General features: G+C 42.2%; 1 protein-coding gene and 1 long non-coding RNA gene across 11 annotated transcripts; one reads left to right on the forward strand and one right to left on the reverse strand.

The window, feature by feature from the left end:
- Positions 1-27,268: 27,268 nt before the first annotated feature.
- Positions 27,269-41,306, reverse strand: LOC122232481. The gene is made up of 3 exons (XR_006209809.1): positions 41,161-41,306; positions 28,438-28,586; positions 27,269-27,789 (listed from the first exon to the last, which is right to left on the reverse strand). It is a non-coding gene; the product is annotated as an uncharacterized LOC122232481 (long non-coding RNA).
- Positions 38,267-185,021, forward strand: EPB41L3 (erythrocyte membrane protein band 4.1 like 3). 10 transcript variants are annotated; one of them, XM_042961825.1, is made up of 25 exons: positions 41,401-41,512; positions 93,551-93,744; positions 98,195-98,392; positions 134,023-134,127; positions 135,300-135,342; positions 143,182-143,257; positions 145,580-145,798; positions 146,135-146,222; positions 151,052-151,204; positions 155,050-155,147; positions 156,029-156,204; positions 159,555-159,775; positions 163,183-163,746; positions 168,637-168,690; positions 171,441-171,476; positions 172,214-172,405; positions 176,968-177,042; positions 177,413-177,502; positions 179,707-179,829; positions 180,456-180,839; positions 181,656-181,787; positions 182,291-182,389; positions 182,816-182,896; positions 183,167-183,283; positions 184,496-185,021. In XM_042961825.1, the coding sequence occupies exons 2-24, from the start codon at positions 93,562-93,564 to the stop codon at positions 183,275-183,277; spliced, it is 3,501 nt and encodes a 1,166-aa protein (XP_042817759.1). In that variant the 5' UTR covers positions 41,401-41,512; positions 93,551-93,561; the 3' UTR covers positions 183,278-183,283; positions 184,496-185,021. The 10 variants fall into 10 exon arrangements, with proteins under 10 accessions (XP_042817754.1, XP_042817759.1, XP_042817756.1 ...); XM_042961820.1 differs by lacking the exons at positions 41,401-41,512; positions 163,183-163,746; positions 171,441-171,476 and adding an exon at positions 38,267-38,347; XM_042961822.1 differs by lacking the exons at positions 163,183-163,746; positions 171,441-171,476 and having other exon boundaries at positions 41,403-41,512; positions 159,609-159,775.
- The last annotated feature ends 78,849 nt before the right edge of the window (positions 185,022-263,870 follow it).

Consider the following 263,870-nt stretch of genomic DNA (forward strand, 5'->3'; position numbering starts at 1 on the left):
CTGAAACTTTCCAAGGCATTTATCGCTAACAACAAATAACACGGCTCTTTGAATTCTCAGTTGCTGTATGATCACCCCACCAATTTAAATGTTTGTTTGTTTATTTCGAGAGACAGGGAGAGAGCAGAGCCCTGCGCGGGGCTTGATCTCACAACCCTGCAATCATGACCTGAGATGAAATCAAGAGACAGTGGCTTAACCGACTGGACCACCCAGGCACCCCTACCCCACCCATTGAATAACAGCTTTTCAGGGGAGAAAACACGATCACATCGAATATATGAATCAGTTTCACCTCCTGATTTCAGAAATGTTGAAATGTTCAGAGAAAAGCACAGTTAGAAATGAAGGAAATAAGGAGCTACTTGGGACATAATTTTCTTAAAGTAAACTTTTTCTCCTATGGTCGGCTGCATCCAGATGATATTCTGAAAACAAGGAGGAAGGAAAATGCGTGTTGATTCTGAATTGTGCTATTCTGGATGACCCATTTAGATAGGGATTCGGGAAAATGGGTCAGGACGGAGCAGTGCCCCTCCCCTGTAGGTGGCTCCCGAGTTAGTCGACTCACGATAAAACTGTAACTCTGCCAAGAGTCTCAAAACTTCTCCAGGCTTCACTGATTCAGTGGGCAGTCGAAAGCCTGTCTGGTGAGGCTGGTGGAAGCCGGGCAGAGCTAATGTGTGCCGGCCACCTTGCTCAGCGTCAGGGGCGTGGTCGGAACTGTTGCTATGTGTTTGCCACGATGCTTCTGTCATCTGTTGGTGTCAGCCATCCTGCCTGGAGTGAAACAATAAACTAAAACACAGTCAGAAAGCATTACTCCCCTGAGCCTTCTCTCTGGCTGTATCTCAGGAATTGAGAAGCCTTTCAGGTTCTCCCCTCTCTATTCACCAGCTTATGTCTGGAGTATGTCAGGTGCGGCTCATTGTCATGGCGTTCTTCGTTACCTTATGGTGTCTGCACCTTCCTCTCTGCTGCTCTCTCTCCCAGCCAGGGTGTCTGCAGGGGCTCCCCATTCCTGGGAGATGCCAGCAACTTCCCCAGCGAAGTCTTCACTGGCCCTGCTGAAATCCCAGCGTCAGTGCTGCTCAAGCTCATGTCCCTCGGAGATTCCCTGGGAAATGCTTTTAGTTTGCACTTACACTTTCTTAACAGCTCCTGCAATGCCACGGGACATTTAAGTTTTTATGAGGTTAAAATATTTAAAGTGAAAATCTCCATCCAGGTCCTACTTCCCGCTCAGTTGCAGACTATTTGTGTCCAATCGATAAGTTGCTTACCTGTCTGGCACTCAGTTTCCTCTTTCCCAAAATGAGGGCTGGAAGAGCTCGTGTCTTTGGTCCTCTCCAGCACTAATACTCTGTTAGAACCGTGTTGGCCATTGTGAAAAAAAAAAAATACCAAGTTGCACTTGTTGTGTTTAGAAAATGTTAGTTTTAGAATATATTCAAGCAAATACTGGGTAGCATCTAAAAAGTAAGCATCTGTTTAGCGTTGGGAGAAATTAAGTGGTGGGTTCCAGATGTGTTTCAGTTCTCTGTGGAAATATGTGCTTAAATCATAGCTCTCACAGCTGCCTGGAGGCAGCTGCCAAGACTTCCGTCCTCCCCACCTGTTTCCCTCTACCTGCCTTCGACTCTTTGTGGGATGAGGATCTGTGAAGCTCTGGCTCCGTTGGCTTCTCTGTCTCTTCTGTGTTTAACACTTTTTCTAGCCTGGTTTCCTATTACAGCCTCCCACTGCCTTCCCTCTCTGATGTCTGAGCAAAATGTAATGACTCTGGAGCCCCACTGCCTTGGGATTCAATTTGAGAGCCAACCCGGTGGCCCTTGGATTTGAAATCCCTGGGGGGGTTCGGGGGGGGGGTGGTTTCCACGGAGACACCAGAAAGCAAATTTTTCTAGTTTGATATAAAACCCAGCATTCTGAATCTTTATTCTCCTTTTCTTTTCCTTTTCTCCCTTTTGCGTGAAAGGTACAGGTGAAGCCGCAGTGTCTTAGTCTTTTCAAAAGTTAAATTTTTGTGCTTGGAAGACCTGAGTGGAGTTTGATGGAAGGTGGAGGAACTCAGTCAGGGAACGTGGGTGCAAGTGGGGGAGAGGGAGCCTTGTTCGCTTTTCCCCTGGTAACAAGTATCCCCGGGTCTCACATATATGAGAGGTTCAGAGTTTGTAGAGGGTGGGTTTTTTTTTTTTAATTCTGTATCCCACTTTCAACTCCTATACCCATTTCACTTACTTACATCAACAGAAAACACTGAAAGTTGGGACCCATTTACCGTTTCATAATTCTCCAGGGTCCCAAGCCTCTTAAAATGCAATTTGTGCTTGTAACTGAACTTAAAATCACTGAAGAACTTCATATCTAGACACTAGACAACCCCAGAATTCAGATATCAGAAACCAAACAAGGGAAACTGGATTCTTTGTAAGTAATAATAGCGAGTGTTATTTTTTTATGATGACAGTATGCATATCATTTTATGATGACAGTGCTATAAGCACTGGTAACTTTCCAGACTCCATCCTCTGAGATGTCAATCTAAGTAAAACTAGATTTATGTTCCATTGGGTTGTATCACACCAGGAAGGCTTGATGGATTTTCCCCAATTTTGAGGCACGGATTACAAATATTGATTAGTTCGCTCCCACTTGGTTTTCTCTGAGGTCAGTCATAAATATGAGCCTTTCCCTCCGGAGGAGCAGAGTGAGGTCCGACCCGAGACTCCTGTGCCCACTAACATGGAGGGAGAGACCATGCTGGGAAGCATATGCTGAAAATGTGAACGACGGCTACACCTAGGAGCCCCTGGATGAAAGTCACGAGACCAGGTGCCCCAAGGGAAATACATCTATGTTGAGTCAAGTCGCTTCTCACATGGATGACTGTGTGTGATATGTGCTGGAGGGAGAAGGAACAGGGAGTCTTTAACATCAGTTCATCTCGCGAGCAGTGCAAGGAAGGCTAGGCAACATTGTGTGTGTGTGCACACATGTGTGTGCATGAGTGTGTGTCTACACATACGTGTGCATGAGTGTGTATATATTATGTGTGCACATACATATGTGCATCTGTACCTGTGTGTTGGAGTACGTATGTCTGTATAGAGCATGTATGTGTGTTTGTGTGTCTATACTTACGTGTAAGGAATGTGTCTATACGTGTATGTTACATGTGTGTATACACATATCTATGTACATGTGGGTCTATCCATATGAGTATGTATGTGTATTAAGCATACTTATTCATGTACGAGTGTTTGTGTTTATATATATGTGGTGTCTATACATATACATATGTGTGTGTACACGTATCTATGTACATGTGGGTCTATCCATATGAGTATGTATGTGTATTAAGCATACTTATTCATGTACGAGTGTTTGTGTTTATATATATGTGGTGTCTATACATATACATATGTGCGTGTACACGTATCTATGTACATGTGGGTCTATCCATATGAGTGTGTATGTGTATTAAGCATACTTATTCATGTACGAGTGTTTGTGTTTATATATATGTGGTGTCTATACATATACATATGTGCGTGTACACGTATCTATGTACATGTGGGTCTATCCATATGAGTATGTATGTGTATTAAGCATACTTATTCATGTACGAGTGTTTGTGTTTATATATATGTGGTGTCTATACATATACATATGTGTGTGTACACGTATCTATGTACATGTGGGTCTATCCATATGAGTATGTATGTGTATTAAGCATACTTATTCATGTACGAGTGTTTGTGTTTATATATATGTGGTGTCTATACATATACATATGTGTGTGTACACGTATCTATGTACATGTGGGTCTATCCATATGAGTATGTATGTGTATTAAGCATACTTATTCATGTACGAGTGTTTGTGTTTATATATATGTGGTGTCTATACATATACATATGTGTGTATACCTTAGCTGTTAGGAGCTGAGGCGACTGAACCGTCAGAGCTGGGTTCATTACTCTTGCATCATAGTTGCATGACCTTGGGGACATTTCTTATTTTTTTTTAGCTGAGATATAATGGCTGTATATATATATGAGGGAGTTTCTTAACCTCTTTTTCTTTCAATCACTTCATCACTATATTGGGAATAATAATTCATGCCTCGTAGACCGTAGTGAGGGTCATAATAAACAATGTTGGCCAAACTGTGGCTTATAAGCAACAGAAAGGATTAGTCGCTATAATCATCACCTTTGCCGTCATCCCCAATCCTCATATCCCGAGGAAACTGAGGCTGGGCAAATGAAGCATTTCCCTCCGGTGACCCCGGCAGTATGAGTAGGTCCGGGATTCCAGCCGAGGAGAGTCTGTATATTGCCCAGAAGTATCTGGAAGACTGGTAATATCTTTCCTGCCTTTCTGTCCTGTCTGTTTCTATCCTGATCAGTTCTTGTTATGATCCGTAGACAAGGTCACTCCATCACTGTGGGCGAATGGGAGGAACTCACTCTATTTTTGTGCCTCTAGTTGAGAAAGAAAGAGTGGCCCCTTGGGGCGCCTGGGTGGCTCTCTCTCTGCCCCTCCCCTGCTCACCCTCTGTCTGTCTCTCTCTCAAAAATAAACATTAAAAAAAAATTAAAGAGTGGCCCCTTCCTGGTGGCAGCACAGGCTCTGGAGTCTGACAGACCTGAATTTGAGCCTTTCATAGATTCGCTGTATGATCTGGGCCTAGTGTTTGTTTATTTGTTGTTGTTTTTCTTGGTTCTTCGGGTGCTTCGGGAAGTCAGATATACAAAGCTGGACTACCAATAATCCTTAGCTAATGAGACATTCTCATCAGTGTTCCTTCTTTATTTATTTGGTTATTAGTCAGACACTTTAAATAATGCATTGAGTCCCCACGTGACCACCTCCCAAACAAAATCTAGGATTTTGGTAATCACTTGGGTCTTCCCTCATTTCATCCTGTCTCCACCTACATTGACCTCACCCTGAGTCTCGTGTTTGTTGTTCCTTTATCTTCCTTTATATGCTATCTTATTCCACTCATTAGTATTCTGAAAAGGAAACTTTCGATGATAATTATTTTTCCTAAAAGGACCTAATGTTGCATGTACTCCTTTGAGACTTTTTATTGAGAAGATTCATCTCTGCTGTGATATGCTGCACTACATTTGTTCTGTTCTATCTAACATTCTAATGCGTAAAATATACTTTATGCGTATCCTCTCTTGTCGATGGGCATGTGGGTATTTTTTAGGATTTTACTGTTGCGGAAAGAGCTGTTTTGGCATTATTGAGCGTAACTCTTCATGTCCACGTGCAAGAATCTCTCTTGGGGTAGAAGCAGAACTACTGGACGAGTGTTCAATATTAGGAGATGGTTCCCAATTGTTCTCCAAAGTTGGTTGCACCCATTTTAACTCTCACCGGAATGTGGATTCACCGTCTTTCAACGCTTAGAGTTGTTTGATTTTTCATTTTTCCTAGTTGAATGGGCATGAAATGGTCATGTCCGTGGGGTTTTCATTTGCATTGCTCTGACCACTAATGATGCCGAACGCCAGTTCTCAGGCCGATTGGCACACGCGTTGTCCGGCCATGGAATGTGTCTTCATGTCTTTCGGTCGGTTTTCCGTGAGGTCGCTTGTGACTTTCTTATGGGTTTTTAGGAGATGTCAGGCAAATTACTTGATCGTTTTGGGGACATTCCTGCATCTGTAAAAGTGGGGATGATAATACAGCGTTCATGGGGTCAGTGTGTTAATGGGGTTCTGTAAATATGGCACATGACGTGATAGATGATCCCAAAAATGTTAGTTCTCATTCCCTTCTCGGTCTCCCTTGCTCTGAAGCTTCCGTTTGGCTTTGTCAGACTTTGCCCGGTTTGCTCAGTGGAGAATCTTTGCTTATTGGTGTGGCCAGCGTGGTCCTGCTCATGCTGTACTCGAGGGAATAAAGCAAGTTAGATGAACTCAGAAAGTGGAAGGGAAGTGCTTCAGTGGGGCCCTCGGCAAAATGAAGGGGAACACGTCAGGATAATCATCACGTTCCTCTCAACAGCTCTGTCTGTAGGTGTTTGAAGTGTGTATTCGTAGGGCAATTGGGAAAACGAAGGATTTTAAAAATATCCACGTGCATCACTGAACTGAAAACTCTCACCAAGCAAAAGATCCTATGACGATGCTTGGGAGCCAGTGGTCAAGGAGCCCTATGCCGCTTTCTGCCTGCCTGCTGCTGGGAGCTGCTTCCATAGCACTTTCGAGACTGCTGCACAGTCATGCGGAGAAGCCACGCTGGGAACCGGGGAAAATACCGGGAGAGGAATCTGAAGGGCAGCGTAAAATGCCGTGCAGTTACTGCTTCCTGTTCCCGGCTCGTCTTTCTGAGTGTTGAATTCAAGGAGAGTGCCTGGCTGTGATAGTAAAACAATTGCTTGTACCCCCGCCCTGGATCTTGGCGTGCCTCACGGGGAATATTCCTGGAGGCACAGAAGCCCGAATGTCAGCGCCCCGGTAACTTCGGAATTTGCTGCAATGCCATCTTTCATCTGTCTCTATCTGTGTTCAAAGTCCCTCCTAGGATTTGGAGGTAAAGTTTTTGTATTCCTAACATGAAGTATACTTAGGAGAAGTGACCGCTTTTAGTGGTTATAGCTCTGAATTTGATAAATATTTAAGCAATACCACGTGTAAATTCTACCAGGGAGACGTGGAAATTATTCTTTGTGCAGGAGGCTTCTTAAAATGTTTGCTCATTCAGGGCTATGCTAATGGTTCTCTGGGTTGTTTTTTTGTTTTGTTTTGTTTTGTTTTTTTTTTTCCGGCTTGAATGCTCTGCTTTTCAGGGTTTAGTAGGAAAATCTGGAATTGAGAACAGGTGGACGTTAGCTACAATGTCATCTCACCTTTCCCTGTGTCCTTGGTACACGCCAGTCTGACCGATTCATCTGAAACGCTTTGCTTTTTAAGGCCTCACACTTAAGAGTTTGGGAACACCGTTTAGCTTGATGGCAACTTCAATTTAGGAAGTGGTTAAGGGAAAAGTTTGAATGCTCTCCAAAGACGAGAATGCCCTGTACTTAGGCTTAGCCTTTGCAGTTCACAAATGATCACGTCTTTTCCTTTGTGCCAAAAATTACACAGAAGAATAATGAAATAGAATTTAAATTTCTTGGGGCGCCTGGGTGGCTCAGTCGGTTGAGCGTCCGACTCTGGCTCAGGTCACGATCTCGCGGTCCGTGGGTTCGAGCCCCGTGTCGGGCTCTGTGCTGACAGCTCAGAGCCTGGAGCCTGTTTTGGATTCTGCGTCTCCCTCTCTCTCTGACCCTCCCCTATTCATGCTCTCTCTCTGTCTCAAAAATAAATAAATGTTAAAAAAACATTAAAAATAAGAATTTAAATTTCTTTTGTAAGTAATTATCAAAACAACTTCAATAAAACATGAACAGGGAGCAGGGAGGATACCTCGGAAGGATGGAACCACTCATTTGACTAACCTGGGAACCCATTTCAGGCTTGAGTTCTTTTTCAAGTTTTTTTTTTTTTCGTGTTTTTATTTTTGAGAGAGACAGAGACAGAGACAGAGCATGAGTGGGGGAAGGGCAGAGAGAGAGGGAGACACAGAATCTGAAGCATGCCTCAGGCTCTGAGCTGTCAGCACAGAGCCTGATGCGGGGCTTGAACTCATGAACTAGGAGACCATGACCTGAGCTGAAGTCAGACACTTAACCGACTGAGCCACCCAGGCACCCCGGACTTGAGATTCTTTTGTATGGTCCCCTCCGTGGCTTTTGTAAGCCGTTTGTTGATCACTGGGAAATAAATTTCAATAATTGGTATTAGAAGTGAGTAATGAGCGAGGGGTATATGCAAACATACCAGTTAATGCGGAGAGATTTTTCAGGGGGCTCTTGTTGAAGCCTTCTGATCTTGATGGTTTTCACAAAGGGAGTCATTAATGTTTACGAAAGAGCTGTTTCTTATCTGTCGACTGCCTCAGCCTGAGGGACATGGGGCCCTGGCTGAACAGAAATCCGCCCCTTTTCTGCCAGCTACTGGCTTGCTAATTTCTCTTAATTCTTTTCTTTTCTGATAGTAACGTTCAAAAACAATACCATTACCCTGGAGATTATGGCCTGATATTTTGAGTATCATTCCTATGTTTGTAGTATGTTATATTTTCCTTTAAATGTCTAATTCTGAATTGTTTCTCACATTTTTGCCAGTGCATCCAGAAATTTTTGCAGAACTGCACAAAAATGGCTTTGCATAGTGGAAGGTACAGAGAAAATAGGCCTGCCTTCGCAGTGCAGTTTTGTTTTACAATACACTCTGATCGAATGTACCTTTAGCTGCAAATCAATAAGAAATCATTTATACAGAGAGCCAAAATCTTGCACCTGGATATTATATGTATCTGTAGTTTTATTCATATTGTATGTGTAAGGATATTAAGACCTAGAGAGGTTGTGAATTACTCCCAATTAAATAGGAAATAGTAGGACAAACTGAGGGAACTAAGAACGGAAACCAGGTGCCTTCACACCTGAGAACTTGCCTTACACACTTCCATCTCTCCTGCGCCGATGATGGTCTACCTGAAGTACAGGGTCCACCTTGGAATCCGGCGGAAGCTTCTGGAGACGTAACGTCACGGCAGGTTCTGAAGGGCTCAGAAGAGGCTAGACGTGATGTAGCAGGCCATACGAGTTGGGTCGAGAGTCCTAGGTGCGGTGGTTTGCTAAGAGGACGCACAGGATTCCACCTACCATGGTACTCACAGCGAAGGTTTCTTGCACTGAAATGATACAAGGCCAAATCAGCAAAGGGAAAAGGCACAGGGGGCAAAGGCCAATGTAGGACCCGCGACACAACTCATATGGCTACGGAGGGAACTGCAAGCTTCCAAGAGTCCTTTCCCAGGACAGTCACCTAGGATGTGCTTCCTTCCTCCGGCAACAAACTGTGACAACACATAGAAAATACTGTCCACCCAGGAAGCTTATTATAGACTCAGTGCCCAGGATTTTTCCTGGGGGCTGGTCACATAGATAGCCTCTGCCTCGCACCTATCAAAATTCCAGACTTCCAGAGAAAAGCATGTGTTTGGCATAAACCGCATTGTTTTGTACTACCAGTTTGGGCACAGTGAGCCACCCTGATTAGTTGGGGAGTAAGTTTCCAGACTCCAGACGAGGGTCAACCTTGCAAGGAGGCCTTTCTAAGGACAGCATCTCAGGCTTGCTATGGCAACTCTGTCGCACAGGGTCTAGGGTGGTTTACTGAACAGCTACAGTAACATTGAAAACAATTATTTCAAAGATTTTATCAGATCCCATCAGAGAGAGCTGACAGGAAGAATAAACAGATTGGAGGTAAGTAATGAAGGAATAAGAAGATACTTTCAAGTCTGGGAGATGAAATACATGGAAAGGGTGTGTGTGTGTGTGTGTGTGTGTGTGCACGTGTGCACACATATGCATTTCCCCTGGCAGAAGAGGATTATTTAGGAGTGGCTGGATGGGAGAGGGAAACAGTCTACATTCTGGATATATTAACTTTGAGATGACAGAGGAATCAAATTAGAATTTTTTTTTTTTTTACCACAAATGAAATACATTCAAGATATTGGTAGATTACTTAAAAAAAAAAAAACTGATTCTAATATGAAGTTGATGTCAATGGTACGTTCCCATGTCATGTTTACAGACACATCCCACCATTAAAGAATTTGGGACTCCTGGGTGGCTCTGTTGGTTAAACATCCGACTTTGGCTCGGGTCATGATCTCATGGTTCGTGGGTTCAAGCCCTGCATCAGGCTTTGTGCTGGCAGCTCAGAGCCTGGAGCCTGCTTCAGATTCTGTACCTCCCTCTGTCTCGGCCCCTACCCTGCTTGTGCTCTGTCTCTTTGTCTGTCTCTCTCTCAAAGATAAATAAACATTAAAAAAAAAAATTGGTAATAAGAGGGAATTTTGACCTTGTATTACCTGTGAGGAACGCACTGTTAACAGACGTAATTTTAACATGAAAATACTATTTTTTAAATTTTTTTTAACGTTTATTTATTTTTTTGAGACAGAGAGAGACAGAGCATGAACAGAGGAGGGTCAGAGAGAGGGAGACACAGAATCTGAAACAGGCTCCAGGCTCTGAGCTGTCAGCACAGAGCCCGACGCGGGGCTTGAACTCACTGACCGCGAGATCATGACCTGAGCCGAAGTCGGCCGCTTAACTGACTGAGCCACCCAGGCGCCCCAAAATAAGGAAACTTTAAATAGAAATAACTTTTAATTGTATAAACCAACATAGAAATAGACAACAAAATCTTTTTGAATCTAATACATAAATGGATAAATGATATAAACAATTCATAAAATATAATAGTAATCCTAGTAACATGAATAACAAAAGAGCAAAAACTTTTGTGCTTTTTTTTTTTAACATTTGTTTATTTTTGAGCGTGAGTGGGGGAGGGGCAGAGAGACAGGGAGACACAGAATCGGAAGCAGGCTCCAGGCTCTGAGCTGTCAGCACAGAGCCCGACGCGGGGCTCGAACTCACGGACCGCGAGATCATGACCTGAGCCGAAGTCGGCCGCTTAACCGACTGAGCCACCCAGGCGCTCCAACATGAAAATACTATTAATGTTATTAAAAGTATGTATGTTAGGCATTTTTTTCTAAGGACCTGAATTAGCTTCCACTTACTACTCATTGAAATTAAGTAATTCTTTACCTGAGCTGTCTAACCTGACCTTGCTATAAAACAAAACAAAACAAAACACCACACAAGTAGCTAATTTTTCCTTATTTGTTTATGAGGACTATGTGAATAATAAGAATTATAATAAGAATTCCCTAGAGGGTTGTGTTTTTTTTTTCCCCTTGGAGAAAGGTCCTGATGGGTGTAGATTTAGCACAAGAACATAGGAACTGACACCCTGAAGGGTAATGTGAAATACTGTGGAACCTGCTAATTTGCACCAAACTGGTGAAACAGTGTGTGTGTACAGGCTTCTGAACATTCTAACATAAAATCTTTTTCTCGCTGATTCACCATACAATCTGGGCAAGTTTCAGCCCCGTAGGAGTATCCACGCCATACCCCATAGTGCCTTCCGAGACTCCCATCGTTATATTTCCTTCCTCTAGTTCTTCAATTAAGTATTCAAATCCTGTTTTTTTGCTCTTGATCAGAACTGGCACAGTTTTCTTTAGCCACGACAACTTGTCTACATACCTCTTATGTGTGTGTGTTTTAAATGAAGCTTGTCTCTTATTTGTGGGGGTGGACAAGCTCGTAACAGGTTTGGGGTAATTTTTAAAATTGCATATGCGTGTGGGACAAATCAGGATGTGATGGTTGTACAGCATAGGAACATAACCACTTCATAAATATGTATTGTGGAGATGACATTCTTATGTTATACAAATTGGATGCGTCAGGACTTTAAATGTCACCTTTGGATTTAATGCACCAAGTTCCTGACTGGCATTTTCTTGACTTTCCTTGGAAGGGACCCTGTAGCCACAGAAACTTCTTTTCAGTTCCTTGCTGCCAAAGAGGGAGGTTTCTCTCCCTCCCTCTTCTGTGCCCTCCCAGCTCCCACCTGCTCCTGTTCCCCTGAACTCACGCCTTCTCTCTGGATGTCAGGACTCACGGCCACAACAAGCCGGGGGATGGCATGGGAGAAACACTTCATTCTGCTTGGAGTCACAAAATGGAAGACCAAAGACATAGTAAGAGGATTGTCTTCTCTCTCTTCCATTGACTACCTTATTTGTGGTTAGTTTTTAAAAGTCGCACACTGCATTGCTCTAAAGGACACTTGAGGTAGGCATCCCCGTCTTTAAAATAGGATAAACGAGGGGCGCCTGAGTGGCTCAGTCGGGTAAGCGTCCAACTCTTGATTTCTGCCCAGGTCATGATCTCACGGTTCGTGAATTCGAACCCTGTGTTGGGCTCTGCACTGATATCATGGAGTCTGCTTGGGATTCTTTCTCTCTCTCCCTCTCTCGCTGCCCCTCCCCTGCCCCCGCTCTCTCTCAAAATAACCAAATAACTATTTTTTTTTTAAAAAAATAGAATAAACGGTTGGAGAAGTCAGGGTTAAAAGACAATATAAGAGAGAAAAATAAAGGCAGGGCAAGATGTGTGTGACAGATGCCTGCCTCCGTGCCTGGTGCAGTGGAGACAGGTGGGTTGCAGATTCGATTCTCAGGTCCTGAGCGGTGAAAGTGAAGAGGGAAACATGGTCAGTTACAGATCTGAAACATCTGTAAGATACAACCCAAGGTTTTCTTTTCTTTTTTTTTTTTTTTTAACATTTATTTATTTTTGAGACAGAGAGAGACAGAGCATGAACGGGGAGGGGCAGAGAGAGAGGGAGACACAGAACCGGAAGCAGGCTCCAGGCAACGAGCCATCAGCCCAGAGCCCGACGCGGGGCTCGAACTCACGGACCGCGAGATCGTGACCTGAGCCGAAGTCGGACGCTCAACCAACTGAGCCACCCAGGCACCCCATAACCCAAGGTTTTCTAATGCTAAAACCTAAGCGGACCTTCTTCCGCGGGTACTCTCACAGAGTGACGGAAAGGACAAGGACTTCACCAACACCCTTTTAACAGAGATAGGGAGGCTCCCATGGCTATGACAATGATGCCACAAGCAGGGATAGAAATCTTCCTCCAGAAATAATTCTGGATCCACTTCAGACCAACATGGATTGTGATTCTGATTCAGGTTGTCTCACCTTTATAGCTGTAATTTGGAAAAAATTAAAAATTCAGGCTAGGAGTCATGGAACAACCACATTGCCTAGAAAGGAAATGTCATTAAAGCATATGTTAGGCCCACCGGAAAAGAAATCTTAAAATGCATCATGCTGAAATGTAATCAACTATCCGAGAGCTACGAATCCTTAGGGGCCTAGCATTTGGTACACAACGAACTGAAAAAAAATATACCCCAGAGATGATGCTTAAATTTTGATCACATTCTTTCTCATTTCAGAATAGACCAACGAACCTATAGAACATTTTGCATTCCATTCTCTAAAGAACAATTTTTTTGAGAGAGAGAGAGAGAGAGAGAGAACAAGCAGGGGAGAGGAGCAGGGGGAGAAAGAGAGAGAATCTTAATCAGGCTCCACACTCAGTGCAGAGCCTGATGTGGGGCTCAATCTCATGACCCTGGGATCACGTCCTGAGCCGATCGGATACTCAGAGCCATCGAGGCGCTCCCAAAGAGTATTTTTTACTAGGCAGGCTAATGGGGTTGAAAATGGCATATTATTTCACGTTAATAGTGGTTCAAACTGAGTAAATGTAGAGCCTATTTATATTTCTCTCTTTTTTAATTTTTTTAACGTTTATTTATTTTTTGAGTGAGAGAGAGAGACAGAGAGAGACAGAGCATTAGCAGGGAAGGGGCAGAGAGAGAGGGAGACATAGAATCCGAAGCAGGCTCCAGGCTCCAAGCTGTCAGTACAGAGCCTGACACGAGGCTTGAACTCATGAACTGCAAGATCGCTACCTGCGCCAAAGTCGGACGCTTAACCAACTGAGCCACCCAGGCACCCGGAGCCAGTGTATATTTCTGATACCTCTTGGAATGCTTCCAAACGTGTCCGCAACCACTTTGCACACAGTACATGACTTCAGAAAGCCACAAGTTTTTCACTTTAACCTTTGAAGTGTGCTAGGGTAATACAGAAGCCCATTACAGAGCAATGTGCATATTAAAATTCTGCCTGGGACTGGGCTTATATTCAGAAAGAAAAGTCTCTAAAAGACTTGGCATTTGATAAGAAACGAAATACAGACTACTCAATACAATGAAACCTATTGAATTTCAAGGGTTACAAAGCTAGATGGAAAAGGCTGATAAGGCTCGCTTTCCATAATGACTTTAGTCTGCTCTTTAACCTCTGACATCTTTTGCCACATCACTGTTGCCAGGCAACGGCACAGCAATAAAACCTGTGTGAGTAAAGAAAGTTCCCGACATAAGAATGAATTGTATTCTAGAAGCCGGTAAGCCACTTATTTAGAATTTTAAATATATTGTTTTCACATTGAACATATCATACATGGTGGTTGAGTACCCAAAGCAGCCACTGGAAGCCTATCTAACTCCCAATGCTCTTGACGTATTGAAAGGCGGCACCTTTCCTATCCAGAATGAATCATTTTTTGATTCTCTTTCTCCAAAATGCCAAATTCCAGGAAATGAGAAAATGCCACTGAACAGCTAAAATAGATGTTACAAAGCCCTTGTATTAGAGCATATTCTTAGAGGAACATTTCGATGAATCTGTAGCCATGTACAAGAATGTCATGTATTCTTACTTCCAATATAATTTTAACAGATCTTTCTCTTTGATTTGAAGAGTGAAAAAGGATGGTGTAAGGCAGAACAGAGACAAAATTAAGAAGCGATTGCTGGGGCGCCTGGGTGGCTCATTCAGTTGGGCATTCGACTTCGGCTCAGGTCATGATCTCGTGGTTCGTGGGTTCGAGTCCCGCGTCGGGCTCTGTGCTGACAGCTCGGAGCCTGGAGCCTGCTTCAGATTCTGTCTCCATTGCTCTCTGCCCCTCCCTGTTCACTCTCTGTCTCTCTCTCTCCACTATAAATAAACATTAAAAAAAAAAAAAAAAAAAGAACCGATTGCCGACAACCTGAATGCAGAGGAAGATACAGAAAATCTTAGACAACTCAAAGCATAGCTTTTGACTGCCTTGCACAAGAAGGTGGCAAGCTGCATCTATCACCAGACATCTTGCACTGTTATACCTCCTTGTAAGAATTATAATAACCATCCCACAACCAACAAAATAATGCTCCTTTTAAAGAGGAATCTGTGCATTTTAGAAAGTTTGAATCATAAATAGCTAACGTTTGGAAGAAAGCACCACAGACTACAAGTTTTGAAGGGGTATGTCTTTAGCTCTTAAACAAAGCTCATTTAGAATAACAAAAACCTGAGATTTCTGTACATCCGACTTTACTATAGAAATGCAGCAATGTAATTAGACATCTGATTTATGAGATGTTGCCATGGGGAAACATATTATGAATTCCAACTAGGGACACCAGATAAACATCCCCCATTCAGAGGCGCTGAAATTTAGCTATAGAAAACTATCTGCTCTTGGGAAATACACAGAAAAGAGAAGAAATGTTCTCACCTTTCTGTAAGGGAAATACATGTCTCTAGGTTAGTCACCGGGGTGTTGTGAACTATGTAGAAAACGCATTTGCCCCTGAAGACTCCAAGAGCCTGCTATCCCCGTCATCTCTCAGCTGGGCTGCTCATGCACAATGGGAATATCCCCAATCTGAGGACTAATTTACATATTACACCTCAGCGACGTTTTAATCTAATTGTTCAGGAGCCCTGCTGATTCTTAATTGTTGTTTTGGTCATGCACACAGCAGTGACAGTAATTCCAAATTAAAAGGTGAGTGATTGGTATTAAGCGTTGGGTTAACTTCCCAGAGTAAGCGCCGATACCTGCTAAACATATCTGGAGGCAGCCCACTACCTCTTTAAGATGCAACCATCTAACTAAAAATGTTCGGCTTACCCAAATGGAGCCCGCTGTTACTGTTCTGTTTCATTCTTGCTTCTTCTAGTGGACTGCTATAGCTGGAGGACTAATTTTGAGTTATTCCCATTCCAGATTACTGAAAATTGTTCCAAAATGCCGTGCAGCCTTGTTGAAAGGCAATGTTGCCCAATCAAATCTACAGATTATAATCAAGATACATTTTGTAAAACCGCATTTATGGAAATGTTCCCTTAGGAGATTCCATAGCCCGCGCTGAATTTAATCTTTACACAGTTCCTCCCGTTTTGATAACTGCACGTCTTGATTTCCTTTCCCGATTTTTCAGTCTGAGTTTCTTATAGAATTCCTTAAGTTCAAAGCATGTTGGGGCTACGCCAGGGCTCTTGGAAGTACCTGATAAGAAGTGGGCAGTGCACAACATTTTCAGTAACAACTTCTTAATTTGGAAATTCAGGGGTCTGAAAGTGTGGACACGGAGAGTAGAATGTTTACCATGCTTCCTCCATTGTGGAGCCAGGGAGTGGTTTGAATACACGCGCTCGCGGCCAGAAGATGCCTTGGGGGAAATTAACTGCAACTAAGTCAGCCCCTCCTGTTGTCAGTATCACCCAAGGATGTTTTGCCTTTAATCAAGGCTTGGGTGTGGGGGCAGCTCCAGTTGTGGCGATACCTCTGGGAAATCTGCATCCATATTTCACATTTAGTGTTTCAGAAACATTCTTTGATACCTCAACAAAGCCTTTCTTTTCTCATACCTGATTTTTTTTTTCTTTTTAACGATTCGGAGGAATTGATAGAAGCCATAGTGGAGACAGAAGGGAAGCTCCTGGATGTGGATTGGGATGGTGCTCCACTGAGGACCGGTGGCCTTCACACTTTTTGCTTCGTACCACTTAAAAAAGTGAAAAACTATGTATCTCTCGCACATTTTCAAGCTCGCATCTAAAATCGTTATCTTAAACTTAAATGGCTTCAGATAAAATTTCAGATCTCATGCACATATTGGGCTTTTTATAATCCAATAAATACATCACTTCTTCATAGATACCTTTTAAATATCACAGCAACTGGCTATCCATCATCATCTATTTCACAAGCACAGGAACAGACTTTTCTTTTACAGACATTTTGCATCATTTCTTTTCCTCCTTAAACTTTTATTTCCATTCTACTTCCTGCACAGAGTACTATCCTAATGTAATATTTTTACGCTTGGAAGTATCTTATTGATTACCTATCAAAATTCCCTGCAATAAAATGGGTGTACAAATTGAAATTTGAGCTTCATTTTTCATTTTATGTGGCCATGATGTTCTAAGTCTTAGAACTATTTTCTGGATTAAGTGATGATTATAATTATTAACAGTAGACACTTTAGTGCGAACAACACACATATATTACAAACTATGATAAATATTACACATAAAAAGTAATCTGTTATTGGAAATTAATCTCTTAGTAAAACGAAGAGAGCATTTTTTCCATTAGTTCGTGCATTTGTGGGTAAATATTATGGGTCGCTAAAGTGAGCCATGGCTCAGCGTCCTCTTCTTTCCTTCCCCCTCCCTTCTTTCCTGCCTTCCTCCTTGCCTCCTTCCAACCCATGTTTGTTTGTTTCTTTCTTTCTCTCTCTCTTTCTTTTCTTGTCTTTCTTTCTTTCTTTCTTTCTTTCTTTCTTTCTTTCTTTCTTTCTTTCTTTCTTTCCTTCTTAGATAAGTACAAACAAAAGTATTGAGGCACAAAGGTAGATGCAAAAAGGGGCAACTGGGTGGCTCAGTCGGTTAAGTGTCCAACTTCGGCTCAGGACATGATCTCGCAGTCTGTGGGGTCGAGCCCTGTGTCAGGTTCTGTGCTGACAGCTCAGAGCCTGGAGCCTGCTTTGGATTCTGTGTCTCCCTCTGTTTCTCTCTGCCCCTTCCCTACTCATGCTCTGTCTCTCTCTGTCTCTCAAAAATAAAAAAACATTGAAAAAAAATTTGAAAAAAAGGTGGATGCACAGGGAAGAAAAACTATATTACAGCAAATATCCCCTAATTCTTGGAGCTAATCTATTAGCTACTTCATTTTGTCCTTCAGTTTGGTTGAAAGGAAAAAAAATAGAGTTTACTTGAGCTGGGAAATATGTGGGAATCAGTTACCGAAGCGATTCCAGTCCCAGAAGAAATTTTTATCCATCTTCTAGCTCTTCGTTTCTTGCCTTGCAAATGTTTGCTGTCCTGGGACAACGCATTGTGGAGATTGGGCCTGGGGACTGGTTTGCCTTTTGCGTTGCCTAGTGGGAGGAAGGGCGTGCTAAATGGGACGGAAGAAAGGAGAACCTCAGTTGACTGTTGCTTTCTCAGGCAGATCAGTTTTAGGATCTAGAAATTGAGAATCTGGAAACCGAGTCCCTTAAAACTAGACAAGTGCCAGCATATTCCTTAAAAAAAAAAAAAAAAAAAAAAAAAGTTGTGTGCTCCCAGAGGTAGCCATATTCCAGTCTGAACACCATTGTGGCAGATAATGAACATTTTGCTACATGATGGTTGGTTTGAGGGAAAAGTTCGGATTCTCAATTTAGCTGCCCTGTAGATGTTACTATTATTGGGGAAAAAAAGAAAAGCCCTATGTCTGTGTCCCACCCCACATTGTCTGATGTCTCCCCTCTTCCCTTATGACACAAGCCCTGATAGAGGCTGTGGGTGGCTACAGGGGACGGGGCACCACTGGTGGCAGGAAATTCAGTAGGCGTGGAGCAGCTAAGGAAAGACGGGAGAATTTTTATTTCCTTGGGGACTTAGGTGAAGCACAGAGGTGATAAAGGTGAGCTAGCTCCACTTCCCGGACCCGTCGCTCCCAAGCTTATTTGTAACTAAGCTCATCTTCCGGTCCTTCCTTCTCGTTTCCGAGAGTGGGAGGTCCTTCCTGCGCCACTTGTGCTCACGACCCCACCTCCTCCAGTGCTTCGCCCAGAGACCCACCATCTGTTCCACATTCCCTCCTCCCCTCTTTCCCCTTTAGGTATGATTACACTCAAAACTAGATCCATTGCAGACCCTTTCATAGTGAGTTAATTCAGTCAAAATTTGGACGTTGCATGCAAACTGGGTCAAGAAACGGGACATCAAGTCCTGCTGGGTTTTTCTCTGCCTCTTTCTAAATCCATCTCACTTTTTCCCACCCCTGCTATTCGTGCCCTACTGACAACTTAATGTCCTGGTGATAATAATCATAATTGATTTGTTAGTATCAGTCATTATTTCTTGTTTAAAGGATAGCAGAAGTCTTCTACCTGGTGTCTTTCTAATCCATCCTGTGTCTTTCTAATCCTTTCTCCTGAATGCTGTCAGAACAATAGCCCTAAAATACAAATCTAACTGCGTTTCCCCCCTCGCTACAAACCGTCGCCCACAGGTTAAAATTCAAGGAGTTACCTTGATATACATAGTTACCAATCAATGAGACCTTATCTACCTCTGTTCAATTTTTTCCCTTCTTCTGTTTTCACAGTGCTTCCCATTCCCTTGGCTATTTCAAGGATCCTGTGCCTTTTATGATTTAGCTGTTTCTTGTGCCTGGAATGCCCTTTCCCCACCCTCCTCTCCTCCTTCCTTGCTGTCGAAACTCCTGTTCATCCAGAAAGCCTCCACTCAGGCTGTGTAAGGTGCTCTTGCAATAGTACCTTGGCCCACCTCCAGCAGAACGCTCCCTGCATTCAGTGAAATGATTTGTTCACATCTGTTCTCCCATCAGACAAGTAGCATGTCAATTTTTTCCCTCCAAAGCAAGAGATCAGCTCTCTTTTATCTATTTCTGCTCTTCTAACGTAGTCCTAAGTCACACAGTGAGTGTTCAACAAACATCTGAACAAAACTGGGTAGGAACAGGGCCAGGAGGATTTCAGGGGGTCTCTGAGAGAATCCAAATTGGTGGTATCCAGACCAGAGCTTTGGCGACTTCTGTGGCTGAGGGGTGTGGATGGGAGATCCTCAGGGGCTTTACGGAGGGAGAAGATGTGTGCCAGTGGCCGGTCATGGGTGTTCATCCGATGTTGTTGCCATCATCTCCAGCAGTATGGCTAACACCGATTGGATTTATACAATGTGCTGGGGATGCTACTCTCCTTATATGGTGATTTCATTTAGTCATTATTTCTAGCTCCATGAGATAGGTATCCAGCCTTGTCCCTTACTTATTGATGAAGAAACTGAGCTTTAGAGAAATTGAGTAACTTGCCCAAGGTCACACAGCTCCTAGTTGGTTGCATGAGAAGTGGAACCAGGTCATATGATTAATTCTTATCTTATCTAAGGTAGTTATGATTCCCATTTTAGTTACCGAACCCCAAGTTTGGCTGTCCATCACTTGAAAGGTCGATACTCAAGAGACGAGTGTTGACTGGAAAGGAATATAAGCTTTATTCAGGAGGCTGGTCACCTGGGGGGAAGGAGGACTCTTGTCTAAAAGCCAACTCCATGGTTTCTGACTAGACAAGAGGACTTTAATAGGTCAGGGGGTCGTTGATCAGTAAGGGTATGTAGTGACCTACAACATCTCCAGATTCTGTGTAGATTTTGTGGTGCCTGTTTACAGCTTTCAGTGCTTGAGGGTTTTGCAAGAAGTCACATTCCTGTTCTAATTCCTGCAGGGGCTTTCTATTCTCCTCCTAGAAAGGAATGTAAGATTTCTAGATATGCAAGGAGGGTTAGGAACTCAGTGAACTTAAGAACACCTATTAAAGATCACCATGCTAGTTAGGAAGATCAAGGTGGCCTCATTTTCATTGTTTAATTCCTGTTCATCCCTCAAGATACAACTCCGTTTAGATGCAGAGGAAGCAGTGAAGCAGTTTTTCAATCATTTATTTCAGTTTTAACTTTTTATTTTGAAATAACTTCCAACTTAACAGAGGAGTTGTAAAAGTAATAGAGTATAGCCCTCACCCAGCTACCCCTAGTTTTAACAACTTACAGAGACATAGGACAATGATCAAAACCAAGAAGTTGACATTGGCACAATACTATAAACTACAGACTTTGTTTATATTTAGCAATTTTTCCACTAATGTTGTTTTTCTGTTCCAAGATCTATTCCGGAATCGCTTGCATGTTAGTTGACTTCCTGGAATCTCCTTAGTGTCTTCTAATCTTGTTTTTCATGGTGCCGACCCTCTGAAAGAGTAAGGCATCTAGGTATTATGCAGAATGTTCCTCGATTTGGATTTGTCTCATGTTTCTCTATGATTGGATTGAGGTGATGCGTGTTGGGGAGGAATCCTCATAGGCGATGTGCCCTCTCTGTGTCCATCACGACAGCTAATGACTTGGTAGTGATGATATTAACTACCTTGGTTAATATCAAGGTATATTAACTACCTTGGTTAATATCAAAGTTAAGGTAGCAGAGAAGGGTTGCTAGAGGGTTCTCTAGAGGGTTCTCTGCTAGAGGGTTGACATTTTTTTGTTGTTGTAATTAAGAAATATTTGGGGGGAGATATTTTGAAACTGTGCAACTTAAACTTTCACCGACTAACTTGAACATTCTCCAGTGACTCTTGGCTGAAGCAATTATTCCTGCGGTTTCCTAATACTGATTTTTCCGTTTCCTTCATCCATCCTACAATCATTAGTTGGAATCCTTCTGTAAGGAACAGTTGTTCCTTTTCCTCCTTGTATTTATTTATTCAGTCATGTATTTATAGAATATGGTCTCATGGATATTTACTTTATTCTTTGGGTTATAATCCAATATTATCCTTATTGAATTTTTTGCTCAAATCGTTCCATCCCTGGCCATTAGGAGCTCTTTCAGATTGGCTCCTGTGTTCTTTCTATATGCCCTTCTGCCCTGTTTAGCACTTCTTTACGTTATGGTACCACAGGATGCACCGGGCTTACCAAATGGAGCAAAGTTTAAAAATTAATTACAACTGTATTTGAAAAATAGTATTTCTCATTGGACATTCCATTCGGTGTGTCACTGGCCTTTTAGAAGTTTGGCACTTCTCATGAAGGATTTGCCTTGTATGGCCATAAGAAAACCACAGAAGATAGTAAGCTCTTTGTTTTCCTTTTCCCCCAATGTAAAGTCTTGAAAATTACTATGTAAAGTATGGAATGTAACATTCAAGTCACATAACAACGCCTGCCATTTAATTTCCTTTCAATAAATGTGCAAATGTTCCTTTTCCTGATCAATGTACCCGAACAAATGTAGATTTTTGGAATGGTGCAGCAGGGCATCCTGCAGTGTTCTCTAGAACTTTTAGGATCTGTGTGCTTAATTCCCCTATTTAGATGAATTTGTACTTTACCTGAGGCTTTGCCTTAGTTCAGCAACTGGCTGTCTCTTCCTACAAAGTGAATTAAATTTGAAAAAGTTAAAATTACAAAGTTGCTCTTAGCAGGTAGATTGTGCTGCCGAAATGGTTTAGTCTTTCTAAATGCTTCTCTGGGGGAGCTTTTTCTGAGAAATTAATTTTAAGGTAGGGATGAGAATTCTTCACTCTCAAAGCTCCAGAAATCTAGATTGGTGTGGATTGGGACGTTCTCCACCTGTCACTCATCATTGTTGCTATGCCATTAATCAAGGGAACCCATCTAATTTTAAATTTAGCTTTAATCAGCTCTTGTGCTATTTCCATTTTTATATCACCCATTTATACAAACACCTTAGATTACTTTCAGCATCTCTGTAAATCAGAATTCCAGAAAAACCTAGTCCAGCACACAGATTCTGGGAGGATTTATAGGGAAAGGAACATTTGGGGGAAGCTCAATGGAGTTACATCTGTTTTTACACTGGGATGGAATCATAGTGTTTGAGCCAAAGATCACAATAAGATGAAAAGAAAAATCAATAAAAAGTTAGGCTAAATAACATATTCATGCTGTTGAACACATGAAGGGAAAATTTTATTTTATTTTATTTTTCGTTTTATTTTTTAGTTTTTGTAAGTAGGCTTCACGCCCAGCATGGAGCCTAACACAGGGCTTGAACACACAACCCTGAGATCAAGACTGGAGCTGCAATCAAGAGTTGGGTGCTTAACCAACTGAGCCACCCCCACACCCTGCCAAATTTTAAATATGATAACCATTGTCATGATAGAGATGCCATATAATGAATTTTCTCTGGTCTTAATAGAAAAATATGTCAATTATGTAGGCGAAAAACATTTTATTTAGATCACATATAAAGAATCTGAGATAGTAATTAACTGTTAGGGATTCTGTTTAGTCTTCCCAGACTTTCCTAGCGAGGTAACCAAGTAAATGTTCCATGATTCGCATGAACCGCAAGAGGGTTTCAAATGAAACCCAGTAACTGTGAATTTATGAACATTTACATCCATGAGTTCATTTGTAGATTGATTATTTGGAACTCAGCAGACATTTTCCCACAGAAAGACTATCTTAGTGGTTGTCTTCCCAGGTAATTGGACAAAAGCCTCTTTCGTCCACGATACATTTAACGTCTGGATGAACTGTAGTATGTTAATTATACCAAATTGCCATTTTTTGTATTGCCGCTATGAAGCTTTGCCGTTAGGGTCCTACCTCTGGTGACTGTTGAGTAAACTAGGAGTTCACAGAAAGCCCCAATGTAACATTCTCTCTCGTTCTCATTGTAAGGTGGGGGAAAAGCAGGGCTCTGATGGCAAAAGTAGAGGCTTCCTATAGTTAGGGTACATAATCCAGAATACCCATCACTCCGTCTCTCTCATTTTGTATAAAATCGGCATTCTAAATTAGGAAACCAGGGAAAATTTCCCTCTGCATTACTTTGTAAATAGGGGGTTAATACGTCCAGATCTAATGATATGAGAACATTCCATGGTAGAAAACACTATCTATCATCTACTCTATTGATCTGCAGCTTTAGACCGACTGTGGCTGCCTCCACTTCATAAAAATGAAACTGTAGTAGGCAAATATTTTGAAGATCACAAAGTTCTCTGCAGGGAAAAGAAAGTGTTTATTCATCTTCCTAAGGAGTATATGCCAAATTATTGTTTTTTTGAAGGATTCTACAGAAATGGTCCTGGAAACGTTCCACTTTAGCAACTATCATTTAATGAATTTCAGACACTATGTAATGTTGGCAAGGAAAATCCTCCTAAAGCTCAAAAAACTCATACCTGATGTAGGGTAATTGAATTAGAGCACTATTGTGAAAGACTAAGTACACTTATAGAATATGAATGTCTGTCCTGCTGTACCCTCTCCCAGATGATGATGCTTAGAAAATTAATGTATTTTTACATAAATATGAGTAATAATAGCTAACATTTATTATGTGCCGGGCACAACCAGAAGAGCTTAACATGTTTGATTCTCATGCAACCCCACGAAAAGGGTGATGTGGTCATCCCCACTTTGCAACTAAGATACGGAAGCCCTGAAGAATAACTTACTCCAGAGCCAGCAGATTCCAGAGCCAGGTTTAAACTCAGCTCTTAAACACATCGGCTGTGCAGTTTCTATATAATTAAATATAATACATAATTATTCTATTTACTACCAGCTTAAAGTTTCCATATAAGCATAATGGTATCTGGATACGGATGTCGTTATTCGTTGCTCATTTTGAGGTTTTTATTAGGCTCATTTCTGCTTCCTCTTGGACAGGGTCTCATAATGGTTCCCCTAGGCATTGGGGATTTCTGTACATTTGCAAAGCCCTCTTCCCAGTGGTTTGGGCCCTAGGCTCCATTAATCTTGCATACTTGTTTGCGGTGTTTTTGTATCAATTAAAGGAAGCATGAGCATTACATGACAAATTAAAAAAAAAAAACAAATATATCAGAGTGCATTCATTCAAAGGATTGGTGACTTCTTGGAAAGGAGAGATATTCAAGTAAATACCTCTATGCAGGTCAGTACAGTTCTACTGTTTACCTGGTTATGACCATGAGCAGTTACCTAACCTCTCATCTGTAAGATGGGTATAATAGACTTAAGGGTATTTTGTTTTTGTTTTTTGAATCTGGAGTGATAGAATGTGTGTAAAAGGGCTTAAGAGTGCCTGGCAGATAGTAAGCACCTAATAAATGATAGTTATTTTTGCAGGTGAAGATGACTGTGTTGTTCAAGATCTTTTTGGAACTACTCTTTGAACCTCCTTCCAAGTTGGCACGTTAAACTATTCCAAGAATTCTGTTGAGTGTGCTTACGGTTAAAACTCAGGGTTTTGGTTTCGTTTGGTTTGGGTCCGACGTCCGATGACCCTGACTCTAGCTGACCTCCCCATTCATTAGCTTGGTGCGAAATCATTTTGTCTCCCTCAAAAAAAAAAAAAAAAAAAAAAAAAAGCAAAAACAAACAAAAACAAAACAACAATAATCCATTTCACCAACATGAGTACTCGCAGTTTTTGAAGCGATTGCCCCATAATGAGGCATATGCTCTTAAAAGAACTTCTCAAATAAGTGCCTTAAAAATGCTTCTCACCATGGCTGCAAGACTGGAAAGAGAAAACAAGAGAGTAGGACGCGCACACGTGTTACTGTGTAAGTTCTTTATTTGGACCCATGAGTCTGTTCCCTGCGAGCAGGTGTGGTTTCCTGCACTTACCCCATTTCCATCGGGCAGTGTGACCAAGTCAGCAGCCCCAGCAGATTAGCTATTAAGGGCTCTCGGCTGCTTCTTTCCCAGCTCATCTGTGGAGTTACAGGTTCAACACCCGCTTCTCCCCACCACCCTGAGTGAGGGTTGAGGGCCATCCTCCTTCACTTTGTCAAGTGGGCTGGTTCTCCAAGGGCCCCGCTGCTCTGCTTCTGCATCCTGAAGTCCCCTGAGGTGCCACAAAGGGAGGCGGGGACCCCAGGGCCCTCTGGGCCTCGGGGGGGGGGGGGGCTGAGGAGGGTGGCCAACAGGTATTGTGAGCTGCCCTCATAACTGCAATACCATTGTATGACACTTCCGTTTACTAAGTGCTTTTTAAATCAATTAGTTCATTTAATCCTCTCAATAGTCCTTGAAGCAGGTTTAGTCATTCAGTTTAGAAATGAGAAAGGAGATACACGGAGATGAAACCACACGCTCCAAGCCGAGGTTAGGACGCTGGCGCGCGGGAGAGCCCGCAGGCTGACTCCAGGCCCCGTGCTCAGTCCCCCACGTGGGGCCACGGGCGGACGCAGAGACTCAGGGTCTGCCCGGCTTTCCCTCAGCCCATCCCTGAGGTCTGATGTATAAACGTCTCATTTTCCTGCCCTTCAGGTTAACAGGATTAATCGCTGACATCCAGAGAGCCAATGGGATTCAGTAGTGAAGTCCAGAGGCCGACGCTCTCCTCTGAGGGAGAGTTGGGTCACCCTCCCTCCTAGACTGGCAACATTTCAGGTGTCAAATGTTCCTACTTCAGCCAGCGCTGCTAGGTGTGTTTCTCCATGGCAAGGTTTTTTTTTGTTTGTTTGTTTCTCCTCAGTCCCTGTTTGCAAATGATACAGATAAATATTTGAGTGCCCCCTATGAACCTTACTGAAGTGCCCAAGATCCGAAAGCCCTGTTGATTTGGGGTCTATGCTTCTCTTTTTCCTTTGTGTCATGCAGAAGTAGAGGGCCCCTCGCAACCACCTGCACAGGCAGCCACCTAAGTATATGGATTGAGGTGTTTCCAATAATGACAGTCCACTGGTGTTGATTTCTCATAGACGGTCGCGGACTGTCTCCTACGTGCCAGGAGGTGTGCTAGTTGGGGACATACTGGTAAGCGGAAGCAATGCCGTCCTCAATCTCATGAAGGGAGACAGTGGTTCCTTCGGAAATCACACACATACACAAGCACAATGCATTGTTGCAGTGGAGGCAATGCTGGAAAACAGAGGGACTGGTGCTATCAGAGCCCCTAATGGGGATAGGTGACCTAGTTAGGGAATGGCAAAGGGGAATGGAAAAGTGGCCAGTCGGCTCAGAGCAGAGTTAGGGGTATGGTTCAGGAGCCTGGAGAGGACTCAAGGCATTGAAGCTGCATTCGTGGGTGTTGTCCTCACCCTGGAACAGTGGGATGGGAATGTTCAAAGCAGGGGGCCACAGCATCGGCCTTACATCTCTGAGAGTTTAAGCATGCTGGGGTGGGTGGGGGGAGGCTGGATTAGAAATCTGACAAGAGATTATTATAGAACGGAGGGCAAAGATGGGGCGACGTGGGCAGATCCAGGAGATGAAGGTAAAATGCAAAGGAGTTGGTAATAGATCTGATAAAGGGGTTGAAAGAGAGCAGGTGCCAGGAAGAGACCAGGGTTTCCAACTTTCGTGACTGAAGATTGGTGGTGTCATTCACTAAGCTCTCTACTACCTGGTGCTAGGAGTTTTTTCAGGTTTTTTTTAAAGGGTTAATGTGTCATGCTGTGCATTCTGGAAAATACAAATATGAGTAAGAGATACTCGCTGCCCCCCCCCTCCAGAGCTTGCAGTATAGCACTGGGGGGCAGGGAGAGTGGTTGAGATACTCTGTCTCCTAAAACTTATTTAAATTATGGCTGTTTCATAAAGTTGGCAATGGTCACACACACAGATCTTCCTTCCAGGGGGGTGGAGGCCTTAGAACTTGGGTGCCCTGGTAGACGAAGAGCCTGGGAATGAGGAGACATTCTTGGCAGAGGAAGGAATGGCCTGATGACCTTGGAAAGGCACCGTGAATCACTGAATAAAACCTTAATGCAGACCAAATGGAAAAACACAGTACAGGCTTCAAGCTTGAAATTACAGAATTGAGAACTCATCTTTCATGGGCATGCCAAGTACAATCAAAAGAAGTGAGCCATTTATTGGGCACAAGTGGGATGAGAGTGATTTGTGAAGACAGAGGGTACGTTGCAACTTCTTTTCCTCCAGCAGCCTTTTAAAAGTATTCACTGCCCGATCGTTGCTAAATCTTTATAAGTATCACCATGGCAACCATTGATATGAAAAATAATATTAGCCTGGACACTTCCGCTTCGGTTGATCTGACATTTTCCGCCACTGATGGTCAATTTCATTGTTTGTGCAGATGAGTAAGGAGGATCCTGCTTGGATCCTGTCAGATTTTCTTTTGTCCTGGGAAGATGAATGCTGGTTAAATCCACCCGGATGTTAAGTAATGACCCAGCGCCATTTTGGGGAGGTGTGGCTTTCCCATCTTTTCATCTCTGGGGACGTGGTGGGAGGTGCAGCCGACTGCTGTCATCTGTGTTGGTTCAGGGATGAGGATGGAGAGTGCTTTAGGGTGGCTGGGAGATTTTGCCGAAATCACTTCCACCAGTGGGCGTGGAGGAGGGACGCTGCGTAGAACGATGCAAACACTTCTATCATAGGCCCACTGTTCTTTCTTGTATTTAGTTTCTTCCTTCTGAAGCTCTTCCTTCTAGTGTCTAAAACCAATCTGGGGCACCTGACTCCTCAATTCTGTATTTTCTATTCCTCTAATCACTCTTCTCCCCAGAGTCTCACATTTTATAATCCCTACTGCTTTCTTCATTCCTTCATCCAACAAATTCACGTTGAATGCCTTCCCTACACCAGGCACTGTTCTAGGTAGCTGGGACACCAGTGAAAAGGGGCCCAGAACCCGTCTTTGTGGGACTTAAGCTGAATGGTGGGAGACAGGCAATAAATATAATAAGGAAATGGTGAGTATGTTCGGTGATAAGGGGAACCAAGTGGATAAGGGGTAGGAGTGCTGGGGTAGCCCAGGCCAAGATTTAATAAGCTTATCGGGGTAGGCCCTTTCGAGAAAGTGATACATGAGCAGGCACGAAGGAGGTGAGGATGTTAGCACAGGACGGAGAGAAGCCTGCTCATCTGAAGAGCTGCAAGGCCAGGGTGAGTGAGACAGGCAGTGTGGATGGGAGATGTGCTCAGACGGTAGTGTGAGATAGCATGCGGTGGGATGATGCAGGTCCGGGGGCCTTTGGGGCCTTTGTACGTACGTGTATGACTGACACGATCCGGTTTGTTCTACTGGGATCACAACACCTCTTTGGAGAATGACTAGAAAGGACCCAGGTGCAGAAGAGAGAAATGCGGCGAGGCTGTTGCAAGAACCAGGCGAGGGACAATGGTGGCTTGCGTCACAGTGCTAGTGGTGGGGGTGAAGAGAAGTGGTTAGATTCTGGATAAATTTTGAAGGTAGGGCCACTAGGATTTACCGAGGGATCGGAGAATTCCCCTTTGGTCTTTTTCTCAAGCTGTAAGGAGTAGGACAATGCTCTTGCTTAGTAAAATCGATACAAATCTATATAGGAATTCCACTCATGCTGCCACTTTTTAAATTTAATATTTCCCTTCCTGTAGAGGAAATCCCAACTGAACATATATGGAATTCTGTAAGAACAATTTAGCATCATGGTTAAGAGCACAGTTTGCAGAATAAAATTGACTGGTCCCAGATGTGTGACTAAGGGCAAGTTAGTTAGCTGCTCAGTGGCCTCAGTTTTATCCTTCCTAAAATATGGACCATAAGAGCTCCTGCCTCATAAAACGGTGAGGAATGAAGAGAAAATACACATATGAAGTGCTTAAAATCATGTGGCGTATACTGTATTAAAGAAAAGTTAATAGTAATGGTTATTATTTTATTAGCATTTGCCTTATGTTCTTTCAGTAGCTTCTTAAACTATAAACGACCTGAGTATTTTTTTCTATATTAGCGTTCTTAGAGACCTTTCAGAGAACTTTTCTGTTCTCTAAAATGTCCCTGGTAGTAGAGAGTCATTCCTTAACTCAGTGCTTCTCTGCATTCACAGTGAATGCAATGTTTCTCATTGAAGTGCATTATTGTACTGTAAACTTCCCATTCTTGAAAGTCAAAAAGCACAGTTGAGTATTGGCGATTTCATGAAATCTAACTAAATATGTATGTATGTGTATGTATTTGGTTCTCTAGTTAGAGACCTTACAGGTCCAGCTAAGGAGTCAGATCACCCAAGACCATCCTGGTCCTACTGGCCATTGTGTAACCCTGGACACGTTGAACCTGCTTCTGCCTCATTTCCCCATTCTCTAAAATAGGGGGGATCAGAGAATCTAACTCCCAAGGTTCTTGTGATGGTGAAAGGTAGTCTCATAGAACAAGAGCTTGTAAAACAGCTCTCGCACACACACACACAAAATGATCAAAACATTTTGACTCTTAGTACAAATAATGATCCCTGGGCTGGGTGCCATGATGTACTATCCCAGTGCCTGCCTGAACCCTCCTGGGGAAAATGGCTAGCTCCCATTCATAAAACATTAGGATTATATTTATTTAGACATGATTTCCTATAGACCCCTCTAATTTTTTTCAAATATTTTTCATGAGTTTCATCAAAAAGTACATGCTGGAAACGTCTATTAATTTATCACTTAAGATAATCATGAGTGCTCATGTGTATTTTCTCTGTCTCACACAAGAACTTGGAATAAAACCATGAATGATAATTTTTTTCTTTGGAGTGTTTGAAGAGCTGTTGAAATCTTCGTCATGATATTTAGTGTGTTAGGCGTTCTTTATGCCTGTTGTTAAATATGCCATCACTTTACTGACACATTACAATGAAGTGGGCAGCCAGCTATAGTAATGGGTTTCCCCTGAAAAGTGTGAGTACCAACAAATCTGATGGTAGGCATGACCAGGAAACCAAATGTGTTCAAAAAACCAGCTAGTTTTATAGAGGATAATGGGTACATGCATGTGTAAGCCGATGGTTTTTATCAAGTACTTCAGGTAGTCTTTCAAAGGACATAAATAGGTAGCCAATATCTGCTAATTAATTATTAATAATCTATATTAATTCTATTAACATTTACTTTTATGGCACCTTTCTTTTGAAGAATTATGAATATTCAATTTTGTGATTTTTACTCCTGTTCTTCCACTCTGACTACACATAAAATTCATTTGGAAAAGGTTAAAAAAAATACTGATACCTGGGTGGTACTTTCTAAAGGTTCTGATCTAATTGGTTTAGGGTGGATCTCAGGCATCAGTATTTTAAAATTATACTTTTAATTTAAGCTTTTTATTATAAACTATGTCAAATGTACACAAAGTAAAGAGAATTGTAATAATAAGCCCATATGTATCTATCACCCAGGCATGATTGTGAACTTCAGTTGCTATCTTTTTTGGGTGCCTATGTGGCTCAGTTAGTTGAGCATGGAACTCTTGATTTTCAGCTTAGGTCATGATCCCAGGGTCGTGGGCTCAGGCCCCATGTCAGACTCCGCACTGAGTGTGGACAGTACTTGGGATTTTCTCTCTCTCTCTCTCTCTCTCTCTCTCTCAGAAGATAAAGAAAGGAATACATGAAGTTTAGTTGCTGTTTTTTAAGTGTTCCTGTAAGTGATTCTTCTAATGTATAGGCATGGTTGAGAACTATCACATGATTCTATTTTTTTAATGTTTATTTATTTTGAGAGGGGATAGGGGCAGAGAGAGAGAGGGAGAGAGAGAGTCCCAAGCAGGCTCTGCACTGTCAGTGCAGAGCCCAACGCATGGCTCCATCTCCCAACCCCTGAGACCACGAACTGAGCTGACATCAAGAGTCAGTCACTTAAGTGACTGAGCCACCCAGGCGCCACCCCCCCCATCACATTCTTCTAATAAAATAGAAAATGGAAGGAATAATTTCAATGCATATTGATAACAAGAAAAGCTGAAATTTGCCCCAGGCCACATATCATGATTTTAATGTATCATCTAGTACTCTGTTCATTGAGCCCTAATGGTGTTCATGGGCATATATGTAATATGGTAGGTGTATGCCTGATTTTGTTAAACAGTGGAATAATTTGGGAATGGGCATTGAAACACCTGGAAAAAATTCAGGAAAAGGCTTGAAATATAATGGTTTCCTAGGTAGAATTTTTATACCTTGACTCAGTATCATCCTCGGCCACCTAAGGTCACTCTGCAAAACCTGGCTCAGAGATAAGAAGGGTCTGATGAGTAAGGGTAGGACAAGTAGATTAAATTTATTAAGCAGAGAAAACATGTGGGGGGGGAATGGACGGTGGATACTGTCATCAGATTCGCAGAGAAAAAGCCCTAAGCCAATGGCAAATGAATCTCAACCTATAGCAAAGAAGTTTTGTCGGAAATGCCATAACATGTAATCTGTTATCAGTAATCTGTTATCTGTATATCAATCTGTGTGTTTTAATGAAGTCAACGTTTGAGGTTCTACCTCAACAGTGAGGCATTGTGGACAATTCCTGGTTTCTGAGTGGCAAACACTTGGAAAACAATTTGATCTCAGAGTTGGACATAACTTTTTTTTTTTTAATTTTATTTTATTTTTTTTTAATTTTTTTTTCAACGTTTTTTATTTATTTTTGGGACAGAGAGAGACAGAGCATGAACGGGGGAGGGGCAGAGAGAGAGGGAGACACAGAATCGGAAACAGGCTCCAGGCTCCGAGCCATCAGCCCAGAGCCTGACGCGGGGCTCGAACTCACAGACCGCGAGATCGTGACCTGGCTGAAGTCGGACGCTTAACCGACTGCGCCACCCAGGCGCCCCCATAACTTTAAATATGACATTGCCAAAGTGCCCACCTGACGGAGGACTCTATTCTGGGGCAATACTGACATTATGGTATCTCTTTGAACATCCTAGGCGGAGAGCCTACTGCTCATAGGATAGCCTGATGCACATTTCAATAGCAACCCTCTTTTATTGAGCTGAAATCTCCTCATTCTTTAACATCTCTTTTCACGAAAGAAAATATTTCTGCTGCCCCCAATGCTGTCTAGTTACCTAAATATAGGTAGATGTAGTGCTAGAATACAATTTTTCATGCTTCTAAGTCTCATCGACTATAAAATTAAAAGAACCTTACGAAGCCAAATGAAAAATGTAAGACCCTTACAGTAAACCATTAATTTAATGGGATTAATGATACTGTTTTTCTGAAGCAAAATTCTTCAGGTTGTACTTAAGGGTAGAAAGATATAGCCTCTGGTCAATTTCTTTATTTATTGTTCATTAGTTTCCACTCATCAGTGCAGGGGGTGTCTGTTTGCATATGTATGTTAAACCAGAATGTATTCATAATTGAAAGTCTCCCTTTGCAGGGTTTGAGATCGTCAAGTCTCACACTTAACCAAAACTGCCAGCAATTAGTTCTCCATTTCCTGTTTTAATGAGACATCCCTTGGCAACTTTGTAAAGATGTTTTGTGCACTTGGAAATTAAGGTCAGAGTTGTAGTTTTACTGCAATCTTCAATAAATGGGCATCTAATCCAATTATTGCTGGAATTGGGTACAGAACAATCTTTCATTGTTATTTATTACTATACTTACTGCTAATGAACTGCTGTTGCAAATTGATGCATACGACAGGATCCAAGCAATAACTCTTGCAAAGTGCGTGCTGACTTGCAGTGTAGACTCCCTTTAGTTCTGCTCACCTCTATGCCTGACTGAGGCTAACCTCCCACCGCTTGTCTCTGTTCCAACTTCTAGGAAACACCTGGCCTAACACTACACTAACTTTGTCACCTGCGGGATTATTGTTGTGTGCTGGTCTCCTGGGTCCTGGGACCTTGTTAAAAGTGTCTGCTCTCTGGACTCCAGAGGTTCTTTTTTTTTTTTTCTTTTTTTTTTTTTACTTTTATTTTTGAGAGAGAGAAAGAGACAGAACACGAGGTGGGGAGGGGCTAGAGAGAGAGGAAGGAGACGGGAGACACAGATCCAAAGCAGGCTCCAGGCTCTGAGCTGTCAGCACAGAGCCCGACGCAGGGCTCGAACTCACGCACCCCAAGATCATGATCTGAGCCAAAGTTGGATGCTTAACTGATTAAGCCACTCAGGCACCTCCAAAGATTCCGCTTTGCTTAGTCTAAGGCTGGACCCAAGAATGGGTGGTATTAACAAGCACTCTGAGTGATTCTAATGTAATTAGTGTGAATACTTTTATGACTCTCCAAGATTATTGTTGACATGAAAAGTATAAAATTTCAGCTCTTTCCAAACAACCTGGATTCAGAAACTCTGGCATCCTTCTCAGATTTGCCATCAGCTGCAAATAAGCCCACCTTGCATGTTCCAAGTTCACCTTGAACAGGAAAGAGTCAATAGCAGAAGCTTTTTAAAAAATGGCTTTGACCTATTAAACACCAGATTTATTTCAAGGGACACAGATACTCTAGATGATATTTTCCTTGATTCCCAGAATACTCTAGATGCTGTGGACTAGAGTGGAATCACATTTTCAGGTTGTACCCATGCAGTTAAAGTATGTAAGTACAGTGAGGTAATTGGAAAGGGGGAAAAAAAGTGCTGGAAAGCAGGAATCAAATTAAAAAGCACAGCTGACATTTTTCTTGGTGTAGTTCTAGCTGTGTCCCTTTTAATTTATAAAGTTAATTATGGCATGTTTGCCTGAAGAGGGTAACATAAACCTGGAGACAAAGTTAAGTTAATAAACCAGACATATGAATGTGTCTTATTACCCGGTTTTTTTCCTTCTTCAGCTAATTCTTGTTGATTGCTGTTAGGAAAAAAATATAATAGCTGGTTAGGATTATTTACAACTTTATAGGAGACTGAGAGGCTTGCTGGCATTTATTTTACGTCCTTTGGGGCAAAGTGATTGAAATGTTAAGTTATTCTTAGTATAACCCAATATCGATCATGTTTGATATATCACAGTAGTCTCAGATGGTGATAGTTTGGGAGTTGAATTTAGCAATTTTATAGGTTACCAACTTCCATTCTTTATATTTTGCCATTATATATAAACTGGCCAAATATAGTCTTAATGGATTTTTATTTTTACTTAAGGGGAGAAGAGAATTGAGCATTTAAATTTTATAAAGAACCAAGGATTAGAATAACCTTAAATTTTTAAAAAATTATTCTATTTAAAAGTGCTGAGATTTCTAAAATTTACTTGAAATGGAAAAAGTAAAAAAAAAAAAACTTAGTAAGTTTTTGTATATTTTAATACAGTGGAATTTACACAATATGGATTGGCCCTACCTTTATGACTAATATTTTTACAAGAGTATAACATAAAGACAGAAAGGAGGCAAATACGAAATTCTGATGAATAGGAGTGATTTTTTAAAGTGATGTGTAGGCATGTCTAAACTTGCTTCTTCGCATGTGTACATATTTTTGTACATTTTATGCTGCATTTATAATTATTGGTGGTTTTTTTACTTCATTTTGCATCTGTGCTCTGCATGTATACAGACCCCAGAAATGATGTATACAAACCCTGAATGAAGACAGCATCTGGAAGCTTTAACGAGCTATAAACTTGACACTATTCTGAAACCCCAGAAATTCCTAAACAAATTTTTATTTCATTAGAATAAGCTTGTTGCTTTTGAATGAGGCATTAATCCCCATACTTCCCTCATTTGTTGTCCCTGGTAAGGCTGTGGCTGAAGACTTTGTATCCTGATTTCAAGGACTTGATATGCAATTCAGGCGCCTGACATTATCCTGAGCATACAACACGCCTTAACTAGTTACTGCAAATGTGGCTAACATTTTACTAAAACATTCTAGCTTGAAAAACAGTCAACTTGAAGTGCTGGAGAATACGGAAATTTTAAAAAGTATCACAGTGCTTTATGTGATGGTAGTCTGAGGTTGTCAAAGAAGGCAGATGAGTGTTGTATGTCTATTAGAGTGGCCACATTCGTAGGGTTTGGTGGGTCTTTGATACTCTTCTAAGCCTCATGCTGGAGGGCAAAGTTCTGATGTATTCACTGGACAGATTCTTTGCCATTTCTTTCTGGGGTCTTGTTGATGAGGCTGACCGTAGGGCCGTGATACAATCTGCAAATTCTGCCCTTGCCGTGGCTATCGGGTTGGAGTTCTCTTTGCTCAACAGATAGCAGAGCAGAATACCGATACCAATGAGTCAGTATGCTGATGACACCCGTGGTTGGGTAGAGGTTTGGGGACATCCTGTTTCTATGGTTTGGGGTGAAGTTTCACACACATCTTTTACCAGAAGTTAGCTATACCCCTCTTCTCTGTACCATGGCTAGATATCTAGATGGCTTGTTGGCCTTCAGTAATATATTCCGTGTGGAGTAGAATAATTTATTCTACTAGATGGATGTGGCAGGGTAAGCCTTAGTATGGTGCTTGAGACCAGAACAGGCATCCTGAGACGTGGGCTGGAGTCATGGAATCCTTGCCCACGTTTCTTGGATTATTTCGGTGGATAGAGTAAACTGGGAATCTGACGGACTGGGTTTGCAGGACAAATCTCTACTAACTCTAGAACTGTGTGAAAGGTATTCCCTCAACCTAAGAGCTGCATTTCTGTAACTTACTGGAAAAGCACCAGAAGGGGTTTCATACTGGTAAGAATAAGGGCTTCTCTAGGGTTACAGGTGGCTTCATTTTTGGTAGTAAGAGGGATGCAGGGAGAAGTTAGTCTTTACGAAAGAAAGCAAATCCAACTGTAATGGGATCATCACCCTGCTTTCTACTTAATTTTGTTACTTTCCTTCTCTTTTCCATGTAGAAAAGCGCATAATTAAGTTTCCCGATAAGAGTTAAAAAAGGTTTTTCGTGATTGCTTTTGCTCAGCAGGTATTGACAAGTGATCGTGTCTTTTTATTTTATAGACCCCTAGTATTTTTGAAGCATAAGGAATGTTGGAGACAGGCTCTTATATCATACATAAGGAAACTCAGCCCTCAAATATAGTGACAGTTGAGCCCATTGGTCAACATCCATTTATTTAGCAAAAATGTTCAGGGCTTGGCTTGCAATGTGCTCAGTGAGGCACTGTGGGGAGACAGAGAGGACTATGAGGGGCTCCTGCATATTAGTAAGGTAGAAGTAAACATTTATTACAGAGATAGGAGCATGTTCCCGGTAGAGCTGAATGTTGTACATGAGTTTTTGTTTGGTATTTTTCGATCTGTGCTAGGAAAAACAAAAAAGACAAGCTGAGAGCCAAAGATTTGCATAGCAGTTGTTTCCCAGATTTACTGTTTAACTATGAAGCAGTATGGTTTTTACTCCAAAATTTGAATTCGTGGGATATTAGGATAATTAGCTAGGTACTTCTAACTTTTAAAAAAATAGTATTTAGTATTCTCATGTTTTCTCCCAAGGAAATAGACATCTGTACGTTTTTGCTGATTTTCTCCATCACCAGAAAGAATACGATTTGTGAATCAGGGAGAAAACAGTTTGCTTTCGATTTAAAAAAAAAAAAAAAAAAAAACAGCAGAAATATGGCAATAAAGTGAATGAAAATATGAAGCCATCTGTGTCTGAAATGATAATGTCAACTTGGTTTTTGTTGTAAACAATACAATTTGTTCAAGTCCACTTCTAAAGGAGAGCGTTTCACACAAACATGGAAGAAAAGCCTTTCTTCATTCACAGATCTGACATGCCACAAAGCCATATACGTACAAATCTGGTATGTGTTCTCCTGTAGCCCAGACAGAAAATTAATACGGGTAGTCCCCAGATATATCTTCCAGCATTTGAACTATCACCTTTATCTGTCACTTGACACTTCAGGTCCTTGTTACCCGTGACACTTGAGGCAATGCCAACATCGCTTCCTATCAGCGTCTTGTATTTGCCTATGCATTCTCCAGGTCACCAGCTTCTTTTTCCTTTGCCAGAACTTAAGCCACATTCTCTTGCTTCGAATTTCCCAAAGCTGCACATCTCCCACAGGATGCAGGTTCGGAGACTCCATAGCAACATAGCAACCGTGATTTTCCAACCTTCTCTCCCACGCCACCTGAAAAAGGCCCCCCTCCCCCTTTCTAGTGCTTTTGCCCTGTCCTAGAAACCCAGGCCAAGTCTCCCCACCTCCAGAGCCTTCACTCACAGACCAAGCCTGTTAATCTCTGCCACAGGCTTTGATTCTGCACCACATCTTTGGCACCCAATAGTAAATGCCATAGTTTTGTGAATCCATCACCCGCCTCTCTCCCCTTAAGTGAGAGGGTGCGTCCCAGAAAGGGTGACCAGGACTATTTAAAGAGGGCCTTAAACACTTTAGTAAATATGCCTTGGCTGCTTGGCTGGAGTTCAGGTGTTGTGACCCTACTCAGAATAATTTCTTTCACTTGTAAATCAGAGCATCCGCCCCCTCCTCTCCCTTGCTGCTGAAAGCCTGGCCGATAATGACTTGCTTCCCTGAACGACTTGGAAGCTTGGGAGACCACCTGTAACTTGTGGACTTCTATGGTGGGAGGTGGGAGTCGGGAGGCGGGAGCTACCAAAAGACAGAAAACCTCTTCCGTCCCCCTTTTAATTCAAGTGTTCCCTATTAGCTTAATATTTCTTGAACACCCACCTGAGCAAGAGGCCACCAATTTGAATTTCATCTTTAAAAAAAAAAAAAAAAAAAAAAAGGAACATTACTGCAGTCCCTGAGCCTATAAATTACTCACCTGCTGGTCGGGACACCCTCCCCCCGCTCTCACAGGGACTGTCTGGGAGGCGTGAGGAGGGGACAGAGAGCCGGGGCAGTAATCTCAAGTGAAGACCCAAAGGCTAACGCTATTGGCGACTGTCTCGAGGCGTTGTCCCCGCGTCTGCTACCCCTGCGCCAGGATGGAGGGGCCAGTTACAACCTAACTGTCCTAAAGTGCCGCGGTGGCCCCCGCCCCCGCAGCTGGGAGGCGAAGGCAGGACGCCGCTGGCTTGCTCTGCGCCGGCTCTGGGCGTGTGCCCCCGCCGCAGCTCCGCGGAGCCTCCGAGCCGCCTGCAAAGGGGGGCGGGGAGCGGCGGCGAGCAGCCCGCGTCTGCGGCTTCCTCCCCACGCCCGAGCCTCCTGCGCACAGCCGGGAGGACGCGAGCCCGAGCCTCGTCCCCACGCCGCGGCGCGCGGGCTCCCTGCCCAGCCGAGGTAACTTTTCTGGCCGCCGGAGCGGGGGGATCCGAGGGGGGTCTCCGGCTTGAGAGGCGCGGAGGACGAGCCGGAGGCCGGGGGCGAGGCGCGCGGGGTGCGCGGCTGACGCGTGGCTCCGGCGCCGCACGGCCGCCCGAACTGCGGGAGCCCGGCCCCGGAACCCGCCTGCCCTCCGGCCGGGACCCCCGCGGGGCCGGGCCGGGCCGAGCCGGTGCGCTGCGCGCCGCGCCGGGGACGTGCCCGCTCCGCCCGCCGCTCTGCAGCATCGGCTGGGCCGGCGCGCGGAGCCTGAGCACCGGCCTCCGGCCTGGGGGCCTCCCCCGGAGCCCTGGCCGGGAGGGGCGCCCGTTCCCCCGTCCCTTCTGCACCAATTTGCCCAGATCCCCCGTTTGGGGCGCCATGTTTTAAGTTACCCCTCGGGCCGGGGCGAGAGAGAGGCGGGCTGCGTGGGGAGGGGCGGGGGACCGGGGGCGACACTGCGGCGCCGCCCGGGGAGGGCGGCCGGCCGGCGGGAGGGGCCCTGCGCTCAGCGCGCCGCGGTTTGCGGGCTCGTCCGGGTTGCCTGGCGCGGGCGCGGCGCGGGGCCGGTAAGGTGCGCTGGCCACAAAGCATCCCCGCTCGGGAGCGGGCCGGCCGCTTTTATGTAACTTGTCGCCTTCCTGGAACTGGGGCGGCGTCCCCCGGACGGCGGCGGGGGCTGCAACCGGCCCCCTGGGGGAGGAGGAGGGAGCGTCCTAGAGAGGTTGCTTCTGGCCCGGCACCTGCGGCGCCCCCAGCCCCGGCCTGAGCTCCCCTTGCCCCCTGCATTGGAGCCGGAGCGCGGGGAGGCCGAGGGGCGGGGAGCCGCACTGCTCACCTGGCGCTCGAGGGACTGCGAGCGGCCTCGGGAGGTGTCTGCGAGGGCGGCTTTGCGACGCGTGGGGGTGGGGAGGCCGGGGCTTCGGACCGCGCGAGTCGTGGTCTCAGCCAGTTCCGGGCGGGTGTTTCCCGGCTCCTGCCGTGGGGGCTCGCTCTCTCGGCTTTCGCCTCTCATCTCGCCCTACTTCTTCCCCTCCCCCCTTTTCCCTCTCGGCTCCATCCCCCGCCAAGTTCATGGCTTCTGCAATGCGGTGGGTGTGGTTACCTAGTAAATTGTAACTGGTCCTTTGCAGTGCGAGCAGTCTGTTCTTTCGGGGGTTTTATACCTACGAATCCAAAGTTTTCTAGGGTTTTCTCCTCCAGTTGCAGCCAGGGTTAAAGTTGGAAAGAGATTGTTGCGAACAGAATGATAAAGAAAACATGTGGTATTAATTACGTGTGGAGGCTGGGCTGGGAAATCCTGAGAGGGCCAGGCAGTCCAGCTAATGCACTGCTTCCATTACGTGTTTAAGTTGGTGTTTCAGTGTTTTTACATTAGTCTTGCAGTCCTGCAGAATTGCTTTTGCAGATATCCTGCCTGACCTTTTTGGGGGCTCCTTTCAGGCTCTCTGAGGTGGCTAGGTGTACTGGTGGTTCCCTTCGTTAACATTAACATCCCTGATGGCAGAGTCTTCACTCTTAGTCCTAAGAACATTCTTTTTAAGTTTTACTCTGATACTGAAAGTCTCAAGGGATCAAACATTATAAAATTACGCTTATACCTGGGAGCCCCGGACCCAGGGCCAATTGCTGCAAATTAAGCAGAGAAGCCCCATTAGGAAACGGGAGCACATCAAGCTTGAGTGAACTCTGGGGAATAGGAGGTGATTTATATCTTGGCTCAGAGTTTTTAAGAAATGCATCTTAATTTTGGTTTCAAACTTTAAAAAAAAACTTTAGTTGGCTTAACAAAGTTGTGAAAGGAAATAAAGGCTAGATTGAGAAACCCAACTGTAATTGGTTAATTTCACAAAGCACTGATAAAAATGTCTGAATACCAAAGACTTATTTGCATTATAATTTTCTGATGGTTTTGAAAAGCAAAATATATCAGATGCACAAGTTACTGCATCAAGTTTAGCTAATCCACTTCAGGCAAATAATTTTTTGCAAAAAAGGACGTTTTGTGAATGATTTATCAGTAACAAAAAAAGTAGCCACTTTAATTTGTAATACCCCTTTTAGGTGAAGGATTGAGAAGATACAGGTCAAAAATCAGTGTCTCAGCAAACTGTTTACATTTAATTTTCAAGCCATTTCTTCGTGAATGTGATTTAGGCAGTTTTTGTCAATTCCTTACAGTGCTTGGACTTTGGCCAGCTTTGAATTGTGTTGAAACAGAAGACCAGGGAGATAGATAGATATATAGATATATATAGATATATAGATATATATAGATATATATGTATCTATATATCTATATATATATATATATTTTTTTTTTACTTGATCAGAAGCTAGTTTATACATATGTTGGTTTTTTAAAATTGTTTGGTCAAATGCACTAGGGGCTGCCCAGATGGAAGAGGGGCAAGGCTTTGTATATCGAGAGATGTGCTATTGTCATTATCTTGTGAATCTTTTCTGGATTTACTATATGTGGGATTAAAATATGGCAGGAACTTTTTGTCCAGGGTATTGTCTTACATGTTGTAATATACATATTCATCTTCTGCTTTAAAAAAGTCTTAAAATTCACAAATTAGAATTCGTGTCCTCTCCATGAAGTAAAACTGCAAGAGAGGCTGAAAAATATACATGTTTCTCTTCTGTGAGAATTTGACTCTAATGAAGAGAGAGGCTTCTGATTTACTCGACTGCCCTGATCCTCTTTAATTCCCATAGTGTCTTCCAAGTTTCCAACTACAGTTTCCCCCCCTGAATGTCAGCTTTATTATGGAAGATAGACTTACTATTGAAAACCACGAATCAAATTCATCTTTAGCACCACTTCCTTTTAGAGAGATCTTGGGTGGTACAGTTGCTACATCTTTCAAAAGGCGGGCTAGCTGCTAATTTGTTGGGAATTCATCAGACACTCCTGAGGGTTCTGCTGTCATTTGCCTTGGCTGCAAAGAATTGTGTGCTCAGAAGGGAGAACTGGAGCAGTGAAGTCATTGCCCTGCCTGGTGTTGTGACATCACTATGGCTCAAAGGAAACAAGGGTGGGGCAGGCAAAACCAGACGGTCTGAAGCATCTTGCTGCCTTTAACTTTGCCTGATAAATGAATGAGACTCCTTTCTCAAGTTGAACTGCGCCATAAGGTATTGTGAATTCGAGGCTGTGTAGGAAAGTATGTTCCATAGATCAAAGAAGAAGAGGTTTTTTTGTGAAATAGTAGAACCCATTGAGTATTCCTTTTATGGGGGAAAATACTGTAATCTTTAAGAAGGGTCATTTCAAAAATTATCTAGAGAGCAAGAATAATGAGTCTATATAATTATGTTTATGCACAGAGCCAATGTATCTTTGTTTTTTTTGTTTTTTTTTTTTGCTATTCTTTGTACTAAAAGAGCATTCTTATTCTTGCTAAATTTTTGGTTTAGGTAATTAGCGTTGTGTTTTAAAAGTAGCTGTGGTCTATAAAGATAGTGTATTTTCTGGGTAGGCAGTATTCTGATTTATTTTTAAGTGATGTGATTGCAATTGGCAACTGGCAACGATGGAAAAAGCTAGAGATTTCACAAGCTTGCAAGATATCTGCAGTGATTTGGGGCAGTTGATTTCCATTTAAAGTTTTGTTTGGCAAATTATTTTATAATTTAACATTTTAATTCTAACTTAGATTTCTGGTGCACAGATGATCACAGACACATTTCCCCCAAATTAGTATTGAATAAATTATAAGCAGAAGTCTGAAATTCTGAAGCTGTAAAGTACATTTCGTGTTTTGATTGCTGAATGCAGTGTGCTGTGAGCATGAAGAAGTGAAGACCTATAGAATGGCTGCAGACCTTCATTGTCTTTTTTTCTGCCTCCCTGGTTAAGATGACTGTCGTGTTTTTCATGTGAGTGTATTATGCCTGTGGAGGCCCTGGGCAGTTCTTAACTGGGTAGCTATTCCAGAGCACATTTCCAAAGCAAGGGGTGGGGGGTGGTGGGGGGGGGAGGGAAGCTGGAAATGGGAAGAATAACACAAGTAGAGAAGTTGAAATTAGATACCAGGACTGCAGATCACTTGGTGGAAATGTCTTCGGTATTGCATTTTTAGACCCGGTGGTGATTGGTTAAATTGCACACTTTAGAATGGTAAGCTTCTATTAGCACCAAACCTCTAATTCTTTTGTAATTTGCAGTAGGGAGAAAAAGCTGACAACTTAATTTTTAGATTGCTGACATTTTGATACGCTGTTCTTGTAGCCCTTCCTTACAGACTTAAAACAAAAAAAGGAAAGAAGCAGAAAGGTCTGAATTGGACCTAGGAAAAAACGCAGTATGTAACCTGCTTCGCGCGTTTGTTTTTTCTCTCCAGTTTTACTTGAGTGAGCGAGTGCCTGATGTGAGTAGGATCTTCTTTTTCTTGGAGCTTCCTCCCCAAACCAAGTACAGGTCTAAACACTTATAGCGTTGAGGAAATACTCTTGGACTTGAATGAAAAATGAGGCCGCTTGTGACTTCTGCCTCCCTACAGAAAACATTTGAAAAGGCTTCAAAAGCACTGCTGCTTTATTTAAAAATGAGAATTATCGGGCCCGTGTGTGCAGTCATTATTTTTCGTGGCATGATCCTTTTCATAACAAGCTTGCTATTCTGCCCATAGCTTGAATGAGGTAGGATCTGGAGGTTTTCCCCTATCAGAGAAGAGAATACTGCAGGTACCAAGAGAAAAAAAGAATGGCTTCTTTAAACGGAAGATCTGCAGGCGGCCTGCTTCCTCTCCTGCCAGCTCTAATTGCTGTCATGCAGGACATCAGTATGGAGGGAATTCTCAGAAGACAAGGAGAGGGATCTCTCTGAGTGAAGTGTGGCAAAAGCTGAAAATGGATTAGGGCTGGGTGACGATCTTGATCCTGACGTCGGACTAAAACAGAAAAACGATTTTTCTGTTGTAGATCTCTCCTCTGCGGTCATTTTTGTACATAGCGTTTACGTTGCCAAACAGGGAGTTTCTGTGTATTTCTGCGAGCCCCAAACTTCATCATTTCTGGGACAAACTTCTATTTTGGCATTTTGACGTGTCTGAAATGGGGATGTGACTTAACAGTTATCCTCAGCCATGTGGCAACTTATTTCAGTGATTGGAGCCTGCATCAGAAATTGGAGATTGGAGGTCAGCTGATTGGAAGAAAATCTCGGAGGAGTAATGGCCCTGGGAAGAAATAGTGCCTCACCAATGATATGTAGGAGATGGCTGTGGAAAAGCACAGACCACAGTAACTGAGCCGGCCTGCCATTCAAAGGAGTTGGAAATCTGACCCAGTCAAGAATTTGTAGGAATACCTTGGCCAGATCATTCTGTTTCTATGTACTTATTTATGCAAAGAATACCTAAATATTCTAAGAGTTCTTTAAATAACTTAAATGAGAATTCCAACGTATGAGTCACAGCTCGATTGGTGGAGTGCTGTATAATGTGATCTCTTGCAACGAAGGAGGTCCTGAATTTTACGGAAGTTGGTTTGTCACTTTGCTATGCAAAATTTTTTAAATACTTTATAGTGCTCAGTGCTTATTGATGTGGCTCATTCTGTGTATTAGCATTATGTTTCTTACGTGTATCCCTTTATAGGAAACCTCTATCGAATGATCTTCATCTTCTGTTTTGGTCCTTGGAAGATGGTCGGACTTTGATTGAGATTTGTCATTGAGAAGACATTCCTGATTAGGACACTCCAGAAGTCAACAGGCCTAAATTTAGCTGGAGTGTGGCTTTTACACTAGGGAGTAGTGGGAGACAAGTTGAAGGAGGAAGAGTGGGGCCTGATCATGGAAGGTTTTTAGATACGAGGCTAAAGAATATTTTGGGCTTTACTGGATAGTGGGGAGCCCATGAGGGAAGTTGAGTAGGGAAGAAGAGTGTTTGGCTGGTGATGAATGTAAGGATATATTGGAAGAATAGGAGTCTGGAGATAAATGGTCTTGTGTTAATGGCCTAATCCAGAATTTTTCCGAAATGCATTGTAAGGATTTCTCTCCTCAGTGATTGATATTTTGGCAACTCCATATATTTTTTGTGGTCACATTTAGTCGGAGATCAGTGGCCCACTTTGGGGCTGTTTAGAGTGGAAATTAGATGTATGGAAGATGGGAAGATTTTCATGCTGCTTATTTATCCTTCCAAATAAAATACCTTTGTTATTTGAGATTTTAAAAATAGTGCTTAAAATGGCTTCGAATATATTCTAAAATCCTGAAAAAGAGAAAAAAAAACCTCGTCCTCTAAAGACAGCTGCTTTTAATATTTTGGGCAAACACGCTTCTGAAGCTATCTCTTGGAATGTATAATATGCTGTAGCGGGTCCAGGAATCGGACACACTTGAGTTGGGCTCCCAGTCTCGCCGTTGGATGGTTCTGTGACCCGGGTCAGGTCTCCCCTTGGAGTCTGTTTCCTAATTTCTAAAATGGTCTTAATGCTTACATCTCCAGGATATGAGTATTAACTGATAGAACACATGCTAAGCACGGCTCATAGTCACTGCTTAGTAAATAGCAGTAGCTTTATTTTGTGTATGTATGGATTCAGATGGGTACATAATATTTTACAAGAATAGATTTCTAGCTTACACATTAATATGTAACCATTTTCTTTTTTATGTAACAGTATGTCCTGGGAAGCTCTCTCCTGTATACAAATCTATATCTATGTTGTTATTTTTAATGGGAGATAATAATTTTCTTTGGGTCCTATGCAGTAAGGTGAAGGATCATTACCTTAATGATAGTGGTTATTTGAAGTCTTGTCATCCAGCCCCTCCTCCTCCTGCTACTTGCCTGTACTTTTCATCATTTGTCTTGTAGCACACACATCAGAGGGCTGCAGTAAAAACAGAACACTTAAGCAAAATTAAAATCTCGAATGGCAATTGTGTCCATCTCAGTGTTGTGTGTGCATATTTAGTTATACTTAAACAGTCGGACTTTAGCCATATGTTTCTTTGTCACAGACGAGGAGTCTGGAGTTCTCTCTTGTCCAGCAAGAGAGTGGATGCGGAAGTGAATACGAGAGAGGCAAATGTCCGGGAGGAGACAAGAGCCCCAGACGGGTTTCATTTCTGTATTTATTGACTACTCAAGATCTTACACACGTGGTGAACGTGAAGGAAACCATCAGACCGTAATCGTTCACTTGTGTATAAGAAGCGAAGGGTCTGGGGGGCAAATGGAGTTTGCGATCAAGGCACGTTGGCACCAGATGGAAAGTTAATTCCTGCAGGTGGTAGAACAAGTTAACTTGTGATCCCACTACAGTATCTCACTAGCTAACCGGGGGCCCTCTCGCCCTGTGGCGGCGGCTTTCCACCCTAAGCTTTTTTCTAACCCATCTATGTGAGCAGGGCCCGTTTCCCCACATTTCTTGATTTCTTTTCACCTGTAATGTGTAGTCTGTTCACAGTGATCTCCCACCAGCACAGCTTAACCTTTAGGTCCCGGGGACCCACGGTCTCCCCACATGCATTCTGGCACATTCCAACAGGCAGCAGACACCACAGCCTGTAACTGAACTAGACTCTGAGTTCAGAGTCTAGATGCTTGAGAGTCTGGGATAGTCTAGGAGGTGTGGTGGGGGCATCGGGCTTCCAGAGACAGCCTTGTTCTGACGTCTGAGCCCTCCCTTTGTCTTCAGCAGTGAGGGTTAACAAATGTCAGACTCGGTTCACGGATTTCATGCAGGTGCTCCAGGGATGTGGGCCACTCTGTTGTTTTATAGACTAGCCCATGTTTTTGACCCATCTTAGGTTTACTTGAAATCCATCTGGTTTTCCCTACATTCATGTGGCTGAGGCAAATAGCTTTATGGTCTCAAGATGGCACTAACTGGAAGGGTGCACCTAGACTTCTGCTGGGTTGCCATTGTGGAGTCTGAGCTTGAGGATGGCCTGGAAGTTGCTTGGTGATTTGTATCTGGAGTTACATCGTGGGGAGAGAATTCTAGATTTTTGTTTACTTCATGCCATTATTTTGTGCTAATAGGTGCTGACTTTTATGAACTTGAGCTTAAAAGGAATACTGTTCGTGGACAAAGCATGGGGTTGGAAAAAGGATAGAACGGACTGGTTTGCTCAGGGCATTTGGAAAGCTCTTCCCCTTAAATCCTGAAGTCGAGGTAGCAGTAATTCACGGGGAGGAGCTATGTTGTAGAATAAAATACAGTGAGCTGGAGTAGATATGGGTCGAAACATCTGCTCACCTTCAGCTAAGTAACTTTGGGCAGGTTGCTTCATTTCTCCGGACAATGTTTCCCAGCTGTGAAATGGCGGTGATCATGCCAACCAGAAGGTTGAAATGAGACCTATATATCCCAAGACCTCTAGAGCCATGTGCAATGAGAGTGGGCACATAGTAAACATTTTGCCATTTAAGCTACTTTGTTGTTTGCCTACTTCGCTTGCTCCTAGAGACCTGTTAGGAGTTGTGAGCCTCCAAAGCTAAATCTGCAAGAGGAGTATGGAATTTGGGGAACATTCCACCTCAAACTCCATAATCCTAAAAGATGACCCTCAATGAGGCTATAGACTTTTGTCAAATTTGCAACTCCAAATGACAGCTGTAGGCGTTTGCAAGGAATTAGCCACGGTGGCTTTCAAATTTTCATGTGTAACAACTAGTGGGGGATTTGTTAAAAAGCAATTTCTAGGGATCCGTCCATAGTTCTCAGTAGATCTGGAGCTGGGTCCAGGCATCTGTATGTCCCAACGGGTGCTTCAGTGGATATTAATTCTGTGACCCCTGGACTGCATTTTGTGATTGCTATCTTACAGAATCTTTCTCGACAACCTTCTAGTTTATTGGCTTTTTTTTCTAGTGAATATGTAATCTGGAAAGGTAATGTACTAAATAGTACTAAGGTTTGAGAGAATGCTCTGCATAGAGAGCCCTGCCTCGTTTTCACTGTGGCTGGTCTACAGCTTAATCCCTCTTGTGGCCCTAGGAAATTAACTTACAAGACTAAGGAAGTTAGGATTAAAGGTTAGTTTTCTTATCTGTTCAAACAGGATGATGGTAGTTCTGTAGCATAAATGTCGGGAATATTAACTGAGTAAGTAAAACTACGTGGCTCAGTATGTCTTCGGTTGGGTTAATTTTCTTTCTTTTAAAATAGAGTATAATCAGTGGAGAAGATATGCTTCCATGAGTAAAGGTGATTCTATTGATCAAAATCATACTTAGCCATTTGGGTTTTATAGATATTTTTAAGCTGCTATGAAGTTCTATATGTGAAAATTAAAAGCTTTGTGTGTACAAATGTTACCATTTTTAGTGGTATCATATAAATGGTAAATGGCCCGATTACATAATGATGCATGTTAATTAGCACTATTTTTCTATATTCCTGTCCAAGAAGGACATACTTTTCACTTGTCTATGTACAGAGGCAACAAAAGTCAGTTGTGTTTCATACTTAAGTTACATCAGTTTCTCAGGATCTAAAGATGAATTCCAGAGGGAGTTTCCAGACCTTGGAGCTATAGTTACAGTGCAGCTTGAAGGGTCTTAAGGAGCTTTCCTGACAGCATGGCTCTTGGTATAGAGAGGCAGCAAGTGAGATGAGTTGTTTAACCATCTTCAGACATTGACTTTTCTCCCTCTCATCGCTATGTCTCCAGATGTCACCAAACTTGCATCTTGGAACCACCTGTAAGAGTGCCTGAACAATAAGATCATATATGGGAAGGGTAAAGGCTGGAATATACAGATATCAGTAAATTAAATTTCATAATCTCTTTTTCTACTTAATTTCCAATGCAATGTTCCTCTGAAACATTTACTAGTTTTACCGGCTCACCATCATACCTGTTATTTCCACATGCTCTTATTTAAGAGTTGGCTTTCAACCTAGTGATCTCCTTGCCCGCAACTTCCTCTGGCTAGAATCGTAAACCACCTTCTGTGGACTTCTACGGTACCAAAGAGTCCGTGTTGCTGGTCAGATCAAACACAGCCCCCTGAACGAGCCCCTCCACGCTGCCCTTGGCAGCTTTCCACACTCTCTGTCTCAGTGAATATTTTAACTGTCCTCCACGGTGAATCCAGGTCCTCTCCACCCGGGCCAGCTTCTGTCCCAACTATTCCTTCTCCAGATGACTCCGGTTCCAGTGTCTGGCAGCCTAAAGAAAGAAGCAAAACAAACCAACCCCGTCTTTTGACTCCGCTTCCTCCTCCAGCTTATTGCCCGTGTTTCTTTTCAGCTGCTTGGCGGTGAGCCAGACTTCTTTGAAATTATGATTTGTCCAAGCAGGATGCTCATTTGGCAACAGTGATAGTTAATTTTAGGACTCACTCTAACGTATACCAAAATACACATCTAGACTCTAAAGACCGGTGATATGCGCCAAAACATGGCACTTTGAGCCTTTGTAAAGTTTTGCTCCTTTATTCGTTTGTTTACTCCACAGATACTTACAGAAGGCTCCTTATGAACCTGGTGCCTTGCCTGGTGCTAGGATTACAGCACTGAACAGGACAGAGCAGACCTATGCTTTCCTGTTTGCCCTGGATTTTAAGCAGGGGGACAGGCAATCAGCAAATAAGTGTGGTTACAGAGAATGATGAATGCTCTGAAGCAGGACCAGATCACAGACGGTGGGTGTAGAGGACTACTTGAGATACTATCACGTGGGGACTTTTAACATTATACAAAGTCCTTTCTGTTTGTATCCCTTCTCTTTGGGTGCGACACCAATTCTCCGTTGTAAGTGGCCCGGGGGCAGGAACCGCATCTGTAATCATCCTGTGTCGTTTCATTCAGCCATGTCAGTGCTGAATTAATAGCTTTCACTCTTGTCACGCCTTTCCTGTGCGTACCTTTCCGGTGCCGTTATTTTGACTTTGAATACACATTCTCTTCTTTCTCGTTTAGTTTCTTCTCCTGTCCCACTCAGGTGTCGGCCAACTGTGAAACTAATGATGCTTGTTACTTAAGTTTGAGTTCGACATTTTATAATCTTAAAGAACGTCCCCCAAATCGTAAAAGCTTTTGCGCTTACAAAACCCACATCTGCCTCTGAGCCTAACCCACTTTCAGCTGCCCCTTTGCTGAGTTCGGACTGCAACTCTGGTTAACGGGATCCAGAACCTTGGCCGTGTCCCAACTCATTCATGTTCTGAAGTATCTCACGGGTATACACGGCAGACATTCCAAAGGCTTGTGTTTATGTGCAACTTGGCTAAAAGAAGCCCCTGAACCTCTCTGAGCAAGAGTTCTAAATTTACAGTAACCTCTTGCTTCTTCCCATAGAATTATGATGACGAGGTGTGTAATTGATGTGAAAGCACTCTTCCAGCTGCGAGGATGCATACGATAATAATCAACAGTCTTGGTAGGGAGTTAGGATGGCAAACGTTAGGGGAAGGAACATGTTTGACTTCTTTCCTGCTCTGCTCCCACAGTTCTGTGCCTTCACTTGCGCCGCTCACAGTGGAATGTGTGCTGAGTACTCACTAAAGGCCGGCACCATGCAGGTGTCAGCAGTAGAGCAGGAGGGAAACGAACAGCAGTACTGACTCTCCTGGGGCTGCCTGTCCCCCAGGGCACAGAGATAAGTAATTGCCTGCTTGGCAGTTCCCATCCGCCATGACTGGTGCGTAGTAGGGGAATTGGGGCACTAAATGAGACAAAGGAACCTCATCTATGCACACTTGGGTGTGTAGTCCTGGAAGGAGAGGACAAGATGTCAGACCTAAGACCTGAGCACCGTGACCTAGCATGGGCGTGTGATAGAAACAAGGGAGGGCTGTCAGGGTCTAGGGTAGGCTAGGAGGGGGTGTTTGAGGTGACTGGGAATCCTGTACCAAAGCCGAGAGGAAAGAGGGAGCTGAGTCACTTCAGGGAATCGAAGGAACTTGCCTCTGGCTAAGAAGCAGGATGGGATCCAGGGATAGTAGGGAGAAGATAAGATGAGCTTTGGAGGCCGCTAGGGTCAGCGTTCAGGGCCCCATGAGCCATCACCTGGTGGGTGGTACGGAGGCAGTTGCCCTGTTGGAGGATGTGGTCAAATGTGATTTTCAGAAAAGTTACTTTGGCTCTCGTAGTAACCTGGGGAATTTACTTTTTTAAGGGACGATGTATCAGGTGTAGTTAAAATTACTGTTTTTGAGTCATTTGAGTGAACAAATGAATCAATAAACTTAATAAGTCCTGACTGCACAGCAGTCTAGATTCATAACTTTGGGAAATACTTAGCCTTAAAAATTTCACTTTGGTTTTCTATAAACTAGGAATAATCACACTTCACAATAAATCAGCCCTTCCAGGAACCCTGTAAGTCCTTTACACGTAGTAAGTACTCACCGCCCAGGGAAGAGTTCAGGGTAGTTTGAAGTAAGGACATGGTCCTGGAAATGGAGGGAAGTGAGTCACTCGGGGAAAGTGTTGAGGAGGTGGGACTTAGGAGGTGGAATTGGGACGCTAGGTGATGCGTCAGGTTGGGGAGGTGGGGGAGAGGGGAGTGGCCCCACTTACTGCTCCTGAGCTTACATGCACCAGGGGGAGCCCTGGGGTGATGGTGGGGTTAGTGACGGTGGCACAGTCGTCAGGAGTTGGGCCCAAGGGTCCTGTGGGACCTCCAGGAAGAGATGTCCAGGAGCCTTTACACAGGAGTCTGCCCACTGGAGAGGTCCAGCTTCAGGGTCAAGACTCGGAGTCATTAAAATAGGAAGGTCATTAAAGCCGGGGAAGATGAGTGCAGTATCCTACAGAGAGGACGTCGGGGAAATGGGTTTCAGGAAGGAGCGGTGTCCCGGGCTCCTGAGTACCCAGGAGATCCCGTTCCCGAAACCATTTTGCATTTAGTGGCCTCGAGGCTGGCCAGCTCTCAGTCAGGAGCCCAGAGAGGTGCCCATTTCCCTGCTCTCATTTCTCTCCCCGGCCCAGGGCGTCCAAGGGTGGGGTGGACTGCAGTGGGTTCAGGAGAAGAGGAAAGTAAGGAAGTAGGAGAAGCGCGCACAGTTGCAGGGCTGGGTTAGCTGGGTGCTCATAGAAAGACTGGAAGCATGGGCTGTGAGGTGTGAGACACCCTATGAATTTCTGTCCACAGTGTTTTATTATTCTTTTTAAAGAAGTGTATTGAGAAGCAAAGGTGACATTGCTAAAAATACCACCCATGTAGAGAAGGGGCTGTATTTAAAATTGTGACAGGCAGCTTACTTTAAAGCACTGAGCATAGATTTGCCGTATTTTCTTTTATACAGCCCTATTCTGTAGACCGTGAAAGGTTCTAATTTGAGAAAAGTGCCAGAAAAGTGATGACGGCCTTTTCATTCCCTTCATTCGCCCCCTTTTCTCCTCGTGATAACAAATGATTCTACGAGGGGTAAAATATTCTTGATCATAGCTGAACACAAGTGCTGCCTTTTACTCCAAGGTGAATGTCAAGACGACCCACGGATGCTGAAGGAACCCAAGGATGCTGGGGTAGGGTTGAGGATTCTTTTCTGAAAACAGTGCAAAATATTTCGGATCCACAGAAAGGTTGAGGAATAATATGGTGACCCCCTGTGTACCCACCGTGCAGCTTAAGAAGTAGAACAGAAGTGCTGGATCTTGCCAAGCTCTCCTTCTCAGTTGTGCCTTCCTCCCTCCCCTGAGCGGCCATTTTTCTGGATTTGTGTTTAGCCTAATGATAACCGTTCTTTAGTCCTTTCCACTTATGATTTATAGTATCACCAAATTACTTGTGGTATTGTTTTTAATGTTTAAGAAACCAAATGATATGCTGTATATATATCCTTTAGCAGCTTGCTTTTGTCAGTCAGCGTTACGTTGTGTTCGTGCACATTGACATCTGTCGTATTCTACGGTGTATTTCTTGGTGGGGATCAGATGCGTTAGCCAGTGTTCGTGGCTTCCTTACTCATCCTGGAACAGGGTCATGCTTCCACCTCAGAGATGTGGTACTTGCTGTCCCCTCAGCCTGGAACATTCTCCAGCAGCATAGTTACCCAGCTTGCTTCTGGCACGTAAGTCCCCCCACCACCTCGCATTCCATCCAACACTACCTGTTCCCTTCCTTGCTGACATTTCTTTATATTAAACATATTTTACTTATTTATGTTTCTCGTGCATCTGCCCCACCCAGAGAATATCAGCTTCGTGAGGACAGGCCTTCTAGCTGTTTTGTTCACTGACATAAACCCCAGCTCTTAGAACAGTGCTGAGCATATAACACGTGCCCAGGACATATTTAAATGAAGGAGTTGTTTAAAATATAATGTGAGACCATCTCATGAATTTATGAAGGAGAAGCCTAAGTCAATCTTTAACATTCAGTGGCTCTGGTTTAGTTACAAGTGATTTTAACTTTAAATTGTAAGTATAACCTTAAAAAAGTGAGATCGTCTGATGAGAAAACATGCCCGTATGGCCTGCGGGATGATTCTTGGGATGTAAAAGAATTGGTATGTGTGCCAGATCAAGACATTCATCACTGAGCAGTGTCATGCTTCCAGAGTGACAGTTGGGTTCCAGTCATTTTCGATTAACTTGGACTTGGTATTCTTGATGGCTCGTTAGAATGTCGTAATTTACCCCCTCCTTAAGAATTAGCACTTGCGCGTTGTCAGTACCTTCCCAGACATACCATCTGGCCTGCCCCCTTTTTCCCCTTCCAATTTTAGCACAGTCTAAGGTAAACAGCTTTTTTTTTTTTTTCCTTGCCAATGAATATTCCATTGTCTTGTAATTTAGAAAATCATTTGTACATCTCTCGTGTTCCCTCTTTGTGCTGGGAAAATCAAGGTGCAGTTGGTTTTTAATTCTGGGCTCTTCCGGGAAATATCAAGTAGATAAGTGAGGTTTTGATTAGGCATGCATTCTAATGAAAGCAAACTGAATGATAATTTTTCATTTGGAATACAGTAGGAGGTGGAAAGGTATAAAGCTATTTGTATTTTCACAGCTGGCAAAATCAGCCTCAACTTAAAGAATTTCTTATCCAAAAGAAAGTTCTCATTACTGCCTGATTTCTGTTTCTTTATAGGAAATTTAATTTTTCTCTAAATCTAAGTATCATGTCTAGAGTACAGGGGGGCGGCAATCCAGAATTTCTTTCTGTCTACCTCCACATAGTCGGCATCAGTGAAGTGGAATGGGCTCTCTTCGTTCTTCAGTTTGTTTTCAATTACAGTTGACCTTTGAACAACACCGGTTTGAACGCAGGTCTACTTCATGTGGATTTTTTTCGGATAAATATAGTACAGTGTGTTCTGATTTTCTTAATATTTTCTTCTCTCTAGCTTTATTATAGGAATACAGTACGTAATATGTATTACAGAATCGTGTTAAATCACTGTTTGTTATTGGTAGGGCTTCAGTCAACAGTAGGCTATTAGAACCAAAAGTTATACACAGATATCCAGCTGTAGGGGGTGGATAACCCTCATGTTGTTCAAGGACAAACTGCGTATTCCTTTTTTCTTGATGCCAAAAGTGACTTATTCCTTCATGAGGCTCTGAGATTAGTGTGAGTTGAGCATGTCCGGTTGATAAAGGACGGCTGACTGATAAGATGCCAAATTAGATATTCTGACAACTGACGATGTGGGAGTCCCACACCCCCCCATAGCCGTTCCTCGTGAAGTTCTTCAGCTGATGGCCCACAGGATTAGGTTTGCCCAAGACATCTAAGTGTTCCACCCCTTAGGGTCCATCTGCGGTTGGCTTCACAGAGTCTAGGATGCCTGATGGCCACCGCGACTCCATTTGAAGCCATTATTCTTCAGCGTGGGCTTTAGTCAGGATTCCGTCTCAGGCCCGGGTCGGCAAAGCTGGTGTTTTGAAGTTCTCTTTAAAGAGACTGTGAGGACATAGATCATTGTTTTTCTGGCTTTCTCGTGAAATGGAATGGTCTGGTGAGACAGTCTTGTTTCTTGGTGTTCTTTTATCTGATACTGAAAGGAAGATGAAGTTGCAAACATTTTAGTAGAAACACTAGCATCATTATGATCCTCATAAGCCTTAAATATGCATCGACCATTTCTCCTATAGAAAGTATCTTTTTTGGAAGAGGTAACTAGAGACACTGACTGCAACGATTTTAATGCATCTGCCTGATAGAGAAGTTGATCGAGTGGTAAAGATGTCAATTTAGGTATTCCTTAATAATGCAAGATTTAGAAGGCCTGTGTGCTTGCAGATCATTCTCTTCATGTTTTGTATTGTACATGTAATACCTATATAATAATCGTACATATGTATTGTGGCTATAATATATTTATATGTGTTATAATTGTGGGAGTTTGGGATCAGATTTGTGACAGGCAGTTCATTGTCTGTATATATCATACAACGTGTATGTTTAGTCCCAGCTCAGTCACTTTTTTCTAACAGTGCAGTCATGAGCAAGTTCTTGAGTTTCTTTCTTTCTTTCTTTATTTATTGAGAGAGAGAGCGCGAGCGAGCACATGATCAGGGGAGTGACAGAAGAGAGAAAGGGAAACAGGATCCGAAGTAGGCTCTGGCTGACAGCAGAGAGCCCGATGCGGGGCTGGAATTCACAAACAGTAAGATCATGACCTGAGCAGAAGTCGGATGCTCAACTGACTGAGCCACCCAGGCGCCCTCTTGAGAGTTTCTTTACCACGGTTTCTTCACCTGCCAAGTGTGAATGGTAATACTAGCCTTGGGTTTATGTGACATTCATGCGCATGTGCATATCCAAAACGGGAACTGTAGTAAAGCTGGCCTGATTGTGTTGTTATATGGGTTATTAATAGTACTAATACTTCCTAGAGTTGGATTCAAAATGTGAGTTCACGGAACAGCGCTGATCCACGTGAAAGCTTTCCTAGGCCATGCTGTTGCTCTTGGACAGACTCCTCATTGCTTTGGTTGTCTGGCTCCTACACTGACCACCCAGGCCCCTGGGCTGTCCAGCCCTGTTCTCCTTGGGCCCAGCAAGGAGCAAATGTTGAAAGGGCATCAAAGAAGGGGAACTTATGTTACTTGGCTGCTCTCATTATTTCATTTCATTTTGAATGGAATACAATGAAGTGTGGCGTATCAGTGCTAAAACTGAGTTCCCTGCAATGCATGATTAAAAGTGAAGAATTGAAATAAACTAGACAGGTGATCTCACCGTGTTAACATTTGTCGTGTGCATCTTTCAGTCTGACCAGCACCTGCTCCCTTTTGCTCCAGAGAATTGCTCCTGACTCCTTTGTTGTGATTATCTGGGACTGCCAATCCAGGCTGCCTGCTCCCTGGCTACAGCGGTAGGCTGGGTACCCAGGCCTTGTCTGTCACGCTCCTCCGTTCCAGCCATGTGATCGGGCCAGCTCAGCAGATCCTCCCAGGACGTGTCCACAGATAGAGTGAAGGGGCCTTAATTTTCCGAGCGGTGGAGATAGAACAATGTGGCCTCCTTGTGTGGCCCAAAGGGCATCGAGTCAGAAGGAGACATGAGATTCTATTTTAGCAGCATAGAATCCCTGATCTGCCCTGTTTCCTGAAAATGACCGAAGGAAGTAGTTTGTTTATATTTGTTAATTAAGGATGGCAGGAAAGCAGCTGTCAGCAGTATAATACTGTAGTTAAGAGCCCAGCCAATTACTGTCTGTATGACCAGAGGAAAGTTAAATAACCTCTCTGTGCTTCAGTTTCTTCATTTGGGAATAGTGATAATACCCACTCCATAGGTTTGTTGTAAGAATTAAGTAAGCAAATATATTTAGAGATATCTGTATATATACACATACACATATGTATTTGTAGGGCATTATAAAAATATATACATATTTTTAAGATCCTTTTTATTTTAATCCAAAAGCTTTTAAAACAAAAAACCTAGTAAGGGCATGATCTTGGACAGCCTTTCTCAAAGAAGACAAACTGATAACCAACAGGTATTAAACTTTAAAAATTGAATATATCTTGAAAATTAAATGGGGAAGAATTGCATTTTATTTTGCAAAAAGATTGTACCTAACCCTTTTAGGCACAAATTTACGTATACATTTATCTATAGCAGTTTGAGAGTATCAGTATGTTTGACTTGGAGTGTTGGTTTATTGTCGATTGACAAAAAACCCGACTCAAATAGTTTGAGGAAGGAAAAAGAGAATTCATCAGGAGGAGGCTGTGGTGGTCTAGAATCAGAGGAAGGCATGGGGGCAAAACGGAACTTGGAGAGATCCACTTTAAATAGCTTCTGTCCAGAAACCACTGTGGGTGATGTTTGGCCTAGTAGCCACATCCAGTGCCATTTCATGTTCTGTGATGTCCGTTTACCAGTTTGTGAAATCAGAATATATGGAAACCGTTGCCTTCGTGGTAACTGTGGCCCATGTAGAACGTACACAGACCTGGCCTCGTGGAAATTTTAGTGGGTATCACTCCTTCTGTATATCCCTGCTGGCTTGACCTGTGATGCTTTTGAGATTGGGTCCTTGTTCTTTCAGTCTTGAAATACAGTCTGTGTAATGTGATTTGTGGTGCACTGAAGTAAAATGGAAAACTTGTCTATTGTGTCTACGGCTTTGCTTTGTTATGTTTCATTGTTTACTATTTGGCTTCTCGTGGGATGACTTTTAGGAGCGATGTTAGTTTTTCATGGTTTCAAATCACTGAATGTAGACGTGGGTCAGAAACCAGGGGAATAGATGTGTTCTAAGGGCTTTGAACTCTAATGACATTTTATGGTGAGCAGGCTGATGAAAGCACTTACGTGTTTTTGAAGTCGAGCACAAAACAATGAAACCTACAGCCTCGAAAAGAGAGTCTATCGAGTATGACTTGCATGAAAAATACCTTTTATCCAGATCACCATTTACGTCCACAGATATTACATTGTTTGTGTTATTATACTGTAACTATAAACTTCTGTTTGGTATTGAAAGGAGTAAATGTTTCTGTTTATTGAAAGGAGTAAATGTTTCTGTTCTACAAAGATAACCCTTTTAGTTACCGTCAACAACCTCCTGAGATGCATTGTTTGATAATGTTTGTGTTCTTGCTACAAGTTAAATTTTTGTTTATATTGTATATGATGTTTAAGGCTTTTAATAGCTGATGTTGAGACTAGGTGTCAATATTTCAACATCCTGTGACTAAGGTAATCACAGTGATATTGAGTGCCAGCTGAATTGTTTATACTCATCCACTTATTCACCAAATTTTTTCATGAGAACCTATTATATGCCGTGCACTTTACTACTTAGTGGTGAGCAAAAACCAGAAAATTTCTGCCCACATGGAGCTTATATTCTAGTCAGATTTTCTGCTATCTCCTCTTAGCCTGCAAAATCCTTGTTAGGTAGGTATTATGCCCAGTCTCTAAGTTCTGAGTGCAGGTTTGAGCTTTAAACTCTTTGAACCTGGGAGGTGAGGGAGGGAGGCATGGGTGACATTACCTGGAAGAGAAATAATACAAAAGCTAATTAGTGTCGCATTTTCTCATTATGTTCCCCTAAGTGATGAATGTCAATAAGTGTTATTCTGTGTAACACAGATGGGGAGAAACTAGTTTAAAGTGTTACTGTTTTATTATTTAAAAAAATTTTTTTAATGTTTATTTTTGAGAGAGCGAGAGAGAAGGAGGGAGGGAGGAAGAGGAAGAGGGGAGGGACAGAGAGAAAGGGAGACACAGAATCCGAAGCAGGCTGCAGACTCCGAGCTGTCAGCACAGAGCCTGCTACGGGGCTCGAACTCACAAACCATGAGATCATGACCCGAGCTGAAGCCAGACGCTTAATCGGCTGAGCCACCCAGGCGTCCCTCTGTTTTATTATTAATCAGATTTCACATATTAGTTTTTAGATATTTTTTCTTCAAATAGGATTTTTACCATGGAAACGTTGGGTTTAAATTCCTGGAAAATATTTGAAGTGAATTTATCTTTAATTTTTTTTATTTGATTGGCAGTGACCTTCATAACTAATATTCATACGGAAGATAGATGATTATACTTTGGCCTTTCCTAGCCAGGAGATTTTTAACTCCTGGGGAGTTGCTTAACCATCCCGACCTCACTCCCTTCCTTTCTCATAAGAGGCAGGCAGCTTAATTGTCTCTCCTAGATTAATAGTCTGTGACTCAGAAACATGTCCAACTGACACAACTCAGAGATAAATCTGTCAACCTAGTTGATTTGACCTTGATTATTCTTTCCATGACTTGAAGCCTGTTTCTTCTGGGGGCATGTCTGGTTTGACACCTTTGAAATGTTGTCAGTTACCGTGTCTTGCCGTTAGTTGGTATGTCGTGAAGCCCAAACAGTGAAGGTGGAGATGCGGCCACAGGTCGTGGCAAAGGCCCTTGACTCGCCTCGGAAGACCGAGAAGTCTCCTTGCAGAGCAGCACTCGCCGCTTTGATCCACGCGGATGTTCTGGGTTTTGGTTGTCCTCACCAGCGTTTGCATTGCTGTGGACAAGGAGGATATTCGTCATTTTAGTGATGTCCATTAAGATTGACCAGTGTACAGCTTGTGGGGTGACCAGCTACTGGAGGAAAAGTTATTCCTCAGCTAAATCCACCTCAAAGATGGAGGGAAGGCGTAAAGGCTTTCTATGGGGAAACAAAGCCTGTGTGTTGGATGGACCTCCCAGCTGAAAATGAAGAAGATCCTACCTTCACCTCTGGCAGAGGTCCTACGGTGACTCAGTGAGGAGACCTTGCAAAGGTGTCTTCAGAGCCCAGTTCATGACTCCAGGGGTGGGGGACACCGAGCTGGTGGCTTCAGCACTGTCTTTTAGGAAAGGCATCCAACAGTTCCATAGGAACTGACCTTTGCTATTAAAACCTACTTGGGGGCGCCTGGGTGGCTCAGTGGGTTAAGCATCCGACTTTGGCTCAGGTCACGATCTCACAACAGTTCGTGAGTTCGAGCCCCGCGTCGGGCTCTGTGCCGACAGCTCGGAGCCTGGAGCCTGGAGCCTGGAGCCTGCTTCGGATTCTGTGTCTCCCTCTCTCCTGCCCCTCGTCTGCTTGCACGTGCTCTCTTTGTCTCGAAGATAAATAAATATTGGGAAAAGAAAAGCATAAAACCTATTTGGCACTTTGTTTGTTGAGGCCTAGCAGTTCTTGGTTACAGGCGATGGCTAAGTGACTATTTGCCTGAGGAGTTTGGAAAAGGAGAAAAATGAGAGACGAGATGAACACATCAGAAGTAATTGAGGGGTTGGGTGGGCAGAAAAACAAGAGGGTTTCGTCGTCATCGATCTCCCCCTTCCTTTACTGGAAGTGGTGAGGAGCAGTTTGACAGGCTGGGAGGACATCCTCGCACGTGTCTGCACCTGTACGGGGCGGAAGAGCGGGCCCGCGCCGCGTGGACCGTGTTCGCTGGGAACGTGATGTGTGCTTTCACCGCAGAACAACTGTTGAGGATTTGTTGTTGTTTCGGTCATGTTTTCTTCTCCTCAAAGCTTCGCGTGGGTCGTTTTCCCTGCAATTTTTCTCTCTTATCAACCCTATAATTTTATTGTAATAATTCACTGTGGGATGTCACTTGACACACAGCCGAGCCGACGTCTTTGCGGAGCATAACAGATTGCCTGCTAATTTGCCAAACAAACGGGTTCAGACACTTTTTCGTGAGCTGCCGCTTATTCTCTGAAACTTCTGAGATCCTCGTACCAAAAGAAAAAGTTGGAATCGTCCCATTCGGATACTCCTTTTTGTCTTCAAATACGTGTCCACGTAGAAGGACGTTTGTTGTGCCATCATCCCTCAGTTGAGAGCACAGGGAAACCCTAAACGACAGGGGGAAGCCAGTTGCCTGAGTGTTTACATCCCTACAGTGGCCACTGGTCGCTGTTAAACATTAGGGGATAGTCTCATCCATCTAGTACGGAAACTGTTAAGAAGTCGTATTCACGCTACGCTGCTTATTCGTTAGTTCATTCAGCAAATATTTTCCGAGTGCCCGCCGTTGAGTGCCAGGCATCATTCTGAGAACTGAAGGTAGAGCAGCGAACGAGCCAATGAAAGTCCTCGCTGTCCCGGTGGTTGCACTGTAGCGGCGAGAAACCAGAGAAACCATACGTAAACGATACATTAACACAGAATGTGCGAGGTCTGAGAAGTGTCACGGAGCCAACAAAGCCGGGAAGAGGAATCGGAAGGGCAGGTTGAAATTCTGGAGAGCTTTAGGGGAGGCGCTGCATGGGAGCCGAGCCCTGGAGGGGGCAGAGGGGAGGCCATGGGTGCCTGTCTGTGGGAGGAGCACTCCAGCCTAGGGTGTGAGGTGGAGATGGGCCTGGCGGCTTTAGTTGCTCCAAGGACGCAAATATGGCCGGAACGGAGAGAGGGAGAGTAATAAGGTGGGAGGTCAGGGAAGAAATGGGGCCACGCGCGGCACAGCTTTGGCTTCCCCCTAGTGCGATGAGAAATGTTTGGGGGCTTCTGAGCAGAGCGGTCCCCTGACCTGAGCTTCGACCCAACCTTCTGTCTTAAGACACGAACTCTAGGGGCGCCTGGGTGGCTCAGTCGGTTAAGCGTCCGACTTCGGCTCGGGTCATGATCTCACAGTTCGTGGGTTCGAGCCCCGCATCAGGTTCTGTGCTGACAGCTCAGAGCCTGGAGCCTGTTTCATATTCTGTGTCTCCCTCTCTCTCTCTCTGACCCACCCCTGTTCATGCTCTGTCTCTCTCTGTCTCAAAAATCAATAAACGTTAAAAAAAAAAAAAAATTTAAAGACATGAACTCTAGAAGATGTGTAAAGAATCGATTCTGTGGGAAGGAGAAAGAAGGCCAGAGAGAACAGTTAGTTCAGTACAGTGATCCAGGAGAAGGAGACGCTGTCTAGAGCCATGAGACTGGTTAAGCTCTTCGAAGACTGAGTGTAGGAAGAGAAGAGCAGAGCCTTCTCTGCTAAGGATTGAGCCCTGTCGTACTCCGGTGTCTACAGACCCAAGAGCAGTTGGGTAGGGGGAAAACCAGGAGCCTGGTGTCGGGAGTCCTAAAGGAGAAAGCGTTTGAAGGGGGAGATGGTGCCTGTGCCCTATGTTGCTGATAGAAAAAGCAGGGTGTGGAGCCGTGTCTAGATGTTTGCCTTTTGTTTAAAACGGGGGAGCTGGGAGACATCTTTGTGCTTGACAACTGAGTATCTGGTGGGGGGGTGGTACTCAAAAACCTTGACCTTGTGTCCTCCATAGAGGCACAGTGGGGCTCCAGTAAGGTGAGAGGGAGACTTTGAGTTTAAAAATCACAGGAGCGGCGCCTGGGTGGCTCAGTCGGTTAAGCCTCCGACTTCGGCTCAGGTCACGATCTCACGGTCCGTGAGTTCGAGCCCTGCTTCGGGCTCTGTGCTGGCAGCTCAGAGCCTGGGGCCTGTTTCAGATTCTGTGTCTCCCTCTCTCTGACCCTCCCCCGTTCATGCTCTGTCTCTCTGTCTCAAAAATAAATAAACGTTAAAAAAAATTTTTTAAAAATCACAGGAAAGTGGGTGATGGGCATTGAGGGGGGCGCCTGCTGGGATGAGCACTGGGTGTTGTACGGAGACTAATTTGACAATACATTTCCTATTAAAGAAAGAAAAATCAATTAATTTGGGGGTGCATATAAGCTGTTTCTAATTTCTAATTCTTCAAAACATTTAAGCTGAGAGCAACTACCACGTGTCCCTTCTTTTTTCTTTCCTTGGCACTTTGAGCAGATCTTCCTGTGGGACCATGACAGGCTCTCACCCGGTCAGACTCTCAGATCGTACTTGGTGCATGCTCTTCATTCATTCACTCGCTCACAAACATTGAGCGCTTAATTGTGCCAGGCATTGCTTGAAATGTTGGGCGACGGAACCATGAACCAAACAGACAAAATGATACTGCTGGTCTTTGATACCCAGCCCTCTTCCCTCACAACTAATCCCTGCTTGATTTATGGAGCCATATGGATCTTAGAGATTCTAGTAAAATATTGTTCATACGCATCTGGCTTAAGACTCTTCCAGCTTAAGGCTTCCTTGAAGCCTAACTCTAATTTATGACACTGTTTCTGTGAAAAACAGGATTGTTGGCTCTCGACAACCATTTTACAAGTAGCATTTTAGAAATAATTAATTGGCAAGTGGGACCTCCCCTTACCCTACTTTAGCCATTCTGATCAGCAGCTTTTGTGCAATAATCAACCCTTGGTTACCTCTGCTGATAGAAATATGTAGCAAATAGTATACATCTTACTGCCGAGTTAAAAGAAATCAAATCTGTCTCACTAATTGTTTTGCTTAGGTCAGTCTTAAAATGAGTTTACGTTCGTCAAATCAGCTGATACCCAGGACAATAATCTAGCTACACGCAGTGAAGTGGAAACTTTGGAAGTTCATGGTGTTGAGCGTTTTTGGTTTAAGGAGTCCCGGGGGGGGTGAAAGGAACAGTGACCCATTATTTCCATCAGAGATGGTTTTAAAGCCCTATTTTGATTCTGGAAGAAGTAAGCCAGTTTATTGGGAAATTCACCGGGGAAATAACTGACAGTGTCAGGAACCAGCATGGACATGCTAGTCCCCTGTTGACCATGTGATTTCTGGCTGGAGAAATTCTCTCTCTCGTCAATAGAATGAGTAAGAGGAACAAGAATTCCCAGATGCTTGCTTCATATAACAGAGGGCGCAGGGAGTCCTCGGGCGGGAGAGCTGGTCTTCACATCCATTCCTTAAATATTTCCCTAAAGTATCCTCTTAATTTTGTATTAACCGTGGCATTTCAAAACCCACAAAACAGATGAGCCCTTGGTCTTCGTCGCTATCCTGTGCTTTCAAGTAGCAGAACGTGTTAGTTCCCAGAGGAGGCCCGGTGTCCGTTGCGTGGGAGGAACACGTGTGTAGGTTGTATGAGCATCCACCCCGGACTGGGGCGCTGAGTGTGGTCCGCAGACCAAAGGCATCTGTAGCTTCTGGAACGTTTGTCAGTAAACACCATCTTACCATCCCAAGGAGCCTGTTCCAGTTATTAGCTCCGGAGGGATCTGACTTCTTATGGGCCCTTGAGGGTTGGTTGATTATAACAGTCATTGTTTTGGTCCGAGAAATGGGTTTCCTGAGGTTGAGGACGACCGCTCCCTGCAAACGCAGCAGGTCCTTCTCTGTAGAGAAAATCTGCTTCTGTACATTTGTTTCTTGTGAGTACCGAGACCAGAATCAGAGGGGCGGAGGACGGGGCTGTGTGTTTTGAAAATGGTTTCATTTTCTTAAAAATCAGACTCCTTTTTGTCTCACAGACTGACTCCAATTTGAAGCGTGCTTCCTCTTTGACTTTTTCACTTGCCCCTGTCTCGGACTTGTACTCTCTTTGCGGGCACTGTTGGCCTTAAGGATTTTTGAAATGGTGAGATTTTTGATGCTCTCTCCTAGTTCCTTCTTGCCACACCGTTTTGGTTAATCCTGCTGATGGTGCCTGGAAAGGAGAATTACGTAAAAAGCTGGGCGAGCTGCTGTAACTGGTTCAGTACTGATGTTCTCTGCAGCTTTGAATTAGGAAGTTTCTAGTATCATTTTGAACTTCCCATTTTTTTATGCTTAGTCTCAACTTTCCTACTCATGGAGTTGGCTCAAGAGTTCATTCTAAAGCAAACCTCGCCTGTAGAACAGACCTATTCGTTGCAAACAATTCACATTTGCTCCCCAAGCTGAATGCTGAACAGTGGTATTCCAGTGGTACCATCTCGAAGAGGACTTTTTAGGGAATGCTGTAAAGCAAAACATTCTCAGTTCCACCCAGCAGTGTATGCTGCGGCAGCTGGAAAGTCTAATTATAGGCTGGGAAGTCCCTTAGGAATTACAGAAAGTGTTAGCAGAAGGACTGCGTGTAAATGACAGCTGTTTGCCTTGGGCACCCGGGAGCCAGAGTGCATATAGACTAGATACAGTGTCCTGTCCAGCATCTGTTGGCTTGAGACACTTGCGAAAATCACCCTACTTAGTGTTAGTAATAATAAATTGATGGTCAATCACCGTAATCGAGTTGGCTTAAAAAGCCCTGTGAGGAAGAGAACGCACACCTTCCTTGTGTAGGTCAGAATTGTGTGTCTGAGAATCTGACTCTTCGGTTCATGTAGACTTAAAGATAGCACAGAAATTAAATGTGATATACCTGTAATTTGGAATAGCAGACTATGTATGGGTGCAGCTGGGCCCTGTCTACACTAATGGATGCTAGGACCAAGGAAATCCCACCTCCCTGTCAGAAACATATGGCATGAGAAATATTCCGTCTGTTTAAAAAAAAAAAAAACAACAAACCCTCAAGCACCAAAGTAATACCAAGAAAGTGCTAATGATTCCTCTGAATATACTTCTCAGATAGCATTTTTTGTAAGTTCATTTGAAAATCTATGCTTTCAAACTGAGGGTTGATGGGGGGATGGGGGGAGGGGAAAGTGGGTGATGGGCATCGAGGAGGGCACCTGTTGGGATGAGCACTGGCTGTTGTATGGAAACCAGTTTGATAATACATTTCATATAAAAAATGAAAATATATGGTTTCTTTATAACTTTCATTAATGTTTTGACATTTCTTGATAAAATACATTATGTATTTTATTACCACATACATTAATAGTATTCAATGCAAATAAACTAGCTTTGTGTACTTGTCTTTGAAAGAGAAGAAAATGACACTGAAAATGAAAAATAATTATTTACAGGTGGGCGGTAATGCTTATGTGTAAATGGAGGAAGAAAATGTATTTCAAGAGTAATCATATTACCTGTATTTTCACCACTCACACAGTACAATGTCTTATTTTGGTTGTATTTTCAAATTTTTTTTTTAACGTTTATTTATTTTTGAGACAGAGAGAGACAAAGCATGAACAGGGGAGGGTCAGAGAGAGGGAGACACAGAATCTGAAACAGGCTCCGGGCTCTGAGCTGTCAGCACAGAGCCTGACGCGGGGCTCGAACTCACGGACCGCGAGATCATGACCTGAGCCGAAGTCGGCCGCTTAACCGACTGAGCCACCCAGGCACCCCCTTTTTGGTTGTATTTTCAAATTCCTCTTCTAAAGAGTGCAAGAACGTGTATGCATTTTGTGATTGGCATCAGATACAAAAATGTATGTCAACTTTTTTTGTTGTTGCTCTATCCTGTAAAGGGAAAATGAACCTCGCACCATAATCAATGGTGAGGATTATACTATATTAACAGCTGTTCTGGCATTCTGTTTCAGTTAGGTTGGGGCCGGAAGGAAGAATTGCTCCATACTGAAATAATCATTGCATAAGGGTTGATGTCAGCTATGTTGCTGTTGAGAGTTGTAATTTAATACAGAAGATATACTAAGGAAAATGCTCATTTTCTTCTACTTTTGTAACCTTATAATTATGCTTTTGCCTCTGTATTAACCAAGCCAAAGTCTTACTGAAGTGAATTTCAAGTTGAAAATGCAACTTTAGCGTTATCATTTTAATCATCAGCTTTCTGTTAGGAAATACATTTGACATGATTTTCTACACTGGATAAGCCGTTATTCCTGTAAGTCACTATATCCTGTACACTTTGGGTTTAGGAATCTGAATATATGGTAAATAATGGCTAATGTTTGAGTACTTAATAAGTATTTATATGTGTCAGACTGTAAATTAAATGAATTCTCTCATTTGATCTTCAACCTGGTAACAGGCCTCGGAAGTTAAGTAACTTACACAAAGTTACACAGCTCATTAACTGTGGAGCCAGTTGAACTCAAGCTCTGATTCCTACGTAGGGTTTATGCTCTTACTGTCTCTGTTGTACCATGTCTCTAGTAGAGGGAGACCAGTGAATGGTGTGAGCGGTTTCCTGACATGGCCACAGAAGAGATACCCCGTAAATATTTAAATGAGAGAAAAGTCTGTCCGGTTTTTAGGTTGCCACCTTCAATTTAATCTGGTCATCCTCCCCTTTTCTTTTTTCTAGGTCTTTCAAATGCAGCACAGACTTACTGGGGTCTCTCTTCTCATTAAATTAGATATGTGGCCTTCTCCAGTTCAGCCCATTAGGATAGGTGAGATGATGCTGCCATAACCACCCCAGATCTCTGTGGCTTAAAATAGCAGAGATTCACTTCTTGCTTGAGCTTTATGTGCCTAGGACAAGGAGAACCCAGAAATACTTGGGAGAGACCGCTGTTAACTACCTCAATCACTAGGCATGTTTCCTGATCAGGAGAACTTCCTACACCATCCTGCAATGCCCAGGCACCCTGCTTAGTGCCCTTTACCCTGACCCACTGCCTTCAGTGGATCCCCTCTCTGTGGAATGCACTCTTGTCCCCCTTGCTGGTGGCTCCAGCATTCTTATATAGATGGGACTTAGCCAGGTAGGCTATTGGGAATGGGAACCTGGAGGATCTGTCTGGCACCTGCATTTGCCCTTTTTAACTATGTTTTTGGCATGGGGGGAGGTGGTTTATGGTTTAATTTATAACTGATGGAGATAATGGGGAGCGCTGCAGTCCCCGTTCTCCCTGTCTTTCAGCCCCAGGTCTGCTCTCTAACTCATTGTCTCCCTTGTAGCCAGCCCCATGTGTATAAACTACCAGTCCGACCTCACCACTCCAAGTCCTAACCCCCCTGAATTGTCCTCCAGTGTTCCCACTGTGCATGGGGTTCCTTTTGTGATTAGATTCCTGCTTGCCTCATGAGCCTCAGCTCTATCTTACCATCCCCAGCCCCCTCCCCAAACTCAGACACTCTCTCTCCACCTTGCTATCTTCTTTGGGCCTCACATCTTTCTTTCTCTTGAAAGGAATTCCTGGTCTGCCAAGTCGAGGCTGAGTGCCCGGTCCCTATGTCTCCTAGCATCCAGGGCTTCCCCATGCCGTGGCATTTCTCAACTCTGTTTCAGAACTATTTGCTTGTCTGTGTTCTCTCTAGATTATGAGATCTTTGAGGGTGGGAACGCATATTCATGTCTTTTTGTGCATCTTTCCATCCCTAGCATTAACACGCGGTGCTGTGTTGGTTGAAGGAACAACCAACATGGCTGTTCATAATAAAATCCACACTAATGGCTGTCTCATTCTTCTTCCAACCTGTACCTATTTTCTTATGTTGCTGAATTTGGCCATAAAGGAAGTTCGAACTCTACCTGACCTTGTCTTCTTGAAAGCTATTCTCATATATTGCTTTGTTCCTAAAACTTTCGGAATGATGTGGGTACAGATTATTGTTTATACATTTTTAATCTCTAGCAACGTGACCCTCCTGTGATTTTTCAGCCCCATCCCTGGCCTACATTTCTAGCCAGGAGGTGTTGTGTGTGTGTCTGGAAGGTCAGGATGTTGAGGACCCTTGGAAACCAAGCACTGGGAATCACCACTTTGATGATTACTCTAATCACACTCTAAAACATTACTCTCAATGTTTTATATGATAAATGTAGAAAAGAAACCAAAAAAAAAAAAAAACCCTGCCATTTAGCATCATGAAATAGAGATTACATATTTGACCAAAACTTCTGTTGTTTGAATCACTGTGGAGAAAACAAAACAAAACACGTAAATCTGGGCCAAAGCCTAGTCTCCTCTCTTCCCATCTTTGAAGGAGCCTTTGACCACCTTTGCAAATAAGGGAACGTTGTGTGTATAGACAAAAAGCCATAGCTATTGAAAGAATGGGATTCAGATCCTTTTAATGTCTCTTTGTATCTTTTCTTCAGCTCTATTTTTCTAAGGAGATATTGGAAGGAAGTCAAAGTGATTCACTTGAATTGCACATATTCTTTTTCTCCTTCCTTACAATGGAAGTTCTAAAGCGTATCAAACTCAGCAGTAGGTCCACGGCAGGCAAGATGGAGGCACATGGTTAATAATCCATTGTCGGCCTCTCTGGGTTTATTGGGAATGTAGGTCTTTGATCAACATAGATTATTTCCATTCTTTGTACTTTCCTTGTGGGACAGGTACCCCAAAACTTCTGGAATGCTGACTGGTTTTTCTTCACTAAAGGGACAACACACAAGTATGGTTACTTCAGACACTCTTTCTTTTTTGGGAAATTGATGCCTCCAATGAACTTTTGATTCCTCATGCATTTCTCTCCTAAATTAACAGGCAAATGGAACTAGCATTTAAGTAAAAAAATATATATATATACTGTTATAAATTTAATAATTCTTAGATAAAATTTGAGGGTGATGGGGTAGACTTTAAATGAATCTAGTAGTTCTCTCTTATTCAGTATACATCTGTTGAAAAAATATGTGATCTATGTGCTAGGCACTGAAAAAACGGCTTGCTCCCTGCTGAAGGAGACCCTGTTGTCCATTTGGGTCCTAGGTATCACCGGGGCAGCGTGGCCTGTGTCCAAGAATGTGAGCACTGCCCCTGAGCACAGATGCTCTGTTGGAGCTCCCCAAATGCCGGGCGTTTGGTCTTGGCTTTAGTAAGGGATGCTCCACCTGGGTCCTTAAGAGAATTGCCACCTCTGGGCCCTCTTGTCCCCACGACTAAGTACGGTGTGTTGGACTACAAGACATAAGGCAGGTTAGTAGACCAGCTATCCTACGGATGATAGAAGTTCTCTGGGTCCTCAATCCCAGCTTCATAACAAAATTATTCAGTACAGATGTAGTCCTATCACATTAATGGCTTTCCGGATGTGCAGAGGAGTTCTTTTTCAGAACTACAAGCCCTCAGGTATTATTTTAAAACTGATATTGCAATACTAGTTTTCCCTTTCTATGTCAAAATAACGCATCTGCAGAGTGGGGCGAATACTTGTGTTCTAGGAGTACACGTGCCTTCCGACCTGGGGCTAGGCTGGTGTTAGCTGTAAGTCACTCATTCCTGTGTACGCATTTATTTATTTTAAAGTTTTTATTCATTTTGAGAGAGTGTGCACACCCATGCACAAGCAGGGGGAGGGGCAGAGAGAGAGGGAGAGAGAGACTCTCGAGCAGGATCTGCGCTGTTAGCACAGAGCCAGATGCAGGGCTCCATCCCATGAACCATGAGATCATGACCTGAGCCAAAATCAAGATCGGATGCCCAATCAACTGAACCACCCAGATAGCTTTGTGTTTAGGTATTTTAATAATTACAGTGTACAACACGTTCAGTGGTTAAAAAAAAAAAAGCCAAGTCAAAAGTGAAATATTAGAGCCTCACATCCTTAGGACTCAGCATATAGCATATAAATCTTATTGAATGATGGGTTAAATAAGTGAATGTTTATGAATCAAGGGTGATTATAAAGAGAAAGATCGAACAATTATCTTACGTAACAAAACAGAATAATAGAAAACAACAAAAATCCTACAGGAGAAATTTACTTACAGTGCTTTGGAAAAGAAGGCAAAGCAGAACAATTTGAGGATGATTCCAATGTTTTTATGTGAGCTGGTATCTTGGGCTTAAGCATATCCGGTCAGAGGCCTACAGACTTAACTTTTTGATCTCTTTCGATTTAACCTTTTGGATTAGTGTGATTCTAAGGTAGCAAACCGTGAAATAGAAAGATTAATGTCTTCACTCTGGTTTAAATTTCCAACCGTTTCTTTCTTCCTACCACAGTTAAGTCTCTCCCCTCAGATCCCTGTTGTCCAAGGCAGCTGTCCCTGACTGATGGAGTCACCAGGAATGGGTGCTTTGGTGTGGCCCTTTAAGACTCAGTCCTGAACTCAAGGAAGTGTCACCAGGGGGCTGGTTTGGACCAGAAGAGGAGCTGAGCCCACCAGTGCTTCGGAGGCCAGCCTCTTTGGGGGATGGTCCTAATTGCCCTCCGGTTTATCTTCTCCTCTCAGAGTTAAAGCATCCTCTCAGGCAAATGCAAAACCAGTTTAAGTGTTCCTGAAGAGTTTCTCAGCATTACACAGCGTCTGATTATGAAAACTGTTGCTTTTATTACCTTCAAGTGCGTTTGCCTGACTGGCTCTGAAGTCTGGCCTCTTCTAGGTTGGTCTTTGTGACTCTCACAGGAGGGACTGCTCAGCACTCCAAGGCTGAGGGCATTGAGGAGAAGTCTCCAAATATCGTCTTTGTTCTCACAAGTAAACGCAGTATGCTTTTCTGTGTTCACATGTAATCTGTGCTTAACTGCCCTGGGTGTTGGCATCACAATTAAGTAATAAACAGATCAAGTAGCTCTGATTCGGATTAGATGCTGTTATGTATAAGAAGCAGATACGTGGTGATGGGGAATAAACGGATATGCGGAGAAAACAGAAAAATGGCAACAGAAATGAATACTTTGCAAAAGTTTCAGAAGAAATGGAAGATAGTCCAGCGGGAGGTAGATCTTCTGTGTTGGATAATGTTAATATAAAAATTATACTGCGGTTTTAATTGTGGTCTTTTTTCCCCCATCACCAGGGGAGAACATAATTTAGAAAGTGGAGTATGTTGGGTTCTTTTTTTTTTTTTTCCATTCCTTTGTTTTAGCATGCCTTTTGGAAGCTAAATGAAGAAGAGGAAATATTTATAGGATCAGATAAGGATTCAGCTGTAGTAATTATGACTTTATAGTTGTGGCTCCTTGATGCCCAGAAAATTTATTTTCATCATCTTCCTGGCTAACCAAGGGCGTCATTGTTCCATGTAACCTTTGTCTGAACTCTTTTTCCTTATCTCCCTCTTGAGAGAGCCCTGGAATAAGATCATTATCACACAAGCTCTGATTTTCAACAGAGTTCACGGAAGCACGTTACTGGTAAGCAGCAAGTCCATGGACTTGATGGATGCTGCTGTGAGTTTTCTGACAGAGTGGCAGGAGGGTTCAACCTTCCCTTTAATTTGCTTTATTAAATGTGATTATATTCACACTGGCAGCCCTTAAGGCCTATAGAGCTCTAAAGGAGGCGATAATATTTCATAAGCTTTAGGAACTTGGCCCAAGTCATCATTGGATTTTCACATAACGTTCATTTTCCCCCCTCACTAACATTAGAATAAATTCTAGCCCGGAGATAGGAGAGGACTTGCTCCACTGGTTTAAAATTAATCCCGGTCCATTTCTTGAAGGCCTCCGATGCGTGTTGTACTCTATTGCACCCTACGTGCGTGATTTTACTTAATTCTCAGCTATTGTAAGAGGTATTTTATCTGCACTTTACCCTTGATAAAAATTTATTTTCAGAGAGTTTGAGTAACTTCAATTCACAAAGCTGCTAAGTGGCAGTGAAGGTTTGAACATGGCCTGTTAGATTTTAACACTTTGTGGGAGATTGGTGACTTTTACCAGCTGGCAAAAGTGGTTGGTTAATGGCTCTTCTTAATGTCTCTTATAATGTCTTTTTAAAAAATGTCCTTTTGCCATTTACTGTTAATCCCCTTTGAAAGAGACCAGTCTTGGGCCAAACTGTCAATGCTAAATATTAGTTAGATAGGTTATCTTAGGCCGCTTGGAGCTTCCACTGATGTTTTCCATGTCCCTTGGTTGCTCTGTTACTTGACAAGCTTGGACAGGCCTTAGCAGAGCCTCCTCATACGGGGGACACTGTAAGGGACGTCAGGGTCAGGACAGGGCATGGATGGGGCATTCTTTGAAGTGCCTTTCTGAGTTTGACTTGACGCGGAATGGAGTCCTCCTCTTTTAGGTAAATGTGGAGCAGGTGCGTTGTACTCGAAATCAGGGGTAAGTTATTAGTGTATAAGTACTTCTAATTCTGGCCACTCCCAAGGTGTGCTTGAGGCTTGGCTTTATTCAGCCCACCAGCCAAACTGCCCTGCAGATCCCATGCATTTGAGGGCCAGCCGTAGCCGTGGTTGTGAGGAGAATGGATTCCAGAAGTTCTTAAGGCCCAGGATCTGGAGACCCTAATGCTGTCCGCTTCATTCTGGACAAGCCCTAAAGGAATCCACCCCAGTCAAGGAAACATCTGTGACTGCAGTGTGTCTGGATGATCGGGCACTAATGGGCTGATTTCCCAGGTATCAGCACTAGAGATCACAGCGACTGCTTTCCCTGGTCAAGGACCTGCATGTGCCTTTCTCTCCTAGTGGACCGAGCCCTCTGGACTTTTGTCCTGTCTGCTGTCCTATTGAAGAATAGTCCACATTGGGCAATGTCTCCAGAGCATTCCAGGAAATTAATAAGGGAAACAATAATAACAGTAATAATTAAGAGCTGTAGTCTATCAGGGGTCTGCTACGTGCCAGATGTTTTATATACATCATCTCCAGTCCTCAAAGCAGCCTTCTGGGGTAAGATGTTAACTCATTTAAAGACCAAAAAAAAAAAAAAGCTTAGATTTGCAAGGTCGCACTGTTCATTTACTAGGCCGTAGAGCTAGAATTCCAGCCCATGCTTGTCTGACATCAGCACCCAAGCTCCTTTCACTAGGCCACAGTGTCTTTGTGTTAAAAATGATTCTAGGAATTTGAACAAACATGTTGATTGTAGTGCCATTTCGCCTGGAATAACTAACAGCACAATTTCAAATAGCGTTTCAGGAATTCAGCAGATGGGTGTCCTAATTCAGTAAGCATCATCTAACGAGTGCCCGTTAAGTGCCTGACATTCACTGTTCAAGGGCCTGCACACCCGAAGCTGAGTCCATACGTTCGACAAATATGCACTGAGCACCTACTGTGTGCCAGCCACTCTTCTACACGATGGGGTTGCCGGGGCTTGGAGCTTCCAAGGAGGAGGCAGAGAAAAACAAATAAGTGAAATAGTTCATAGGTTAGAGATGTGTTGTAGGAGAAGAGCAGGGAAGGAGGGTAGGCAGTGGAGGAGGTTACCAGGGATGCCTCACTGAGGTGGTGAATTTGAGCAAAGACTTTGATGAGGTGGGGGAATGAGCCAGGGGAGGACATTCCAGCTGGAATCGCAGGTCCTAGAGGGGAGGGTCCCGCTATTTCAGAGATGTGATGGAGAGGTATACCCGCTCAGAGCAGGTAAGTGGGAGAGAAGTAGAAGATGAGTAAGCATTTGTGGATCATTTTTTAGGTGGAATAAAATGACTCTACATGAAATGGGGAGTCATGGAAGGATTTGGGGTGAAGAAGTGACACGATTTGCTTTATATTCCACAAGGATCAGCCTGGCTATTGTATGGAAAACACTACAGAGAGTGCAAGGGCAGCGGTAGGGAGACTAGTTAGGAGGATAATGGAGTAACTGGCAAGCCAAGATGGTGGGCTGGATGGAGCGCCAGTGGTGGAGGTGAAGGTGAGGTGTGCCAGGAGGGGTATTTCAGAAGTATACTGTATTTCAGAAGTATGAAAACAGTGGCCACACTTGGATCTGTTTTGAAGGTAGAGCCACGTGATCTACTGAAAGGACTGAATGTGGGCATTTTTGTTGGTTTTTTTGTGATTGTATTTTCTTTGGCCTGAGACTTCTTGAAAGATGGCGGACTGGCCCGTGGGGTAAGAACGGGGGGACGACATGATTTGGGGGAGAAAACTCAGGAGTTTACTCCTGGACACCTTAGGTTTGAGATAGACTTCTAGTACAGAGAGTAAAAACCATTCCTTGCCTTAAAAAAAAAATGTGTCTAGTAGCAGACTCTCAGAAGAAGCAAATGTTGCTACAAACATGGTGAGATCCACATAATGGTAGGAACGTGCACAAGCGCAGTGGTCACCCCGCCGAGACTGTTTCCAGGGAGGCGGGAACTCAGCATCCAAATTGGAGGTGGGGTCAGGGCCAAGTTTTGAAGCATAAGGTTCAGCAGTGCTCAGGGAAAGTGGGTGGGCTGGAAGCTTCTAGGGGGGCAACACATTTGGCCTGGAGCTCTTGAAGAACGACATGCTATTTAGTAGGTCATGATTAGTAAAGCTCATGTTGTGAGGATAAAAGTAAAGCTTGAGGGTCAGGAAGGCTTAGGATGTGGCTGCCCTTAGTGTTGAGTCAGGGAGAAGAAAGGGATGGGGAGCTATTGAAAATACTTTATTGCGTAGAAAGAAATAGCTTCTCAATTCCAAACTTGTCAAGAATCCAGCTAGGGACAAATATCGGTAGAAAACAATAGCAAGTAGGTTATAATTTGCCTTTATTTTGTTACTCTGTTATACTTTTTTTCTTTTCATAACTGGTGTTTCTCAAGCTATAAAAATGCTAGGTTCCTAGTTCTTAGTTGGGGTAACAGACTGAATTTGGTGAGAAGTGCTTGAAATGTCCTTGGACCCCCTGGCCGCTCCACTCCCACGCTGATACTCAGGGGAAAGCTCAACAGGGCTGCTAGGATGAAAAGAACATAATCAAGATGTTATCAGAAAAGGGTATGACAGGGGCGCCTGGGTGGCTCAGTCACGTAGTTAAGCGTCTGACTTTGGCTCAGGGCACGATCTCATGGTTCATGAGTTCGAGCCCTGCGTTGGGCTCTGTGCTGACTGCTCAGAGCCTGGAGCCTGCTTCAGATTCTGTGTCTCCCTCTCTCTCTACCCCTCCCCTACCTACGCATGCGTGTGCTATCTCTCTCTCTCTCTGTTATTACTAAATATTCTGTTGGGAAAGAGACTGAGCATGACTGAGACACAAGAATATATCTATTTTGGAGTGTAGCTTATGATGAGTGTTACAGATTATTAAAATGAAGTTCTTAAAATGCAAAAACATACACTCTGCATGCACCTTTTGCATAAACCAAAAAAAAAAAAATGATGTATACATCTGTGAAAGGCACAAAGCAGCAAGACTGCTGACTCGATTTGGTGGCAATAATCAGAAGAAGGACAGACAAATTGATATAGCCTTGACTGGGGCCAGTGATTTGTTATCTACTTGTCATTTCTGTCTCCAAATGCAGTGGATCCAAACAAAGCTTTGGGACTTGTAATTTCCTTATAGAGCAGTGGTTAGCAAACTTTAGTGTAAGAATCCCCTGGGTGTTCATTAAAAGTGTAGAAATGCTGTCCTGCTGTTCTCCATCCAGCCTGTATTCTAGAATCCCAGCGTAGCTTTTAAAAATTACCTACGCCTGCGACCTGCCACCTGGTTGAATTGGTGGGGGTGGAGCCCAAGGCATCTGAGGCCAGAGGTTCCCCACACCTGCAGCTAGGTCAGGAGACTATGCAGTTTTTCCAGAGCCCCAGGGGATCCGATCCGAGTGGCCTATGACTATCGGTCTCTGTAACCTTAAAGCTTCAACTGGTTTGCTCTATCTGCTGAATGGTGGCACCAAGTTATATGTAGAGGAATAATAGGTGTATTTCAGAAGTATGAAAACATTTTATTAGAATCCTTTTTTTTTTTTTCCCCCTGTAAACAAATTAAGTTAAAACGTGGGAAATTCACCTAGCTGAAAGAGTATTTTAAAGGATAAATAGGTCTAGGTGCGCCCAGGTGGCTCAGTTGGTTGAGCATCTGACTTCAGCTCAGGTCATGATCCCACAATCTGTGAGTTCAAGCCCCTTTTCGGGCCCTGTGCTGACAGCTCAGAGCCTGGAACCTGCTTCAGAGTCTATGTTTCTCTTTCTCTCTGCCCCTCCCCACCTGTGCTCTGTCTGTCTGTCTGTCTCTCTCTCAAAAAATAAACTTTAAAAAATTTCTTAAAAAATAAAGAAGTGACAAATATGTCTTTATGAAGAGAGATTTGGTAGATTTGTTTTCTTCTGCGTATGAAAGTCCTACTTTTATAGAAAATCTGAAAAAGACAGGGATTCAACCCTCCATAAATGATCACTCTTATTATTTTGGTCTATCACGTAAATTTTGTCTTCTCGTGGGGAGTCTGGATGTTGAATCCACAGCCTCTCCAGAGTCCTTCCCTCTCCAACTGTACAGCCACGATTGGTTGTCACCCACCTCCTCCGTGAGGAAGAATGGCCTCCCTGCTCTCAGGGAGTAGTTTAATCTGTCCTCCTCTGTCCCTCCTAGATTAGAAACGCCAGTGGGAGTCCAGGAGACTCCTTTGCCCTGAATGTGTAGGACCCTTTCCATTAAGGATAGAGTTCCCCTGGGGCGCCTGGGTGGCTTGGTCGGTTAAGTGTCTGACTTCAGCTCAGGTCATGATCTCATGGTCCGTGAGTTCGAGCCCCGCGTGGGGCTCTGTGCTGACAGCTCAGAGCCTGGAGCCTGTTTCAGATTCTGTGTCTCCCTCTCTCTGACCCTCCCCCGTTCATGCTCTGTCTCTCTCTGTCTCAAAAATAAATAAACGTTAAAAAAAAAAAAAAAAAAAAGATAGAGTTCCCCTGGTAAACGTGTCAGGACCTACATTTATCCTCTCTTCTTATTGGTCCCAATTTTGCTTTGCAACTTTTCCTTCTCTTCTGCAACTGACGAGTTTGAGGGAGCAGACCCTCTTTCCCTGGCCGTTTGAAGACCCCTCTCAACAAAAGAGTTTGAAGCAAGGAATCTTTACAGATAAAGTTTTCACCTAGACAGATTTATTTTGCTTCCATTTTAAATGGACAGGTTAAAGGGTTTAAAATGAATTTCATTGTGAAAAGTTTAGTAATTAAAAAAAAATTATCAACATAGGAAGTGAAGCAGGTGTTACTGTAATTAAACCTTAAAAAAAAAAAAAAAAACCTAGACCATGAAGAACCTATAAAACATTTCTTAAGATGAACTGCCTTTCAGCCTTTCAGTTTTTCTTCAAATTTATTTTTGTCTGTAGGGTTTTAAGTTAATCCCCACTGAGCTGGAAATATGTGGATTTAAAAATTGAAAGAGCTGTTTATTGGCTTAGTTGCCCATTAGAGGAAAAGAATATAAATGTATAAATGGAACATCACACCTGTAGCCGTTCAGTCATTTTTAGTACATTGTGTGGGAAATTCAATCTCGGTAATCAGAATATCCGAAGGCGGCTCCAACCATGGCTGCGTTTTTATCTCCTGAGTCACCTCGGAGGCAGGAGGCAAGATGGTGGCTGAGCTGGGCCCCCGAAAGCTTTAATTACAAAGAATTGGAGCAGCCAACGAGGAACCCTTTCAGTGCTTCAGGCCCTGAGTGAACAGCCCTGGAATAAGGAGTCCTGTCTTCTCAGCACCTTCAGAGAACTCGGTGGGGCACTGTTCTCAGGCAGCTCACTCGTGTGCCAGGGAGATCTTTTAAGAACATTCTTTGTAGTCTTCATCCATTACCAGCAGAGAGATAAAAGCTGAGGCATTACAGTAAAAACAGAATAATTAAGTCCTTGGCCTCGCGTTTGAATTGAAGGATGAAAACCTTCAACATTCTGTCAAAACCCCCAAAGTACAGAGGAGGATCCGGACTGCCGGAGGGGCTCCCGTTTCCTCTCTCTGTGTGACTTGCGATAAGAGTCAGCGAATGCTTGGTTAATTAATTGTGGGATGGCAGAGGCACCCTGCTGTCTAACTTTGGGGAAAACCAGGTTCTGTTAATTTGGCTTTGGAGTACAGACAGGCCCTAGAAAATATCGGGGTTAAAAAAGGAAACTGATCAAATTGAGCGTCGTCTCTGAGGAGAAGCTGAGAGGTAATAACTTCTATTCATTTCTGTTCGGTGCGGTATTCTAGGGTACCACAAAACAGCCAAGGGCTTTGGGGGTGAGAGTGAATCGGGTGTGATTTTGCAAGACTTCATTCGTAGACTTGTGACTCGGCGCGTTTATGTTAAATGAGGCTGATGTATTCAACCATTCATTCGTTTATACATTTATACATTTAATGACCACTAGGCTGGCAATAATGGTGACTCTGTATGACTTGATAAGTATTAAATGGAAACTATAATAGAATGGCTAGAATTTCCCCGTGTAATTGGTTTCTTTTTCTTAGCAATGGAAATGCCCTCCCTCCCCCATATTTCTCTATCGATTCGATCAAATGTTACTCCTGCTGTGTGACTCTCGTCTGGACTCCTCCGAAAGACTCGGATTTGTAAAGATGCAAACGCTTACAGGCAGCCCACCTTTCTGGGGTTTTCTCTTTCTTGTTTTCATCACATATCCTTCTGGTGACTAGTTTTGGGTGCATGCAGGCAGCTTGCCGTGAGGAGCGAACCACAGAGATAAAAGCCTTGAGACATGCATGCAGTGACCGAAAATGGGACAGGCCAGCTCGTGCACCTGAATTTACTGGGCTCCGGGATAGAAGTGAGACCTGCTGTTCTGTCTCGTATTCGTGAAACTCAGAAACGCAAACTGTTTGTTCCTTCATGATTTATTCACCGTCTGTTTGTATGCAGCATTTCTCTGGACAGACAGGGACTTCGAGGACAGGTTATTTGTTCTTTGGTCATTTTGAGACAGCCATTCTTCTTGCTCTGGCTGTCCCCGACACCCATAAAAAGAATCCTGAAGTGTGGATTCTCGGCCAGCTAGCCCCAGATGTCAGAGGGTATATTGCCCCTCACTAGGGTGCAAAGGTTGGAGGTTTTTGCCATAACCTTTCCCTTATTTTTAAAATGAATGGTTCCGTGGGAGAGAGACCCATTTCAGAAAAGAGTTGGAGAGCTGTTTGCTGGTAGATGACTGTATGGAATCTGACTCTGTTTTAATTTATTCACTGTCTATATGGTTCACACCTCATTTCTCACAGATGCAGAGTCAGATGTTGGGTAATGAAAAATATGCTCCTGCATTAAGGTGCCAAAGATACTTTTTGCTAATACGTTCTTCCCGGAGATAGTGCATTTCTTCTGCACTGTTGGCCAATTCTATCTCCTTTTCTCTCCTCTTTTCATTTTAGCTGTGAAATTCTTGAAAATCTTAAACAGTGGCATTGGACGCTTATACACTTGAAACGTGTGTTCCTGGCTTCTTGTCAGTTTGAGGCCTTCCACCCACACACTTACAAAGTGGAAACTGATTAAAACTTAGGTGTGTCCGTTGGAAGCTTAAAATTAGCCACTTATCAGTGAAAAGTTGTAAATAGGAATCTAGAAGCAGAGTGGGTATCGTTCACGTTTTCTCTAGGCGTGACAGTGATCATTTATTTTTTGGTTTTCCAGGAATAAAATGGCAACCTGGGACAGAATCCTGAAGGGTCATACGAGATTAGAAACCTTTTTCATGAAGGAAGAAACTAGTATTGTCATTTTATATTATGTATATGTTATATATATTGTATATTATATATAATGTATATATAATATATATATAAATACATAATTTAAAATAGGGAAAAGAGTAGAATTTTATACTTTATTATTGTTTGGCTTACGTTAAGTAGAAGAGTAAAATAGCATATTAGCAATATGGAATCATAGATGATCATATAAAACAATAACTTTGAGGGGTGCCTGGGTGGCTCAGTCGGTTGAGCGTCCAGCTTCAGCTCAGGTCATGATCTCATGGTCCGTGAGTTTGAGCCCCGCGTCGGGCTCTGTGCTGACAGCTCAGAGCCTGGCTCCTGCTTCAGATTCTGTGTCTCCCTCTCTCTCTGCCCCTCTCCTGCTCATGCTCTGTCTCTGTCTCAAAAAAAAAAAAAAAAAAAAAAAAAAATTTAAAACAATAACTTTGAAAAGTTGTCCACTTCTATAAGAGCAGATTTTATTGGTGTACCCAATAAACTTGTGTGGAAGAAAGCTTTGCTCTTGGAGGCAGAAAGTAGATTTAATGCTTTGCTCTGTGTTTATTGTTACATGACTTTGGGCAAGGTCTGCACTAACATCACTGTGCCCACCTGTCCTGTGGGTGTAACGTCGCTTCCGGGTGGTCAGGGGTGAGCTTGTAGGGGAGAACGGAAGGGAGGAGCTTAGCACCATGCACCTGTGGGTGACCTGAGACCAACCTCCCTTACTTTCTCTAATACCATACCCTGTTAATTAAAAAAGTAAATGAGGGGCGCCTGGGTGGCTCAGTCGGTTGAGAGCCGACTTCGGCTCAGGTGATGATCTCACCGTCTGTGAGTTCGAGCCCCGCATCGGGCTCTGTGCTGTCAGCTCGGAGCCTGGAGCCTGTTTCAGATTCTGTGTCTCCCTCTCTCTCTGCCCCTCCCCCACTCATGCTCTGTCTGTCTGTCTCTCTCTGTCTCTCTCTCTCTCTGTCAAAAATAAACATTTTAAAAAAAAAAGTAAATGAAAGTACAAAAGGGTTATGAGAAATTATTTCAGCTGTTAATTCAACTCATGAAGGTCCTCCGCGTTTGAGAAAGTGAACTTTGCTTTTAGGAAGCCATATAAAGCAGCACTTTATAATATTTGTAGAGTGTTTAGAAGCAAAAATGCTGTTTGAATTATGATATACGTGTTGAGGACTTAATGACAGTTTCTACCTAAGAAAGATTTATTTTTAACAGAAAGTGGAGAGAATAGTTGCTATGATTAGCATATTCTCTCCCACTTTCTAGGATTCACTTTGCCATAAGGGCTACACACTCTGCTCTTTCTTTTGTATTTTTTTGGTGGCCTGAAATTTCCGTTATGATTTAATTTTTTGCTTAAAAGCTCAAGAATAGTATGGGAATGCCTTTGGCTAAGGGAAATGAAGTCCTCATCCAGTCTGAACTCTATTTCAGAGATAGGGAACGCTAATGAACTGCTATAAACATAGCTATCAGGGAACTAAATTCAAATATTCATGTTAACTCCTGAAAATAGATAGATATGTGGCAATTTCCTATCCCTGGGAAAGCTCTGTAGAGTGTTTTTGCTGTATATCGAATACTACATTCAAATGCTTGTCAAAGTGACAAACATATAAACATGTTGTGGGGGAAAGCACTGCCCTGTGTTTTGAAAGGTGTTTTTTCTGTTTTGTTTTGTTTTGTTTTGTTTTTCTGTGTCCGACCCAGAGCAAGATACAGTTCATATACGGACAGTTTAGGAATTTAAATAAAACCCTTTAATAGCGCCAGCAGGGCTCTTGTGTAAAGCTCATAGACTAGAAACTCTACTGACAGTTCCTGATAATGACAGCATCTTGGTGGTAATCACATTAAAGCTTCACGGGGACTAAGATTCTCTGCCAGATTATGTGTGAAACAAGCATATAGGTACAAATGCCATTTAGCCATTAGCTAGGTTCTCAGATGAAGTCTACAAAAGCATTCTATACCCAAAGGGCCAAAGCTTTTCAAGTTAATGCCTTTTTTTTTTTTTTTTTTTTTTTGAAACAGGAGCTGTCCCCTAGCCCATCAGAATACTTGCATTGTAAATAAAGGGAGGCATTGTTTCTCACCTGAATGAGATGTTTTTATTTTTTAACGTTTATTTATTTTTGAGACAGAGAGAGACAGAGCATGAACGGGGGAGGGTCAGAGAGAGGGAGACACAGAATCTGAAACAGGCTCCAGGCTCTGAGCCGTCAGCACAGAGCCCGACGCGGGGCTCGAACTCACGGACCGCGAGATCATGACCTGAGCCGAAGTCGGCCGCGTAACCGACTGAGCCACCCAGGCGCCCCGAGATGTTTTTAAAAATGGTGTAGGGCTCACTAATGAATTCCCTTGCTGAAGGTGATGGAGTGCCACCTAGAAGAGTCCTGGCTGACCCCTGACCTGTGACGGTTGGGGGCTCCCTCCCTACCGGAGAATGCATTCTTTGCCACCTTCTCATCTTGAGGGACCCCTGTGTTTCTGGGAGACCTAACGCTTGTAAGGGAGTTTGCCTGACAGCGTAATCCATTCCCCCTCTCATCTCACAGCCCCAGAGTTTCAGCTGGCACTGGCAAGGTGCCCCTCCTCTCCGTCTCCTCTTCTACTGCCCTGCTCCTTGTCTGGACTGTTGCCACAGCTGCTAACTGCTCTCCCTGCTCTCACCCTTGCTCCTTCACTTGGAGGCCAGACTGTCTTCTTAAAGTATCAGTAAGACCTCATCTTGAAATGTTCCATTGTGTTTAAAATAATACCCACCTACATAAAGTGGCTTACCAAGACCCTTACCGTCTGGCCCCGGGTCACGTTTTCTACTACGTTGGGTACCATTCTTCCCCGCACCTGCTGGGTCCCCGCTACCTCTGCCTTCTTTTCATTTCTTGACCACCCCAAGCTCATTTTGTCCTTAAGGGCCCCAGACACTAGTCTTTTCTGGAAGGTATTATCCCAGCCCCTGTATCCTCACAGGGCAGATTATTCTCGATATTGGAATACTGACTTAAATATCTTTTTCTTGGGGCACCTGCATGGCTCCGTCGGTTAAGTGTCCAACTTTGGCTCGGGTCATGGTCTCATGGGTCATGGGTCTGAGCCCTACATCGGGCTCTGTGCTGACAGCTCAGAGCCTGGAGCCTGCTTTGGATTCTGTGTCTCCCTCTCTCTCTGCCCCTCCCTAGCTCATGCTCTCTCAATAAATAAATGTTAAAAAATATATATATCCTCTCCTTGGAGAAGCCTCCCTTACTGCCAATGTAAGCAGCCATCCATCTGCTTTTTTTTTCTTTTTTCTTTTCTTTTTCTTTTTTTTTTTTTTTTTTTAAGTTTATGTATTTTGAGATAGAGAAAGAGTGCTGGGGAGAGGGAAGAGAGCGTGAATCTCAAGCAAACTCTGAACTGTCAGTGCAGAGCCTGACTCGGGACTCAAACTCACGAACCGCGAACCCAGTGACCATGACCTAAGTAGAAGTCTGGAGTCAAGAGTCAGATGCTTAACGGACTGAGCCACTCAGGCGCCCCACCCGTCTACCCTAGATTGGATTATCTAATAACATCTATCTGACTCTGACAGTTTTTCTTTTTTCCAGTCAGTTAGAACAAAGGCTCCACTAAAGCAGAGACCCATTTGTCTTTATCTGATGTATCCTCAGGCCCCAGAACAGCTATTCAGGAAATGTTTGTTGAGAGAGTGTATTAATGGATGAAGAAATGATGCAGCCAGTATTTCTAACCTTAACTGATACATTTCCAACCACAAGTAAAGAAACTTGGTTCGCGTGAGCAGCTCTGTCATTGCCATGAATGTACACTTTCCTTTGCAATCTCAGAACAACCTCTCAGACCGAAGGTTCTCTTTCCCCGTCTCTAGGGTTCAGGGATCCCCGTTTGGGAACTTTATGTCGTTTATCAGAGTGGTCATAATGCAAGCATCCTAGAACGGAGCCTGAACCGGCTCCTCTGCCTGTGTCCCTGTTGATTTTATTTGCAAGGGGCTTGTCCCCTCAGGAATCTGTGTCTCCTGTCTGTGCTGTCACTGAACTCTGTTCAAGGCTCTTCACTAACACGAGCCGCCATATAAATAGCAGTCAGCTGCTTCCTTGGCTTGTTGAAATGTATTCGGGCACTTCTGGGAACAATCAAATATTCTTGACACGTCAAAGATATGTGGGGTTTTGTACCCCGGCGTGTGGCACCAGTCGGATTAGCAAATATGAACCCATATCGATAAGGTGGTCACTTACATAATCATAACCATCATCTCTGTCTGTCTGCATTCGTTAATTTTTCTGCTCACACCTAGCGCTGAACGTTTTTGAGCTTTTGAAAAGCTAAAAGCCTACCAAAAACGAACCGGGTTTTCCAACGTATTACGTAAACTCTGAGTAAGTTTCCTTCAGCTTTTCCAGATTATCTGGGTAAAGCGTTGCTTCGGTGAAATGAGACCTTAATTGCCTCAGTTAACGAAGCCTTCAGCTGACCGTGCGGTGATGGGGAGGTGGGAGGTTGGCTTTCTCGCCAGTGCCTGAGATTACCTTGCCCTGTTTGCCTTCTGGCCTTTGGGGCCAGTCGGTAAGCACCGTATCTGTCTTCTTTTATCTTGAAGGACAACGTTTCCTTAGATTTCATGCTGTTAACACAACAGCATCTCCGGCCCTCGGGAATCCTAGAATTTCAGAATTTTGGAACACAAGAGAAGACACATTCCATCAAGGTCAAGAGCCTGTGGCGGACTTGAAGATGGTTTGTGCCCTTCTGCCCTGGCAGGGTGCCTCTCCTGCCCTTTGGTTTATCGCTAATTTCCCTTTTATCTTCCTGAAGTAGCCTGTGATTTTTACAAAGCTTAAAACTAGTCCTTTCACTTGGGACAGGAGGTTAGTGATTATTTTTCCATCAAACTAGGGTTATTTCCTGTGTAAACCCTCTCTGCCCCCTCAGACTTGTTGAAAGCCCTCTTACTGCATCCTGGGCGCTGTGGTTGGTTTGCTTCATAGGGTCACCGTCAGAATGTACACTCCTTGAAATGGGACTGTGGCCTTATGGGCGGCGGGGTCAGGGTGGGGGTGGGGGTGGTCATGTTTTTTAAATTCCCAACTCTGAATTGTAGATGTACAGTCCTGTCAAAAATCGGTCTCCATATTGATGGATCTGGGTAATCCTCTGCAGGCTTACACTGGTCATCGTGAAGTTAATTTTTGAATGATTGTGTCATCTTCATTAAAAAAAAAAAAATCCAGCTTTCTGCTTCTTTGATCTTAAAGTCAGCCAACGCCATAGGAATTTCCATATCGGCTTATAAGAGTTGAGGTTCGTATGGCCAAAAAGCTTGTTTAAAGAAAAAATATATATATCCATCGCCCCTGCTGCTAGTCAGAAACACGTAGCACCTCAGTTCTCTGTTGTCAAGTTGTTGAAGATCTTCTGTAACGACCAGTCCTTGAATTCCACTGTTTGGTGCTTTGAGGAGTAACTGGTCCACTGCTGCCCCATCAAGGCCTCCTTGCTTTGTTAATTTGGTCTGATTTTGAGCTGAAATAATGAAAAAGTCCGGCTGGCCCCTTCTGCTGTTAGTTGTCCTTGTGGCTGCCAGAGTGGTCTCTGTGTGATGCCACAAGTCTCCTTAGCGGGATCCGACAGCCTCGCAGGACCTGACTTCCTCCCCGCGTGTCTCCTCACCCCTCGCCACTCCCCACACACCCCTTATGTTCCAGCTGCAGCAGACTGCACACTCTCACACAAGTAAATGCACTTGACTTTTCACGCTGCTCTGCCCTCGACTGATGACCTCTGCATAGAACTCTCTGCTGTTTTCCTTCTTTGCACACGACTCAAGAGGTGCAGTAGCCTGCCGTGAAGCAGATTGCGTGGGGGGGGCAAGGAGAGGGGTGCTGGTCCAGTCCCTGGCTTGAGCAGCTGGACAGATGGAAGCCCACCTACTACTGAGATGGGGAAGACTGCTGTGGAAGAGATGGGGGGTTGGGTGGGAATGTGGGGGCATCAGGGGTTTGGAGGGAGAAGTGCTCAGTTGGGCTGCCTCTGAGATATCCAGGGAAGGGAGGTGGGAAGTCAAGTTGCATATATGGATCTGTAGCTCAGAGAGGTCCCAAACTGATGAACTTCTATTTGGGAGTTATCATTACATTTGAAATGAAGTAGACGAGCTTTCCAAGGAAGAGGGTTGGGAGAGTGTGGCGGACTCCTAGAGAGCTATCAAGCTGAGAAAGAGAAAATCAGAAACAGGCCGTGAAGAGGCAAAGGGAGATGAGAAAGAGTAGCCAGAACAGGCAGAAGGAAAATCAAGAGAGTGTCCAAAACACAGAGAATTCAACGAGAAGGGATGTCCCCTTCACCTGGGGTCTATTGGCTTGCGGGGAGGTCATTGGTAAGGTGTGATAGAATAGCGGGGGACTCTCTGAAGACTGGGTGGGAGGGAGGCTTTGGTGACAACACGAGAGGCCAGTTCCTTCCATAAGCATGGCTCTAAAGAATGAGGAGGAGCTGGGACAATGCTGGAGGGGGAAGATGGGGCCGTAGCGGGGTGGAGTGCGCGTGAGCCCAAGAGCAGGCTCATTTGCTTTCCTTGCTGTCTTGGGTTTGTTTTTTGTTTCTGAAGATGGATGGTACTAGGGCTTTTTTTTTTTTTTTCTTTCTCCTTTTCTAATGCAAATAGGCAGGATCCAGGAGAAGGGCCTGGAGATATTACTGTCTTGTAGTCTGCTCACAGTTGATGGTGAATACTATTCCGTCACCACAAATGTTAACTTTTATACAGTTCTACTAGCTTCCCTTCTCCTATGAATTGATACTTGAAATGTAAGAGGAAAAAAACCTTGCTTTTTAAAAAAACAGTTTGTCCATTTTAGTCTTGTATCCCCGATAACAAGTAAATGGTCTGAAGGGTTGTTGTGGTTGTTGTTGTTGTTGTTGTTGTTGTTGTTTTGGTTTTTTTTGTTTTTGTTTTGTTTTGTTAACAAAGTGCTTGGTTATTCAGTAGGAATCCTGCTTTGTGCAGGTAAATGACACTGCACATTTTCCTGTCCTAAGTCCTAGCTAGGTTGCTGTCTTTTAACATGATTGAATTTTCATATCAGCAAGAGGGGGAGGTAAATTTGAATAGAGAAGCTAATTAAGCAGTCAGGAGATGGAGATTTTAAAATGCTCCTTCTAAAAGTGGGAAAGATGAGGACAGAGTGGCTTTTTTTTCTCCCCACAAATAGAAAATTAGAGCTGCGGAGGGAAGCCATGACCATTTTTTATAGGTGAAATGGAACCATGACTTCATTTATACCTGCACGCCGTCTTCTTTGAAACTCCTCACCATTTCCTTTGGTAGTCATTTCCTAAATCTGTCCCTGAGAGAGGCATAACGAATACAATCCATGTTTTCATGAAAAGATAGAGGACCCTTCTTGCCATCCCACGGGAATACTTAATGAAAGTCCTTCCCCAACTTTTAGGATGCAGAGTTTCTAGCGATCCAAGCCTTTTTTTTTTTTCCTTAGCTTAAGTAAAACACAGCAGATCAGGTAAATTTGGTTTAAAGAAAGGGCGGAGTGTGTCCACCAAAGAATTTTGTATCTCTTTCAATTTGGAATTACAAGTGCTGGTGTTTACTTCCAGTAACTGAAATAATTGACAGCTACGTTTACCCCCAAGTGAATGTATCAGAAGGGAAGGGGACATTGGAAAATAGTGGCCTTTAGTGAGCTGGAAAGGGAAATGTTCAATTTTAAGTGGAAAGGGGCATCCAAGAAAGCAAGGAGTGAGTATAAGAAACATCGAAGCAATGCAAATACCCTACAAATCTGCTTTAAGAAAATGCTTTGGCATTTTGGTACAAGACTAGAAGTGCACGCTGTAAAGTTACAAAAACAATGAGTTAAAGTTAAAAGTACTGTACTTAGGGGCGCCTGGGTGGCTCAATCAGTTGAGCGTCCAACTTCGGCTCAGGTCATGATCTCGCGGTCCGTGAGTTCGAGCCCCGCATCGGGCTCTGTGCTGACAGCTCAGAGCCCGGAGCCTGTTTCGGATTCTGTGTCTCCCCCTCTCTCTGCCCCTCCCCCACTCATGCGCGCGCGCGCGCGCGCGCGCGCGCTCTCTCTCTCTCTCTCTCAAAAATAAACATTAAAAAAAATTTTAAAGTACTGTATTTAGATGCTTATGTTTTTAATTGTTTGCAATTTAAAAAGCAGTTTATCATTTGCTCATATGGGCAGGCCGGTAGGGAAGAAGACTTAAAAGTTTTGAAACCGAATTGATTGATGTAGGGTGCTGATACTGTTTACTCCTATATACGGTACGAACTTACACCCTTTCAGATATGTGGAATTATATACTGACTCTAGTGAGATTCCAGAACTAAAATGCCTTGCATTTTTAAGGTTTATCACTTTACTATCTCTCAGCAGCAATGAAAATTTTATTACAATTAGTCAAGAAACAGCAATGATTTTCATTCATTATATTATGCATATAGTGCTGGCGAAAATCTTATACTTAAGAAATATTTGACAAGTGCCTAGAAGTTTATTCAAGGTTTGAGTTTCTGTGATTTGTGGGATATATGGCAGGTAAAGTATTACGTGGTAGGTAGGTAGAAAATAATGGTAGATTATTTTATAATTGAAATAGTTGATAAGTGGTTGCTGGGTTCTATCCATTTTGTATTTTTATTCAGCTTCTGTATAGCTGGCTCTCTGCCTTGGGGACAAGTCATGAAATCACAGAGAAAAGCAGGTCGCAAAATGGTTTCATGACCAGAATAATAAAACTGAAACTCAAAATTGGGATGTTTCTGTACTAATTTTTCTCTTTTAGTTCACGTATAGCAAGGAGCGAAGGCCATGCATTTGGAAAGATTCCTATTTTAACATCTATTAGACAACTTTAAAAAAAATGCTTTTTAATATTTATTTATTGAGAGAGAGCACGAGTGGGGGAGGGGCAGGGAGAGAGGGAGACACAGAATCCGAAGCAGGCTCCGGACTCCGAGCTGGCAGCACAGAGCCCCACGTGGGGCCAGAGCTCACGAACCGCGAGATCATGACCTGAGCCGAAGTCAGACGCTCAACTGACTGAGCCATCCAGGTGCCCCGTGGACAACTTTTTAAAGTTGAGAGTGCACTGATACATCCACCCCAATGGAGGCTATACTACCAATACATTTTTGTAAAAACTCCTTACGTTTATAAAGACAAGGAAGCTGAAGGAAGAGATGGTGATAGAGGTGATAGACTTGTTGGCTTAAACTGTAAGAAGATCTGACGTTTGGGGCCTTTCCCTTCCCTCCACTGCCCCTTCCCCACGCCCAGCGTCCTTGGTCATCACTAATTTCTAGGCTGAACCCTTTGTTTTATGGAAGAGGAAGCAGGAGACTAAAGACATTAAGTCAGTCACCCAGCCTCCCCACATGAAAACTTACTTGCTCCTAATTATTTTCATGTATTAGATCTATAGATTATACATAGATTTATGAAATTAGCATAGTTCATGAAATGAACTAAAATGTTTATATTTTGAGATACGATTCTGGTTCTACTTCTGTAATCATTTTGACTTTTGATTATTAAGTTGTAGTTATTATCTGCTAAAACACACATAATAACAGAATCTGAAATATAATACTCATAGAAAATAGAAGAAGATACTGAAGGTATCTTTTTTTTTTTTTAACACGCGAGTTGGGGAGAGGGGCAGAGAGAGAGAGAGAGAGAGAGAGAGAGAATATTAAGCAGACTTTACGCTCAGCGTGGAGCCCAACTCTGGGATTGATCCCGTGACCCTCAGATCGTGACCTGAGCTGAAATCAAGAGTCAGACGCTCAACCAACGGAGCTACCCAGGCACCCCTCAACATATGATTTATGCGCAAAAACGCCCTGTCGAGGAAGAAAATTAGGCATCTTTTTAAATGTACTTTTTTTAGTAGTTGTTTGCATGTTTTTAAAATTTTTATGATCTAGTGACTCTTTGGTTACTCTTCTAGAGATTTTCTAAGCCACCTAAACATTTTCTGTTTGAGTTTTTGAAAAACCCTTTGGTCTCCTGGTAAAAGCATTAGCGTGTGATCAGACCAATAGTGTCTATTACCTTGTAGGGAGATTTCAGTTCTGAAAGTTGTAACTGAGTTCTGTTTTCCATTAAACCTTGAAATACCTACTTTTTCATCACTTGAGAGATTTTACAATGGTTCAAGACTGTAAGGAAGAGTTATTACACATTTACATAGGTAGGTAGATATGATAATGGGGTTGGTTTTATTGTTCTCCAAAAAAGTATTGAAATACCTACTCTGTCCTAAGGTACTATGTTGGAACTGGGTATATTGGGGTATAAATACACCTGTTTGCCACTCATGAGGATGTTGGAAGGAGGTCAGGGGAGGGTTTGAATAACCATTAAGTTTGATAGATAATAGGTAAGAAACCATGAGCACACGTAGAGTAACTGTGTAAAAAGGGAATGCCTCTCTCAGCTGACACTTGGGGAATGGGGAAGTTGGTCACTTGAAGGACAGGAAAGAACATTCTTGCAGAGAACAGCATACCTAAAAAATCTGGAGGCAAAAAACTTTGCTGGGCTTTGCAAATCAAAAGGCAGTCACTTGGCTGGATCATAGTGGGGGAGAGGGGTAGGCAGTGCCTCTGGGCAGGGATAGGGTGTTGAGGCCGAGGCTTGTGCTTGAAACCCATGGCAATTACGAGTTTGGATTTTTCTTTGTGCACATCGGGAAGCTATTAACAGGAGTGATATGAGTACATTTATGTTTTATGAAGATTAGAATTAGAGGTGGGTAGGAATCGGCAGGGAAGAAGAGGTTATTAAGGAGTTCAGGAAAGAAATGATAGCTTGCATGGTGGCAGGGGGCCAATTCAAGATATAGTTTGGAAACATGTTTTTATGTAGCTATTTGAATATGTGCAAAATTACATATTTTGCCAAAGATGGGGAAGGTAAGGAAAAGGAAATGTCAAGGCTGACTTGTGGAATTGTGGCTTGAAGGAATGGCATTGCCATTTATTGGGGTGAGGAAGAAGAGTGAGGGGAGGAACAGATTTGGAAGAGGAAAATCGATAGATACTTGTGAACTGTTCGCAATGTCAAGCGGGCAGCTGGGTTTGAAACCTCAGAGGTTCAGACCAGAGTTACAAATGCACGAGCAGTTGGCTTCTAGGAAGTATTTAAAGCCCCGGGAAAGCGTATCATTAGCTGGGGAGCAAGCGTAAAGTGAGGAGAGAGCCAGACGGAGTTTTCCAGGAGATTCCCACATGTAGAGGTTGGATAAGAAGTTGCCCATAAAAGAGAATGAGAGGGTGTAGCCTGAGAGACTGGAGAAAGGCAGGAGGGTGTGGTGCGTTCTGAATCCCAAGAGAAGGAAACGTGCTGACAAGAAAAGTCTTACCACCCTTGCCGGGGCTGCTAAGAGATCAAATGTGAGGAGGATGACAAGAGTGGGTTGTCCATGGCATCGTCCACCCCAGTGGAGTCAGACTGCTGTGGTTGTAGGGAGAGGGGAAGGGAGGAAGTAGACGACGATAAGGGTCAACGATATTTTTTTGAGAAGCTAGGAGTGGAAAGCAGAGAAATCCGGTCGTAGCCGATGGAGGACGTGAGATTGAGGGAAAGCTACTTTGTTTTACTGAGATGGGAACCACTGGAGTATGACTGTATTTTAGTAGAATTTTAGTCTGAAGAATATGTATTAGATTGGCTCTGAGCTAGCAAACTCACGTTCAAAGAAGACAGAAATGGATTTCTGCCTCGTGGCACAATACAGAGCAACTGAGCTGTGCTCCATGGGTTCATCCAGGGGCCCAGGTTGGAAGGGACAGCTCTGGCATCCTTCTGAATTTGAGGTCTCCATGACTGAGTGTGTGGCAGTCATGTCCACCATTTTTTTCTAGCCAATGAGAAAAGGAAACCTAGGGCAAGGGCCCTTGCCTTTAGGAAAGTGACCTAAACATTTTGAATACATATGCTCTCTTTTCTCATTGGTTCACACTTCATCACATGGCCTCAATTAATTGTGGTCTGAAGCTGGGGGGAGGAATACCAGTTAAAACAAAGTATTTATTTATTTATTTATTTATTTTAACGTTTATTTATTTTTGAGACAGAGAGACAGAGCGTGAACGGGGGAGGGTCCGAGAGAGAGGGAGACACAGAATCTGAAACAGGCTCCAGGCTCCGAGCTGTCAGCACAGAGCCCGACGCGGGGCTCGAACTCACGGCCGCGAGATCATGACCTGAGCCGAAGTCGGCCGCTTAACCGACTGAGCCACCCAGGCGCCCCCAAAGTTTAATTACTAAAAGATGGAGAACATGGATTCTGAGAAGAAGTCATTTGTGCCACTCCTTGGGGTGAGGAGGGGAGTTACAAACATGTTTATTTCTAAACCATGGACAGTACTTGGCTTCTATTTGGTACTTAATAAGAGTTCAGTGAATTGAATTGACTGTTAAAATTAATCGTCCCCTTCTAAAAGGTAGACTTTGATCGTAGGCTCTGAATTACACAACACCATCACCTTTCTTCCTCCTCCACTGTCTTTTCTGTAGACTTGATGCTTTCTAGTGAAAGCACACAACAGAGAATATACTGTTTACTCTCAGATTTGCTTAAAAATCTAAAAGGTAATGTTAGAGGCAGGAAGGAAATCCGATAGTTTTATTTGGATCACTATCTTGTTCTGTGTTTGGTCTTGATCTTTACATATGCTTTGGGCAACTGCACGCTGCCAGGTTGACGTCTTTTGTGCAAGAGGGAGAATAGCTGCTGATTGTTAAAAATAGGTAAATAAATAAACAAATGAACGAACGAACCCTAAATGGAAAGCATGGATGTTGAATTCCATTTATAACATAGACTGGCATTTGTGTGCTCCCTCTTCTTCTAATTATTAAACCTATTCCAGCGCATATTGTGAAGATCGGAACTCCATGGTGATTTTACTGTGGAGTAGTATTTTGTGTAATTCTGTATTTCACTAATGGGTGTGTCATTTGCTTACAGTGTTACACTAGCCCTTTGTTCCTGATATATTTTTTTACCATGAAATTAGAATTAGGAAAGGAGATTCCAGGGTAGGCTGGGGTATTTGTTTTTGAGCTATTAACCACATGCTCAAGAAATCACCTAAAACCACATGGTAGCCACTGGCATAGCACCTCTCTTGCTCTTGAAAGCAGAAAACTGCTTTAAACACAGTGGTGTGCCCCTTAGTTAGGGGGAAGAAGTAACCACAGAAAATTAAGGTCTCCGGATACGGTCACGTTCGCTTCCCTCATTTGGTAGATGTAGAAACGAAGGCACAAAATGCTTGGCTCGCAAGCCATTACGAGATGGTGATTATATACTTTTTAACGTTTTTATTTATTTTGAGAGAGAGCAGGACAGAAGATCTGAAGGCGGCTCTGTGCTGACAGCAGAGAGCCCGACGCGGGGCTCAAATACACGAACTGTGAGATCATGAACTGAGTTGAAGTTGGGTGCTTAACCCACTGAGCCACCCAAGCGCCCTGATGGTGGTTATATTTTAGTAGGGGTCTTTAGATGTAAGAGCAGATTACGATATGATAAGATCTGTTGTTTGAGTCCCCTAAAGAGCTGAGACAGACTCCTTTTTCAACGCTCAGGGGAAGGAGGAAGCCAGGAAGAAGCAGTGAATTTTCACTCATGAAGGAGGGAGAGGTGAGACTGCCCAGCCTCCCTCCAGCCCCAATCAGGGCTGGTGCAGGGTGGGACACCTTCCACGTCACCGAGGAAGCCTCTGGTGTAGTTGTCATTGTTCATTCACACGGGGATAACAGGGTTCTGAGAAATCGGAGAAAAGGCATTTGCTCATGGAAGTAATGGATAGATTCAGGGGTTCCAGAGGCAGAGCAAGGGGCCCTGTGTAGGGACAGAAAGGGAGAGGGAATGAGAAAGGATATCCACTTCCATTATTAGATCATCCTTCCCAGAGATTAAAATATAGACCCAGCTGATGGGGCAGATTCATTTTCTGAAATTAAATGTATCTCAGTTATGTAATTATTGTGACGTTACCTTAATGACATTGTACGGCCATCTGTGGCAAAAATCTAATAGGAATAAAACCTGTGATCATTACAAATAAATTTTGACTTCTAGTTAAGTGTTAATTCTGAACCATTCACAGGCACCCGTCTTTGCGGTGCATTTAGGTCGTCTGCTAGGTGCGTGCAATAGGATTGCGTTCCGATTGCAGGCCTGTTTCGCTCCTTTTGCAAAAGTGGCTCCGCGCAGCCCCTCAGGGGAGCATCCTGGCTCTCTTGCCTAGGGAAGGTAATCGCACCAAGTGATGGGACCGTGCCATTTTCTGTTTGCAGAACAATCAACCATGACGACCGAATCCGGCTCAGACTCAGAATCCAAGCCAGAGCAGGAGGCCGAGCCCCAGGAGGCAGCGGGGGCGCAGGGGCAAGCCGGGGCGCAGCAGGGGCCTGAGCCCAGCGGTGAGGACCAGCAGCAGGCTCTGGAACAGTTCGAGGGCGCGGCACACAGCACCCCCGTGAGGAAGGAGGTGAGCCCCGGGGCACAGGACTCAGGCGGCCACCGGCTCCCCCGCACCTGCTAGCATCACCCGGAAAGCCAATTAAGGAATGTTTACTGACCTTTTCTGGGGTCTGGGGGCCGACCTTGGTCTCTTAGCACTAGAGGCAACTATGAGGGGTCATCTGTTTCCCCCTTCTGGTCCCAGGCAGATGGAAAGTTTTTGCTATTTTGAGACTCAATGAATGACATTCCTCAGTCTTGCTTGGTAACTCCTTCATTTGATTAAAGCACTTAAACCCACTGAAATCTGCACTGCAAGTTATTGGTCTTGTCTGGATTTCCAGGAAGGACAGACCCCACACCTTCTGATTTGGCTCCTGAGTTTTATTCAGGCCTATGGGTTAGAGCTAATTTGATTCTTCCCAGGGGTCACTCTGAACCTAATGTTGCCAGCTACTTTTAATGGGTGTTCAGGTGGATCTCTTTCCCTCTCCTATGTGCACGTATGTTCAATTCTGTTACCAAAATAGACACACTTAAGTTGCCACATGTGGTGTGAATATTTCTTTTAAAAGCTTTCATACAAAATATAAAGCATGGTTTATACTGGGCTTTGAATGAATCCATTTTTAAGTTATTTTGGCTTAAAACTTCAAACCTGAAATCAGCATGTGTTAGAATACTGTCTCGTGTGGTAAGCAAACCCAGGAGTTCCTGCAAACAGTTGGCCTTTTCTAGGTTGGAAGTATATGTATCAAGCTAGAAATTCGAGATATTGAGGGAAGAGACACGAAATTCTTTGCAAGGTGCAACACATTATTATTACCTTAAACTGTGTTTGCATCCTGATTATGTTTTTTCCCATGCTATTTAAGTTCTGCCTTTAAACAGTATTAAAAATAACATTTATTGGAGCACCGGGGTGGCTCAGCCGGTTGAGTGTCTGACTTCAGCTCAGGTCGTGATCTCACAGTTCGTGGGTTCAAGCCCCACATTGGGCTCTGTGCTAACAGCTTAGAGCCTGGAGCCTGCTTCAGATTCTGTGTCTCCCTCTCTCTCTGCCCCTCCTCAGCTCACACTCTGTCTCTATCTGTCTCAAAAATAAATAAACATTAAAAAGAAATTTAAAAAACATTTATTTTCATGCTCTGTAAATAGATGCTGTGTCTAGTCTAAGCTGTTTCATGATGGGGAGCTGAGGGGTATCCTTCCAACTTAAGGAGCTATGCTTGCCCTCATGTTTTTTCTTTAATGTCTCTCTCTCTCTCTCTCTCTCTCTCTCTCTCTCTCTCTCTTTTGGAGATGTGATGGTGTTTTGCTTGTTTTTAAAACTTCAGAAATGTCAAATTATTAAGACTGGATTTTTTTTTTCCCATTCTTTTCCTCCTAACTCTGAAACGAAATAAACGTGAGAGTGGGAAATAATTGTAGAGAAGGAAGAGTTTCTGTGCCAGGACGTGATACATGTACTTGATCTTCTGGAAGTCAGATGTTGGAAACAAACTCAGAGAGATGATACTAAGCCCTTCGAGGGAAAGGTAACTGGCGGTGGAGTCCAGAGAACTAGTAAACTCCTGCCTCTTCCCTATTTGAGTCATCTCTGAGAACTTGTCTAGCCTCTGCCCCTCGGCTTCCTCGTTCACAAAGTGAAGAGATGAGAAAAGATGGTTTCTTTGGGTTCTTCTCCCCTCGGTTTCTGTGATTCATACTAGGAGCCCAGTACACTAGAGGTGAAATGAAGCACATTTTGGTTATCAGTGATGATTAAATCATGGGCTTGGCGGGATTTGAATTCCAGGCTATTAGTTTTATGACCTGGAGGAAGTTTGTTGAGGTTGTGCCCTGCACCCCTTTCTGTCCTCAAGTGTAAATGAGGGTAAGGATACCTAGATACCTACCTCCCAGAGCTGTCATGAGAATTAAGTGAAACAGGATTTGCCTAAAGGGTTTTACTGATATTTTTAAATCGTAATGAATTATATGTGACTACAGTGGACGTTTCATTTGAGGTCCTTGGTCTGCTCGTCTGAAGTTAACGTTGTTGAAAAAATGGGCGTGAGAGACTCAATGATGGGTGCATGGAAACGACCCCTGGAAACACCTCCCTTTGCACACTGGTGGTTTCAGGTGCGTCTGGCGTTGACTGATGAATAGCCCAGAAAGCTTTTTCTCACACAGATACTTTTATTTTATTAGAGGAAAAATGAAATTTCACCTTCCCTAATACATTGAAAAAGTTGATTCTAGGTAGTAAAATTTAAATAAAAATGTAGCTTCTGGTGACTTTGCCTGTGATGAGATGAAAATGTAAATTAAAAGTGCAAAAGTCTCACGGAAGTTATACGGGCACTTAGCAAATGTGTGGTATAATATTCCAAGGTTACCAGACTTCTTCAGCTGGCCTAAGCCAAAATTAATGTTTGACTTTTCTGTGGCACTATTTTAATGCTTTGATACGGAAAGACTAACAGTCAAAAAAAAAAAAAAAAAAAAAAAAAGTTGGACAAAGTCACCAGACCTGCAGGTTTTCTAATATTTACTTGTTTTAGCTATGGCTAGCCTTCTCAACTCTTTGGGCCTTTGAAGTTGGTGTTTCCATTTTTCTTGGTTTCTTCACTCAGCAAATGGGTGTCCTTTTATCCTGAAGAACTTCTCACAACTTTGCCCTGACTTCCTGTGCAAGGTAGTGGAGGAAAAGACTGTATTTACAATATTCTGGATGGAAAACCAGATGGAAGATGCCACTTTAAAAGCAGAAATCCGGGGGTGCCTGGGTAGCTCAGTCGGTTAAGCGTCGGACTCTTGATTTCAGCTCGGGTCATGAACTCATGGTTCGTGAGTTCGAGTCCCACATCAGGCTCTGCACTGACAGTGTGGAGCCTGCTTGGGATTCTCACTCCCCCCTCTTTCTCTGCCCCACTCCCTGCGCGCGCTCTCTCTCTCTCTCTCTCTCTCTCTCTCAAAAAATAAACTAAAAAAAATTTTTTTAAGCAGAAATCCATACCTAAAATCCAAAATAAATACATTGAAAGAGAACTTTGTGATTAGAGTGTTGCAAAATGGTAGCCACTGAATAAAAAGACAAGTTGAAGTGATAAGCTGTCAAGACTGCCTTCCTGCCAAGGCCATGTGCTTTCAGCTACTAGTATAATAGTATGTTCATGAGAAAAGAAATTTCGTGCTTACTCAAGGGGCCTAACCTGAACTTTGGAACACGTCTTTCTTTGCGTTGTCAGTGTGTATTTGCAGACTAGTGGAAATGATAGTCTGGCCCCTGAGTTGGATCAGCACTAATACCGTTGGTAGTTTTTTCATAGATAGAAGAGGGCATTGGATGGTGACAGACGGCAGCTATCCTGTGAGCACAGCATAACGTATAGAAGTGTTTAATCACTGTTGTGGGCACGTAAAACTATTGTAGCGTTGTATGTCAACTATACTTCAGTAAAACATAAGTATATAAACACACGCCCACACACATCAAGAAGAAGGCCGTAACTAGAAGAGTCGCACAGAAAGATTTCCACGGGGATTCACGGGAGAATTTCACTGTTCCATAGGATGTCCTCTGCAGTTTTGAGTCTAGCCTGGGCTACACTGTTGTGCTTTGAAAGCAGATTAAAGCTTTTGAACAGATTTGATCTGCTCTTACAGTGGCTCATTACAGTGGGGGGGGGAGGGGGGCTGGAACAGACTAAGGGGATTACTTTGTGATGAATTTCAGTGCCGCTGGCTTCATTGAATTGATTTAGAGCTAAATCAAATATTTTAACAATTGTAAAATTACTGAGAAGGTTAACACTTGAAGCTCTCTAGGCCTTACCTTGTATGCAGATGAGGTGTCGTGGGTCGTGGATTATAGAAGGACCCAGTGAATGAAGACAATAGAGTACAGTTAGATAAACTCTAAATGACTTAATTTTTTAATGTTTATTTTATTTTTGAGAGACAGAGACAAAGTGTGAATGGGGGAGGGGCAGAGAGGGAGACACAGAATCCGAAGCAGACTCCATCCAGGCTGTCGGCACAGAGCCCAACACAGGGCCCGAACTCACGAACCGTGAGACGAAGCCGGACGCTTAATGGGTTGAGTCACCCAAGCACCCTTAAAGGATTTATTTTAAAGACCGGTACTATCTAATGCGTTTTGAAAAAGTCAGGAGTCCATTTGTATCGTCCTTTACTTAGTGAAGTCTTGATGCCATTTGCAAACTCAGTGTTTCTAAACTAAATCCTCGAGTCAAACTGAAATGAAACCTTATTGGTACATTTAAATGGCAAAGTTATGTAGGTGAAACTGTTAGCAGTTTAAGCATCTGTATACGTATATGTGTCCATTCACAATATCCTCATCCAGACATCTCTCCTGCTCTTGGAAATAGGAAAACCAATGTCTGAAGGGTTCTGCTATTGCCTGAGCAATGCAATATTTATTTCCTGTCTTGCAGTGAAGACTGTTCATTGTTTGCTCTTCACAGGTCACTGACAAGGAACGGGAGTTCGCTGCTGGGGCTGCAAAACAGCTCGAATATCAGCAATTGGAAGACGATAAACTTTCTCAGAAATCATCTAGCAGTAAACTATCTCGATCTCCATTAAAGATTGTCAAAAAGCCTAAAAGCATGCAGTGCAAAGTGATACTTCTGGATGGATCAGAATATATCTGTGACGTGGAGGTGAGTGCACGTTTTAAAACTTTTTTTGTCCCAGATATTGAGAACTGGAGAATGTTGGTGTAAAGCATCCAAGGCACTTTCTTGTTTTCAGAACTCTGGAAAATTATTCAGACCTGGTTTCTAAATACAAAATTATTTCCAAAGTCCTTAACAGATCATATTACTAAAAATACTTATAATGTCTCCAAAATGTTACAATCAAGAGAAAAATGTGATCTTAATTAAAAAAATATATATTTTTCTAACACTCCCCATGGTAGGAAAAAAAAAATGGGGGCCTTAAATCAAGTTTTCATTAATATCTTGTGAGTTATCATTTAAATGAATTTACTTTTTCTGTTTGAATAGTTATACTTTTTAATTTGAATGATTTTATTTTTTTCTATTTTAAATTATTTAATATTTTTTGTATTTGAATAATTTCAACCATTCATCGGTATAAACTTGTAAATTTCTGTACACAGCACTGTAGGATAGTGTGAACTGAATATGTCCTCTTAGAGTAACTTTTTTTAATGTACATCGTGGTGGGCATTGCAGTTTGAGTGTAAAAAGGTATAGTGGCTTTTGTTTGTAAAGAAAAAAAGTAAAATTCCTCTCAGAGAAGGAGCAGTGAGATGACTTTTGTCAGAGATATTTAGCAAGATCGAGTTAACAGATGGGGACAACACTACCTGTCCATAGCGGTGGAGACGGATGATTTGTTGCATTCTCCGTGTAGCACAGAGGACACACAGAGGGTGTGAACTCAGGCCACGGGAGCGGGAGTGCGTGTGCACCGGCCCAGTGCCTTCCCCCCACAGCTGGGAGGGAGAAGCTTATTCTTTCGCAGGTGATTCAATTTCAGATTTAACATTTTCTTTCGTTTGCTTATTTATTTATTATTATTTTAAGTTTATTTATATTGAGATAGCGTGAGTGGGGGAGGGGCAGAGCAAGAGGGAAAGAGAGAGAATCTTAGGCAGGCCGGGCACTGACAGTGTGGGCAGTGACGACGTGGGGCTCGAACTCATGAACTGTGAGATCGTGACCTGAACTGCAATCAAGAGTCGGACGCCCCACCGACTGAGCCACCCAGGCGCCCCAGATTTAACGTTTTCATTCAAAGAGCTTATTCCTCCCACCTCAGCCCCCTGCCCTTGGTCATACAAGGACCTCGCACATCCGTCTACACCATCTCCTCCCACCACATGCTTATGGAGTTCACGTCTTCTGCTGGGTGTGCTGTAAGTCTGCCCCGAGGTCCCCTTAAGACACAGCCGGTACCAACCCCACCTGATTTGCTGTGTCCCTCATTCACTCCTCTCTGCTTCCTCTGTCCACAATGCCACATCATTCCTACTTTATTTTGCATACTGCACTGCTGTACCCAGTCCTTTTCTTGGATCAGAAGATTCAAATCCATTTCATGTTGATAATGTCATTTGTGGTGGGGATGGGGTTGGGTTACTTTGTAGGAACGTAGAAGAAAAAAGATCTTTTGAAAATAAACTCTTAGATCAAAAGTTACTTGATCACATATTAACTGATTGAATTTTTGTCATCCTGTGACCTCATAAATATTGATGGGTTGCTGGAGGGAGTGAAATACATGCTCCAAGGATCCTGCCTAAAGTTTGCCATGCACAGACCCTTTTTTTTTTTTTTTTTTTTTTTTTTTTTACATTTTTATGGCTTTCATTTTGGCTAATGTCTTAGTTCGAAGTGTCCCATTATTGAGTTAGATGTTTATTCTGGGAATTGGGAGATTCAATAATGTACTCCTCCCTGGGTTTTACTCTGAAGTGTAAAGGACTTCTGTAACCATGAGAGAGATTGTGTTTTTCCAGTGTGGATCCACTTTCTGGAAAAATTGACCGAAGAGAAACTTTTTTCTTAGTTTTGAGGAGTCTTTCTATTGACTGTATTATTAATGGAATAAATAGGGTTACCCTGCAGCCCTCTCGTCCTACCTACCAGAGCTTTCTAAAGAAGAGTCTAGAAGGAAGTTTACTGAGTTTTGTGTGGGGGTGGCGGATAAATGCTGCAGGGCTGACTGAGGTGCATGTAAGTGTTAACCATTCTGCTAAACTTAATTTATATCCCATGCTTCCAATGTGTTACAGGTAACCTGTGGTTTTGAGTTCAAAATTTTTATTTTGTGATTAACTTTGGATATAATTCAGCGTTACTGTTAATGCCCCTGTGAGCATTTTGAGTGACGTGGTCTTGTTGGTCAGTTATTTCTCTTTTATAATTCTTTTTATCAATTTGACAGCTTCTTAAGAATAATTCTTTTTTTCTGGGGCACAAAATCCTTTGCCAACAGGATATTTTCAGTTTTTCCATGGATGTTGGTAGTAGAGAAGGATGTGGCCACTATGGACTGACAGCCTTGTCGAGATAATAGAGAGATTTGGGCATATGGCAGAGTGAAGTGGACTTATTTGTAGCTGACTGGTTGAAGGAGAAAAACGGATTGTGAATCAGTGATGTGGTTCTCAAGGTGGCAACAGGATTCTAGTTGAAAAAGCACATTCAAAATGCCTCTTGGTTTTAGATACGACGGCACATAAAACTTGGCTGGCAAGGTGCGTGGGATATAATAGGTAAACGGTGCTGAAAAACCTTGCCCTAAGGAAGTGTCCTTCAGTCTTGTTCTCCTCTAAACTGAGTTTTTATCCATGTCTTCGTTCAAGACACTCATGCGCGTGCGCGCGCACACACACACAGACACACACACACACACACAAAGCTGAACTATTCTTTTCCTTTTTTTTTAATTTTTTTTTTAACGTTTATTTATTTTTGAGACAGAGAGAGACACAGCACGAACGGGGGAGGGTCAGAGAGAGAGGGAGACACGGAATCGGAAACAGGCTCCAGGCTCTAAGCGGTCAGCCCAGAGCCCGACGCGGGGCTCGAACCCTCGGACCGCGAGATCATGACCTGAGCCGAAGTCGGACACGTAACTGACTGAGCCACCCAGGCGCCCCTGAACTATTCTTTTCAAGGGACACAGGCCTTTAAAAGTGACTAGTGGCCTGTGTGTCAGAATGCAGGCATCTCATGAAGCAGACAGTGTGTGACACTAAAGCAAAGTAACAGGTCAAACTTTGTTCTGTTTTGAGGGATCAGATGCAAAATGGAAATGTGTTAGAGGAAGGGGGTGGTCAGACTTCGTAACAGTTTGGGTGAAACTTATCTTTGGGTTTAAGTCGATTACAAACTCGGCATTAACCAGTTGCGTGGTGTAGCTGTCAGAAACATCCGTGCGGTCATGGTTGTTTCTGTTTAAGTGCAGCGTGTGGTTTGCCAAATGTGGCTGGCAGCCCCCTCTTCCTGGGCGGGAGAGATCCCGTCCGCAGTGTCTTGTCGATTAGCTCGTGCAGGATAGCACTTGTTGGAGCCACCAGACCCGGGTGTGAAAATAGATTTGTCTACTTGTAACCTGTGTGATTTCAGGGAACTCAAGCTTTCTGCGCATCAGTTGACCGGAAAAAAAGGAGGTGAAAATACTTGCCTCAAAAAGCCATTATTGAGAAGATTAAGGTAGATACTTAGTTTGAACACTTTCTGCAACATGGCATATTCTTGAGAGAAACCGTGAACTCTGAACTGAGCTTATTCAGCAGAGAGTTACAGGATGGTGAGGGATCTGGAAACCTCTTCTCATGAAGAATGATTAGAGAAATAGAATGCGTTGAAGAAACAAAACATTTCCACGTGTCTCCTTCTAGATTTGGAGGGGACAGGATAGCGACTTTCAGTTACTCGGAAAAGTTGGCATTGAATGTCTGTCATAACACACAGATATTTTTTAAAGTATAGAGAGCAGAACTAAATTAGAAGTTACAGGAAGTCCAGTTTTTCAGTAAACAGAAAACGCATGTTTTAAATTATTGTTGTCAACCTTGTGATCTATGTTCTGCAGTAGGATTCCAGCAGAAACTGTAGGTGCATTTATGGAAACCATCAGCTCCTCAGATGTGGTCTCAGACCAGATAACTCCCAGTACCTCTTACTACTCTCAGACTCCTGGAGAGAAGAGACACACAAAAATCTGAATTGAAAAAGCAGAATTGTTGGGGCGCATGGGTGGCTCAGTCGGTTGAGCGTCCGACTTTGGCTTCCCTAAATCCCTGTACCTAACACATAGAGTTTCAGGTGAATTAAGAACAGGATGCAGGATGGGGCACCTGGGTGGCTCAGTCGGTTAAGCGTCCAACATCGACTCAGGTCATGATCTCACAGCTTGTGAGTTCGAGCCCCACGTCGGGCTCTGTGCGGACAGCTCAGAGCCTGGAGCCTGCTTCGGATTTTGTGTCTCCCTCTCTCTCTGCCCCTCCCCTGCTCATGCTCTGTCTCTGTCTCTTTCAAAAATAAATAAATGTTAAAAAAAAAAAATTTAAAAGAACAGGACGCAGGAGACAATAACAGGCATAACTTTTTTTTTTTTTTTTTGCATTTAATACTGCATCAAGAAAAGCATTTTATTTTACTGAAATCTCGATGCCTAAGTGTTTTCCCCCATGGCTTATTTAAAGCCTTCATTACTTTACCATCAAACTCAACAAGGCTCACCTCTGCTGTGACTTTATCACGAGACTATATAGTCACATATAAAGGACCCCCGTGAGTACACTCACATGCACACACATACACACTCCCATCTTAGAATACCCTGGCCCTGTTCTCTTTTCCTTCGAAACCACAAGGTAGCATTTCCCCTCTCCCCCCAGTGCTGTAGTGGTCTTCAACTCCTGCCTCCTTGTGGTCAGATGGAAACCTTTTTCAGTTGTGCTGGCTTTCTCCTATTTTCCTCAAGAGTAGTCTTAGGTCGGGGCGCCTGGGTGGCTCAGTCGGTTAAGCGTCCGACTTCAGCTCAGGTCATGATCTCGCGGTCTGTGAGTTCGAGCCCCACGTCGGGCTCTGGGCTGATGGCTCAGAGCCTGGAGCTTGTTTCGGATTCTGTGTCTCCCTCTCTCTCTGACCCTCCCCCATTCATGCTCTGTCTCTCTCTGTCTCAAAAATAAATAAACGTTAAAAAAAAGTTTAAAAAAAAAAGAGTAGTCTTAGGTCATTGCAGCATTTGGTGTTTTTCCGTTTGACTATTAATAATTTTTTCAAACTCTTAAATCTTCATTACCTAAAATATAGTAAAAAAAAATTACTCCTAGTAAAATATAAGAACAGATCTCATCATAATAAAAGGCCTTTTAAGCAACTTGGTATATATGTTGGGAAATGTTTACATGCTAACCCTATTTTCATGTACGCCGACAGAATAAGTACTAATAGCCATTCCCTTCCCGTTTTTCTTGGACCATCAGAGAACACAAGCAACTTCCTGTAGCCAGTTTACTCTCACAACGGCTGTTTACTTCCCAGACATAAATTTTAAAAGAGAAAATAAAAATACCCCCGTCACATGCGATGAAGGAAATAGCGCTCCACCCCGCTTTCGTCCCATTGCTTCCGTGTCATGCGGACTCATCTGAGTCTGACTGACGGGCGCACGATGTATTTCCCAGTGACCATCCGGTTAGAAATGTTTTCTCTTGTTTGGGCGCCATTCTGATCGAGTCTGACTTGGTTTTAGGAAAGTCAGACGTGATCTGAAATTTGAGTCCGTATTTCATAATACGAGTTTGCCTCCGCGTGTGTAAGACGTTGACGCCATTTTATGGTGTAGTTTGGTTCTCTACAAGAAAGCCGATGGCTGGAGGAGTCTAGTGCGTCACTGCAGAAGCTCCACGGGGTTTACCTTGCAGGTGTGACTTACAAGGACCCTGCTGTCTATGCATGGGAAACCGCAGCTTAGTCCACTTCAGCCGTAAACGCTGCTGGCCCGACGGTAAGGGGACACCTAGTGCTTCTGGGCCCAGTTAAATTCACACAGGGCTGGCACCTCCAGGGGTAACTGCCAGGGAATCAGCCACACTGGAGGGAGAGATTTCTATCCAGATTGGGGCAGATCAAAGAGAGCTACTTAGGCGCAACGCTGAAACTGTAAAAGCCTGCCCCCCAGGTTTGACCCTGTCTAGAGGGCCACTGGTTGAATGGGCTCCATGCCTGAGTATCACTCGGGTCACGCCAGGATGGTTCAGAATCACAAGCAAACACAGAAATGGGGCAGTTTGCTCCAACAAGCATTTCTTGCTGCCATCCAGAGATGCTTCTAAGGAGCCAGAGAGGGTAAGAATATCTATGGCTCCATATCCTAAATGTGCTTTCTGTTACCTTCTAACTATTGGTCAGGAAAGGAATGTGTGAAAAACTTTCAAATGCTCTGTCTTGCCCATGATTCAGTTAACTGTCCAAGCCACTCTTCTGTTTCGTATTTTCACTTACTGGGATTTGGTTGGAAAAACAATCAGTGTCTGAATCTTCCAGTTGCTGTAGGTTATGCGACTAAACTACCTGACAGTACCTTTGGGGGTCCTCGACTGGAGGGCACATAGAATTGTCATAATCCAAAAGAGTCTATTAGGGCACCTGTTGCTTTTCATGGATTGTAAGAAGTAATTAACTGTAAAAAGTAGAAAATAAGGATGTTTGCCAAACCAGTGCGAGTACTGTTCATTCGATGCTGCGTAAGTCACAGGGTGTTTGAGTCTGTGAAGTTGCATAAATTCCGATTTGACCTCTCAGTGGGTCTCTGCTCAGCTGAATGCCTGACCACATCGTGCCATCTGTCATGTGCTGTCACTGTGTCCTGTACAGCACGGCAGCTCCCCTGCTTGAAGATCGATGCCCCTGGGGACTCCCAGGGATGGAAGGACTTTAATTAACTTGGTTTTCTCATGTGACGACTCTTTGGTGCAGCTATGGGAACACTTACCTACAAGGCTCGTTACCACACACCCTCTCGTTCACCAGACAGAGCCAGTACTGAGTGTTTCCAAGGGGTTCAGATTTGTCCTCATTAAGGCTTGGCTAAGAAAAATGAACACTTTTTACTCAAGTTGTTGAATCTTTTCTCCTGGTTTTCATTAAAAAATAAATAAATAAACTCTCATAGTCTGTCATGAGTGTAGACAGTGATCTGTTCAACACTTTATTAAGTTTAAAATTAGGAGTATAGGGGCGCCTGGGTGGCTCAGTCGGTTAAGCGTCTGACTTCAGCTCAGGTCATGATCTCACAGTTCGTGGGTCCAAACTGCACATCGGACTCTGTGCTGATGGCTCAGAGCCTGGAGCCTGCCTCGGATTCTGTGTCTCCCTCTCTCTGTTCCTCCCCCGCTTGAGCTCTGTCTCTCTTTCTCTCTAAACAAGTAAATAAAAGCATTAAAAAAAATAAGGAGTATAAATGTGAAAACATAGAACTGGTCCCCGGGCCAGGTGGTGGTGGTTTGGAAGCTGTGTGAATTTTGGAACCTGAGCGTCTGTGCACGTTGGGTGGTCGAAGCCATAGCAAAGGTACAATCACTGAGGATTCTTGTTGCTTTGCTGCCGATGGTCACGTGGAGTTAAGGCCTGGCAGGCGATTTGTTCTGCGGATGTCAGGAGTCTGACCATGTGCTGCGGGAACACTAGGTTTGCTCTTTCCCCTTACCGTCCCCCGCGCCCTTCATGTCCCCACGGTGTTGTCCGACCGCTTCCTGTTGCTGAGTTGTTGACGTGAACTCGCCTGTTCTGCTGGCAGGCAGGTGGGAGTCGCACTTTTCACGGGCACGTGGTCCCCTGCTCCGGAGAGCGGTCTTGTTTATTTCGTGCTGCTTACTTACCATAGGGTGCTTGATTTTCAGAGATGGTCATTACCCGATTGCTTAGTGAAGGGCGTGCGTGATCTTTCAGGTTGAAAACTAATCCTCGGTTTTCTACCTCTCACCGTCCTGTGATTCAAACTTCAGGTTATATTTCACGCTGTTTGTATCTGGTTTACTTGCTTAGATGTCACCTCCTTCAGAATCTTCCCCACTTTTATCTCTGAGAGTTGTCATGTGTGCTCTGGACAAAATCTTTTAAATTCCTTTACTCTTTGGGTGACCTTCTTGTCGCAGACCCTTCTGAGATGGCGGGTTGGCCACAGACCCCTTTCTTTGGGCTCAGGGGAGGGGTTGCTCTCTCTGCTGCTGCTTCAGAAATAATTCCCCATAGCACCCTGGCCTTTAGGCTCAACTTGAGGTTTAGGGAAAGACCACATAAAAGAAGGAATACCTGTTAGTCTAAGTGCCATTCTTGGGTGTGACAGACCCGCAGCCATCCCACCTGGCACCCATTCTGCTTCCACCTATTAGGTGCCAGTTTAGGCCCCCCATAACTCAGTCCTGGCCCTGAAAGCCAAGGAATTGCTTCCCTATATTAGACCAAGACAGTCCCCGTTTCCCTCCTCAGATAGAGTCTCCCAGCATGGCGGTAGCTTGTGTGGTGACCACAGCCTCCCATTCATACGGGCTGAGCTGGCGCTGTGGCCCCAGCGCACCAGGCTCCTTCCTAGCAGTGGACCTATGTCACAGCTTCAAAACATCGCTTAAGACATGGTCTTCACCAGACACCCTGTTAAAATCCTTGCATTTTCCAGAATACGTTGATCAGATTGTACATAGTAGGCCCAACGAGAAAGTTAATCATTTGAGTTTTAATTAGCCTTTGCCTTAATGCAAATTCTTTTTTGGTGTTTACAACGATTTCAATCTGTAGAACTAACGTCACACTGTGTGCACAATCTTCCCCAGGGAGTTTTACTAATTTTGCAGAGGATTTCCTATGAAGTATTTCTTGAGGACCTATTATGTTCTAGGCACTGAAAACTGAGTAAGACTTCAGGCTTCGACAGAGGACTGTCTTACTCATAGAGTCCCACAGTCTTAAGTCTGGAAGGGACATTGGAAATGACTTTGTCTTCTGTCTCGTCTCACTGATGAGGAAATAGACCCAGAGCAGTTAATGTGAGGAAACACAGCCTGGAACGGGTAGGGAAGGACTAGAACCCAGATCTCCTGCCCTCTGCTTCAGAGGTCTTATTACTATAGCTCCAGAACCATTCTAAGTCTTTGCAGAAGGAGCAAACCGAAACAGTATTTATGTCCAGCTTGGGTTTGTGAAATAGTGGGATGAAAAGAGAAGAAGGAGGAAGATCCACTTTTCGAATTAATAATATATTAGATTCTTGAATATCTCCTTTACTGGTAATTCTGTATGCCTTTGACTTTTTCTAAATTTTGTAGTTAATGTATGTAATTTGGGGGTAAGTAAGACCACCAGAGTCGCTCTTCCTTCTCTCTCTCCTTCCCTCCCCTCTGCTGGTGGCTGGAGAGCTTTGAAACCTCCTTGAAGCACATCTGCCATAGACGCTCTAAAAAGTGTCTCCTTTTAATAAACCGGCAGCTTGACTCTAAGCCTGGAGTGGCTTAATCAGGCCTCCCTGGGAACAAAAGGGCTCTGAGGTTGTAAGCAGATCCTGTCCAAGAGAGACAGGTTAAGCCAATGGAAAGAATGCCATTCTTTTAAAACTTCTTAAACCTAATTTCTAAAAGTGGTTGTCAAGTCTTTGCTTCTGGTTATACTAATCTGGTCATAGGGATCACGAGATAAGATACTATGTGAAGAGTAGAACTTAAGAAGCAACATTGTTTCATTTTGAATAAGAAGAGGAAACTAATACAGAAGCTCTTGAAACTGGTATGTGGAACAGGGTTCAGGCTTGGCTCAGCTCTTTGCCTTCATACAGAATAATTTTAGGCAAGTTCTACAGCTACCATGGTCCACCTCCAAGTGGAAAGGCCAGTTTAAACTGAAGACCCTAGCCATCCCCCAGAGAGCAGCAGTTTTCATTATCCTGTGATTTTTTTTTTTTGTTTCAACTTTCCTGATCAATTGCCAGTTCATTTTATAATTACAGCATTTCCCCCATGAAAGACAGGTTATAATTTTCAAGATTATAGCTCATCTCCCCTTAGTTAGCACTTAAATTGATGCCTTTCTTTTCATAGAAATACTCTCGGCCCTAAAGGAAGTTTAGGAGGGAGACTCCTGGTATCAGCCATAAGATTAGAAAATCTTTTCATTAGATGGGTAATAACCTGGGACCGTTTCTGTGTGGGGTGATAGTCTCTTGATTTTGATATCACTTTTTTTTCATTAGCTTGTTTCAGCAGGTGTCTTTTGACTTTGTCTCCAAGGTCAGACATCTAAGAACAGCACCTGTGACCTCTTTTTCAATCCAGAAGTGAAGTCCAGTAGAATCCCAGTTTCTTCTAGTAGGAGGAGAACGTGAACTCTAGTTCAGTCCCCGCCTCCAGTATGGATGGATGGGTGTGTGTGTGTGTGTGTGTGCACGTGCGCACCCATGCAGATGTCCAGCAAAATATAGAAGTGGGGTCAGGGAAGACTGGAGTACAGTATGATGATAATGAAGGCCTTACTGTAGGGACAGGATAAAACATTCACGAAGAAGTAGTTTTCACTTGACTCCTGGCATCTACTCACTGATCCAGTCAGTATGACATATAGTCGAAAAAGGAAGCACCTGCTCAGGCAGTACTTGGTTTCAGGGTTTGGCTGGCACACAGGCGTTGTGGTCCTGTGTCCAATTTGCATGTGAAGGGAGGTCGACATGCTTCCATGTTACTTTAAAGAATATTTATAACCCAAAAGGAACATTAAGTTGTATTTGTAAGTAAACGCCTTTTTGTCATTTATTATGTCTATGATCTTGTTAATTTTTATAGCAGAGGGAAAGGGGAGAAATCTCATAGTATGTCAGCTCATTCACATTTGCTGTTTGGGTATGGCGATTAAATAATTCAGCAGGAGACAGGAAGCATGATGAAAGAGGGGCGAAAGCTCTGCTAAAACGTTTCATAGTGATATTGAACAACTGCATATTTTTGTTAGCGACATATCCTGTGGCTAATATTTATGGCAGCCACAATTAATAAATTACAGCAGCCAAGCTTGGCACCTCTTTCAAAGCCAGTAGTGCATTCAGCTTTGAGTGTGAGCCTCATTTGGGGCTATCGTACATGAAAAATAAATTGTTCATCATTCTTGCCAGAGTTTTATATTTTTTCTTACATTTACGCCTTCTCTCAAGTTTTCCAGATCAGATAGACACACTCAGAGAGTCCAGTGCAAGTTGCGCCAGTAATAAATAGGGGGGCCATTTTAAAATTCTTATGTGAATTGAAAACTTAGATTTAGCTTTGACCTATTTTTTAATTTTTTTAAATAGCCAGAGACTTTGGCTAAGAAACTTGGCCTCTCAGTGTTGATGCTGTGCTACTCAAAATATTCAGGTTCTTTACAGACAGCCTAGTAGAAATGTTGAACTGTAGTTGTACTTTCAATGCATGCACTGAGTAGCAGAACTAGCATTTAATACTTCAGTTAAAAGGATCACTTGCAGGCTGGCTTTTAAAAGTGCGTTTATGGGGGCGCCTGGCTGGCTCACTCAGTTGAGCAACTGACTTCGGCTCAGGTCGTGATCTGATGGCTCGTGATTTCAAGCCCCACATCGGGCTCTGTGCTGACAGCTCAGAGCCTGGAGCCTGCTTCGGATTCTGTGTCTCCCTCTCTGTCTCTGCCCGTCCCCTGCTCATGCTCTCTCTCTCTCAAATAAACATTACATTAAAAAAATTTTGTTAATAAAAATAAAAAATAGAAGTGTGTTTCTGAAACTCATAATATGGAGGCACCTGGGTGGCTCATTCGGTTAAGCATCTGACTTTGGCTCAGGTCATGATCTCATGGTTCGAGAGTTCAAGTCCCACATCGGGCTTTGGACTGACAGTGCAGAGCCTGCTTGGGATTCTCTCTCCTTCTCTCTCTGCCTCTTTCCCACTTGTGCATGGTCTCTCCCTCTGTCCCTCTCTCCCTCCCTCTCTCTCTCTCTCTGAATAAACACACTTAAAAATTAAAAAAAAAAACTCATAATGTGTAGATGTCCTAAAAATTGCACACATGAATATCTGTGGAAGTACCATGAAACAGTCAAATCAGACCTCAGGATTGTTGTACAGTAGGATAAGCTTTCACAATTGATTCTGTAAAGAATTGAATTTGGAGCCTAAGGGGATTAAACTTTGGGAAGCAACCTGTAATAGCGACAGCCTGTGACATCTTGGCTTCGCCATTTGTTTGCACATCCCCTAAGTGTTCTCAGTTTTCTCATTTGCAAACGAGAGCTCAGGGGGTGACTGCGAATGGCCAGGGGTGGATGTTAAATGCTTACAGGTGCCAGGGACCCTGTTGGACCTATAGTGGCTAGCAGATTTGAAAGCTTCCCTAACTTGATACACTTCCACCCCGTAAAGTATAAAGTGTATACTTCTAGGCTTTGCCTAGAAGAATTTAAATAAAAACACTCTGTAGAGTGGAGACTTTTTAATATAAAAATGGGATCATAGCCTTTACACTGCTTAGAGATTTGCTTTTATCCTTCAGTAGGTGAATGGGTAAGTAAACTGTGTTGTAATCTAGACAATGGAATCTTACTCAGTGCTATGGAAAGAGCCATGAAGAGACATGGAGACTTGGAGAAGCCTTAAATGCATGTTTCTAAGTGAAAGGAGCCAGTCTGAAGGGCTACATACAGTATGGTTCTGATGATATGAGATTCTGGAAAAGGCAAAATTATGGGATAATAAAAGACTAGTGGTTGCCAGAGGATGGGGTGGGGTGAGGGGCACATAGAGATGAACAGGCAGAGAGCACACAGGATTTTTAGGGCCGTGAAAGTACTCTGCAGGGCACCATAATGACGGATACATGTCACTACACATTTGTCCAAACCCATAGGAAGTACAACACCAAGAGTGAAACCCAATGTAATCTACGGACTGGGTGATAATAACGATACATACGATAATAACGATAATAACAATGAATCCGTGTAGGTTCATTGATTGTAACAACCCTGCCATTCTTGTGGGGGCTATTGATAGTGGGGGCGGCTGTGCGTGTGTGGGGCAGGAAGGACGTGGGAAAACATTTCCCTCGACTTTGCTGTGTACCTAAAACCGCCCTAAAACAAAGTTCAGTCTTAAATAACAACAACGACAAAACCACTCACCTAGAAGCTTGTCAGGATTGAGAAATGACCTGGAAAACAGGAAATTTGCTTTTGCTCATACTGCACAGCTTGAACCTGCCGAGAGGAGACAGAAGATGTAGCTAAGGTGCTATTACTATGGTGTCAGAAATCAGGAGGTGTTTAACAAGCCTGAGTGTGTTCTAAAATAATTATACGCACTCCATTTCTGGCTTTCGGTGCCAGTCTCTTATCCTGCACTGACTCACATTTTACGGCAAGCAAGGAGGTAGTGTTCCTTGGCCTCAGTAATGAACTCTCTCAAATCATGCAGGAGAGTCCATTATGGAAGGGGCCTGACGACATCACTCTGTTCTTCCTTCATGTCTAGTCCCTTTGGAAGTTGGCGTGAAACATTCTTTCTAGTTCTACTGAGCCTCGACTCACTGTGTTTTCTGATTTCTTTTTTTTTTTTTTAACATTTATTTATTTTTGAGACAGAGAGAGAGCATGAACAGGGAAGGGTCAGAGAAAGAGGGAGACACAGAATCTGAAACAGGCTCCAGGCTCTGACCTGTCATCACAGAGCCCGACGCGGGGCTCGAACCCACGGACCGCGAGATCAGGACCCGAGCCGAAGTCGGACGCTTAACTGACTGAGCCACCCAGGCGCCCCTGTGTTTTCTGATTTCTCACCTGGCGACTCTGAGCGATGTATTTGAAGAGGCTTCTTTATGTTCAGTTTTATTTTAAGTGTCCTTACAAATTCAGATCATCCTTTATTTGTCCTTCGGTAGCAAGTATAGGCTATGGGACGGGGTTGCTCTGTTTTGGTTTTTTTTTGGTTTTTTGTTTTGTTGTTTTTTTGTGTGTGTGTTTTGGTTTCGTTGCCTCTTACCATATTAGGAATTCTGTGTGGTATGCTGGGTGTTCATGAAATAGCTAGGGACACAAGAGAAGTAGCCAGGAAAAAGGAGAGAAATGGGAACCTACCCAGCTCACTTCATTTTCGTGTTGGGGCAGGTCCTCTACTATCGGTGAGAACTTCTCTCTTGCCTAAAGAAATTCGGAGCGGCTCTTTGAGGTGTGTTTCCTGGACTTTTCTTTCTCTTTTCGGACCTAGGTTTTGAAACCAGGCTATTGACAGAAAAGCAAAAGTGCACATCTTCAGCTGGTTGTAAATACCTGCTTTGGAGTAGAGGTGTTCTCAGCCCCGGTTCATCGTGTTAAAAATGGTACACGTGTGTGTCACTATTTGGCAGGTAGACACAAATTACTCGAAAATGTCAGCTGACTCCCTGAGGTGGTGTGTAAGGCCCCCTAATGTCCAGCGGCATTCATGTATTCTATTTTATTTTGGTTTTGAATTTCCAGAGTGATTCTGCTTAGGCTCGGGATATTTACATCATTCTGCTTAGAGCTTGGGCAGGGAAGGAGACATGAAGAGCGGGCATCGAACACATTTGAAACATCAGGGGTACTTGAGGCAGACGAGGCTGGAAAGGAAGGCCAAGGACCCATCCGAGGGGATAGGTTTGATGTGCTAACAAGGTTGGGTATCGTTTAGATACTTTGACTTTCTATCGCTGAGTCCGTTACAAACTACTATAAACTTAGCAACGTGAAACCACATGTTTGTCATCACATTTTTCGGCCGGTCCTCTGCATGGGTCTCCTACAGCAGAAATCAGATTATTCACTGATTGAATCTTCATCTGGAGGCCGAATGAGGGAAAGAGCCACCTTCATGCTCCTTTGAGCTCTTGGCAAAATTCGTGTTCTCCTGGTTGTAAGCCTGGGGACCTGGCTGTCGGCTGGGGACCAGTCTTTGCTACAGTCTGCTCTCGGGGCCTTGCCACGAGGCCCCCCTCTGTCTCAGCAGCACAGAACCTCCCTCACTTTGAGTCTGGTTACCTTCAAATCTTTCTGCCTCCCCTGATGTTACCAGCCTGAAAAAACTCTGCCTTTAAGGGCTCACACAGTCAGGTCAGGCCCACCCAGATTATGTCCCGATCTTAAGGTCAGCTGTGCCATCAGAACATAATCTGACCATTGGAGTGAGATCCATTCTATTCACAGCTCCAGGGATGGGGATTGTGCAGGAAATCTTAGGGCCGTCTTAGAATTCCGCCCCTCACGAGAGGTGATGGGGTTTCTGGGGCTTTACCTAGGGGAGCTCTTGGGCCGTTTGTGTTTTTAAAACATACTTCTATTAAATAGTCATCGAAGAGGAAGAGACTCGAAACAGGGACGTTAGTCAGCTCTGGCAGTGAATGCGGCAGGACATGCTAAGGACCAGAACTGAGGCAGCAGCAGTGGCATAGAGGGGAGAGAATGGGTTTTCAAGAACTGTCCTGAAAAGGAGCAGAGTTGAGTAATTAGATGTAGGGTGGGGATATGGGTAAGTGATAACAGACAGCAACTTATAATGACTTCCTAATTTCTGGATCAAGTGAAGTGGCTGCATAGACAGATGTAGACTACAAGGAGAAAAGTTGATAGGGGAAGATAATGAATTTAATTCAGAACGATCGAGTTTAAAGTGCCCGGAATATGAAAGTAGCAATCTGCTACTGTAAATGGATGTGTCGTTCAGCATTTGGTAGAGAGGCCGGATTGGCAGGCTTCGTGGGAGCCATTATCTCCTATACTAATTCACACTTGGGAGTGGAGGAGATTGCGAGGATAGTCAATGAATGAATAAGAAGAAGGAGGCTAGCAGAGCCCTGGGGGAACACTAGCATTTAAAGTTGGGAATGGAGTGAGCTTGGTCAAAGCTCCTCCCCACGCCTCCTGTTCTTCCCTGCACCCAATCCCCCGTCCCTTTTTGCCATTAGCTTGTGCGCTGGGTGTGCATGACCCCATAGGGACATTATAAGAGTGACTGTGGTTGGCTGAGTATCCTTCAAATAGTTCAGAGAGAGCCTATGTAGAAAAGCATCCCGGATATCATTTTATAAATGCCATTAAAGCATTGGTTACACTATTGGGTGTAGAAGGCAGGAAGCCGGAGATTGTGTAAGGTACCATCCCCTGAGAAAAAATGAAGTGTTGGGCACAGGTCTTGTGCCCCCCTCCAGTTTGTTGTCTGTTCTCCTTTTACTTCTGTAATTTGGTTTTTTGCCATCCTTTGGGCTTTAGGCTTTCCATTACACAAAGTGGTAAGAACCGTAACATTACGCTCCTTACAAGGAATGACTGATCCCTGATTTCTTTGAACTACTTAACAACTATTAGGAGTAGTTTCACCTCGGCATACTGTATAGTTGTGATTTTTAAGGCACCATAATTATACTTTAAGCTGTGAAGGAGTGGTCTCGTTCAGAAAGCTTTCTTAAAATGTTTATCTCAAAGTTGAAAAACTAAACTCTTTATGCGTAGCGTCCCGGAGCTTTCCAGTTTGGACTATGGTGAGGACCTGCTTCTCTTTCAGGTATTACCCCCTGCCCCACCCCTGTCTCACCTTCTCCCTGGTCCAGGGAAGAAGGCATCTCATACTGAACTCTTGGTTTGCTTCCCTCTCTCTACAGCAAAGAAGCAAAGGACTCTTTTTCTCTCCAATCTCTGAGCTGTGTGGACCAGCCAATGCACTTTAGGCTTTTTATTTGTTTTTCCTAGAAGAGGTCATGGATTCCAAGCTGTGGGAGCTCTCTTTTGGAACGCATAACATTTCCATCCATAAAGCTAGCTTCCTATAGCTTGTTGGTATGGTCTCCCTTACGTGACGACTATTAGGGATATCGTATTTCTAGATAAGTGAAATTTAGGTCTTTGTCTTGCTTCTCCTGCCAAGGCGGCTCTGTTTTGTTGGCGTTGCCTGGTGACTGTTTCCTGCGGTCTTGGTCCAGGATATCTCTACAAATGGCAAATTAAAATGGCCAGATTAGATATTAATTCATGAATTGCTTTGATCAGTGGAGGTTTCCTTCTTGTCAACAAGTAACACCTCCTTGCTGTGTGGGAATGTATTGTTTTCAGTGTGACAGACAGCTGTGTTTAACTGGTGTGTACATTTGGTGTCATTTTCTAGCAGGAGTGAAAGAAAATCCTATCTCTAAGTCCCGTTCCCACTTCGGAATGCCCCGCGTTTTCCCTGCTGCTGCTTATGGGAATGAGTGATGGTGTCCAGATGGACACAGCCAGTACAAGGAACTGGTTCTTATGATGGTGTTTGGAAAACTGGAAAGAATAGAGACTTGTTATTTCTTATGGAATGCCATGGTGACAGCAAATAAAGTCACTAAAGAGCCACCACATTCTTCAGGGAAATGCCATTAGACTGAGCATGTCAAGCTCATGAATGGTTTTAGATGGTTACCCCAAGCAAAATGCTTCAGTCTAATGTGTCCAGTTATTCCTTTGGGGGAAAAAAAAAGCTATCTAAAATGCCATGATCTGCAGACCTTCTTTAATAGTACACTGGCCAAGAATTGATCAGGAGAGAGAAGCCCACCAAAATCACATTTGGAAATGCGATGCATTTCAGAAATACATATTATTTAACTTGGGGCTTCTATTCATCCCCTGCCATGTTCTAACAAGGACTTCGGGTGTTTTTATGTAAGTGCACATAACGGCATGAGAAGAAAATAAATTGATAGAGAACAGCACCAAAAGAAAATGGAAGAAGCCAGGAAGGAGGTCAGTCCCAAAACACACGTCCTGAGCTCTTTACCAGACCCTGGGGAGGAAACCTTGACTCTCAGTGTCTGCACTATAAAAACACATCAGTTTCAAAAGTTTCCAAAGAAGCACGCTTTTTCCAAGTCCAGTTGTTTGAGAAAACACTCCACTGCAGCTCTCTGCTAGCTGCTGCTTCTTTCCTGAATAGCCATCAGGAAAGTCTCCATGGCTGTTACTTCTCAGTCTAACCTTCAGTAAGCAGTAAGTAATGATCTGTCAGTTGGAGATTACATTCCTCGTTAATTATCTGAGATGCAATGTCTTTTATGTTGTCCCGTTTATTGCAGAACTGTGTTTTTTAATAGCAGAACCAGAGGGGATATAGACATCTCTCAGGAGAGGTGAGAGCTTCACAAAGACATGTTCCCAAAGACATGTTCCTTCTGGAAGGACTTGGGCCAGGACGTACTTGAGGTCAAGCAAATAGTTGGGGTTAATATTTGGATCTAGGCCATTGTAGAGACAAAAAGATGCTCCAGGTCCCAACTCTGTACTCTATAGAGCATGACTTCAATGATTTCAGCTCAGAGAAACCTGAAAGCTTCAGGAGTTTCTTGTACACTCTTCAGGATAACCTCAAAGCACACTCTCTGCCCAGGTGTGTAAATATAAACCATCTCCTTTATACAGGATTATTAAAACTATAAGCCCATTAAATGTTGGGATTGCCACAAAAATGCTGAGTTCAGTTTTAGGACAGCTTTCAGGGGGCGGGCCGGTTGCATACTTGAGGGTGAACTCCCCAATCTGCTGTTGACATTGATTTTGTATTGTCCTCAATTAGATGAGGGAAAAGAGACCGTTCTTCCTACTTTGCCAGAGAATCCAGAGAACTTCCCTGTCCTGTGTGTGGGTCGCCATCCACTCTCGTCACAAGACCCTACCTACACTGTGTGGTGTGAAAGTGCGGGTCTGTTGATCCTGGGAGATCAGGCTGATCTCATACAGTGGAGTCCAGGGAGGTCCCTGGAAACCATGATCCTCCTTACATTTTTCTGTTTCAGAGTGAGGGGTAAAGGGTGTATCAGATGGTAGTAATGGAGTGGAACCATAGCTCCTGGAGGAAAACTTGAGAAATTTATTAACAAGTTAACCTGCAACATTGGAACGAGAATTTTATTTTATTTTATTTTATTTTATTTTATTTTATTTTATTTTACTTTACTTTACTTTACTTTACTTTACTTTACTTCACTTCACTTCACTTCACTTCACTTCACTTCATTTTTAAATAGAATTTATTGTCAAATTGGTTTCCATACAACACCCAGTGCTCATCCCAACAGGTGTCCTCCTCAATGCCCATCACCCACCCTCCCCTCCCTCCCACCCCCCATCAACCCTCAGTTTGTTTTCAGTTTTTAAGAGTCTCTTATGTTTTGGCTCCCTCCCTCTCTAACTTACTTATTTATTTTTCCTTCCCCTCCACCATGGTCTTCTATTAAGTTTCTCAGGATCCACATATGAGTGAAAACATATGGTATCTCTCTTTCTCTGCCTGACTTATTTCACTTAGCATAATATCTTCCAGTTCCATACACGTTGCTGCAAATGGTCAGATTTCATTCTTTCTCATTGCCAAGTAGTATTCCATTGTATATATAAACCACATCTTCTTTATCCATTCATCAGTTGATGGACATTTTGGCTCTTTCCATAATTTGGCTCTTGTTGAGAGTGCTGCTATAAACACTGGGGTACAAGTGCCCCTATGCATCAGCACTCCTGTGTCCCTTGGGTAAATTCCTAGCAGTGCTATTGCTAGGTCATAGGGTAGGTCTATTTTTAATCTTTTGAGGAACCTCCACACTGTTTTCCAGAGTGGCTGCACCAGTTTGCATTCCCACCAACGGTGCAAGAGGTGAACAGGAATTTTAAAAACTAGCAGGTTTTTCATTTGTGGGAATACGGTGTTGCCTTCATGCAAAACATGGGAGGGAAAAAAAATTTGCAACATTCTAAGATCTGGCTAGAGCAGATGATACCCACGTGGTAGGAAAATACAAGTAAATTGGTCATGAACAAATCACAAAGATCAGAGCAGTTTTTAAAGAGTTTTGAAACAAGACATCAACCCCAGATGCATGCATTTATTTAGCTTGATTTTCTTTACTAAAAAAAATCCTAATTCTGCTCTATGCCAGGCCCTGTGCTAGGTGTGGGAATCCAGTCATGAGTAAAAGCTGCTTTCCTGAGCCTCAGCTGTTAGTAACACTATAGAGATCATATAGAAACCAGTGTAAAAGTGCCACCCTGACCAGTGCAGTGCAGGGGCTGTGTAAGCATGTCCTCTGGGATTTGAGCCGAGTCCTGGTGCTGGAGGAGAGATCTGAAAGATGGGCAGGTAGAACGTTCCAGGATGCAAAGATGGCTTGTGCAGGTTTTGTGTGTGTGTGTGTGTGTGTGTGTGTTTTTGTTTTTTTTTTTTTTTTTTTTTGGCAGGGTGAAGCCTGGGAGGAGAAGGGGCTGAGAGAAGGCTGTCTATAGAATGTGGAAACAGGGGAGGGGCTTTGTAGTAGAAAAGCCAGAGAGGCAGGCAGGGCCTCCCAGGCTGCAGTGGTCCAACCTTCACACTTGGGCTAGCTGTGTCCCAGAGCGTCTCTTGCTACTGAATCTGACAGTGAAACACTGGTCTTCCCACATGGACCTATTCTCCCTGAGGTTTTTAACGTAAAAACAGAAGTTAAAAGAAACGTGGTAACATCCCAGAGGGGACCTCCCTGGAGTTTGACTTCACATCCCACAGTGCATCCAGGATCACAGGCATTTTGCTGCCTGGCCATCCTTGGGAGACGTGGATAGGGCTAGTTTATAGAACCAGCAGTAAAAGAAGGGGAGAAGGCATCGCCTGAGACCCTGGGAACGTCTGTAAGTCTCTCAGGCCCAGACCTCCCAGTTTAACCTGAGTGCAGGTAAGCTCCAGAAAAGATAGTTGCTTTCTCTTGAGTGCAAGATAAAGCAGACTGATCTGGACGAGCGTGTGATACTTTGCTCTTTGCTTGAAGAGAATATTTTTAATTTTCTTGTCATAAAAAAAACGTTAGGGTTTTTCTTCAGACAAAAGTCTGGGCCTGCTTGAAAAGCAAGTTTTCTTGATTTAATTTGCTGGATCAGTTTTTATGTGATTGTTATTTACTACCATTTGCTAATGCTACTTACCGCTTTTTTTTTTTTTAACCACAAAACTTAAATAATCATCTTAGATTCAGTTAAGAGCAGTGACTAACATTCTTTTCAGGTTAAATGAGTACTTAGAACTGTTGGAGTAAGGGCGACCTTCTGCCCTTCTAACTTTTCCTAACGCTGCAGACCTGAGGAAGAGACGGGGCCTGTCTGGTCTGATTCTAGAATTAGGACCAGGCCTCCGTTTTCCTTAGCTGGGATGAGCAGCCTCCTCCCCATCCCCATTCACAGGAGGGGGGACTGACAAGCAAAGAGGATTAGTGCTGGCTTTCCAGGATTGTGAGCTCAGGCAGCATTAGGCTGGATGCCCCCAATACAGCGGTGAAGAAAACAATACTGACCTTTGACACGTAGAGCCGACTGTACCCCAGAGTGGCCCATATGAGGCCTTAAACACGCCAGAAAAAGTTGAAGTGTATATCAAATCAAGATATTTAATGATCGAAAAGGCTTTTTCTCTCTCTCTCTACTGGATTTTAAATACTAATCTAAATTGTAATATGCTCACATGAAGGCTGATAGAAGTAACACATTAGTCAGATCATCTATCCTACTTTTTCCAGAGGTTTGTGTTTCATTCTAGGTCTTTTGTACACTGTAATATCATTTAAATTTAAAATGGTAAAATGATACAATTACGTCTTAAAATTATGTGAGTTGTTGATACCATAGCCCTGATATCCTTCCTCTTCCTGCTCTCAGCCTTGCCCTATGAATAGGCTAACATAGTTGATGGAAAGCACATAGGTTCGCTTGTTACCTATTTGTTTAAAGCAATGACAATATTATTCTTACATTTTTTGATCATCGATGCCTTATAGACTTGAAAAATGACCATGCTGCAAATTGATACTCATGAAATTGATATTAACAGAACTCATGTTTTCATTGTCAACATTTACATTGCCCACAGCTCTTTATTTGACCAAATGAATTATACATCACGATTTGAGTTTGTGCGTGCGTGCGTGTGTGTGTGTGTGTGTGTGTGTTTGAGAATTGTCTTAAGAAAGAGATTAAGTACTTCCTCTGACAGGAAAGAATTCTCAAAGTTCCACGTCATTCAGAATTAGACCCTGTGGTTATTTTACATTATTCAAGTTTGTTTCTCTTACAAACATTCTGCTTCCCTAGGCCTCCTTTTCTGCATTCATTTTGCACACTTTGGCTTAGTGACCTGAATCCTTAGCAGATTAACAACAGGAAATGTTGTCTGATAGTTCACTGCCAACATCTCATATGTGTGATGTGAAACTCCTTGTAAAAAAACCGAGCCCAATGTTTTTGCTGTCCAAGAAGAAGCATGCTTCACTGGAAAGCTATTATCTACCACAGTGCATGTCTCTGAGCACAAAAGTCTGATTTCAAATAGAGACTGAAATTGCTTCAACAAATGAAGGCAGAAACAGATTGTGGCTGAGTGAAAAAGGCCTCTTTTTAAAAAAAGTGGAGAGGCTTCCCGTTCAGGAAGGGACTCTTGTCGCCAGTGTGCTAAAAGTAACTGTGCACTGAGTCTGAGTCAAAACATAGGACAACTCCATTGCGTTCGAACAATTCATTCTTGTTTTGCCAGGACTATATGCCATATGGATGATTCTGTAACCATCTTCTGTTTTGGCCTGGAATGTACCAAAACAAGCCAGTGCACCCAATATATATTAACCAGTGTGTGTGTGTGTGTGTGTGTTTGTAAATGATAATTGAATGTACCCTCAGCTTATGGATATAATACTATTTTTCAGCAATTTCCCAGCTTTACCTACACAGTGATATTTGTTTTTCACAAGAGAAATGGGATGATTCCATTGCTGCACTATATGCTAACTAACTTGGATATAAATAAAAAAAATAAATAATTTTTAAAAAGAAAGAAATGGGGGGGCGCCTGGGTGGCTCAGTTGGTTAAGCGTCTGACTTCGGCTTAGGTCACGATCTCGCGGTCCATGAGTTCGAGCCCCACGTCAGGCTCTGGGCTGATGGCTCAGAGCCTGGAGCCTGCTTCTGATTCTGTGTCTCCCTCTCTCTCTGCCCCTCCCCCGTTCATGTTTTGTCTCTCTCTGTCTCAAAAATAAATAAACGTTAAAAAAAAATTAAAAAAAAAAAAAAAAAAGAAATGGGATGATTTCACTGCAGAAGGAATAGGCTTCCCACAGTATGCTGTTCTCTGCACCGAATTTCAGCATTAGAAACCCCAAATTTATTGGGCTCCCTATTGAAAGGGCCTACCCAGAGTCAGCAGCATTGATTGCCTGTGTCTTTCCATGAGCTAGGCAGTGTGCCTTCCTGTTTTATCTCAAGTATTGGTATTCTTTCCATTTGATAATGAAGGCAGTGAAGCTCAGAAAGGTTGAATAACTAGTCCAACCTCACAGAGCCAGCTAGTTATAGAACCAGGGTCCATCCTCAGGGCTGTCTTCTATTCCTCAAATAGAGCATGGAATGTTGAGAAAACAAACTTGAGTAGGTAATGATGCCCATTTTAAAGATGTTTCAGTAATGCTAGATGAATCATAATCTCTGGGTAACTGAGACATGGACGGGAATCACTATTTTGTTTAAAAACTTACCAAGACCAGGGTCGCCTGGGTGGCTCAGTTGGTTAAGCATCTGACTTTGGCTCAGGTCATGATCTCGTGTTCCATAGGTTCGAGCCCCGTGTCAGGCTCTGTGTGGACGGCTCAGAACCTGGAGCCTGCTTCGGATTCTGTGTCTCCCTCTCACTGCCCCTCCCCTGCTCGCTCTCTGTCTCTGTCTCTTTCAAATGTTTTAAAATAAACATTTAAAAATTAAAAAAAAAAAAAACTTACCAAGACCAGAAAAGAGTTTCATATTCATATTTTAACAGAACACGCCAGATCATCACTGCTAACTTTACTGAGCACGAAGTGTGGCAGAATAATTACTAATGGGCTGATTGTGGTAGAGTCGTTCAGAAACATTGATTTGAAAGAGGTAACCAACCGAGACTTTCTGAAAAGCTGATGGCTCATGGATTTAAAGAAAGGGCTGCAAGTATATGGGACATGTAGACAGAGGAAATTTCATGTCTGCCTCTCTTGTCAGCCCTGTCTAAATATACTGTCTAAATATACTGTCTGGATTACATGTGGGATCAGCACAAAGGCTGGAAGGTCCCATTAAATCCCGTCCCTGCAGGAACGGATTCTAGCAGTGGCAATGTGGATGATGCTGTACTGATTACTGAACTGGGTGTTGAACTACATGTCAGCCAGGAAACCCAAAACGGAGGTAGGTCCACATAAGGCAGCTGGAGCCATTTCTTGCTTCTTAGACCTTTCCAGGCCTCAGATCTCTCAAAAGGGTTTTGTGGACTGCTGTCTCCGATCAGACACCATAAGCTTTTGTTCCTGGGTTGACCAAGGCCCCTTGGTATTTTCCAAATGTGGGTTAAAAAAAACCAAAAAAATCCACTTCAATCTTAGGGCAGACAGTAGAATGTTTTTCTATCATGAGTCCAAAAGAGAAAATGGTAAACCTGGGAAAAGCTGACTGACATAGAGTCAGGGTGTCTGATTTGGGCTCAAGATCTGGCCTAGTTTGCCAAGCGTTTCAGATGTTCCTAAACTCCAGGTACGCCGTGATGCAATCATTTAGAAATAGAATTCTGATTGACCTTTGGAAATAAGGAAAATAGAAAAAGCATTCAGTGCAGACAAATGCTATCAGGGCAGGAAGCATGAAGAAAAATGATGGCATTTTGCTTGAAGGTAATGTGAGGGAAAATGATTCAGATTCATGCCATTAGTATTTATTAGGCACATATGTTGAATGCCTGCTGTATCAGGGAACACTGTATCAGGAGCATTAAAAAGATGGACAGATGGGGCGCCTGGATGGCTCCGTTGGCTAAGCGTCTGACTTTGGCTCAGGTCACGATCTCACGATTTGTGAGTTCAAGTCCCACCTCAGGCTCTGTTGAGCACAGAGCCCACTTTGGGTCCTCTGTCCCTTGCCCCCCCCCCCCCACTGCCCCTCCCCCACTTGCTCACGCGCGCTCTCTCTCTCTCTCAAATATTTAAAAAAAATTTTTTTTAGACTTTATTATTTTTTTAACATTTATTTATTTTTGAGACAGAGCATGAACAGGGGAGGGTCAGAGAGAGAGGGAGACACAGAATCCGAAACAGGCTCCAGGCTCTGAGCTGTCAGCACAGAGCCCGACGTGGGGCTCGAACTCATGGACCGCAAGATCATGACCTGAGCCAAAGTTTGGACACTTAACCGACTGAGCCACCCAGCTGCCACTAAAAAAAATTTTTTTTTAAAAATAGACAGTTTTCTGTCTTTGGGGAACAGAAATACAAGTTCACAACAAACAGCAGTACATAGAAGAATTTAATCTCCGGAAGAAAATCCGTGGTCTGTTCAAGGAAGATACATGAAAGAATAAACTACCTATATTGACACACCCTCAGATTTCAAAATAGCTAAAATAAGGTACAAAAGTGTCAGTTTTCCTAAAATGTCATACATTTTCCCTTGTATTAACACAAGTGGTTTTAAATCGAAGCCAGTGTCACAAGAGGGTTTGTCCCCCCATTTTTCAGTATGATAGTTGAAAGAAATGCATACGTGAATAGCGAGACTTGAAACACACACATACCCAGTGCCGGTTTGCTCCCCGTGCCCTTCCTGAGAGAGTGAGAACTGACGGTTAGCTCCTGTTCTCAGACAAAGCAGCTTGCTCTGCCTCATTTTCCTCGTGATTGTGAAGCTTCAGGTAGATAGGAACCATAACCAGCTTCCAGAGCTAGGAGATGATATTTGGCTTTTGCAGATTTCTCTAATTTCTCCTCTTCTTTGGAGGAGAGCTTCGCTCTGGCCAAGTTCTAGCTCTGTGAGCCTGAAGAAAAAAAAACACAGTCTACGGTTAAGTCTTGTGTCGAGACTTAGGACAGTCTGTGCTCCCTGCTTGGGCACACGTGGTCTTCAGCACAGGTTAAGAACTGATTTCCGGAGACGTGAGCATCAGGGCAGTGCACCTTTGGGGGACCCCATGCAGGGGTAGTTGTTTCCAGGTCAGCTGAAGGCCATGTACAACCAGCCCCTCACTGGGCCCTTCTCTGTGTTTGCTCCTCCCAGTCACCACCTTAACCTGCTAAAGAAGCCGTTAATGCTTCTGTGCTATTGCAAAAGGGGAAGCCAGGACATTTATTAACCTAGCCGGGCTTATTCTTTAGTAATGTAGCAGGTTGTAGAGGACAAGTCCATATTTAGCTCTGCAAAGGCAAAACGTCATCCCTTGGAAAAGAAAAATCTCAAACTCACAAACATTTGTTTTGCATATCCATGGCTTAAAATTTAGCAAGTTTTTTTTTTTTTTTATCATGGTTTATCATTTCTCATTTGTACCATTTTATTCCGGCACTGGGCTTGTTTGTCATTTCTTGAGAACTTATATTTCTTAAGAAAACTTGTTGGATTAGAGGCCCGTGGGTGGCTCAGACGGTTAAGCATCCGACTTTGGCTCAGGTCATGATTTCATGGTTTTTGGGTCTTGAGTCCCGAATCGGGCTCTGTGCTGACAGCTCGGAGCCTGGATCCTGTTCAGATTCTGTGTCTCCCTCTCTCTCTGCCCCTCCCCTGCTCATGCTCTGTCCCTCTCAAAAATGAATAAACATTAAATATTTTAAAAGCTCGTTGGATTACATTTTAATTATGTGTGTGCATGTACATAAATTATGTCATAATGTAGCTATGAGTGTGGGTACAAGAGTCTTAAAGGAAACTAGGTCTAAACTCATTCTGAAAAGTTACACATTTTCTTTAAAAAATGGCTTTAGAGTCCTCATATTTAAGATTTTAAGTCATAAACATAATTTAAAGTGACCCTTTCAACCGTGCCTACATGAATCACCTAGGAATCTTGAAAACGTGTAAACACCTTGGGGCCAGCTTCAGAAATTCTGGTTCGATGAGATGGGTTTCTGGGCATTGGCATTTTTAAAACATGCCCAGGATCCATGGTTGCAAACCATGGCTTTAAAATAGTGCTTTTACAACATTGGTTATGATAGGCTAATGAGTAAAATTTTACGTGAAGTTTTATCGCATCACCTCTTTGATCTCTTAATGGTGTTTGACCAAAACGAGACTCCATAAAAGATGAATGTAGGATGCTGCTGCCGGTAGGCTCATCTCTGTGGTCAGTAGGGATATAAGTTGCGTACACAGATAGGCAGCTGTGATACAAGGCAGAATATGGCAGGTGCCTTCTTGGTGCTATATAGTGCCATAATATCCAGAGGAGAGAGAGAGTGGCTGGGAGGACAGGAAATGCTTTAACGAAGTACAGTAGAGAAGCGTCATGACAATGAGAGAGACTTGACATGCAGTGGGCAGAGTAAGTGGGGGACATTTAGAACGTCAGTATGGATAGTGCCTGATACGATTGAGACACATCAAACCTGATTCAATCCATGAGTTCATAGTGGTCATTTAATTGATGGTTTGGGATGATGCAGCAAGGAGCTCATTATCTTGAAACTGGATAACGGAGCAAAGGAGCGAGCATTGATCCTAACCTACCTTTCATCATGAAACTGTGTTTATGCAGCAAATAATACTGACAGAGAAGTAGCTCCTCATAGACGTACTCCAACTAATAAATGCAGGAGGAATCATTAGGATTCATATATGTTCATCTTGCAACTTCAAATTAATGGATCTAGGGCAGTGATCATCAGGGACTGCTAATATCACAAAAAAGGCAAGTGTCACTTTTTGCCTCCTGATGAAATTGCATAGCATCACTGGATGGAAAATAGTCAAACCAGAATCAGATCAAGCTTCTCGATTTAACTGCCAAGTTACAGGAAATACAGGAGACAGAGGAACACGTGAAGTTATACCATGGAGATGCAAACAGTAAGGTCTAGACTGAGGGAACTCTACGACCTGGTCTCTTACATTAATTCCAAGCGTGAAGCCAAGATAAATGGAGAACTTGCAGATTGAGGCTAAAGAGATACGTCAGCCAATTGCAGTGTATAGACTTCTCAAACTGAAAAAGAAATAAAAATGTTTGAAACAATAGGGGAAATTAAAACACAGGCAGTCTCTGACTTACGGTGGTTAATGTAACTGGCTGTTTTTTGACTTTATGATGGTGTGAAAGTGACGCTCGTTCAGTAGAAACAGTATTTCAAATTTTGAATGTGGATCTTCTTCTAGGCTAGTGATATGTGGTAGATAACAGGCTATAGTAGCCGCTCCCAGGCAGCTGGGCCACCAACGGGGGTAAATAACCCATACACTTTACACCCATTCTCTGCCCTTGCAGCCCTTCTGTTGTTCCCTAAACCACCTGAGATACTCGATGCTTGATTACAGAATGGACTTTGTGTCAGATGACGTTGCCCAACGATAGACCATTGTAAGCGTTCTGAGCACGTTTGAGTGAGACTAGGCTGAGCTATGATGTTTGGTAGGTTAGGTACATTAAATGCATTTTTTAACTTAGGGTATTTTCAACTTACCATCAGTTTGTGGAGCATAACCCATTGTAAACTGAGAAAGAAAGGTCTGTACTGACTACATATTTGATGATACCCATGACTGCTAATTTTGTTTAAATATGACAAAGGTATTGAGATTACTTTTTTAAAAAGAATAGAGGTGCCTGGGTGGCTCAGATGGGCATCTGACTCTTGGTTTCGGTTCAGGTCATGATCTCATGGTTTGTGAATTCAAGCCCTATGCCAGGCTCTGGACTGACAGTGTGGAACCTGCTTGGGATTCTTTGTCTCCCTCTGTCACTCTACCCCTCCCCTGCTTGCGCTCTCTCTCTCTCTCTCTCTCTCTCTCTCTCTCTCTCTCTCAAAATAAATAAATTTTTAAAAATAAATAAAAGAATAGGGTTACATACTAAGACATAGAGATAAAATTATTTGCTGACATGCTTCAGAATAACCAGGGGAAGGATGAAGTGAGTGGAACTCAAGGTGACCCAAGCTCGTGGTCCTCAGAAGGCATTTGTTGAGGTTGGGTGACAAGTTTACAGGGCTTCATTATATGTCCGCTCTACTTCTGTATGTGTTTGAAATTCCCCACACTAAAACATTTGCAAGTAATTTTTAAAAATTACTCTTCTAGGGGCACCTGGGTGGCTCAGTCGGTTAAGCAGCCGACTTTGGCTCAGGTCCTGATCTCACGCTTCATGAGTTCCAGCCCTGCATAGGGCTCTCTATCAGCACAGAGCCCACTTTGGATCCTCTGTCCCCCCTTCTGTCTGCTTCTCCCTCTCCCCCTCCCCATGCACGTGTGCGCACACACTTTCTGTCTCAAAAATACTTAAATTGCTCTTCTAATGGACAAATAAAAATAATAAATTTTATCACGGACTTGCCAGAGGATGCTGGTTGATGAGCAGTACAATTGAAAACTAATGTTTTACAGGCACTATTGTTAAAGATATTGAATGACCTTTGACTTGGGGGAAGTTTCATTGATGCTGCCGAAAATCTTATTTTGTTTGCTTGTATTTGAGTAGTGATGGCAGCTGTGTCCTCTCAAATTTAGCGCTCAAAGAAAGCAAAGCCTCTGAACCTCAGCTAATCTGCCGTTTTGTTGTTTGTAGTTTGGATTTCCTAGTTGTGCAGGGTAGCTCCTGAGCAATCACTTCGCTCCATCGCCCAGCCTGTGTTTGTTACCAGATCATGGTGGGTTTTCTTGCAGGCATTTTATTTAGACTCAGGGTTCCTGTGTGTGTGCACAGAATACAAGGCGCATGGCAGCTTTTCCTAGGATGATTTAATTTTACCATTGGCATGTGTTATGATTAAAGTTTTTGATTTCTCTAAAATGTTTAGTCTTAATAAAAATTTCAAGTTTTCCAGTATGGAGTTTCATCAAAAACTTAAAAACAGGGACGCCTGGGTGGCTCAGTCGGTTAAGCGTCCGACTTCAGCTCAGGTCACGATCTCGCGGTCTGTGAGTTCGAGCCCCGCGTCGGGCTCTGTGCTGACAGCTCAGAGCCTGGAGCCTGCTTCCGATTCTGTGTCTCCCTCTCTCTCTGCCCCTCCCCCGTTCATGCTCTGTCTCTCTCTGTCTCAAAAATAAATAAACGTTAAAAAAAATTAAAAAAAATAAAAAACTTAAAAACAGAACTACACTACGACCCAGCAGTTGCACTACTAGGTATTTATCCAGGGGATACAGGCGTGCCATTTCAAAGGGACACAGGCACCCCAACAGCAATGCTATCGACAAAAGCCAAAATGTGGAGAGAGCCCAAATGTCCATCCACAGGTGAATGGATAAAGAAGATGTGGCGTATATATGCATATACACACACATACACAACGGGGTATTACTCGGCAATCCAAAAGAATGAAATCTTGCCATTTGCAACTACATGGATGGAACTGGAGGGTATTATGCTAAGTGAAATTAGTCAGAGAAAGACAAATATCATATGACTTCACTCACACGAGGACTTACAGACACAGAACAGATGAACATAAGGGAAGGGAAGCAAACATAATATAAAAACAGGGAGGGGGACAAAACATAAGAGACTTTTAAATATAGAGAACAAACAGGGTTACTGGAGAGGTTGTCGGAGGGGGATGGTCTAAATGGGTAGGGGGCATTAAGGAATCAGCTCCTGAAATCATTGTTGCACTCTATGCTAAGTTGGATGTAAATTTAAAAATAAAAGTAAAAAAATTAAGTTTTCATTTACTCGTGATAAAAATAAAATCATTTGGAGCTCAACTTTGTTAACCTTTTTAAGTGTTTAATGAATTATTAACCATTTAAAATAAGGCATTAAGTATTTTTGTCCTTGTTCTTCTCCTTTTAATGAATAGAACTTTTTTGAGCAGTTTTATGTTTACAGAAAAATGAAGCAGAAAGTACAGAGACTTTTCATATAACCCCCTCAAACTCTCTTCTCCCTGCTCCCCTCTTTCCCTGGTTTTAACATTTTGTATTAGTGTGCTACATCTGTTGTAATTGATGAACCAACGTTGATACACAATTATAACTAAAGTCCATAGTTTACATTAAGGTTCACTCTGTGTGGTATAGCCTATGGGTTTGGACAAATGGGTAATGACATGTAGCCACCAACATCGTATCATCCAGTGTCGTTTTACTGCCCTGACGATCCTCTGTGTTCCACCCATTCACCCCTCCCTCCTCCCTAACCCCTGGCAACTGCTGATCTTTTTATGGTCTCCATAGTTTTGCGTTTTCCAAAATGTCATATAGCTGGAATCATACATACAACCATTTCAGATTGGTGTCTTTCACTTAGTAGTAGGCATTCGCGGTTCCTCTGTGTCTTTTCATGGCTTGATTGCTCGTTTCTTTTTAGTGCTGAATAATATTCCGATGTCTGGATTGTAACAGAATTTATCCACTCGCCTGCTGAAGGACATCTTGGTTGCTTCCAAGTTTTGACGGTTTTAAATAAAGCTTCTATAAGAATTGATGTGCAGCCTTCTGTATATACATAAATACATGAGTATGACAGCTGGATCATATATTAAGAGTCTGTTTAGTTTTGTACAAACTGCTAGACTGTCTCCCAAAGTGGCTGTGCCATTTTGCATTCCCACCAGCAAGGAATAAGAATTGCCGTTGCCCCACACCCTTGAAAACATTTAACGTTGTCTGTGTTTTGAATTTTAGCCATTCTCATAGGCGTGTAGGGGTATCTTGTTTTAATCTGCAATTCTCTAATGGCATATGATGATGAACACCTCTCCACATGCTTTTCTTGACATCTGGATACCTTTGGTGAAGCATCTGTTCAGATCTTTTGCCCGGGTTTAATTTAGTTGTTTTCTTATTGTTGAATTTTACGAGTTCTTTGTGTCTTTTGGATACCAGTCCTTTATCAGATATGACTTTGCAAATATGTTCTCCCAGTCTTTGGCTTGTCTTCATTCTCTTCAAGTTTTTCTCTTTTGACGCGTTTCTCCTAATGTTCAACACTTTCATGAGTCAATTTAGAAAAAATTTAAATTAAAATAGTTAAGGGGCGCCTGGGTGGCTCAGTCGGTTAAGCATCCAACTTCAGCTCAGGTCACAATCTCACGGTCCGTGAGTTCGAGCCCCGCGTCGGGCTCTGGGCTGATGGCTCAGAGCCTGGAGCCTGCTTCCAATTCTGTGTCTCCCTCTCTCTCTCTGCCCCTCCCCCATTCATGCTCTGTCTCTCTCTGTCTCAAAAATAAATAAAAACGTTAAAAAAAATTAAAAAAAATAAATTAAAATAGTTAAGAAGGAAAACTGTTCATATTGCTTGGGGAATTTACCATTCTTTAGATATTTAAAGTCTTTGACTCCTGGGGTGTAATATCCCCATTTACTTTATCAGAAACAGAAACCTCACTTTTTAGTGGTGAAAAGAGGACAGAAAGAAGGCAATCCACCATTGGTTTGTTACTCTAGGAGAGCAAAATCAACTTTCCTGGATGTTCAGGGGTTAATACTCAACGGTCTGAGCTATGAATGCCCTTGAGTCAGAGACATGACTTAACTCATAGGAAACAGCAAACAAGACTAAAAACTATTATCTTCTCTGGTTAGGTAAATTATCCATTAATTTAGAAAAACCTCTGTCAACATTTATTTAACCTACTCAATTCTGACTCATTATGGCTATATATAAACACACCTAATGACAGCAAAGTACCTAGATTAGATTTGATCACTTAATGAATATCATGTCTTCAGTAACTAAATATTTAATGTAAATCATTTAAAAGTTTCAGTCTGATTGTTGAGCTTTAGTTGTATTTTAGGTGTTATTACCTAAAGATACACACAAGTATCGTTAAGTAGAAATAACTGCCTTGCAAAGTTGAACAGTGTACAAAAATAATAATAATCTGAATTAGAAGAGTCAAGAATTTGGGAGAGTTGGGCGTAATCCTATCGAGGGCTGGAAAATAATCCAACTCCGTCCACTGGCAGTCTTTCTCCTCACACATGCAGGAGGGTGCTGAAGCCACATCTGGGCTCCGTGGGAAAGAGCCTCGTACCCCTTAGTAATGTTTGCCACGACACAGGGGACCCAGTCATAGCCTCGAGCCCATGGCACCCTTGCTTCACAGACTCTTGTATTCTCACTCAGGGATGAGGAAATGAGGACCCAAGTAACTTAAAATACTCTTCCAATGTCATCTAGCTAGCTGGTGGGTTGTGGTGATAGTTAGGAGGTAGGAATTTTAGGGTTTACGATAGCCATCTCCAGTAGACCCCAGACAACTAATCTTGCTTCTTAGGGGGGACAGACAAACAAACGCCAGCGTAAAGAATGGGCCACTAGGTAATTGTCTTAAGAACTGTTTGTAATGTTCAAAATAGGCTCAAAATATTCGGTGAGAAAAAAATCCGGTCGATTCAAGAGAGAGCTATGAATCATTAGTAGAAAGCAAATTGTGAGGAGCCAGAAAAGTAAGATCTGGTTAGTACAGTGGTCTGTCCTTCGGCTAATCCCCGCCACCTGCTAGACAAAGGGAAGACCACAGCAGCCAGAAGACCGCTAACTAAGACAATGCCCAAGGCAGCCTGCGGCATATCCAGAAACGATTCCACCATTGAAGGGCTGCTGGGTCAAAGAATAGTGGAGGCTCTGTAGAGAAGAGTTTCTTTATTTGTTTTTGCTTTGTTTTATTTCTACTTATTGAGAAAGTAGTTGGGCCAGACTCTGGTGTATTGGGTGGTCGGGGGAGAGCACGTGTGTGTAAATATTGTGGTCTGGGTAGTAAGCAGGCAGTTAACTATCTAAAGAAAGCGCGGGACACGTTAATACTGAACTGCCTATTGGCACCACAAGGAGCTGTCTATGTGCTCCGTCAGCAAAAATGCATACACAGTAAGTTCCACGTTCTGTACCCTGCCCCGTGTCAGTCACTTGGGCTGGAAGAGCTAATGTTTGTGGAATGCTTGGTACGTGCCATCACTGGCCCAAGTTTGAATTCTTTGTGTTATTTGAATGTCAGCCATCCCAAAGAAGAGGGTGGTACCACACACATTTGACAGAGGGAAAAACAGAGAGGCTCACATAGCTGCAAAGGGCCTGATGAGGAGTCAAACCCAGGTTGATCTGCTGAAGCCACCGCTCGGCCATTACATAATGCTGCCTCTCTCATCTGCCTCTCCTGAACTTGGGTTCTTGTCTGTAAACTGAAGATAATACCAGTAGAGGCATTGGAAGAAACAAATTTTTATGAAAACTTTACAATTTGTTCGACGTTCAGAGATGATATGCTGTTTATTAAATAAAAGATTCAAACCAGTGAACAGCATTTCATTGTCATACCATTTATTCATATCCGTGCAACAATGTAGTTTTGCTATTTTCATGCATTATTAGACTTTTTTCAAATACATCATTGAGTATTTAGCTAGATACAATTTAGGCTTTACTTTTGTATCATAGATTTATCTTTTTTTTCCTAAATAGTCCTGCTTCAGGGGGCTGAGCAATTTACTTCCAACATAATTATAGTTGCTTAGTAATAAACAGCACTTACAGGTTTCTGAATTTTTACTATTTTGGCATACACAGTGTTTATCAATTTTCCTATCTCTCATTGTTACTGTATTAAATCTTAGAGGTAAATGTGCTTAATGTATTGGCATGACATGTTGGCACTGTCCAAACGAAACATAATTTAATTGTTGCCAGTTAATCCATCTCTGTCTCCAAGACCAGGTTGAGAGACCTTTGAAAGATCCCATGAAAATATGATACTGGGTATCACAGTAAATTAAGCTAATAGATAGTTTTGGGTTTTTTCCCCCTCAGATTACTACCTTTTTCTCTTCTCCAAATGACTGTGTTATGGTTAAAATATATATGTATAAGTGTATAAATGATAACTAATATATATGTATAAATGATACACATTTATCATGTATATGGTAATGTACATGACTATGTGTATAAATGATATGTATATGTATAAATGATAACTATATAGATGTATAACATATACACATGTATATATGTATAAATGATAACTAAAATGTTTAGTTATGTGTATGTATAAATGATATGTATATGTACCTTATATGTATAATGATACCTTATATGTATAAATATATACATTTATATCTTATATGTATAAATGATCTATGTACATCATTTATACCTTATATGTATAAACGATAACTAAAATGTTTAAACTTCATGAACATTTAATGTTTAATAGGAAGGATTTCTCAGAAAGAAATTCAGAGAAAATTGAACACTGTAATACAAAACTGAAATTTGTGGCCAAAAAAAAAAAAACTGTAAAAATAAACCGATGAAGTTGATGGGCTTAGAAAGCAATCGGTAGCTAGAATTTCTAAGTAAGCATTGGAATAGGAAGTCTTAAGGGGAAGTCTGTCTAAGATAAGGGATGGGTTCGATTCTTCAAATCTGGTCGTGTGGGGACTGAGTTAGGGCATTCTGAAACACGGCTTTTGCTGGTCCTTTGTACTCTTTCACTCTCAAGATTTTTCTATTTCACAAGATAGTTGAGGCTTCTAAGCCCCACGTCATTTCCCCAGCTACTTCTATTTCGAAATCATCAGCGGGTTGCCTGAACTCACTCAGCGGTACCAGTGAGTTTTGGTTTCATTAGTTGGTTGTCAGGGCAGAGTTTTGTAGGCGTGGGCCCACGTTATTGAACCTTTTCACTAGTTAGGAGATGGTGAAGTGGTCATACTTGAGTGTCACGTACTGAACAGTTACAGCAAGCAATATTTCAAATTTTATTGATTCTTACCCGTGGCAATTGAGAGAACTTTGTGTGTTGACTTGTTTTTGTTTTGTTTTCCACAGAAACGCTCCAGAGGCCAAGTGCTCTTTGATAAAGTATGTGAACATCTGAACTTGCTAGAAAAGGACTATTTTGGGCTTACGTATCGAGATGCCGAAAACCAGAAGGTGAGTCATTAAAAGCAATACAAAACGTATGTCTTGAGTATTGCTGCAAGAAAGGGAGTGAAAACTGAACTGGTAGATCGTTTTCTCCATCTCCCTCATCCTCCCACATTTACACCTTTGAGTCCCAAAATGCTGTTAATCACCTCATTTCTTTATTAAAGATATTATTGATAACTTCCTTTAATCTTGACTATTCCAGAAACAGTAAGTCGGTATTTCACACATGAGTTATTTATGGTTCCAGGAAAGCATCTTATATGGTTCTTTTCTTGGATGATGTTTTTCAGTGGATTTGAGCCCATGAAAATCAAATACATTGATACTAACTAACATAGAAAACGTATTCCCTGACTGATGTCCTGTACTTAATTCATCTTTGTATGCTTTCATAGCCTTACAAAACCAAACTGTGACACGGGTCGTTTGCTGACCAGACCCCTGTCTAGTGTATTCAGCAGGTATTTAACATAATACTTCTATAGACTCTTACACCTGAGTAATACAGTCTATTCAGGGCTTTGTCTCACTGATTCCCACAACTACCTGAAAAATAAAGAAGAAGAAATTGTTTCTGTTGTATTCGTGCTCGAAACTAAGTCACAGAAATTTTGCTCATAGATGTTACTTTGTTTTGACGTTGTGCATTGAATCATACTTAATACCTACCCAATTCACTGAACAATGTCTAACTTCGTTACTAAACAGCTGAGTTTTCTGATGAGGAAAATAATAAATCTCAAGTGAGTGTTCATTTGTTAGAACACTGTGGCCAAGAATCTGTAACCACAGAAGTCACTCTGTGGGCAAAGGCATCAGTATGTCAACCTACATGTGTCTTTAATTTATTCTAGTAACTTCTTTGAACATAGAATCCACTATTGTATTTCTCCTCTGTTTCTGCACTGGCTCGAATCTTTGAACGTAGTGTTGTAAAAGAAAATTATCTTGTCATGCACGAATTGTGCATACACACACATTGTCTCGTCACACTGGTGCCTGAGCCCTCGCAGGGCCTGGGGAAGGGGCACCGGAGGTGGGGGAAGGTCGTAAGTCCAAGGGCCTGCCAGCAACGGTTCCCTCTCAGATAGGCTTAGTGCATGTCTCTACCTGAGCATCGTGAAGTTATTTTTATTTTTCTCTGGTTCAAATTCAAACTGTCATTTCCTTTTCAGAATTGGCTGGACCCTGCTAAGGAAATAAAAAAACAGATTCGAAGTAAGTTCTTTTGGATTATTTTACATGGAGATGCGAAATGAGATGTTCAGAGAGCATGGTTGTCTGACTTGGTGGCCCATACCCACATAGCTAGTGAGAACACTGATTTTGTTAAAAGATTAAGATCTCAAATTTTATCTTTGACAGGTTGGCCTGGCTTAAATACCCATTTTTAATCATCACAGCTCAGGAATAAAATGACTATGACATTTGACCTATTTCCCTGCTTGTGCACAGAGTGTGAAATGTGATTTAATCAGGTGATGCTGCAGTTGACAATTAACCATTTAAAAGTTCCAAACTTAATTAATGTTAATTAAGCCTAACTGCCACAAAAGTATAAAAGTCAAGTTAAAGGTAATAGTCACTGACTAGTTGAGAAGTAGAGTAACAAGTCAGACTGAAGTTTACTATCTGGTAACGGCCTCTATTCTTTTTTTTTTAATGTTTGTTTATTTTTGAGAGAGAGTGTGTGTGTGTGTGTGTGTGTGTGTGTGTGTGTGAGCAGAGGAGGGGCAGAGATTAAGGGAGGCACAGAATCCAAAACCGGCTCCAGGCTCTGAGCTGTCAGCACAGAGCCCGATGCGGGGCTCGAACCCACAGATTGAGATCATGACCTGAGCCGAAGTCGAACGTTCAACCGACTGAGCCACCCAGGTGCCCCAACAACCTCTGTTCTTGGTCCCTAAAGGCAAGTTAAGAAATGCATATTTCCTAACAGACAAAACAATTGCAGGAACAGCCCACGAAACTGAAATACAGGTAGCTAGAAAGTATGAGACAAGTTGCTACATCTTACTAATAGTTAAATGCAAATTAGACATCCTTTTTCACTTACGCAGATTAACAAAGATTGTGCAAGTTTACTAACGCACTGCACTAGCAGCTACGTGCACAGCTAGTAGAGTGTGAATCGGTACAACCCTTTAAAGAGGGTACTGGGTCAGTATTGATTAAAATTTAAAATGCGCTTGTTCTTTGACCCCGAATTTTACTTGTAGAAATTTATCAAGGATTTCCGGTGCCTTTGAATGTGCTGAGATATGAGAACACACCATGGTCTAATAAAAAGTAATGAGTAGTGAGCCGTGTGAAATGGCTTAATAGTAGATATCTCAAAAAAGTCACTCTAATGTAGATATTAGAGAGACTAATGATTATGTATATAGCTAAACATGTTTATCATATTTTTAGGAGAAATTTGATATATTTGCTAATAAGAAACTTGGTAATCAAGTTTTTCATGGAGTTTTTTCATGAAGTTACTAAAAGCAGATGTGTTGAATGTGTATCCTAATATGTTGCCCATAAGGTTTTCTGTATTCATCTAAATAATGAAATGCTATTTCTTTCTTGGGTGATTTGTAATCACAAAAAGCCCTTTGAAAATATTTGGTAGAAATAAATTGGGATTGGGGTGCCTGGGTGGCTTAGGTGGTTAAAGTGTCCAACTCTTGATCCCGACTCAGGTCATCATCTCACAGTTTGAGTTTGAGCCCCGCGTCGGCTCTGTGCTGACAGCCTGGAGCCTGCTTAGGATTCTGTCTTTCCCTCTCGGGGCCCCTTCACTGCTTGCTCTCTCTCAAAATAAATAAACTTAAAAAAAAAGGAACAAGAAGAAGAAATCGGGATTGAAACCAGGGATAGCTTCAGTTGTGAAAACACTCCTTTTCATTCCGAGTCCTAATAAAAAATGTGTGATGGTGAGTGTGTCCTAGGAATTTTTTCATGAAGTTACTAAAAGCAGATGTGTTGAATATGTATCCTAATATGTTGTGCATAAAGTCTTCTATATTCATCTAATTAATGAAATGCTATTTCTTTCTTAGGTGATTTGTAATCACAAAAAAGCCCTTTGAAAATATATTAAATGTCAGGGATAAGTCACAATATTGGTAGAAGAAAAGCTGTATAAACATCTATTTTCTTCTCTCTTGCTAATGGAATTCTTTTCTTTTTCCTTAACTTCCCATTTATCCTGTCCTCCTACCTTTCTGAGAGAAGAAACAGGGCAATAAGAACTGAGATTTAAAGGATATTTTCATCATGCAGCTTAGGCGATACTTGTGACTGCAACATAAAGAAAACTAAGTGATAATCCTGCAGATAGAGGAGGAAACAAGGAAAATTGGAATTTTTTTAAATTGAATCTGGTATTTTTATCTGTATTCCTTTTGGTTCCCATGCACCAACGTGCCCTCTTTCCACAAAATTTACATCCTATCAACGCAAAGAACTGTTAAATCAAATGGAATTATTGTACCATCATCTCCTTTTCATAAATATAAATGAAAGCCAGGAAATACAGATCAAAACCACAAGGAGATATGTATCACCTGTCAGAAAGGCTAATACCGGGGCACCTGGGTGGCTCAGTTGGTTGAGCATCTGACTCTTGATTTCGGCTCTGGTCATGATCTCATGGTTGTGAGATCGAGCCCTGTGTTGGGCTCTGTGCTGAGCACGGAGCCTGCTTAGGAGTCTCTCTCCTCCCCGGGTCCTCTCCCCTGCTCACGCCCTCATGCTTGCTTGCCAGCTCACTCGCTCTCGAAAATAAAAAAAAAAACAATAAAATTTTAAAAAGGATAACGTCAGAAAGACAAGTGTTGGCGAGGATGCAGAGAAAAGACACCTGTGTGCACTGTTGATGGGAATGTAAATCAGTGCAGCCGCTGTGGAAAACAGTACGGAGGTTCCTCAAAAAACTAAAAATAGGACTAACATATAACGCAGCAATTTTACTTCGGGGCATTTAGCCAAAGAAAACCAAAACACTAATTTAAAAAGATATACTCACCCCTGCGTTTTATCACAGCATTATTTATTTTTTTATTTATTTCTTTTAAATTTTTTTTAATGTTTATTATTTTTAAGAGAGAGAGAGACAGAGTGTGAGGGGGACAAGGGCAGAGGGAGAGGGAGACACAGAATCTGAAGCAGGCTTCAGGCTCTGAGCTATGATCACAGAGCCTGACGCAGGGCTTGAACTCATGAGCCACGAGGTCATGACCTAAGCTGAAATCGGACGCTCAACCGACTGAGCCACCCAGGTGCCCCTATTGCAGCATTATTTATAATAGCCAAGATATGGAAGCAGCCCAAGTGTCCATGGACTAATGAATGAATAAAGAAGAGGTGGGGTGTGTGTGTGTGTGTGTGTGTGTGTGTGTGTGTGTGTGTGTGTGTGTGTGTAAAATATTACTCAGCCGTAAAAAAGAATGAGATTTGCTATTTGCAACAGCATGGATGGACCTCGAGTATATTATGCTAAGTGAAGTAAGTCAGAAAAAGACAAATATCGTATGGTTTCACTTCTGTGTGGAATCTGAAAAACAAAATAAACAAAGCAGAAACAGATCTACAAATACAGAGAACTGATGGTGGCCAGAGGGGAGGTGGGGGGCGGGGGGGGGGTCATGGGCAAAAATGGGTGAAGGGGAGTGGGAGATAGGGGCTTCCGGGTGTGGAATGAATAAGTCACAGGGATGAAAGATACTACGTAAGGAATATAGTCAGTGGATTGTGATGATGATGTGTGGTGATAGATGGTAGCTGCATTTGTGAGCATAGCATAGCGTAATGTCTAGAGTTGTCCAAGCACCATGTTATACATCTGAAACTAATGTAACATTGAGTGTCAAATATACTTGAGTTAAAATGCATATACATGCATATTTTAGAATACATACACATTTATGTATGTATGTATGTATGTATGTATGTATTTATTTAAATGATTGAAGGAAGTTTTCTTTTCATGCTGTAGCTCCACAGTATGTCTGTAGAATTAGGTCTTCTCAGAGAAGGGCAGTCAACCTGATATGTTAAATTACTTAAGAATTTAAGTTACAGGGGTGCCTGGGTGGCCCAGTTGGTTGGGGGACCAACTTCAGCTCCGGTCATGATCTCAAGGTCTGTGGGTTCAAGCCCCGCGTCAGGCTCTGTGCTGACAGCTCAGAGCCCAGAGCCTCCTCCAGATGCTGGGTCTCCTCTCTGTCTTCTCTTCCCCCCCCTCCCTTGTGTTCTCTCTATGAAAAATAAACATTTAAACATTTTTTTAAAAAGACTTTAAGTTACTAATTGATGAGAAATAGAAAATTCTGAAACTGAAGAGTTTATTCTTATCAAAAAATGATAATTCTAGTCATTTTAATGCAGACCAGATGTTTAAATTTCTAAAAATACTGTATTTTGTGATGTAAATATATTTATAATATAATCATTTCATACTATACAGTATATGATCTATATAGTGTATATAGTAATTTATAGTAATTTTATGCCATGAATGCAGCATACTTAAAAATTCAAGATTTGGCAGCCATACAATACTAAGTTAGAATTTTCAATAAGAATGAACTCTTCAGTTTCATAGTTTTCTATCATAAATTTGTGATGAAATCCTGTGTCAACATTTTAGGAATATCATTTTAACACATTCAAGTGGTTTCTTGTTTCTAACCAGGGCCATCATCTGAGCAGATTCAGGCTTGTGAGCCCATCATTACATAATCATAGTTTCCCAGTTGATTGGTTTCTATAAGATTCTTTTTTTTTTTTTTTTTTTTTTAACGTTTATTTATTTTTGGGACAGAGAGAGACAGAGCATGAACGGGGGAGGGGCAGAGAGAGAGAGGGACACACAGAATCCGAAGCAGGCTCCAGGCTCTGAGCCATCAGCCCAGAGCCTGACGCGGGGCTCGAACTCACGCTCCGCGAGATCGTGACCTGAGCTGAAGTCGGACGCTTAACCGACTGAGCCACCCAGGCGCCCCATCTATAAGATTCTTTATGGGAATATATATTCAAGCCGTAATCTGCCTCTCTTGTTAATTTCAAATCTTACGCCTCATTTAACTAGATTTTTTTTTCTTGATGGGGGATAGATTGTAGTTTCCTTAAACATCCCACTTCAAAGTATGGTCCCCAAGCCCACCTGTCTTGAAACCACAAGGGGGTTTATTAAAACCACAAGTTCTGGAACACCTGGGTGGCTCAGTTGGTTAAGCGTCCAACTCTTGATTTAGGTTTGGGTCATGATCTCACCGTTTCGTGAGTTTAGGCCCCATGTCAGGCTCTGCGCTGACAGTGTGGGGCCGGCTTGGGATTCTCTCTCCCCCTCTCCTCATGCTGTCTCTCACTCTCTCTCAAGATAACTAAACATTAAAAAAAAGAAGAAGAAGAAGAAGAAGAAGAAAAAACCACACACACACAAGTTCCTGGGCCCGTACACCAAATCTCTTGAATAAAAATCTCTGGGTAGACGAGGGATACAGGAGTACTGATGCAGAGGGGCACTTGTACCCCAATGTTTATAGCAGCACTCTCAACAATAGCCAAATTATGGAAAGAGCCTAAATGTCCATCAACTGATGAATGGATAAAGAAATTGTGGTTTATACACAATGGAGTACTACATGGCAATGAGAAAGAATGAAATATGGCCCTTTGTAGCAACGTGGATGGAACTGGAGAGTGTGATGCTAAGTGAAATAAGCCATACAGAGAAAGACAGATACCATATGGTTTCACTCTTATGTGGATCCTGAGAAACTTAACAGAAACCCATGGGGGAGAGGAAGAAAGGAAACAAAGAGGTTAGAGTGGGAGAGAGCCAAAGCATAAGAGACTCTTAAAAACTGAGAACAAACTGAGGGTTGATGGGGGGTGGGAGGGAGGGGAGGGTGGGGGATGGGTAGTGAGGAGGGCACCTTTTGGGATAAGCACTGGGTGTTGTATGGAAACCAATTTGACAATAAACTTCATATATTGAAAAAGAAATAATAAAGGCACATTTAAAAAAAAAATCTCTGGGTAGAGCCTAGGAATTGCCATTTTTAGCAAGCACCTCAGGCCAACTATAGTTTGAAATTTATTTTCCCGCTGTGAGGATTTTTGCATTGAAATATCTTTCTTCTACTTTTATTATGCCTTAGTTTCCAACCTAGAATGTTTATCTTAAATTTATTATGAGGAGATTGTTTAGTTACATTGCTAAACTATTCATTGGATTCGAGGCATACTTTGAAATGGATAAAAATTATAAAAGAGCAATAAATCCATTTCTCATAACTAATCCGTTAACTTTCCTTCCAGTTGCTTGGGGGGGAAGCCAGCTCTCATTTATGAACCTCACCATTGGCAAGCAGTGAGGAGATCCATCATAGCAGAAAATGAATAGGAATCAATAGGAAAGTAAAACCAGATCAGACCATTTTTCAAGTAACAAAAGGACTTGGAAGAATAATCACTAGAAATATATTGGATTGACCGATAGCTTATAATTCTTACTGCCCATGTTTCAGTAATATTTTCTGAGTGATTTAAAAATGATATTAAGCAGCCAGCGATACCTGGCCTTATGCCACTTCTTTAAAAGACAACTCGGGGAGTGATCCTGCCGTGTGGAATTTTAAGTATAATATGAATGGTAGCATCAAGAATATGCTAGAACTAATAAATGTACCTGTGCCGTTAAGATAGAATATAGGTATCCTCTGCAGCTAAGAGTGTTTGCCTCCTTCGCAAGAGAGTGGCCCAAAGAAAGCAGCTAGCACTTAAAATGCTACCCCTTTCTTCTGAATGTTTGCAAAGGACTTGTGGAGAAAATGGAAGTTTCCAGAAGTCAATTAATGGGGAGAAGAGGGTGTTAGGGCATCTTTGGGGAATATCTGAAACATAAGGGCTGGACTGTGAGGTCACAGAATCACAGAGTGAAAAGAGTGGCTACAGCTTGTGGTGTAGAGGAAAGGCTTCCAGCATGGAAGCCAGGGAGACTGGGAGGAATTTTTCAGGAGCACAGTCAGAATATAAGCAAGGTCTACACTGTGGCACTTCTGTGGTTACTACACGGAGGGAACAAATGTCTGGTGAAGGAACAGCCAGACTTTAATAAGGTCCTGCCTTAAAAGCCCAGAAGAGAAAAACGAAGTGAATGTGAATTAAAGGAGTGATCCGTTAGAGAGAAAGTACATGGAGAAAAGAAAAGGCTGTTTTTCCTTGTTTATAATGATAAACCACACACAGTTAGAGACAGTATTAATAAAACGGAGAGTTGAGTAGAGCTTAATAACGTTTCAAGCAGAAGTGTGGACAGTACAGAGAGTACGTGACTGTAAGCTGACACCTGGTTGATTCTTTTCCTTGCCGGAGAGGCCAAAAGTCGATGCCATAGGATAAAGACAGGCAAGACGTTAAGAGCATCAGCCCAAGTCGTGGCCTCATAAGGAGGTGTGGAACTTAGTAAAGTACAGTTAATACATTCAGGCCTCTCTTGAACCAGGCATTTCCCCAAGTGAGAAAAGAATTTTCAGCAGCCTAGAGAGCAGCTCACAGAAATATTGACTACAAGAAACCTTCCATTAAAAAATATCTTGAACGGTTCCTTGCCGTGTATTGTAATGGGATTTGACCTGCAATGGCAAAGCAAGAAGGACAAAGCAAATGGGATTGTGCCTGTACTCTTGGTCTGTGAGCTATCAAGAATGTCATAGCAAAAGAACCAGTCAATTCCGGACTTGTCTGATTGAGGATTATCCGTACCACTCCTGTTTTGTCCCTCTTCCAAAGGCTTACCCTTGTCCCTGAGAAAGGGAGGAAGCCTAGTCAATTTCCAAGCTAGTTAGAAGCACCAGTACAGGATTTGGGCAAAAGACTAAAAACTAGATGAAGTTTCAGACCTATCTGGACTTCATTTGATGGAGACTTTCCGGTTTTCCACTTGGGAGCAAATGTTGCCTGGGTGTTAGTGCTTGGAGTTGAGTGAGGCAGTTCTAACTATCAGAATAAGAAATACAAAGGGCTTTTCTAAGGTTCCATTCTGATGTCTCCTCTCTGCAGGTGGTGCTTGGCACTTTTCATTTAATGTGAAATTTTACCCACCAGACCCCGCCCAGCTCTCTGAAGACATCACCAGGTATTTGAAAGTTGGCTCTGAAAAAAGGCAGGCATGTCGGGAAAGCTGCTTCTCTTTATTCTCCGGAGAAAAGCGTGCTTACGTCTGGTAACCTCACAGTCATCCCCACAGAAATGGCAAACCAAAGGCAACAGAGTGAGAACAAACATCTGATGAGAAGATTTGCCAAATCCTGTCTGTTCACAGTGAATCTTTGGTGCTAAGCTCATAGTTCCCTCTGCCTGACCGTGGCGGGAAAACACACAGCCCTGAGAAACTGTCATCCACCTGCCACGATCACAGTGGATGGGATTCAGCATTAAATGATACAGCAATTCCTAGCAGTCCTGCTCTCAAACTCCGAGTCAAAAAAGTGTGCACGTGTGTATCATTTTTTAAATAGCTGCCGTGTATCAGATTGGTTATATAAAAGGCATAAGCATCTAAGCAGCGATTTAAAAAATGATACATACATGCACACGTATGATACACATAAACGTGTACATTTAAGAGTTTATTTTCCATGACCTGTCTAGACAAAATGATTAATTCATTTTGGCGAAAGAAGACCCAGAGAAAGGAATCGAATGTAAAACTATTCTTGTGCGATGACTGGGCTCCGGGTGTGAGAGGAGTTTCCTTTATGAGGCTGGCCTGGGTTTGCTGTGTGTTCTGGGCTTTTCCGCATCCTGCCTTGGAACCCCTGGCTCTCGCACCCTGGTTGGCAGTCAGTTTGCAGCCAGTCAGGGTGACGTTGTGCCATGTGTGCTGGGTTTTCTGTGTAAGCCTCACATCCTCCTTGGAGGGCTTTTCAGAAAAGGGAAAGGACTCAAAACTCTGGTGCCTTGCTATGAGTAAAAATAATTTCAGCAGGCATGTTAGGAGAAGGGCAAAAAATAGTTACAGAGGATTTCTTTTACATGTGCATGAAATCGAAGAAAATGTAGGATTTTTTATTTAAAGATAACTTTTTTTTTTTAGTTTTTTTTTTCAACGTTTTTTATTTATTTTTGGGACAGAGAGAGACAGAGCATGAACGGGGGAGGGGCAGAGAGAGAGGGAGACACAGAATCGGAAACAGGCTCCAGGCTCTGAGCCATCAGCCCAGAGCCCGACGCGGGGCTCGAACTCACGGACCGCGAGATCGTGACCTGGCTGAAGTCGGATGCTTAACCGACTGCGCCACCCAGGCGCCCCTAAAGATAACTTTTTAATAATATTGAGGAACCACTTAATTGTGGCTGATTGATTGGTTATAGAGCCAAATACACCTGGATTTGAAATGCAGTGCACGCACGGTTCCCATCTATTTGTGCAATGTTTACAGAGCCTGTGAGTCTGTATTACATGGAGTTTCCTTCACATTTAGAGGGGACCTTAAGACTTTAATCATAGTCTTCAGCTTCAACCGATTAACAGTTTATCTCTTATATGAAAGGTATTTGTATATTTTATTATACCTCCATGCTGGGCCTTGAAGAGTATTTTTAAACGTCATCAATGTTAACACTTACCTTGGGGTCTTCTGCAGTTAGTATTAGATCTATAGATCTTGAAAAGCAGAGTAACAGGGGAGATAAGTCTGCTATGAATGGAGATATTTGCATGATTTCTCGGCCAAATTAGGTGGAACATGTTTTGTATTCCTTGAATAGAAAGCTGTTTACTTTTAATGAGGAGGTTCTCAGATTTTAAAGTAGTAAGTCTTCAGAGTTAATCTTCCTATCAATTGGATTCTAGAAAGTCCGCTAAATAAAATACAAAAAAGAGAGAGAGAGAGAGAACTTGAAACAGGAGAAATTGTTCTCATAAAGAGACCACTGCATGAGGAATGCAGGAGGTTGAGAACAGAGTTTATGATGGTGTAGCTGTTGAGTTACCTGAAATCTGGTCGTACGGCAGGACCTTTAACCGAGACTTTAAAATGATACTTCCTTAAGGCTGGTAGAGACCTAATAACTGCATTTAACAGCACCATTTTTGTATGATAATTCCCCCAACCAGAGATTGCAGTGAGTGTGTTGAGGGCTCATTTATTTGATTTTAAATGTTAGTTCTTGTAAAAGATGTTAAAGGAACAGGTCTTGAGGTTTCTTTTACTCTGTGCTTTAGTTATAAAAGCTTGTTTTATTATGAACATTGGCTTGCCTCTAGATGGCCTTAAATATTGTATTTTGTAGCCAAGCATTTTCCCCTGACATCCCAATCAAAATACAGATGAAGGAAAATTCTAGTGAGATTTTTCAACAGGAAGAACTCGCTTACAGTACAGTATATATCAAGTGGCCTGCTTTTCACATGTCCTAACGCTGGCTCTTTGCCTTGTCTTTTGGTTCCTGGAAGGTACTACCTCTGCCTACAGTTGCGAGATGACATCGTGTCCGGAAGGCTGCCCTGCTCCTTTGTCACCCTGGCCCTGTTGGGCTCCTACACTGTCCAGTCAGAACTTGGAGACTATGACCCAGATGAATGCGGGAATGATTACATTAGTGAGTTCCGCTTCGCCCCAAACCACACGAAAGAACTGGAAGACAAAGTGATCGAGCTGCACAAGAGCCACAGGTCAGTGCAGAAACCCTGACGACATGCGACTTAGCGTGTGCCTCGGTGGGTGAGCCTCACTGGCACTACCTGCTTTTCCCAGGACTGATGTCAGTGGCATGCAGGTTGGGACTGCAGCAGAGTGAGGTTCTGTACTTGGTGCAATTCTGGGTAGTTACATTGTGGCTCCGATGCTCTTTGAGAGCCTTTTGTCTTGTTATTCTCCCCCAGCCCCTGCTGACCACAAACCTGCTAGTGCCTCTTCGGGGACTTGCTTAGTATATAGCCAGGGGCTACGTGGGAAATATTACAGAGAGCAAAGCAGCATTGTAACACGTTTTTTTTTTTTCTTATCAGAGGAATGACTCCAGCAGAAGCAGAGATGCATTTCTTGGAAAATGCCAAAAAGCTGTCCATGTATGGGGTCGATTTACATCATGCCAAGGTACGCATTTTTCAAACCCCAACCTTCCTATTCAGTTGTATTAAATTCAAGGTTATTATTAATACAGGCCGGTGATTTTTACTACAGGCATTATAAACAGAAACTGGGGGATTCCAATCCGTGCTTGCTTTTAAGGCCTACTCAATGATAAAGCACATTCAGCTCTCTGATACTTGGACTGAAGGGTTTGCTCTGCATGGCTCAAACTCCCATTGCTCCTGGCCTCGGCTCCTGAAAGGTCACAGTAGGCAAAGCCTCCGATTGCTTGTTGGTTCAGTTATAAATGTATCTTCACATCGCAAGCTCCTAACTCAGCCCCCTTCCCTGTCACAGTTTTATCTCCCACTTTGTGCCAACACGTGGCCTTTGCTTCTGCCAGATCCTGTCTTTGCCTTTTCCCTGAATATGCCTATCTTTCTCTGGGCTGTCCTCCTTCCTGTCTACCTGTCCAACCTTGGCCAACTGTCCAAGACCCAATCGTCACATCTCTTATGTGCCAAGTGCTCTTTATGCCTCTGTCCTGGATGATGACCCGGCACACAGCAAATACCCATTAAATTGAAATAACTCTCTAGAACTTGGGTTCTCTGACAGACAATCAGTGCTTTGAAATAAGGTTATAATTTTGAAGTTCCACTAAAATTAACCCCCCAGGCTAAGGCTTGCCTAGTTGATTGGTGGCCGGCGAAATGTTAAAATTCTATCTTGGCTACGGAGTCTTTTGAAGAAGTTGGGACCGGGCTGTAGGAGGGTTGAGGTGGCGAAGTTGCGTAAAGCTGTTTACTTTGGGTCACACTTTTCCCAGAATCTCTGTATTTTTCAGCAGTGAGAGAATGACTGTAGGGGCTATTAGTCTATTATTTGAGCAGCTATGAACAAAGGTACTGGAGAAGAAGCACAGGAAGCCTTACGAAAACTTTCATCCAAAACATAGGAAGTTTGTTAGGATCGTGGGGGTCGATGCTGGAACTTTTAGTAGCCTTAAAAAGATGAGTGTTTGAAGTTCAGAGGCAGTTTCTTCTGACTTGGGCTGTCAGGAGACCATCACTCCCGTATGGGAGCGTGCCTTTAGTACTAACGGACTGCATAGTCACCAGTTTTGGGACCCAAGGGACACGCAGTTAACGGGCTTCCAGGCATTCAAGTATCTTACACCGTCAAGGTTGGGGCCAAGAAACGAAGAGAGTTTCAGCTGGCTCGCGACAACCCAGGGGACCCGTCTATGATCTGCAGGCTCTGTTGATGCTGGAAGTAGGGCCCCTCCCTGCTTGGCTCTCAGTGAGCAGACTGATCCCCACTGAGTTTGGACAAGGAAATGGTGGCCATCCGATAAACACAGGTTTGATTGCTTCTGCCTGCAGACCATGCTGTAGATCATACAGGACAGGCACTTCCAAGGCCTGAAGGCCTGAACACTAGCAAAATCTCATAGACTCGGCTGGGGCATACCTACCTGAGGGATGTGTCGGTACATGGAATGCCGAGCTCTTTGACATTGGTGTGTAATTACAACAGCAGGTATAGCTCTGTTTACTTGCCAGTTTGTTATTCTGTTTTTTCACTTTCTCACTCAGATAAGAAAATGTTGTGTATTTTATGCTATAGAAGGCAGGATGAGGATTCAAAAAAAGGGACATACGCTAAGATTGCTTTTCTCTTCGAGCTTTTCCCTAGGTGGCTAACAGATAAGGAAACAAGAAGGAAATGAAGGTAGCCTGAAAATTCGAGCAAATTGAAAGCTTGTTTTTTGAGTTACATTACTCACGATGGTTCATTTACTGCCCAGGAAAAATAAATAAGTAAAAGATTAGGGCATACATTTGGGGCAGTACAGCTCTAGATTTATCAGTGGTCCTATCAGTACAAATAAAAATCACTTAACATCGCTATAGCTACTAAATTAAAATAGATCACTGCTTTTTCATTCACTAATATGATTTGAAATCACTCCAATTAAAAAGAAAGAGTTAAGGAAGCACCATTGCAGCCTATTACAGGATTTCATCTGAATATTAAGTATAACGAATGTTCAGCTGCGGACTCCCATTTTCTGGCACAGCCACACTCCATCATTTCAAGGAGGAAATTTACTGAATTAAATTAGAACTGATTTCCGGTTATAAGTGAGATGCTTCTCTTCTGTGGATGGTATAAAGCCCTGGGCTTTAGGGCCTATTTAGAATTTCTGAATTGTGATTTTGGACTCCATGGCTCTGAATAAAGAATACATAACATATTATTAGATGCGGGTCTCTTGTTTTGGAAAACCTATTCTAAATGCTTTGTCTTTTTGTCTTAGGAAGACTGCCTCTGCTTGTTTGTCATTTAATGTCAGTCTGAGTAGGTGCTGTCAGAGTCATTTATTCCACATAAGATTCTGAAATACAGATAAAACTCCTTATTGGGTAGCCCATGGACCGAGTGATAAGTGAAGGATGCACAGTTTGAGCAGTGATTTTTAAATTAAGGGAAGAGTACGCTCATTTGTTTTAATTATGATAGACTGAGACCATCCAGATCTCCCTTCAGTGCTCCCTGCTAAAGGGAGCATCTAATGTGTTTATTGGTAGGGAAACACCCACGTCCCCAGTAAAGACTGCTGTGACAGCTTTCGGTACAAAAAAATTACCACGCTGACGTCAGGACTACGGGCTGTGGCAGAACACTTGATAATCAAACGTGTTCCTCTGTTGTTACTTCGGAGTAACGACATGGAAACGTTGGTTCAGTTTAAAACCCCACCTATTCCTGACGTTTTCTTTCTTCCCTTGCCCTCTCTTTCAACAAACGTGTGATGGCTTAATGCCTGCTAGGGAGGTGCTGTATGACCGCTGATTGGGCAAAGGTAAAACAGAGCTCCTGCCCTCCAGCAGCTTCCAGTCTTGAGGAGAGCACGGTGTGGGAGGGAGCTGATTGGAGCGCCACTTGCTTGGGGTGTGCTGGCGACGACAGCATGATACAGGGACGCGGGAGGCCTGTGTGGTGGAGAGGAGGGGTCAGAGGAGGCTTCCTCATCTTCCCCCGGAAGGATTCTGGCTTCTCGTTACTCAAAGACACTAATGGGCGATTTAAAAATAATAATAACAACGGAAGAGCTTTTAAGTGTCCTTTCTTCCGTAGGTCAAAGGCCTAGTTCCCCAACTAAGCTCTGTATTTATCACCCAGAAAGCGAATCAAGGACCTTTAATCAAACAGTCCTCCCCTCTGCCTGCATTTCGGCTCCGGGCGGCGTGAGGAGTCACCTCTGAGCGGCCCTGTGAGCACATTGGCTGGTTCTGAAGGATCAATAGTGCCAGCTATTTGTCAGTATCAGGCTCTAGCTCTTCCAATTGCTCGTTCAGATGAAAGCCCCTGATAAATGGTGGACAGCTTCTGATCTTCGAGCTTCTCCTCAGAATTTAATTATGTTGTAATATCCTGCCATCAAGTATTTCCACTTCTGTAGAGTAATTTTGTACCTTAATGGAGCGATCTGTTTCCAGGGTAAAATATTTCATTTTAATCCAGTTAGATGGTATTTGTAGACTTAAGTTTCCTAGAGATGGACCGAAATATTTATTTTTGATTCTGGAAATGTTCATTTTCTGCCTTGCACTGGCAAGATTGAGGAAGTAAATGCCCACAGTGGGGATGAGTCAGACTCTCCTGTTTGGATTCTTCCATATCCCCCTCCCCTCTTCACCGCTGCAGAGTGACTCAGTTCCAGGGACAGTCCTGCTGATTAATACGTGGCAGAAGACCTCAGCTTCACCTCCTATGTGCCCCTGCTTCCGACATCCAGTGTGACAAGGAGATGGGGACGGAGCCTCACACACAGTCCTGCCTTCTGCCCTTTGTGTCTCCCCCACTCAGGGCCACCACATGTGTTGATTTTACCCCGTTTCACCCAAATACAACATGTAGGGGGCATAGGCTGTACACATTCGGTCTCCTGAGCTTTATATGACCTCCCTGATGACCTCCGATCTCTGAGACTTCTCATCCCACATCCCTAGGAAGTGACCTAAAGGTGAAGTAAATGTGCCAAGTAGCAGGACAACAAGCTATAAATATAGCATGCTCCCACTTAAAAAAACTGTATACCTATAGAAAATGTGCTGATATTCATGTATGTGAACCGGTTTTCAAATGTGACTGCAACTGGGCAGTGTGTGTGTTCCAGGCACGTTGGGGAAGTACGCTCATAATTTAAAAAATGATTTTATATTTAAATTTCACTCTGACACTAATGGTATGTAAAAAAGATTTTTTCCTAAGGCTCTCTTTTAGTGGAACAAACTCCAAAACACTCTTTAGAAGGGGCAGAGCCTCTCTGTTAGTATACATAACAGCTGAACGTTCTATCTCTGCAGCCAGGCTGCTCATACTCAACTGGGAAGGACCCTTCACCTCTCCATGCCTGAAAAGTGTCCTCCTCTGTAAACTAGGAACAGTCATAGCAACTCTCTCAAAATATCACCGTGAAAATGAAAGGAGTTAATACACATTAGACGGCTGTAACCATTTTAGAAGGGCAGCGATGATTTCTTCCTGCTATTAACACATCATCTGGTCGACCTTCTCTGTGTGCGGTATTTACGTTGTAAGATACCTGAGCGTGAGCCAGTTTTATTCTGACGTATCTCCATGATGATTAATATCTTCATTAGGAGCCTATTACTTTAGTGGCAGTGTTTAAAAAAAAAAAATGGCTGCAGTGTTCTTCGTATTTAAATTAGAGCTATAGGTAGTCAATTATAGGTTCTTTCATGGAAGCTTAAATCCCCTACCTAGCTGTCAGTGGAAAAAAGTGAAATACCGATCCATTGTTTCTTGGTGCTCTTTTCCAGGATTCTGAAGGAGTAGAAATTATGCTAGGAGTTTGTGCGAGTGGTCTGTTGATATATCGTGACCGACTGAGAATAAACAGATTTGCCTGGCCTAAGGTTCTAAAAATTTCATACAAACGGAACAACTTTTACATTAAGATCCGGCCAGGAGAGGTAAGTAGCCCCGCATTTGCATGTACCTTGAACAAAAAGGTACCCGATGGCAAACAAAAATTTAAATTGCCTGCGCCCAAGTTCTGAACATCATAGGACATGGTGATTTCTGTCTCAGTGCCGAGGAGAATTTATTGTAGACTTGTCCGATAAACAGCAATAAATAAAACATTTTCTTCTTTTCAGTGGTTTGATTCTAATTTTGTCCCAGTGCATAGATTGAAAAAGTTTTACTTTTGAAGCTTTTAATGTAAAATCGGGATTTGTGAACAATGTTTTGTATATTTCCAACTGCGGTATAAAAGAAACTCTTAGGTGCTAAACCTTTTGTGAATAAAAAAATAGATTTCTTCCTGTTTGTCTCTGTTTTACATGTCCATGACCTGTCTTTGTACTCCAAATCTGTTGGCACCCTAACATGTATAGCTTAGCGATAATGTGATCAAAGCACAAGAAAGATTATAGCAAGAGACACCAAGGGTAAATTACATAAGTGTCTCATAGCCTCGTACATTTCTGCCTTTTTCTTTCAATCAGGTAGACTGATGAGAAAATCAAAATCGTAAACTTATCGTTGCTCCTCGGGTACAACCATCCTGAACTACTTATATCCTCCAAAGTGGTTTACACATAACAGGAGATATTTACCACCTATGATCTGTTTAATAGATGATGAATAAACATCCAGTTTCTAACGAGCATGCATAATCTAATGGAGGCAGGCAGAGTTCTAAGATGGCAGCTCATCCGTGTCTCTGAACTTTTTCTGGTACGATCCAGAATGATCTCCTGTCTTCCAAGTCAGCCTCTCCATTGGTGGAAAATGTAATTTAAAAATCAGGTTATATGTGATGTAATGTGATGCATGGTGACTCCAGTTATAATGCTGTACAGTATATGTGAAAGTTGCTAGGAAAACAGATCTTAAAAGTTCTCATCACAAGAAAAAAGATCTGTAACTATGTGTGGTGATAATACACATAAACACTGAATCATGTTATACACCCAAAACTAATATAATGTTATATGTCCGTTGTACCTCACTTTAAACATTTTTTTAAATCATTCTATAAAGCAAGGAATCCTGTTTAAATATAAAGTCAAACTTGTCTGTGAAGACTGAAATAATCCGGAAGCTTTTCATGTAAATACCTGAAATTAGTTTTTTTTTATTCCCTAAAATTGCATATTAAACTTATAACCGATAATATATTTGGTTCATCCAACATTTACTAAGTGAGCACCTGTTTATCGTTAAGCACGATGTTGGTCCCTATCCTTAAGGGACTTTCTGTTTGGCAAAGAATCAGTCTCGTGCACTTAGAATTCTGTCGTCATGACACGTATCGCACATAGGATAAAATTCTACATACGTGGAACAAACAGGCTGGGGTGAGGGCCCAGATGGGAACGCTGGAGAAATGCATCAGGAGACAGTAGTGAGCCATGGGAGGTTTTCAAGAGGACGTGATACGCTAGACGAATAATTTGGAATGAAACTCTGCAGGTTAGCGATGAGATGTGGTAAGACCTAAACTAGGGCAGAGGCTGTGGGAATAGAACAGAAGGAGCAGCTGTGAGGGAGGTTTCAGAAACAGAACCAGTAGGTCTTGAACACAAGGTGGAGGAAGGTGCTAAAGAGGGGAAGGAGTCCATGATGATCAGAGGCCTTCCCTCGGCATGCGTGCAGTTGATGAACGTGATATTATTAGACAAGAGGGGAAAACGGAGAATTTCAGAAAAAAAAAAAATTAAATTCCTCCGAGAGATTTTCAGGGGGTGATTCTTGCATAGTAAGAAATACAGGTTTGAAGGAGTCATCCACTGCATCCATTCTATTCGAGGCCTCAGGCAGGAAATAAGTTGCCCAGAGAACAAGGGAAGTTAGGGAAGAAGAGACCCTCAAACAGAAACCCTGGGTGACATCACTTTTTGAGAGGGAAGAGTAGGCAGAAGAGGACCGTAGGGGGATGAAGAAAAGCAACCAGAGAAAGAAAAGGGGCAGGAAACAGTCCCAAGTGACAAGGAGACGAGATTCTGGGCACATGATGAACCAGCGGGGCCAGATGCTATTGACAAGACGTGTGGGCTAAGAACTAAGAAAAGTGCGTCGACTTGACAAAGCCCGGTGTGACACTGAAGAGTTCGAGAAGATGGTGGGAGGACCCTGCAGGTGGCAGTGAGGTAAGGGGTGCAGTAGCCAAGGCTTCTCCTTCTTGACCTTTGTCAAGGAGCGAGATGGGGTTGTGTTTCAGGCAGAAGCAGGCTCCAAGAAAGTTGCCCCCACCCCCCGCCGCCACTTTTTTACAATCATGTAAGTAGGCTGAGAAGAAGGAGTGAGGGAGAAAATGAGTGGTGGCACAAAGGCTCTGAAGAGGTTGAGAAATTGGTACAAAGCACAGAGAGAGAGAGAAGCATTCAAACAGCGTAAGGATAGCAGGAAAGAAAACCTTCCCGGCTTCTTGGCAGCCGCGAGCACGAGTATGGTGCCTATTAGATGCGGGATGAATAACTGAAGGATGGTTTAGTCACGATCCAGAATGCTCTGGTTTGCTGATTGGCTGCAGCTGTTGGCCAATAGCAGTTTTTACAACTTACCCCTCCGTGTGAACGTCCAGAGCGAGTGAAAAATTGGGAAAGGCAGTTGTAGTTGGAATAGCTTGTGATGTATTTCCCAGCCTCCCCACCCCCAACCCCAGCTCGTCCCTCTCAAATAAGAAATCGGGGCACCTGGGTGGCTCAGTCGGTTAAGCGTCCGACTTCAGCTCAGGTCACGATCTCGCGGTCCGTGAGTTCGAGCCCCACGTCGGGCTCTGGGCTGATGGCTCAGAGCCTGGAGCCTGCTTCCGATTCTGTGTCTCCCTCTCTCTCTGCCCCTCCCCCGTTCATGCTGTGTCTCTCTCTGTCTCAAAAATAAATAAACGTTAAAAAAAAAAAATTAAAAAAAAAAAAAAAGAAATCGAAGTCAAGCATAGTTATCTCTCCTATGCCACACATAAGGCCCCTCTTCTTGGTTCTTTGCTATATAAATTACTTTTTTTCTGTTGACTGTGTCAACAGTCCAGTTGTTCAGTGCTCTTTTGGAAAGCTTTTACTGTTTAAAATGATTGCCCTCTGGTGGCCTGATGCATACTGTCGGCAGAAAATAAAAAAATATTGAACATTTGCCATAATAATATTAAAATACATTAGGAAGTCGGATATTTTGCCTTGAGAAATCAAATGGCTGATAGATTATCATCTGAACTATACATGCTGAAAAATAGGAAATCGTGTTCTCCCGATCTATGTTCGTATATATAATATCAGATAATCCATAGATTAGAATGCATAAACAAACTCAGCAATATCTGATACCAAGTCATCAAATACCTAGGACATATGCATATATTCCGACCAGATCCTGGGAGAAAATGTCATCCTGAAAATGCTGTAGACTCTAAACATTGTGTTTATTCCTGTATGTATATTCCAGTTGAAGTCATGGTGTCATAGAGACACCATGAAAATAAGGCTTAAAAATGAGATCAGGACAAATTGTCCTCTGGAAGAAATCCAGATGCTGTCTTTTTTTGCATTCCGTTTTCATAAAATCCATACTTGGACATAAAACACACATAATGCGGTTATCTATGTCTGCAGCATTTTAAGGAGAATAAATACAAGATTGTTTTTTTAATGAATAATATGTATAGCATGAATTCTGCAAATAACGCTTGATTTTGTGAGTAAAGGAAAAAACTTGTGGGGGGCATGATTTGTAAATGATTTTCTTTTATTTGTAATTGCAAACCTGACTTTACTCCTCAATATGTGTTTGTTTGTTTGTTTGTTTTTTAATTTAGTTTGAACAATTTGAAAGCACCATCGGGTTTAAGCTGCCAAACCATCGAGCTGCCAAACGTTTATGGAAAGTATGTGTTGAACATCACACATTTTTCAGGTAGGTCAAGATGATTTCATTTCTTCCTCAGGAAGAATTAGAGCAATTAATTGGAATCACTTCTACTGAAAAAGTCTGTTGGGAAGAATTGTGGAAGAATATCCTTTCTGTTCCTTCAAGTTCACTGTCACCAGGTTTCTTGACAAGACATCTTTATCTGCCCTGCTTCCCCTTTCTTTATTACCTTTAGTAATAATGAAAGGTCCTTTCATTATTTTTATAAGATGCCCACTTCAAGGATTCAATCCCTTCCTTAACATTTCAGTCATTTCTTAATACGCTGGGCTCCTTTGTTTACTCAGACTATCAGATTTGTTTCTACAAAATAGCAAATTTTATCACCGTCTTCTTCACCAACATCACCTATTTAATTGTTCTTTGGGTTTATAGAACCATAAACTCTTCAGTTGCATGCGATGTTAAAGTTCATGGAGTCCAGGCCAACTGCCATTGTATTTATAGCCTCTCTACAACTCTCTGGTTGACATGTACTGCGGCAATTGATTTTTTTTTTCCTATAAAATCACATTTGGGGCGCCTGGGTGGCTCCGTCAGTTAAGCACCCGACTCTGGCTCAGGTCATGATCTCACGGCTAGTGGGTTCGAGCCCCACATCGGGCTCTGTGCTGACAGCTCAGAGCCTGGAGCCTGCTTCGGATTCTGTGTCTCCCTCTCTGTCTGCCCCTCCCTGTTCGTGCTTTGTCTGTCTGTCTCTCTCTGTCTCTCAAAAATAAATACTTAAAAAATTTTTAAACCACATTCATTTAACACATTATATGTTAAACGCACAAAGCACTTTACCTTTGACTGAAAAAGTTGAGATAGCATTCTTAATGTTTGACTCAACAGTCTCTCTGGCATTTTTTCTTTAATATCTTTAGACTGTTGTTACCAGAAGCACCTCCAAAGAAATTCCTTACCTTGGGCTCCAAGTTTCGTTACAGTGGCAGGACGCAAGCCCAAACGAGAAGAGCCAGCGCGTTGATAGATCGTCCTGCCCCTTACTTCGAACGCTCATCCAGCAAACGCTACACCATGTCTCGCAGCTTGGATGGAGGTAGGCATCACTTCCTAACCTTTAGTAATAATAATCACGAATGGCCACCCAGAAATAGTATGAAACCATCCCAAGCTTTCAGTGAACGTAGGTCCTCTTGAGAAGAGAGTGAAATAAAAAGCACTCGGTCCGTGGCCCAGTGACAAGTTGTAACCCCCACCCTCGGGGACAAAAAAAAAAGAAAAAAAAAAAAAGTGCCTCGGTGAGTGTAAAGTCTGTTATTGGTAGATGTATATAAAATTACTCCATAAAAGAATGATGCTTAGGGAATGAAGAGCATAGCTTTCATCAGCCAGCACCCCAAATTTGGAGAAAGATTATCTCATTCTAAATACAGTTGTCACGTACTCTGTAAGTAACTTGGTTCTCTTATTGGCAGATCTTAAATGATTACCGGGTTTGTTTCAGACAGTTTGTTTCAGAAGGAAGACCATAAGTTAAATTTATCTCTGTTTCTGCAAAATTTTCAGGGATAAATTGTGACTGTTTCCGGTCAGTGCATGATAGCTGATAGAAAGGACGACATTTAAATGGTAGAGCCAGAGGCTGCAAGTTAAATCCTCCTGTTAATATTAATTACTGCACCAGATGGACTGGGGGAGCATTGCCGTGTAAATGTTCTCCACCGTTAAGTCAAATGCGGAAGTTAAACAGGGAGAGGATCACGTAAATAACATTTCTAAGGAATGACATAGTAGTGAGTTTTTAGCAGGTTTTTGTCTTGTGTGACGGTTTTGTGTTGCCGTCCATAGTTACGCACAAATGTGCTTCCTTCAACAACACATGGCAGCTGGAATAATACTTAGAAAGTGATTCATGGCTAGGGTGCCTGGGTGGCTCAGTTGGGTAAGCCTCTGACTTCGACTCAGGTCATGATCTCGTGGTTCACGAGTTTAAGCCCCGCATGGGGCTCTGTGCTGACAGCTCAGAGCCTGGAGCCTGCTTCAGATTCTGTCTCCCTCTCTCTTTGCTCCTCCCCCGCTCTCTCTCTCTCTCTCTCTCTCTCTCTCTCTCAAAAATAAGTAAACATTAAAGAAAATTAAAAAAAGAAAGTGACGCATGGCCAAGTCTCTGCTTCTAATTCCACCTGGAGATTAGTTGTTTTATAGAAAACGTATCTGTGTATATAAAAAGAGTAAGTTTCTAGCATGTGTGTACAACTTTAATAATAAGCAAAAACATAAAATTAAAATAGTAAAAATAGAGTAAAAACAAGTAAAAATAACGAAGTTCCAAGTGCCTGGGCTCCCCTTCCTCCTTACATTTTTGGCCACCGCTCACCACAGTCCCGGCTCTCTCTTCCCTTTCCCTGTAGCCCAATGTGGCTGGTTGGGTGGCATACTCCCTGAGTCCTCCGATTTAGAGGATTGTATTTTGCTAATGGAATACTTTATAAACAGTTGGTAGAGGAAGTCAAAATTGTGTCAGTTGTGCTATATTATGTATGTTACTGGTGAAGAAGAAAAGCACTCACCTGGTAGGTAAACCCAGACTGAAGTCTATCCGAGTAGCACCTTGCAAGTGATTTAAATTTGCCAGGTCTCAGTTTTTGTCACCATCTGTAAAATGGGGGTAAGGCTATTTGCAAAGAAAGAGTAATGAGACGTGTGAAAGCGTTCTTCTTTCAGGTGTGATAATAATTAGATTCATGATTATTCTTATAGGCTTTTGTGAGCTGGCCTATGACGTTAATTAACCATTCTGTATTTTCTAATAGTTGCCTGTTTTTCAAATCTCTAACGTGGAGCTAAACCTTGGGAATAAAGCGTTTATTGGGGCCATTTCGGGTTGAACTCAGATACTGAAATATTCACGTTAACACTGAAGCTTTTCTTACTGCTTTGTTCCATTTATCCTTTCTCCTTTAGAGAATCTCTGTAAACTCTTTGTGTATTCCATAAGTCAGTGTCGAAGGAACTTTCGTAGAATCACACCTTTTTTCCTAAGGCTCTCATCCACTTTGTTCAGTGATGTGTACCCAAGGGGACACATTTGTTGTGTACGTGGTTTTCCTCATGGCTTTTCGTGTGATAATGATTGTTGACAAGCAAAAGACAATTGTGAAACAAATGTACTAATAGCATACTGTCTCTTCCTCCCTGCCCAAAAGTGATGTTAGTATGTGTTGTCTCTCACTCTTTGGGGTCCTGCCAATTCCCGTATGTTTCCTGTGCTGTTGAGCGGGGTGCCGTGGCTGCATGTTGGAACACAAGTGGCTTTTTGCAAGTTTGCATCCTATGTACAACAGCCTAACTGACCCATTGGGAAATTGCGTCTCGTATGAGCTTTCTCTCATCAGTATGAGGAAATATAAAATATCTTAGTGAAGATACCTTAACGAAATGGTTTAGCTTTTATGAAAGGATTTCGGAATATTTTCTTACGTTTACATTTTAAACTTCCTAAACTATGAAGCTGGTTACATTTTTCCCACGATCAGCTACTGTGTATTGAAAAGCATCATTTGTAAGTTTAAATAAGTTATATACACCTACAACCTAAACTAATGAGTACCAGACTTTAAAAATGGCACTGAATTAAGCATCTTTCACTAAGACATTTCAGCAGGGCTGAAAGGCTGTGTCTTCTACCTTTTATGTTTGCATGTCTTACATCTGCATGGATTTCATTAGCAACATTTGTCTTGTCTTCCCAAAATATCCGAGATGAAGGAGTGTATGCACATCACGGTAATCTTTTTAACGTGCGGTAGAAATTAAAACGTTTCTGCACTCCAGCTGAACAGAGTTGCCGTCCAGATTCTATAATCTCTCCAAATTTTATAATCCCACGAAGATAGTTAATTTCCATTATCAGCCATGGGACTTTTGATACAGTAGGAGTGATGGGCTCTTGTAACCATTGCTAACGACTAATTAAAGCACCCAATTCGGTGCTCCTTGTTGAATGGCACTTCCCAAGATGCGTTCAGAGTCAAGTGTATGAGACCAGTTGTCCGCTGCAGATACCGCTCTTAGCTGTGGGACTCACCACCGGCGCCTGGTGCTGGAGCCAGCCAGTTACTCTGTGGGGTAACAGGCTCGCAGCAGCCCAGCCTCCCTCCCCTCCGCTGCCGCCACGCTCGCGCTTGTCCTCACCGCAGAGCCTGAGACTCACTCTGGTGGCTTCGCGACATGAGCGTTTAAGTCATTTGAAAACACTGGTATAGAAGACACACAAAGCTGTGTCTCGGAGAGCGCTTAGGTGCGGGTGCCCGCAGCGCTGACTGGAGTTTTCAGACAGACGTGGGGAGGGGTACTTTTCGCCATAACGGGACAATCGGTGGTGCTCTTCAGCCTTCTGACTTAACTATTTCAGACTTTTTTTTCTTCGGTTGTATTTGCTTTTAGCGTCAGTGAATGAAAACCATGAAATATACATGAAGGATTCTGTGTCTGCTGCAGAGGTTGGTACTGGCCAGTACGCCACAACAAAGGGCATCTCTCAGACCAACTTGATCACCACTGTGACTCCGGAGAAAAAGGCCGAGGAGGAACGGGACGAGGAAGAGGAGAGACGGAAGAAGGCAGAGGAAGCCACGCCGGTGGCCGCAGTACGGCACGAGGGAAAGGTACATCTCCCAAGCTCCCTCCGAGAGCTTGCTTAGACTTTCACGAGCTACTTAATAATTCTGAGGCTAGAAACCAGGAATGTGTTAATCAGTCAGACTTAGGGTAGTTCCAATTCCAGCAGTAGTCACGTTCATAGGGTCAATTTCTAAATTATGGTTTCCTCTGTCGACATTTGCCTTCTGGAAGATTCCTTCTTAACGTTTTGAAAATTTTTATTTGAACTGATATGCTATGTAAGACTTTCAACAGCCGTCCTGTCCGTGTATCTTAAAAATACATTTAGGGCCATATGACACTTTTCTGTTTGGGCTCACGTTTCAGAACTGTCACTAAAATTATTTTCTTTGTTTCTGGCCCCATTCTCCTACCCAAGTACTGTATATTTTTCTAGATATACAGTAATCACATTGCCATTCTTCTGAGAGCAAGTTACTGAGTGACCGTAGCCTGTGTATTTATACACTGTTTCCCCTCTTACCTTGTGACCATAATCTAATCATCAGAGCAGCGAGCAGACATGTTTTGAAAAGAGCTATTAAGGCAGAACTTTGCAAGGGAACATGGAAGGTGAATTTGGCAGCAATTTCTCCAAGGTGTTCTATTCACCAGATTTTTAAACTTCATTTCATCCAGTATTTCTTACGGTATGTTTATTTTTGGTCATCTGGCATTATAAAGCAACTTTTCAGAAAAATAAAAGTCAGGAAACCTGTAGACAATCTGCTTCTGGTACAGGATCCTGTAGGTAGCAGAGCAGCGCTCTAAAAGTAGAAGAAGAAGAAACTATATTGGGAGGTTTGTGGGTAATGATGATGGTAAAACAGAGTGGCTCCTGGAATGTACAGAGTGAAAAGAAATAGAATAAAAATGTTGTGCAACTCACAACAATAAAAATGTTGTGCAACTCACAGGTATGCTAAAACTTGCCCAGATGTGACTCAAAAGTGTTCGTTTGAACTGGGGGTCTTCAAATATAGATTTCTGTCGCTGGGACTCACCTGGGTCTCTAAAGAAAAATGCTTCTTTGGACAAGAGTTACACAGGGATGGGTAGATCCACAACATATTGTAGTTATGTCAGAATATTCCACGTGAAACCCTATTCATTTTTTTTCAAGCTAAGATCATTTATTTACCAAACACAAAGATAAAAACAGGATAGGAGATGACGGCAAGGATATTGGATCACTCTTGCTGTTAAAACAGGCATGCTTTGTTCTGAGTTTTGTTTCTACACTCTTACCCTCCAATTAAGTCAAGGCAGCTTGTAAATAGGACGTGAGAAAAAGGTAGTATGCCTGAAAAGCAAACGATTTCCATGATTTCCTGAAATCACCCACACCAGCCGACAATTCTAGTGGATGTATAACCGTGATTAAGTGGCACATTAAAGGAAATGACTTTTAATTTGCTCCCAAAATAGACCCAGGCCGTGTCTCTTTATCGAATTTGAAAAGACCACCAATTTGTTTATATAAAATACAGCACTGAACTATCCTCCCTCTTGCCATTTATGCTAAGGGGAAACAAAAAGACAAAAAATTGTGACTCTCCTAGTCTGAATCTCTGAGAAGCCAGCACTTTGACCCAAATGCCTTCAGAAAGGCAGTGGCCCCAACCTTGTGCTTAGGTAGGCAGATGGCAGTCTTCATTTTCCACAGTGCAAAGCTGTCCTTGAAAAACCACTTAAATAAGCGGCATGGAAAATTAAACCTTCATTTTATTCTTCTCCCTCCTCAAAAAGTAACAAAGAGGGAACTCATTTTTTAACCAAAATGAAAGTATATTACTGAAAACAGTTCTTAAAAGACTGGTCCCCTAGATTGCTTTGAGAGGAGGGATGTTTCCCAGGCTAATGATCACCCCAGGTGACTGGGCAGCTGTCCGCCACCAGGGGAACAATGGTCTGCAGGCAGAAGTCAGCTTGTATCTTTTATACATTGTTCTCGCTTGAATGAGATGTGCAGGGTCGTGTTTATTTCAAACACAGCGCTTCACGTCAAATGTGAGTTTTGAGAAAAGACCTACTTGTCTAATACCTAAAAGGAGACGCTTCTAATAGATCCGTGATACGATTTTATTTGTGCACGTTCTTACCCTCTTTTTATTTACCAAGTCAGGATTGGGAGTTACAACCCAGGGTGACTAATTTCCATGCTCTCAAGTCTCTAGGCAAAACACACGTGTACATGCACACACACGTGCACACTCACACAGAGTGTCACAGAGAGCAGTGGAAGTCTAGCTTCAGGCTCTGCGTGACCTTGAATTGAACTCCTGGGGCCCAGCAGCTTCTGAGCTGTGCCAGGTCCTGTGTGGAGCTTGCTGGCTTCCCTCCACGCACACCCACCCCCACCCGGCTCGGCAGCCCTCCACCACCTGCAGAGGAAGCCGGCTGTGGTCCTAGAGGCTGCCAGGGCCAAAGAGAGTGGAAAGGGCCTCTCTTTGCCCTGCAGAAGCCTGAACTCCCTGGGGACACTTTTGTGGGGATGCCTGCCTTTATCATTCATTCTGTTAAGGACTCAAACCAGGGGAGTTACATCTAGTGATCACTCGCTTAAGAAAACCCTGAAGGCTGGGACATTGTACCTTTCTGTTATTTACGGACCACAAATAATACAAAGGGAAAGGCTGATGGGCCACATCACGTGAAAACACATTGTTTTTGCTAGTTAGCTTATTGAAACCCTCCTTTGAGTTTTAAGTTCTGTTTACATCCTGGAGAAAGGAGCCCAAATAGAAGTTTTCAAAGGAACCTCAATTCTGCATGGAGCATGAGCTCCTTAAAATGCTAATTGTCGAGCTCCCTGAGTGGCACTCCTGATCAGATGGGAGTGGGGCCAGAAACTTCTTGATTTGGAAACCCACCTGTTTGGGATGGAATTGACTCAGTGAGGAAAGGTAACGCTAAAGATTTTTTTCTTTAAATAATCAAATCTTGGATTCATTTTCATTTCTTAATTCAACCAAACTTTTAGTAACAGATCTATTAGCTGGAGATCAGGAGACGTTATTGAAAGTCTTGATTTTAAGTTATCTGAGAGTTATGTTTGCTTTCAAAACCCTAAAACTTTCTAGAATTGTTGGTCTAAACAGACTTTGTGGATGGTGTGAAACATGTAGACTTTGAGATTACCCACCAATATCTTCGGTGCTGACTTAAAAAAAAAAAAAAAAAAAAAAACGCAGCCTGTAATCGACAGTCTGATGGGGGAACAGTAGCCATTCGTGGTATCTTTGGCATGTGGCTTGAATACTTTAAGTACATGAACAACCATAGTGCTAAAATTCTTGTTTTACAATTTTATATCGATACCCATAAGAAAAGTAACTAATTGCAGTTTTCTTTTTGTCCTTTTGCACCTCTGTTTGCTGCTTTCTGTCTCTCTCTGTCTCTTTCACATCAGTCACCTGGGCTTGGCACTGACTCATGCCTTCCGTCCCCCCCATCAGCCCATCGTCCCCCTGCACCCCCCCCAGAGCTCCGTAGGAGGTGTAAGGAGAATGACCACCAACCCCCGGGTGTCGAGCTGGCCCAAGGCGCCGTGCCTGTGCGCGGAGAGCCCGCCCTGGACTCTGACCACAAAGGGAGGCCGTCCTTAGGGGACCAAGATGTGGCTTTTAGCTACAAACAGCAAACCGGCAAAGGGACCACCCTGTTTTCCTTCTCCTTGCAGCTCCCAGAGTCGTTCCCTTCTCTTCTAGATGACGATGGGTACCTCTCTTTCCCCAACCTGTCGGAAACCAACCTCCTCCCCCAGAGCCTGCGGCATTACCTCCCGATTCGCTCGCCCTCCCTTGTGCCCTGTTTCCTCTTCATCTTTTTCTTTCTGCTCTCCGCCTCCTTCTCAGTGCCATATGCCCTCACTCTCTCCTTCCCTCTGGCTATGTGCCTCTGCTACCTGGAGCCCAAGGCGGCCTCCTTGAGTGCCTCACTAGACAATGACCCGAGTGACAGTTCAGAGGAAGAGGTGTGTACCTCGGCACAGAGCACACTTCCCTGTCGTGGTCGGGGCTTCGGGCCGAAACAGTGTTAGGCGCCGACCGCACTAGCGGCCCTACTTTCAGAGCCTCATTTATTGTCTGTGCCGACACGTGAGAGGTTTTTGTGTGTCGGGGCGTGCGACCCGGCCCCAGGGTTAGGCACAACGCCATGTGGATGGAGCAGCCTGCACCCAGCCCGGATTCGTTCCGCTACCCGCTGGCTTCTCCGGATGCTGAAGGACTCAGACGTCCGTTTCAAATAACCTGTCAGCTATGTTAAACAATCAGGGTTAGGTTCAAGTTCTGGTCAGTTCTCGTGTCGTAAAGGAAACGAGCCAGGAGACCGAGAGATAGGTTTAACCCAGGTTTACGGAGCGTTACCAGAATGCGTCCTGGGATAATCACACATAGTGGTGATACCAGGAGGTACGTGATACTCAAGGTGAGGTGGCAGCGAACCCCGTCGGAGGTGTGCCATCCTCATCTGGGTGGGTGGCTTCCCCAAACTGGCAGTGCCTCTCCTCCTTGGGGATTCTGAAGTGTCCCCACTCTGCCCTTCTGTGGTCATTGCCAGGCTGTCACTGTGACTCACGGAGGTGAGCCAGACCCCAAGGGTGTGTTGGGCCAGAGAAAATGCTTGGGTAGTTTCAAAGGCCCACGTGACCTCCGTGGCCGGTAGGAACGCAAAGAGGACCGGAAGTAACTGCGGTTTTCACACTTAGGAAGAGATTCCTTTAAGATGTCCGCCTGCCGTAAAAATGGGCTGAAACTTCATCAGCACTAACAGTGCCAATGGATAGATTGGGTAGCTGGGGTTCTTTCAACCCCAGCAGAGGCCAAAAGATCCACACACACCGGACAGTCCGGGAAGGTCAGGGAGGCTGGATAGACCCCTGTGGCTCTCAGCCCGGCGTGTGCTCAGTGGAGAAAGGACGGGGCCTGCAGCCTCTGTCTGAGAAAACATGCCGCCTGTCTGTCTCCTGTCCCTTATCCGAGCCAGTGGGTGAGTTGACATGGCAGCCATTAGCTTTGCCTCTTAACTGCTCTCCTGTCTCACGACTCCGCAGCTGTATGAACAGCCCAGCAGTTCCCTTCAAACAGAGCGCAGGGGAAAAGAACAGAAGTTGCCAACAGAGGGCCTGGCTGCCACCCACCCCCCTGCCCACACCTTCCCCAGGCCCCTCCAGCTCTTCTGTTCTCACAAAGCAAGCCTTTTTGTGGCAGGAGACAAGCCAGCACTCCCAGCATTAAAAAAAAAAAAAAAAAAAAAAAAAGTCACAAAGTCAAAGCAACGCTAAAAAAAAAAAAAAAGAAATCTGTTCAGTTTTCAGCTCAGCTAGAAATCATAATTTGAGGTACACCTGTGAGTATATAGAATTGCGAGGTGTGTATCTATATTTAGTGATATTATGACCATTTCTTAGCAGCAGAAGGGAAAAAATGGAAATGGCCTCATAGATGTTTAAATAAAAGTTTGGCCTTTTCAACCATTTTCAAGGTTCTTAGGTCGTATGGCTCCAAATCTATTTAATACAGAATTAAATTTTCATGCATGGAAAATATTTCAAGAGAATGAATCCTAGCTTTCAATATCGCTATTTCTCATAGTGGCAATATTATCAAATAATGGAGGACTAGAACAGACAACATTGAGAACGCAAGATTATCTCCAAAGACTGTAATGTTAGCTGGATTCCAACCTGGACATATATTTTTCCTTTAGCAATGGAGTTAGTCGTCAAGCTAACACAAAACAAAAAAGATGGCCATTTTGTGCTTTTCTGAATTCTCAAGAACTGAACTTTCCCGTAGCAAACCACACAGATCTTGTGCCTAATCCAGGGTGTACATCTTGTTGTAATCAGTGCATGAAAATTAATGTTAAATTTGGGCATGTCTGCATTACATCAGCAAAACAAATCACAGCAGTTACCCGGCGCAAGCCAGTGACCACGTGACTGGAGCCTTCCAGCAGATAACTGTCCCTGTTCTTGCAAATCTCTGAGACTGCGAGCCAGCTCTGGCTGGTGCAGTCCTTGTAGCCCTCCTCTCCGGCCTGGGTCAACCATTACAGCCCTCCTGACACAAGACTTCGCGTGTGGCCATCTGTTCAATGTCGTCTCTTAACCCTAAGTGTTAAGAGCTGTGCCCTCCGGGTCGGGCTGAGCCGGAGGGCTCCTATGTAGGTCATTCCATTTAAGAAGAAGAAAAAAAAAATTTTGTTTACATGGCCTGTTTTAGTCGCTAGGCCTCAAGCACTTTGGCAACTAAACGATGATTTCATGTAGCATACGGTTCAGCTATGTCACGTTCATTTTGCAAAATCACTAATGACTATAATTCTTTTCAAACATTTTATCATCCCTGCTTCAAGTTTTCACGTCTTGCAGTATGGCTTACTTAGTTTCAGCCTTTCTCAAGAGTGAAACCCAGTGGAGAAAGGCATAATCATTTCAACTATAACGCTTGTTGACCAATCATTTTTTTCTTTTGTGCCTTCGAGAATGGTCACAGAAGAAAGGGAACAGAATATTAAATCATCGGTCAAGAAACATGAGCTGAATTTAGCTCACTATACTGTAGATTGTAATTATGTGTTAATTTGTGAGGAATTTTTTTCATAATATAAAAAAGATTCAAATTTGGAGGACAAATTAATAGATCAGCTGATTTTTAACATTTTGTTATGTAAACAGAATTATATGATAGTTTGCAATATGTTATACATTTCATAGTTTTGTTCAGTCATATAAAGAACGGTTGCTGTAAAAGCTGCTTTATTCAGCTTTCTTTTATGAACTATTTATTGATCATGCACTGTATTTGTTGAACAACCGATTACGTGCTCAGTAAGAATTTAAGGGACTTTAGATATGGCCTAAGCTATTTTTTTTTTGGTATAGCTAGAAAAAAATGGTTGTAATAATTATGTAATATCATAATGTAACTAACATTATATTAATATCATTACAATTAGCATAGGCACTTTTACGTCTGTGTATGTCAGACATTATATAAGGCACTTAGTCTCCATTACCTGATACAGTTAGGGCTGTTACTTTCTTCACTTTACTGGAAGGAAATTGGGATTAAAATGTGAAACATGCCCAGTGTGTCACAAATTTAAATGGCAAGGATTTGAACCTATGTCAGTCTGACATCAGAGCCCCCGCTCTTGACCATGACTGTAGTCTAAAGCCAAGACGCTTTAGTAAATTTTAAAGCCACGAGGGAAAGTATGTAGGAGGAGAAATACTTTCAAGCCCTTTGGAAGCGGTTCACAAAACTGGGCAGCGCAGGAAGCACAGGTCATGCTTATTTGTCCTTGAAAGCCTAAGGTTTCTTTGAGCTACTCTGTGCACTTGTGCAATAACCCGTGTCTCTCCCCCTAAGTCAAATCGGCCTTTCCCTAGGCTGGCAGTTGGTGATGCCATGCTACTGCCATAGCAGTGATCACCCTTAAGAGAAGACCAATAGTCCCCCCTCCCCCCCGCCACCAGGTGTTGCCAAGGCAGTCAGGTCATGAAAACGTGTCTGCACACATTCTTTACCAAACTCCTGGAAACTGCCTTCCACTGAAGTCATGGTAGCTGGCCGCCTCGGGCGCACGTGCCAAACATGAATTTTTAACGTATTTTCTTTTAGGAATATATACAACGAAAGCTTGGGATAGTGCCAAGAAGCCAGCCTAGCCAGAGTCAGGTTGGTGTGAACATCGCACTGCCCCTGTCGTCTTTCTTGCCAGTCCTTATCGTCAGGATTGAAAGATTACTTGAAGAGGCAGGTTCACAGGTGTACAGCCCCCAGTTTTGATTTTTGTTTTCAAAATATTAATCGTTACATCTTTGCTGAAGGGAATTTTATTAACGATCGGTTGACATTCGTGGAGGGAAAGCCGGCTAATATTGTATTATGGCATTTAGGCGTCCCATTTTCAATGGCAATGGTTCTTCTATACTCCAGAGAAAATAGTTTGTTTTCGATCATAAACCTCTCTGAAGCAGCTTCAAAACCGATCCTGAAATGGCTATTCTCATTCTCCCTTAAAAACTTAGGCTCTGTCAAATGCTGTGCTTTGTTTTATTTGTTTACAAGTAGATGTCTCTCTTTCTCTGTTTTTTTTTTTTAATTATTATAATTTGCTTCATTTGAATGGTTGTTTTGGAAAGAGATGTTTACATATCTCGATACACATCTTTACATTGGAGGGTGGGGCAAAATAAACACCACATTTAGTCTATTAAAAAAAAAGCGAACACTGCTACTTGAAAATTGAGTTCTATTTTTCACGTATAAAACATATGCCTGTGAGTCACTGGCATGTGCTTTTTATAATTAATAGGTAATGCAGACAGCCTGATGGTCATAAGTGGGTGTAGATTATCAACATGATATAAATGAGGGGCTGAAAGTCCAGTGACTGTTATAGTAGCTTTTTATTTAAATTTACATCGTAATTTATCATTGAAATGTGACCCATTACAAGAATAGGAAAATATATATAAACGTCAATTTTATTTGCATTAAACATTTTTAAGAGATCTTTCTCGGGGGTTTAGTTGAAAGGGGGGGAAAGAATGACAATTTGGTTTTCCTGAGACATGAAACCAGACAAGTCAGCTTGGCTAATGCAGTTCCTGCGGCTCCCGCAGGCTGTGCGCCTCTGGTCTTCCTCTGAGTGGCTCTGCTGAGAAAACCTAGCTCTGGCCTTTCTTTTGCTTTTGCTTGAACCTGCATCCTTGTGGGAAGGTAGTAGGATACTGATCACGTAGAAAGAGAGTGAACTGTTTGACCCGTGCCATACCTTATTTGACCAAACGGGTTTGTTTTCTATTCCTGCCTTCCCCCCGGACCCTGGTCACTTCTGTGATCAATAGACCGACAGTGAGCGCACGGACACCGCGGCCGATGGGGAAACCACCGCCACTGAGGTTGGTATCATCACTGCAGGTGTCTGATAGTCGCCTAACGAAAGTGCCTTGTGAAGGGGTCTCTGCAATCGGGAACTCGGCATATTAGCTTTTTGAGTGGAGCTAAGTTCTAACTTGGAAAGTAGGAGTTAAAGATACTCTACTGCCTAGACCAGTGGTACTCAGACTCTGGCCTGCATCGGGATAGTCCTCTGCAGGGCCCCATCTTCACATTTCTCAGTCAAGGAGAAGGTCTAGGGTGGGACTCGAGAATTTGCATTTCAGACAAGTTCCCGGGGATGTTGACTCTGCCCGTTTTAGAATCACATTTTGAGAACCCTTGAATAAACCAATAATACTTAAAAAAAAAAAAAAAAAAAAAAAAAAAAAAAAAATATATATATATATATATATATATATATATATATATATATTCCCCTGTCCCAAATGAGAGGCTGTTTATGTGTGATAGCCATGATGAGGGAGGAGGAGAGTTCACAATTAATTAGCTTATTTACTAGCTACACACCTATTTTTGAAATCCCTTAAATCCCAGATGGTCAAATAATAATTATTAAAATACGCAGTTTTGTAGATTGGATGGATACAACCTAGGTCACTTAAAAGAAATGGATTCTCAAAGAAAAAATTGGCAAATTACTGTTTGTATTTTATTTAAAAAAGTGATCACATCGAACAGTGATAGGAAGATACTGTGCTATCATTTATCCATTATAAATTCTTTAGGATACATTTAATATGTGCACTTGTGTTTTTTAAATTTTCTCTACCAGTAATGAAAATTTCCATAAAAACAGTATCTATGGTAATGGAAGCCAAGACATTCCTTTCCTAAAGTGCTAGCAGATTTTTTTTTTTTTTACTTTGTCATATGTTCACTCTGTTTTGGTTTTTTTTTGTTTTTTTTCCCATTATCCAGGTAGAACGGTCTTTTCTAGTTAGATATTCAGGAACTAAAAATGTGAATAGCATCTGTATAGTACTTAATTGAAAATATCTTCAGAAAAACTTTTTAAAAAGGAGTTTTGTTAAATTGCATCTTTGGGAAATGCCAGAGTTCAATTCAAAGTTTGGAAATCATAATTTTTTAAGTTAAAAAAACAGCACTGGCCTTGAAAAAAAAAAATCATCATCATCACCATATTGTAGGGGCACCTAGCTGGTAAAGCATGTGACTCTTGATCTTGAGGTCATGAGTTCGAGCCCTGCTTAGTCAGAGCCTGCTTAAAAAAAAAAAAAAATTTTTTTTAAATAATACTGTAAAACCACTATCCAGATTCTTTTAAGCAATCACATATAAATTTATTACAAGTTAATAATTTTCGGTGCTGAACATAGCAAAATTACATCTTGATTTTATAAGAATTATTAGTTACATGTTAATACATTCAGTAAACTTCACTGTAATCTTAATGTGTGCCCTAAATGGAAAATATTTTGATAATACTCTTTTATAGCCGTTTTGTAGGTTGTTAGGTAATAAATATTTCAAGCATGCAAACCGTTGCCTGCGACATAGGTGACTGTGAAGCGTAAAGATAAAATAAAGATCTGTGAATGCAGGATACCCTCAAGAATTAGTGTGTTGCCAGCACCGTGTTGGTTACCTGTGCACTCTCGTGCTTTTTAAACACTTTCCCCTCCGTCCTCTCCGGAGCCAGGACAACAGTAGTGCAGGCAGTTTTATTTCCTTAGAAACAAAACTGCCAGGCAGGCAGTCTTGCCCCATTAGGAGCTAAGAAGATGGAGACCATGATGGACCGATTTGTGGCAGGGGTCTCCCTCTTCTCACCTGTAATTACACTGTGGACAACTCCCGTAGCACAGAGCCCAGGCCCTGGGTCAGATGCCCCCCCCGACCCCCCCCCCCCCCCCCCCTGCCGGGGAGAGACGCAGGCTTACTACTGCCTGCCCTTGCGGTGAGGCCTAGTTACCGGCACTCAGACACCAGTCCGAGGATTAAGCAGGTCCTTGAGATGAGAAATATAAGGATAACGAAGTGGCTTTTAGACAAATGTTGTATTTTTTAGGAACATTTTAAATGATGGTAATGTTGATGGTAGATGATTTTTTTTTTAACTTGTTGACTTACACCGTATCAGTTTTCTCCCTTCCCAAATGTGTTTTTTAAGTACATGGGTTTAAGAAATTCAAGGTTCCAAAAAATTCTTTTTTATTGTGTTTTATTTTTTAGTATTATTTTTTTAATTTAAAAAAATTTATTTTTTAATTTTTTTTTAGGGTTCCAAGAAGCTCTTAAGTGTGGGGACCTCTGTGTTAAAGTCTTTGAGCTTCTGTTCTCTGGCCTACAAGTTGGGGAAAATAATAGCTAACCCCATGGGATTATAAAGATTCATACATTCCCAGGGAGCTCTCATTACTGGGTGATCGTAACCATTCTTGTGAATTTTAGTTGTAGTGTGGCTCCCCACACTTCCTGAACCATTTCCTAGTGTTCATTAAGGGTAACAGGGCAGGCCCTAGCTGTCAACCTCCCACTTATGTGTGTGTGCTGATCTCACTTGAAAGTCTCCAGGTTAAAGTGTCAAAGACCCACTAGGCAAGGAATCTTTTGCTCCTGTCTTCCATTACATGTGAGAACGTCGTGGCTTGCATATAAGAAATAACTCTCTGTATACAAGAACAAACTAGTGCCCCCTTCTAGCAAGTTGATATAGACCACAGTTCTGCAATCCTAGAGTCAATTACATGGTAAGACTTTATTTCCCACTCTTTCTTGATGCTGGCAGTCGGACCAGGAGGAAGATGCAGAGCTCAAGGCACAGGTAGAAAATTAAAAAGAAAACAAAAGCAAAAATCAGTGTGTGATAAGTCATTGTCTGTCTACGGTGTTCCAGTCTTCCAGCATGCTCCGTAGCCGGTTACCGTGTTGTCGGTGCAATGTGGAGGACGGCATTGGTTCCCGTGACTACCGTGTCCCTTACTTTTCCCTTTCTTCTCCACTTTTTTCAGAATAGTCTGATTAAGCGAATAAAGGGTGAAAATGTGTATGTCAAACATAGTAATCTTATGTTAGAGGTTGGTATTGGTATATACCAGTGCATGTTTGTGCGTGTTGACATTTCTTTTAGTGGCATACCTGTGGGCTCATACAATGATGCATGAACTGTGTGCTCTCACCTGTGAATAAGTGGGGATACCTTCTCAGCCTACTCTGATTCCTTCCTCTCTCCTAGATATAGATCCCTTTTTCTGTGTGTATTCATTTTAATTTTTTCTGGTTACATGTGAATTACACTCTGGTTTGCCTTTCAAAAACGCTTTTGATTTTTATGCTTGCGTGAACTGGATTTTTTTTTCTTCTCTTTTCCTTAGAAATATCACATTTTCACCAAAGTGCTTGTGGTAGTGTCATGAGCCCTGATCAGAATTCTTTTATTTTGACTACTAATGAGATTGACATTACTTAAAACACACACACACACACACACACACACACACACGCAGATAGGAATGCAAATGTAAAACGTTGACTGTTGGATTCTTTATGTTCTGAATATAGGAGCTAGATAAAACTCAAGATGACCTGATGAAACATCAAACCAATATTAGTGAGCTGAAAAGAACCTTTTTAGAAACCTCCACAGACACTGCCATCACAAACGAATGGGAGAAGAGACTCTCCACCTCCCCAGTGAGACTAGCCGCCAGGCAGGAGGATGCACCCATGATCGAACCGCTTGTACCCGAAGAGGTCGGTATTCAGGCACTGCGTCGCCATTGTCTTCTGTTCACTCACTAGCCTTGCCTCTCTGCAGGGTGTGCGCCTGGGGACCCGAGTTGGCAGGCTTCTGAGTAGACAGTCTCACCACCTGTCTGTGTATACCCTGAACTGACATAGTCAGGGCTGCAAAAGTAAAAGGATGTGGTGGCTGAGTGAGTAGTCGCGCCACAAGGTGCTTGGAGTGAACAGGGAGGCTCCGGGGAACCACGGTGCATGCAAATGGGTTTATTCTGACTGTAAACCTAGATTTCACAGCTGGGAGAAATTGAGATACTGTCTTAATGAGCTGACGCTTTTTCTGAAAATGCTTTTTCTGCTGCACTAAGAAATGCCCCGAAACCTCACAAATGTTTCTCGTCAGTTGCAAGACGAGGTGTTACGGAGATTGTCTAATGTTTGAACGCTCATCTGAAGTTGACCGAATCTCAGGACCTCTTTTACTCTGGGGAATACCACACCAGGCTTTTACTGATGCAGTCGGTGTTCGATTGGATTTTGATTCTTAACTGATTTTTAAAAATATGCCTGATTGGTTATTTTAACTGATTTATAGTCAGTTTGCATTTGGCTTTTAGTAGAGAGCACAGAGCCCACAATGTCTTTTCATGTAACAGCCTTCCATATTGGAAAGCTGTCTTTAAATGTACAGCCAGCCTGGGAGGATCCAGCCGACACTACGTCTCGGCCTCCTCCGTGGGACCCACACATGTCAGTGGTGCCACTGTCAGCTGTTAGACGTCATCGTGCTTGTCTTTCAAAAGAAGTCGTTTTGTAAAACTACCTTTCTAGCATTGTATCGATTACCTTCTTTCTTCTCAAGACTCCTTGACTGTAAGAGACTTGTCCAGAAACCTGAGACAGAAGAAGAGGAAAACTTAGGCCTTTAGGGGAGAAAAATTCTTTAAATGGTAGTCTGTATGCAACGCTCAGGTCCTTGCAGTGAGAAGAGGAATATCATTACACTCATTTTCATCATTTTCCAAGCTTCCCTTGAAAGCTGTTTATCAAAAGTGACCACAGTCACCATGTTCACGACAATTCCAATCCCAGCTAAAAAGTGACAAGGTATATATCCATTTGAATTACGTTGAAAAGGGCCCTTTTACGCAGAATAAATGAACTGTTGCCGGAGTATTCCTGTAGCGTTACACATCAGTTTCCTTCAGATTACTTGAGTAATCTAGAGTGAGCTAGTAGTGGTGATTATATTCTAAGAATATTATGTATGTTTGCTATAAAATGGGAATGTTATTGCCAGTGGCTTCAACTTTCCAGTATTGAGTTAATAGCAGAGAAGTAGCAAGGATGCCCCAAAGCAGCTCCTCGTTAACGCTGGAAAGTAGACTAGCCCGTATACAGGGCCCAGCACACGTAGGAAAGATAGAGGTGTGGTACGTGAGGGATTCCAGGTATGTCTTCTGTCCTCGGATCTCTCCCTTTACAGCCTTTTATGATGCACCTAGGCTTCGTCCCTGCTACAGGTTCATTTCATTTAATCCAGCACCAACATGTAGACTGATCCCAGTCACTTGAATACTAAACGTTTCCAAATCCCAACCAAAATGCAATACCCGTTAGCACCTATGCAGCATCAGTACGTTTTTTAGTGTAGGTGGTAGTTTTATAAGTATTTCAGCTTAGCGCGGCCGATCCTCCTTATTCACGGATTCCATATTTGCACATTCGCCTACTTGCTGAAATTCATCGTAACCCTAAAATCAGTGTTAACGGCGCTTTCACAGCCCTCGGCAGACAGCCACAGAGTAGTGAAAACTTTGAGTCGCTCACCGTGCGCATTCCCAGCGTGGGTTGAACAAGGCAGTGTTCTGCCTTCTTGTTTCCATTCTCATACTGTAAACAAATGTGCTTTTTACGGCCTATTTAGTGCTGCATTTTCGAGGGTGATTTTGCTGTGTAATATGACCCCCAAACCTAGTGCTGAAGTGCTAGCAGGTGTTCCTAAGCACAAGAAGGCTGTGATGTGCCTTTTTGGAAAATACATGTGTTAGAGAAGTTTCATTCAGGAATATGCTATAGTGCTGTTGACGGTGAGTTCAACGTTAATGGATCAGTAATAAGCATTAAATAACGAGTCTTGAAACAAAAGCACATATAAGGCGAGGTTATATGTGGAGCAGTCGATGACAGTATCGTGACCAGAGGCTCACAGAAGTCTTAACCGTGTATTTCCCACAAAATCAGTGGTTCACTAATTCACTGTTCATGGTGATTTCATTGAACATGATTACCGGGAATAACTAGAATCGGCTCTATTTGTGCATTTGCTTGCTTTCTAGTCTACCCTTGCTACTCAGGTCTTGCATGGGCTTCAATTTGGGCCAAAAAAACAACCATACACCATGACCATCTATTTACAGATAGGGGAAAGTTCTCTTCATTCTCTGAATCTGACTTCAGTGACCCAGGCCTTGGGGGTAACTCTAAGTGCATATTAAATTTGCCCACAGGAAAATTTTAAAATACTGATGCCCAGGATCTATGAAATCAGAGTCTGGGGGCACCTGGTTGGCTCAGTTGGTAGAGCATCCTACTCTTGATCTCGAGGTCATGAGTTCAAACCCTGCTCGGGGCGTGGAGCCTACTTTAAAACAAAGGGAGGCGGGATCAGAGTCTGATTTAGTCTGAGCTGCACCCTTTATCATTTGAAACCTCTCCACGTAATTCTAACGGAAAGCCCCGTTTGAACAACCCTGGCCCAGGGAGAAATGAGGGTTACGGCTCTACAGAAATCCCTAATCCCCTCAAAGTGAGTAGCACCTCTGTACGTTTTGCACGCCAGTAAACGCCTTATTTCCCAATTATGATGTAACGATGAATGTTTAAGTAACGAAACAAAACGTTTGGGGTACACAGCTGTGACTCTGTTCTGACCCATATTAAAAGTAAACATTTTGATTCTTTTTTTATGGGCATCTCTTCACTTGTCTTTAGCCGAACTAACTGAATTGGGGTTGACCGTATATATAGGATTTTATTTTAAGATTTATCCCCTTCATGTTACCCTTTTCTCTCAGTGGACATACGCAGTCCCGAACACAGATAGTGTTGATACATTCAATTAAAGACAAAGACATTTTTGAAATTAGGTGATGTCAGATAACAGGATATGCTGAAAACCACTGTTTTCCTGCTATTATTGGGTTTTTTCAGGCTTTCATCTTAGGAAAATAATCTTTAGTTCAGTGACTATAATTAGAGGCCTAGCAGTGGTATTCTGAAAAGTACCTATAATTTTGACCTTTCCTTCCTGTTTCTTATTTCTCTATGAAAAAGAGGCTACAATTGAAAGTGAAACAAACCAGAAATCCATATTTTATGATTCCACAGAGTACATTTTGTCTTTTCCAATACCTTTCTCCAAAATGGGACAGGATAGGGACTTTTTTTTCCCTTTGAAAAATCTCTTACTTGTTCCTCATCGAAAAAGGAGCATAGGAGAACGGTGCTGTCAAAATCTGTCAGTAGGTCCTCCAGGAGAATATTCCAGAGGCTCCCTTACAATCTCTTATAGGCAAACTTAAATGCAGTACTGACAGATTTGTACAGACGTGGACATATTAAATAGCTCTCACTAAATTATATTGTTTACAACAATAGGATTTACTTTAAAAGTTCCGTTCTCCTAAAAACTTTGAGCTTTCTGTTATTATTTGTTATATTACTCTTACTAAATACCTTTCTCTCACTGCTGCATGGGGTAGTATACGCTATGCATAGAGATAGGCTCAGTGGCTAATACATTGCCACTTGAATTATTCCTATCTAATACTAAAGAAAGGAACAAAACGTAGATGAAAGGAAAAAGCTAGTGGCTAACATAGCCTATCACTTCAGCGTTTCTTAATGTTGTTACAGGTTAAAGAAAGCAAGATCTAAAGTACTTACTTTTTACCGAGATCTTTTGAAGTGGACTATTTAAAGTCATTCACCATCTTATAGGAGTTCCAGTCAACTTTTGAGTTCACTTTGTTTATTCGTGGAATAGTAAAGAAAGCCATGTAGGTCTGACAGGGTTTGCTCAGAGTAGTCGCTGATGCGGTGACCCGTGTGCATTATTTTGCCTGGGATTAAGCAGCACTTAAATGGGGAAGACAGTCCAGGATTTGTCCGATGTAAGAGTGAGGATTTTTGTTCCTCACTTAATTTTTTTTTTTGATCTTAATACTTCCTCTCACTCCTCGCTGGTGCAGTTTTGCAGAGGACTGACCTAGACACTGTTCAGATGCCAAGGAGCTCTTTCTATTGCTTGCGCGTGTTTTGTGTTTCTAGAACTAGAAAACGTGTGAGCCCTACGCTAGTGTTTCGGAAAAGAATCTGTTACTTTTTGGAAATAATTCTTAAACTTGGAGATGGTTTCAGACCGTTTTTCAAATTCATAAACAATGATTCGCTTCTTCAGAAAGAGATGAATATTATATGTACAACACAATCAAAGAACTCTCTTCCTAACTTGCCTTTTTTGGAAACTGTCTACTTCCTCTTCTCCAACCCAACCCCCTTTATTCAAACAGACCGAAGAAGAAAGAGAAATTTCTGAGAAAGTTATATTTTTGCAGCAAGAAAGCTCTCCATTCCTTGAGTCTCAGGTAAAAAACAAACATAAAGGGATTTCCCAGGAGGGAATTGCTCTTCAGATTTCAGTGTCATTAAAGTGTTTTTAGTTTTTATTTTCCTTTTTAAATTGACCTTAAAACTAAGGTAGGTATATCATTTTTGCTTAGATTCTGGGGAGGGGACAAAGGAATTTTCTTACCATTTTCGCTACCAGCCATCATTTCTTTGTGGCTTTTGTGCCTAGGTGATTATATCTGTGTATGGCCAGTGAAGCATTATAACTCTGCTTTCTAATGATATTATTGGGGCTTCTTACTGTCTGCTTTACCCATAGAGTGATACTAATTTAGATGACCTTGACTGATTTTGAAAGTTCTGAACTTTTATTGGTTTTCCCACTAGCCGAGTATGATAAAGAAAATGCAGGAAGGAGACGCCGCGGTTACCTCTCGTCAAATCATTTTCCAGAAAACTGTCCCATCGACCCTAGAGGTTATTTTTCAATTCATTTCATTTAATCCAGCACCAACATGTAGACTGATCTGTAATTGTTTTTTTCCTAAGGCACACACATTTCCAGATTCAAGTTTTCAGAGTAAGACAGACCAGAAAGTAGAAAACACTGTAGTTTAAAATGTAAACCAAGGCGCTCAGCTGCCCCTGGTGTGATTTTGCTTCCCTCTGTGATCTGTAAGACTAGTCAACTGCCCGGCCTCATCCTTGTAGCCTTCTCTCTTAATTTTCACTTCTTCTGTCGTATTGGAACTAAGACTAAGGAGAGTGGCAAAGAAACTATTCACACCATGAGCTTCAGTTGTAGATAAGATTGGACCACCATGACCTATTTATAAGAGGCTCCAACAATGCCCCCAACTATAGTCCCTTGACGACCGGCGCACTCAGTATTTATCGGATAGTAAGTGCTATGGTAGATTTGATCTCCTGTATATATAAGGAACTATAATTTACAAACATGAAAAATGATAATCACAGAAATTTGTGGAATGCTGGCAAGTTCTTTGTGAAAACAGCAGATACGACGCACAGTGTTCTAGTTACCATGGAAAACTGTCTTTTTGTGTCCACACAAGCTAAATAACCTGTACAACACCTTCAGTAACGTCATTCAATTTTGAAATCTAAAATGATGAGACGCTTAGCATAAGGCCCGGTATATTCTTGCAAAAATTTACCACCAAGTTATGTTCCTATTTAAAGAAACCTGAAATTGCAACTCTACGTGCAGACTGTGTTCCAAGCTGAAGGTTAGAGTTTGTAAGTTTCAGATAAGAAGAGATTTGCAACCAGAATTATTAGATAATAACACCAGCCCTGTGCAGTCACATCACAATGTAGCTTTTGCCCTGGTTTCTTAAAGGATTCTTATTTTAGAAATGAGACCATCAGCATTTCTAATTTAGCTTTTATATTTCAAATATAGGGCACAGAGGATTGGGTTATTGTAGACAAAGTACCCACTGAGGTAGTTGATGGTGATTCGAAAAAGATTGTGACTTACAAGGTGGTGACCGTGAGCAGTAGAACCGGAGACATCCCAGCCGATCTGTTGAGATCTGGTGCCATTGAAATGCAGAGCTTCGAGGACTTGGCCCGGGAAATGCAATTGAAAGGAGAAAGCAAACAGAAAATATACACTCTAGGAAAATCCTACGACACCGTATCCGGCAAGATCGTAACCATGACTGGAAAGGCCAAGGAGGGGGAGAAGGCAGTACAGCCCTGCGGTCTGGAAGCCCTTCAGAAAGCGGACAGAGCGTTGTCGGAGTCGGTGAAGATCATCCCGGTCACGGCCGATTACGAGGTCCTGGACGTCGCCCCCGATGAGAAATCCAGGAGAGGACCCGAGGTGCACACCCCCAAGCGGAAACTGTCCGAATCGCTGGCTCCCATCAAGGAAGCCGATTCCCAGCGGCCGAGCCCCGAAGAGGACGAGCTCCAGAGAGCCCCGGGGCCGGGCCGGGACGCAGCGCCCCACGCCGGCCCGGAGGGCGCGCGCCCGGGCAGGACGGAGCCAGCGACGGAGGGCGAGGTCTTGAAAGTGGGGCTCTTTGGTCCCAGGAGGAAGAGCCTGTCCGAGTGGAGATACTCACAGGAACCGGCCTTCACCGTGGCCACTGCTCATTACGTTACCGAGTCCTCCTCATCTCGAGTTGTGGTAACCAGTGCCTTTCCCTTGGACCACCGTTTCAGATTCCAGCATGACGTTTTTTTTTGAGGCACTGCCCTTCCACCCTAAACTTTTCTGTTCTTCTCGCTGTTTGGCTTTTTGTTGAGAGCCGCCAACCCAAGCTTTTTAAGTTTTGTCATGGTTAGATCAACACTGCAGTCCAACGTAGGCGTTAAAACACTTGCCGTTTTATTTCCAGCTCCCCGATCCCGAGATGTGATAGTGCTGCTGTGGCTTGCAATGAAGGGAAAATGGTCTGCTTAAACCAGCACCGCCCATGTCCTAATAACTCTCTCTGCTTTACCAAACAAGAGCTCATGGTCACCTCAATTTGCTATTTTATTTCCCATTCTTTTCTGTTTCCCAACTTTGTCTGGTAGATTCCCTCCTCCCCCCTCCCCCCCCCCCCCTTCCTCCCTTACAGTTTTGTCTAACCGGCTGTGAATGTGAATGTGCCCGCCTATGTTCCTGTCTCTGTGCTTGACTGTCCGTTTCTTTGTTCACCCAGACTAAACAGTCTTCTGCCGAAAAGCTCATGGATGGCTCTGAAATCTTCAGTTTATTAGACTCTGCGAGAAAACCAACGGAATTCATAGGAGGGGTTACTTCTACTTCTCAAAGCTGGGTTCAGGTGGCCAGTTGCTTCCTCCTTGGTGTTCCTGACTCTGCCCATTTGCCTTTCTTTATGCCTCTTGGCTGTGTGCGTGCAGTGTGTGTGTTTTGCATCCCAGGGGCTTTGCCTTAAACGCCTCAGAGGTGTCGTCGGTTATTTTCCTTTGTGTCTGCCTGGCATAGCTGTCGTGGGCCTTTAGCCCCACCAGTAGAACATGCTTCAGGTATTCCAAAGGCAATCGTGTTGAGAAATTGTAATTTGCATTTAACTTTTTAAGCATTTTATGCTCTCTGTTAGGTCTAAGAAAGCTGCCAGAATCCATGGGAGTGTGCTGCAATGCTTTCATTTTGTTTTATTTTAATTGCATTTTATACTGCGTCCCGTTTCTTTTGCGGCTATCCGGACATAGCACAGGCTTGAGGGCGTGTGTGTGTGTGTGTATGTGTCGGGGGCAGGGGGCACGCATCAAAGATTCTGGCAGGAGGAATGAAAGCTAATTTATGTTTTGTATAAGCGTTTCTGGTCATAAGCACTTGACACTGGCTTTAGGCGTCCTGGCGAGTGGCTGCATTTGTTTTTATTCTGGTTTTTTGACCCTCGGTTTATGGAAAGTCACACTGACCCTGCAATCTTTTCCCATGCAGAAAACGGAAACCAAGACGGGGCCCAGCAAAACAGAGCCGGAAACAAGCCAGCACCCCCAGTCACTTAGCACCGAGAAGGTTGTGCAGGAAACCGTGTTGGTGGAGGAAAGACATGTCATGAATGTGCATGCGAGTGGGGATGCTTCTTACGCAGCTGGAGAGGATGTGGATGCTGCGGCACAGGCAGCATCTGCTGATGCTTCTGGCTTGAAAGGGAAGGAGGGCTCTGCCCTGACAGAGGGGGCTAAAGAGGAAAAGGGGGAGGTGGCTGGCAAAGCTGTCCTCGAACAGGAAGGAACGGCCACTGCTTCCCATGAGTCAGAGGAGGAGCAGAGTGCAGCAACCCACGTTTCTGAAACTTGGGAACGAAAACCTCATTTCGAGGTAACTAGTAGTTGATGTTCCTTTCAGCACTAACGTAAAACTGATAGGTGTGGGAGTCCCCAAAATTTAGTTAAGCATCAAGATGGAGCTAAGTTGAATTTTCGACCTTTTCCAAATGCAGTTTGTTTCTCCTCTTATATCCCTCTTGCATGGCAATCTCAGGAGTCTCCATGCTGGTTTTCATCTTTGGGGTCACGTGCATACACATTTAATGATTATTCATAACGTGTAGTTCCAGGAAATGGTTTCTACCTTTGCTGTAATTACTGTAATGGGCAGTAAACCTGGGGACTGCGTGGCCAACAAGAGCATAGAACATTTGATCAATCTTCTTTTTTTGGTCAGTGTACTTACCCAGAAACTGTGCTTGCCCAGGTGCCAAATGCCAGAACTTTGTTCTTTATCTCTCCCGAGATTCCTGAATTCTATGCTGTTGGAGGTTCTTAATGTCTTAGCATCCATTCCTTTTTTCTAAGACGTTATTAAACAGAAGGCTGATTGATTATTTTTGATCTATCTATGCAGTAGAGGAGGGGGAACACAAAAACAGTTTTTTAAACATTTCCTTCAAAATGCCTTCCTTTACCTGGAACATCCCATGTTTAAAAAAAAAAAGAAAACTAATCCTAAAAGACTGACATCTATTTGGTGTCTGCCTCATTCCTCAACTTACTCTCCCCATGTAATACATAAACATTTATTTCATACTAACCTGTGCTTATACATATCCACTGGGGGGCGGGGGGAGGGGAGAAAACCCAAAAGCGTGCCTTTGTGCAAACTGTAATAGCCACTGCCTACTTCTCATTGGTACAGTCATCAACTGTGAAGACAGAAACCATCAGCTTTGGCAGCGTTTCACCAGGAGGAGTAAAGCTAGAAATTTCTACCAAGGAAGTGCCGGTAGTTCACACAGAAACGAAAACCATAACGTATGAATCCTCACAGGTAAGACGGTCTGTCGAGGCCGGAGCCCTGGCACCTTGTTTTGCCGCATTTACTGGCTTGCTGCGTTTAAGTATAAGTACGTGATGCTTAATGTGCCGGACTTAGAGGGCCCAGTAGCCAAGCTGTGTCTATCAGGAGCAATCATGGTGCCAAGCATAACTTTATTACCGAGCAAAAAAAACATCAGGTGACTTTAAGCAGGTCTTCCTGTATCTCACAATATAGAACAAGGCTCAGGAGCCTATCGCCTTAGCCACAGGTCAGGGAAAATAGCAGCAGCTCAGGCAGACACGACTCACCTTTCTGAAGTCCCGGTGTTTTAAGGATGGTTCCCTCTGGCTGCCTTGGGTTGCGTCGTACCCATAGCCAGAGCTCCTGTGTGCTGACTGAACAGCGCGGTGGTCGTGAGAGACAACTCGGTCATCCTAATGCCCTGAGCTAACACAGCAGACCTCTGGAGAGGTCAGCGTTTGAGTGCGGTGTCTGTTCCTCTGCTCGCACAGGTCGATCCAGGTGCCGATTTGGAGCCGGGTGTGCTGATGAGCGCACAGACAATCACATCTGAAACCACCAGTACCACAACCACCACCCACATCACCAAAGTAAGTGGGGCGGGAACAGGTAAAAGGAAGGCATTCACACGGAACTTCTTCCCGGTTGAGCTGCACAGGCCCAGGGTTCTGTGAACATCAGGAGCCCGCGTTGCGCTCTCTTCACCCAGTCTCTGGGGCATTTGTCCTTAGGTGCTAGTTTCTGTTGAGGAATATGCATCCCAGTACCTTTTGCTTAACACAGAACTCCAGCGCTTAGCACGTGGTAGGTGTTCCAGAAGCACCGGCCAGCCTCACCCCCAGAACTGCATTCCAGGCTCACGTCTGAAATTAACCATTTTAAGTAATTGCCAAAGAATCGTTTCCGTTCTTAATGATGTTACTGAAAACCCTGTTAGCGTTTTCTCCCAATTCCCCCATTGAACAATGACTGTTCCTCCAGTGAGTGAATTTCTGACACTTGCCTGTCCCTTGCAGACTGTGAAAGGAGGCATTTCAGAGACGAGGATTGAGAAGCGCATAGTCATCACAGGAGATGCGGACATTGACCACGATCAGGTAGTGTGGGCGAGATGGCAGAGCCCCTGGCAGAGAAACAGAGGGGGGTCAGCCGCACTCTTCCCAGCGTTGTTCTTTTAGTCCGTCAGGCGGTCTAAACCGTTTTCGGAATTAACTTTCCAGTGTGCAGCCTACAATTCCTTTTGCAGTCATTGTACCTCATTTGTAAATGACGTATATAGATCTAGCTCCTCAGCCTCCACCTTGCTACTGATCATGCATGTTCCACCTCCTTTTTGTCTTTGCCCTTCTGTGATTTCCTGGGGATAGGCTCTGGCTCAGGCAATTAAAGAGGCCAAAGAGCAGCACCCTGACATGTCAGTGACCAAAGTAGTGGTCCATAAAGAGACCGAGATCACACCGGAAGACGGAGAGGATTGACCCCAGGTAAGAGGCGACGCTGATTTTCTAGACTTGGCCTTGGCTGGCATGTAGCATGGGACACTTCCCTCTCTCCTTCCCCTGCCTCCTCCTCTCTCTTTCTTCTCTCACTGGCATTTTGCAGGGCTGCTCACCAAGGGGATGGAGAACTGGTTTACAGGCGCTGGTTTGTTTCACATTTGGGGGCTCCATACTGTGGACATTTTGCATATTCTGCCAGTTAGAGGATCAAGAAAGAAGCAGTCTTTGCGTGCATGTCCTCGACTGGTGTTTCCTTTTCATCCATGCCCTGGACTCTTCATTATCCAAATTCAAAAGGTCAAATTTGATTTCACTTGCCATGTGGCCTAAGTAGAACTAAGGCCATTTTGTTCTGAGACGTATAATTTGTGTGTTCCAAATACTCAGAAAATGTACCCCTTTCTCCTTTGGACAGAAAACTTATCCCACTTATTGTAAGCTTTCTCTGCAGCTATGTTTGCTTATGCTCCTATTTATGCTCTCGTTTTTGCTTTGTTTCTTACTTTGAAACCCAGGCATTCACTTCCATGTTGGATGTCTTGTGTTTTCTGTATTCTTTGGGATGCCTTTTTTGCTTCTTAGTATAGCATCGTGCCTCGGGAGGAGGCAAAAATGCAGTCTTGTTTCCTACTTTTCTGCAGAGACCGTGTGCATGCCTTTTCAATGGCCGTTTGGCTCGTATCGTGAGCAGATAGCATCTTGTGCTTGCGCACAGACGTGTTAGACACACTAACCCACCGTGCAAGGACTCCCAGGCCCTGACCATCCCCAGAGGGCTTGGAATGCCGAATGCAACAGTTGCACTACTTGCACACTTGCTTACGTGATAGAAGTCTCTTGAACACTTCACGTGTATAAAGGAAATAAGGAGGTTCTCTACCACTGCTTTAGGGCATAGAGGTTGATGAGTGGCCTCTCAAAGAAGATAATGCAAAGGTCACTCATTACGTTCAAACGAGTCCTATGACCTGGAAGACAGAGAGCAGAAAAAGGTTTCTTCAGTGAGCTTCCGCCACGTGGGTGACGTTGTAGTTATTTCAGAGAATGCGGGTCCGTGACTTAGGCTGGTATTTTACAGTATCTTGACAAAAAGTGCATTTAATAACCTGCCTGCACGATAGGTGTTTTGTGGCCTTCATCTGAGGAAGACTCTCGGGTGTTTTCCAGGGAGTAACTGATCAAATCTCTTTCCTACAGGAATAACTTAGCCTGCACATGAATCCAGTCATGCAAACCATTAGGAAAACCAGAGCCTATATGGAGTCCCCTCTTCTAACCCAACTGACTTGTATCTGCCCATGGAAAATTTCAATCCGGAAGAACTGACCTTGACCGTTAACAAAGACACTGGCAGAGAGATCTTCCCATAATAAAGCAATCCGAATCAGCATCACGAAACTGATATTGCATGAAGCAACGATAAAATTACAAAAAGAGTAGCATTTTTAATTTCCACCAAGTGTCTAAGTTTTCAGCTATACCTGCACGTTCATAACCAACAATATAAACCGTGATCTCATGTAACACATAAACAATCCATGCCTTTCATAGTTTATCCAAGTCTAAACAAAACTGCAGTTTCTTAGGTGACAGATCTTTTGTTTACAGACAGACGAAGATGACCCTAAAATGCTAGAAGCTGTCTAGGTCCGATGTGTCAGGTTTATCCCAGATTAGATGTGCCAATAACCGAGTTTATTCAGTAAACAACTTGGATCTTGTACTTGTTTCACCTGGTTTTATTACTCCGCCCGTAAACAGCAACGACTCCCGATCGTCTGGAAATATTTAATGCTTACAATCCTGCTTTGTGTATCTGACTTAATCCGTTACCGGGTAGTACTGATTTTAGCATATTAATGTGAAATTTCTTCCTCGTTCGCTTTGGTCTGCGTCCAATCCGGAAAGCTTCCAAGAGTTCCCTGACAAGTCCTAAATATATGTGAATTGTCACTATTTGGGGAAGAAAATCTGTATTTTTGTTAGTTTACAATATTATGAAATTTCACCCCAGAAAAACCTGTTGGGCTTCTGATGCTTCGTTTTCTTTCTTCGTTCCTTCTTCCTTGTGTTTTTTTAAGTTGATTTTTTTTTTCTTTTACTTGAAAAACAGCGTTTTATTTCCAAATCTGGTCCATATTTACAATCTAGTTCAGAGCCAAGCCTTAAATTGTACAGAATTTCCACTGTAATTAAAGTATTTAGTGTTTAGTTATAAATAGCCTTCAAAAAGATATATTCTCCATTACACTGTCAACTGCATCACACAGCCCATGGTGAATGTATGTTTCTGCATAGCAAAATAAAAATGGTAAATGCATTTAAAGCTCTAATTCTCTGTGTGTAATACTTTCAGTACTGTATATATCTAGCCAAGAGGCAGCATTCGCATGACCTCAAAGGCTACTTCATCTGCATGATAGAGAGCTTGTCTTTTTACAGGACAAAAGGTGTACAGGGTGACACGAGGACGTGTGGACCCCTCCAGGTGTCAGAGATGGGAAACAAGAAACATACACATAAATGTTTGGTTGCCTATGAAGGCCTTAACGAGTACAACCGGTTACCACAGAATCTCATTTTCAAAGTTTTAGGTTTTTTATAAGAGGTTCTCCTATAAACCCCAGTGTTTCTGGGAGCCGTTAATCTACCAGAGAGAGCGAGACCTCCCTCACACCTGCGCCATAGCTGAACAGATGAGCTGGTGCGTCCTGCAAGGGCCCACGCAGCGTGTTCCCACAGTTCATCCACATCAAACTCCTTCATGCCAGGGCCTGAGAGTAAGACTTTTATCACCAACTGCCAATCTAACGCCTGAATGCACTCGCTGGCTGTACGCCATCGGGTCACACTTTACCTAACTTGCTGATTTTTTTAAAAACTTCTATTAAAAAGATTTTCTGCCCCTGAAAATTGTTAGATGTGACCACGCACCTTAGTCTTCATGAGGGGGTCAAATTCTTATCATTTATCTATGAAGAAGTTACCATTTGTCCTTATTGTCAATACTACCTACTCATTTTAGGAACTGAAGCATCATTTTGTGTTTGAAGCTAATCAAAAAATGTGTTGAGGACCATACACAAAAATACAGTGGAATGAAGACCTAAATGTGAGACCTGAAGCCATAAAAGTCCAAAAGAGAACACAGGCAGTAATTTCTCTGACATGGGCTGTAGCAACATTTTTCTAGACACGCCTCCAAAGGCAAGGGAAACAAAAGCAAAAATGAACATTGGGACTACATCAAAATGCTTCTGCACATCAACAAAACTAAAAGACAGCCTACTGAATGGGAGAAGATATTTGCAAATGACATATCTGATAAAGGGTTAGTATCCAAAATATATAAAGAACTTACACAAATCAACAGAAAAAAAAAATCAGATAATCCAATTAAAAAATGGGCAGAAAACATGAACAGACATTTCTTCAGAGACATACAGATGGCCAAAGACACATGAAAAGTTCAACATCACTCCATCGGGGAAATGCAAATCAAAATTACAATGAAATATCACCTTACACCTGTCAGAATGGCTAAACACAAGAAACAGGTGTCGGTGACAATGTGGAAAAAAAGGAACCCTCACGCACTGTTGGTGGGAATGCAAATGGGTGCAGCCATTGTGGAAGACAATATGGAGGTTCCTCCAAAAATTAAAAATAGAATTGCCCTGTGATCCAGTAATCACACTGCTGGATATTTACCCAAAGAATACAGAAACACTAATTTGAAAGTATCTATGCACCCTTATGATTATTGCCGGATTATTTAAAATAGCCACATTATGGAAGCAGCCCAAGTACCCAGCAAGAGATGAATGGGTAAAAATGTGTGTGTGTTCATGCATGTATGTATATATACATACATACATGACATCCATGCACACACACACACACAATGGAATATTACTCAGCCACACACAAAAAAATGAAATCTTGTCATTTGCAACATGGTTGGAGCTAGAGGGCATAATGCTAAGTGAAATGAGTCAGAGAAAAACACCACATGATTTCACCCGTATGTGGAATTTTTTTTTTTAATTTTTTTTTAATGTTTATTTATTTTTGAGACAGAGAGAGACAGAGCATGAACAGGGGAGGGGCAGAGAGAGAGGGAGACACAGAATCGGAAGCAGGCTCCAGGCTCTGAGCCGTCAGCACAGAGCCCGACGCAGGGCTCGAACTCACGGACCGCGAGATCATGACCTGAGCCGAAGTCGGACACTTAACCGACTGAGCTCCCAGGCGCCCCCCGTATGTGGAATTTAAGAAACAAAACAAATGAACAAAGGAAAAGGCAAAACCCCAAAACAGACTCTTAACTATAGAAAACCAGCAGAGCGTTGACACAGGGAGTGTGGGGGTGGGTGGGTGAAAGAGGTGAAGGAGAGTAAAAGTACACTTACCACGATGAGCCCTGAGTAATGTATAGATTTGTTGAATCACTACACTATACACCTGAAACTAATGCGACACTGTGCGTTAATTATACTGGAATTAAATTGTTTTAAAAATTATAGGAAGTTGAAATTTTTGGAGAAAAATTAATACTTTTTTGATAGGAGAATGGTCCATAGCCTCCCAAAGATGACTGCACCCAGTCTGCTTAGTTTATATCCATCAAGCTGTACCCATGTTAGCGGTTTGAATCTTAATTTTTTTACTCAAGTGCAAATGACATAACGTTGTGTTAGTTTCAGGTGAACAACATAATCATTTGACATTTGTATATATTGTGAAGTGATCATAATAAGTCTCGTCAACATGCATCACCATACATAGTTACAAAGTGTTTTTTTCTGGTGATGAGACCTTTTAAGATTTACTGTCTTGGCCACTTTCAGAGAGTCAGTACAGTTTTAACAATAGTCGCCGTGCCATCCGTGTTCACTGTTTAAAACCACACCTAGTGTTTTCGTGTTCCTCTGTCCCCAGCAATAAGTGCTTATCCATTTTCGTAAGATTATACATTATTAAGGTTTCTTTTCCTTTATTATGCTCATAGTTTTTCTAGCCTGCACCCACTATTATGTGGGGGTTCCAAAAACACTCCCACATTCTGGGATATTTATGACAGCAGTGCCCCACGGCCAGTACCAAAATCAGTACCTGCTTATATTGCTTGATAACAAATCACCACACAATGAGCAGCCTAAAATAATGCGAGTTTATCATCTCTCGGTTTCTGTGGTTCAGGGGTCTGGGCATGGTTTTACTGGCTCCTCTAAAAGGCTGCAGTCGAGGTGTCAGCCAGGGCCGGGGTCTTATCTGCTAGCTCAACTGGGGAAGGATCCACTTGCAAGCTCTCTGTAGTTGTTGGCAGAATTCATTTTCCTGTGGTTGTAGGACCCTCGGAAGCTTACTTTTTTCAAAGCCAGCAAAGAAGGAGGAGGCTCTCGAGTGTATGCTAGGAAGACAAATCTTCTATAACATAACATAATCAAGGGAGTGGTTTTTCATTACTTCTGCCGTATTCTGTTGATCAGAAGCAAATCGTGATGTTCTGTCGGCAGCACCAACAAATTAAGATTCAGAGATTATTAATGACTCACATTCCTTAACTCAACAGTTTTAAAGGTAGATCCCAACTAAAATTGGCCTGTGCTCATTGCTCAACTCTCAGGTAATCTCAGAACATTTCTTAAACCGTTACCTCCAATACAGAAAAATGCAGCATCGCATTGGGTGCGGAAAAGACCCTGGAGATCGCCCTTCCTGAAACTGAAGAATTCCACCTAGTTAGCAATTTCCCCCACAAAAAAAGAAACACTTTGCTTCTCAGTTTGCTCTCAGATTCAGTTTGTAAGAAAACGAGCATCTGTGGTTCTCTCAAATGAGCAGAAAAACAAATCGCAAACCTAAAAGCAATATGGTGTCGCCATTGGTAACCTGCGTTCCCAGGCTGATCACACAGGGACCTGAAGAAACTTCACTTACAGAATTGCCAACCTTAGAACAACGTGTAGGATCCTTTCTCTGGAGTCATGGAGCGAATTGGGCCTAGTGAGTTAGATCACACACCTTGTAGAACTAGTCAGCCTTTTGTTTGTTGGCTTGTTTTACAATTACTGTAATCCATTTTCTCCGCTTTGCTGACTTCTTGCCAGCACATCTCTTAATTTAAAAACACTAACATGGACTCTGGAACATGGATCTGCGATTGCTGCTGAATTACAATGAGGGTTATACGTACCTTCCATTAAAAGCTTTTTTATTGGTCTCACTCCTGTAGATTAACCGGTGTCAGAAGCCTCTGTCTTGGATTGCCATAGAGGTGGTCTTATGTTTTAATGAGCATTTACTCTTTGAGTGAAATTGGATTACTCCATTTTTTAAAAAAAACTAGATTTTGTGGCAGGCCATTGGTGCATGTAAAACTGTATTCTGAAAATGACATTTCATTTCAACAAGTAGTTTTTATCAGAGCCGATTAACTCTAAGGAAGGGTAAGAAAAAGAGCTAATGCTTCCCGAGTGTGGTTATGAACACACGCACGCACAGTGGCTTGTCATGTTTCTTTGAGATAACTGTAATCTTTTAAGAGATTGAGCAGGTTCTTGTAGCACAAGCTTAAAGAAGAGCTTATCAGCCAAGATAATATATGGATTTTTTTTTTTTAACGTTTTATTTATTTTTGAGACAGGGGAGACAGAGCATGAACGGGGGAGGGTCAGAGAGAGGGAGACACAGAATCGGAAACAGGCTCCGGGCTCTGAGCCATCAGCACAGAGCCCGACGCGGGGCACTAACTCACGGACTGCGAGATCATGACCCGAGCTGAAGTCGGCCGCTTAACCGACTGAGCCACCCAGGCGCCCCCTGGATTTTGTTTTTGTTTTTGTTTTTTTTGAGACAGAGAGTGTGAGCAAGCAGGGGAGGAGCAGACAGTGAAGGGGGGAGAGAATCTTACCCAGGCTCCACGCCCGGATAGAGCTCCGACACGATCCTGAGATCGTGACCTGAGCCGAAATCAAGGGTCAGACACTTAACCAACTAAGCCACCCAGGCACCCCTATGTGGATTTTCGTAAGTGCCCTGTGCAACAGGAAGGAGCTAGAATGTTTTTTTGGCTGACTCTCAGGCTTACTCATTCCCCTTGAATAATACTGAAGTCAAAATGATCTCTAAAGACCAGCAATGACAAAGAAATGCACGTTTTAACACAATATAATTTTCCAACGATCGATTGGCCAAAGCATCCTTTTAATTCCGTGCCTGGTGAGGATGCAAAGCAAAAGCCATTTCTGGTGGGAGTGTAAGTTGGTAATTTGTCTGGAGTAGGATCAATAAAACATATTCTTAAATTTTTTACAAAGATTTTGACCCAGCAAATCCACTTGTGGGGATTTTTCCTAAATAAGACACAAGAGTTGTACAGGATTTAATGTACGAGGATGTTTATTTAGCTCAGTGTTGCTTCTAAACATGAAAAAGGTTTAACAGTAAATAGGAGGAAATTTGTAAGGAAATAATGGAAACGACATGAGATAGAATACTGTGGAACCACCCAAAATTGTAAAATACTGACCTTATAGAGGAAATAATCCTAACATATTAATTAGTGTAAAACCAGATAAAACAGCTTACATGTTATGGTGTTAAGCAGGTAAAAATGTTTACTCACAAAAAAATGCATAGACCTATACCAAAATGATGGCAGTGACTTCCTGTCTCTGAGGGCAGAGTATGTAATGATTTTCTTTCTTCCCTGTGCTGTTCTATTTTTCTAGTCATTGAGAGTGTCTGTAACCATTATTATATATATATTTTTAAGTTTATGAAAGAATACCAATAACTTTATTTAGAGCCTGAGAATAATGGAGAGTGAGAGATATGTAAATGAGAAGGAGGCTGGAAAAGTGACGTGTCCTTGGAACTTCAAAGCCATTATTACAGTCACCAAATGCTACAGATGCCTTTGTGAACTACTTACTTCTTTAGTCACGTACTAATTAGAATGGTGATAGATGAGTTTCTGTTACAGAGAATGAAGTTATTTATAGTAACACCCTATGCTGGATCCTTTCAAATGAATAAGCCTTGCCTTGAATGCACGTTAGCAGTTTAGGCAGCATATTTGCTTTTGAAGGGTAGTAGTTAGTAAACCATAAAAGCAATTTTCAGTGTTTCCACAGTGTAATCGAAAGATCATGCTTCTTTGGGTTTGCTTAACTTTTGCTTCCCCCTGCATAGAGCCGCCTATCACTAGCCCCATATTTAACTAAGTATGGTCTCAAAAAAAAAAAAAAAAAAAAAAAAAAGATGACTCTGGGCTCAGCAATCCTGTGCCCTGTCACTAATTTTGTCACCATCAGCCAGTGACTTAGACACTTTGAGCTGAGTTTACTCATAGTTAAATAGGGAATGATAGCCAGCTGTAAAGACTGTAAAGGTGAAAAGCCTTTTCTCCCCTCAACACCGTGCATCACTTATTCTGTGCACGAGAACCCAAACTAGTTTATCGCAGAAATAGCTAATTGCCTCTGTTGGAGAAAAAAAAACATCCCTCAGCTTGGGGAAAGAAGTCAGAAGCTGCAAAATCCCCTTTTCTTGTTACGATTCCTTGTGATGTCGGTGACCACAGCAAGGGTCCTTCCTGTATCGGGGCCAATTTTCACTTTGTTCCGAGGCAGAACAACAACAACAAAAAGCATGTGTATGATGACCCTTATGTAGGTGGTTCGTGCTTTTCTATGGGGGAGGCTCTAGCTAATATTGTCAGCAATACAGTGAATATAGAGCAGCTAGCTCGCCTGATATCAAGCATAGAAGTGTGCATCGAATCCAGAACCTAAGCAGGCCGCTTCCTATGATCATTGCACTGCTTGTTGGGTAAGGTGTGTATCTGTACAGGCATGTACATATTTGTGGATTAGCTATATTTACTGTATTTGTTGGGACACTTACTGTCTGAATACACAGAATTAACAGGTTGATAGCATTGCACAATTCGAAAAACCATTTGTGTGCTTGACTATGTTCATGTCATACCTTTCCTACGAATGCTTCTTTATATATATTTTTAGGCATATGTATATGTATATATATGTATATATACACACATATACATATATATTTATATATATACACCCATATACATATATATATGTATTTATATATACACCCATATACATATATATGTATTTATATATATACACCCATATACGTATGTATGTATGTATGTGTGTATATACACCCATATACGTATGTATGTATGTATGTGTGTATATACACCCATATACGTATGTATGTATGCATGTGTGTATATACACCCATATACGTATGTATGTATGCATGTGTGTATATACACCCATATACGTATGTATGTATGCATGTGTGTATATACACCCATATACGTATGTATGTATGCATGTGTGTATATACACCCATATACGTATGTATGTATGCATGTGTGTATATACACCCATATACGTATGTATGTATGCATGTGTGTATATACACCCATATACGTATATATGTATGTATATATATACACCCATATACGTATATATGTATATATTTAGGCAACCCTTTCTTTTTAATACTTATTTTTGAAGGAGAGAGAGAGAGACCGAGCATGAGTGGGGGAGGGGCAGAGAGAGAGGGAGACACAGAATCCAAAGCAGGCTCCAGGCTCCGAACTGTCAGCACAGAGCCCGATGTGGGACTGGAACCCACAAACCACAAGATCATGACCTGAGCTGAAGTTGGATGCTAAACCGACTGAGCCACCCAGGCGCCCCACCTGGGGATGCTTCTTGAGGACCAAAGGAATTCGCAGTCAACATAGACTCTGCATCATCCAGAGCCAAGGATCTTACATCTAGTGGCACGTTACACTTGGAGATTTTTTTTTTTTTTTTTTATTAATGATACTGAAGTCCGAGCCTCTAAAGATTCTGAGCTAATTGGTCTGGAGGTGGGGCCCTGGCATTAAAGTTGTTGTTGTTGTTGTTGTTGTTGTTGTTGTTGTTGTTGTTTAACACTTCCCAGATGAATCTAATGTACAGCCAGTGTGGAGAATCACTGGTCTTGTGAAGTGACTCTCAGACCTAAGCTTGCTTCAGAATACATGGAGGACACATTGAAACCCTGGGCCCATGGGACACCTGAGTGGCTCAGTTGGTTAAGCATCTGACTTCGGCTCGGGTCATGATCTCACAGTTCGTGAGTTTGAGCCCCGTGTTGGGCTCTGTGCAGACAGCTCAGAGCCTGGAGCCTGCTTTGGACAGTCTGTCTCTCAAAAATAAATAAACATTAAAAAAAAAATGAAACCCTGGGTCCCACTGCCAGTGTTTCTGATTCAGTAGGTCTGGGGCAAGGTCTGAGCATTAGCATTTCTGGCAAGTTCTCAGGTGCTGCTGCTGTCAAAGTGTGCAAACCGCACTTTGAGAACTACTGGCCCGGTAGAAAGAGCAATGACTTAGAATTGAGGATTGCCGGGCGGCAAGTCTCTTAACCTGTGATTCATCGTTGATAAAAGGAAATTAACTTATCCCTGGACAAATTATTGTGGGGATTTATTGAGACCATATTCTGAACGTCACACATGGAATGTTTCTAGTGCTAAATGTGCCCAGGGCAATACTGTTATCTGCCTTGCGTTGGGAGGCTGTGAGATAGAATGGAGTGATTCCCAGGAACATTGAGAGAGACCAAGGATGGCAAAATGACAAAAGCAGCAACTGGCAATGCCACTGGTCAAGATGAAAATAAGGGCGCCGGGACAAGAGTTGTGTCTTTTTTTTTTTAAATTTTTTAAATGTTTGTTTATTTTTGAGAGAGAGAAACAGAACATGATCAAGGGAGGGGCAGAGAGAAGGAGGCACAGAATCCGAAGCAGGCTCCAGGCTCTGAGCCGTCAGCACAGAGCCCGACACAGGGCTCGAACCCACAAACCATGACCTAAGCCAAAGTCAGAGGGCTTAACCGACTGAGCTACCCAGGCGCCCCAGGAGCTGCATCGTAAAGGCATAGCTGGAATGGCCTTGCGAACACCAATAAGAATAGCCAAAATGGCAGAAAGTCACAAGTTTCCAAGGAGGCACCAATAATAAAAATTATTGCAGTGAGGCCCTCAAAGTGCTTCAGCGTTTGTTTGTTGTAATCACACAAGACTGGCCTTGCACGCAGGCTCTTCAAAAAGCCTTGAAGTAAACAGCACTGGAGAAGAAGCAATCGTGGCCATACAAAGCTGTTCATAAAGAGGCGTGCAGGCAGACAAAAGCAGCAACAACAACATGCAATAGAATGTGAGGGGAGATGTAATAGTGGTGGAGGGAAATTAGAAACCCAGATGAGAAAAATCTCCTAGGTGAGATATAGGAAGTGACCCTGGAATCGATCCTTGAAAAATGTATACTGTCCAGCAAACACCAGATAAAGAAGGTGGTGGGGGACGAGGAGCAGGACTCTCAGAAAACGGAAGCCTGTCCCCCAGGAATGCTTCATAGATCTGGCACCTTATGACTCCAAACAGCTGCCATCTGCCAGTGCCACCCCCTGCTCTGGTAACTGTGGGAGCGTTAACCTAACTGACAATTTAACGGAGACAAGCAGAGGTATAAGGGGGAGGAAGGTCCCAAGAGAAACACTCCGGTGTTCGTGACTGAGGGTCACCAAAGGGCGCCACCTGCCGGTTCTGATTGCAAATCCTGCTACCCGAGGAGCCGAGCTGAAGTCTCAAGACAGGACTGGGGGGGGGGGGGGGGCGGGATGAGGGAAGGATGGGGGTGACTTGGAGCAGGGGATGTGGGTGGTGGGGAATCTCCTGTCTAGAGATGGTAAAGGAAAAACAAGATGGAGAGCGCATGTCTGCTTTCAGAACGGGCTTATGATATCCTGCAAGCGGTGGGGAAATGGGCTGGAGTTCTTATCAAGCGGTTCTTCGAGTTTTACGATTCCTGGTTTGTATCGTATAAGTGACACGTAAGGGAAGGTTAAAAATAGAGCAGGTGCTTCCAGCACGAGGATAACCTGAACCATTGGAAAAGATAGAACTAAGAATTCAATGGAATTTCTTTTGTATGAAACCTGTCAATTCTCAAAAATAGTTGGGGAAAACTGGTCTGATCAGTTCATACTCTGTAGTTCATCCGTGACTTGACGATGTTTAAAGACTGACAATACCAGGTAGGTAATATGCTAATGCCGATGACGCTTTGAATTTCTGATTTGATGATTCAGAACACCCTTCCAGGATTTCTCCATGTATCAGAGTCTTCGTATTAATATTTCTTCTCACTATACACTGTTGTGGATACAGGGGGGGAGGGAAATGGACAGGAATGTGTACTGACCTCAGGACAGAGCCTGAAAGTTGCTTTTCGGAGTAAATTCCTTGTAAAAGTCTGTTTGTTATGGGCCTTTCGCATCAAAACGTGATATAAAACTCACTTCACGTGCAAACATTAGGTGCTTTGAACTTTTAAAAACTTAGACTTAAGGTGAAGAGGAGTTTCCTGTGACCAGAAATACGGACGATCCACTGGAAGCATGAAGCATGACATCACCTCTGACATTTAGCGATTGGAGAGCCCCAGATAGATTGCCAAATAGATTATGCAAATCTGACCAACTTGGATATTTTGGGTACGATTGGGATGTTCTGACATTTCATTATTTTTTTAATGTTTATTTTCGAGAGAGAGAGAGAGAGAGCATGAGCAGGGGAGGGTAGGGAGAGAGGGGGCCAGAGGATCTGAAGCAGGCTCCACGCCAACAGCAGATAGCCCGACTCGGGGCTGGAACTCACGAACCGAGGTCATGACCTGAGCCGAAGTCAAACGTTCAACCAACTGAGCCACTCGGGCACCCCTCTGACATTTTTAAAATAGAAGGAATTATCCCTAAGATTGAAGACTTCCTCACACAGCCTGGCTTCCTTCTGGGAGAATAATTTCTCATGTTCCAGCTATTGCTGAGAAAGGCCAAGTTTCCCACATATCACTATCAGCAGATGGGAGTCGGTGGGGGACGGGGGCACATTGGGATCCGAGGGCCATTGGGAACAGGAGGGACCAGCCGGCACATCCACGAGTTACCTGGGCCTGAACTTCCCTGAATCACAGAGGCCAGAGTCAGGGGACAGTCACAGGTCGGAGCACATGAAGACTACAGGTCAGAACAGCAGCAAAGGTTGGCAACAGACAGGTAAGAAGACAGAGGATTGAGAGAGGAGTCGAGCATGGCTGGCAGAGTCCAGAAGCTTACCAAGGGCTTGCTCCTCTGGGCACAGATGGCTTTTTAAAACTCTCATATTAGCGTGTTGGCTTGTCATTGCCCCTTCCTCCTAAATGTGAGCTGGCAGGGAGCAGAAGATGAAGGGGACACAGAAGTCTAGTTGAGTGTCCTGGCCAGTTGGATACCTATTAATTAAGGCTTGACAATAAATGGATGTCTTTTAAGAACTAATGACTAATTTCTAGCTGTCGTTCCGTTGCCATGGCCCATGAAATGCCCCTGCTGTGCCCAGAATGGCGCCTACGGAATTTTTTGACAGGGACTGCGTATTAAAAAGAATAAACACCTGACTCCAGACCTTTTAGATACGAAAAAGGAAAAATGCTAACGCCATTTATAAGGCCATGCATGAGTCATGGTGACTTACAGCCCTCCCCTCCACACACACACACACACACACACACACGCACATCCCTTTGGTATTTTGTTCAACTCGACCCTTCTTCCAGCTCCAGCCGTCTCCCAGTGCCCACGCTGTCCTGAGGTCCGTACCCATTCATGTCCGTTTCCTTTACCTCTCTAGGGTGGCTTTTCCAGGAGGTTCCCCCTCCTTCTTGATTTCTCTTGACCCCATTTGTAATCAATCTCTCATTACATTTCTTCCATCATCCCCTTTCGAGTGTACCATTTGTCCCTGCAAGAACACTTGATCTGTAGCTACTCACTAGCTTTGTGACATTGGGCGAGTTTTCAGCAAGTCTTTCAAATCTGTCAGGTGGGAGAATGTGTGAAGCGATAGTTTAAAACCACGTCAAAATGGCGATATTTGACCAGCCCGGACCGACAGAAATGGCAAGTTCACGTGCGCCGTGAGAACCAGTTAAGCGTTAAGCGCTTCAGGTAGCGCCCAGCATCTTGTAAGCGATGACTTCTTTCTGCTTGCGACACTCAGACCTGATGAATTCCGTGTTTGGCCAAGGAGAGCAACTCTATGCCGCCTTCTCTCCCCTCTCCCAAGCAGGTGATGCTCATTTATCGTACGTCCGACTCCTCACCGAGCCCAGAGGCAAATTCAAACCCTTTGAAGGTAAGAGGCACTGCTTCCCAACCCCTCCTCGGCTGGTCTCGCCCCACAAAGGGATTTTCACTCCCACCGGCCGGCTCGTGTAGCTCCAGAACTCTCCGCTGCCATTCCCATGGGCACAGCCCACTCCTGGCATCTCTCAGCGGGATTTTTTTCACAGAAACGTCCTTCCGTGCGATGGTTTGCTCTGCCCGGCCCTGTTAATACTTGATCCCACAGCAGTTACCTTCAGGCTTCTGTGGGCTCACCTTCTTGCTCCAGAACTTTTGTGTGATTTTGTTTTTCTGGAACAGGTGTGTTCTGGATTTCAGACGTTTTATAAATAAGCGTGACTTGTGGGGCTCCGGGTGGGAGGCGGGGTGATGAGAAGCCACCTGATCGGCTGAATATGTCCCAAACAAGGCTGAAGCAGAGCTCGGGTTGTCCCTGGGTGTGTCTGGGGGTAATTTGCCGCAGGTAAGAATATCCCAAATAAATCAGAACACACGTATGTGCCTATTTGCACGCCGCTGTCCCCGTACTAATGGCAGCCTTATCTTTTCAGCTCAATTGAGCTTTACAGCTCAATTATCCCAGCTCTGGGCTCACCCTGTAATCTGTCCCTTCTAAATGATACCACAACATCTCAAAGGTCCTTCTTTACCTTGACGGTAAAGAGGTTTTTTGAGTTTAAATGCATTTTATTTTTAAACAACCTGCATGGCACGTTTTCTTAGAAACGATGCCTCCGCTCCAGATAAAGCGAGGTCAGAATAAATGAAGAGCTCAAGATGACGTCAGTCCCATCCGTCTTCAGTCCTGGTGTTGTGTGAATGAGCAGCGGCCAGCTGTGACGACAGGTGATAACGTCCAAAGTTAATAGCCAAATTCGTCAACATTTTTCCATTTCTAAACCATCCTTAAAGAAGATCATATATGGGGTCACACCCTCCTCGCAGTAGGCCAGCGGGGCAGCCATGCCTCCCGGATTCATGTTTTCACCAATAAGGACTGGTAGTTTTTAAAAATAGCAAGGATGTGCTCGATTTGTCCTGCAGCCCCTGTCATAAAAGGTTTCACCCTTTCTGGCCTCTGTTCTTCAAGTCTGCCTTTGACTGATTTCACGTAATCTTTGATGTACTTCTCGTAGGCTTCCTTTGTGAAGCTGGTTTCCCGCAAGTGATGGTTTATGACTATACCCACGCCAGTGAGGACTCAAACTTTCTGAAATCCTGCTTCTCGGTCCTAGGTCCCAGCCAGGTCCAAGGTTCCTTCACCTTTGGACTGAATTTAGAACATGTTCATGCAAATAAAATATGAAGGAACCAAAGCATGCACAGAGATTTAAAGAATCAAAACAAGATAACAGGGTTAAAACATCTCCCTCCCTTCTGAAATAATATGCTCGAATACAAAGGAGGTACTAACGAGGCCAGACTTTCCTTACTTTTGTTAGGTGGATTGCCAAAGAAACCGTCCCCACCCTGAACACCGTGCAGCCTTTGGTGTGTATGCGGCAAACGTCGCTCAGAGGTCCTGCTGTTTCGGTGGAGTCAGTGGTTTCCCTGCCGCATCAGCAAACTCTATTTGACATTAACTCATACCAAGAGCAGCACCGGATTGATGTAGCATATTAATTAATTTAAAGCGGAAACACTCTTCCTGCGCTGTTGCTAAGAGATGTAAAACCCACCCACTGCTGGGTGGGGTGGAAGGAGGTGGGAACAGGCACATACTTCAGACTGCAGACCAGGATTATCCGGCTGGTTCTGGGAATGAGATCAGGGCGGATAAGACCGCTCACCCAAATGCAGTGGGGTTTTTTTCCCCCCTTGTCTACTAAAATTTAAAAATTTAGTTGTCCTACTATCAACGTCTTCATTTTGCATGCGGTTATTGTGTATGTACAATTGTGATTCCTTTTTACACCGAGAGAGTCCGTGTGCATTTCCACACTATATCCTGAATGCATACACTTAGCATACTAGTATATTTTAAGGATATATAACTTTGCCTATGACGAGTAATCCAAATAATGTTGTAATTCCTTTTCCTAACTCAGAGAAGAGAAAATACTAGTACTAGATTTTAGAGCCTCCTTAGGGTGTCTTCTGTCTGAGCCAGGTTTAGCCCATGCAAATATCACATGCGTTCTATATTTAAATGTTGCCAGATTCGTATTTCACTTTCCAGTGTATTCGCTGCAATGTTGCAAGACATTGCTATATTTCGGGGATCATTTTGCTCTGCTTTCAACGGTTTTGTCAGGCTTGAATTTATTTGGGGGAATGCTACCTAGTTTGATTTCAGAGGAGTTGTCCTTGAGGATGGAGAAGCCAACGGCCCAAGGCGGTTTTGGACACCGAGCTTGCTGCCTCCTGACTAGACGTCAGGTGCTGCCCAACTTCTCATCCACGTCTGGCCTTCCATAGAGCTCAGACTTTCAGAGTACCTCATGGTGACTTTAAGGTGAATTTTTTCATTAGCCTCAGCTATTGGGCTATATTTAAATAATTATCTCTGGAATACTACTCAGCAAGTGTGGCTCAACTCTGATGACATCTTGAAGAGCACAAATGGAAAGAATCTATTGATCAGCAAACCTCACGGTTCCAGTTGCCAGGGTTCAGCTTAAGTCTGCGGCCCTCAGCCTGGATATGAACAGTGACCATGGCTGTGCTTATAGGAAGCCTCAAATCCACATCTTGGCAAGCTCACCCAAGTTAAGGTGGCCAAGATCCTGCTCAGAATACCTCTCTTCAAAGTGAAGCCCGAGTGAATTCCTTCCCAGGACTCCCCCCACTGCTACAACTCCCCTGGTGGGATCCACCATGGTTCCCTGTCAGCAATCTATAATCTATAATCTATAATCCCAGCAATCTATAATCCCAGCAGCCGGTGACTTTTCAAGCAAAGACAAACTACATTATGTTTTGTATTCCCAGCAGCTAGTACAATACCTGATACATATATGTTTAGCAAACCACTGAAATGAGTGCAGAAGTTGGATAAGATCTGATCCTGATTCCTAGACAGAAATAAGGGCCCACCTGAGCTGAATCAAGGGCATGGGGGCACTGTGGGGAGAATCCAACCAGCTCTACACCTGGTGGGACCCAGAGAACCATCACCCTCCTTCCAGATCTTTCTGTATGACCCGGGACCTGAATCTTCAGATCCATTTTCCAGGTCATTGTATGCTCTATCTACTCGAAATTGAGGTTTTGACTTAGATTTTATATATGCTCTGAGACCACCCTCCATGTTTCAGGGTTACTGTCGGTCAGCTTTTAATCAGCTTGATCATATGACCGCCAGCACCCCTGTGGGGCGTGCTGTCCATCATCAGGAGTGCTCAGCCTAAACATCACCAGCTCCTACTCTTTTCTGGAAACTTTTCAAGTCTTTTAGATGGACAACAGGTCTGGTCATCCTCTATAGAAGGCCCTCGACAGTATGATGCCTGCAGACTCTTTGCACCCAGGGGTGATAACTCAAATCACCCACAAGTGTTGGGAATCACAGAATGTCTTCAGTGCTGCTGAGATTTATATAACTCTTTTTTTCACCTCCTTTCCTTCACCGTGACTGGAACACCAACTAATGTCCTGACCACGAAGGCATGGGCTCCACTCAGAAGAACGTCTTCTTTTCTGAAACAAAATAATCAGGAACGTTGACAGTCACAGCAGAATTTATATGAACAGCTTCCTCCCCCAACCGAATCTTCTCACACTCTTCTCAAGAAGAGCAAGTAGCTTTGGCCTTCTGTATACCTGACCCTCCAAATTAAAACAGGCTGTGATCAAGGCCTGCTTGACAAATTAAGGAGACAGTTATCTCTAGCAAGTTGATTTTTGTGCAGGAGGTGATGCAGTATAGAAAAGGGCAGAGGGTGGATCAGGGCTTGCATATGAAAGGGTGAGACCCATGAGTAAAAACTCGTATTCTAGCAAATCATGACCACTCTGAATATGTGGCTGTATCATTTGGCCTGTGAAATGCCATAGATGTGGTCTAATATTTCATGAACAAATTTGCCACTATTTGCTCCGTCCCTATAAATTAAAGGCCATACGTCATTGTGACATTCAAGGCAACTCACGCTGAGAACCTACCCACCTTGTCAGCATCAACAGTAGAGACTTCACAACTCACCCATAGCCTAGAGTGTAGACACAGCGGGTCCCCATCCCTCAAGCCCACATTCACACTTTGGAATATTGGTTCATGGTGAGCCCTCTAGACCAGAACTTGCCACCCTTATTTACTTAATAACATACATAGTAAGTCATAATTTTGCATGGCAAATGGGGTAAAGTGGAAGGATTTGGGGGTGTATGTTGGGCTGTGTGAGAAAAAGAATGGTTTTCCCTTATATAATTATGAGTAAATATATAGACAGTACCTTAAGATAAATGTGATTTTTAAATAATATTTTTAATATATTTTCAATGTTTATGATAAGTTTCCCATGGTCTTTACATGAGCATATGTTTTCAGTATCTGCTTTTAATGCCTGAAATGTTTCCATATGATTCCTCCACAAGAAATTTTGATGATGACTTATTCAAATTCTGATGGTCTCTCTTGGTGTTATTTTTAAATAACAAGGTAATAAAAATATAGAAGCCATTGACTTTATAATCATTCTAAATTTATAAGGCCTTGTTATATTTAAATACCACAACAGCTCTCCTACTGACAAATGTAATTTTTAAATTCTTCTGATAATGGATTTTAAATCCAGTTGAAGTTTTTATTCCATTATGTCAAAATTTATTTGCGTATTCATTCATACAAAAACACTGTTATCGAGCTCTTATTCTTTATCAAGTTCTCTAGGTAGTAGTGATTCAGCAATGAATAATAACAACAACAACAACAACAACAAAACATCCCTGCCACCGTGGAGTTCACATTCTGGTCAGGGGAGACAAACTATAAACAAACTAAAGTAAACATTAGGGTTGTCTTTAGCAATGGTAGTGCTGGCCAATTTTGAATAGCGTGGTCAGGGAAGACCTCACCAAAAATATGATATCTGAACAAAGACCTGGAGGAGATGAGGGAATGAGTCAGGTGGCTCTGTGGGAGAAGAGCACTCCAGGCGGCAGTCAGAAGCATATGCAAAGTGGAGATAAAGAATGTCACCAGCTGGTTTAAGAAACAACATGGTGGCCGTGGTGCACTGAGCAAAATAACCACGGCAGGCAATCGTGTGATATGAAATGGGACAGGTAACAGAGGTCAGATGATAGGGAGCTCTACTGGCCACTGTGAGGACTTCCTCTAAGTGAGATTGAGAAGCCAAGGCAGGTTTGATAGCACAGGAGGGATAAAACATATATGATTGAAAAGATGACTTTATCCTCTGTGTTGAGGATAGTACCAAGGCCTGACAACTAGGGGAGTTGATGGTATAACTGAGCTCTGAGGTCAAAAGACTGAGAACCAGGAGCTCTGATGTCCAAAGGCAGGAGACGATGGATGTTTCAGCTCAAGAAAAGAGGGAAGTCACCTTTCCTTCACCTTTTTTTCTGTTCGGGACCCCCCTGCACTAGGGGATGCCCACCCCATCGGTGAGGGCAGACCTCCTCACTCAGTCCACTAAATCAGACGCTAATCTCTTCCAGAAGCACCTGTATAGACACACCAGAAACTAATATTTTACAAGCTATCTGGGCATCCCTTGGCCAGTCGAGATGACACAACGTTAATTGTCACAGACTACAGAGGGGCAAGGATCGCAACAGAGAGGACAGTTAGGGGGTCTTTGCAATAATGCAGGCCACAGATGATAGATGAGAAGAATCAGCATTTCACAACGCTCCTTTTGGCCCATTTGTATTATTCCTCGGTGCCACAGTTCACCAACTGGGAAGCTGTGCTCTGCAGAATCCATAGACGGAGCCAAAGGAAGGTACGTAGGGACCTTAAGTGTTTCCGTTCCAGATTTTAATTTTACATATATCCCAGGAACATTGAATCTGAGGTTAAACAACCCTAAGCCCTGAACCCAAGTTTAAACAATCAAACCATAATTCTTGAGCCTTGACGTTATTGAAATGAGATAATTTTCCTATGCCACAGCCTTAGCTTGATCTGTTAATTCTCAAGTACGGGTGAGAGCATTAGGCTCTGACATGGGTTCAGCCATGTCCTCATCCTGGGGACACACAGACTCAGGCAGTGCTCTCTGCATTTGCACTTATCCCACCTGCAGAAATCACTCCTGGGTCCTCCTCCATGTGGTCCTTTCTGTGCATACCAGCAAGACCTTTAGTCTGCCTGGAGATGTGTGCCTAGGAGAAGGAGAGGTTAGGAGACCAAGAGTCCCCTGTCATCCTCCAAAGGCTTGCTTCTCTGGCCCTGCCCCTGATCCATGTCCAGTTCGACCCCAGTTCCTCACTGACCCACTGCCCATGACCACCTATCTGCACAACAAGATTCAGACCTGGCCCCGCCTTTTGCCTACCTTTATTCCAGAGTAAATAATTTATGTTCTCCACAGACTGATTGCCACCTCACAGCTCTATGACTTTCTTCTCGTTACTCCCTCTGCATAGAGCCTCTGCCCACTTTCTTTATCAGGTTAACTTTTACTCATTCTTCAGAGCTTCATCCAGGCATCGTGGCCAACTGTTCATGGCTAACACTCCAAACAAAGTGCTCCTTTGCATTCCCCTGCTGTTAGAGGCACAGCATCGTATCGAAGGCATTGCTTTGTGCCTTTCTTTCCTACCAGACTCTTTAAGTTTTCAGGGGCCGGAGATGATATCCTATCTACTTCCACATTGCCATGAATTTCCACATTGTTTGTGAAACTCAGACTCTCCTGTCTGTAAAGTTTACCCAACAATTTCAGTAGTCCAAACTGATTTCTTCCTTGTCTGAATTCTCACCAGAACCAAGTGACTTTGTAAGTTGTCTATATTCTGTGATGCTGTGTTTTTCACCCACTGCTCAGCTCGATCCAGGTTTCATGCAGATTAGGATCATGTATTCAATACATACTCTAATGGCCAGCAAGACTTAGCACAGTGATACACACAGACCACAGATGCAAAATCCTTACAGACTGTTCCACAAACTCTAGTTTCTAGTTCCACAAACTATGATTTAAGGAGTGATTGTGAACATTATTTAGTAAACATTCAAGGTGAGATTTGATTCTTTCGGTGAAATGTGGTTAAAAAACAGGTGAAGGAGATGAAGAGGCACAAACTTCCAAATGAAATAAATGCATCAGAGGAATGAAAGGGAAGTATAGGAAATACAGTCAAGAATATTATAATAACTTTATATGGCAAAAGGGGGTAACTACATTTGGAGTGAGCATTTTGTAATGTGTGCAATTGTCAAATCATTAAACTGTATACCTGAAACTAATTATAATGTTGCATGTTAACGATACATCAATTAAAAATAAGAATTTTTTAAATATAAAATCTAGGGGCGCCTGGGTGGCTCAGTCAGTTAAGCGTCCGACTTTGGCTCAGGTCATGATCTCGCGGTCCGTGAGTTCGAGCCCCGCGTCAGGCTCTGTGCTGACAGCTCAGAGCCTGGAGCCTGTTTCAGATTCTGTGTCTCCCTCTCTCTGACCCTCCCCAGTTCATGCTCTGTCTCTCTCTGTCTCAAAAATAAATAAACGTTGGGGCGCCTGGGTGGCTCAGTTGGTTCAGCGTCCAACCTCAGCTCAGGTCATGATCTCGCAGTCCGTGAGTTCGAGCCCCGCGTCAGGCTCTGTGCTGACAGCTCAGAGCCTGGAGCCTGTTTCAGATTCTGTGTCTCCCTCTCTCTCTCTGACCCTCCCCCGTTCATGCTCTGTCTCTCTCTGTCTCAAAAGTAAATAAACGGTAAAAAAAAAAAAAAAATTAAAATTAAATAAATAAATAAACGTTAAAAAAATTTAAATATAAAATCTAATTATGACAACCCTTTTTCCCTATTATATTCATGTCTTTCCAAAGACTAAAGAGAAACCCTCAAAAAAACATAGAGAAAATCCCAAAGGAAATGACCTCAGTATAGTTGGTCATTCCTCTCCAAAGTCTGTGTCTCTTTGAAGCTTCCACGTTAGAATTGTCGTAAAAGCCGATATTTAGATATTTACACGTTCCATGTTGACATCATTCTGCTCACTCACGTGTAAATATAATTTGATGGCTATTACAGTCTCCCAAAGTTAACAGTTATCAACATAGGGAAACATCATTTATAATAAAGTTGATCAATCAGATCCATATTTCATTTTTTATCTTTCTGGTCTGGGGTACAAAAGATTAGTTTAATTAGTAATTCAAAGAACAGACATAGATGTAACTTGGGGTTGTAATTATATAGTGACATTTGGAAATTTCCAGTATACATCTTATCTAACAGTATTGGGTAATCCTTAAAATATTGTTTAGTAAATTCAATGAAGTAGAATATTATTACTTAAAAAAAAAGAGAGGATGCTCACAAACCATTTGTAATCTGGGAGTAACTGCATACTCTTAGCAGCCTGCAGAGTTTGGAAGAAAGCTTACTGATGTAGTTCTTTTTAGATGCTTTGATTATCGTGCCTGACTTTATATTTAGCAACTGTCCTGTCAAATCGCTGTGCGTGTTGTTTCATGTCACATACTTACAAAGTGACAGGGACTTTAAGTTTATTAAACTAAGCACCTACTATAAGTGATAGAATACACTTATATATCTATCACTATATATATATATAGATATACTATATATATATATACTATATCTATATAGTATATACATAGATATAGATATAGATATAGATATAGATATAGATATATATACTATATCTATATAGATATACTATATATATATATATATACTATATACTATATCTATATATATATATACTAGATATAGTATATCTATATAGATATAGTATATATATAGTATATCTATATCTATATATATATAGTATATATATAGTATATCTATATCTATATAGTATATATATATAGTATATATATAAGAATACACATATATCTATCACTATATATATATAGATATACACTATCTATATATAGATAGAAAACACTTATAGAGTTTATACAACAAGAAAACTTACCCTTGAAACACTTTTGTAGCAGCTAAAGAGCAATTAATGCCTCTGCTCATATAATTCCTTTTTGGTGTGTAAAAATTGTTCTTCTAAATGACTCAGCCTTTTAAACAAGACGTTCTTATGTTTTATTCATATTTATGAGGAATAAAACACTATCACATAATACGTGTCCTTCTGGCAGTTTATTTCAGATCATTTTAATGAGATATTTTAAATTTTAAAAATGTAATGTACTTTTAAGGAAGAGATCAAGAACAATAAATATTCCCTACGTTCAGCTCTGAAATATTTCTCTAAAACTCTCTGAAAAAAAATTCATGGCCTGCAGTGACTTAAGGTGTATAGAGTGAATACGTGGAATTCTGCAATTCTATGTACTGGACTTAGACCTTGGGTGTTTCTAGTGCTATTGGAATTGTCCATGGTGTTCAGTCAAATTCAGAGTTAGTCCTAAGCAAGTGGTTCTCAAATGTTTTGCTTTTATGACTTCTTCATACTCTTCAAACTATTTAAGAACCCAACAAGAGGTGTTTTTTCAATTATATCTACCAGTATTTATGTTATTATATATTTAAAAGAAGTGTTAAAATATTTCATTTAAAAATGATAAATATATGTTAGCATAAATAGCATATTTTTTATTCAAAATAGCTCTATTTTCCAAAGCCAGAAAAATTCAGTAAGAATAGTGGGATTGTTTTACATTTTTAAAGCTGTCCTTAATGTCTAGATTAATGGGAAAACAGGTGAATTTTCTTATCTGCTTTTGCATTCAATCTGTCGCAGTATATTACTTTGGTTGAAGAATACGAAGAAAATCAAGCCTCATACAGATGTATTTTTGTGGTATTCTTATAAAATTTTGGACATTCTTTTTTTAATGTTTATTTATTTATTTTGAAAGAGAGCATGTACATGAGCAAGAGAGGGGTAGAGAGAGAGGGAGGGAGAGAGTCCCAAGTAGGCTCCATGCTGTCAGGGCAGAGCCCAACATGGGGCTCAACCCCATGAACCGTGAAATCATGACCTGAGCCAAAATCGAGAGTTGGACATTTTAACCGACTGAGCCACCCAGGTACCCCTGGACATTCTTAATACGACACCAAAACTCCACAAGCGATATATGTAGAATCTAAAGCCGTATCATCATACTTCTTATGTTCTTTTATATCATAGTACATTGGCTTGTATCTTCCACTTCTGACTTAATTTATGATTTTAATATTATGCATTGGTCATTTGGAAAATATTGGTTCACTGGGTTATGCAGATCTTTTAAGTGGATATATTTCATTATACAATACCAAAAAATCTCTTTCATTAGTATATTCACTAATATTATAATACTCGAAATCTTTAAGCTACAGAGCTGAAAAGTTTACAGTGGCAAAGACAAGTTTTCTATGACTCTCATTTTAACTCGAAAGGCTAAATTTCATCACTGGCAAAAACAATTTCAGTTGAAGTCGTTTTCCTTGAAGTGGCCAGCTCTTTTCATTTGTCTTTGGGAAAATGTCTGCCAAAACCCAAGTCTGAGTAAGTGTGGTTTGTCTCTTGATGAATCATATCCCAAAGCATAAACCAGTTAGTTTGCTTTGCAACTCAAATGGCCACACAGGTGCTTTTCCTCAGGGCAAATATCATATATTGGTAGGCAGCAAAAATGCTCTTAGGTACTTCCAATCTCACCATCAAACTACTAAAAGACTTATTAAGGGTTGAGATCAAATAAAATTAATGATTTTTATTGCTCTATAAAAGGCATCTTTCTTCATTACTCTATCTTTCTCTCTTCCCTTCCTCCCTTCTTCCTTCCTCCCTTCTTCTCTTTCTTTCTTTCTTTCTTTCTTTCACTACAAGTGCATTGTGTTGAATAACATGACTGCTGGGAGAGTTTTCCCCCACTACCTGGGCTTGCTCTAAATGGCCAGCAGTTTCAGCCACCATTGTTTTTGCACCTTCAGTGCAAATGTCCACACTGTAAAAAGGGTAAATAACATCTCAGTGTTATTAGGAGAACAGTTTGACTGAAAGTTCGTTGAGAATCATTGTCCTAAGAAATCACAAACTCATAGGCCACTGGATATGCAACGGACACCCCAATAGAATCACAATCTTAGAAGAGGCATTGAGAGACCATGTAGTGAAATTTTACATCTGTCCGACATTTTCAAGTATTACAGAGCACGGAGTACTAATACGGAGTATAGCAGTCTGCATTCTATAAAAATAGAATACAGCTTCCATTTTACAATACTATAGATGAGTATTTTCAACTAGGGACTTTTCATTCCTAAAACATCCTACCCTATGCATAAATGAAATTCCTCATTCATAAATTTAATCCCATCACTTATTCTATTTTCAGTAGAGATGGAGGTTACTCTGCACAAGACTATTTCTAAAAGCATGTGAAGTCAGTCCTCCCTGCCTTCTCAGCTTATTCAATCCTAATACGATCCTTACACGTTTGCTTTTACAACCAATTGATATCCCCTTTTCGACGCACCAGTCTTTCCCGGAATGCTTTTTCACGCACACCTATTCTTTCCCGGTCCATCCCTTTATCACTGGCTTTGCTGATCTGAAATATAGCCCACATCTTCCTCCAGCACCATTCCTACGTGCTCTACCGTAAGAATGTCTAGCTTGCAAACGCCCTTCCTCATGGAAAGCTTCGGAACAATGGCCGGCACCATTGTCAGAGCATTTCTCTGCACGCAGAGGCTGAAGGGAGGGGTATAAGGCTAGAATTTGGGCACACAAGGGAAAGGAGATCAACCGTATACTGGACCAGCCTGGTCCGATAGAGCTCTCTGCGGTGATGGAAATCTTTCACACCTCGGCTGTCCCACTGAGGAGCCACGAACAGCCTGTGGCTTCAGACCTTTGAAGTATGGCTTCTATGGCCGACTTCAATTTTATTTTGTTCTAACGAATTTAAATTTAAAGGGCCCTATATGTGCAGTAGTTACCCTATTATGCAGGAAAGTCAAGACTCTGCTGTGGTAATGGGAGTGTTCCAGACAATGGAGCCCATGTGATCCTGAGGCCTGAACGACTGTGAAGCAGAGACCCTCTCTCCATTACAACCCACACGGGACACGTAACGTGAGGAAGAAATACACTTTTATGTGTTAAGATGTACGAAATTCGGAATCCTCTCGCTGCTGCAGCAGAACTTCGGCCTCCCTGACTGAAAAGAGTCCATATCACAACCACCTGAGCACCAAGGCCCCCTCCCAAGTTGCGACCTGGGCACCTGGGTTTGGGGTTCAAAGCCTAAACTGAAGACCCCTCCGGGTGAGCTGGATGCATGCTCGTCTGATGGAGAACAAGTGTGAAAGGCAACATCGTTGTTACTCTGGATACTACAGAAGGGAGGCTTGGAAACACAAAGGTAAGTTTTGCAAGGTCACTTGGCTATTAAGTGAAGGAAATACAATCTGAACTTGCCCTTTGCCTGCACCCTGCTTCCTTTCCTCTTGTTAGAACTGGTGGGAATGGTGGAAGAGAGCAGAGGGATAAGTCCTGGCTTCCAAACTGAATTTGTTAATGCTTTGATCCTTATTCTAATACTTTAAAAAAAATTAATGTTTATTTATTTTTAGGAGGAGGGGGGGAGAGAATCCCAAGCAGGCTCTGCACTGCTAGCATTGAGCCCGATGCAGGGCTTGAACCCCCCAACCATGAGATCATGACCTGGGCTGAAACCAAGAGTGGGTTGCTTAACCCACTGAGCCACTGAGGCGCCCCCCAAACCTATTATTTTTATGGAGATAATTCTGTAATACTATATACTAATAACGTTTACCTGGAAGAATAAAAGACGAATGCTAGCCAAGAGAAGGCGATGGGGTTGCAGCTGCGGATAAGGAGAATCAGCCTTAGGTGTCAGCGCGAGTCCTTGAAAAGCAGCCGCTGAGCCAGAGCTAAGAGTTGAAGAGGTTAATTTGAGGAGGGGGAGGACGGCCTCTGAAGGGTAGGAAGCAGGACTGGACAGGAGAAGACTCAGGCGCCCGGTCAGATCTGACACCCGTGAAAGGCAAGAGCCAGGAGGAGCCACCCCTGCCATGCAGCCGTGACAGAGGCCCGGCCAACCCAGTGGAGAGCTCTTGAGCAAAAAACGATGCCATTGGTCGAGTCCCTCCCCTGGGCAGAAAGGGCCGGGCCCTAGCAGTGCCTTCCGGTCAGCTCCTCACAGCTGAATGGCAAGCTCTCCGTGAGGGAGGCCTGAGGAGGCACCTGCCGGCTGCACCAGACCAGGTATTCGCACACACAGTAAAGCTACTGCCACCGGGACAAGAGGGCGTTGGTGTAAGGACGGAAAGGGGGTCAGTGCGATAGAGCGAGGAGGAAAAATTGCATCGGCAAATGAGAATCACTATGTGCGAAAAGTTTAATTGAGTGGGAGAAATCGATTATTAACAAATGGCGTTGGCATACGTGGCTAGAAAATAAAAGTGTGCTAACTTAGGCATAGACAAAAATTCATGCCAGAGGCATACAAGATGTACCTATAATTAATAAAATAATTAAAATACTGCAGGAAATTCCATGAAGTTGTACCCATACAATCCAGCAGTGAGGACGAACTTATTATTCAAGGCTGGAAACCTAGAAGGTAATACCAAAAAAAAATATAGGGATATATAAAACCTCTGTTGGGAAAAGATACTACAAACAAAGTCACTAGATCGATGATAGAACAGGAAAATCATTTTTAACTCAGATAAGAGAGCTGGCTTCTTATATGGTACAGCCGTAAGTGAAGAGGCTGATTTCTTTAAGCTAGGAATGAAAATCAGTTATGTGTCTTGTAGCCAAAAGATATGCCTGCTGTTTACGGTTTCCGTGAGAGTTCAGTGAAGAAATACAGAAGTAGGCACAAATTCTGTGACCTGAAACTCTTAAGTGATGCCTAAGGAAGAGCCATGGTGACTTCCTCCAGTTCCCGATCCTGCTGAACAAATGGAAGTTGCGAGAAAATCTGACCCTCCTTGTAGGGAAAGGCACTCCCCACCACAGGCATGCCTGGCTGTGTGACTCGTTTATGTAATTGTGGGGGGTTTGCACCCGTATCCCTGTAGAATATAACGAATGCCCCTGCCTAGGAATATCCCCTAGCCCTGTGGGGAAGTCCTAATTCACCCTAGAAGGTATAGTCATGTCCTAGATGTGGAACACATGAAAGAGGTTAGTCTTCAGGAAACGGAGTCTAGAAAGGTAGTTCTCAAGGGTGTAGATACCTTTGAAGTGACCCACACCTCGTAGAGGTAAAGATAGACTCAGTTGTCAGACCGGAGAGGGTCTCAACTCCTAAGCCACCTGTAACAGAAGACGCATGAGGTAGATTAAGTGAGATATTTAAGCAGCGAGGTTCCCTGCAGCAACTTCCCATTTGTTTTCCCAAGCCTCTGGTAAGCATCTCAGCCCTGTCCCTGCTTTACAAAGTTACTGGTGGACCACAGCATGAAAAGCCCAAGGATTTGGTGACACCATCATAACCTTCGCCACCTGGCACAATGCAACCATAAGCTTACTATTCCTATGCGAAGTAGAATTATTTGCTTTCGTTCTTTGTTTCTTCAAGCTTCAAACTATACCCCTTTATCCTAGGATGACAATATTTGTCGAATAATTCAAAGTTCTTCTCAATCTCTATAAATTGTATTTTTATGTACAAGCTCCAAGACCATCAATACGCATTTGAACTAAATTTGTTTGGAAATATTCACGGGAATAAATCATCTTGGTATCACAACCACCGCATATCAATGTATAACAATAATTTTCATTAGATTTCCCTCCCTCTAAAATGTGAAAGAGAAATAAATCTTATCCATATCTGTGATGATTGCAATCACAATAGAAATGGTAATTTAATTTCAATATTTACACGAATGCATGAATATTCGTGCATGTATCATTCACGTGATTTATGCACAGCACATTCTATTGAAGCTAAAAGTATGCGAGGCCTAAAGGCACAATTATATTTTTAATCCTGACCTCTTTCCAGTAGTTTTCATTTACATTACAGGGAACTGTCTGGCTTTAATGTGACATTTTATAAATTATTGTAAGCCAACGTGGGGCGGTGGAGAGAGAACGAGATCTGGAATTTCTAAAAACCTGTGCAATTGTCGCACAGGACAGGGACCTGAGGCTCTGAAGCCAGCTCTGATCCAAGGTCGGCCATTTAATAGACAATCCACTTTACTCTGGCCAGTCACCTTACATCTCTGCACCTTATGATTCCTTGTTTGTAAAAGGAGGTCTGAGGTGAGGAATAAGGGAGTCAGTGCAGGGAAAGCACTTGCCCTGTGCATGGCCCACAGTAATACTGGTCCTGGCCTGGCCCCTGGCTGTGTGATGCGACACCAATCACAACCTGTAAGGGCCTCGGTTTCGTTATGTAGAGCTAACAGGTTAGACAGAATAACCTGCAAATTCCCTTTCAACGTTGCATTCTATATTCTTATATCTGGAAATGGGGTTTTTGTTTTGCTTTGGGTTTTGTTTTTGTTTTGTTTTTGCCCAGAATCATCCACTCCCTCTTCAAGTTTCTTTCCTGCTAAGACTCCCATGACCAGCACCCTGCCATCTGCACGTGCCACAGAGAGAGAGTCCCTCCTCTCTGCGTCCCCCAAGTTTCTTGTCTCCTGGGATTAAAAGCTCTTAGAACCAGAGATGGTTTCCTTCTCATCTTTGTTCCCTCGAAACTCCTGTGCAGTATACAGCGCCTAGTACACAGCAAGTGCTACATAAATGTTGTTTGAATGAATAGGTCGATGAATGGATAGATGGAGGCAGGGATGAATGGATAGATGGGTGGTTTGTTAATTTCCTAGGGCTGTGTTAACAAGGACCACAAACTGCGTTGCTTAAAACAGCAGAAACGTACTATCTCACAGTTCTGGAGTCTGGACGTCGGACATTAAGGTGTTGGCAGGACCAGCTTGCAGCAGAGAATCTTTCATTTCTTCTAGCCTCTGGTGGTTTGCTGGCCACCCTTGGCATTCCTTGGCTGGCAGCCGCATGCTTCAATCTCTGCCTCGTATGGCATTCTTCCCTTGTGTGGCTGTGTCTGTGTCTCTTTTCTTCTTACAAGGACACCAGCTTGCCCTGGGGTGGTATTACCTCACCTTAACTAATTACATCCCGTAACAGCCCTATTTCCAAATAAGATCCCATCCATAGGTGCTGGCGGTTAGGATTTCAACATATCCTTTTTGAGGATACGATTTAATCCATACCAGATCGTTAGAGAGCAGAGAGGTGAATCCCCTTTAAAAGCAGCCTAAGTAGGATCTAATGGTCAAATATATTTAGTGTTCTTTGTAAGCAAAGAATAAAAACTAAGTGAGGGGAAAGAAAGAGGAGTGAGGTAAAAGCCACATTCCTAAATCTTAAAGATAGATTATAATCAGGGAAAAAGAAAGTCGAAAATGCAATTGTAGACTATCCCTGTGATATGGATCTCTAGCAAAGCCTTCTGTGGAATGAGCTTCTAGCAAGAGTTGGAGGGTTCAATTACAAGCTTTCTCTCTGTCCCACCACTAGAACCTTAGAGTTACAGATCTTGCTTCTGTTGTGTCTTTGAAACTTCACCCCCCTCCATGAGACGTCACTGAAGTTATTGCCACTAGCATTTCCTACGTCCTATGTAAGTACTATGCATACACATGAATATTATAAAATATAAAGTTGCCCTTGTTTTTAATTGCTGCATTGTTTTATACGCAGTAGGAACGATGCTAGGAATTTTTTTTTTCTTCTTGAGCATCTTGCTCTTAAAACACACACACATACAATAGTAATTTTATTCACTTTACTTCGGTTTACCCTTGACCTTTATATCCATTCATAATCTAGGTCAACATACAATAGGAGAGTGTGTGATGCAGGAGAAAGGAACAAAGGCATACACAGCTTGTGATGCAGGTAAAACCCTCAAGGCATTTGCCTTCTCTACCTTTTATAATAATAGTTCAAAGACCTTCCAGTTTTAATTAAAACCTCCAGTGTGAAGTTTGATGTTATTTTTTCTGTTAGCCCTTTGGAGAATATAAAAAAAAGTGGATTGAGAATTTACAGCACAATGAGAATTTGCCTATGGATCCATTCAGAAGTTTCTCCAGCTCAGCCCTGATCACTACAGCATGTCATGTCACACACAAACGACAGATTTGGGAGGGCAAGTGTCTTCCCCTAACTTCTCAATGGCCCCTGAAACCAGGCCCTTCTAGAAACAGCATACCTTTATCATTTTATGCCAATCTGAAACTGGAAACTCTGGCACTAGGAAGTCCATTATTTAAAAATGAATTAATTAAATGTATAATATCTTCAGAAATATGGGAACCTTACTATTTCTGCCAACCCGAATAAACTTTAAGTCAAATATATGTTTTAAGACACAATGGAATGTTTCCTCACGTGTGCTATTGTTTAAACTTAGAATCAGAGGCATGTATCACTATCAGTCTTTGCCAAACGATTTTAAAGGATGGTTGGAAACAGTTTAATGCATCACTAAATCCTATCCATGTTGCCACTACAGTATCTCCTGAATCTGTGTACTCCTTCCCAATCCACCCATCCTAGTCCAAGTTACCAGTATGGCTAACTGGGAAGTCTGCAGTAGCCCCCTGGCTGGGGCTCTGTGTCCTCTTTGGGACCCACCTGTCACTGCATACAAGGTGATCTTTAGAAGATAAATTTGATCAATATTCCTGCCAGTATCCCTTTATCCTTCCCTTCTGCTGTTTCTTCCTGTTTCCTTCTCACAATAAAAACCTGTGCTTGGAATCTGATCTTCTGCCTCAGCTCAAATGCTCCTTAAGCATAACTGGGTTTGTATGGACCTTGATTTCATCCCCATCATTCTGTAAGTACGTATTTGCCTTAGTACGTATGAAAATTTAGACTAATGCCTGTTAAGGTCCTTTTCAGTTCAAGATTACCATGGAAAAACAACACATTAAAACAGGACTTTGGGAAAAGTCTGTGTTATATACTATATTTTTTACATTTTGAGAAGCACATTTTTCACATTCTTAAAATCTCCGTAATCAAGATGTATATATCACAATTAATGGTGGGTCACAACTTAATCAGCAAAATGTTTTCTTTCTTAAAACTTCCTAAACTAATTACTTATCTCACAATCACTGGTGTCCTAAGTAAAAAACAATACCTATTCCTTGAGGTCCCGGTGGGTTTTATTGTGCCATCCTAAACTTCTATCTCAACTAACGTCTGGTTTTTTGCATACGTAATCCGATCAACAACTACTGATTATTATTATCTACCACGCATAAGGTACTGTGTTAGGTACTGTTAGATGTAAAAGTCAATTATTCATTCAGCAAGTATATATAGATACTTACTCTATGCTAGATTTTGTTGTATACACAGTGATGCATGGTGATTTTGGTAAGATCTGTATCTTCATGGAGCTCGTTTTCTGGTGTGACAGTAAAGAGGTAAACAAAACATAACAATAGTAATGACAAATTGTAAATATTGCCATGAAGGAATTCTGTGTTACTTTTTAAAAAATTGTTTTAATGTTTATTTTTATTTTTGAGAGAGAGAGAGACAGAGCGAGCAAGCACAAGCTGGAGAGGGGCAGAGAGAGGGGGAGACAGGGAATCTGAAACAGGCTGTGTGTTGAGAGCAGAGAGCCTGATACGCGGGGCTCGAATTCATGAACCATGAGATCATGACCCGAGTGGCTCAACCTACTGAGCCACCCAGGTGCCCCCTATGTTACTTTTTGAGAAAAGTTTTATTGATCAGTTATCTTTCTGCCTTTTCTGTCCCTGAACACATTTCCTCACCGGCCCAGAGGCCTTTCCGGATAAATCTTTGAAGGCAACATTCCCAGAAATAGTTCAATACAATCTGAAGCTTAGAAATGTTTCTGAGAATTCTTTCTGGAAACAAATGTACTTCTTCCTGTTAATACATTTTCTTCTAGCTACTGATTATTCTGGAAAAATATGTTTAATTCTGGGTATTTTGCCTTCATGTTTCTAATGCTTTCACAATATAAGTATGGGAATCAATAAGTCAATATTTTTTTTAAATGTTTATTTATTTTTGAGAGAAGGAGAGAGAGAGAGAGGGAGAGAAAGAGAGGCAGGGGGTGGGGGGGGGGTGGGTACAGAGGATCCAAGGCAGGCTCCGCATGCCGAGAGCAGCGAACCCGATATGGGGCTCAAACTCACAAACCACGAAACCATGTATGACCTGCGCCAAAGCCCGACGCTTAACCAACTGAACCCCCCAGCCGCCGCAATGAATCAATAATTTTTAACTTTCTGTTTTTATTGCCCTAGGTTGCAATGTAGAAATCAGAACATATTTAGATTATATAATACCTCTCTCTGCATCTAATGTCAATGTGATACGTGTCATACTTACAGAGAACTTTTTGTGTTACTTTATCAGACAGGATACACAACAACCTCTGCTCTTTAAATGACTGTCTCCAAAACCCTACTTATAAGATTACCTGCAATTATTTTGTGCTGCAATAAACATAATAGAAGATATACCATTGTTAAATGTGTATTTCAGTGGCATTAAGTACATTCCCATTGTGCACAACCATCACTAGTATTTATCTCCAGAACTTTTACATCATTCCAGAGAGAAACACTTCCCGTTAAGCAATAATTTCGCATTCCCTCCGCTGCCCTCCAGCCCCTGGCAGCCACCATTATCCTTTCTTCTTTATAAATTTGACTTCTACTATTTCAGATTCTGTCTCTCTCTCTCTCTCTCTCTCTCTCTTTCTGTCCCACTCATACTCTGTCTCTCTCTCTCTCAAAAATAAATAAACATTAAAAAAATTTTTCAAAAAGGGGAGCCTGGGTGGCTCAATCGGTTAAATGTCCAACTTGGGCTCGGGTCATGATCTCGTGGTTCGTGAGTTCGAGTCCCACATCGGGCTCTGTGCTGACAGCTCGGAGCCTGGAGCCTGTTTCAGATTCTGTGTCTCCCTCTCTCTCTCTCTCTCTGCCCCTCTCCTACTCATACTCTGTCTCTCTCTCTCAAAAATAAATACACATTAAAACAAAAATTTATAAATTTGACTTCTGTAGGTACTCACGTAAGTGCAATCAGTGCTTACCCTTTTGTGACTGGCTTCTTACACTTAGCATAGTATCTTTAAGGTTCATCCATGTTGTAGCATGTGTTAAAATTTGCTTCCCTTATGGGGCATCTGGGTGGCTCAGTCGGTTAAACGTCCAACTTCGGCTCAGATCACGATCTCGCAGTTTGTGAGTTCGAGCCCTGGGTCGGGCTCTGTGCTGACAGCTCAGAGCCTGGAGCCTGCTTCGGATTCTGTGTCTCCTTCTCTCTCTGCCCCTCCCTGACTTGTGTCTCTCTCTGTCTATCAAAAATAAATAAATGTAAAAAAAATTTTTTTTAATTTGCTTCCCCTTAAAGACTGAATAATATTCCATCATACCATATTTTTGTTTATCTGGTCATCTATTTTTTTTTAAACGTTTATTTATTTTTGAGACAGAGAGAGACAGAGCATGAACAGGGGAGGGGCAGAGAGAGAAGGAGACACAGAATCTGAGATGGGCTCCAGGCTCTGAGATGTCAGCACAGAGCCCGACGCGGGGCTCGAACTCACGGATGATGAGATCATGACCTGAGCCGAAGTCGGACGCTTAACTGACTGAGCCACCCAGGCGCCCCTATCTGGTCATCTATTGATGTGCACTTGGGTTACTTTTGCCTTTTGGCTATTGTGAATAACGTCATTGTGAACCTCATTATGCATATATCTCTTTGAGAGCCTGCTTTCAATTCTTTTGGGTCTATAACCGGAAATGGAAGTGTGGGGTCATATGATAATTTTGTTTTTAATTTTTTGAGGAACCACTATACTGTTTGCCATAGTAGAGACACCATTTTACGTTCCCACCAGTAATGCACATGAGTTCCAGTTTTTCCACATGCTCAACCACACTTGTTATTTTCTGTTTTTGTTGTTGTTGTCTTACATAATAGTCATCCTAATGGGTGTAAAGTTATATCTGATTGTAGTTTTGGCTTGCAAAAGATTCCCTAAAGATTCCCTAAAGATTAGTGAAGTGGAACATCTTTTCATGTGCTTATTGGCCACTTGTCTGCGTTTGGGAAAATGTCTATTCAAGTCCTTTCTCCATTTTTTTTAAATCTGGTTGTTTGGTTTTCTGTTGTTGAGTTATATCCATTCTTTATATATGCTGGGTATTAACTCCTTATAAGATATGTGACTTGTAAATATTTTCTCCCATTCTGTGGGTTGCCTTTTCTCTGTGTTAATAGTATCCTTGAAAGCACAAAAGTTTTTGGTTTTGATGAATTCCCACTTACCTACTTTTTCTTTTGGTATTCATGCTTTTGATATTGTATATCCAAGAATTCACGGCTAAATCCAATGTCATGTGACTTTTCCTTATGACTTTTTTTCTAAGAGTTTTATAGTTACAGATCTTACAGTTAGGTCTTTAATCTGTTTTGAGTTAATGTTTGCATATGTTATAAAATGAGAGACCACCTTGTTCTATTAAATATGGCTACCGTTTTCCCAACAACATTTGTTTAGAAGACAGTCTTTTCCCCATTGAATGGTCTTGACACCTGTGTGGAAAATCATTTGACCAAATATGTGAGGGTTTATTTCTGGACTCTCCAATCTATTCCATTACATCTGCCTTTATGCCAGTGCTACACTGTTTTGATTACTGTAGTTTTGTGATAAGTTTTGAAATTAGGAAGGCTGGGACCTCCAGCTGTTATTTTTCAAGACTATTTGGCCTATTCAGAGTCCTTTGAGATTTCATACAAATGTGAGGATAGATTTTTCTCTTTCTGCAAAGAACATTAATGGGATTTTGATAGGGATGACATTGGATCCACAGATCACTTTGGGTAGTAGTAACACCTTAACAATAATTAAGTTTCCAGTTCATGAGTACAGATGTCCATCCATTTCTTTGTGTTTTGTTTAACTTATGTCAACAATGTTTCATGTTTTTTCCGGGCATAGCACTTCTGCCTCCCTATTCCTAAGTGGTTTTTTGTTTTGTTTTGTTTTGTTTTGATGGACTGTAAATGGAATTATTTTCTTACTTTTCTTTTTTCTCATTGTCAGTATTTACAGATACAACCAATTTGCCTGAAATGTTTTAAGGGATTTTATTCAATAGGTTAGTTCACCCTCTCCCCCTTGCCTTCTAAGCTGTCTGCCCTGCTACGCCATAGAGAGACCACACAGTTGAAAGCACCCTTACTATGGAAGCGGTTTCTAATGGGATCATGTCATGTTTCACAGACTGTTTCATTTTATCGCCCCATACTTCATGTTATGTTTTACTTTTATCCTATTGGAAGAAATGAAGACAAAGATGAAAATGTACCTCTGAGCCTCTGCGACCTCGTCATTGGACTACAGACAAATGACTACGTAACAGTATTTCTTATACGAATTTGGCCTCCACTAAATCATTTTGACTCCCTGTGTTGCGTTTTTTTATCAGTCGTATTCTTACGCCTTTGGGTGAAGGGCAGGGGTCAAGGTGACTGTAGTTTTTCACTTAACCAGAAACTTTAATGTGACATGACGTTTTTCATTTACATCTGTCATTGGAAACTACACATTTTTCTTCCGGCCGATACTTGAATGGAGTGCATCAGTCTGGCATGAAGCCAGAAGATATCATCTAGGAACGCTAACCTGAGTATCAAAAGCAGTTTGCCATTTTCAAGGGTCCAGAAAGACCCTCCAGCACCTTTGTTATTGCTTTAATATGGTTTACTTTTCAGCTTGACATATGTGCTACAGATAAAATCTTGCATAACCTGATATTTTCCTTTGAACTATAACATCTCGGTGACAGTCGGTAGTACTGAATAAATGATTCAATACAGGAATATTGCCCAACTCGTCTTGTGACATTTTGAGCATGAGTTGTCATTTTTCTGGGACAATTTGTTATTGAACAAATTAGATTTCCTGAGACCATGGCCATTCTTTTTTTTTTTGCTGAAGTGGTAATACACTTGCTTAACGTGCTTTAGGTAGCTTTGCCAATCTCTACTATGTTCTGAGAGCTTGAATGAGAATTGTCCAAAGTAAACATAAAGCTCCAAGGTCCTAAAGCAGTATTTCTCCAAGAGACCATAGGCCACATCTGCAGATGGCCCAGGTCCCTGCTGAGTGTCACAGTTCTTAAGACCTCCTGTGTCCTTTCCGCCGTGGGAAGGGGGCTTGTAGGAGCTCCTGAGAAGTACATGGATTTTGGAAGTCACGTCTTTTACGTCAAGGTGCACGGCTGCCTCTCAGGAAGGAGTATAACTAACAAAAGTCATCTAGAAGCTACTGAATAATTCAGTAAATCACAACTTTGACCTGGCACCATGACTCTGCCAGAATCAGACTGGAATGTAGGTGAGAAGGGAGTGACAAGGCAGACTTATAGACAGGTAAATAGCAATTCACTCTGAGCCCTGCACTACACATGGGATGAAATTGGCCAGGAAAATCAGCAGGTTGCCACCTTCTTTACATCATCAGAGTTTGAGTCTCCCGCCATGTTTCTAATCTTCAACTACCACAGAAGGACAACCTCAGTTGCTAGGCGCAGTGGGATGGAGAAGTAGACTCCATTCTGGCTATTAGAGGAGAAGGGGTCTGGCCTTGGATGATTGTCCCCTCCCCGTCATTGGTGGCTGTTTGGGTTCTCCTACCCTCTTCTTCTAGGGTCTCATCTGCCTTCAAGGAGGAGAGGCACAGGGATACGAAGTATGCAACCCGTGGACCCATGTACATGGTTCTGCCTTATTCAAAAAGTGCAATTTTGAAAAACCCACATCAAGGTGAAGGTAATTTGAGCCATTTTATAAGGCAAGTTATTGTCTTTGAAATAACTGATCTAGAGAAATGATCAAATTAGACCCTGTCAGATTAGTCCTTAAAATACATTTAAGAATTAAGTACTGTATTAATGGAGTGGAAAACCCTTTATAACAAGAACAATTGTCACATGCTAGCCTGTTCAGAATGGTCTTCAGTGACTCATATTGGGACAAGTGAGTCGACGGGAATTCATCCATGCCTAACTTATCAAAAGGAGGATGCTTGCCTGGACTTATTTTCTTCTTTGCTATCAGAATTCAAGAATTAAAGTACAATAGCAAGAAATGGGGGCACTTTTAAGGCAACTTAGACCAGTTAAAACAGTGATGTATTTGATGTTGTGGCCAAGAAAGAAATTAAGTTTGTACCAGCTGTAAATCTGTCTAAAGCAAGTATGTACCGGATAGAAGCAAAAGAAGAATAATCAGATCGAAGAAAGAATGAAATATAGGTAAATTTGGAATAATCCTTGTTTTTGAGTTTTAGCTTGACTGGCCTTATTGGTGCTACAGAGATTTTGTTATTTCTAGCTTTTCATATTTCCCAGATGCAATTATCTCATTTAGCCACTGAGTCCACAATAGGGAGACCGACCCCATGGGTCTCCTTCTGTGTCTCTGGGGCAGAACGTTCAGGAAGCTGATGGGACCGAAAAGCCATGGAGTGTGGGCCAGTCTGCTTTGCAGTAAAGACTATATTCCTCAGGGAAATTTTGGTTGAGACTAGAACTGCAGAGTCTTTATAATGGGAAGACAGGTATTTGAAATCCTGGGTGGACTTGAGCAGAAGGACTGCTGCGGAAGGGGTCTGGAGTCAGCTGACAACACAGACTCCATCTTTGGCCCTCCCTCTTGGTCATGCCCGCACCACGACCTCCCTCAGGGCTCTGTGTTCCGGGCCCTTTGGAGGTCCATGAGTGCCCTGGCTGGATGCGGAAAGGCTTGTTCTGATATTCCCTAAAGTGGTGACCAAAGGCACTACTTTAGATAACTAGTAGAGGTGACTGGCACACAGACGACACCACTTTAGGTAGCTACCCTCTGACCTCACCACTGTGCCCCTCGCTCTATTCCAGACGTGGATTAAAGTCCAGACCAGGTGGAGAATAGCTACCCAGCGCTCAGATCACCTGCCAGCCAGCCGGCCGGCCAACCCATCCTGCCAGATGCCTCTTGCCAGTAAGTTACCCTGAATAAAACTGTGTAGACGGTGTGGACGGGCTTGCTTTGTTTTTCGGTTTTAAAGTGTCTTCTCGGTCTGGAGGATACTTACTGTCCCTCCTCCAGCTTCGAACAGGGTCCTTGCTGCCTGGAGCCTGGTCTACCCGGGGACTTAATGCGACCCCAGAGGTCTGTGTCCTTCCGCCTTTGATACTTACTGGTAAAGCAGTAACGCTGGTGTCAGAAATATCTGTAATCCTCCCCAAATTGCCACAGCAGCTTCAGATCCCCTCACCATGCCACGCGCTGTCATAAATATTAGAAATACAAAGATTAATGTCATATTGCTTGTGTTCCAGAAAGTCACAGTCTTCTGGAGAGCTAAGCGCACGATACAATAAAGGATGTATTGGATGAAGGGTAAAATTAAGGAGGACACCTGTCGGGTGAGCCCTGGGTGTTATATTTAAGTGATGAATCACTAAATTACTCCTGAAACATTACTGAAATACCCCTGAAACATTACAAAACAGAACAAAGAGAGAAATAAGTGAGAATGAAGGACAAGAGTGATCATGGGGTAGACGCGAAGAGGAGGACGTGGAAGATTTGCTTGAGGTAGCTCTGGAAAGAGAACTAGAAACTATTCCAAACTCCTGGAAAAAGAAAAGCCACCACAGAGCATGGCTAGTGTGAAAAGGTCCGAGGAGCTATATGTTGGCGGGCACATAAGCTTGATTGGCCAAGAGGCGAGGGAGGGGCAGGAACCAGAACTTGGACAGCCTCGTAGATTGCGCTGGGCAAGTCGCATGCACTTACCTTGCATGCACTGGAGTGGCCTCAAAGGGTTTTAAGCAGGGGGGAATAAGCATACGTGCCTTTTATTTTGTTATTTTCTTTCATATGCGCATTTTGAAACCTGCCCGTGATGGGGTGTGTGAAAGAAAAATTGGAAACACACCAGACCGGCATTAAGGGGACCGGCTGGGAGACCAGGGGCAATGACCCATTTAAGCCACCGGGAGGCTTAGGAATGCAGGGGTGCGAGTGAGGGGATACATGAGGAAAGAGATCTACGCAGTATAACACCAAATGCCAGGATGTAAGAGGCCGTTGCCACCGATCATACTTCAGTGGAATGTATGAACGTGCGTAGGGGGCGGAGGGGTTGGAAGGCAGTGGGCAGAGGAAGAACCCCAGTGTTAACTCAGGAGATTGGCCTTGACGTTCGCGCTTCCTCCTCTCACCCCAGCTACTCCACTACTTCCTCTCCTCTCGCATCTCAGCCCACTGTCCCCCTGTGGGTCTCCACCCTCAGCGTTCCGCCAAACTGCTTTTGCCAAGGTCATCGAATGCCTCCCTCGTGCTAAAGCAATCTCGCTCACTCTCTATCGAGTGCCTCTCAGCAGCATTTCACACCACTGAAATCTCCCTCCGACTACAGCTCAGGTCACGATCTCACGGTACGTGAGTTCGAGCCCCGCATCAGGCTCTGTGCCGACAGCTTACGGCCGGGAGCCTGCTTTGGATTCTGTGTCTGCCTCTCTCTTTGCCCCTCCACTACTCACGCTCTCTCTCTCTCTCTCAAAAATAAATAAACGTTAAAAAATTCAAAAAAACTAAAGTACGCGGGGTGATGATTTGACACACATGTGTTTTGTGAAATGATTACCCCAAGGTGAGTTAACATCTCCATCATTGCACATAATTACTGTGTTGTGTGTGTGCTGAGAACATTTAAGATCTACTCTCTGTGCAACTGTCTAGGATGCAATACAGTATTAACTGTTCTCACCGTGCTGTAACTTCCATCCCCAGAACTGATTCATCTTGTAACTGGATGTTGGCACAGTGTGATCACTACCTCCCCATTTCTCCCAGTCCCCAACCACCGGTAACCACCAGTCTACCCTCTGCTTCTCTGAGTTCTGCTTTTGTTAGATTCCCCAGATAGGCGAAATCACGTGATATTTGTCTTTTTCTGTTTCGCTTACATCACTTAGCGTAATGCTTTCAAGGCCCATCCACACTGTTACAAAGAGCAGGATTTCCTTGTTTCTATGTCTGAGAGCCATCCCATTGCATATACACTTAGCCCATTTTCTTCATCCGTCCATCTGTCGATGGACACTTAGATTGTTTCCATGTGTTGGCTCTTGTAAATAATCCTGCGATAAACATGGGAGAGAAGGTATCGCTTTGGTGTCTTTTCATCTCATTTCCTTTCATTTCCTTCGTTACCTAGAAATGGGGTTGCTGGATCTTCTGATGGTTCTATTTTGACATTTTTTTTTAATTTTTTTTTAACGTTTATTTATTTTTGAGACAGAGAGAGACAGAGCATGAACGGGGGAGGGGCAGAGAGAGAGGGAGACACAGAACTGGAAGCAGGCTCCAGGCTCTGAGCCATCAGCCCAGAGCCCGACGCGGGGCTCGAACTCACCGTCCGTGAGATCGTGACCTGAGCTGAAGTCAGATGCTCAACCGACTGAGCCACCCAGGCGCCCCTATTTTGAAATTTTTGAAGCAACTTCATACTGTTTTCCATAGTGAGTGCACCAATTTAAATCCCCACAAGGAAATTCCTGATGGTTCCTTTTTTCCCCCCACAACCTCACCACCATTTGTTAGCTGTTATCTTTTTTTATAATATCCATTCTAACAGGTGTAAGAGAATATTTCATTGTGGCTTTAATTTGTATTTCTCTGGAAATTAGTGATGTTGAGCATTTGTTCATGTACCTTCTGGTCACTTGGATGTCTTCTTTGGAAAAAAATGTCTGTTCGGTTCCTCTGCCCTTTTCTAAATCAGATTGGTTTTTTTGCTACGGAGATGTAGAAGTTCTCTCTATATGTTGGATATTTAACTCCTTATGAGATAAATGGTTTGCAAATATTTTCTCCATTCTGTAGGCTGGCTTTACATTTGGTAGAACCTGTGCAGAAGTTTTAGTTTGATGTAGGCCCCGCTTAACAACTTTTGCTTTTTATTGCCTTTGTTTTTGGTGTCACATCCAAAAAATCATTGTCAATATCCTTGACAAGAGCTTTTTCCCTATGTTTTCTTCTAGGAGATTTTTTATTTATTTTATTTCATTTATTTTTTATGAATATAATTTATTGTCAAATTGGCTTACCTATGACACCCAGTGCTCATCCCAACAAGTGCCCTCCTCGGTGTCCGTCACCCATTTTCCCTCTCCACCCCCCCCATTCACTCTCAGTCTGCTCTCTGTACTTCATAGTCTCTTGTGGTTTGCCTCCCTCCCTCTCTGTTTGTATCTATTTTTTCCCCATCCCTTCCCCCATGGTCTTCTCTTCAGTTTCTCAAGATCCACATATGAGTGAAGACATATGATATCTGTCCGTCTCTGACTTATTTCACTCAGCATAATACCTTCCAATTCCATCCACGTTGCTGCAAATGGCATGATTTCATTCTTTCTTATTGCCAACTAGTATTCCATTATATATATAAACCACAATTTATTTATCTATTCATCAGTTGATGGACATTTAGGCTCTTTCCGTAATTTGGCTATTGTTGAAAGTGCTGATAAACATTGGGGTACAAGTGCCCCTTATGCATCAGCACTCCTGTATCCCTTGGGTAAATTCCTAGCAGTGCTACTGCTGGGTCATAGGGTAGATCTGTTTTTAATTTTTTGAGGAACCTCCACACTGTTTTCCAGAGTGGCTGCACCAGTTTGCATTCCCAGCAACAGTGCCAGTGGGTTCCCGTTTCTCCACATCCTCACCAGCATCTGTTGTTTCCTGACTTATTATTAATTGTAGCCAGTCTGACTGGTGTGAGGTGGTATCTCAGCGTGGCTTTTATTTGTATGTCCCTGATGATGAGTGACGTTGAACATTTTTTCATGTGTCTGTTGCCCATTTGGATGTCTACTTTGGAAAAGTGTCTATTGATGCCTTCTGCCCATTTCTTCACTGGATTATTTGTTTTTGGGGTGTTGAGTTTGGTAAGTTCTTTATAGATTTTGAATACTAACCCTTGGTCAGATATGGAGTAAATATCTTTTCCCATTCCATCGGTTACCTTTTAGTTTTGTTGATTGTTTCCTTTGCAGTGCAGAAGCTTTTTATCTTGATGAGGTCCCCAATAGTTCTTTTTGCTTTTAATTTCCTTGCATCTCCTTTGGAGATGTATTGAATAAGAAATTGCTGTGGCTGAGGTCAAAGAGGTTGTTGCCAGCTTTCTCTTCTAGGGTTTTGATGGTCTCCTGTCTCACATTTAGGTCTTTCATCCATTTTGAGTTTATTTTTGTGTATTGTGTAAGAAGGGGTCTAGTTTCATCCTTCTGCATGTTGCTGCCCAGTTCTCCCAGCACCATTTGCTAAAGAGATTGTCTTTTTTCCAGTGGATGCTCTTTCCTGCTTTGTCAAAGATTAGTTGGCCATACATTTGTGGGTCTAGTTCTGGGGTTTCCATTCATTCCATTGGTCTATGTGTCTGTTTTTGTGCCAATACCATGCTGTCTTGATAATTACAGCTTTGTAGTAGAGGCTAAAGTCTGGGATTGTGATGCCTCCCACTTTGGTTTTCTTCTTCAATATTACTTCGGCTATTCAGGGTCTTTTGTGGTTCCATACAAATTTTAGGATTGTTTGTTCTAGCTTCAAGAAGAATGCTGGTACAATTTTGATTGGGATTGCATTGAATGTGTAGATTGCTTTGGTAGTATTGATATTTTAACAATATTTTTCTTCCAATCCATGAGCATGGAATGTTTTTCCATTTCTTTGTGACTTCTTCAATTTCCTTCATAAGCTTTCTATAGTTTTCAGCATACATATCTTTTACATCTTTGGTTAGGTTTATTCCTAGGTATTTTATGGTTCTTGGTGCAATTGTAAATGGGATAAATTTCTTTATTTCTCTTTCTGTTGCTTCATTATTGGTGTATGAAAATGCAACTGATTTCTGTACATTGATTTTGTACCCTTGCAACTTTACTGAATGCATGTATCAGTTCTAAGAGTCTTTTGGTGGATTCTTTTGGGTTTTCCATGTAGAATATCATGTTACCTGCAAAAGTGAAAGTTTGACTTCTTCTTTGCCAGTTTTGATGCCTTTTATTTCATTTTGTTGTCTGATTGCTGCTGCTAGGACTTCCATCATTATGTTAAACAACAGTGGTGAGAGTGGACATCCCTGTCGTGTTCCTGATTTCAGGGGGAAGCTCTCAGTTTTTCCCCATTGAGGATGATGGCTCACATATCATATGATCACATATGGCTTTTATGATGTTTAAGTATGATCCTTTTATCCTGACTTTCTTGAGGGTTTTTATTAAGAAAGGATGTTGTATTTTGTCAAATCTTTTTTTTCTAAGAGTTTTATAATGTTTAAGTCTTGAATCCATTTGAACATTTTTATTTATTTTTGAGAGATAGATACAGAGTGTGAGTGGGGGAGGGTCAGAGAGAGAGACACACACAGAATCCGAAACAGCCTCCAGGCTCTAAGCTGTCAGCACAGAGGCGACCTGGGACTTGAACTCACAAACCGTGGGATCATGACCTGAGCCAAAGTCAGATGCTCAACCAACAGAGCCACCCAGGTGCCCCAGAGTCTTGAATCCATTTTGAATCAATTTATGTAAGTGGTGTAAAATAGGGGTCCAGTTTTATTCTTTTGCATATAATCATCCAACTCTTCCATTATCATTCATTGGAGAGACTATCCTTTCTCCACTGAATATTCTTCGCTCCCTTGTAAATATTATTTGACCATATATACAAGGGTTTATTTCTGGATTCTTGATTCTGTTTCCTTAGTCTATGTGTCTGTTTTTATGCCAATACCATACTGTTTTGATTATTATAGATTTGTAATATATTTTAAAAGCAGACAGTGTGATGCTTTTGTTCTTCTTGCTTAAAATTGCTTTGGCTATTCTGGGTCTTTTGTGGTCCCATACAAATTTTAGGATTGTTTTCTCTACTTCTATGAAAAATGCCATTGGAATTTTAATAGAAATTACATTGAATCTGTATATGGCTTTGTGTGGTACAATAGGCCCCTCTTACCCATGATTTCACATTCTGCAGTTTCCGTTACCTACAGTCAACCATGGTCTGGAAACAGACAATCTTCCTGACACATCATCAGATGATCAATAGTAACCAAACGCTACATCACAATGCCTACGTCAGTCATCTCACTTCATCTCGTCATACAGGCATTGTTTTATCTCACAGCATCACAAGAAGGATGAGTTACAGTACAATCAGATATTTTGAAAAAGAGAGACCACATTCACATGGCTTATATTACAGTATATTGTTAAAACTGTTCTATGCTGTGACTAGTTATCATTGTTAATCTCTTACTGTGCTTAATTTATAAATTAAACTTTATCATAGGTTTGTATATACAGGAAAAACACAGCATATTTAGGGTTTGGTGCTATCCACAATTTCAGGCATCTACTAGGGGGGTCTTGGAACATATTCCCCACAGATAAGGGGGTAATACCCATTCTACTGTACTGTTATTTAACACTATTTTTCTGATCCATGAACATGAGATGTATTTTCCTTTATTTTATATTTCTTTGATTTCTTTCATCAAAGTCATACAGTTTCAGTGTACAGATTTTTCACCCTTTGGTTAGATTTGTTCCTAGGTATTTTAGGTCTTCTTTCTTTTTCAGATAGTTTGTCATTAGTATATAGAAATGCAATTGATTTTTTTATGTTGATTTTGTATCTTTCATGCTTACTGAATTAGTTTAATAGTTCTGCTAGGTTTTTGGTGGTGGTGGTGGTGGTGGTGGTGGTTTGGTGGGGTCCTTAGGATTTTCTATATATAAGATCATACCGTCTGAAAACGGAGACAATTTTACTTCTTCCTTTCTGGTTTGGATACTTTTTTCTTTTCTTTTTTTTTTTTTTTTTTTTTGCCTAATTTTTTCGGGTTAGGACTAGCATCCTTGTCTTTTTCCTGATCTTAGAGGAAAACTTTTTTTAAGTGTTTATTTATTTTGAGAAAGATAGAGAGGGAGCACGAGTGGGGGAGAGGCAGAGAAAGGAGAGAGAATCACGGGCAGGCTCCACACTGTCAGCACAAAGCCCGATGCAGGGCATGAGATCACAACCATGAGATCTTGACCTGACCCAAAATCAAGAGTAGGACGTTTAACTGACTGAGCCACCCAGACACCCCAAAACTTTTTAACCTTTCACCACTATGTATGATTTTGTTGTTGGCTTGTCCTATGTGGCCTTTATCATGTTGAGGTGTTTTCTTCTATAGCAATTTGTTAAGAATTTTCATTATGAAAATATGTTGAATTTTATCAAATGCTTTTTCTACATCTGTTGAGATGATCATGATTTTTGTCTTTCAGTCTAGTAATGTGGAGTATCACACTAATTGATTCGCAGATGTTGAATCATCCTTGCATCCAATGGATAAATCCCACTTGACCATGGTCTGTGATCCTTTTAATGTGCTGTCGAATTCTGTTTGTTAATATTTTGTTGAGAATTTTTACAGGGATATTGGCTTATAGTTTTCTTTTCTTGCAGTATCCTTGTCTGGATATCAGTGTAATGCTGGCCTTGCAAAATGAGTTTGGTAATGTTTCCTTCTGTTCTATTTTTGGAAAGAGTTTAGAAAGGATTGGTGTTAATTTCTTAAATGTTCGGTAGAATTCACCAATGAAAAAATATGGTCCTGGGTTTTCTTTTTTGGGACGTTTTTGATTATGGATTTAATCTCCTTGTTATTGGTCTGTTCAGATTTTCCATTTCTTCATGACTCAGTCTCAGTAGGTAGTATATTTCTAGGAATTTATTCATTTCCTCAAGGTTATTCTTTAAGGTTATCCAAGTCATTGGTGTGGAATTGTTCATAGTCTGTTGTGATCCTTTGTATTTCTCTGATATCACTTTAATGTCTCTTCTTTCATTTCTGATATTACTTATTTTCTCAGTCTTTAAAAGTTTGTCAATTTTGTTTATCTTTTCTTTTTAAACAACCAACTCTTACTTTCACTGATCCTTTCCATTATTTCTCTGGTCTCTATTTCCTTTCTTTCTGCTCTGATCCTTATTTGCTTCCTTTTGCTAGCTTTGGGCTTTGTTTGTTCTTTTTCTACTTTCCTGAGAGGTGCATTTACGTTGTTCATTTTTTCTTAATGTAGGCATTTATCACCACAAATTTCCCTCTTGTAGCTGCTTTTGCTGCATCCCAAAAGTTTTGGTGTGCCGGATTTCCATTGTCATTCCTTTCAAGGTATTTTCAATTTCCCTTTTGATTACTTCTTTGACCCACTGGTTGACCAGGACTGTGTTGTTTTATTTTCATATATTTGTATCGCTTCTCGGCCTTTTGGCTAAGATCAAGTGTATTTTCGTATATTTGTGAATTTTCCAGTTTTCTTTTCATTATTGATTTCTAGTTTCATACCATTATGGGGAGAAAAGATACTTAGTATAATTTTGATCTTCATATATCTGCTAAGACTGGTTTTAGACCTAACATATGGTCTATCCTCAAGAGTGTTGTGTGTGCACTGTTTTGCTGGTGGTGGTGAAATGTTTTGTAAATGTCTATTATATCCATTGGTCTAAAGTATAGTTCAAATCTACCATTTCCCTTAATGATTTTCTGTCTGAATGATCTATCCATTGTGAAAGTAGGGTCTTAAAGTCCCCTACTATCGTAATGTCTATTTCTCCCTTAAAGATTTTCAGTATTTGCTTAATATATTTAGATGCTCCCATGTTGAATACATATATATTTTCAATTGTTACATCCTCTTGATGAATTGACCCCTTTAGCATTAATTATCTTCTTTATGTACATACATATAATTTTTTCTAGTCATTTCTATGTCCAGTGTGGGGCCTGAACTCATAATCCCGAGATCAGTAGTCATATATTCTAAAACAGAGCTAGCCAGGTGCCCCTTTGCTGTCTTTTATTACAGCTTTTTTAGTTCAAATATATTTACCTGGGAAAACTATACCAGCCCTAATCTCTTTGTTTCCACTTGCATGGATTATCTTTTTTCAAACCCTTACTGTTAGCCTTTGTGTATTCCTTAAAGCTGATATGAGTCTCTTGTAGGCATCACATAGTTGAGTCTTGTTTTTTTAAATCTATTCAGGCACTTATGCCTTTTGATGTGAGAGTTTAAAATACTTACATTTAGGGTAATTCTTTTACTTTTATTTATTTATTTTTTTAACATTTATTCATTTTCGAGAGACAGAGAGAGAGACAGGGCATGAGCAGGGGAGTGGTGGAGAGGGAGGAAGACACAGAATCCAAAGCAGCTCCAGGCTCTGAGCTGTCACCACAGAGCCTGATACGGGGCTTGAACCCATGAACCATGAGATCATGACCTAAGCCAAAGTCAGTCACTTAACTGACGGAGCCACCCAGATGCCCTTGGATTAATTATTGATAGGTAGGACTTACTAATGCTTTCTTATTGATTATGTTCTGGATGTTTTATAGTTTTCTTGTTCCATTTGTCCTCCTCCTGTCACTACCTTCTTTATGAAAGAATTGACAATTCTGTGAATGCCATGGTGGTATACTTTAATTCCATCCTCTTTATCTTTTATGTATCTCCTGTTGGTGTTCGCTTTGTCATTACCAGGACACTTACACAAAACATCTTAAAACAGGCTATTTCATGCTGATAACTCAAATTTGATTACATACAGAAACTGTGTTCTTTTACTCCACCCCCACCCATATTTTATATTTTTGGCATAACAATTTACCTCTTTTTAGATTGTGTATCCATTAACAAATTCTTGTTGCTATAGTTATTTTTAATACTTTTGTTTTTTAACTTTCCTGCTAGAGTTAAGTGGTTAACATACCATCATGTTACAGTGTTAAAGTATTCTGAACTTGACTTTATACTTACCTTTGCCAGTGTGTGGTATATTTTTATATGTTTTCATGTTACTAATTAGTATCCTTTCACTTCTGCTTCAAGAATTCCTTTCAGCATTTCTTGTAGGGTGAATCTAGTGGTAATGAACTCCCTCAGCTTTTGTTTCTCTAGGAATGTCTTTTTCTCTCCTTTATTTGTGAGAGACAAATTTGCCAGATAAAGTATTCTTGGTTGGCAAGGATTTTATTTTCATTCAGCACTTTGAATATATTATCTCACTTTCTTTAGCCTCTAAGATTTTCTGCTGAGAAATCCAGTGATAGACTTATGGGGAGATTTTTGGTAAGTGACAAGATTCTTTTTTAAAAAAAATGTTTACTGGGGCACCTGGGTGGCTCAGTTGAGCATCCAACTTCAGCTCAGGTCGTGATCTCATGGTTCATGAGTTTGAGCCCCACCTTGGACTCACTGCTGTCAGCTTGTCAGCACAGAGCCCACTTCAGATCCTCTGTCCCCCTTTCTCTGTTCCTCTCCCACTTGCACTCTCCCAAATAACAATAATAATAATAATAATAAATTATTTATAATGAGAGAGAGAGAGAGAGCATGCATGAGCAGTGGCAGAGAGAGAGGGAGAGAGAGAATCCCAAACAGGTTCCGCATTGTCAGCTCAAATCCCAATGTGGGGCTCAAACTCACGAACTGTGAGATCATGACCTGAGCGTAAATCAAGAGTTGGATGCTTAATCAACTGAGCCACCCAGGTGCCCTGGTAAATGACAAAATTCTTTTCTCTTACTGTGTTTAAGATTGATTTTCTCTTTGTTTTGATTTCTGACAGATCTATTATAATTTCTTTTCAAGAAGATCTTTTGGAGTTGAATTATTTGGGGATCTGTGAACTTCTGTAACTGGGATAACCAAATCTCTTTCTATATTTGGAAAGTTTTCAGCCATTATTTCTTTAGATGAGCTTGCTGCCCCCTTTCCGTCTCTTCTACTTCGAGGACTTCAGTAATTCACAGATGACATCCCTTGATGCTATCCTGTAGTTTACATAGGATTTCTTCATTCTTTTTCATTTTTTTCCCCTCTGACTGAATAATTTCAAATATGCTGTCTTCAACTTCACTAATTCTTTCTTCTGCTTGCTCTGTTGTGATAGTGATGCTCACTATTGCATTTTTCTTTTCATTCATTGTATTCTTCAGCTCCAGAATTTGTTTGGCTCTTTTATGATTTCTGTTTGCTAAACTTTTTATTTTCTATATTCTGAATTTCATTGAATTGCTCTTCTGTGTTTTCTTACAACTCATCGGGCTTCTTTAAAACAGCTATTTTGAGTTCTCTATTGAGTAAATCACAGATCCTATGTCTTTGGGTTTTCTACTGGAAATTTATTATGGTCCTTTAGTGGTGCCACATTATGTAGATTTGCCATGTTCCTTGAAGTCTTGCATTGCTGTCCTTGCATTTGAAATAGTAGTCACCCCTTCCAGTCTCCACTGACTGCCCTCACTGCCCACAGTATTTTTTATGGAAATAAGAAACCCCTTATTCATCATCAAAGAATCCCACAAAACATGGCTTCTGGTCAGGAAAAGCAATTTGCAGCATGAGAAGAGAATGATGGAATTCATTGGTCTTACAATGTACCCTATTACCTAGAAGCTTCTAGTCTGACAGAGCCATTGTATAGCTTCCTGAAGATTCACTATGGTGCAGTGAAAAGACAACATTCTACGAGATGGAACATTATCATAGGGAATATGCTTTGAAATAACACTCAATATACAATGCCATTTCTCTAATTGCCATAATATATGGGTCTGGAGATAAAGAGGTAGATGTGGGAGTGGCTTCTGTCATTATTAAAGGTTATTAAATCCTCACTCCCAGGATTTTTGTTTCTATTTCTATGTATTTGACTCTGATTTAAAGGTTTCACTTCCCAAACAAGGAATGCTTCCACCGGAAGACATAAGAATACAATGGATAAGAAATAGAAACTGCTATTTGTCCATTTCAGGGTCCTCATGTCTCTGAACTAACAGAAACCAGTTGGGGGAAATTGATTCTGATAACCATGCATGTGAAAAGTTGACTTCTAATATACAATGGTGTCAGAAAATAATATATGGGGAGTGAGATTTTTCTGGAGCATCTCTTACTATTTCCCTGTCTGTAAATAAAAGTTAACACAAAACTGCAACCGAGCAAAGACAAAACCATTAAGAGCTAAGGCCCTTCAGTTATGAAATATCAGATTACTCTGTAAAATAAAAATTCCTGACTTGGTGGCTGAGGTCCCAGAAACCATGAGGTTGGAAGTAGGAAAATGAAGTTACGAGTTACCGACTGCAGCCTTGCAACCAATAATAGAAATGAAGATTATAGCAGCTATGCATATTTTTTCCTTGCTTGTTATCTGTGAGTCTGCATATTTTAAGTATTTTTTCCATCATCCTTCTTTTCTGTATTACTTGGTATAAAGGATTTTCATGGTTGTTAACTTTACAATTTAGTCTTTGTGTGATAGAATATTCAGGTGGGGTTGTAAATGAGCTAGGAAAGCAATTAACAACACTTAGAAATGCATATGCAGCTGGTGGGATTTTATGTCTCTCTTTTGGGGATACAGGTGATGTCATAGTCTGTTCACATTGCTATAACAAAATACCACATAGACTGAGTGATTTAAATAGGATATATTAATTTTCTCACAGTTCTGAAGGCTAGAAGTTTATTATCAAGATGTCAGAAAATTCAGTTTATGGTTAATGTTCTTTTTCTGGGCTGTAGATTGCTGCCTTTTACATGTCCTCACATGGCCTTTCCCTGGTGCATGCATGGGGACCAAGAGAGAATCTCTTTCTCTTCTCCCATCAGATTAAGGCCTCACTCTTATGACTTCATTTAACCTTAATTACCTCCTAAAGATCCTATCTCCACACACAGTTGCACTAGAGACTAGCGTTTTAATATATGAATTTTGAGGGGACACAATTAAGTTCATAGAAAGTATTGCATTTGTACACAGAGCATCTTGTGGGGAAGAAGCATGAAATTGTTGTTATTGGGAAGTTTAAATAAAATTAAAGAATGTTGCATTGTCAATACCTCTTATAAACTTAGAGGTAAAATCCTTAAAAATTAGTAAATCAAATTCAAGTTAAATGAAAATGATAATTTATCACAAACAATTGGGTTTAGTCCAAGGATATGGGTTGTTTTAACATTTGAGAAGTAAAGATTTCAATTTATTTCATTATTATTATAAAGAAAAAAATATATATATATATATGGTCATAAGGAAAAATACCAATTAATGCATTTGATAAAACTCAATATCTAAGGTCAATACTTTTTGCAAATTAGTAATAGATCGGAACTTCCTAAATCTAATGAAGACTACCAAAAAACTCTACGGTCAACACCGTACTTCAAGGTAAGGTAAAAGAAAGCTTTTCCTGTGAGATTGGGAACTTTGTCTAGTTCTCTTACTACTCTTACTACTTAAACTCAACATGGTAACGTGTCCTAGCCAGCACAGTAAGGCAGTAAATAGGCAAGCAAATAAATGAAATAAAGAAAAATTATAACAATTACAATAAAAGATAGAAGTGTTGCTTGCAGATGACACAATCATGCACGTTGAAAATTTAAAATAATACACAGATAAACAAATTGCAACCTAAATTTAGCAAAATCATCAGGTACCCAAGTGTATTCCTTCATACCTGCAATAAACAATTACAAAATATAATTTTAAGTGATTTCGCTCAAAGTGGCATCAAGTATATCCAATTTTTAGGAATAAGTCAAATGAAAAATGTGCAAAACCATTTCATCAAAAACTAAAGAAAAGTTAGTAAAACTTAAGAACCTAAGTAAATGGAAGGATGTAAGATGTTAAATGGATTAAAAAGTTGGATTAATAAAGGATCCTGGCTGGCTCAGTCTGTAGAGTGTGCAACTCTTGATCTCTGGGTCATGAGTTCAAGCCCCACATTGGATGTAGATATTACTTCAAAATAAATCTTTAAAAATAAAATAAAAATAAAAACTTGGATTAACGGATTTAAGACTTGTAATTCTGACTGTTAGATTAAAGTTAAGGACATCAGTGCTCCCCAAATTGATCTATAGATTCAAAATGATCCCAATAAAAAATTCTACCAGCTTTCCTCTATATAAAATTTTACAAGCTAATTCTAAATTTTACTTGGAAATGCAAAGGGCCAGTAATATTGAAGAAAATGTTGAAAAGGGGGGGAAAAACACAGGAGGATTCATTCTAGTGGATAACAAGATTTTTTGTAAAGCTACAGTAATTAAGAGAGCATTGTTTTTCTGCAAAGGTAGCCAAATATACCAGAAGATTAGAGCCGAGTCTGTACAACAGCCTGTATACACTTAAATGGATGACTGATTTATGATAAAGGTCACATAGGTCAGCACTATGAGAACAATGACCTGTTCAGTAAAATATGTTGGGACAATTGGATATCCAAATATACAAAATGAATCTTGACCCCTAAACCATACCATACACACAGAAAAATCAATTCCAGGTGAGTTGTGGAGATAAATATGAAAGAAAAATATAACACAGATTTATAGTATGACATAGGAAAGGCTTCCTCAATGAGACAAAAGAACACATACAGAAAAAATTGGATAAATGGGGGCTGCATTTAAATGAAGAAATTTTATTTATTGGAAGGCACCGGTGATGAGCGCTGGGTATTGTATGTAAGTGTTGAGTTGCTAAATTCTACACCTGAAACTAATATTACACTATATGTTAACTAACTGGAATTTAAATAAGAACTTGGGGAAAAAAAGAAATTTTATTCATCAAAATACACCATTGTGGAAAAAAAAATACATCACTGTGTATTCATCAAAATACAGCCAAAAAGTAGGACTGTATGTGGGTAACCATGGGCTTAATTTTAGAATATATCTTTTTTTATTTTTTTATTATTTAAAAAAAAATTTTTTTTTAATGTTTATTTATTTTTGAGACAGAGAGAGACAGAGCATGAACAGGGGAGGGTCAGAGAGAGAGGGAGACACAGAATCCGAAACAGGCTCCGGGCTCCGAGCTGTCAGCACAGAGCCCGATGCGGGGCTCGAACCCACGGACCGCGAGATCGTGACTTGGGCTGAAGTCAGACTCTCAACCGACTGAGCCACCCAGGTGCCCCGAATATATCTTTTTTTTTTAACTCCCACAAATCCAAAAAAAGAGAAAGAAAGAAAGAAAGAAAGAAAGAAGAAAGAAAGAAAGAAAGAAAGAAGAAAGAAAGAAAGAACCTAGAAGAAAAATGGAGAAGGGCATTTAGGCATTTGTATGGGAACTCCACAGCTAACCAAATGTCCAGTAAACACATGAAGATATTTAACACCATTAGTAAACAGAAAAATGCAAATTAAAACTATAATGCACTATAGGTTATACTGCACATCAGAAGGGCTAATTTTCTAAACTTAGGAAAAAAAAAAAAAACAGGAGAAAGTGTTCACAAGAATGTGGATTAATAGGCACTCTCATTAAGTCCTAGAAGTAGTGTAAAATGGTATAACACTGAAAATCTGTTTAGCTTTTCCTATTAAATTTTGAAATTCACATTCACTGTGTACTGCTAATTTACTATTAGGTATATATGTACAAAATATACATACATATGTAGAAATGCAGAAATATATACAGTATACTAAAAAGAACATACATACCAATGTCATTCATAATAGTCTCAAATTGAAAACCTTATTGACCATTAACAGAATGGATAAACAAATTTTGGTATATTCATATAATGGTAAACTAAAACAATGATAAAAATGAAAGAACTGTTATACTCAGCAACATGGTTAAATCTCAGAAACATTGCATTGAGTGGAAAAATTCATATACAAAAGAGTACATACTAGATAGATAGATTTAGATAGATTGATTTCAAAAACATGCAAAAGTTATCTATGATGCTAAAAGTCAGGATAGAGGTGAGCTTTGGACACACTCATGAGTTTACTTTCTGTCTTTATATCTCTGTGTCTGTCTTTCTCCGTCTCTCTCTCTCTATACATATATTAATTACATTGGCTTCTGGACATATATCCAAAAGAAATGAAATCACTATATATATTCTGTTGGGTCTGTTTCTGAACAGTTTTCAGAGTTTGTCCTGGGTTTCTGAAATTGGTTCTCCAATCTGATTACATTTCAAGTCACTAATGACTCTCTTTCCAGTAGTAAAACATCACTGATAGTCCAAGGCATGATGTTGCAATAGAGATACATAAAATACCATCATGGGATACTTATTATCAAATACTTAACAAGAGGTAAGGTTCTGGATAACCATGTGCTTGATACCTTATAACATTTTTTGTCAAACTAACCATTATAATGAGATTGGCTGGTTGTTCCAGTTGCACTGGTCAAAATGGGGAAAGGAAACGATGAGGTCAGGGATTTGATTTCTCAGCTCACGGGCCACCTATAGGACCAGAAAGTCTCTGCCCTGAAAGAATCTCTTATCTCGTGTAGCTGCAGAGGTGAGGCTGCTGAAAATGAAATCCAGCCTCTCATCCTTTGAGTAGCTGAATTAACAACACAAATTGAATTCCCAAATGTGCACAGTATCTGCTAGTAAAGTGAGGACATTGACCAGGAAGAAATGGAATCCTGGAAATTGGAATGGAGATATATGGGATGATCTTAATGAAGTTTGGAACACTGAAACCCCTACATTCTGACGAGCCTTCTTAGAAAGGACTCTTAACAGTTTGGTTAAGAAATGAAATGAAATATGGTCTACTCTAAATGAAGTGGATATACCAGGACTGTCTTGGTGTAGGGTAGTAGAAGAAATCCAAAGGCTTAGAGATATTGGGATGTTAAAGTGGTTTTATCACCTGAAACATACTCGCTCACCCTGGGAGGGTCCAGAAGATACGTCTTGCCCCACAGCTGTGAGAAATAAATTTGTGAAGGGAGTCCCAGCATCCCTGAAGAGCTCTGTGATCACTCTTCTCTGTAGGTCAGAGTTACAGTGGCTTCTGGGAAATGAAATAATAATCTCAAAGAGATATTTGAGATGTTTATTGCAGTATTATTTACAATAATAATGTAATACAACACAATTATACAATTATATAATAATGTAATTATATATTATATATTATATATATAATATACATATAACATATATATAATAATGTAATTACAATCAGCCATAAAAGAGAAGAAAATCCTGCCATTTGTGACAACATGGGTGGACCTTAAGGGCAGTATGCTAAGTCGAATAAGCTAGACAGATAAAGACAAACACTGTATCATCTCATTTATATGTGGAAGAAAACAGACTGGCTGCCAGAGATTGGTGGCGGGGAATGGGGAGGACGGATGAAATGGATGAAGGTGGTCAAAGGATACAAACTTCCAACTGTAAGATAAAAAAGTTCTGGGGATGTAATATACAACCATGGTAACTATGGTTAACAATACTATATTGCATATTTTGAAAGTTGCTAAGGGAATAGATTTGAAATGTTGTCTCTACCAAAAAAATTATTGTAACTGTGAGGCGATAGATGTGTTAACCAACCTTATTGTGGTAATCATTTCACAATATATACACATATCAAATCATCGCATTGTCTGTCTTACACAATGTGGAGGTCAATTACATCTCAATAAAACTAGGATGGGAAAAGAAGTTACCGTGGGCACTGCTGCTATTGAATTATGAAATCTAAATGGAATGGGGATAATTGGATCCCAGGGTGGCAGGAGCCAAGTGGTGCACTTAGCTGCCAAAGGCAAGGTGGGCATGGTTACCATAATGGACAACAAAGTAGAATCAGAATAATTTGGTTCACAGAGACCTATGGCATTGGCTAGTTGATCATGCTAGCCCTAGAAGTGAAATAGATGGGGAATCTACTGAACTCTGGACTTGATCTGTATAAGCGGAAGGGTTCTAGGTCAAGTAAACAAAAGTCCAACCTGAATCATAACAGAGTCATGGCTTCCTAGTAAATTCCAGACTTGAGCCAGCTTACATTGCAGATCCAGAACCCCTTGAACGAAGGAAAGGCAACCCCGCTACACTGCCCCCCAATTCTACTGTTAGTCTTTCTCCCAACCTTCCTCCCGAGGGACACATATCCTTTCACCAGGATGACTGTGCACTGGGGGTAAAAACAACCAAAAGGAAAAAGGAAAAGCTAATTTCTGTCATTTCCCATTTCGCCAATATCCTCTTCTATGATAAAGATGTTTATTGCTCTGTTTGTTCGTCTGATGGTTTAACACTGTTCTAACAGTATATTTATACCTCTATTTCTTGATTTATTGACTTTTAAACAGTGTCCATTAGCGCCCACACTGAAAGGCAAAGGGATGGCTTATTTTTCATTAGCTCTGAGTCTCTCCTCCCTCTACTGAATGTTAGTTGTGTATTATTCTGTCCTCATTTTTCTTCTTGTGGTTATTTTTGTGACAAAATAACAGAATCTATTTTGATCCTCAGGGTTAAATAGTAGCCCTGAACTTAATTGGGTTCATACTGTTACCTACCTACCCGAAAAAGGACTTAACTCTAATTTGAGGAATATAGAGCCAATATTTCGGGGAGCGTTTCTTTAAAAAATTTTTTTTACAAAATGCATACCAGTTTGACAATGAAGTCTTAATTGTATTTGCATAGCCGTATTTTGCATTGCCTAACATAAAATTCATAGTCCAGAAGGAATGCAAAAATAAGTAACTCCAGTGTCAAATAAATGATACCTTTTTTATTGCCATTGGTTTCATACCCCGAGGAAAATTTAAGGCAATCTCAATAAATGAGGAAAACTCCTGAAGGTGAATTTGACACTGTTGTGTCAATATTAATTAGCACGTATTAGACAAAGTGGTAATGACACCCAAATAGCTGAGAGAAAAGCTTTGTGTCAATGCCCCAGATCCTCAGATCTGTGAACCAGGTTGCTGAAAAACTGATTTTGTTTACAAGGTGACTTGACAGCTTTTCTCCTCCCAGGAAAGGAATGCCTCTGGCAGGTGGGTGTTGCCAAACAAAACTGACTTTTTCCCACATTCCCCTTCTCCACAGATGTTAATGATACCCAAGACACAGAAAGAAATGGAATCCTGCTGAGAAGTCTGCTTCCCAAGACATTGTGCTAACAGTTTTCAAACTTTACCCAAGCAATGGTTCCCAGGAACAAAAGCACTTAGAAAGAGCCACAACATCTGTTTCTGTGGTTTATTAAAGTGGGGGTGGGGGGGAGGGGAGAGGGGGAGGAGCTAAAGCAGTGCTTTCCTTTAAAAAAAAATTTTGGGGGCACCTGGGTGGCTCAGTTGGTTGAGCATCTGACTTCGGCCCAGGTCATGATCTCACAGTTTGTGAGTTCGAGCCCCGCATTGGGCTCTGTGCTGACAGCTCAGAGCCTGGAGCCTGCTTCAGAGTCTGTCTCTCTCTCTCTCTGCCTCATCCCCACTCATGCTCTGTCTCCCTCTGTCTTAAAAATAAATAAAACATTAAAAATTAAAAATAAAAATAAAAATAATTTTTTTTTACATGTATTTATTTTTGAGAGACGGAGTGAGACGGAGCACAAGCGGGGGAGGGGCAGCGGGGGAGGGGCAGAGAGAGAGGGAGACACAGAATCTGAAACAGGCTCCAGGCTCTGAGTTGTCAGCACAGAGCCCGTCGTGGGGTTGGAACTCACCAACCGGGAGGGAGACCATGACCTGAGCTGAAGTCCAACGCTTAACCCACTGAGCCACCCAGGCGCCCCAGGCAGTGCTTTTCTTAACGTGATGCCAAGAGTGAAAGAGAAAATGTTGCCACCTAGCCGTTAGGTGTACTACAGTCTCTTTTATGAAATTCAAGCATCCCTGGTACCTTAGTTTCTAATTTTACTAGTTTATTGACCTTTATCATTTTAATCTCCCTGGTAAATTCTACTTCAAAAATTACAAAAGCACATATGCTTCCTGTGGTCCCTAGAACAATGCCAAAACAAGAAAACCCTGAAAGCTCTGCCCCCCATTTCCCCCCACCCATCTGGCCTTGGGGAACCAACAGTGATAGCCTGGGGTGTCTTCTTCCACACCTCTCCATATAAGGGAAAGGTTTTTTTTTTTTTTTAATGTTTATTTATTTATTTTGAGAGAGAGAGAGCAGGAGCATGTGTGCGAGCCGGGGGAGGGGCAGAGGAAGGGAGGGAGGGAAAGAGAGAATCCCAAGCAGTTTCCACACTGTCAGTGCAGAGCCTGATGTGGGGCTCGAACCCACAAACAGTGAGATCATGACCTGAGCCCAAATCAAGAGTCAGATGCATAACCTACTGGGACCCAGGTGCCCCATGGGAAAGGCATTTTTAATGGAATGAGAATATTACTTGCCATCTTCTCTTTCCTCTTTCAGAATTCATGGTGGATATTCATCCAGGTCAATGAATATGGAGCTAAGTTATTTTAAAATTAACTGCATGTTATCAGTCACCAATTGCTGCCTACTTAACAGCTAATCTCTCCTGCTTCCCTGAAAAAGGAACCTTGATTTTATTCAAGTTTTAAGTGAGCAATAATATGCTTAGAGAAGGTCAGACTCTCCCCAACCCCAAGGAATGACTCACGATAGGTCTGTAATGTGGGCTCTATATCAGTCATAGTAATTCATTCCCTTGGTTGCTCGTTGGTTTCTATACCATTTTTATTGAAGTGTAATATTAATACATAAAAGTATCTACACATCAATAATGACCTTTACCAAGCAACATGCTCATATAAACATTACCCACATTAAGATAGAGAACATGATCTGCATCTCAGAAGCTACCTCATGGCCCGTCTCATGCATCACCCTCCCCCAAGGCCATCGGCTTTTGATGTTTGTAACTCTAGGTTAGATTTTCCACTTTTTGAATGCTATGTAAACTGAACAAACAATATATATTCTTGTGTGCCTTGGTTCTATTGTTTAACCTTCTGTCTGAGATTCACCCTTGTACTTATTTTATGCCATTATGTTCTCTCTTTCTCATCCTCCTCTGCCTTGAGACCTTGAGTCTCTTTAAAGCTCAGTTTACTACTGATTTCCCATATCAGCCCTCCCCCATTTGGGAGCAAAGTCATATCCAAACTTCTGAGGCCCCAGCTATGATGCAGAAGGCTGACTATATACTCCCTCCTCCCTTCTCTGTTGTGCACTGCCTCAAGCATAAGGGCATCTTCTCCCTTGGCCAATCCCCTTTTGCCCTGAGCCATTGTTCTGTCTCTTCTGCCTTGTTTTACGTTCTCAATCCAGATGTTGAAATAACTTAGCCTGGTTCTTTTTCATTCGGTTTCTGAATGTCCCTCTACTCTGTTTTTCCCTGTTCTCTCTCCCTTTCAACTGCCTTCTACTCAATGTCAACTTTAACACCTCTTTTTTGAAACATTCCTGTGACAGACGCGAGTTAGTATATGTTACCCTAGAATGCATCCTCCCTCCTCTCTTTCCAATATGGCATACAGCTGCCCATCCACACGCAACAGTTCCTTGCGTTTTGTGCAGCTTGGTGGGGCCATGTGACTTTCTTTTCACTAGTGAACTGGGAGTGAACTATGGCACAAATTGCACATCATCTCCCTAAAAGGAAATTACTTTCCCTCTACCATTTTTCTTTCCAGATTTTGGTTCTGACCACTTATATGATACTGTACTCCAGCTTTTACCATATAGATGAAGATAATGCACTGCCTTCTAGAACAGCTCTGTCCAATAGAAATGTGTGAGCCACAACATAATTTAAAATTTTCTGGACAAAAAGAAATAAAAAGGATGGATGAAATTAGATTTAATAACTTACCTTCTTTAACTCAATGCATCCAAAATGTTATTCAATACTCAGTCCCTATAAAGTTATTAATGAGACACTTCGAATTTTTTTTTCATACAAAGTCTTTGAAAATGGGTGTGTATTTTCTACTTGCAGCATGCCTTAGTTTGGACTAGCCATATTTTAAAAGCTCAGTAGGAGGGGCGCCTGGGTGGCTCAGTTGGTTAAGCGTCTGACTTCAGCTCAGGTCACAATCTCGCGGTCTGTGAGTTTGAGCCCCGCGTCGGGCTCTGGGCTGATGCCTCAGAGCCTGGAGCCTGCTTCCGATTCTGTGTCTCCCTCTCTCTCTGCCCCTCCCCCGTTCATGCTCTGTCTCAAAAATAAATAAACGTTAAAAAAAAATTAAAAAAAAAATAAAACTCAGTAGGAATGCCTGGGTAGTGGCTGACATATTGGACAGAATGATTCTAGAGCCCAGCAAAGCAACAGAATAGAAGGAAGTTGGATCCCTGGTGTAGACTCCCCCAGCCTCCCCATACTAACTGGCTAGAGCTACTATGTGAGCAATAAATTTCTACCTTGTTGAAGCCAGTATTTTTTTTTTTTTTTTTTAGTTTCCTTATTACAGAAGCTTAGCCTGTGTCTTTACTGACACACTCACACTTAAACACACAAGTGTAGTGATTCTAATACAGGTCCTCTCTGAACACTATGTTCGGAGCAGCTCGATGCTTTATACAATATCTAAAGTTGAAGGAGTCACCATAGAAGAAGGTCTAGTAATGGTGCACCGAGCAAGTATCTGGAAGGCCAGCTATTCTGTAATAAAGGAGGCCCCACTCTCCGCTGGCTTTCATTTTTCAGCTATTGACCCCACACCTCCATCACCTGCTCTTTAGCATTCTGCCTTGGAAAATGTTTTGTCAGAACTGCTGGAGACAGAATTAAGAGGGGATAAAGGCCCAAAGGACAGAACGGGAAGTACAAGTAAAATCGAGGTGTAGAAGAAGTCAGGCATATCAAAATAGGGTTAAAATCATTTTTTTAATTTTTTCAGGTTTATTTGTTTTTCAGAGACAGAGACAGAGTGCGAGCAGGGGAGGGGCAAAGAGGCAAGAAGACACAGAATCCGAAGCAGGTGCCAGGTTCTGAGCTGTCAGCCTGACGAGGGGCTTGAACCCACAAATCACGAGATCATGACCTGAGCCAAAGTCGGGCGCTTAACTGAGTGAGCCACCCAGGTGCCCTAAAATTAATTTTTAAAAGAGAAAATCGTTGAAGGAGTTCATTGAACTTTCTAAGGTATTTCACACTTTTGCTACACTCCAGATACTGGACTAGACCAGCCTAGACTTGGGCACCAGAAAGACTTCTGGGCACAGGAACTGAGTCATGAAGCATGTGTAGAAATAAGTCAGCTGACATGGGAGCAAAATAGTATAGAATTCCAGCAGAAGGAGAAGCATGTGCAAAGGCCCTGGAGGAGTACCACAATGAAACATTTTGGAGACCACAGGCATTCATTTTGATGAAAATACAGATTGCAACAGCGGAGAGGAGCTGGTGTATATGAGGAATGGCTTTTTGAAAAGGTTTTGGTGTCCCTGGGAGAAGGCTGTTGGTGGTCTAGAACCTCTAAGGACTTTCAGTGTGGGGGTACAGACATGGCTGGTGGTAATGACAAGATCAGCTCTGCCTGATAATGAATAGGATGTTACAGACATGGAGCTGATGTGATAGTGACCACATTGGTGAATGTAAGGACAGGGCTAAGGTTCCAGATATTGGTGATAAAATGACCGGTAGTCTCGCATGCTGACAAGAGCATAGAGGGTTTAGGCAGCAGAATGACTTGTTCAGTTTTGGAAAAGTGAAACATGTTAGAAAGTTGGTAAGAGAATCCACCCGTGAAAGAGGAGCCTGAGACACTATCGTAGGGGATATCCACGTTTAAGGGATAGGCCGGGAAGGAAGCTCAGAGAGAGAGAGCTCATAAAAGCCAAGGGAAAGAACATTTCAGTGCACGTGCTATTAGGCCAGAGGGCTGGAACATATCTTCTGGCTCTAGCAATAAGGCAGGTGATGATTTCAGAGAGGCGTTCACTGGGACCGAAGGGGCGGAAGCCAGGCAGAAGTGAAAGAAAGGGGGAATTGGGATAAGAAAGTGGGTATGATCATTACAGACCACCCTTTCAAAGAGCTTAACTCTTAAGAAGGAAAACTGCAATCGGGAGACGAGAGAGGAGGGTTTTGTCTTGTTTTGTTTTTTTAAATAGATTGTATAAATATTTAATGCTCAGAAAATTCTCTAGTCAAGTGGAAGAACATAATATCCTAGAGAAACGATGATCAGTGGATCATCCCACGGAGGTGGGAAAAAGGAAGCAATTGGTGCTTTGGCAGTGAGCCTGTGGAGTCAGCAGAAGGCAGGGACGGGAGGGAGTTTTCTGTTTTCTCTAAACTGAGGGGGGTGGAAATCTCTGCTGAGTGAGGGTGGAAGATGGTAGCTCCGGATCTGGGAGCACTAAGCACTAAGCTTAGTTGTGCCACTGTCTTCCACTCTTTTCCAGCTGTCTGGGAGTCCTGACGCAGCGGGTAGGACAGGTGGGTTGGCGGGGGAGGGCTTTGCAGGGAGAAATGGAGGAAAAGATAAATGAGCAAGGGAAGTGAAGGTTTGGGGGGAAAACTAATTGAATTAGGTTTCTTTGGAGTTTACTGGACAGGCATCTTATAAGCCTAGATTTATTCAACTTCTTCATTCTGTAAAGGAAGAGACTGAAGAACTTGTCCAGAGTCACAGCTAACTGCTGGCGGAGCAGGGTCCAAAATTCAGAACTTCTGATCCCGTGTCTTTTGAGGTGTTTCTGTCCCAGCCGTTTTTTTGCTCCATACTTGGCCTCGGACATTACCTTGCCCGGCAGATGATGAGAACACAGTCGTCTGTCATTTGGGAGAAGCAAGTTTGCTTTGTGTCTGACCTCGCTTTTGAGCATTGTTGCTCCTTGTAGACCTGGGCTGCTTGAATTTACCTATTATTAGCATTTGAAAACCTTTTCTCTCTCTGCTGTTTTCCAGCAGACATCAGGGAAGCCAGCAAGGGGTTAGTTAGTACAATAGGAAAGGAAATTTTGTAAGAGACAAAGCCAGAGACTGTAATGTGCCCCACGACAGAGAACTTCTAAAATCTTTTCCTGTTTTTTTCCAGTCATTATGCAGTCTTTCCTACCATCTATTCCTTTCATCCCACTTTGAATATTTCCTCTTTGATTTCACTGTCTTCTTTGCTACAAGAAAAAACAGTCATCACTGGGATTACGATCTTTGTGAATTTGCAAGGGACCGACTCCTTGTGATATGTCATAGACATTTCAATTGCCACCTTCTGGACAAATGACACACTGAAAAGGTATTATCATCCCTCTGATCCAATCATTTTCTGGATTGAATATAGTCTCGGTCTCCCAGTGATCATCAGGCTAATTCTAAAAATGAAAAGGGCCTGCTATCAATTAGAATTCTTAAATGTGGAGGATATATATTCCAAGGACTTTAAGCTCAATCACACTTACACAAATGATCTCAGATCAGTAGTAAAATCATTTTCATTCCAACAAGTGAAAGATATCATTGAAGTTTACAGATCCCCAAATGATGTGAACTAAGAATACTATAGAATGTCTTATAGTTATGGACTTATAGTCTTATAGTTAAAGACTACTTATGTCTTTAACATAAGACAGTGAGAACTGGACTGGAAGTGTTTAAGTGCTTACATTAGATTAACATTTCATTGTGTTAGACATCATCACTAACTCAGGATTAGGGTTAACCAAGTTTAACAAATGAAAATACAGAAATGCTCAGTTCAGTTTGAATTTCAGATGAACGACATACAAATTTTGGTATAATTATGTACACTTACATACAAATGTATGCCTTGCTATCTGAAATTCAGATTTCACAGGGCTGTCCTGTATTTCATCTGGCAACCCCATACAGGATCCACGTAATTCTAGCGTGCTAGGAAAACTACCTTCATCGCCAAATTGGATGGGTCCTCAGTGCTAACTTCTTAGGCATCTTTGGGCTTCTGTGAAATTATGGTCGGGCCAGTGTCTGCTACACAGGCTGAAGACAGGGTCAGAAATTCAGCGGTATCCACAGAATAAGTACATGTGGAGAGTGGCCGGGAAGCTGGAGGGCAGGAGGCAGAGACTTAGGACCCTCATAGAGCTATTTCATCTTCTACAAAACATCCTCTATAAAACTGTTAAGACTTCACACCTGCATCCTGTTATTTATTTGTTTAGGAAGGCACAATCTTAGAATTTTTAAAATTCAAGTATAGTTGACATATAATACTAAATTAATCTTAGGTGTACATAGTGATTCAACAATTACATACGTTAGAAGGTGCTCACCACCATAAATGTGTATAAACGCATCCTTTTAATGTGTTTACCCGAATGGAACTCTCTCCTTTCAAGTCAGCAAACGAGCCTTTGATCTAAATGTATTCCCGACCAATATTAATGCATGGGTATCAGTGAAAGTTCCTCAGCCTTTTCCCAACCCCTTCCAGATCTTGATTTTACATTCCTGGACGGGAAGCCAACAACTTTAACTGTGAGGGTTTTCTTTGTCGTTCCTGCGAGCGGTGGTTGGTGAGGGGGGGTTGGTCAGGATATGGGGACAAGTTATCTAGTGGCCGAATAGAGGACAAGTAAGATTTTCCCCAAACTTTAATGTTTTGGGTAGTTTTGTGGGGACTGGAGTGGGAAGTGGAGTGGTGATTGTCTACTTAAGCCCGTCTTTATCCTCTGCCCCATCTTAAATAACACCCTGAGGGCCATTTGATGATTCATAGACCAGTGACCATTGTGGAGCAGTCTATCTAGAATTGCAGAGCCTGTCAGGCTAAGAAAAAATCTTATGAACCTCCCGCCCCTCCCCCAGTCTTGTACCCCTTCAGTGATAACACTCTGCTGGCGATGAGGTTATGATGGCACCACGTCCCTACCAGGAAGATACTGACTCTTAAAATATTCTTCTAAGTCACACACACATCTATACATATAATACCTTGTTAAGAAGAAATATCATGTATAGTCATTGCAGAAAAGTTAGCAGATGCCAAAAAGGTATTCAAAAGGAAATAAAGCACCCACAATCCAGAGATGATGACTATTAATATCTTGAAATATTTTCATTCAGTTTTTTTCATGCATAATCTTTTCTACATATTTGAGATTATATTTTCTCATTTACTATTCAATTATCATTTCCTAGCCTCAGACCTTGCTCTATAAGGGGATGGGTGTGTCCTGTGACTCTGTGTGACTGGTGGAGAAATTAGCTATTGAAATTTCATAATCCCTAAGACTCTCCCAAGTGATCTTTCGGAAAGACACTTAGCAGCGATGACCTGTGCCTTCAAACTTGTAACCTCAAATTCTCATTAAGGAAGTCATTGTCACTTTTGGGAGAACATTTTTTAGAGGAGTTCATAAAGTCCTATTTGGGTTTTTTTTAGGTTTTGTAACTCGTAAATACTACATAAAAGCAGCATTCTCGCATAAACGTCCCTACTACCCTCTAGTTCTTCAGGTGTTTAACTCACCATGTGAATGTCTATGGGAAAATTAAGCCCAGTTTAAGGAGTCAAACACTGATTTCATCATGACACTCTGCTCAAGAGGCAGCAAGGGTTGCCTGTGGTATCTGCCCTGTAGCCAGCCCAGTCCGTCTCTGCTTCGAACTAGGCGGGTAATCTTAGGCACACCTTTACCTCTATGGACTTCAGTTTCCTTACCTATATAATAGAGTTATGGACTAGATGACCTAAGCCTCCTTTCACCTTTGACATTCATGATTAAAATCAGAGTCCAAATCAAGAGGAACATTCTTATGTTATTTTCCCAGGGGTACCCAGGAGTCTGGGGCCAGATGCCCGAAGGGAGCATTTCATGAACATGTAACCCCTGATGTCTGGCAGAAGTAACATTGTTGCCACTAACCTTAAGGGGCCCTTTCCCCGTCTGCCATCATGAAATAGCTGGACTGTCACAGGGGTTCCTAGTTTCCAGCCAATTTTGAATTACTTGAATTCCACGTTCATCTGAAGCCTATCTTTCTCCACATCAACTGGAGACAGATTAAAATTCAAGAGTTCCTGTTGTAACTTTTGGTTGCTTCCCTACCTAGAAACTAACCAGGCTCCTGGAAGCCAGACACATAATTACAACTCAATAAGTGTTTAATAAATGAATGAATGGTAACTAACGAGGTATACTTAGGGTCATGCCTCCTTTCTGGGTGAACCTGTGGTATTGAATGGAAAGAATCCCTGCATTTTTCATAAGTTTCTAAGAGTAACGTTTAAGCTCTTTGCATGTATAAATTACTAAGTAATTTTTTACTTCAGTAGGAGATTCCAAAGGCTTTAATCCGAACTCATATTTCCGATACAGATGTTGGGCCAGATGAATATTATATTTAGAGAATGCGTATGGAATTTATCTTAGCCTCGTCTTCCCCTTATTATTCCCTCAACCATCATTGTAGTGCACTGTAAGTAAGTAACCTAAATGCACACAGAAGACAGAATATGAGCATGGCAAAGGAAAGAAATTTACATTTGTGGGTTACCTTCATGGTGCCAGGTACTGTGCGTGTTCTGACTTAATTATCATTGCAAACCTCACAGCAATTCAACAAGGAGGTAAATTTTAATTCATCTACTCTTCTGCTAAGGAGAGATGTTTCATGCCTTAGGTCACACAAATGGTAACAGAATTGAGCTTCAAGCACAGGTGGGTAAAATTTCAAAGCTCATCCTATTTTCATTGTCTGAAATAAAAGCAACATTAGATAAAAGGGCATCTTTATCAAATGGAATTGGTTAAAGGAGTGAAAGAAAATCCCAAGGGACCACAGACATCAAATAAAAGATAAAAGATCATGGGTTTTTAACAGAACCAAACAAAAGGTTATAGTTGCTGGTCTGTCTCAGCAAAGAGATCCTTTTGTGAACTGTCAAATATATCGCCTCTGTTTTCTAACCTTATTGTTTTATTTGGTTTTTCAGGGAGTGGAGAGTGGAGAGCAGTGATCAGAGAGTCAGAAGATTCTAGCATCAACAGGGCCACTTGCTACCTGTTTCATCCTAGCTGACTCATTTAGCTTCTGAGTCTTGGTTTCTCCATTTCTAAAATAATGACTCCCCCAACCTGACAGTGTTTTGTACATGCAGGGGACCCAAGTGAAATATACATAGGAATGTTAATTTCACAGCACTGTACAAAAACTCATAATGACTGCTTCAACTAAAGCCTCCTGAGACTCATATTTTGTTTATCTAAGACTAGCAAGTGTGAGGGAAGGAAAGAATTGGGATGCATAAAGGATTCTAGAGATAATTTGGATTCTAGTTCAGTGTGGCTGCTGTGGTCACTATAACGATTTTGGATATACTTGATTATTGTCCTTTCTATTCTGCAGGGAAATAAATCATTTTATGAGTCTAGATTGCATTTAACACCTCGACAATAAAAATGAGGGATTTCACATGAAGCATTGATTTACTTGTGACTAGAGCTATAGCAATTCTGACCAAGTTACCAAATTTGACAGCAGAAGAAATATAAGCATCCAACAGTGGGTTGTTCCAAATGAAAACAACCATGCTGCTTCCAGAAACATTTGGCAAGCAATTTGTGTGGGGAGAAAATAATAGCAAAGGCAAAAATGAACAAATGACAACCCAGTCATCGGTGGATGTCCTGTGGAGTCACCAAAGCTAGAAGAGAGATCTCCTGTTGCGATTTCAGAATCATAATTCCTTCTTGGGACTGCGTGCAAATTAAGGAAGTGTTGGCTTGACATGACCATTATCAAGGAATTTGTGAGTCAGCATAAATAAATAAAAATGCTGAGTAGACGACTAAATAATTGCTTCTCTTCACTGTCGAACTGCCTACTCTTAAAGTGATATCAGAATCATAAATAATGAAGTCTGAACAGCACGAATGCTTGCCTATTAGCTGGATTAGAAGTTCAAACTATAATCAGAATTCTACATGAAGATATTTTGAAGATGAGTTATCAGTATATCCTGTTCCACAAACCTTACGCCAGGTTGAAGATAGCATAGTCTCCCTCTTGTCAGCAACCAAAAACTGAAGAATTCTTCTGGTTTAAATCTCAGGTACTAAATTATTTTCAGCCGCCAGAGATGACCAGGAGATGGTAAGGTATGTTTGGAAATTTTTGTCTTTGGAGTAAGGGGCTTGTTTGGCGTCAGAAGAGAATGGACCTAGTCATTAATTTCAAACATTTGGCAATTTGCTTCCTCTCAAATGAAAACATGATAAAAGACTTTCTCTTTGAAAAATATGAAACAACCGCTGACAGAGTTTTTGAAAAGGAATATTAGAAATCATCTTACTGTCGGACATGGAATGAAGTGAATCTTACAAACGATCATGTCTTATATTAGCTGCTATTACCGTACTAATTACTGTCAAAGTCATGATGGCCGTCTTCTAAAACAGTCGTACCTAATACTTAGTTGTGAATTTATTAATCTATTCGGGACAACTTTATTTACAGCCGCAATCTGCTACATGTTTGTTTGTGGGGTTTTTTTTTTTTTTCCAACAAGTGATCCCTTTGCTCTGGCATTATTAGAAAATTTTACCTCTGCCATCCAAAATTCCCCACCTCCCACCATGACTAAATTATAATCTCCTTGAGAGCAGGATTATGTCTGTCTTGTTCATGGCTATGGCCCAATAATAAGTGCTCAATATGCATTTGGGAAGGTGTGGCATGACCAGATCCTTCAGTGTACTGTGAAGTCAAAAGTGGAAGGGACCAGAATAAGGAGAAATTCAGCAACGGTAGCTAGTGTCACAAGAAAGCCGGGTCCTCTCAGCCTGGCTTCGGAGACTCTCCTCCACACTGATTGCGCTAAAACTCAAGACTCCTGTCTCCTAACCTCATAAGGAGCTTCCCCAATGTAATCTGAAACCAGCCTCTTATGCAGAGAGCAAGGAAAGACTGTGACAGAGGCAGGCCATGCCAGATTGGCAGGTGGCAGTTTTAATAAGCACAGGGAACTTGTAGGGGAGGCTTGTCTGGGGCAGCAGCAAGACGAATGGGTCCCTGCACCCATCTGCCAAGTGTTAAAAGTTTACCTTAACTGGGTTCAGCCATGTATATTGGCAGGTGTTTTCAACACCACACCCCTATCCCAAGGCTGTGTCCTTGTGGCAGCCTCTGGGAGGAAGAAGGACAAGAGGAACCCACATCCCAAGGACAGGGGAGGAGGCCAGCAGACTCTGAGCACCTGGGTCCAGCTCATGGTTCAACTGGCAGTTTAGAGGACCTCTCCCAACATCCTATGAATGCTGGAGGCAACAACAACAGTTCGAAGTTTCCTGTTCCTGCAAGGGCAAATGTAACTAAAAGGTGAGGAAATCAACATTTGGGTTAGGGCAGTTGGTACAGTGGCTGAGAGACGCTGGAGCCGGGTGATGTGGGTTCAAATCCCTGGCCTGACGTTTGTTGGGCGTCTGATGTCAGGCAGATGGCCTAATTTTGATGTGCTCTCGCTTCATCGCTTATAAATGGGGATTCCCGCCTCACAGGGTTTTGTAAGGATAAGTGAGATAATGCACGTGAAGTGACGAGCATTCACTGTTGCTGTTTTACTTGCTCTGAAGCAGTCAGCAAGCAGGCCTGGAGGGTTAGGTGAATGGAGATTCTTTTGTGCTCTACCATGAACGGGCTACAGGTGTTGTAACAGCCCCACGTTTCTGTTGTCTTATCTGTGAAATGAGGGTATAGGCTGCAAGGAAGGGCTTCGGGCTTCCAATCCTATAACAATATCTCATTTTGCCCTACATTTCTTCCCTTACGAAACAGAAATAGAAGCATACAGGGCATTGCAGCGATCAAATTGAATAATGAATGTATGAGCATCATACAAATGCAAAGCAAACGTAATGTCAGTTTTTAGTGTCTCTATAGGCTGTATTCAGTACTGGATTCAGTCTGAGGACATTTTAGTATTAATGTCCAAATCTGATAAGTCCCAGTGGCTCTGAAGAATAAAACTGAGGGGACGCCTGGGTGGCTCAGTCGGTTAAGCGGCTGACTTCAGCTCAGGTCATGATCTCGCGGTTTGTGAGTTCAAGCCCCACGTCGGGCTCTATGCTGACAGCTCAGAGCCTGGAGCCTGTTTCAGATTCTGTGTCTCCCTCTCTCTGTGACCCTCCCCCGTTCATGCTCTGTCTCTCTCTGTCTCAAAAATAAATAAACGTTAAAAAAAATTAAAAAAAAAAAAAGAATAAAACTGAGTGGTCATGAAAGACAATAAGATAACTACAAAATCTTTTTAATGGCATGGTTGGTCTGCTGACCAGTGATTTCCTCTCTGTCTTGTCTCTTCGCTTTCCTCCTGTTGCCACTCAAGGAGTCCTGGATTCCTCAAACTAGGAGCGTCTTTCTCATTCTCGATGTCCCCAGAATTGAATACATGCCTACCTTTTTTTTTTTTTTTAATTGGATTTTTTATTCTTTTCCTTTTATTCTAAAATCTGCTTGGCCTGCTGATATATCTGCCTCACATGAGCCACTTTAGCCAAGGACGGGGATATCATAGTGTACTGGTAAAATCAGGCCTAAATCTGTAAATGCTAGAGTTGCATACAGAGCACATGGCCTGTGGGAGAAGTATAGTGTTAACCTGTTCCAGCCGATAATTGATTACATGAGCTTCCCTGAGTGGGGGAGAGCAAAGAGAGAGGGAGACACAGAATCTGAAGGAGGCTCCAGGCTCCAAGCTGTCAGCACAGAGCCCTACATGGGGCTTGAACTCACAAACCGTGAGATCATGACCCGAGCTGAAGTCGGACGCTTAACTGACTGAGCCACCCAGGCGCCCCTATATTTCTTTTAAATATATACATATTTGCTTAAAAAATAGTGGGCTCTATAAAAAATATGACCATAGCATTTTAGGACTGGAAAGGATCTTAGAGCTTATTCTGTCCAAATTTAGTGGTTTTAAAATAGTTGGATGATGCGACAAGGTCACTTCACCTCTGTAGTATTCTTTCCAAAATCCCATAATCGTGGTGTAATCATGAGAAAAACAGACAAACCTAGGTCAGGGGAACATTCTACAAGATGCGTATTGGTGCTCCTTGCCAAACTCATGGAAAACAAGGAAAGACTGAGAAGCTGTCACAGACCAGAGGAGCCTGGGAGGGATGACAACTAAATACAATATGTGACGCTGGATTGGATCCTGGAGCAGAAAGAGAACATTAATGGAAAAAAATGATGACACCCAAACAAGTCTGGACTTTAGTCAACAGTAAGGCACCGATGTCAGGTTTTTCGTTTGGACCCCTGTACAGTGGTAAAATGAATGTTAACAATGGAGAAACTAGGTAGAAGGGTATATTGGAGTGCTCTGTACTATTGTTGCAACTTTTCCATAAGTCTAAGATCATTTCAAAATAAAAATGTATTAAAATACAGTTAGAAACGTAAGTACCCTTTTTTTTGTGGAACATCGCTCTAGTGATAGCTTAGTGTATGGACTGTTCAGAGGTCAAACATACTAGTAAATAACCCCCTTGGACGGGAAGTACGAACATACCTAACTGCTCTATTTAAAAAGAATACTACTCATGCCTTTCCTCATGAATATTTGTTTAAACTATTCTAAATGCTACTTTGTGAACAGTAGAGTGAAATTTCATAAATAAACGTTTCAAATTATAGTATAGACTGTTTCAAAAAGATCTGTTTAGAAAGGTTATCTGTTTCACTCTGAAACTGAAGAAAGAATGAGAAGCCAATGAGAGAATTTGTCTGATCATTTCCTTTTCCAGTTATTCAAATGGTTGAAACATTAGCTCTAAAAAGATCTATGTGTCTTTATGAATTTCTTAGGATTTTGGTTGAATTGTTTCTTTTCTAACTGGAGATTGAGACCATAACTTTTATTAATATCAGATAAGAGGAGCATGGGAAAATATATTAGCTTGTTCGCTAACCATAAAGATAGTCATTCAATATTTATGGTCATTTGTTACTTTTATTATTCCTCAGTTTGAATATAGTAGCAGCTAATAAGTCAACTGGCTTAAATTCATGCTTGGCCTGTTCATCCCAAAGAAAAACTGGAATTTAGATCTAATAGGGTATCTAGTTTTACAGACAAATCTGCTTGGTTCCCAACTAATTATGAGGAGAAAAGGAATATTCCATTTATTCAGTTCAACCTTGTCTGTGGTCTCATTTGTAAAGCATATTAAGGAATGGCTCACTTCCAGACAGAGCATTGGCCTGACCATGGAAAGATGGGAGAGTGTTATAAAGATATCACCCTGGATGGGGTGAAGGATCCCCGGAGATGTTCTTATCCATTTCATGTCAATCCCATCCTGCAGAACAAATGTCACCTTCTTACTTCTGCCAGAATTTAAGCATTGGCGTCTGAAGAAGGAAGTCCAGAGCTGACCATGTACCGGGAACTGTGTTAATATCTTAAAAGTATCATCTTATGTGAATCTCTCATTACCCTGAATGTTCCTGAATGGTCCCCTCACCTTTTTTTTTTTTTTTTGCTATAAAGAGACGGCATTTATTTATTTATTTATTTATTCATTTATTTAATAAAGACTTGGATTTTAACCGTGGCCGTACCTTACAATCAATCACCTGTGGAGCTGTTTTAACTCCAGATCATTCAGTCCACACCCCACAGCAATTAATCAGACCCTCTGAGGGTGGGGCCAGTCCCTGTATGTTTAAAGTGCACGTGAGCCCCGCACCCCATGATTACTGTGAGCAACCAAGGTTGACAAGGATTGTTGTGCTCAGTGGTCTATGGGAATCCTGGCCCTCACCAGAGGCCGTTGTGCCCATAATTCTCTCAAATGGGACTTTTTGTACTCCGGCCTGGAGTACAGCGGTCATCCTTCCCTTTCCAAACTTTCCCCCCTGTTTTCTCTACGAAAGCCCCTAGCTGTGATTGTCAGGTCATCCGACTATCCAACCTGTCCCTCCTCCTCCTTGTTCCTGTCCCCTTCCACCTACCGCCCCCTCCCAACCACTGTCAGCTCCCCTTATTCTCTGAAGATTTTAGTTCAGGAGCCTCTGAAGCCATGCTAGAATTTGTCCGGAAATATATCAAGTCATTGTTCAGTTCGAGTATGTTAGTCATTTCACGTTCAACAGACATAAATACAGCGTCTCAGCAGAAAACTGAAGCAAAAGTTGTCACATTATCATATGTCCCTCCCAGGATGATGCAGAGTGGGGGGCTGGGGCGTGTGTCTTCTGGTACCCCTTTCCTCTACTTCTCTCTTGGCTGTTTTTTCAATAGAAAACGCATGCTCCCACCTCACCTGCTTTGTGCAAGCTGGTCTTTTCTCCCTAGAGGAAGGCTCTTGGCCATGATCTTCCCTTGCCCGGCCTCCTCACTTCCTTTAGGCCTTTTCATAAATTGCATCTTCTCAGTGAGCTTTTCCTGATGATTGCACTGAAACTTGCTCACCCATATTTACAGCCCTCTGATGTCTATCCCTGCTGTACTTTAATTCACAGCACTTATCATTAGATATGATATACATTTCAATGACCTATTTGTTTCTCGGCTGCCTCAATATTTTGTATGGTTTGTTTATGTCGTAGCCGCAGGGCCTGCTACAATGACTGGTACTCATCACTATTGAATTCATCCATTAACCCTAAGAGATAGGTTCTATTTTTGTTGTGATTATGCAGATAAGGAAACTGAATCTTGAACCACAAAGTAACCTGCTTAGGAATGCTGGTTGGAAAGTGGTAGCAGTGGGATCCAAGTTCAGTACTCAGAGACTGGGGAATCTCCCATCAATTATACTGCTTTTCTTTTATGGGTTAAGTGAAAGATTCACCTCCTGTGTAAATGAAGGCTGAATGCTGAAGTAGTTACAAAACTAAAGAATACGATATTGTAATGGTTGACCAAACAGTCTGGTCTCTTTCAACGACCATTTGGCCAACTATTACAATTTTATTTAGATAATTAGAATCTGAAATAAATTTCAACAATTCAGCCTGAATATTGCAGAGGTACACGAGACCCTGAGGGGAAAACATAGCAGAGGTGCTTGAGGAACAGCAAAAACATAGTATTGGAGGGTGGAAGCAGCATAGAGAAGTAATGTATCGTTTGTACAAATCTATAAGAACAGATGGCGATTGGAGACATTTTTATTTCAATTTTCACTGAGTTACTTATTATACTGGAGTGAAGTCTTTATGATTCAAAAATAATACAGCTTTTTGATTGTAAAAGAGGAAACTAATTTTAGCTCACTAAAATTAAGAATAAATGCTTTCCGGTTTTTTTTTTTTTGGAAACAGCTTTAACAATATTTCGCATCATGATGATAATTTTGGTACGTTAAAATATTACATTCTAACCCAAACGGATGACTTGATTCTATATGTGATATGTACACTAAACAGTTTACTAACCATCAGAGATAATATAACAGAGAGTTTGCATATTTTATGGAGGCTTATACTGTCAATATGACAGATGGCCAGTTCCGATACAGGAGCAGGAAAATGACCCTAAGTAGTTTGGGTCACAGAAACAGGAATTTGACAATTAATAGAGAGGCAGATAGATAGATAGATAGATAGAACTTGGTAGATATTTCTATTTAGCATCAATAGTAGGAAATTTAACTTGAAATCCAGTTGCAAACTAGAAAACTGTCGTCCCTTGACGTAGCATGGTTCAGCCTGGTGTGTCCCGTATCCAGACACTGCCGCAGAGTGGGAGAAGGGTAATTGACAAACCTCAGCCCATATTATGGATGACAATCTGCTCCGTGCATCGAAAGTATTCACAGTTTTACAAAAGCCCAGAGGAAGCCAATTCCAGCTTCATAGCATGCCAGCTCAAAGAGAATAACATATTTTGAATATTAATATAAGAGCATGTGCTTCACTCCAGAGAATGAAAGATTCTTGCTTAAGGACAAAAGTCAAGTCTTTAAGGTTTGTCCTCCAGAAATGAAGAAAACTCTCTCTGCCCTGGTGTAGATCAAGTAGCTGAGCTGTGGAACCAATGCGAGATAGCATGAGAAAGAAAGGCAACTAAACTTATCTTGAGATTTTAGGGATGCTGGACTGTAAGAAGGTAACAATAATCTTTAGTAATGGGGAAGGCTACGGCAAGGAAGAGGGGGTCTTGCTGTTGGTGTACTAAACTTAAAATGATACAAAACATTCTCATAGAGATGTTTTAGCAAAATGAAAATCACAGAATTTGAAAAGGGACCAGTACTGGCATTGAGGCATATGAAAAAGAGTGAGGAAATAAATGACAAAAGAAAAGTGCCTTGATAGCCAAATGCAATAGGGTAGTCCTGGAATGAATCCTGAACCATTAAAAAAAAAAAAAGCTATTTAAGGGTGCCTGGGTGGCTCAGTTGGTTAAGCATCCAACTCTTGATTTTGGCTCAGGTCGTGATTTCATGGTTGGTGAGTTCAAACCCTGCTGGCAATGTGGAGCCTACTTGGGACTCTCTCTCTCTTCCTCTCTCTGTCCCTCCTGCACATGCTCTCCCTCTCTCAAAATAAATAAACTTTTTTAAAACGTGGGGGGGAAAGCTATGCAATATAATGGGCATTTTGGGGACAATTGGTGCAGTTTGAATTTTTTAAGTTTATTTATTTATTTTGAGAGAGAGAGAGAGAGAGAGAGAGCACAAGCTGGGCAGGAGCAGAGAGAAGGAAAGACAGAATCCCAAGCAGGCTCCACAACATCAGCGCAGAGCCCGATGTGGGGCTCGAACTCACCAACCATGAGATCATGACCTGAGCCGAGATCAAGAGTCAGACGCTTAACCGACAGGGGCCCCCAATTTGTGAAATTTGAAGATGGACGATAGATTATAGTATTGTATCAATGGTAAATATTGATTTTTATCATTGTGCTGTAGCTATAGAAGAGTTTGTCCTTGTTTTGGGGATCACACACTGAAATAATTAGGGGAAAAGGCATGATATCTGTAACTCATTCTTTAAGTATGGTTCAGAAAAAAAATGTGTGTGTTATGTATGTGCGTAGATACTGAAGGAGAGAGAAAGACAGCAAATGATTAAGCAAATAGGGGCTAAATGTTAATAATTGGTAAATCTGGATAAAGGTAAAGTGCATATGTGAATTTTTTTTAATACACTATTTAAAAAAAGTTTATTTATTTGGGGGGCGTGGGTAGGGACAGATAGAGAGAGAGAATCCGAAGCAGGCTCCTCACTGTCAGCACAGAGCTTGACGTGGGGCTTGAACCCATGAATCTTGAGATCATGACCTGAGCCTAAACTAAGAGTCAGACACTTAACTGACTAAGCCACCCAGGCATCCCCGTGGGAATTCTTTTAACTGTATTCTTTCAAAATAAGAAGTTACCAAAAAAGGATAACTAAAAACAAATTCCCATATAATTAGAAAGAGAAATCCACACTTGGATTATTCAATAACACTGGTTAAAAAAGGAAATAAAGAAATCTAAGAAATACATAGAACTGAATATAAGTAAAACGACATGGAAAAATGCATCGAAAAGGAAAAAGCAGTTCTTGGGAGAAAACAGGTATTTAAAATAAGTGTATTAGAAATAAGCAAGCTTATCACTAAACCGGCAGTGAGTTTACCATTTTTTTTTTCCTTCTGGTCCTTCTAACAGAAGGAATCTGGTTATAGACCAGATTTAGCCACAGATGTACCCGAACTTTCTAGCCAAAAAATAGGAAAAGGGGGCTCCAGGAAGGCAGAAAGTATCAAAGAGAACATAAAGAGGAAGGAGCCCAGAAACAACCCCACAATATCGTTTACAAATCTTAGGCTCACCTTGGAGCTGCACGTGAGTGGATCTGATCCTAGTCAGCATATCAAAGACTTTGAGAACTGAACTGACTGATCACAGCCCACATCCCAGACTGGCCAATGAATGGAAAACACTTGAGACAGATCCAGACAGCGTCCCAAACATACCAACCCACAGCCCACAGAAAATGTGTTGAAACTTGTGACCAGAAACTAACCTGGTTGATTGCTAAAATTAACAACCTTTTCCATACTATTTAACAAAGCCCCGGGGCACCTCGGCGGCTCAGTCGGTTAACCATCTGACTTCAACTCAGGTCACAATCTCGCGGTCTGTGAGTTCAAGCCTGGCATCAGGCTCTGTGCTGATGGCTCAGAGCCCGGAGCCTGCTTCTGGTTCTGTGTCTCCCTCTCTCTCTGCCCCTCCCCCGTTCATGCTCTGTCTCTCTCTGTCCCAAAAATAAATAAACGTTAAAAAAAAATTAAAGAAAAAAAAAAAACAACAAAGCCCGGAGTCTTACAATATTTCAAATGTCCAAGACACAACCCAAAATTACTCACTATAAAAAGACCGAGATCTCAACTCATTTGTGAAAAGATAGTCAACAGAAGGCAACACTGAGTGGACAAACATGTTGGAATTAAGCAACAGACACTTAGAGGCACATTTTATTAAAATTCTCCAACAAGTAATTATAAATATTCCTAAGACAAATAAAAAAATAGGAAGAATCGGCAAAAAAAAAAAAAAAAAAAAAAAAAAAAAAGGAAGTCTCAGCAAGGAGGTAAGAGCTATAAAGAAAAAGAAAATGAAAAATTTAGAACTGAAAAATACAGCTGAAACGAAAACACTCACCAGATGGACTAAACAGCAGAATGGAGAGGACAGAAGAACAAGTTAGTTAACTTGACAAATCAATAGAAATTACTCAATCTGAATACCAAAGAGAAAGCAGTCTTTTAAAAAATCAAGTCTCATGATCCTATGAGAGAATTAAAAAAGAATCCCAACATTCCTGTCATTGGAATCTCAGGAGAAATAATGTGATGGTGGAAAAAAATGTGAAGATTATGGGGCTGAAAACTACCCCCCAATTTTTTAAGTTTTTATTTTAATTTCAGTGAATTAACAGTGTAATATTAGTTTCAGGTGTACAATACAGGGATTCAACACTTTCCTACAACACCCAGTGCTCAACCACAAGTGCCCTCCTTAATCCCCATCTCCTATTTCACCCTTACCCCCACCCACCTCCCCGCTGGTAACCATCAACTTCTCTGTAGTTAAGAGTCAGCTTCCTGGTTTGCCTCTCTTTCTCTCTCTTTTTGCCCACTTTGCTCATTTGTTTCTTAAATTCCACATGTGAGTGAAATCATATGATATTTGTCTTTCTCTGACTTATTTCACTTAGTATAGTATTTTCTAGCTCCATCCATGTCATTACAAATAGCAAGATTTTTTTCTTTTTTACGGCCAAATAATATTCCACTGTGTATATTTGCCACATCTTCTACATCCATTCACCAGTTAATAGACATGGCTGTTTCCATACCTTGGCTATGGTAGATAATGCTGCTACGAACATAGAGGTGCATGTATCCCTTTCAATTACTGTTTTTGTATTCTTTTTTTAATTTTTTTAAATGTTTTTTAAAATTTATTTTTGAGACAGAGAGAGACAGAGCATGAACAGGGGAGGGTCAGCGAGAGGGAGACACAGAATCTGAAGCAGGCTCCAGGCTCTGAGCTGTCAGCACAGAGCCTGACGCGGGGCTTGAACTCACGGACCTCGAGATCATGACCTGAGCCAAAGTCGGCCGCCCAACCGACTGAGCCACCCAGGCGCCCCTGTTTTTGTATTCTTTGTGTAAATACTTACAAGTGTGATTGCTGGATCTTAGGGTTGCTCTATTTTTAACTTTTTGAGGAACCTCCCATCCTGTTTTCCAGAGTGGCTACACCAGTTTGCATTCCCACCAACAGTGCAAAAGTGTTCCTTTTCCATCACATCCTTGTTAACATGTGGTGTTTCTTGTGTTTTTGGTTTTAGCCATTCTGACAGGTGTGAGGTGATATTTCATTGTAGTTTTGATATGCATTATTTCCCGGATTGTAAGTGATAATTAACATCTTTTCATTTGTCTGTTGACCATGTGGATGTTTCTTTGGATAAATGTCAGTTTGTGTCTTCTGTCCGTTTTTTAATTGGATTATTTGTTTGTTTGTTTGTTCGTTTGTTTTGGAGGGGGGGTTGAGTTTTACAAGTTCTTTATAGATTTTGGATACTAACCCTTTATCAGATGTGTCATTTACAAATATCTTCTCCCATTCTCTAGATTGCCCTTTTGTTTTGTTGATCGTTTTCTTTTCTGTGCAAGAAGATTTTATTTTGATGTAGTCCCAATAGTTTATTTTTGCTTTTGTTTCCCTTGCCTCAGGAGACATACCTAGAAAAAAATTTACTACAGCTGATGTCAAGAGGTTACTCTCTTTGTTC

The sequence above is a fragment of the Panthera tigris genome, chromosome D3, assembly GCF_018350195.1.
Source record: "Panthera tigris isolate Pti1 chromosome D3, P.tigris_Pti1_mat1.1, whole genome shotgun sequence".
Taxonomy (NCBI): domain Eukaryota; kingdom Metazoa; phylum Chordata; class Mammalia; order Carnivora; family Felidae; genus Panthera; species Panthera tigris.

What these genes read in the sequence shown, in the direction of transcription:
- EPB41L3 (XM_042961825.1), top strand. Translation starts at nt 93,562, where the DNA reads ATGACGACCGAATCCGGCTCAGACTCAGAATCCAAGCCAGAGCAGGAG. An exon ending in AATATATCTGTGACGTGGAG is followed by an intron (nt 98,393 to 134,022) that starts GTGAGTGCACGT and finishes TGTTTTCCACAG; the next exon opens with AAACGCTCCAGAGGCCAAGT. An exon ending in ATGCAGAGCTCAAGGCACAG is followed by an intron (nt 171,477 to 172,213) that starts GTAGAAAATTAA and finishes TTCTGAATATAG; the next exon opens with GAGCTAGATAAAACTCAAGA.